The sequence below is a fragment of the Cucumis melo genome, chromosome 3 (genome assembly GCF_025177605.1).
Source record: "Cucumis melo cultivar AY chromosome 3, USDA_Cmelo_AY_1.0, whole genome shotgun sequence".
NCBI classification, from domain to species: domain Eukaryota; kingdom Viridiplantae; phylum Streptophyta; class Magnoliopsida; order Cucurbitales; family Cucurbitaceae; genus Cucumis; species Cucumis melo.
The window spans coordinates 22,969,918-23,258,275 of NC_066859.1; the positions used below are offsets into that span (position 1 = coordinate 22,969,918).

At 35.3% G+C, this 288,358-nt stretch overlaps 18 protein-coding genes, 3 long non-coding RNA genes, 4 other non-coding genes and 1 pseudogene across 36 annotated transcripts in view; 10 read left to right on the forward strand and 16 right to left on the reverse strand.

Moving 5' to 3' along the window:
* Positions 1–18,141: 18,141 nt before the first annotated feature.
* LOC127148693 (pectinesterase inhibitor-like) lies at positions 18,142–18,652 on the reverse strand. Its single transcript, XM_051082892.1, has 2 exons — positions 18,613–18,652; positions 18,142–18,506 (listed from the first exon to the last, which is right to left on the reverse strand). The coding sequence occupies exons 1-2, from the start codon at positions 18,650–18,652 to the stop codon at positions 18,142–18,144; spliced, it is 405 nt and encodes a 134-aa protein (XP_050938849.1).
* A 14,293-nt stretch (positions 18,653–32,945) lies between these two features.
* On the reverse strand, positions 32,946–33,374 carry LOC127148694 (pectinesterase inhibitor-like). Its single transcript, XM_051082893.1, has one exon. The coding sequence runs from the start codon at positions 33,372–33,374 to the stop codon at positions 32,946–32,948; it is 429 nt and encodes a 142-aa protein (XP_050938850.1).
* A 10,463-nt stretch (positions 33,375–43,837) lies between these two features.
* LOC127148695 (uncharacterized) lies at positions 43,838–46,254 on the forward strand. The gene is made up of 3 exons (XM_051082894.1): positions 43,838–44,462; positions 44,828–45,559; positions 45,869–46,254. The coding sequence occupies exons 1-3, from the start codon at positions 43,838–43,840 to the stop codon at positions 46,252–46,254; spliced, it is 1,743 nt and encodes a 580-aa protein (XP_050938851.1).
* A 12,160-nt stretch (positions 46,255–58,414) lies between these two features.
* LOC127148515 (uncharacterized) lies at positions 58,415–60,617 on the reverse strand. Of its 2 annotated transcripts, none has more exons than XR_007819542.1 (5): positions 60,395–60,617; positions 60,204–60,288; positions 60,018–60,117; positions 59,723–59,772; positions 58,415–58,919 (listed from the first exon to the last, which is right to left on the reverse strand). It is a non-coding gene; the product is annotated as an uncharacterized LOC127148515 (long non-coding RNA). The 2 variants fall into 2 exon arrangements; XR_007819543.1 differs by having other exon boundaries at positions 60,018–60,128.
* A 22,068-nt stretch (positions 60,618–82,685) lies between these two features.
* Positions 82,686–83,163, forward strand: LOC127148516 (putative ATP synthase protein YMF19; annotated as a pseudogene).
* Positions 83,164–97,867: 14,704 nt separating this feature from the next.
* Positions 97,868–105,650, reverse strand: LOC103496480 (probable U3 small nucleolar RNA-associated protein 7). Of its 2 annotated transcripts, XM_008458343.3 has the most exons (9): positions 105,316–105,650; positions 104,929–105,012; positions 104,704–104,769; positions 104,531–104,620; positions 104,114–104,246; positions 103,397–103,515; positions 99,869–99,936; positions 99,661–99,709; positions 97,868–99,220 (listed from the first exon to the last, which is right to left on the reverse strand). In XM_008458343.3, the coding sequence occupies exons 2-9, from the start codon at positions 104,983–104,985 to the stop codon at positions 98,192–98,194; spliced, it is 1,611 nt and encodes a 536-aa protein (XP_008456565.2). In that variant the 5' UTR covers positions 104,986–105,012; positions 105,316–105,650; the 3' UTR covers positions 97,868–98,191. The 2 variants fall into 2 exon arrangements, with proteins under 2 accessions (XP_008456565.2, XP_050938479.1); XM_051082522.1 differs by lacking the exons at positions 104,929–105,012; positions 105,316–105,650 and having other exon boundaries at positions 104,114–104,288; positions 104,704–104,719.
* A 537-nt stretch (positions 105,651–106,187) lies between these two features.
* Positions 106,188–109,368, forward strand: LOC103496479 (pentatricopeptide repeat-containing protein At3g22670, mitochondrial). Its single transcript, XM_008458341.3, has 2 exons — positions 106,188–106,552; positions 107,400–109,368. Exon 2 carries the CDS (start codon positions 107,511–107,513, stop codon positions 109,143–109,145), a length of 1,635 nt encoding a protein of 544 aa, XP_008456563.1. The 5' UTR covers positions 106,188–106,552; positions 107,400–107,510; the 3' UTR covers positions 109,146–109,368.
* Positions 109,369–116,746: 7,378 nt separating this feature from the next.
* Positions 116,747–119,072, reverse strand: LOC103496478 (probable ribosome biogenesis protein RLP24). Its single transcript, XM_008458340.3, has 5 exons — positions 118,743–119,072; positions 117,829–117,942; positions 117,470–117,583; positions 117,233–117,369; positions 116,747–117,140 (listed from the first exon to the last, which is right to left on the reverse strand). Exons 2-5 carry the CDS (start codon positions 117,907–117,909, stop codon positions 116,969–116,971), a joined length of 504 nt encoding a protein of 167 aa, XP_008456562.1. The 5' UTR covers positions 117,910–117,942; positions 118,743–119,072; the 3' UTR covers positions 116,747–116,968.
* Positions 119,073–124,593: 5,521 nt separating this feature from the next.
* On the forward strand, positions 124,594–128,753 carry LOC103496477 (SEC12-like protein 1). Its single transcript, XM_008458339.3, has 10 exons — positions 124,594–124,957; positions 125,121–125,221; positions 125,945–126,077; positions 126,187–126,278; positions 126,723–126,822; positions 126,904–126,976; positions 127,055–127,175; positions 127,453–127,572; positions 128,106–128,176; positions 128,262–128,753. Exons 1-10 carry the CDS (start codon positions 124,781–124,783, stop codon positions 128,456–128,458), a joined length of 1,185 nt encoding a protein of 394 aa, XP_008456561.2. The 5' UTR covers positions 124,594–124,780; the 3' UTR covers positions 128,459–128,753.
* A 1,601-nt stretch (positions 128,754–130,354) lies between these two features.
* Positions 130,355–139,791, reverse strand: LOC103496475 (uncharacterized). Of its 2 annotated transcripts, none has more exons than XM_008458338.3 (14): positions 139,122–139,791; positions 137,811–137,897; positions 137,411–137,511; positions 137,219–137,269; positions 135,732–135,903; positions 135,305–135,625; positions 133,963–134,166; positions 133,341–133,853; positions 133,000–133,209; positions 132,364–132,552; positions 132,052–132,212; positions 131,450–131,602; positions 131,240–131,321; positions 130,355–131,176 (listed from the first exon to the last, which is right to left on the reverse strand). In XM_008458338.3, exons 1-14 carry the CDS (start codon positions 139,590–139,592, stop codon positions 131,168–131,170), a joined length of 2,724 nt encoding a protein of 907 aa, XP_008456560.2. In that variant the 5' UTR covers positions 139,593–139,791; the 3' UTR covers positions 130,355–131,167. The 2 variants fall into 2 exon arrangements, with proteins under 2 accessions (XP_008456560.2, XP_008456559.2); XM_008458337.3 differs by having other exon boundaries at positions 130,355–131,160; positions 139,122–139,790.
* A 1,068-nt stretch (positions 139,792–140,859) lies between these two features.
* Positions 140,860–142,158, forward strand: LOC103496474 (DNA-directed RNA polymerases I, II, and III subunit RPABC5). The gene is made up of 4 exons (XM_008458336.2): positions 140,860–141,031; positions 141,157–141,215; positions 141,316–141,410; positions 141,799–142,158. Exons 1-4 carry the CDS (start codon positions 140,996–140,998, stop codon positions 141,822–141,824), a joined length of 216 nt encoding a protein of 71 aa, XP_008456558.1. The 5' UTR covers positions 140,860–140,995; the 3' UTR covers positions 141,825–142,158.
* A 3,696-nt stretch (positions 142,159–145,854) lies between these two features.
* LOC103496473 (uncharacterized) lies at positions 145,855–151,265 on the forward strand. 5 transcript variants are annotated; one of them, XM_008458333.3, is made up of 7 exons: positions 145,855–146,002; positions 146,378–146,436; positions 146,562–146,708; positions 146,890–147,059; positions 148,836–149,796; positions 150,491–150,636; positions 150,810–151,265. In XM_008458333.3, exons 4-7 carry the CDS (start codon positions 146,926–146,928, stop codon positions 150,916–150,918), a joined length of 1,350 nt encoding a protein of 449 aa, XP_008456555.2. In that variant the 5' UTR covers positions 145,855–146,002; positions 146,378–146,436; positions 146,562–146,708; positions 146,890–146,925; the 3' UTR covers positions 150,919–151,265. The 5 variants fall into 5 exon arrangements, with proteins under 5 accessions (XP_008456555.2, XP_008456556.2, XP_050938480.1 ...); XM_008458334.3 differs by lacking the exon at positions 146,562–146,708; XM_051082523.1 differs by lacking the exon at positions 146,562–146,708 and having other exon boundaries at positions 150,545–150,636.
* A 16,982-nt stretch (positions 151,266–168,247) lies between these two features.
* Positions 168,248–169,188, forward strand: LOC103496472 (cyclin-dependent protein kinase inhibitor SMR1-like). The gene has a single exon (XM_008458331.3). It carries the CDS (start codon positions 168,522–168,524, stop codon positions 168,891–168,893), a length of 372 nt encoding a protein of 123 aa, XP_008456553.1. The 5' UTR covers positions 168,248–168,521; the 3' UTR covers positions 168,894–169,188.
* A 7,074-nt stretch (positions 169,189–176,262) lies between these two features.
* LOC103496471 (uncharacterized) lies at positions 176,263–179,226 on the reverse strand. The gene is made up of 6 exons (XM_008458328.3): positions 178,812–179,226; positions 178,494–178,684; positions 178,349–178,394; positions 177,376–177,458; positions 177,167–177,283; positions 176,263–176,728 (listed from the first exon to the last, which is right to left on the reverse strand). Exons 1-6 carry the CDS (start codon positions 179,029–179,031, stop codon positions 176,657–176,659), a joined length of 729 nt encoding a protein of 242 aa, XP_008456550.1. The 5' UTR covers positions 179,032–179,226; the 3' UTR covers positions 176,263–176,656.
* A 774-nt stretch (positions 179,227–180,000) lies between these two features.
* On the reverse strand, positions 180,001–180,600 carry LOC103496643 (glycine-rich cell wall structural protein 2-like). Its single transcript, XM_008458581.2, has one exon. It carries the CDS (start codon positions 180,598–180,600, stop codon positions 180,001–180,003), a length of 600 nt encoding a protein of 199 aa, XP_008456803.2.
* A 10,265-nt stretch (positions 180,601–190,865) lies between these two features.
* Positions 190,866–194,733, reverse strand: LOC103496470 (uncharacterized). The gene is made up of 2 exons (XR_539145.3): positions 194,395–194,733; positions 190,866–191,100 (listed from the first exon to the last, which is right to left on the reverse strand). It is a non-coding gene; the product is annotated as an uncharacterized LOC103496470 (long non-coding RNA).
* A 1,815-nt stretch (positions 194,734–196,548) lies between these two features.
* LOC127148744 (small nucleolar RNA snoR69Y) lies at positions 196,549–196,640 on the reverse strand. The gene has a single exon (XR_007819820.1). It is a non-coding gene; the product is annotated as a small nucleolar RNA snoR69Y (small nucleolar RNA).
* A 139-nt stretch (positions 196,641–196,779) lies between these two features.
* LOC127148746 (small nucleolar RNA snoR69Y) lies at positions 196,780–196,873 on the reverse strand. The gene has a single exon (XR_007819823.1). It is a non-coding gene; the product is annotated as a small nucleolar RNA snoR69Y (small nucleolar RNA).
* Positions 196,874–200,493: 3,620 nt separating this feature from the next.
* LOC127148696 (uncharacterized) lies at positions 200,494–201,187 on the forward strand. Its single transcript, XM_051082895.1, has 3 exons — positions 200,494–200,581; positions 200,672–200,887; positions 200,963–201,187. The coding sequence occupies exons 2-3, from the start codon at positions 200,705–200,707 to the stop codon at positions 201,185–201,187; spliced, it is 408 nt and encodes a 135-aa protein (XP_050938852.1). The 5' UTR covers positions 200,494–200,581; positions 200,672–200,704.
* A 28,710-nt stretch (positions 201,188–229,897) lies between these two features.
* On the reverse strand, positions 229,898–237,982 carry LOC103503090 (pyruvate kinase 2, cytosolic-like). 2 transcript variants are annotated; one of them, XM_051082524.1, is made up of 11 exons: positions 237,515–237,982; positions 237,308–237,394; positions 235,119–235,271; positions 234,519–234,593; positions 234,257–234,418; positions 234,080–234,160; positions 233,893–233,964; positions 233,661–233,790; positions 233,298–233,386; positions 231,655–231,925; positions 229,898–231,305 (listed from the first exon to the last, which is right to left on the reverse strand). In XM_051082524.1, the coding sequence occupies exons 1-10, from the start codon at positions 237,566–237,568 to the stop codon at positions 231,860–231,862; spliced, it is 969 nt and encodes a 322-aa protein (XP_050938481.1). In that variant the 5' UTR covers positions 237,569–237,982; the 3' UTR covers positions 229,898–231,305; positions 231,655–231,859. The 2 variants fall into 2 exon arrangements, with proteins under 2 accessions (XP_050938481.1, XP_050938482.1); XM_051082525.1 differs by lacking the exons at positions 229,898–231,305; positions 231,655–231,925 and having other exon boundaries at positions 233,176–233,386.
* Positions 237,983–246,398: 8,416 nt separating this feature from the next.
* On the reverse strand, positions 246,399–246,490 carry LOC127148745 (small nucleolar RNA snoR69Y). Its single transcript, XR_007819821.1, has one exon. It is a non-coding gene; the product is annotated as a small nucleolar RNA snoR69Y (small nucleolar RNA).
* A 136-nt stretch (positions 246,491–246,626) lies between these two features.
* Positions 246,627–246,723, reverse strand: LOC127148747 (small nucleolar RNA snoR69Y). The gene has a single exon (XR_007819824.1). It is a non-coding gene; the product is annotated as a small nucleolar RNA snoR69Y (small nucleolar RNA).
* A 14,796-nt stretch (positions 246,724–261,519) lies between these two features.
* LOC127148517 (zinc finger BED domain-containing protein RICESLEEPER 2-like) lies at positions 261,520–266,566 on the forward strand. Its single transcript, XM_051082526.1, has 4 exons — positions 261,520–261,666; positions 264,107–266,121; positions 266,199–266,260; positions 266,342–266,566. Exons 2-4 carry the CDS (start codon positions 264,108–264,110, stop codon positions 266,357–266,359), a joined length of 2,094 nt encoding a protein of 697 aa, XP_050938483.1. The 5' UTR covers positions 261,520–261,666; position 264,107; the 3' UTR covers positions 266,360–266,566.
* LOC127148518 (uncharacterized) lies at positions 262,092–263,019 on the reverse strand. Its single transcript, XR_007819544.1, has 3 exons — positions 262,859–263,019; positions 262,661–262,744; positions 262,092–262,165 (listed from the first exon to the last, which is right to left on the reverse strand). It is a non-coding gene; the product is annotated as an uncharacterized LOC127148518 (long non-coding RNA).
* Positions 266,567–279,181: 12,615 nt separating the features above from the next.
* LOC103496467 (acyl-CoA-binding domain-containing protein 4) lies at positions 279,182–285,138 on the forward strand. The gene is made up of 14 exons (XM_008458325.3): positions 279,182–279,467; positions 279,664–279,760; positions 279,865–279,942; positions 280,013–280,135; positions 280,256–280,322; positions 280,480–280,541; positions 280,677–280,816; positions 280,888–281,014; positions 282,209–282,323; positions 282,412–282,500; positions 283,466–283,549; positions 283,645–283,965; positions 284,052–284,111; positions 284,575–285,138. The coding sequence occupies exons 2-14, from the start codon at positions 279,671–279,673 to the stop codon at positions 284,749–284,751; spliced, it is 1,533 nt and encodes a 510-aa protein (XP_008456547.2). The 5' UTR covers positions 279,182–279,467; positions 279,664–279,670; the 3' UTR covers positions 284,752–285,138.
* An 848-nt stretch (positions 285,139–285,986) lies between these two features.
* The window catches only part of LOC103496468 (NAC domain-containing protein 78-like), a 3,543-nt gene continuing 1,171 nt past the window's right edge, over positions 285,987–288,358 (reverse strand). The window contains exons 4-6 of one of the 4 annotated variants that reach the window (XM_017046509.2): positions 287,110–287,622; positions 286,906–287,020; positions 285,987–286,804 (exon numbers count right to left, since the gene is read on the reverse strand). In XM_017046509.2, coding sequence (XP_016901998.2) covers positions 286,407–286,804; positions 286,906–287,020; positions 287,110–287,622 — 1,026 coding nt within the window. In that variant the 3' untranslated portion in view covers positions 285,987–286,406. Of the gene's footprint in view, positions 286,805–286,905; positions 287,021–287,109; positions 287,626–288,358 lie in introns of all 4 variants that reach the window. The other 3 variants (XM_017046510.2, XM_051082527.1, XM_017046507.2) reach the window with 3 other exon arrangements.

Sequence of the window (288,358 nt, forward strand, 5' to 3'; positions counted from 1 at the left end):
TCGAACGACCGTCGTAGGCCAACCGAGCCGATAGCCACTCTTCCAGCTGCGTCGGAGAGCCGTCCGAAGTCGCACCGCTCCACCGTAGCCGTACCGTTCGCGAACGCCGACCGTCATGTGAAGCTTCGCCTCGCCGTTTCGTCGAGCAGCAGCGGCCGCCAATCACCAGCGACGCGTCATTGAAGGTCCACGCCCAGCGTCTTAGCCGTCACCCGAACCCAGAACCGACCCGCAGCCGCGTCACTTCACCGTGTGAAGCCACCCGACCCGCGCCTCTATCGCGACCCGCCCGTGCGCCGCTCGCACATCCGCGCACCGCTCCGCGTGCCGACCCACGCTTGCGCGCCGCTCTGAGCCACCAGCTGCGCCCGCGCACCCGCTTCGAGCCACTAGCCGCGCCCGCGTGCCTGCTCTACGCCTCAAGCCGCGTCTGCGCCACATTCGTGAGCTGAAATCCTCCCAGTCGAGCCGCCAGTTAAATTCACCTCTCCAACCAAGCCAGCTGAGCCGCCAAGCTCCCTTTTAGCCCTGTTTTGACCCACACTTTTCGGTAAGCCTCGGTAGGTTGATTTTTATTTTTTTTTACCTATTCAATTAAGGTAGTTTAACCCTCACTAAATTTTTCGTTGGATTAAACTGACTCAGCTAATTGGAAGCCGGGCTGGGGAATTGTCCAACTAATTCCAAACCAAGTCCGACCTTGATCTTGGGTAAGTCGCTTCAAGTGAGTTTTGAACCAGCTTTCTTTGAGGGTTAATTTATTAAATTATGGGCTCCTGATCCTTTAGGACTTTCGTCGCTTGGGGGATCGTGTTGTTACTGCTAGGACTTGTCGAGTAATCCCAAGTAAGAGATTCTCCTACTAGACCTTCGTTTTACATCAAAGAAACTGCATGTTTGAATTTATGGTTACGTAATGATGATGGCTAAATACCCGTCTTGGGTTTGTAGAGAGAGAGAGAAAGATAGATTGGCCGTTCTACCTGCTGATTTACTTCATGGTTAGCGTAAATAGTATGTCAATGCTACTGTCTTCGTTCTAGAGACATAGTAGCAGTTGAGGATGACGGATATGATGTGTTAGGGTTGGTACGTTATGGTTGGTATGTTATGGCATGTGTTGATGGAATTATGATATGCATGACAAGTTATGATGTGATTGATGAGATGTCGTGTACATGCGATATGTAGGATGTATGTTAGCTTCTTATTAGAGTCGTACCCACATGGGTGTCCTTCGGGATCACCACCTTTATGACACAGACATGATGGAGAAACCCGACCGGGTCGCTCCCACTTATGACTGCGTCGTCTGACGGGATTACCAATCTGACATCGACATTGACATAGACATGACGTGAGTAGTCCGATGGGACCGCTCACATCCCGAACGTCTTAGGTATTCCCTTGGGAATTACCAAGGACCAGCTTGTCCCTACGGGGGAACATGTTGCACGTGTTCGAGGACGTGCCAGTTCAGGGGTACCACGTTCAGGGCTCTAATAGGGAGGTAACAGGCACCTAGCGGAACTAGTAGGGGGTCCCATACTGAGTATTTTTATGCTCACTCTTTCCATTTCCATTTTTCAGGTAGAGGCAGAGGTAGGAACAAGGGCAAGCTGGCGAGTGACCAGAAGTGATCGTGGTGGGCCATAGGGACACGCTTGCTTCCGCTTGTGTCAAAGTTGGATTTTAGTATTGCATTTCAGTTCTTCGTTTATTTTATTGGTTATTTTATTTAGTTAAACGTAGATAGGGCCCTAGTTAGGACTTTGTTTTACACTTATTTCACATTTTTTTTTGTTAAACATTTTTTTTAGTTATTTGAAAACTGGAGGTTTGGACTTACTCTAATTTCGAAAATTTACATACTCATATGTTCTTTTAAATAGTAATGACTTCGACATAGTATAAGGAGTTGGGTCGTTACAATCACTTTGTAAATTCACTTGACGGTACTTCGTCTCAGTTCAAACCCTAGCACATCTACAGGTAATCTATGTTATGCATAACGTCCATATTATGCATAACAGTCATATTCAGTCTACAACATAGTTCAACGGCGGATATACAATCTACACATGAGGTTTTTGAATTCTTAGTCCCTCCACGACATAACTCCATAACAAGTATCCCGATAACAGACTTCAACATTACATAACATTAAGATTTTCATAATCCATCGACATTACTATTCCAGTTAACAGCATAGCCCCCCAACATAACCACAATACACAAAACATCAGGGCCTCAGTGCCCATCAGCAGAACAACTCAGTAACGTATAGAAGTACATCACTTATATGCACTCTTGACTGATTAAAGGTGACGTGATCGTTAGTTGTAAACATGCATCAATCAATTCAGTACAGTTGCTTTCGTATAATTCCAATGTGGGTTACTACGTTCCCAGTTTCGGTCTGAGGTCCAGTAGTAAGAAATACCTTACCTGAAATTTTGCTAAAATTTTTGTTCAATTTGACGTCCACACGAGTCCACCTAAACACAAACATAAGGGTTCAACGATGACATCACAAAAATCCACATTACAAAACGTTCCAAAGCAACATCTACGGACATACCCAAGTAGAGGAGAGTTGGCTCCCACTGCGCTTGCCGTAAAACCCCAAAACTCGAGCGTCACCTCTCTTACACCTTCAGGGGATCAACAGTTAACTCAACCAATAAATCTAACATTATAATCCGATATTTAAACCCGCATAGACTATAGAAAACATTAGGAATTCCTTACGTTATCCTTACCAAAACTCACCGGGACTCAATGCGGAAGGAAATGGCATAAGTGGTTCGTTCAACAGGGAGATTGGCTTGGAAAGTCAGCTTGGCTTGGGAGGCGACTCGACTCGGTTCGGCTCAGCTCGAATCAGTGCTTGGCTCGGCACGATTCGGCTTGGCTTGCGGCTTGGTTCGGCTCGACTCACGACTCAGTTCTCAAATCGCAGCTCGCTACAGCTCAGCTTTGATTCGCAGCCCGGGTACGACTCGACTTGATCGGCTTGGCTCGGCTTGTAGGAGGGCAGAGGTTGGCTCTTGAGTTTTCATCGGCTGCGGCATTTCGCAGATGACTGACGGCAGCATAGCGACGGAATGGAGGGGTGGCTCGCTCGAGTTAGGGTAGAAGCGGCTGGTGGCCACCCGGGTACACGACACGGAGAGGGAGAGCATCGGAGATAGAGGTGCTTGCGAACGATCGGATGACCGGTTTGGATGACTCGTTGGCAGTTGACCGTTCGCGGGCAGAAGATGGGAAGCGTATGGACGATGGATGCTACCCTTGCGTTTCGCCCGATGTCAACGATAGAAAGGGGACGCGGTTAAGGACATCGACGCTCGGTTGAAGGCTGGGATGCGAGGTGCGACTGGACGGAAGAGAATAAGAAGAAGATTTGAGGAGGCGACATGGTCGGCTATCGGGTGAAGAAGAAGAAGAAACCGTAGGGGGGCTGGCGGCGTAGGTAACCCCTATTCTTTAGGGTTTAAAAAATAATATATATATATATATATATATATATATATATATATATATATATTTAAATTAAATAATAATAATAATAATATAATTTATATTATATTATTATTATATTATTTTATATCATATTATATTATTAAAAACTTATACCTTTCATTTTCTTTTTCTTCTCTTCTAAACCAAACAAAATTTAATGCCAAAAATTTTAAATTCCAAAAAATTAACGTAGAAAAAATGTTAAAACTTACCTCGAAATTTAGGGCGTTACATTCTTCCCTCCTTAAGGAACTTTCATCCTTGAAAATTCTATTCCTCGAACAATTCTGGATAACGAGCTCTCATGTCATCTTCTCTCTCCCATGTAGCCTCTTCAACCTTGTGATTCTGCCATAAGACTTTAACTAAAGGGATCTCTCTATTTCTCAACATCTTCACCTCCCTAGCCAACACCTCAACTGGTTATTCTGTATAGCTCAAATTTTCATCGATCTCTAAAGGCTCGTAATCTACTACATGTGATGGATCTAACACATACTTCCCCAACATAAAAACATGGAACACATCATGAACTACCGAGAGTGATGGCGGCCAAGGGATATGCCATAGGGGCAATTCGCTCTAGAATCTCAAACGGCCCAACAAAACAGGGACTCAGATTTCCTCTCCTTTCAAATCGTTGGATACCTTTCATAGGTGCAACTTTCAAGAACACTTTATCCCCCACATTAAACTCAAAGTCCTTTCGTCTCACATTAGCATAACTCTTTTGTCTACTATGTGCGGTCTGCATAAGGGATCTAATTTTCTGTATCGCTTCATTAGTAGATTGAACTAACTTAGAACACATCAATCTCTGCTCATCAATCTCATCCCAGCAAACAGGGAATCCACAACATTTGTCATACAAGGCCTCAAACGGTGTCATGCCAATGGTAGCCTGAAAACTGTTGTTATAAGCAAATTCCATCAAATGCAAGTGAGAATCCCAACTATCTGGGAATTCTAATGCACAAGCTTGCAACATATCCTCTAAAACTTGGTTCAAATGCTCAGTCTGACCATCAGCCTGTGGGTGGAAAGCTGTATCAAAGTCTAACCTCGTGCCCATAGTAGCCTGTAAACCCTTCTAGAACTTGGAAGTGAAACGGGCATCTCTATCAGAAACAATCGACACTGGCACTCCATGTAGTCTCACTATCTCAGACATGTACAACTGTGCCTACTTACAAGCAGTATAAGTGGATTTTCCCGGAATGAAGTGTGCTAACTTGAAAGCCTGTCAACAACAACCCAAATCACAATAAAACCCCTCAGAGTTCTATGCAGTTCTATAATGATATCCATGGACGCATTTTCCCACTTCCATTCGGTACGCTAAAGGGTTTTAATAAACCTGTTGATTTCTGCCTTGGTGCAGTAACCTACTGGCACACCAAGCATTTACTAACAAGTTCTCCACTTCTTTCTTCATATTACGCCACTAGTAAACTCGTTTCAGGTCCTGATACATCTTTGTATTACCTGGGTGCATGGAAAATGGGGAACTATGAGCCTCAGTCAATAATTCTGTTTTAACCGCACCGTCTGCAGGCACACAAAGGCACCTTTCAGACAAAAGCCCACCATCAGAGGATATGGAGAACTCAATAACTTGCCTTACTTCTGCTAGGCAACGCTTCTCAACCAAGTAAGGATCGTTACTCTTAGCAACAATGATCTTCTGTCTCAAAGTCGGCTGCACCAACAACTGAGCTAACTGTGAACTGGCTGCCCCTACTGACACTGCAATCTCAGCCCTCTCAAAATCTCGATACAACGGGGCCTATCGAGTAATGTGTGCTACTAAATGTGATACCTTTCTACTAAGAGCATCAGCCACCACATTCGCCTTTCTTGGATGATACAATATCTCGCAATCATAATCCTTTACTAATTCAAGCCACCTTCGTTGTCTCATAATCAACTCCTTCTGAGTGAAGAAGTATTTCAAGCTTTTATGATCCGTGAAGATTTGTATCTTTTCACCATACAAGTAATGCCTCCAAATCTTTAGTTCAAAGACTACTACTGTCAACTCTAAATCATGGGTAGGGAAATTTTGCTCATGACTCTTCAACTGACGAGAAGCATAAGCGACTACGTTACCTTGCTGCATCAAAACACAACCCAAATCTTTCTTAGAAGTATCACTGTAAATCACAAAACTCCCAGAACCATCAGGTACAGTAAGAACCGGTGCAGTAACGAGTTTTTGTTTAAGGTTCTGAAAACTTTCTTCACAGGCCTTGATCCAAACAAAAGAAGTCCCTTCCTGGTCAACTAGTAAGAGGAGTAACTATACGGGAAAAGTCTTCCACAAACCGTCAGTAATAACCTACTAAACCCAGAACTACGAACCTCACTGACTGGGGAAGGTCGGGACCAACTAGTGACTGCCTCTATCTTAGTTGGATCTACAGAAACACCAGCTTTAGAAACTACATGGCCTAGAAAAGATACCTGCTTCAACCAAAACTCACATTTTGAGAACTTTGCATACAATTTATTAGCTCGATGGGTTTCTAGAACCATGCGTAAATGCTCCTCATGCTCTACCTCTGTCTTGGAATATATCAAAATATCGTCAATGAACACGATCACAAAAGTGTCTAGGAATTCCCTGAACACTCTGTTCATCAAATCCATAAACACTGCTGGAGCATTCGTCAAACCAAAAGACATCACAATAAACTCATAGTGTCCATATCTGGAACGAAAGGCTGTCTTCGGTACATCACTATCCTTAATCCTCAACTGATGATATCTTGACCGAAGGTCGATCTTAGAGAACACTGTAGCTCCCTGTAATTGATCAAACAGATCGTTGATCCTGGGCAAGGGATATTTGTTCTTAACGGTTACCTTATTCAACTCTCTGTAGTCAATACATAAGTGCATCAATCCATCCTTCTTTTTAACAAATAAAACAGGTGCACCCCAAGGTGACACACTCGACCGAATGAAGCCTTTATCAAGCAACTCCTGTAACTGCATTTTCAGCTCTTTCAACTCTGCTGGGGCCATTCTATATGGAGCTCTAGATATAGGAACGACAACAGGCTCCAACTCAATTAAGGGATCGATCTTCTTTTGAGGCGGTAATACTAGAAGCCCTTCTGAAGAGACATTAGCATACTCTCTCACCAATCGATTTAGATAACAAATAAACCTTGGCCCCCCTAGAGTCTACCACGTTGGCCAAGATACTCCAGGTACCTTACTCCAACAACTTAATAGCCTTCTTAACTGAGATAACTTTAATAGGATCTTGCCCCGTTGTACTTGAAACTAGCCTCTATCGAAGCTACTTGCTTGCTTAACAGTCTAAGCTTGCATGGTTAAAACGACATTTCATTTTCAAACTTCAAACTAGTGACTTTTATTCATGGAAAATTCAAAATAGTTTCTTAAAGTTGCATCGAAACAACTATGCACCAAAGATTTCTTTGTTTCTGCTCCAATGCCTCAATTTTAAACATAATCCAATGCACTTGCTAATTTGATCTTAGTCAAGTACTTAGTTCCTTTTAAAACCACCAATAAAACTTTTTCCTAAATTTTCAACTGTAAAATAGTCAATTAGGCTGATTTTGTCCTACCTCTCTACCTACTCGACCATCCATTCGAGCACCTCTAAGTGGTGACTTTTTTCCTAAATTTCACCATCAAATCCTTCCCAATCAAATCATAACATTCGTGTAGTTCTACTTTACTATAGGCAAAGTCATGTGTATATACATAAACTTGTATCTTAGAAACATACCTGGCGAGTGACGAAGGACCGTTTTAGCCATAGGGACACAAAACACAGACTCACATCATAAGTCAGTCTTCAGAACCTAAAACTTAAGCTCTGATACCAACTGTAACGACCCAACTTTTCGTACTAAGCTGAGATCATCACTTACTGCTAGACTCAAAGTAAAACGCACAAACTCATAAAAGACCTGTTTACGATTCATTAAAAGTGTTCATAATATCACAAAAATAGTTTTGGGCCCTATTTTAAATCACGTACCCAAATGTTCAAAAATATAGTTCAAAAATATAGTTCAAAATAAAACAACCAATCAAATGTTCTAACCATGACTCCCTTCAATACTTAAAAGAAATAGAAATTAACAAATACGTTAGCGGAAGCATAAAGAAACTAGACGCGTCCATATGGCCTTCACGCATAATTCTTGCCCCTCGCCGGTCTGACTCTCGCCATACCCTTACCTGAAAACTTAAAGAGAAAAAGGGTGAGTATAAAAATTACCCAGTAAGGGACCCACTACTGGGCCCGTTAAGATAATAACAGTTAGCTTCCTATTAAGGGGTACCCTACATAAACAGTCTAGTGGTTCTGTAGAACGCACACATCAATCAGTCTAGTGATCTCGTCGGACGCACACATCAATCAGTCTAGTGATCTCGTCGGACGCACATATCAGTCTCATGAACCCGAAGGATGAACATATCAGTCTTGTGATCCTGAAGGATGTATATATCAGTCGAGTGATCACGAAGGATACACATATCAGTTGAGGAATCCCGAAGGACACCGTGCCTGTAAGGTACGCTACCCCACAGATAAAGCTAATCATTACCCTTCAGTCCATACTAAATTGTCTACAACAGTCACATCACAATAACGTTCAAGTTAACGGTTCAGTTATAAGCTTAGCCAGTCAGACAGTTTAGGTTTAATTAACTGTCTCCTCAATCGCTATATGTATATCTAATTCACACGTCATTGTGACATTTCCTTAAATCCAGTCAACTAGTCAAATCATCATTTTGTAAATTCATCTGACGGTACTTCGTCTCAGTTCAAACCCTAGCATATCTACAGGTAATCTATGTTATACATAACGTCCATATTATGCATAACAGTCGTATTCAGTCTACAACACAGTTCAACGGTGGATACACAATCTACACATGAGGTTTTCGAATTCTTAGTCCCTCTACGACATAACTCCATAACTAGTATCCCGATAACAGACTTCAACTTTACATAACCTTAAGATTTTCATAATCCATCAACATTACTATTCCAGTTAACAGCATAGTCTCTCAACATAAGCACAATACACAGAACATCAGAGCATCAGTGCCACTCAGCAGAACAACTCATTAACGTATATAAGTACATAGGCTACAACTAACGATCACGTCACCTTTAATCAGTCAAGAGTGCATATAAGTGATGTTTTCTAGGTAAACATGCATCAATCAATTCCGTATAGTTGCTATCGTACAATTCTCATGTGGGTTACTACGTTCCCAATTTCGGTCTGAGGTCTAGTAATAAGAAATCCCTTACCCGAAATGTTGCTAAATCCCTTGTTCAATTGGACGTGCACACGAATCCACCTAAACACAAACATAAGGGTTCAGCGATGACATCACCAAAATCCACAAGCAACATCTACCGACTTACCCAAGTAGAGGAGAGTTGGCTCCCACTGCGATTGCCGTAAAATCCCAGAACTCGAGCGTCACCTCTCTAACACCTTCAGAGGATCAACAGTTAACCTAATCAATAAGTCCAACATTATAATCCAATATTTAAACCCACATAGACTATAGAAAACGTTAGGAATTCCTTACGTTGTCCTTACCAAAACTCACAGGGACTCAGTGCAGAAGGAAATGGCCTAAGTGGTTCGTTGAACAGGGAGATTGGCTTGGGAGGCAGCTCGACTCGGCTCGGTTCAGCTCGGGCTCGGCTCAGCTCAGTTCAGTGCTTGGCTCGGCTCGGCTCTCGACTCGATTCAGCTTGGCTTGCGGCTTGGTTTGGCTCGACTAACGACTCGGTTCTCGACTCGCGGCTCGCTACAGCTCAACTTGGATTCGCAGTCCGGGTATGGCTCGACTTGATCGGCTTGACTCGACTTGTAGGAGGGTGGAGGTTGGCTCTTGAGGTTGCATTGGACGCGACGTTTCGCGAATGACTAATGACGACATAGCGACGGAATGGAGGGGTGGCTTGCTCGACTAAGGGTAGAAGCGGTCGGCGGCCACCCGGGTACACGAGACGGAGAGAGAGAGCATCAGAGATGGAGGTGCTTGCGAACGATCGGATGACCGGTCTAGAGGACTCATTGGCGATTGACCGTTCGCGGGCGGAAGACGGGAAGCGTAGGGAAGGTGGCTGCTACCCTTGCGTTTCGTCTGGCGTCAAGGATGGAGAGGAGACGTGGCTAAGAACGGCGACGCTCGGTTGAAGGCGGGGAAGGAGGTTGGAATGCGAGGTGCGGCTGGACGGAAGAGAAGGAGAAGAAGATTGGAGGAGGCGACACGATCAGCTATCGGGTAAAGAAGATGAAAAAGAAGAAGAAGAAGCCGCAAGGGGGGCTGGCGGCGCGGGTAACCCCTTTTCTTTAGGGTTTAAAAAAATAAATAATATATATACATATATATATATATACATATATACATATACATATATATATATATACATATATACATATATATACATATATATATATAATAATATAATTTATATTATATTATTATAATATTATTTTATAACATACTATATTATTAAAAAATTATACCTTTCATTTTCTTTTTCTTTTCTCTTCTAAACAGAACAAAATTTAATGCCAAAAATTTTAAATTCCCAAAAATTAACATAAAAAAATCTTAAAACTTACCTCAGAATTTGGGGCGTTACAGCCACATTCAGATCAAGCTTGCTACAACTTCGGTTTATTAGTGTTTACGTATTGTCTAAGCACCAAATCCAAAAATTAATTTCTATTCGGAATTTCTAAATAAAAATTTTTATTTATCAAATATATTAAAGTTCAGTAATTTTTCTATCTGCTGTAATTATCTATTAATACAAGTCTATTAGGAATATTGTATTTTAAAACTGATTTTTTATTTAATTATTTTAATTTGTTAGAATTATCTATTACTTGGTGTAAAGTGTAAGTATACCTGTCAAGTTATAAAGCAATAAAATGGTTAAGAAATCAAGTATCGTCACATCTCTGGAGATAAAATGTTAGAATTGAGTCTAACCTATTCAAGAATGTTTTGGATTTTATTTAAAGAATGAAATTTAGATGCATGTGACATGTTTTCTAAAATAATGAAATATAAGAAAAAGTTAAAGTTTTAAATTCAAGAGACAAAGATGTTCAAATGTATTGATTTTCTTAATAATTTCGTTTAAACATCATAATATGAGTTTTTGTTCTATAATAATAATAATAATTATTATTATTATATTATTATTATTATTATTATTATTATTATTATTATTATTATTATTATTATTATTATTATTATTATTATTATTATTATTATTATTATTATTATTATTATTATTATTATTTAAAATTGGAAATTAGATGCACCAGTTTAACCATTAGAAGAGAAGTCAAAACTTTGTTAATTGTTTCAAAAATGTATAGTTTCAAAGGTTACAATTTTAATCTTGATTTTTTATAAATAGTTTAAAATGCACCCATTAAATAGAAATTTTATAAATTTTTTAATGAAACTCAAGTGTTTGTGACACAAAACATTGCTATATTTCTTAAGAATATGTTGTCGCAAATGAAAAAACGAAGTTTATAAATTAGAAATGAAATAAAAAATAAAAATTGTAAGTTTAATGTAACCTGATCCTTGTCCTACAATTTGATTGAAATTTAAATTAGATGTCAAATGCTTCATTTCCTTCCTTTGTTGTCGATTCTGAATATTTTTGTTGTAATGTCGGTTTTACTTTTATTTTTTGTCTTTCTCAACCACATGCAGTTGTCTTCTTGTCTTCTTTCAGTGAAGAAATGCTTTGTTGTTGAAGTATCCAGCAAGGCTTTGAAGTAGTTCCGAACCCAGTCCAACGTGTCAGGTGTGATGTCCACGAAAAAGGACTTGTGTTGACATACCTCAGTCAGCCACATTCAGATGAAGCTTGTTTTACTATCCAAAGATAGTATGAACTATTTTTGCTTGATTTGGCAAGTATTGGGTAGATGTTCGATAAAAGCCATGGGTATAAAAAGAGTAAAAAGAGAGATAGAGTAAAAGGTTGAGAGGTACCTTTTTTGAAGTTGAAGTTGAGTTTAGGAATTAAATATGTAAGGGGAAGGTGTTAGCACCCCTTAACACCCGTAAAATCGGTGGCTAATATTTTTTCTTTTTCCTTCAAAACCTAAATTTAAAATGTGTTGTTTGAAACGTATTTACATCCTTTTTAAAATGATGTCTTATTTTATTTTCATTACTCCCATATTCGAAGCAACGATCCCCTAAAATGAGTGGATGAAAATTCATCAATTAGACTATATTGAGAAAACATTTCCTTTTCTTCTCATCTCAAGAAAGTTAGAAATTAGTACAATTTCTCAAAATCCGTCATCGGAATAGCCTTCTAATAAAGAGATGTGTTTAATTAGAATTGAGTCTAACCTATTCACGATTGTTTTGGATTTTATTTAATTAATGAAATTTAGATGTGACATGTTTTCTAAAATAATGAAATATAAGAAAAAGTTAAAGTTTTAAATTCAAGAGACAAAGATGTTCAAATGTATTGATTTTCTTAATAATTTCGTTTAAACATTGTAATATGAGTTTTGGTTCTATAATCATTAAAATGCATATTTGGTTTTGGAAATGTTTTGTTGCATACATTTCGTTTTAGGAAAAGATAATATGTAACTATTGTTTCAATCTTTTTCAATTAAATTAGTTCAAAAACACGTGCATGAATTCATGTGAAATCTCTAAATACAAATTATTTTTTTTAAATATGGATTTTTTTAGCATATAATAAATAAATATTATACAATATTTAATGTTATTTTAGTTACCATCAACTTTTTACACATGAAAATTCATCAATTACACTATATTGAGAAAACATTTCCTTTTTTTTCTCATCTCAAGAAATTTAGAAATTAGAACAATTTCTCAAAATCCATCATTGGAATAGCCTTCTAATAAAGAGATATGTTTTTTTTAAACGTTAATTAAAATCATTTTTTAATTCAGATCAAATCTTGGACTCCCAGAGATGTGATTCCTCACCTTAAGAATTCTAGGAAATTGGACTCCCAAATTTTCTAGATTCCGTCGCATGACTTTGTTTAAGGAAAACGGTAAAAGTTATTTTGATCAGGAAACAATGTGGCGGGAGCCACCTTTTATTAAACAAAGCCAAGTTATACGGTACATAGGCTTGAGGACAGCCTATATATTTTAGTCTAACAAAGCTTTTATGTTTAGGGAGATTGTTGTTTGATTATAGTCCTCTAGTTCCTTACTTCAGCTGGATCAAATTCCTATAAGATTTTGTATATCCTCCCATATGTTGTTTATGCTTCTTTCTGAGCTTTTGAAGATCCTGTTGTTTCTTTCCTTCCACAAACTCCATAGAGTTGCGATCCCTGCATTGAGATGTATGATGTTCGTTCTTGTTTACTACTTCAAGGAGTAAAGATCTTCAAAAATTGTATCCATACTTTCTCTGTTGGAATTGATCACTGTGCTATTTATGAGTTTGTTCCAAATCTCTTTTGTGAAATTTCACTCTGTATGAAAAGGTGTTGAAGATCTTTGTTTGCTTCCTTGCACAGATAGCACATGTTTGGATTTAGGCGTGAGGTTGGAAGTCTTTTTTGTAGAGTCCTCATCGTATTGATACACTTTTGTCTTGTGGACCAAACAAAAAAAATGGTGTTTTTGGTAGTTTGGTCTTCCAAATCATTTCGAGGATTCTATCATTTGCTTGTTGGTTGTTCTGGTCTTGATCTCTTTGTAATACTTCTTTGATTGATGCAATCGAGAAATATTTCTTGCCATTAGGAACCCAAATCAAGGAGTTGTCTCCTTTAGTAGTGTCTTGTTTGGGGAGCTCTCTTTTGATGAGGTTCCATAGCACAGTTTCCCTTTCGTTTAGTGGTCTTCTTCATTTTAGGATCCATTCTTGTGATGTTTGGTCCCAAAGGTCTTCAATTGTTGCATCTTGATTTTCTTGTAATGCAAATAGTCGAGGAAAGGTCTTGCTCAATGGTTGTTTGTTGTTCAAATTTCCATGCCAAAATCAGAGGTTTCGTCCATTATTAATCTTCCATCTTCATTGTTGTTCAAACCACTTTATTTGTTTTGCGATTGATCTCCTAGGGGCACTTTGGCTGCTGTATTGTCCAAGATATTTCATAACCTTATTAGAAAAGATTGATTAGGAAAACCTTATGAAATTATAGATTAAATTTTAAAAGTTTGAAAGGCAAAATATAACATTAGAGACAAATTTTCTAAAGGATAAAAAAGAGTCTTTAGGAAAATCTTAAAATTTGAGGAATTTTAAATTAGAAGGATTTGAAAACATTTGAAATTTTTGCTTAGAAAGGGTTTAAAAACTTAAATAGGAAACAAAATGATGTTTAATAAGAAAAATAAATAAGTACAACAGAACTAAAGAAGTAATCACAATAAATAAGCTGGGATACAATATTAATAGGAATGAAGTGAATAAATAAACATAAATAAGTAAATAAAATACATAAATATGAAGGCAACAATCATAACAAATAAATAAATAAGCATATTAAGCAATAAATAAATAAAAAAAATGTAGGGAGTACATAAATATAAAAAACAATAAAATATAATAGAGTAAAAAGAAAATATTAAGCAGCATGAATGAAACAAATATACTACCTTTGCTTTTTTTTTTTTTGTTTTTTTTTGTTATAAACTTCAAAAATATAACTTATAAAGAAAAGAAAAATGTGAGCTTTTTTTCTTCAAGTTGGAAGTTTTTTAGACCCTTCATCTTCAAGAAATTAGCTAAAGAAGAATGAGAAGAAACTCGCTTTGAAATTTTCTTAGGGTTTTGAGATTTGTGGTTCTCTCTCTTTTTTTTTTTAGGACTTGTTTTCTTTCTTATTTTTTTCAAAAATGAAAGACCCCATCTCTTACTATTGGACCTCGGACCGAGACTGGAAACAACTTGTTTATAAAAGCAAAATTTTGCATTTTAAGGCTATGCTATCTTTTTTACTTAAATTTGAAAAATCTTCCCCAATAGTAAAGGAACCGAAAGATGGTGGGAAAATTATAGTTTTTGTTTTTTTTGGCCAAAATCCAAATTATATAAATATTTACTTTTTACTTTCCAACTTTCCATCATCTATCAATTTAAAATAATAATAATAATAATGCTAAAAATGTAACACCACAAAATTTCAAGGTAAGTTTTAACATTTTTTTATGTTAATTTTTGGGAATTTAAAATTTTGGGTGTTAAATTTCATTTGATTTAGAAGAGAAAGGAAAAAGGAAATGAATGGTATAAATTTTTATAATATAATATATTATAATATAATAATAATATTTAATTATTGTTGTTATTATTTAAAATATATATATATATATATATATAATATTTTTTATAAAAAAAACCCTAACCATCTTCCTCCCGCGTCGCACCGCCCCCCCCCCTTCGAATTTTCTTCTTTCTCTTCCATCCTCTCTCGAACAGCCGTCGCCATCCCCTCCGATCTTCATTCCTCTTTCATTCAGCGTACAGCCGCTTCCGCGTCTCCTCGTCTTCTTTTTTTGTCGAGTCGTACCTCACGTTGAAACCTCACCTACAGTCGGCGTCTTCGGCTGATTGTTGTCATCGACCCCTCGCGACAGCCGAACTTCTTTACCGCTACTCCATTCGATGTCGGATCTGCCTCAGCTACACATTCAACCTTCGTCTCTGCCTCCTACGCCGTCAGTCGCACATTACCGACGTGAAGACATCCAGCGGCAGCCCGTCTCCGATCGTCCTTCTTCTTTGTTCCACACGCACGGCCAACCATCGATTGTCTCTTCCTCGGTAGTGCAGTGTCGGTCGTCGTGCATCTTGCATCGACGAAGGTAACCGGGCAAGTCTTCTCCGCCGTCGCCGCTGTGTGCTTGCTGTCGTGTGGAAACCAAATCGACTCCAAGTCGGCTGAGTTGAGCTGAGTTAGCCAAGCCACCAGTCGTATCTGAGCCGAACCAAGCCGTGAGCGAGCCAAACCAAGCCGTGAGCAAGTCAAAGCAAGCCGCAAGCTGAGCCGAGCCGCGAGCTGGATCAAGCCAAGCCGCGAGCCGAGCCGAACTGAGCTGCAAGCTGAGCCAAGCCAAGCCGAGCCGCGAGCTGGATCAAGCCAAGCCGCAAGCCGAGCCGAACTGAGCCGCAAGCTGAGCCAAACCAAGTCGAGCCGCGAGCTGAAGCTAGCCAAGCTGCGAGTCGAGCTGAGCCGCCTCCCAAGCCAAGCCGACCTCCTTGTTTCCCGAGCTGAACTAAGCCACTTTCCTTCCACATCGGGTCATGGTGAGTCTTCGGTAAGGATTATTTAGTGAGTTTCCTAATGTTGCTATAGTCGATTCAAGTAGATATTGGAATAAAACATGAAACTACCTTTTGTTCCTTGAAGGTGTTAGAGAGTTGACGCTCGAGTTCTTGGGTTTCACGGCAAGCTTAATTGGAGATAGCTCTCCTTTACTCGGGTACGTCGACGGATGTTGTTTAGAACGATTTAAAAGTGACTTTTACTAGTGTCATGGTTTAAATCCTTATGATTTCGTTTAGGTGGATTCGTTGGGCGTGGACTCGATCAAGGAGTATAGCAAGTTTCAGGTAAGGGATTTCATACTATTGGACCTCGGACCGAGGCTAGAAACGTAGTAACCCATATGGGAATTATACGATAGTAACTGTATTGAATTGATTGACACATGTTTGACTAGTACATATCAATTATATGCTCTTGGCTGATTAAAGTTAATGTGATCATTAGTTGTATCCTATGTGCTTATATACGTTAATGAGTTGTTTCTGCGGATAGACATCGATGCCCAGATGTTCTGTGTATTGTAGTTATGTTGGTGGGCTATGTTGTGAACTGGAATAGTATGTCGATGGGCTATGAAATCTTAATGTTATGTAAAGTTGAAGTCTGTTGTCGGGTCACTGGTTATGGAGTTATGTCGTGGAGGGACTAAGAGTTCGGAAACCTCTTGTGTACATTGAGTATACGCCGTTGAACTGTGCTGTAGACTGAATACGACTGTTATGTATAATATGAACGTTACGCATAACCTAGATTACCTGTAGATGTGCTAGGGATTGAACTGAGGCGAAGAACCGTCAGGTGAATTTACAAAGTGATGATTTGACTAGTTGACTGGATTTAAAGAAATGTCACGATGATGTGTGAATTAGATATTCATATAGAAACTGAGGAGACGGTTGTTTAAACCTAAACTGTCTGACTGGCTAAGCTTATGACTGAACCGCTAACTTGAACGTTATTGTGATGTGACTGTTGTAGATGGTTTAGTATAGACTGTGGGGTAACGGTTAGCTTTATCTATGGGGTAGTGTATCTTATAGGCACGGTGTCCTTCGGGATTCCTCGACTGATATGTGTATTCTTCGGGATCACGTGACTGATATGTGCATCCTTCAGGATCACTAGATTGATAGGTGCATCCTTCAGGATCACTAGACTGATATGTCCATCCTTCAGGATCCTTAGACTGATATATGCATCCTTCGGGATCACGAGACTGATGTGTGTGTCCTACGGAACCACCAGACTGTTTATGTAGGGTACACCTTAATAGTAAGCTAACTGTTATTACCCTAACAGGCCCAGTAGTGGGTCCCTTACTGGGTATATTTTATACTTACCCTTTTTCTCTTTAACTTTTCAGGTAAGGGTATGGCGAGGGGCAAATCGACGAGGGGCAAGAAGGCTGCGTGAAGGCCATATGGACGCGTCTGATTTTCTTTATGCTTCCGCTGATCTATTTTGCTACTTTTTATTTTTCATTTGTCAGATGGAGTCATGGTTAGAACATCAGTTTTACCATTTTATTTTGATAACTTTGTGAACCATATTTTGGAACTTTTGAGAAAGTGATCTAAAATCGGGCCCGAAACTGTTTTTGGTGATATTCTAAATGTTTTTAATGAATCGTAATAGGTCTTTTATGAGTTTGTGTGTTTTACTGTCGTGTCTCAGTAGTATGTAGTGACCTCAGCTTAGTCTGGCAAGTTAGGTCGTTACAAAAAATATGTGAAAAAATAGATAAATGAAAAAAAAATAGCTTCAAAATTAAACCGAACAAAATAGGTAGCTACAATTATTATTATTACTACTATTATTAATATTAATTAAAAATTGGAAAGTAGATATACTAATTTAACCATTATTAGCATGATTAATACCAAAAATTTAAGTCTGGAAAAAAAAAAGTTACCCAAAATAATTCGTTATGAGTAAATTAAGAAAACCCACGTTTTATATTATTATTCATGGTATAAATATAATTATCGATGGTAAATTGTTTTAAGAGGTATTTATATATATATAATTACCCAAAATTTAAGTTTGGCAAAATAAAAACTCGCAATTATCTATTAATATAAATCTATTAGTGTCTATTAGGGCCAATGTCTTTCGAGTATTTTTTTTATTTAGTAATTTTGATTAGTTAGAATTATCTATTAAACAAATTAGTCAATTCCAATCACCATCACATTGTAATGTCATTATTTTAAAAATTAAACTTCATTTTATTTATTGACAATTAAAATCTCCAAGTACATAGCCCTCAAAGAAGATTGGATATAACCAAAATAATGTTGCATATATCATTTAGAGTCTTGGCATTCTTCAAAAGCAACGACGTATCCTTTGGTGGTTGCACGAACTTATCTTGACAGTCGTCAATGTCTGTCATGGCAGTAGAAGTTACAATATTGACAACGTTAAAGTCACCAAGTGTCAAGTCCTTTTGGGCATTTTCAATATTACCAACAACTTCATCATAGCTCTCAGCACAAGACGAATATCGTTGCTTAAGTTGAGGATTGGGGGTGGTTTTTGCTAGTGAGTTGGCTAGGGTCAAAGATTTGCGAGCATTTGTATGGGCAAGGTTTAAGGTGTATACAGCCAAGCCTTTTAAATCTGTAGGGCCTGCAGATTTCAACACACTTGAACAAAATGGTGGATTTGAGGTTTTTGGACAGATGGTGGAAACGACATCAGTAGATGATGCCACATTGATAGTGAACAAAAGAACTCCAATGAGAGAGACAATAATGAGACGTGTTATTGGCCATTTTAATTTCTTTGTTCTTACCCAATATTATGTCCTATGGGTCATTTGATCAGTACATATATATATAAATGAAATTTAGAGAAATGGTTTTTTTTTACAGAGGAGAAAATGTAACAACCCAACTCATTATGCTGAGCCGAAGTTATTACTAGAGGTAAAACATATGATTTAAACCATAAAGTTTAGGTAAAACGAATCAAGTTCATAATTTTATTTACGAAAATCAAATCAGCATAATATGGAAAATGAAAAAAAGTTAAAATCCTACTCGGGCCCTATCTACTTTTAACAATGAAATAGTGAATAGGAAAGAAAATAAAACTCAAGTACAAAAGTTCTAAAACGGGGTAAGCAGAAGTAGAAATCCTTATGGCTCGCCACGGTCACTTCTGGTCGCTCGCCAGCTTGCCTTTGCCCCTACCTCGGCCTCTACCTGAAAAACATGACATGAAGAGAATGAGTATAAAATACTCAGTAAGGGACCCACTACTAGTCCCACTAGGTGCTTGTTAGCTTCCTATTAGAGTCCTGTAAGTGGTACCCAATCTCTGGCACGTTCCCGAACACGTGCAACATGCGCTCCCGTAGTAACGAAAATCTGGTCTTCGGTGTCCCGAGGGAGCACCTAGGACATGCTGGTCTGTAGCGAACCGGGGGTAACACTAAGACAATCGGGATGCGAGGACCCCGTCGAGTCACTCGAGTCATATCTATAACCATGCTAGACTGGCGTCCCGTCGGACCACACAGTCCTAAATAAGTGGTGATCCCGAAGGACACCCATGCAGGTACGACTCTAATAGGCTAAGCTAACAAGTACCCTAACCATAACATACATGCACATAGCATCATCATGTAATCATAACAAATCACGTCACCACAATATCATGCCATCATGTAACTACATCATCAATCGCATCATGCTCTCATGAATTACACGTCTCATACAGCCTAGTCCTTAACATGCACAACTGGAGGTGTATGTGGTCTCATGGTTCTAAACATTGAGCTAGTAGTAGAAATCTCTTATTTGGAGATTTACTCGACGAGTCCTAACCGCAAGACAAGTGTGCTTTCCAAGCAACGAGGTCCTAACTATTTAATAACGCCAAAATTCATAATTAAGTCACCAACGACTAAAGGCTCAAAAACTCAGTTGAAATAACTTACCCTAGGTCGAGGTTGCAATGCTTGAGCCCCTACTGAAGAAATCCACGCTCCAAGTCAAATCGTCCAAGGTGGCCTTAAAAGAGTTAATTTAATTTAGTCCAAATTAAATTATTTAGGTTGTCGTTCAAGTCTCGTCTGGGTATGCAAGGAAACCCATTGACTTACCCAAAAACTTACCACTGGCACTTGGGGAAAAGACCAAAAATTAGGTGGCTAAAAGACTTGGCGGCTCGGCTGAAAAAGATCAGGGACTTGCTCGGCTCGACTCGGTGCAGAAACTGTGCGCGTGCGGCTCGGCTTGCGACAGAAGGGAGGCGCGGCTCAGCTTGCGGTGCAGGCGGCGCGACTTGCACGCGGAGAGAGCTGGGCGCGCGCGGGCTCGGTTTGTGACTCGGGGCAGCGCGCGGGCACGAAGCGGTATGCGGAAGCGGGTTCGGCTTCGAGTTCGGGCGACGGCTGAAGCGCAGGTTTGGGCTTCCGACGGCTGGACACGTGCGGCTGACGACCGATGGTCGCTGCTGCTCGACGACGCGGCGGACGAGGTTTCACGCGGCGGTAGGCGGCTACGAACGGATCGATTGCTGATCGCGAAGGGTAACGCGGGTCCGGTCGACTTCGGGCGACGGTGTGCAGGCGGCCGCGGCGACGCTTGGGCAGGAGTTCGCTGAGCGCGACGGATCTACGACGGGGCTTCACGGCCAGCGCGCGACGGGGTGGCGGAAGGCGGCAGCGGCGGCGGCTGTTAGGGTTTCTTCTTTTTCCTTTTCTCCTTTTTTTTTTTGACTTTCTAAAGCACGGGTCCCAAGGCTTATTTATAAAAGAAAAATATCCCTTTTTCCTTTTCCTTTAAATAAATTCCAAAACCAACCACCTTCTCTCTCTCCAAATCTCATGAAATTTTCCTTATTATCCTCAACTAGGTCCCTACATCTTTCCCTTAACCAACCAACCTTAAATTTAACAATACTTCACCAATTATTTCCAAATAAAAATACTTATTATCTAAACAAAATAAAGATTTCAAACCTCATTTGATCGCAAATTTCAAAATGATAAGGTTTTTCCAATAAATTTGAATTTTCCATAACCACACTTAAATATTAATAACAAATGGGAAAAATTGAATTTGTTGGGGCGTTACATTCTTCCCTCCTTAGAAAGCTTTCGTCCTTGAAAGCTCTAATCCTCGAACAGGTCGGGATACTGGGTTCGCATGTCCTCTTCTCTCTCCCACGTGGCCTCTTCAACTCCATGGTTCCGCCAAAGAACTTTGACCAGTGAAATTTCTCGATTACGGAGCTTCTTGACTTCCCTTGCCAAGATCTCGACAGGCTGCTCCTCGTAGCTCAGGTTCTCACTCATTTGCAGTGGCTCGAAGTCCACCACATGTGTCGGGTCTGCAACGTACCTCCTCAGCATGGAGACATGGAGTACATCATGCACTGCAGAAAAAGATGGGGGCAACGCCAAGCGATAAGCCACGGGGCCAATCAGCTCCAAAATCTCAAACGGCCCTACGAAGCGTGGACTTAGCTTCCCCTTCTTCTCGAATCTCAGAACACCCTTCATAGGTGCTACCTTTAGAAAGACCATGTCTCCCACCTCAAACTCGAGATCCTTACGTCGTACATCAGCATAACTCTTCTGTCTGCTCTGTGCTGTCAGCATACGAGCTCGGATCTTCTGTATGGCTCCATTGGTGGTCTGAACTAACTCGAGGCCTAGCATCCTCTACTCTCCAACCTCGCCCCAGCAGACAGGAGATCTACAGCACTTACCATACAGAGCCTCAAACGGTGCCATACCGATAGTAGCCTGGTAGCTGTTATTATAGGCGAACTCAATCAGATGCAGATGGGAGTCCCAACTTCCTGAAAACTCTAGCACGCAGGCTCGCAACATGTCTTCCAAAATTTGGTTCAATCTCTCTGTTTGACCATCAGTCTGAGGGTGGAAGGCCATGCTGAAGTCTAACCTCGTACCTAATGCAAGTTGAAGTCCTTTCCAGAACTTCGATGTGAAACAAGCATCTCTGTCTGAAATGATAGACACAGGCACTCCATGTAGCCTCACAATCTCTATCATGTATAACTGCCCCCACTTATTGGCAGTGTAAGTGGACTTCCCTGGCACAAAGTAGACCGACTTCGTGAGTCTGTCGACAACAACCCAAATCACTGTATAGCCCTTTAGGGTCTTGGGCAGTCCCGTAATGAAGTCCATCGACACACTCTCCCATTTCCACCCTGGCACACTCAAGGGTTGTAACAACCCAGCTGGTCGTTGTCTAGGTGCCTTCACCTGCTGGCACACCAAGCACCTACTGACAAAATCTACCACCTCTCTCTTCATGTTTCTCCACCAATAGACATTCTTTAAGTCCTGGTACATCTTCGTACTTCCAGGGTGCATGGTAAATGGGAAACTGTGAGCCTCATCCAAAAGCTCTGTCTTGACTGCGCTGTCTTCCGGCACACACAGGCGTCCCTCAAACATAAGGCCATCGTCAGAGGATATGGAGAAGTCCTCACCTTGCCCTGTCTCTACCAAACGACGCTTCTCGACCAAGTAAGGATCATTCAGCTGAGCAACGATAATCTTTTGCCTCAAGGTTGGCTGAACTGACAACTGAGCCAACTGTGAGATAACCTCTCCTACTGAGACTTCAATCTCGACTCTCTCAAAATCTCTGAGTAAGGGGGCTTGCTTGGTGATTAGCGCTGCTGAATGTGCAACCTTCCTACTTAGCGCGTCAACCACTACATTTGCTTTACCTGGGTGGTACAGAATCTCGCAGTCATAGTCTTTAACCAACTCGAGCCACCTCCTCTGTCTTATGTTCAACTCCTTCTGGGTGAAGAAGTACTTCAGGCTCTTATGGTCAGTGTAAATCTGTATCTTCTCACCGTACAGGTAGTGCCTCCATATTATCAGTTCAAAGACCACTACTGCCAATTCCAAGTCGTGGGTAGGGTAGTTCTGCTCATGACCCTTCAACTGACGGGAGGCATAAGCAACTACCTTACTTTGCTGCATCAGAACACAGCCCAGTACCTTCTTGGAGGCCTCACTATAGATCACAAAGCTTTCCGACCCATCGGGCACTGTCAGGACTGGTGCAGTCACCAGCTTCTGCTTAAGCTCCTGGAAGCTACTCTTGCATGCTGGGCTCCAGACAAAAGGGGTTCCCTTCTTGGTCAACTGGGTCAACGGGCTGGCTATACGTGAGAAGTCTTCCACAAAAATCCTCCTGTAGTAACCTGCCAAGCCCAGAAAACTTCGAATCTCACTAACTGTGGACGGTCGAGGCCAGTTGGTCACCGCTTCGATCTTTGCTGGATCCACAGAAACTCCCTCACTGGAAACCACGTGGCCAAGGAACGTCACCTTCTTTAACCAGAACTCACACTTGGAGAACTTGGCATAGAGCTTGTTGGCTCGAAGAGTCTCCAAAACCTGGTGCAAGTGCTCCTCATGCTCAGCCTCAGTTTTGGAGTAAATCAAGATGTCATCAATGAAGACTATGACGAACGAGTCTAGGAAGTCCTTAAACACCCTGTTCATCAAATCCATGAACACCGCAGGGGCATTAGTCAAGCCAAAAGACATCACAATGAACTCGTAATGTCCGTATCTCTAACGAAAGGCCGTCTTGGGAATGTCACTGTCCCTGATCCTCAACTGGTGGTAGCCTGATCGCAGGTCGATCTTGGAAAAGACAGTGGCTCCCTGCAGCTGATCGAACAAGTCATCAATCCTGGGCAAGGGGTAGCGGTTCTTAACTGTCACCTTGTTCAGCTCTCTGTAGTCAATGCAAAGGCGCATCGACCCATCCTTCTTCTTCACAAACAACACTGGGGCCCCCCAAGGTGACACACTGGGCCGGATGAAACCCTTGTCCAGCAACTCCTGCAATTGGACCTTCAGCTCTTTTAGCTCGGCTGGAGCCATTCTGTAAGGGGCTCTCGAGATAGGAGCAATGCCTGATTCTAATTCAATGGAGAAGTCTATCTCTCTAGGAGGCGGAAGTCCTAGAAGCTCATCGGGGAAGACATCAGGGTACTCCCTTACCACTGGTTCAGAAGATAGGGAAACTTCTGGTTCTCGGGTATCTACCACGCTTGCCAAGATGCCCCAAGTACCCTGGTTGAGTAATTTACTAGCTTTCATGGTTGAGATGACCTTTGGTATGCATACGATGCCTGCCCCCCTAAATTTGAAACTAGCCCCGGAGGGAGGGTTAAAGACAACTTCCTTACCAAAACAGTCTATATTTGCATGGTTAGCTGACAGCCAATCCATGCCTAAAATCACGTCAAAATCCTGCATGTCTAACACTAGTAAGGTCACGTCTAACATATGATTTGCTATCTCTACCCGACATGCCTTTATCTTTTCCTTAGACAACAGGACCTCCCTAGATGGAGTAGAAACAAACAAAACACTACCCAATGGTTCTACCTCTAACCCCACATGTTGAACGAAAACAGAGGATATGAACGAGTGGGATGACCCAAAGTCAAATAGTACAAAAGCATAATGCCCCAAGATTGGGAGCGTACCTATCACCACTGTACCAGCTCGCTCGGCCTCTGCCGAGTAGTGGCAAAAACTCTCCCCTGCTGGGAAGCAGAAGGCTGGTGCGGTGTCGTCTCAAAGGGTTTCCGAGGACACGCATCAGCAGTGTGCCCTGACTGTCTACACCTGAAGCAGACTCCACTCCCAGTCAAGCAACAACCTCCATGGACTCTCCCACAGGTAGTACAAGCGGATAGCTCTCTCAGAGTCCTCTCGGCTGCTGCAAGCTCCCGTCGGTGTCTCTGAAAGACACCTCCTAACCTCAGAGTTCGCTACGGTATCACGTCAGGCTACGTCTCCACCTTTCTCTTCTGTCCCAAGGCTGACCCTCTGCCGACAGCCTTAGACTAATCAACTCTCTCATGCAGGCTCAAATCCAGTGCTATGTGTAGTGCATCCGCATGAGTGGCTGGCCGGAGGGCTCGAACAATGCCCTAAAGGTCTAGCCTGAGTCTTCTAATGAATTTCTCCGTCCTGGCAGCCTCATCCCTTACCACATCGGGAGCGAAACAGGACAACATGTCGAACTCGGCGTCGTACTGCTCCACATTCATGTCGCCTTGCTCCAAGTTTAGGAACTCTTGCAGCTTGGCGTGCTTCACGTTGGCAGAGAAGAACTTAGCGTAGACGTTCTCCTTGAACTGCTCCCAAGTTATCTTGCTAACGTCGCCCCCCAGCATCCTCTCAGCAGTCTCCCACCAGGCGGTGCCCCTATCCTCCAAGAAGAAAACTGCACACTGCACCTTCTTGTCATCTAGGCACTTCATGTACCGAAAAATAATCTCTATGGACGTCAACAACATTTGGGCCTTCGTGGGGTTGTCCATGGATCCGTCAAAGGTCTTAAGACTATACTTCCTAAAGTCTCTTAAGTGTTTAGCCTCAGCCGACAGTTGAACTGGCATGGGTTGAGCTTCCACATGGGCTGGAGGAATGATGGTCTGGGCCTAAACAGGGGCGGCCTGGTTCTGCTGGGCAGCGAGGAAAGGCGCCAGAGCAGCTTGCAGCATGTCCTAATAACGCTGCTCCATCTCGGCGAGATCCGCCTGGGTCACCGGTGCGTTAGGGTCGACCGCTGGCACAGCAGGTTGCTCCTCCGGCTGGCCATGACCGGCTCCTCTGCCTCCTCTACCACCTCCTCTCTGTACACCTCTACGAGGCGGCATTCTCCCTAAAATTCACCAACAAAACTTTTCACCACAAGAACTTAACACTCCTATCTCTAGGTCTAATCAATTCAGGCAAAATTATAGTCTTAACATTAGCAAGGCTTTAGACATACCTGGCGAGTGACGAAGGACCGTATAGCCATAGTAGGAAGTAAAACCAAAACAAAACAATGACTTACATCATAGGTCAGTCTACAGAATCTAAAACACTGCACTCTGATACCAACTGTAACAACCCAACTCCTTATGCTGAGCCGAAGTTATTACTAGAGGTAAAACACATGATTTAAACCATAAAGTTTAGGTAAAACGAATCAAGTTCAGAATTTTATTTACGAAAATCAAATCAGCATAATATGGAAAATGAAAAAAAGTTAAAATCCTACTCGGGCCGTATCTACTTTTAAACAATGAAATAGTGAATAGGAAAGAAAATAAAACTCAAGTACAAAAGTTCTAAAACGGGGTAGCGGAAGCAGAAATCCCTATGGCTCGCCACGGTCACTTCTGGTCGCTCGCCAGCTTGCCTTTGCCCCTACCTCGGCCTCTACCTGAGAAACATGACATGAAGAGAATGAGTATAAAATACTCAGTAAGGGACCCACTACTAGTCCCACTAGGTGCCTGTTAGCTTCCTATTAGAGTCCTGTAAGTGGTACCCAATCTCTGGCACGTTTCCGAACACATGCAACATGTGCTCCCGTAGGAACGAAAATCTGGTCTTCGGTGTCCCGGGGGAGCACCTAGGACATGCTGGTCTGTAGCAAACCCGGGAGTAACACTAAGACAATCGGGATGTGAGGACCCCGTCGAGTCACTCGAGTCATATCTATAACCATGCTAGACTGGCGTCTCGTCGGACCACACAGTCCTAAATAAGTGGTGATCCCGAAGGACACCCATGCAGGTACGACTCAAATAGGCTAAGCTAACAAGTACCCTAACCATAACATACATGCACATAGCATCATCATGTAATCATAACAAATCACGTCACCAGAATATCATGCCATCATGTAACTACATCATCAATCGCATCATGCTCTCATGAATTACACGTCTCATACAGCCTAGTCCTTAACATACACAAATGAAGGTGTATGTGGTCTCATGGTTCTAAACATTGAGCTAGTAGTAGAAATCTCTTACCTGGAGATTTACTCGACGAGTCCTAACCGCAAGACAAGTGTGCTTTCCAAGCAACGAGGTCTTAACTATTTAATAACGCCAAAATTCATAATTAAGTCACCAACGACTAAAGGCTCAAAAACTCAGTTGAAATAACTTACCCTAGGTCGAGGTTGCAATGCTTGAGCCCCTACTGAAGAAATCCACGCTCCAAGTCAAATCGTCCAAGGTGGCCTTAAAAGAGTTAATTTAATTTAGTCAAAATTAAATTATTTTTGTTGCAGTTCAAGTCTCGTCTGGGTATGCAAGGAAACCCATTGACTTACCCAAAAACTTACCATTGACACTTGGGGAAAAGACAAAAAATTAGGTGGCTAAAAGACTTGGCGGCTTGGCTGAAAAAAGAACAGGGACCGGCTCGGCTTGGCGCAGGTGCGGCTTGGCTCGGTGCAGAAACTGTGCGCGTGCGGCTCGGCTTGCGACAGAAGGGAGGCGCGGCTCAGCTTGCGGTGCAGGCGGCGCAGCTTACACGCGAAGAGAGTTGGGCGCGCGCGGGCTCGGTTTGCGACTCGAAGCAGCGCGCGGGCACGGAGCGGTATGCGGAAACGGGTTCGGCTTCGAGTTTGGGCGACGGCTGAAGCGCGGGTTCGGGCTTCCGACGGCTGGAGACATGCGGCTGATGACCGACGGTCGCTGCTGCTCGACGACGCGGTAGACGAAGTTTCACGCGGCGGCAGGCGACTACGAACGGATCGGCTGCGGATCGCGAAGGGTAACGCGGGTCGGGTCGGCTTCGGGCGACGGTGTGCAGGCGGCCGCGGCGACGCTTGGGCAGGAGTTCGCTGAGCGCGGCGGATCTGCGACGGGGCTTCGCGGCCAGCGCGGGGCGGGTTGGCGGAAGGCGGCGGCGGCTGTTCCTTTCTTCTTTTTCCTTTTCTCCTTTTCTCTTTTTTTTTTTTTTTTGATTTTCTAAAGCACGGGTCCCAAGGCTTATTTATAAAAGAAAAATATCCCTTTTTCCTTTTCCTTTAAATAAATTCCAAAACCAACCACCTTCTCTCTCTCCAAATCTCATGAATTTTTCCTTATTATCCTCAACTAGGTCCCCACATCTTTCCCTTAACCAACCAACCTTAAATTTAACAATACTTCACCAATTATTTCCAAATAAAAATACTTATTATCTAAACAAAATAAAGATTCCAAACCTCATTTAATCGCAAATTTCAAAATGATAAGGTTCTTCCAATAAATTTGAATTTTCCATAACCACACTTAAATATTAATAACAAATGGGAAAAATTGAATTTGTTGGGGCGTTACAGAAAACAGTTGTAATTACATAATTAAAGCCTATTTTCGTCTTTTGTTTTGATTGTTTTTATTTTATTTGTTGTTTTCATCTTTAAAAAAATAACCAAAATCAATTCATGAATAATCACAATTGTCAATTTTTTTTATGACATAATTACAACTAGGATGGGTTTTATTTATTTATTTATTATTGTTATTATTATTTCAAAAAGAAACAACTGAGATGTTAAAATTTGAATTTTTTTCACCATGTATGGTGCGAAAAACTTGGTGTAAAATGTAAGTATACCTGTCAAGTTAATTATAAAGTTGTAAAATGGTAATTAAGAAATCGATATCGTCTTCTCTAGAGAAAAATGTTCGAATTGAGTCTAACTATTCAAGAGCTTTTTGGATTTTATTTAAGAAATGAAATTTAGATGATAGTGTTTTTTAAAACAATGAAACATACGAAGAAAAAAACAACTATTTTCTAAGCACCAAATACAAAAATAAATTTTCCATGGAGAATTTTTAAATGAAAAGTTACTTGGTCAATAGAAATACACAATCAAGTGAAGAAATATTACGGCCTTAAAAAAATGTAACTTTTGTTGACAGTTAACAATATACATATACAACAAAGTACATAATACGATAGGAACCAAGAAATTAGAATTGAATCAAATGAAGAAGTTGAAGAGATGCAATATTTGGAAGTTGAAAAGTTATTTGAACAACTCGAAGGTCATAAAATTAAATATTGTGACATTTGATTTAATATTTTAATTAGTATAAATATGGTTGTAATTTCCACATTTAAAATAAGAATTTGGATGAATGAAATTTAAAAATTCTAAATTGTAGGATTTTGTTAAATTGTAGGATTTTGTTCTTGTGTGTTGTGATAGAATGCATGAATATTTGGAGCATTCATGTAACGCCCCAAAATTTAAAGAATTTATTTTGTACTTATCCTAAGTTTAAATTATTGTAATTTTGGGTGTTACCTTGCTGTTTTAATTCGAATTTTTGAAGATTGGATCTTATTGGAAAATATCCAACCGTTGTGTTGTGGAAAGTTGCCTAATTGTGCAGTGATTATATTATAAGGTTAATGTATTTATTTCTAGATGGATAGTATGGTTATGTTATTTAGTTGTGTTGGAGAAGTTTTGTGGAGGGAGAGAAAGAAATTTAAAATTATAATTATATAATGGGAAGTATAATTATTATTTGGTAAAGGTAATTGTTATTTATTTGGGAAAGGATAAAAAGAAGATAAAAAGGGAGATTTGGTGGATTTGAATGAGGAGAGAGAAGAGTTGGTTGTTTTGAAATAAATTAAGGAAAAGAAAATGGGGAATTTAATATTGGTTTTAATGGGCTTAAGTAGGCCTTGGGACCCGTGCACAAAGTAAACCAAAATTTTTTCCTCCTTTTGAAACCCTAAACGCCACCACCACCATCGACCGCAGCCCGTCGCACCGTCGAGCTCCAGTCATCACGTACGGTCTCAACCGCGTCTCCAAGCCGTTCATGTGAAGCCCCGCCGCATCGTCTGCGCCGATCCGTCGTCCGCCTCCAGTCGACTCCCGTCGTTGAACAAGCCCGAGTTGACCCTCGTCGTGGCCGTCGTTCGCCTGAGCATTCTGTCAGTCGCCGTTACGAGTTCAGCCGCGTCGCCCAGTCGCTCGCTTAGCCAGCCGTCGCACATCGAGCGTCGTTCGTCGAAGTCTGTGAAGCCCAACGTCGCCCGCGCCTCTGCAACCCGAGTTGCACACGCGCACCAAACCAGAACAGCCGCACCCGCACACGCGTCCATCAGCCAAGCCGCCCTGCACGCGTGAGCCGCAAAAGCCTCGGTCGAATTGCGCCTGCGTCCCAGCCAGCCACTCCACCTCCAGCCGAGCCGCCAGTCAATTTCCCCTCTCCAGTCGAGCCAGTTGAGCTGCCAAACTCCTTTTAACCCTATTTTGACCCACATTTTTCGGTAAGCCTCGATAGGTTTGATTTTGGTTTTAATCTATCCAGCTAAGGTTATTTTGACCCCAACTAAGTTGACTGTTGGATTAAATTGACTATAGTAGTTGGGAGCCGAGCTGGAAATTTGTCCAACTAAGTCCAAACCGAGTCGGCCTTGATCTTGGGTAAGTCACTTCAAGTGGATTTTTGGACCTAAATTCTTTGAGGGTTAAATTATTAAACTGTTGTTTCCTAACTATTTAGGACTTTTGCTGCTTGGGGAGCGTGATTTTACTACTAGAACCTGTTGAGCAACCTCCATGTAAGAGATTCTTCTACTAGGCCTCTGAATTACATTACAGAAACCGCATGTATGAATATATGGTTACGCACGATTGATAGCTAAGTATATAACTCGAGGTTTTGAGAGAGACTGATATTGAAATTGTGCTTACCGGTTGACTCTGTGATTAGTACGTCGACGCTATCGCCTTTGCCCTAATGACATAGTTTTTGTGGTTGAGAATGACGTGATATGATATGTTATGGTTTTATATGTTATGGCATGATTTGATGTAATTATGACATGTATGATAAGTTATGATGTGATTGATGGGATGTTGTGTACATGTTATGGGTAGGGTGTATGTTAGCTTCTTATTAGAGTCGTACCCACATGGGTTCCTTCGAGATCACCACTATTATAACATAGACATGATGGAGAGACCCGATGGGGTCGCTCACACTTATGACTACGTAGTCTGACGGGATTACCAGTCTGACTTTGACATAGACATGACGTGAGTGATCCGACGGGACCACTCACAGCCCGATCGTCTTAGGTGTTTCCTTGGGAATCACCAAAGACCAGCTTGTTCCTGCGGGGCCACAGATTGCACGTGTTCGAGGACGTGCCAGTTCAGGGGTACCACTTTTCAGGACTCTAATAGGAAGTTAACAGACACCTAGTGGGACTAGTAGTAGGTCCCTTACTAAGTATTTTTATGCTCACTCTTTCCATTTCCATTTTTAAGGTAGAGGTAGAGGTAAGAACAAGGGCAAGCTGGCGAGTGACCAGAAGTGATCGTGGCAGGCCATAGGGATACGCTTGCTTCCGCTTATGCCAAAATTCGAATTTTAGTATGGCATTTTCAATTCATTCTTTATTGGTTATTTATTTCTTTAAAACTAGATAGGGCCCGAGTTAGGACTTTATTTTATACTTATTTCATATTTCCCTTGTTTATGTTTTTTTTAATGAAAATTTGAGGTTTTTGTCTTATTCTATTTTTTAAAAAGAAAAAATCTTTACAAATTTATTTACCCTTTTTAATTAGTAATGGCTTCGACTTAGTATAAGGAGTTGGGTCGTTACAATTCAAGTGAGAATTGATCTGTCTTTCTTGGGCAGTGCTTTGAAGATTGAAGGTTGATGAAAGTTTCTAACTTTGTCCAATCCTTTGGTTTGTTAGATCATCTAAGTAATTTTAATCTAACCTATTTCTTAGCGGTTGAAATCAAATTGGTTTTGGAGCTGTTGGAGTTGTGTTCTTTGACTCTTAATGTTGTTTAACATGGTTCTTAGATCCAATGTCCAAGGATTCATATCATAAGACCTCTCATTAAATGGGGACTACGAGAGAAGATTAGATATAACTAAAAAATGCTACATACATCATTTAATGTCCTCCCATTCTTTTGGAAGCAATAATGACGAATCTTTCGATGGTTGGTTAAATGTATCTTAACCGTCGCCGACCACTGTCATGATGCCATAAGTTGTCATATTGACACCATTGGATTCGCTAATGGCCAAATTACTTTTAGCATTCTCATTATTGCCCACGGCCTCCTCATTGCTCTCCTAGCATGATAAATATTAGTTTTCAAGTTGAGAATTGGTCAACGTTGCTACAAGAGATTTGGCCAAATTTAGAGATTTTTTTTTGCATTTGTACATGTAACTTTGAGGGTGTAAGTGGCTAATTAACACTTTCGGGTCTGTGTTGCTTGGAGATATCAACACATTAGTGCAAAATGATCGATTTCTAGTTTTCGGACATATGCTTGATGCTACAACGTTTGATGTTGTGTCGTCGTGTCAACACCATGTGAGGAATAAGTTTGTAGAAAAGAAAAGAAGAAACTCTAAAACTATTCAAAGAGTCTAAGATTTAAATTGGAATTGGTCATTTTAATACAAAAATAAGTTAATGTATAATCAATGATTTTCCTTTCTTTGTTCTTTGAATTCTGATTAATGTAACATCACATCTAACGAATTAAATAAATTATTTAAGTTTGATTTGATGTTTTCTATTTGGTTGTTTTTATTTGTTTTTAATTTAATTATTACTTTAATTATATATACATTCAACGATCTTAGTTAAACGATAATATTGCATTAAACATATTTAAAATGCTTCACTCCTTCCATTTTATTATACGTCTTTTTCCTCTTGACAAATATTGAAATGATAGTTTATTAGTTATTTTTTAAATCCAAATATAATTCCAAATATAACACTTGAATTAAATAAACTATATACTATATAAATTTGAATCAATAAACTAAATGGCGTAAGGTATTCTTGAAACGTCGCGTAAATTTAAGATGTTATATTATGTGAATTATCTGAATGAAAATTTTAGTAATTTTTCGTTTGTTAGAATTATCTATTGATATAAGTCTATCTATGTTTATAAGGGACGTTGTCTTTTAAGTAAGATTTTTTATTTAGTTATTTTGATCAGTTAAATTTATCTATTAATTGATTTTTTTATCATCTAAAAATTAACTAAAATAATCAATTTAAATACAATTACATTGTAAATGTTATTATTTTAAAAAAATAAACTTCATTTTGTTTATTGAATAAAAATCTCAAAAGTACATAGCCCTTAAAGAAGATTGGATATAACCAAAATAATGTTGCATATATCGTTTAAAGTCTTGCCATTCTTTAAAAGAAACGACGTATCTTTTGGCGGTTACGCGAACTTATCTTGACAATCATCAATCTCTGTCATGGCACCAGAAGTTACAATATTAACAGCATTAAAGTCACCAAGTGTCAAGTCCTTTTGAGCATTTTCAATGTCACCAACAGTTTCATCGCAGCTCTCAGCACAAGACGAATATCGTTGCTTAAGTTGAGGATTTGTGGTGGTTGTTGCAAGTAACTTGGCTAAGGTCAAAGATTTGCGATCATTTGTATGGGCAAGGTTTAAGGTGTATACAGCCAAGCCTTTTAGATCTGTAGTACCTACAGGTTTTAATACACTTGAACAAAATAGCGGGTTTAAAGATTTTGGACAGATGGTGGAAACGACGTCGTTAGATGATGCCACATTTGAAATGATAGTGAACAAAAGAACTCCAATGAGAGAGGCAATAATGAGACAAGAGTTATTGGCCATTTTATTTTCTTTGTTCTTTCCTAATATTGTGTCCTCGTTGATGTGGGTCATTTGATCAATACATATATATGGATGAAATTTAGAGAAACGGTTTTTTCTTATGGGAGGAGAAAGGAAGGTTGTTAGTTACATAATTAAACAACCTATTTTAGCCTTTTGTGTGTTTCTTTTATCTTTAACAAGTTAACCAAAATCAATTCATGAATAATCACATTGTCAATTTTTTTTGACATAATTGCAACTAAGATGGGTATTAAAATTAGAATTTTCTCACCATGTATGATGCCAAAAACTTGGTGTAAAGTGTAAGCATACCCGTCAAGTTATAAAGCAATAAAATGGTTAAGAAATCAAGTATCGTCATCTCTGGAGATAAAATGTTAGAATTGAGTCTAACCTATTCAAGAATGTTTTGGATTTTATTTAATGAATGAAATTTAGATGTGACATGTTTTCTAATCATTAAAATGCATATTTGGTTTTTGAAATGTTTTGTTGCATACATTTTGTTTTAGGAAAAGATAATATGTAACTATTGTTTCAATCTTTTTCAATTAAATTAGTTCAAAAACACGTGCATGAATTCATGTGAAATCTCTAAATTCAAATTATTTTTAAATATGGATTTCTTTAGCATATAATAAATAAATATTATACGATATTTAATGTTATTTTAGTTACCATCAACTTTTTAAATTAGGTAACGTAACAAATTTTATTTTAATATTCTCCGATCATCTTAGAAAAAGAAAGAAATTCTTCTATCTAGTAAATGGTGATTTTTTTAAATAAGGACAAAATGGTAGTATCAAAAGAAATTTAAAAGATGAGAAAAAGGAAGTCGGTATCCGATTCTAGACTTCTGAACATTTATAATAATAATAATATCCGATTCCGTCGGATGCACATATCAGTCTAGTGTACCCGAAGGATGCACATATCAGTCTAGTGATCCCGAAGAATTCACATATCAGTCTTATGATCTCGAAGGATGCACATATCAGTTTAGTGATCCCGAAGGATGCACATATCAGTCTCGTGATCCCGAAGGATGCACATATCAATCTCATGATCCTGAAGGATGCATATATCAGTTGAGTGATCCCGAAGGGTACACATATCAGTCGAGGAATCCCGAAGGTCACCGTGCCTGTAAGGTACGCTACCCCATAGATAAAGCTAACCGTTACCCCTCAGTCCATACTAAACCGTCTACAAAAGTCACATCACAGTAACGTTCAAGTTAACGGTTCAGTTATAAGCTTAGCTAGTCAGACAGTTTAGGTTTAATCAACTATCTCCTCAGTCGCTATATGTATATCTAATTCACACGTCATTGTAACATTTCCTTAAATCCAGTCAACTAGTCGAATCATCACTTTGTAAATTTAGCTGACGGTACTTCCTCTCAGTTCAAACCCTAGCACATCTACAGGTAATCTATGTTATGTATGACGTCCATATTATGCATAACAGACGTATTCAGTCTACAGCACAGTTCAATGGCGGATACACAATCTACACATGAGGTTTTCGAATTCTTACTCCCTCCACGACATAACTCCATAACAAGTATCCCGATAACATACTTCAACTTTACATAACATTAAGATTTTCATAATCCATCGACATTACTATTCCAGTTAACAGCATAGCCCCTCAACATAACCACAATACACAGAACATCAGGGCATCAGTGCTCATCAGCAGAACAACTCATTAACGTATATAAGTACATAGGCTACAACTAACGATCACGTCACCTTTAATCAGTCAATAGTGCATATAAGTGATGTTTTCTAGGTAAACATGCATCAATGAATTCAGTACAATTGCTTTCGTATAATTCCCATGTGGGTTACTACGTTCCCAATTTCGGTCTGAGGTTCAGTAGTAAGAAATCCCTTACCTAAAATGTTGCTAAAATCCTTGTTCAATTCGACGTCCACACGAATCCCCTAAACACAAACATAAGGGTTTAACGATGACATCACCAAAATCCACATTACAAAACGTTCCAAAGCAACATCTACTGACTTACCTAAGTAGAGGAGAGTTGGCTCCCACTGCGCTTGCCGTAAAACCCCAAAACTCGAGCGTCACCTCTTTAACACCTTCAGGGGATCAACAGTTAACCCAACCAATAAGTCCAACATTATAATCTGATATTTAAACCCGCATAGACTATAGAAAACGTTAGGAATTCTTTACGTTGTCCTTACCAAAACTCATGGGGACTCAATGCGGAAGGAAATGGCTTAAGTGGTTCGTTGAACAGGGAGATTGGCTGTGAAAGTCGGCTTGGCTTGGGAGACGTCTCGACTCGACTCGACTTAGCTCGCAGCTTTACTCAATGCTTGGCTTGGCTCAATTCGGCTTGACTTGCGGCTTGGTTCAGCTTGAGTCACGGCTCAATTCTCGATTCGCAACTCGCTACAGTTCAATTTGGATTCGCGACCTGGGTACGGCTCGACTTGATCGGCTTGGCTCAACTTGTAGGTGGGCGGAGGTTGGCTCTTGAGGTTACGTTGGCGGTGGTGTTTCGCGGATGACTGACGGCAGTACAGCGACGGAATGGAGGGGTGGCTCGCTCGACTAAGGTCAGAAGCGGCCGGCGGCCACCCGAGTACAGGAGACGGAGAGAGAGAGCGTCATAGATGGAGGTGCTTGCGAATGATCAAATGATCGATTTGAAGGACTTGTTGGCGGCTGACCATTGGCGGGCGGAAGATGGGAAGTGTAGGGACGGTAGCCGCTAACCTTGTGTTTCGCCTAACGTCAATGATGGAGAGAGGACGCGGTTGAGGACGGCGACGCTCGGTTGAAGGTGGAGAAGGAGGTTGGGATGTGAGGTGCGGCTGGACGGAAGAGAAGGACAAGAAGATTTGAGGAGGCAGCACAGTCGGCTATCGGGTGAAGGAGATGAAGAAGAGGAAGAAGAAGAAGCCGTAGGGAGGCTGGCAGCGCGGGTAACCCCTTTTCTTTATGGTTTAAAAATAATAATAAAATATTATATATATATATATATATTTAAATTAGATAATAATGATAATAATATAATTTATATTATATTATTATTATATTATTTTATATCATATTATATTATTAAAAACTTATACCCTTCATTTTCTTTTTCTTTTCTCTTCTAAACCAAACAAAATTTAACGCCAAAAATTTTAAATTCCCGAAAATTAACATAAAAAAAATGTTAAAACTTACCTCGAAATTTGGGGCTTTACATTCTTCCCTCCCTAAGAAACTTTCGTCCTTAAAAGTTCTATTACTCGAACAATTTTGGATAACGAGCTCTCATGTCATCTTCTCTCTCCCATGTAGCCTCTTCAACCTTGTGATTTCGCCATAAGATTTTAACTAAAGGGATCTCTCTGTTTCTCAACATCTTCACCTCCCTAGCCAACACCTCAACTGGTTATTCTGTATAGCTCAAATTTACATCGATCTCTAAAGGCTCGTAATCCACTACATGGGATGGATCTGACATATACTTCCCCAACATAGAAACATGGATCACGTCATGAACTACCAAGAGTGATGGCGGCAATGTCAAGCGACATGCCACAGGGCCAATTCGCTTTAGAATCTCAAATGGCCCAACAAAACGGGGACTCAGCTTTCCACTCCTTTCATATTGTAGGACACCTTTCATAGGTGCAACTTTCAAGAACACTTTATCCCCCACATTAAACTCAAAATCCTTTCGTCTCACATCAGCATAACTCTTCTGTCTACTCTGTGCGGTCTGCATACGTGATTTAATTTTCTATATCGCTTCATTAGTAGACTGAACTAACTCAGGACCCATCAATCTCTGCTCACCAACCACATCCCAGCAAACAGGGGATCCACAACATTTGCCATACAAGGCCTCAAACAAAGTCATGCCAATGGTAGCCTAAAAACTGTTGTTATAAGCAAATTCCATCAAATGCAACTGAGAATCCCAACTACCTGGGAATTCTAATGCGCAAGCTCGCAACATATTCTCTAAAACTTGGTTCAGACGCTCAGTCTGACCATCAGTCTGTGGGTGGAAAGTTGTACCAAAGTCTAACCTCGTGCCCATAGCAGCCTGTAAACCCTTCCAGAATTTGGAAGTGAAACGGGCATCTCTCTCAGAAACAATCGACACTAGCACTCCATGTAGCCTCACTATCTCAGACATGTACAACTGTGCCCACTTACTAGCAGTATAAGTGAATTTCCCCTGAATAAAGTGTGCTGACTTGAAAAGCCTGTCAACAACAACCCAAATCACAATAAGACATGGACGCATTTTCCCACTTCCATTCTGGTACGCTTAAAAGTTGTAATAAACCAGCTGGTTACTACCTTGGTGTTGTAACCTGCTAGCACACCAAGCATTTACTAACAAATTCTGCCACCTCTTTCTTCATATTACGCCACCAGTAAACTCATTTCAGGTCCTGATACATCTTTGTATTACCTGGGTGCATGGAAAATGGGGAACTATGAGCCTCAGTCAATAATTCTGTTTTAACCGTATTGTCTGCTGGCACACAAAGGTGCCTTTCATACAAAAGCCCAACATCAGAGGATATGGAGAACTCAACAGCTTGCCCTACTTCTGCTAGGCAACGCTTCTCAACCAAGTAAGGATCGTTACTCTGAGCAACAATGACCTTCTATCTCAAAGTCGGTTGCACCGACAACTGAGCTAACTGCGAACTGACTGCCTCTACTGACACTGCAATCTTAGCTCTCTCAAAATTTCGATACAACGGGGCCTGTCGAGTAATGAGTGCTGTTGAATGTGATACCTTTCTACTAAGAGCATCAGCTACAACATTCGCCTTTCCTAGATGATACAATATCTCACAATCGTAATCCATTACTAATTCAAGCCACCTTCTTTGTCTCATAATCAACTCCTTCTGAGTGAAAAAGTATTCCAAGCTTTTATGATCGGTGAAGATTTGTATCTTTTCACCATACAAGTAATGCCTCCAAATCTTTAATGCAAAGACTACTGCTGCAAACTCTAAATCATGGATAGGATAATTTTGCTCATGACTCTTCAACTGACGAGAAGCATAAGCGACTACCTTACCTTGCTACATCAAAACACAACCCAAATCTTTCTTAGAAATATCACTGTAAATCATAAAACTTGTAAGCCCTCGTTCCATTCTCTTTTATTTTATCTATATATTTAATATCTCTTAAATAGTGAAAAACAAGTTGGGATACTTTCATACCCCTTAAAATTAATTCATGTGATAAGGAAAAATTTAGAATCCATTTTAATTGGGTTTTAAAATTTAAATTGTTTTGCTTAGGTCTTCTTCTTCTTCTTCTTCTTCTTCTTCTAGAGAGACCAACGACACGCCCCCCCTCCCTTTTCGAAAATCTCTTTCGCCGCCACATATCTCTCTTGTTCCTTCGCGCCGACGCGTCGCCTAGCCATAGTTTCTTTTCTCCGCCGTCGTTGCACAGCCCAGTTGCCGGACGACGACCGCCCACGCCGCGCACCGCCTTGAACCACGGCGTTTTGAAGCTGTCAGCTCAATTCGGCATAATCTATTTGAGTTTCCTTGTGTTTCATTGTTAAGTGAGTCGTGCAACCATCGTTCGTCGTCATTCAGCAAGTCGAACCATTTTAATCTCGCTCTTCTCAACTCCGTGTCATTGGATCTAAGTTTTTGGGTAAATCTTCTTTGTTTTAATGGATTTTTTGATGATTTTTCATTACCCATTAAGTTTCAACTCGATTTTCATCACGCCTATTACTTTTTATGCTAGATTTAAAATTTTGAAGAGTTTAAACTGCGGTCTAGCCTTTCGGAAGCTCAAAATCGGACATTTTGGCACATTTTGGGTAAGGTTCTAAGCTTTATTGAATGGGTCTTTAGACTCCACTGATTTTGGTGCCAATATTAACCAAACCATGGTTTATGGATGCTAGGATTCGATAGTTGAATGCTATTGGAGCGATTTCTTTGAAATTAGATTACTTTGCTAAGTTCTTGAGTAGCCGTGATGTCAGATGCTTAATTTGAAATTTGAGGGTAGTTAGAGTGCTCTCCGTTGAAGTTATGGGTGCTTTTTTAAGTCTTTGGGAAGTTTTGGAATAATTTCATTGGATTTTTCCTAGAATTGAAGATTAAAGGTTGAAAATAGAAAGAGAAGACAGATTTCAGGTTTCGTGCATGAATCTGCGAAGACGCTGTTGTGTTGAGTAGTTAGAAGTGTAGAAATGGAGTTAGGATCTCTATTTGATATGGTTGGAAAGCTTATTCAATGTAATACAACTTTTATGAAGGAATTGTAAGCTAAATATGATTGGAAGTAAGCTTAATGTCATAAACAAGTTAGGAGATAGCAGAAGACTCCGTTTTTTAATACTCTCTGTTTCGGGCCAATTCTGTAGCAATCCATTGGGAATCATATTTTTCTTCCTTCAAGTAAATTATAGAGGACATCAAAATGAAGATTTTGACATAAAGAACACTCATTTTGGTTAAGTATTGAAAGAGTTATGATCATTTGAAGTTCATGTTGCGAATCTGGAAATTTTTGAGAATTGAAGAACATTAGGAACTAAAACAAGTTTGATTTTGGCCTTATAAAGTATGTTGAAGATTGTTGTGTCGTCTCCCTTTTGAAGATAATTAATGGACCCTAATCGTTGTTTCAGGCCAAATTGAAGTTGGAAAAGCGTATAACCCCGGGGGATCGAGTTATTGACTATGAGTGGTTTATTTTTAAGCTTTCTTTATAGACATTCATGTTATCTCTTGATATTGCTTGGAAACTACCATGACCTAAATCGTTTATGACCACATTTTCATTATGTTTAAACAATGTGTTTGTTCATCACGATTGTAATAATAATTCATGGCTTGAACTTTCTAAAATCGTATTGGAGCTTTTATTATACTTGGTTTTGAAATATGGTTAACCAATGCTTATGGTGAACGAGAAAGTGATTACCCTAAAGGCTATGTGAATGTGTTTCCGTAGCACCACCTACGGTTGTCAGGAGATTCCGGGGCTGAAAGAGGCCGTGACCGAAGATCCGAGAACCTGAACCTAGGTGAGGACATGGATGGAGGATTGTGATATGGCTTCGGGTCTAGCTTAACCCATGGTTGGGTGGCTCTATGTGCACATAGGAGCGATATGTAGTTACTATGGTAGGTGCTAAGTGTGTGTGAGCTCTGTTTGGCCTCGTGTTTCCTTGTAGATATAGAGCAGTGTGAGCAATTCCTAGGTCGTATACTTAGTATGCTATCATGGTTGGTTCAATTGGTTGACAGTTGATGTCATGGCGGGTATTAAGGATGCGTGAGCTAGTTTTGGCTGCATGATTCTTTATCATGTGCGAGCTATCTTTGGCCGTATCTTTAGATGCCTTGCCATGGTTGTATGGATTACAAGTTTGTTGGTGGTACAATGGTTATGAGTTAATGGCGTTTTTCACTAATATTGTATTTCTAATGCATATTTATAATTTTTCTCTTCAAGTATGTCTTATGAGCTTTATATTTATGAAACTTGCCACTCACTAAGTATTCAACTAACATTTAAATATTTTTCTTCCCCCCCCCCCCTCAAGTAGTGAACAAAGGTCAAGTGTTGATTGATCTCTCGTCATCAGTCGTAGATCTCCATTATTCTTTTGTATGTTTGTAGTTATTTTTTTTGTAATGCATCATGGAGTGATTAGATGTAGCGAGAGTGACGCCAAGAACTTGTTAAGAAGATCCCTCTTTAGAACGAAATCATTTTGTATGTAATTTTTAGTCAGATTCTGAACTTTACTGAAGCTATGAAACTGCCTGAATAAGTGTGTGGTGAGACACACTTGACTTGTGTGTTGGAGTTTTGAAGTTATATAAACTTATATGGAAGTGCAAAATTTCTTTCCTTTACAGGTTTGGTTAACCCATATTTTAGGGGAGGTTCTGCTGAATTTTTTTTCTGAATTTCTTGAAAAAGGTTTTTGCAAATTTTATTTTTGGAAGGAATGTTTATTCTTAAAAGGAGTAATTCATACTGTGATCTGGGTTAGAAGGAAAAACTTAGACCGGGGTGTGACATTTTGGTATTAGAGCATGGTTTGAGAAACCTAGGAGTTATGAGTGCGAATTTTGAGGATGCTACGGGTTGTGCATTTGAGAAGTCACATGTTTTGTAGTTTTGTGGTAAGTTGCATGGGTTATGTTTACTAAATAAGTGTGCTTTATCATTGTGTTATAGGAACCATGCGTCGAGGTAGACCTCGAAAGCACTCTGATGCAGAAGCTAGTAACGCTGCTAGAGAAGCAGCGATGGGAAGTGGGGAGTCTGATGCCAAATCTAGTCGCCCTCATGTTGAGGGGAATGTGGAAGAACAATTGCTTGATAGATTGGCTCAAAGATTAATTTCGGGAATTAGATCGGCACAATCAGACCCTGATAAAAAGTATGGGATTGAGCGATTGAAAGTCTTGGGTGCTACTACTTTTGCGGGGACAACAAATCTCGCCAATGCTGAAGCATTGCTTACTTCAATTGAAAAGTGCTTCAGAGTAACAAGATGCCCGGAGGATAGGAAGGTGGAACTTGCTGCCTTTTTACTCCAAAATGGCGCTGAAGATTGGTGGCACATGGAAGAAAGTAGACGAAGAACTACAGGTGATATAAGTTGGGACGAGTTTAAAAATGCATTCTTTGATAAATTCTATCCACGCTCCTTTTGCGATGCAAAACGTAAGGAGTTCTTAAGACTCATTCAAGGGTCAATTACTGTTACAGAATATGAGAAGAAGTATACAGAATTGTCTGAGTCTGCCACTAGGTTGATTGAGGATGAAGTGGAAAGGCGTAAGAGATTTGAAAAGGGGTTACGAGAGGAATTTCGTACTCCTGTGACAGCTTGTGCAGACTAGAATGATTTCTCTAAATTAGTGGAGGCAGCACTAAGGGTAGAAAAAAGTTTAAATGAAAGGAAGCGGGAAAGAGAAACCTCCAATAATGTACGTACATTCAGCTCGTCGATGCATCGAAATCGACAAGGTAAAGAAAGAAGTGGCAGATTTGTGCCTGGGGTGTCTAGCAGAGGGAATTTTAAGTCTCAGTACATTGGTTCTTCTTTCTCTAAATCGGAATCAGGCGAAGGAGCCCAGAGATCGAGTGGTTCTAGTCATCCTATATCTTCTACAGGAGGTTCTCATATTGCTCAATCAGATAGGGTTGTATCAGAATCTGGCAAGAGTAGTGTATGTTATAACTGCGGTCAGCCAGGACATTATCGTAGAGACTGTCCATATCTGATACCAGGAGGTAATACTATCTTGAAAACCACTTCTCAGAAAGTAAGCCAGCAGCCAGGAACCACGAGAACTAGTGGTGAAGGCTCTAGTGGGGGAAAACAGAAAGGACCAGTGGGTTGCTCTCGTCAGGAAGGGAAGGTTTTTGCAATGACAAAACAAGAGGCAGCAGATGCACCAAACGTGTGACTGGTACGTTATTCTATATTTAATAAATCTGCACATGTCTTAGTGGATCCTGGTGGAACACATTCTTTTGTCTCTATTATGTTTACAGTAGGGGTTGATAAAGAGTTAGAAAGTCTAACTGAGGAATTGTTGATAAGTACATCTGTAGGAGATAATTTTATAGTCAATAGTGTGTACTGGAAATGTAGTATTCTTATTGTGGTGAAACTTTAGAAGTGGATTTGATTCCGTTAAACATTCAGGAGTTTGATGTTATCTTGGGAATGGATTTTCTATCTAATCACTATGCGTCCCTAAATTGTCATCAAAAAGAGATTGTTTTTAAACGTCTAGAGATGAGTGTTTTTAAACGTCCAGAGATGAGTGAAATCATTTTCCGCGGTGATAGAAAAATACTCCCCACCTGTGTGACCTCTGCCTTAAAGGCCAGTAAATTGTTGAGGAAGGGTTGTACGGCTTACCTAGCACATGTGATGGATACTCAGATTAGTAAACTGAAGCTTGAAGATATACCAGTAGTAAGAGAATTCCCAGATGTATTTCCTGAAGAGTTATCAGGACTACCGCCTGATAGAGAGATTGAATTCTCAATTGATTTAGTGCCTGGAACGACACCCATTTCACAAGCTTCCTATAGAATGGCACCGATGGAACTGAGAGAGTTAAAGTCGCAGTTGCAGGAATTGGTGGATAAGGGCTTTATCTGACCTAGTGCATCTCCATGGCGTGCACCGGTGTTGTTCGTTAAAAAGAAGGATGGTACATTAAGGTTATGTATTGACTATCGATAGTTAAATAAGGTAACAATACGTAACAAATATCCTTTGCCCCCGAATAGATGATTTGTTTGATCAACTTCGTGGTGCCTCTGTATTCTCTAAGATTGACTTGAGATCAGGTTATCATTAGTTGAAAGTTAAAGAGTCAGATATCCCGAAAATAGCTTTTCGAACGAGATATGGGCATTATGAATTCTTAGTAATGCCCTTTGGGTTAACTAATGCCCTTGCAGCCTTCATGGACTTGATGAATCGGGTGTTTCATTCATACCTGGATCAGTTTGTTATTGTGTTCATAGACGATATATTGGTTTATTTAGGGAGTAAAGAAAAGCACGCTGAACACCTCAAAATAGTGTTACAGACATTGCGGGACCGAGAGTTGTATGCTAAATTCAGTAAGTGCGATTTCTGGCTGGATCGGGTAGTATTCTTGGGTCATGTGGTTTCGGTGGAAGGCATTTGTGTTGATCCTCAGAAAACTGAAGCAGTAGATAAGTGGGAAAGACCCACCTCCGTCACTGAGATCCGAAGTTTTCTTTGTTTAGCGGGGTATTATCGCCGATTTGTGGAAGGTTTTTCTAAATTGGCACTTCCATTAACCAACCTAACCAGAAAAAATGTAAAGTTTGATTGGGCAGATGCTTGTGAATGGAGTTTCCAAGAGTTGAAGAAAAGACTTGTAACAGTTCCAGTTTTAACACTTCCAAGTCCTGGTGTGGAATTTGAAATTTATTGTGATGCTTCTCATCAAGTTCTAGGTTGTGTCTTGATGCAAAAAGGAAAAGTAGTGGCATTTGCTTCTAGACAATTAAAGAAGCATGAATGTAATTACCCTACTAGACAGTAGTCCTTGCATTAAAGCTTTGGTGGCATTACCTTTATGGTGAGAGATGTCATATATTCATTGATCATAAAAGCTTGAAATACATATTTGATCAGAAGGAACTAAATCTAAGACAGAGAAGATGGTTAGAATTAATCAAGGATTATGATTGCACCATTGATTATCATCCTCGTAAGGCTAATGTGGTGGCAGATGCTTTAAGTAGGAAGTCAAGTCATTCTAACATCACTTTAAATTCGATTGGTTCGTCGCTATTGAGAGAATTGAAGATGGGTGAAGCTGCTGTGTCAGTAGGCAAATTGGGAAATTTAATTGCACATTTCCAAGTGTGACCTATTTTGATAGACCGTATTATTAAAGCCCAGCTAGATGATGCAAGGCTGAGGAAGTTAGCAGAAGAAGTAAGACAAAACCAGAGATTGAATTATAGCTTGAGGGGTGATGATGCTTTGATGAAATATAATAGGTTGTGTGTACCCAGTGACCAAGCTATAAAAGATCAAATTTTAGAGGAAGCACATAGTTCTGCATATGCAATGCATCCTGGTAATACGAAAATGTATATAACTTTGAAGAAACACTATTGGTGGCCAGGTATGAAGCGTGAGATTGCAGATTATGTGGCTAAGTGTTTGATATGCCAGCAAGTTAAACCTGAACATCAGAGACCAACGGGACTCCTAAATCCTCTTCCAGTGCCAGAATGGAAATGGGAGCATGTTATCATGGACTTTCTTTTTGGACTACCTCGCACAACGAATGGACATAATGGCATTTGGGTGATAGTTGACAGACTTACGAAGACAGCAAGATTTCTACCAGTCAAGGTCACTTTCACTTTAGATAAGTTGGCCAAGTTGTATGTTGATAAAACTGTGAGTGCGTATGGAGCCCCAGTATCTAGTGTGTCTGATCAAGACTCCAGGTTTACCTCAAAGTTTTGGCCAAGTTTACAACAAGCCTTAGGTACCAAGTTACATTTTAGTACCGCATTTCATCCTCAGACAGATGGCCAGTCAGAACGAACCATTCAAACTTTGGAAGATATGCTCAGAGCTTGTGCTTTGCAGTTTAAGGGTAATTGGGATGCTCATCTATCCTTGATGGAATTTGCATATAATAATAGTTTCCATTCAAGTATTGGAATGGCACCATATGAGCCTTTGTATAGTAGACATTGTAGAACTCCCGTGTGTCGAGATGACGTTGGAGAAAGGAAGTTAGTGGGGCCAAAATTAGTACAAATCACTTAAGAGAATGTGAAGATTATTAGGGAAAGATTGAAAATAGCCCAGGATCGTCAAAAAAGTTATGTAGATAAGCGCCGACGAGATTTAGAATTTGAAGTTGGTGACAAAGTCTTTCTAAAGTTATCTCCTTGGAAAGGTGTGCTTCGATTTAGCAGAAAAGGAAAGCTGAGTCCAAGATTCATTGGGCCTTATGAGATACTGGAACGTATTAGGCCTGTAGCATATCGTTTGGTGTTACCTATGAAACTTTCCAGGATTCATGATGTATTTCATGTGTCAATGCTGCGTAAGTACGTCCCAGATCCATCTTATATTCTTGAAGCACAACCAGTTCATTTGAAAGAAAACTTGTCCTACGAAGAGGAGCCAATACAAATCCTTGACAAGAAAGAACAAGTGCTAAGGAACAAAGTGATCCCATTAGTTAAGGTTCTTTGGAGGCATAATACTGAAGAAGCAACATGGGAAACGGAGCAAGCAATGAAGGTGCAATACCCACATCTTTTCACATCATCACCTTGATCGAATTTTGAGGACGAAATTCTTAAAAGGAGGTAGTATCTTGTAAGCCCTCGTTCCATTCTCTTTTATTTTATCTGTATATTTAATATCTCTTAAATGGTGAAAAACAAGTTGGGATACTTTCATACCCCTTAAGATTAATTCATGTGATAAGGAAAAATTTAGAATCCATTTTAATTGGGTTTTAAAATTTAAATTGTTTTGCTTAGGTGTTGAAAAGAATGAAGAAGGGCATGTTGGTCATTCTACTATTATTATTAAGTTATATATAAAAAAAAAAGAAGAAAAACAATTTCTTCTTCTTCTTCTTCTTCTTCTTCTTCTTCTTCTTCTTCTTCTTCTTCTTCTTCTTCTTCTTCTTCTAGAGAGACCAACGACACGCCCCCCTCCCTTTTTGAAAATCTCTTTCGCCGCCACATATCTCTCTTGTTCCTTCGCGTCGACGCGTCGCCGAGCCATAGTTTCTTTACCTCGCGGTCGTTACACAGCCCAGTCGCCGGACGACGACCGCTCACGCTGCGCACCGCCTTGAACCACGACGTTTTGAAGCTGTCAACTCAAATCGGCATAATCTATTTGAGTTTCCTTGTGTTTCATTGTTAAGTGAGTCGTGCAACCATCGTTCATCGTCATTCGGCAAGTCGAACCATTTTAATCTCGCTCTTCTCAACTCCGTGTCGTTGGATCTAAGTTTTTGGGTAAATCTTCTTTGTTTTAATGGATTTCTTGATGAGTTTTCATTACCCATTAAGTTTCAACTCTATTTTCATCACGTCCATTACTTTTAACGCTAGATTTAAAATTTTGAAGAGTTTAAACTGCGGTCTAGCCTTTCGGAAGCTCAAAATCAAACATTTTGGCACATTTTGGGTAAGGTTCTAAGCTTTATTGAATGGGTCTTTAGACTCCACTGATTTTGGTGTCAATATTAAGCAAACCATGGTTTATGGATGCTAGGATTCGATAGTTGAATGCTATTGGAGCGATTTTTTTGAAATTAGATTACTTTGCTAAGTTCTTGAGTAGTTGTGATGTCGGATGCTTAATTTGAAATTTGAGGGTAGTTAGAGTGCTCTCCGTTGAAGTTATGGGTGCTTTATTAAGTCTTTGAAAATTTTTAGAATAATTTCATTGGATTTTTCCTAGAATTGAAAGTTAAAGGTTGAAAATAGAAAGAGAAGACAGATTTCAGGTTTCGTGCATGACTCTGCGAAGTGTTTGTTTGTTGTTCCAATTTCCATGCCAGAATCAGAGGTTTCGTCCATGATTAATCTTCCATCTTCATTGTTGTTCAAACCACTTTATTTGTTTTGCGATTGATCTCCAAGGGGCACTTTGGCTGGTATATTCTCCAAGATCTTTCATAACCTTATTGGAAAAGATTGATTAGGAAAACCTTATGAAATTATAGATTAAATTTTGAAAGTTTGAAAGGCATGAAAAAAAATATAACATTAGAGACAAATTTTCTAAAGGATAAAAAAGAGTCTTTAGGAAAGATCTTAAAATTTGAAGAATTTTATATTAAAAGATTTTAAAACATTTGAAAATTTTGATTAGAAAGGGTTTAAAAACTTATATAGGAAACAAAATGATGTTTAATAAGAAAAATAAATAAGTACAACAGAACTAAAGAAGTAATCACAATAAATAAGGTGGGATATAATATTAATAGGAATGAAGTGAATAAATAAACATAAATAAGTAAATAAAATACATAAATATGAAGGCAACAATCATAACAAATAAATAAATTAGCATATTAAATAATAAATAAATAAATAAATGTAGGGAGTACATAAATATAAAAAGCAATAAAATATAATAGAATAAAAGAAAATATTAAGCAGCATGAATGAAACAAATATACTACCTTTGCTTTTTTTTTTTTTTTTTGTTATAAACTTCAAAAATAGAACTTATAAAGAAAAGAAAAATGTGAGCTTTTTTTCCTCAAGTTGGAAGTTTTTTAAACCTTTGAACTTCAAGAAATTAGCTAAAGAAAAAGGAGAAGAAACTCGCTTTGAAATTTTTTTAGGGTTTTAAGATATGTGGTTCTCTCTCTTTGTTTTTTTTAGGACTCAGCTTTCTTTCTTAATTTTTTCAAAAATAAAAAAAGACCCATCTCCATGTAAAAACAACTTGTTTATAAAGGCAAAATTTTGCTTTTTAAGGCTATGCTCTCTTTTTTACTTAAATTTGAAAAATCTTTCCCAATAGTAAAGGAACCAAAAGATGGAGGAAAAATTAGAGTTTTTTTTTTTTTTGGCCAAAATCCAAATTATATAAATATTTACTTTTTACTTTCGAGCTTTCCACATTTATCAATTTAAACTAATAATAATAATAATAATAATAATAATAATGCTAAAAATCTGTGAAAAAAACTAGATAAGTGAAAAAAAAAATAGCTTCAAAATTAAACCAAACAAAATAGGTGGCTACAATTGTAACGCCCCAAAAATTAAGATAATTTTGAAGTTAATTATCTTAATTTTGTTTAATTAGATTTAATTTATTGGACGTTATTTTGAATTCATTTAATGAGAATTATTTGATTTTTGTGCGAATTGAAATTAATTAAATATTTGTTGGATGAATATTTAATTAATTAGAGATTTTGGCATGTCGTGTTTGTTGAGTTTTTGATTAAATGGTAAGTTAAGAGAATTGAGTAAAGTTGTGAATTTTTATTGTTGTTGAGATTGAACTTAATTAAATAATTATGGATGTTATTTAATTAAATTGTGGGGTGAAAAGTTTGTTAAAGATTTGATAATTATATGTATATGTGGAAATATATATATATATATATATATAATTATTATGTGAAAGGGAAAGATAATTATATTTGTTGAAATATTATTATTTAAGGAAAAGATCATTGTATTTTGGAGAAAAGATATTTATTAAAGAAGAAAAAAGTAAAATAATTATATTTTGGAAAAATATAATTATTTGTAGGAAGATAATTAATTATTTTTGGAGAAAGATAAATAATAATTAATTATTGGGAAAGATAATTAATTATTTTGGAGAAAGATAAATAATAATTAATTATTCTGTAGAAAGATAAACATTGATTATGGAGTGAAGTTGTTATGGTTGGGTAAGATAATTCATGTTGGAAGTTATAAGTGATTTATTGGAAAAGATTTGATTGATTAAAGAAATTGAGGATTTAAGTTAATTTGAGTTTTTGGAGGGAAAAGTTAGTTTTGGTGGAATTGAATTTAATTGAGTATATATATATTTAATAAATAATTTGGAAAAGTGAAGTTAATTATATGATGGAATATAATTATATTTGTTTGGAAAATAAGATAATCCATGAGGAGAGAGATGGTTGATTTGATTGGACAAAAAAGATATATATTTATTTAAAAGAAAGAATAATGGTTTAAATAAATATATATGTTTATTATAGATTTTGGTGAGAGAAAATAATAATAATAAAGAAGTATTATTATTATTATTAATGGTTATAAATGTCTAAGATTTTGTGCATTTGAGGCATTTATTTAGGAAAGATAATGGGAATAAAGATATATGTATATTTTTGGTATTATATATATATATATAACCTAAAAGGAAAAGGAAATAATAATAATAAATATTATTGTTATTATTTGGGTCTATAAATAGCATTGGAATGCTTAAGTTAGAAAGTAAAGGAAAAAGAAAAAGGTTCTTCATCTTCTTCTCTAAGATAACCCTCTGTTGTCGCCGCCTCATCAGTTGAAGTTAAGATTGGTCTCTTTGGAAGCTTGAGGATTTAAAGTGATGAATTTTTCCATCAAGGATAAGAGTATTTTTGAACCTCCATTTGAGTAACCCTAGTAAGCTAATGAAATCAAATGCATTAAGCTAATGAAATTAATATTTTATTAATTTAATTTTGGATCTATTTGGGGTTTCTTTAAATGTTCAATTGGCTAATTTTGTAAGATTTAAATCTTGGATTTTTCCCAATCAAAGTTGAATTGGTTTCAACCCAATTTCATTAATTAAGATATTGAGTTTTTCTTTTATGATTAGGATCAAATTAATTGGAGAATTTTTACTATCAGCTAAGGAGTACTTTGTTTGCTAAAATCTCAAGGTAAGAGATTCTCCTACTAGACCTTCAAACTGAATTTAAGAGACTGCATGTAATTATGATTATGCATTGATGGTAGCTAAAATGCATAATTTGATGCTATTGATAATGACTGTCATTGTATGAATGATTGATGATGATGACTGATATTATGTTAATGACTGGTAGTACGTTGTTGACGACTGTTGATGTTGATGCATGATATATTAATCACATGATTAAGGACGTTAAGAGTAATACTCATGCCATGTTATGATGTTATGTTATGCTACATGCTATGGATAGGGTGTTCTGTTAACTTTATCTATTAGAGTTGTACCTACATGGGTGTCCTTCGGGATCACCACCTTTTTAGGACTGCGTAGTTCGATGGAACCGCCAGTCTGGCATTGACATAGACATGATTCGAGTGACTCGATGGGATCGCTCGCAGTCTGATTGTCTTAGTGTTTCCTCCGAGTATACTACAGACCAGTTTGTCCTAGGTGTTCCTTAATGTTCATCGAAGACCAGATTTGTTCCTACGGGATCACAGATTACACGTGTTTGGTAACGTACCAGTTCAGGGGTACTTCTTTACAGGACTCTAATGGGAAGTTAACAGACACCTAGCGGGACTAGTAATAGGTCTCTTATTGAGTATTTGTTTATACTCACTATTTCTAGGTTTAATATTTCAGGCAAAGGTAAAGGTAGAGGAAAGCTGGCGAGCGACAGAGAAGGATCCGTGACATGCCATATGGGGACTCAGTTTTGCTTCCGCGTTTATGTATCAATGTTTCAACATTTTGTTTTTAATGAAAGTTTATTCTTCCCTCCTTTCAAAAAAATAGTGTCTCTTGTTATTTCTTTTTAGTAATGACCTCAGCTTAGTATAAAGAAATGAGTCGTTACAACAATTATTATTATTACTACTATTATTAATATTAATTAAAAATTGAAAAGTAGATATACTAATTTAACCATTATTAGAAAATGTCAAAACTTTGTTACTTGTTTTAAAAATGTATAACTTATTTCAAAAGTTACAATTTTAATCTTGAATTTTTTATAAATCGTTCAAAGTGAACCCATTAAATAAAAATTATGTAAATCTTCTTTGTGAAATTAAAGTTTTTGTGACCTAAAATATTGCTAGATTTCTTAAAATATATTATCGTAAAAGAAAATAATGAAGTTTATAAATTAGAAATGAAATAAAAATAAAAATTGTAAGTTTGTAACCTTACCTTTATCCTACGATTTTTTTTAATTTAAATTTTAAATTAGATGAAAATATTTTTTTAAGAATAAAATTTTCAAATAGTTAAGTGTATATTTAAAAATATATTGAAAAAATTAAAAAAAAAAAAAAAGAAAAAGAAATAATTGATTGTTTCTTATTTAGCATGTTAATACCAAAAATTCAAGTCTGGCAAAAAAAAAAAGTTACCCAAAATAATTTGTTACGAGTAAATTAAGAAAACCCACGTTTTATATTATAATTCATGGTATAAATATAATTATCGATGGTAAATTGTTTTAGGTGGTATTTATATATATATATATTGACCCAAAATTTAAGTTTGGCAAAATACAAAGCCGTAATTATCTATTAATATAAGTCTATTAGTGTCTATTAGGGGCAATGTCCTTCGAGTATTATTTTTTATTTAGTAATTTTGATTAGTTATAATTATCTATTAACCAAATTAGTCGATTCCAATCACCATCACATTGTAATGTCATTATTTTAAAAATTAAACTTCATTTTATTTATTGATAATTAAAATCTCCAAGTTCATAGCCCTCAAAGAAGTTTGGATATAACCAAAATAATGTTGCATATATCATTTAGAGTCTTGCCATTCTTCAAAAGCAACGACGTATCCTTTGGTTGTTGCTCGAACTTATCTTGACAGTTGCCAATGTCTGTCATGGCACCAGAAGTTACAATATTGACAACGTTAAAGTCACCAAGTTCAAAGTCCTTTTGGGCATTTTCAATATCACCAACAACTTCATCATAGTTCTCAGCACAAGATGACTATCGTTGCTTAAGTTGAGGATTTGGGGTGGTTTTTGCTAGTGAGTTGGCTAGGGTAAAAGATTTGCGAGCATCTGTATGGGCAAGGTTTAAGGTGTATACAACCAAGCTTTTTAAATCTGTAGGGCCTGCAGATTTCAACACACTTGAACAAAATGGTGGATTTGAGGTTTTTGGACAGATGGTGGAAACGACATCAGTAGATGATGCCACATTGATAGTGAACAAGAGAACTCCAATGAGAGAGACAATAATGGGACAAGAGTTATTGGCCATTTTAATTTCTTTGTTCTTACTCAATATTGTGTCCTATAGGTCATTTGATCGGTACATATATATAAATGAAATTTAGAGAAATGGTTTTTTTTTTAACGGAGGAGAAAACAGTTGTAATTACATAATTAAAGCCTATTTTAGTCTTTTGTTTTGTTTCTTTTTTTTATTTGTTGTTTTCATCTTTAAAAAAAATAACCAAAATCAATTCATGAATAATCACAATTGTCAATTTTTTTTATGACATAATTACGATTATGTGTTTTATTTATTTATTTATTATTGTTATTATTATTTCGAAAAGAAACAACTAAGATGTTAAAATTTGAATTTTTTTTCACCATGTATGGTGCGAAAAACTTGGTGTAAAATGTAAGTATACCTGTCAAGTCAATTATAAAGTTGTAAAATGGTAATTAAGAAATCAATATCGTCTTCTCTAGAAAAAAATGTTCGAATTGAGTCTAACTATTCAAGAGCTTTTTGGATTTTATTTAAGAAATGAAATTTAGATGATAGTGTTTTTTAAACAATGAAACATAAGAAGAAAAAAAACAACTATTTTCTAAGCACCAAAGACATAAATAAATTTTCCATGGAGAATTTTTAAGTGAAAATTTACCTGGTCAATAGAAATAAACAATCAAGTGAAGAAATATTACGACCTTAAAAAAATGTAACTTTTGTTGACAGTTAACAATATACATATACAACAAAGTACATTGTAACGACCCAACTCCTTATACTAAGTCGAAGTCATTACTAATTTAAAAGATAAATAAAATTTGTAAAATTAAGATAAAAATAAACCAAAACCTCAAAATTTTTATTTAAAAGCACAAACAAATATGATTAGGGATAAGTATAAAAATAAAATCCTAATTCGGGCCCTATCTAATTTTAAAGAAATAAAATAACAAATAAAGAATAAAATAAAATGCAAACATTAAAATTTGAACTATGACATAAAGTGGAAGCAACGTATCCCTATGGCTCGACACGGTCACTTCTGGTCATTCGCCAACTTGCCTTTGCCCTTACCTCTGCCTCTGCCTGAAAAAATGAAAATGGAAAGAGTGAGTATAAAATACTCAGTAAGGGACCCACTACTAGTCCTGCTAGGTGCCTGTTAATTTCTTATTAGAGTCCTGAAAAGTGGTACCCAAGAATTGGCACGTTCTCAAACACGTGCAACATGTGATCCAGAGGAACATAACTGGTCTTCGGTGATTCCAAAGGAACACTTAGGACAAACTGGTCTGTAGTGTACTCGAAGGAAACACTAAGTGTAACGCCCCAAAATTTTCGAGGTAAACTCTTACCGCCTTATTTAATTTTTAGGGGATTTTAAATTTTGGGATTTATTTCTGAAATTCTGGAAGTTATTAGTTGTAAATTATATGATAATAATATAATGGTAACTATATTATTATTATTATTATTATTATTATTATAATCTTTATATATATAAATTAGTATTAATATTATCTTTTGTCTATTTTATTAATCTTATTATTAATATTAATTAATTAGGTAAAAGTTAATACATATATATATATATAATATTTTAGTTATTATTATTATTAATTAGAATTATTAAAAGTTAACATATATAGATATATTTAATAATATTTTATTTATTATTATTATTATTAATTAAATGTTATTACTTTTATTAAATTCTTAAATTAATATATATATATATATATTTTAAAAAAAAAAAGAAGGGAGAAGAGAAACCCTACCCCCTCCTCGCGCGCCGCATCTCCATCCCCACCTCTCCGATTTTCTCCAGCGCCGCCGCCGTCTCTTCCTCTTCATTCTCTTCTCCGCCAGACCGTTCCGCCACCATCTCTCTTCCTCTCCGTCTCCGTCCGTGTGGTAGTCGTCTGCCTTCGTCTCCGTCGTCGAGATCTCACCGCCGCGGCACCCGTCCGTTTCGATCTCCTCTCGGGTTCACAACGCCAGCCACCAGCGTGCGCCCTCCGTCAACCGTTCGCCGCGTGGGAGCAAGGCCGGTCGTCGAACGCCTTCCAGCTGCCGTTCGTCACGGTCGTCGGACGCCGGAGAGCCGTCGTTCGTGTTGCCCGTTTTGCGCTGCAAAACCCGACCCGGTTCCAAGCTGACCCGACCCGAGACCCATTTTTCAGCCGAGCCACGAGCCACAAGCAAACCCAGCCGAGTCGCGAGCCACCAGCAGATCCAGCCGAGCCGCGAGCCGAGTGAGCCGAGCCGCGAGCCGAGTGAGCCGAGCCGCGAGCCGAGCCACGAGCCGAGTGAGCCGAGCCGCGAGCCGAACCGAGCCGAGCCGAGCCGAGAACCAAGCCGAGTAAGCCGAGCCGAGCCGAGCCGAGTCCAAGCCGAGCCGAGCCGAGCCACCTAAGCCTTCCTTCCTCCACTTCGGTTCACGGTGAGTTTTCGGTAAGGATTGTTTTGATGAATTCCCTAATGTTACCTCGTCCGATTCGAGTTTGAATGTTGGATTAAGATATGGCCCTACTTTTCTCCCTTGAAGGTAGTAAGGAGTTGACGCTTAAGTTCTCGGGTCCCGCGGCAGGCTTGTTTGGAGGTAGTCCTCCTTTCCTTGGGTAAGTCAACGGGTGTCGTTTCGGACCTTTTAAAGCGACTTCTACTAGAGTCATCAACTAAAACCCTTGTGTTATCGTTCAGGTTGATCCGTTGAGCGTGGATTCGATCGAGGGGCATAACCGAGTATCAGGTAAGGGTTTTCCTACTACTGGACCCGAGTCCAGGCTGAAAACGTAGTAATCTACAGGGGATTACGCGTTAGTGACTGTACTGAATAACTGTATGCGTGTTGACTGTTAAGTACTGTTATTATATTTGTCTGATGTAAATATACTGTGACTGCGAGTTGTGGATTGAGATTTTATGTTGATGGACCTTGAAGTTACGGTTCAGTATGTAGTAAAACACTGGTCTGGATGTGGTTCATGGAATTTGGACGGGGATGGACAGTGAGTCCGGTTTTGGTTGGGTAGTCGATTGGACCTAGGGTTTTCCCTATTGGTGTGCGAATCGGTAATGCATATAGCAACTGAGGGTGTAGATGTTTAAACCTATACTATCTGACTGACAAAGCCTATGGCGGGACTGTGATTTGAATGCCGTTGGGATGTGACTGATGTAGACAGTTTAGTTTGGACTGAGGGGTAACGGTTAGCTTCATCTATGGGGTAGTGTGCCTTACAGATATGTGCGTCCTTCGGGAGCACTAGACTGATATGTGCGTCCTTCGGGAGCACCAGACTGATATGTGCATCCTTCGGGAGCACTAGACTGATATGTGCGTCCTTCGGGAGCACTAGACTGATATGTGCGTCCGTCGGGAGCACTAGACTGATATGTGCGTCCTTCGGGAGCACTAGACTGATCTGTGCATCCTTCGAGAGCACTAGACTGATATGTGCATCCTTCGGGAGCACTAGACTGATATGTGCATCCTTCGGGAGCACTAGACTGATATGTGCATCCTTCGGGAGCACTAGACTGTTATGTAAGGTACCCCCGAATAGGAAGTTAACTGTTGTCCCCTAACGGGCCCAGTAGTGGGTCCCTTACTGGTTATGTTTATACTCACCCTTTCACTTCTTTAACTTTTCAGGTAGGGGTACAGCGAGGGGCAGACCGACGAGAGGCAGGAAGGATGCGTGAAGGCCATATGGACGCGTCTGGTTTTCTTATCGCTTCCGCTATGTATTTTGTCAGAATATTTTGACTTGTGATTTTGAACTGGTGACTTGATATTTTATTTTGTGACTTTTTTTTTATTATTTAAAATAGGGCCCGAAACTGTCTTTTGTAAGATTTTTAATGTTTTAATGAATCGTAACTGGTCCGTTTTAAACTTTATGTTGAATGGTCGAGTTTTGGAGTTTGGTAGTGACCTCAGCTTAGTCCGGAAAGTTGGGTCGTTACACTAAGACAATCGGGCTGCGAATGATCCCGTTGAATCACTCGAATCATGTCTATGTCAATGTCAGACTTGCAGTCCCGTCAGACTACGCAGTCCTAAAAAGGTGGTGATCTCGAAGGACACCCATGCAGGTACAACTCTAATAGGATAACCTATCAGACAGCCTAACCATAACATGCACGTAACATATCGCCATCACATCATCATGTTATATCATATCATCATATCATATCATATCATCATGTCATATCATATTGTTATTAATTGTCATGCCGTTATGCAATCTAGTTACCAATATGCACAACTCAAAATATATGCGATCTCTTAATTCCACTCGTAGGTCTAGTAGTAGAATCTCTTACCTGGAGATTTGCTCAGTCAAATTCTAACAGTAAAATCACGCTTTCCAAGCAGCGAAGTCCTAACAATTAGAAAAAAACACCAAATTTGAATAACCTAACCATCAAACGACCAAGGACCCAAGAAGTCAATCGAACTAACATACCCGAGGTCGATGTTGCAACGAATAAGCCCTTAACTGAAGAAATTCCACACTCCAAAATCACTTGGTCCAAATTGTCCTTTAAGAGAAATAATTTAATTTAGCACAAAATTAAATTATTTAAGATCCAATATCTTAGTTGGGTATTCCAAAACTCAATCAAAGCTTACTAAAACAGGTGAAAAAAAGGACCCAAAAAAGGCTAGTGGCTCAAAATTAGCTGGACGGCTCGGCTGGGATGCAGGTGCGGCTTGCGGCAAGAGGCACAGCTCGAGTGGGGCGCACGTGGCTCACACGGGCGTGCGGCTCGGTTACGGTGCAAGCGCAGAAGTGCGTGTGGCTCGGGTTGCAAAGACGGGTGCGGCTTGGCTTTGCAGACTTCGACGGATGGTGCCCGATATGCGACGGCGTGGCTATGTGAGCGGCTAGACGACGTGGCTGAATTTGCAACAGTCGACGACGAAATGGGGTGAAGGATGACGGATCGACGCAGACGACGACGGAAGCGGCTCGGACGGTGTTGCTTCGTCTTAGAGCTGCGAACGGAGGATGGCGCACGGACCAACTTGACGGCTGCTCACACCACGGCGTTTGTCAGTGGCGACGAGTGACGGAGATGTTGGCAGAGACGGAGCGGTGCAGTAACGGCTATGACGGCGGCTGGAGAAGAAGGAAAATTTAGGGTTTTTGCTCTCTTTCTTAATGAAAAAGATGATGGAACTAATGAGGCACGTCCCACGAGGTTCAACTTTATAATAATAATAACATTATTATTATTCATTTTCCTTTTTCCCAAATAAAACAAATTTTTTCTCTTTCCTCATTTAAATCCACCAAATTTTCCTTTTTAAAATTCAAAATCAACCAATCACATCAACCTTTTTTTTTTCCAAATAAAATTTCACCATTATCTTTAACCAAATAAATCAATTTTCTCTCTCCTCAACCCAATCATCTTTATCTTCAAACAAATATCTCTACCAATTTCATTATCCAAATAAAATAATTATATTATCCTCAAAACTTAATTAACTACACAACCAAAATATAATTAATCAAGTTTCCTCAAATATATCAAATTAAAACACAACTCTCAAATATTACCACCATGATCTGTTTTTCTTGTGCAGTGCTTTGAAGATTGAAGGTTGATGGAAATTTCTAACTTTGTCCAATCCTTTGGTTTGTTAGATCATCTAAGTAATTTGAATCTAACCTATATCTTAGCGGTTGAAATAAAATTGGTTTTGGAGCTGTTGGAGTTGTGTTCTTTGACTCTTAGTGTTGTTTAACATGGCTCTTAGATCCAATGTCCAAGGATTCATATCATAATACCTCTCATTAAATGGGGATTACAAAAGAAGATTAGATATAACTAAAATTGTCACACCCCCTTCTGGACTACCTGCTACCTTAGACCGAAAGATGGCGTTAAGTCGACGAACAACGCTTTTCTGTACCTGTATCTGTCGACTCTACTTAAAACTTTCATGTGATGAACTTGCCAATCTAGTATATAAACTATTATACATGCAACAAAACACAGCGGATCCTAGGCTAGTCAAACACATACATGAAGTGTACCTTAAAATTTACCGATTTCACGAGTAAACCTAAAGACACCTTAATCAAAATATAACCAACAAAAATTTACACAACTACAGCTCCTAAAGCTTATACAAACTGTGGAGTATCTATAACATACAAGGGTGTATATACATCATAACACAACAGACTCTATGCCCAACTCAAAACACGTACTGGCAATCGATAATGGAGCTTCAGCAGACTAAGGCAGTATATCAGGCACCAGGAACTCGATCTCTACCTGGAAAATGGGTAAAACATTTTGAAAAGAGTGAGCTATGAAGCTCAGTGAGTGACTCAGTTTAAAACTATGAATTTAAAGATAACAGCACGTGAAACTTTATTCATATAAATCTGTTTATACAAGTCGTAAATGTAAACGTGTAGTAGTAAGAATAGCTTCCTTAAATACTCAACATGTTCATCATTGAAATCTAGCAAGGCATATCAAGTATATCGAAGAATTTTAATTAACATGACAAATCTACGTTGTGTAGGGTACACCCAGTACAACAACGTTTACAAGCTCTACGATGTAGTGGGATCCACCCAGCACTCCCATCGTCTTTGTCGTAGTGGGGCTCGCCCAGCACTCACGATAGCATCGTTGTTACGGAGTACACTCAACGTCAACAACGGAATCTAACCAGTGTGCACACGGTAATCTCTAGCCTCAGGCTCAAGATCTCAGTCATGTAGTTAATGAAAATTTCATAAATCATCTAAAAATATTAAAACATGTCTGCTTATAAATTTTTCACAAAGCTCGAACTTTACTCAGCTCTTTCGTGGAAAACTATAGTTCTTAAAACAAAACTTCTTACTAATTCATGTTTTGCTTAAAACATTGTAGTTTAAATACTTTCCAAACATTTAATATCTACGTGCTAGCATAAATTTCTTTAAGAAATCTAGTCTCTAAATGTATACTTGAAAATAGTCATGAAATTCAAATACCTTTCATAGCTTCGTAAGTAAACATTTATCGCATTCAATCATAATAACAGTTATGGAAAATATTTAAAAGTTGGTTTTGTCACTCACCGTCTTGGGCTAGATCCTTGGTCTATAAGCTCGGTTTAATTCTTCTCGGTCTGCCAACAACCCAATCGAGTATTAGAACTCTAAACATTCTGGTTTTCTAAAGATATACATAACATGTCACACCAAAGATGACACTCACGAAAACAAAGCTTAAGAAATAAAATCCTATTTCAACAACTCTCTGAAATTTCCAGATTTCTAACAAAACTTCAAATGACTATAACTTTCTCAATACTTAACCAAAATGAGTGTTCTTTATATCCAAATCTTCATTTTGAGATCCTCTAAAACTTACCTGAAGACATATAAATCTGATTCCCTGTGAATAAACTCAGATAACCTTCGAAACAGAACTACTTCCAGAATCGCGCGCACACGACCTCTTTAACTTGTCCCTACAATTTAACTGATTTTTAGTCGTTTTTGGTTCACAATTTATTCATGAAAGTTGTAGTAAATTGAATAAGCTTTCCAACCATACCAAATATAGATCCTAACACCATTGTTACACTCTGAAATACAAGAAAAACCAGAGACCTCCTGATTTCAAATGAAAACTAACTGCCCTGTTTTCTTCATCAAAAAGCACTCAATGAATATCCGAATTTGCTCCAACTTCCTTCATAAAGTTTGTTTGCAAATGAGTTATCTTTCAGTAAATATAAACCTCACCTCTTAATTCCTTTTGAAGAGTTCAAACCAAATTAAAAACCAATGATGTGTAGAATGAATCAAAATTCAGCCATGGATACACTTTGCTTGAGTTCTCCTCCTCTTCCTCAACCTCAAAATTCTAGTAAAATTCCTCTTCTTCTTTCAAACTCTCTCTTAAATATTCTCTGCAAATTGAAGAAGGAAAAGAATGGAAGTTGGATGATAATTTTTCTTCAAAATGCTTGGCGGTGAAGGGAAGAGAAGAAGAAGAAGAAAAGAAAAAATGAAATTTTCTTCTCTTTTTTTTTTTCTTTTTATCCTTTCTTTTCTTTCTTTTCTTTAATTTATTTAATAAAACCATTTAATATATAAATATAAATATAAATATATATATATATATATATATTTACACTTAATTTCCATTTTCTTTTCTTTTTTTTCACATTTAAAGAAAGTAAACCAAGAAAATATCGGGTTTACAACTTACCTTTCCCTTAGAAAATTTCATCCTCAAAATTTAGAATGTCCTTAACTGAAAAGTATCGGGTATCTCTTTTTCATCTGATCTTCCGGTTTCCAAGTTGCCTCCTCCACTCCATGATGTCTCCATAAAACCTTTATGAGTGGAATCGTTTTGTTTCTCAAAACTTGTTCCTTTCTGTCGAGAATCTGAACTGGTTCTTCAATATAACTCAAATCTTCTTTTAATTCAACGGGTTGCTCTTGCAACACATGTGATGGATCTGGTATATATTTTCTTAACATGGATACATGGAAAACATCATGTATTCGTGCAAGTTCTATTGGCAACTCAAGTCTATATATTGCTGGTCCCACTCGTTCCGTTATCTGATATGGCCCAATATATCTAGGACTTAACTTACCCTTTCTTCCGAAACGAATAACGCCTCGCCATGGAGATAATTTTAAGAAAACTTGATCTCTAACTTGGAATTCTAGGTTTCTTTGTCGCTTATCCGCATAACTTTTCTCTCGATCTTGGGCTATCCTCAGATTTTCTCTGATCAACTTAATATTGTTTGTTGTAATCTGAACCAACTCAAGACCTCCTAACTTTCGCTCTCTCACTTCATTCCAGCAAACGGAGTTTTGCATGGTCTCCCGTATGAGGCTTCATATGGTGCCATACCGATACTAGACTGATAGTTATTATTATAAGCAAACTCCATAAGAGGCAAGTGGGTATCCCAACTTCCTTTAAGTTGAAGGACACATGCTCTCAACATGTCCTCTAAAGTTTGGATGGTCCTCTCGGACTGACCATTTGTTTGAGGATGAAATGATGTACTGAACTTTAGCCCTGTTCCCATTGCTTTCTGTAAACTAGGCCAAAATTTAGAAGTAAACCTCGGATCCCAATCTGAAACTATGGACATTGGTACTCCATACTGACTCACAATCTTATCAACATATAATCTAGCTAGCTGGTCTAACGTAGATGTCGCTTTAATCGGTATAAATCGTACCGTCTTGGTGAGTCTGTCTACTATTACCCATATACCATCATGTCCACTAGATGTACGAGGTAATCCAAAGAGAAAATCCATACTAATATGCTCCCATTTCCACTCTGGCGCTGGCAAAGGATTAAGAAATCCTCCTGGCCTCTGTCTTATTGGTTTAACCTATTGACAAATCAAACATCTATCAACATATTCAGCTATCTCTTGCTTCATTCCAGGCCACCAATAAGCCTTCTTTAAAGTTCTGTACATCTTGGTGCTACTTGGATGCATAGCTTAAGCTGAACTGTGAGCTTCTTCTAGAATAGCATTCTTAAGCTCACTGATATTCGGAACACATAATCTTCCTTGTTTAACAATGGCTTCATCTGTTCTCAGCTCAAACTCCACCTTTAAGCCTTTCTTGGATTTCTCAAGCTTCTTCTGTAAATTACTGTCTTCTGACTGTCTTCTTACAATCTCAGTTACTAGAGAAGACCGAACCTGAAATTGAGCTAAGAGACTTCCTGAATCCTCTGTAGTTACTACTACCTTGGAACCTCTTAACTCATTCAACAAAGCTACTCGAATACCACACAAGGCACTCTTCAGAAGTCTTGACTTCCTACTTAATGCATCCGCTACTACGTTGGCCTTACCTGGATGATACTTTATAGTACAATCATAATCTTTAATTAGTTCTAAGCATCGCCTTTGTCTCAGATTTAGCTCTTTCTAATCAAAAATATACTTTAGACTTTTATGATCTGTGAAAATATGGCACTTTTTCCCGAACAAATAGTGTCTCCAGATTTTTAGTGCTAAAACAACTGCTGCTAGCTCAAGATCATGGGTAGGGTAATTACACTCATGCTCCTTCAACTGGCTTGAAGCATAAGCTATTACATTCCCATCTTGCATAAGCACACAACCTAATCCTAGCCTTGAAGCATCACAATAAATCACATAGTCCTTCCCTGTTACAGGAAGTGCCAAAATAGGTGATGTCACTAGTCTTTTCTTCAATTCTTGAAAACTTTGCTCGCATTTATCTGACCACTCAAACTTAGCATTCTTCCTTGTCAAAGCGGTCAAAGGCAATGCCAATTGAGAGAAATCCTCAATAAAACGCCTATAGTATCCTGCCAAACCCAGGAAACTACGTACTTCTGTCGCACTAGTTAGTCTTTCCCAATTGACAACCGCTTCTACTTTTTGTGGATCGACATTAACTCCTTTTGCTAAAACTACATGCCCCAAAAATACTACTTGTTCCAACCAGAACTCACATTTGCTGAACTTATCGTACAACTGTTTATCACGTAGAGTCTGTAGAACAATCCTCAGATGTTCCTCATGGGATTCTCTGTCAACCGAGTAAACTAATATATCATCAATGAACACAATCACAAACTGATCTAAATATTGATGGAAGATCCTGTTCATGAGATCCATGAAAACCGCTGGCGCATTCGTTAAACCGAATGGCATAACTCGAAACTCATAATGCCCATACCTCGTTCTAAATGATGTCTTAGCAATATCTGATTCTCTAACCTTCAACTGGTGGTATCCTGACCTTAAGTCAATCTTAGAGAACAACGCTGCTCCCTTTAGTTGATCAAATAAGTCATCTATGCGTGGTAAAGGATACTTGTTACGTATTATAACCTTGTTTAACTGTCTATAGTCAATACATAATTTGAGGGTACCATCTTTCTTTTTCACAAATAGCACTTAGGCGTGTAAGATTAACCCGACAACCTGAATAACCCGAACTACCTAACCCATATTATGTGAGTTGGGTTGAGTTGGTTTAAAATATGAGTTGGGTTGGGTCTCGGGTTGGAGGATTTAAAATTCGGTTCAACCCAACCCAACCAGAATTAATATATATATATATATATATATATATATATATATATATATATATATATATATATATATATATATATATATATATATATATATATATATATATATATATATATATGTATATATTAATATTATATTTTTTTAATAAAATATAAAGTTAAAAGAAAGTTAGAAACCCTAGACTAAAAAAGAAAACACGCGACGCGCCTCTCTTCCTCGTCTCTCGGCCTCTCTGTTCGTCTCTCACCCTACAAATTTAAATGCTTGGGGTGCTTATTGGATCTTTAGAAATTTATATTTAGCTTCTCAACTAATGTTTAAGAACTTTCGGATTATTATTAAAGTTGTATTTCATGAACATTTATGGGTATGTTTGGATTTATGTATGTTGAAGAACTTTGAATTTAGGACAAATGTTTAGATTTATGTATGTTTAAGAATTTTGAATTTATGTATGTTTGTAACTTTTGAAACTTTGAATTTATGTATGTATGGAACTTTGAATTTATGTATGTTTGATATTTGAATGTATAATGATTTTGATTTTAAAAAAAACAATATTAAAACCTTACAAAAATTAAAATTTAGAAATGAAAAAAAAAACAACCCGACAACCCAACCCAACCCATATTTTATGGGTTGGGTTGAGTTGGGTTGGAAACTAAATTCGAGTTATTTGGGTTGTCAACCCAACCAACCCGAAAATATGGGTTGGGTTGAGAATGTCTCCCAACCCAACCCAACCCAACCCGATTACACCTCTAATAGCACTGGTGCTCCCCACGGTGAAACACTAGGCCTGATGTATCCCTTATCAACTAGTTTTTGTAACTGCATCTTCAATTCTTTTAGCTCGCTTGGAGCCATTCTATACGGTGCCTGTGAAATAGGTGTTGTTCCTGGTAATAATTCAATGGTGAACTCAATCTCTCTATAAGGGTGCAAACCTGACAGATCATCTGGAAAAAAATCAAGAAACTCTTTCACCACAGGAACATCTTCTGGCTTTAGCTTTTCTCTCTATACTACTACGATGTATGCAAGAAACGCTGTGCAACCCTTCCTCAGCAATTTCTCAGCTTTCAAAACTGAAATTAAACTTCTAGAAACGACCTTCCTCATACCTCTAAAAACCACTTCAGCAAAGCCTGATTTTCTGAAAACCACTTCCTTCCTATGGCAATCCATAGATGCATAGTGAGCAAATAAGAAATCCATTCCCAAAATTACATCTAACCTCTGTAACTCTAGTGGTAGCAAGTCCACTAGCAAACTGATACCTTCTACTAAAATTTCACAATTACGCAACACCTCGTTAACAAGTAAAACGTCACCAACTGGAATGTATGTAGCTAACCCCTCAGATAAAGGCTCTAGCATCCTATTCAGCTTAGTCCAAAATATACTAGAAACAAAGGAATGCGTAGCACCTGGATCAAATAAAACATCTGCAGGTACATTACAAATAAGAATCGTACCAGTAATAACGTCTCGTGCATCCTCCGCTTCACTTACCCCGATGGTTCTTGCCACAACTCGTGCATGGTGTTCGCCTGACTATACTAGCAACGGACTCCTGACCTGGTTGCGATCTTACTGTTGATCTAGTGGGTTGACTAGGTATTCTCTGGCTCTGTCTCTGAAAAACACTACCATAACTCACGTTCCTCGATGCTTGGCCTCTAGAGCGATTCTTAAAATCTTGACGGCTTGAAATATTTATCCCAGGCATGAACCTCCGCTGCTCACGGCCTCTAAATCCACTAGTTGTTGAAGTTCCACGACTAAGCTCCACTACTGATTTCTCTTCTGTTATACTCTACTCCACACGAAGGGCAGTCTCCACTAACTGAGAGAAATTCGTCCACTTAGCAATGGTTGTAACTGGGGTACGTATTTCAAAACGCAACCCTCTTTCAAACCTTGGGCACCTGTCACTCTCAGAAGCTACAATAACGTTTGCATACTGTGAAACCTCGGTATACTTCCTCTCATACTCAGCCATTGAAAGTGATCCTTGTTTCAACCCCAGAAATTCATCCCTCTTGGCTTCGCAGTATGTGCTGAGATAATACTTATCTTCGAATATGCCTCTAAAAGTCTGCCAGTCTAAAGCACGTGCATCACTGCGCCTTGCTAATATAGATTCCACCATCCTTCAGCCTCTTTTTGCAACAAAAATGTGGCCAATCTAACCTTTCGCTCCTCAGGACAATTCATCACATCAAAACACTTTTCAAGCATATTCAACCAGTTCTCTGCATCAGCTGAATCTGTGGAACCCTCAAACACTGTAGCCCCTAACTTCTGCAGTCGTTTAATTCAGTATGCCTTTTCTGGATCACTAGGCTCTGCTCTATCTGGCCTTCCTATCTCCTCTGCAGTTCTCGCAAACTGCTCATTTCCTGCCCCACCTCAAACTCTTAGGGTACTAGATTCCCCTACAGATGGACCTTGGGTAGGACCTTGCATCCCGTTCTGATTCTGCCGGTGTCGTCTGCCAGTACGTGGTGGCATGACTCCTATAATATGTCAACACATTATAAATACTATAAATACTTAACTCAAATGTATGATACTAAATGTCTACTCATATATTAATAATAATTGGACTCACTTCTACCCTTACCTAGACCATACTCCACTAGTTCCCTTTAAGCTAACTTGAGTTTCAATTATTTATTTTCCAGTTTCTTCTTAGAGCTAACCGCACTACCTTAATTCCCATGGAGCAACCTGCTCTGATACCAAGTTGTCACACCCCCTCCCAGACTACCTACTACCTTAGACCGAAAGATGGCGTAAAGCCGACGAACAACGCTTTTCTGTACCTGTATCTGTCGACTCTACTTAAAACTTTCATGTGATGAACTTGCCAATCTAGTATATAAACTATTATACATGCAACAAAACACAGCGGATCCTAGGCTAGTCAAACACATACATGAAGTGTACCTTAAAATTTACCGATTTCACGAGTAAACCTAAAGACACCTTAATCAAAATATAACCAACAAAAATTTACACAACTACAGCTCCTAAAGCTTATACAAACTGTGGAGTATCTATAACATACAAGGGTGTATATACATCATAACACAACAGACTCTATGCCCAACTCAAAACACGTACTAGCAATCGATAATGGAGCTTCAGCAGACTAAGGCAGTCTATCAGGCACCGGGAACTCGATCTCTACCTGGAAAATGGGTAAAACATTTTGGAAAGGTGAGCTATGAAGCTCAGTGAGTGACTCAGTTTAAAACTATGAATTTAAAGATAACAGCACGTGAAAACTTTACACATATAAATCTGTTTATACAAGTCGTAAATGTAAACGTGTAGTAGTAAGAATAGCTTCCTTAAATACTCAGCATGTTCATCATTGAAATCTAGCAAGGCATATCAAGTATATCGAAGAATTTTAACTAACATGACAAATCTACGTTGTGTAGGGTACACCCAGTACAATAACGTTTACAAGCTCTACGATGTAGTAAGGCCCACCCAGCACTCCCATCGTCTTTGTCGTAGTGGGGCCTGCCCAACACTCACGACAGCATCGTTGTCACGGAGTACACTCAACGTCAATAATGAAATCTAACCAGTGTGCACACGGTAATCTCTAGCCTCAGGCTCAAGATCTCAGTCATGTAGTTAATGAAAATTTCATAAATCATCTAAAAATATTAAAACATGTATGCTTATAAATTTTTCACAAAGCTCGAACTTTACTCAGCTCTTTCGTGGAAAACTATAGTTCTTAAAACAAAACTTCTTACTAATTCATGCTTTGCTTAAAACATTGTAGTTTAAATACTTTCCAAACATTTAATATCTACGTGCTAGCATAAATTTCTTTAAGAAATCTAGTCTCCAAATGTATACTTGAAAATAGTCATGAAATTCAAATACCTTTCATAGCTTCGTAAGTAAACATTTATCGCATTCAATCATAATAATAGTTATGGAAAATATTTCAAAGTTGGTTTTATCACTCACCGTATTGGGCTAGATCCTTGGTCTATAAGCTTTCTAACCATACCAAATAGAGATCCTAACTCCATAGGTACACTCTGAAATACAAGAAAAACCAGAGACCTTCTGATTTCGAGTGAAAACCAACTGCCCTGTTTTCTTCATCAAAAAGCACCCAATGAATATCCGAATTTGCTCCAACTTCCTTCATAAAGTTTGTTTGAAAATGAGTTAAATTTCAGTAAATATAAACCTCACCTTTTAATTCCTTTTGAAGAGTTTAAACCGAATTAAAAACCAGTGATGTGCATAATGAACCAAAATTCAGCCATGGATACACTTTGCTTGAGTTCTCCTCCTCTTCTTCAACCTCAAAATTCTAGTAAAATTCCTCTTCTTCTTCCAAACTCTCTCTTAAATGTTCTCTGCAAATTGAAGAAGGAAAAGAATGGAAGTTGGATGAGAACTTTTCTTCAAAATGCTTGGCTGTGAAGGGAAGAGAAGAAAATTTTAAAAAAAATTAATTTCTATTTTCTTTTCTTTTTTTTCTACATTTAAAAAAATTAAACTAAGAAAATATCGGGTTTACAAAAATAATGCTACATACATATATTTGTTCTTAACAGTTACCTTATTCAACTCTCGATAGTCAATACATAAGCGCATTGATCCATCCTTCTTTTTAACAAATAAAACTGGTGCACCCCAAGGTGACACACTCGGTCGAATGAAGCCTTTGTCAAGCAACTCTTGCAACTGCACTTTCAGCTCTTTCAACTCTGCTGGGGCCATTCTGTATGGAGCTCTGGATATAGGAACCGCACCAGGTTCCAGCTCAATGGCAAATTCAATCTCTCTGTGAGGAGGTAATCCTGGAAATTCTTCGGGAAAAACATCCGGATAATCCCTCACCACTGGTTCTGATGACAAGGACACGTCAACCTCTCTAGTATCCACCACACTGGCCAAGATACTCCAAGTACCCTAACTAAGCAGTCTACTGGCCCTCATAGCTGAGATTACCTTAGGCAACGACCTTGATCCTTCTCCTTTAAACTTAAAACTGGCCATCAAGGGAGAGTTAAACGCTACCTCCTTACAGAACAATCTATGCTTGCATGGTTAGCAGCTAGTCAATCCATACCCAGAATTACATTAAAGTCGTGCATATCAAGAACTAACAACGATACTTCTATCACATGACCTGCTATCTCAATCTGGCATGCTTTCACCTTTTCTTTCGACAACATACTCTCCCCGAAAGGAGGAGATACTGATAAAACATGGTATAGGGGCTCTACCTCTAAACGGGCATGTAACACAAATGCAGAAGAGATAAAGGAATGTGACGAACCAGCATCAAACAGAACTAAGGCATAATGTTCTAACACTGGAAGCGTATCTATCACCACAGTGCCTGCTCTCTCAGCCTCAGTCTTATTTGTAGCAAGGACTTTACTCTACTGTGGAGCACCTGCTCCCTGATTCTGTGCAACCCCGGTAAGTCACATCGGGCATCTGTCGGCTGTATGCCCCTCTTGCCTACACTTGAAGTAAGTCCTGGTCCCAAACAAACAACGGGCTAAATGGTGCTTCCCACAAGTGGTACATAAAGGCTTCCCTCTGGCAGCTTCCCCTACCTTAAAAAGTCTCTGTTAAAAAAGGTGAAACTCTTCACCTGATCTGAAGTTTTGTTGTGGCACTGAAATAGGCTGCTGCTCGGCCTTCCTTTTCTGTCCTGAAGTCGAACCTCTACCTGCAATCTTGGACGAGTTAGCCCTCTTCTGTAAACTGAGATACACAGTCACATCGCTAAAACGCTACCCCATAGATAAAGTTAACCGTTATCCCTCAGTCCATACTAAATCGTCTACAACAGTCACACCGCTAAAATGTTCAAGTTAACGGTTCAGTTATAAGCTTAGCCAGTCAGACAGTTTAGGTTTAATCAACAGTCTCCTCAGTCGCTATTTGTATATTTAATTCACATGTCATCGTGACATTTCCTTAAATCTAGTCAACTAGTCAAATCATTACTTTGTAAATTCACCTAAGGTACTTCGTCTCAGCTCAAATCATCTACAGGAAGTCTATGTTATGCATAACGTCCATATTATGCATAACAGTCGTATTTTGTCTACAACACAGTTCCACGGTGTATACACAATCTACACATGAGTTTTTGAACTCCTAGTCCCTTCCACGACATAACTCCATAACCAGTATCCCGATAACAGACTTCAAATTTACATAACATTAAGATTTTCATAATCCATCGACATTACTATTCCAGTTAACAGCATAGCCTCTCAACATAACCACAATACACAGAACATCAGGGCATCAATGCCCATCAACAGAACAACTCATTAATGTAAATAAGTACATAGGCTATAACTAACGATCACGGCACCTTTAATCAGTCAAGAGTGCATATAAGTGATGTTTTCGTTTATGCATCAATCAATTCAGTACAGTTGCTATCATATAATTCCCATGTGGGTTACTACGTTCCTAGTTCTGGTCTGAGGTCCAGTAGTAAGAAATCCCTTACCTGAACTGTAGCTAAAATCCTTATTCAATTCGACATCCAAACGTCATCGAAATAGCCGTCATCGAAATAGCCTTCTAATAAAGAGATGTGTTTTTCTTTAAACATTAATTAAAATCATTTTCTAGTTGGGATCAGGGATCAAATCTTGGACTTCCAAAGATGTGATCCCTCACCTTAAGAATTCTAGGAAATTGGACTCCCAAATTTCCTAGATTTCATCGTAGGACTTTGTTTAACGAAAACGGTATAAGTTATTTTTATCAGGAAACAATGTGGCGAAAGCCACCTTTTATTAAACAAAGTCAAGTTATACAGTACATAGGCTTGAGGATAGCCTATATATTTTAGTCTAACAAAGCTTTTATGTTTAGAGAGATTGTTGTTTGATTATAGTCCTCTAGTTCCTTACTTCTACTGGACCACATTCCTATGAGATTTTCTACATCCTCCCATATATTGTTTATGCTTCTTTCTGAGCTTTTGAAGATCCTCTTGTTTCTTTCCTTCCACAAGCTCGACAGAGTTCCGATCCCTTCATTGAGATGTATGATGTTCGTTCTTATTTTCTGCTTCAAGGAGTAAAGATCTTCGAAAATTGTATCCATACTTTCTCTGTTGGAATTGATCCCTGTGCTATTGTGAGTTTGTTCCAAATTTCTTTTGTGAAATTGCACTATATCAAAAGGTGTTGAAGATCTTTGTTTGCTTCCTTGCACAGATAGCACATGTTTGGATTTAGGCAAGAGGTTGGAAGTCCTTTATGTAGTCTCCATCGTATTGATTCACTTTTGTCTTTTGGACCAAACAAAACTTTTTTTTTGGTAGTTTGGTCTTCCAGGTCATTTCGAGGATTCTATCATTTGCTTGTTGGTTGTTTTGGTCTTCTCTCTGTAATACTTCTTTGATCGATGCAACCGAGAAATATTTCTTATCAATAGGAAGCCAAATCGAGGAGTTGTCTCCTTTGGTAGTTTCTGGTCTGGTGAGCTCTCTTTTGATGAGGTTCTATAGCCCAGTTTCCCTTTCATTTAGTGGTCTTCTTGATTTTAGGATTCATTCTTGTGATGTTTGGTCCCAAAGGTCTTCAATTATTGCATCTTGATTTTCTTGTAATGCAAACAGTCGAGGAAAGGTCTTGCTAAGTGGTTGTTTGTTGTTCCAATTTCCATGCCAGAATCAGAGGTTTCGTCCATTATTAATCTTCCATCTACATTGTTGTTCAAACCACTTTATTTCTTTTGGGATTCATCTCCAAGAGGCACTTTGGCTGCTGTATTCTCCAAGATCTTTCATAACCTTATTATAGAAAAGATTGATTAGGAAAACCTTATGAAATTATAGATTAAATTTTGAAAGTTTAAAAGGCATGAAAAAAAATTATACCATTAATTTTCTAAAGGATAAAAAAGAGTCTTTACGAAAGATCTTAAAACGTGAAGAATTTTAAATTAGAGAGATTTTAAAACATTTGAAAATTTTAATTAGAAAGAGTTTAAAATTTTAAATAGGAAACAATATGATGTTTAATAAGAAAATTAAATAAGTAGAACAGAACTAAAGAAGTAATCACAACAAATAAGGTGGGATATAATATTAATAGGAATGAAATAAATAAACAAACATAAATAAGTAAATAAAATACATAAATATGAAGGCAACAATCATAACAAATAAATAAATAAGCATATTAAGCAATAACTAAATAAGAAAATGTAGGGAGTACATAAATATAAAAAGCAATAAAATATAATAGAGTAAAAAGAAAATATTAAGCAACAAATAAATATACAAATGAAAAAACAGAAAATACATAACATAAAAGATGTCACACCCCATTCTAAGTTCCCTTCTAACCCAGATCATGGTGATTCTATTACTTTAAACAACCCTTTTTTTTAGGTATGATTGATAAAATGGTTTTCAAGAATTCTATAAAAATTTCGGCAACACCTCCTCTAAAATATGGGTTAGCCAAACTTGTAAAATTGAGAATTTGCACTTCTATATACGTATAAACAACCACAGAAATCACAACGCGTCAAGTGTGTCTCACCACACACTTATCCAGATACTTCTATAGTGCCAAAATTTCAGACAAACAACCATACTCTAATTAGATATGTCGAACAAAAATAATTCAAAATGAAGGATCTCCCTAAAACACGAGTTCTTAACTTTACTCTCGCTACAATCTAACCACTCCCTGATGTATTACAAAAAAAAATAACTATATACATACAAAAGAATAGTAGAGAACTTCAATCGATGACGAGTATTTAATCAATGTTTGGCCCTTGATCGCTACTTGAGAGGGGGCGGGGGGGGGGGGAGAAAACACTGAAACATAAGTATAAAACTCAGTGAGTGGTAATTTCTATAGATGTAAAGCTCAAAAAACATGCTTGAAGAGAGAAACTGTAAATATGCATTAGTAATGAAAATTTGGTTGAAAACGTCATTAACTCATAGCCATCAGTCTACCAATGAACCTGTAGTCGATCCAACCATGACAAGGCATCTAAAAATACAGTCAAAGATAGCTCGCACATGACAAAGAATCATGTGACTAAAATTAGCTCACGCATCTTTAATACCTTCCACGATGGCAACTTCCAACCATCATAGCATACTAAGTATATGGCTCGAGAATAGCTCACACGTGTTCTATCTCTAAAAGGAAACACACGGCCAAACGGAGCTCACACACACTCAGCACCTACCAAAGTAAACACATATCGCTCCTATGTGCACATAGAGCCACCTACCATGGGTTTAGCTAGGCCCAAAGCCATATCACAATCCTCCATCTACATCCTCATCTAGATTCAGGTTCTCGGATCTCCATTCACGGCCTATTTCAGCCCCGAAACCCCCTAATAACCATAGGTGGCGCTACGAAAACACATTCATGTAGCCTTAGGGAAATCACCTTCTCGTTCACCATAAACATTGGTTAAACATATTTCAAAACCAAGTACACTCAAAACTTGGAAAACGATTTTATAATGTTCAAACCATACGCATTTTTAAAATCACGATGAGTAAGCATATCATTTGCAACATAAGAGGAAACAAGAACTAGAAACCCGTCTAATAAAATTCGAGTCATAAACATTCTTAAAAATGCGATGCTTATACACACTGTTTAAACATAGATGAAAGTATGTAATAAAAGCTTAAGTCGTGGTAGTTTTCAACTATATCATGAGATAATATGAGATATAATATGTATAAATACAAAGAACGCTCGAAATTAAGCCACTCACAGTCAGTAACTCGATCCCCCGGGGTTATACACTTTCCCCACTTCAACTTGGCCTGAAACAACGATCAATGACCCTCAGTTATCTTTGCATATCGAGATATCACAACTATTTCTTAACTCCTTCATCAAGCCAACTCAAATTATTTATGGTTCAATGGGTCGAACTTCACTTTTCTTATTAACTTGTATCATTCATCACATACTTTAATTTAAGCTAAAATTTCACTTTTGGACCCTTAACTTCATCTTGAACTTTTAACGCCACAAGCACCGAAACTTAAGTCGTAGTCTAAAACCATCTACTCTTATAATCAATATCCATGCTTTAAAGGCTTAAGTCCATTAACAATCTCAAAGTCAAACTAGGAAGTCAAAACTTTAGAGATTACCCACACTTGTCCTAAATAATCTTAAATGTGGTGACAATGCTTCATAGCTCTTTAAAGCCTCAAATAATAAACATGGATTAAGTTCGAGTTAATAGCCCAAATAGTCTATAGTGTATGAATAAGGTTGGGCGCTTTATTCTGAAAAAACACTATGGATGCAGCCCGCTCAGTAGTTAGTACAAACGATGTAATCCTAAATCGTTCATGTGGAGACATAGGAGTGGGGGCATCCTATGTAAATGGATTGCATAAGACTCGAACCACGAAATAGTCACTTTTAGTTATAACGCGTAAACTATATAAACTGACTATTTCAATTATAGTGACCTAGGTAACTTGATCTTAATCCTGAGTTAACTATCAACTTCTGGTCATTTGGTAGTATCCTTACATCTGCATAGGTGAGGGTAGCTCATCTTCGCTGGCCCAATAAGCCTTCCATTTTAAGGATAAGACTTAGTGGATAAGGGACATAGGGTGCAGGACAGAATTCACTCCTACCCACTTTTGGGATAGTAAATAGGTTGTTCCCTTAAGGACTAAATCCAAGTCTTAAAAAAGGGGCCCCACCTTCTCATTGGCCCGAGAAGGATTCAGGTTTATAGGTTGGACCTTAAACCAATTGTTCAATAATGGATCAGTCGGTCTTAAGGAACAAGATGTAATCTTGGGGGTAAAACGGTATTTTAACCCAACCAAGATTACGAACAACCTGTGAAGGATCAACTTACCCATAATGGTTATATTAGGTGGACAGAAATATATCTATGGTGAGGGGAGTGCAACTACGAGTCTTTAGTCGAATGACTCATTAGTTAACGAATGTTGATTAAGCTTGGTCTAAAAGAGTTTAGCCAGTTAATCACGAATCGTTGGAGCCCATGATCTATAGGTCCATTAGGTTCCCCTACTAGTTCATATGGATTCAACTTAGAACAATATGTTGGAATAACTCGAATTGTTCGAATTAGGTAAAGAGAGAGAAACTGACAAGTATATATGATATAAGTCGGTAAATATAAACTTTAAGCTTTATATTTAAATATAATTTAAATAATAAAAATATGAATATGGATTCATATTTAGAAGCTTGGAAAGTTTTAAAACGGTCAAAGTTATAAAAGTCAACATGTTGACTTTTGACTTTGAAAAACAAAACTTTGACCAGATTTATATTCAAATATGATTTGAATTTTAGAAAATGAATGTGGATTCATACTCAGGAGGTTGGAATTAGTCAAGACGGATAAAATAGCAAAAAATCAAAAAGTTGACTTTTAACTAAGAAAAGTCAAAGTTTGACTTTGACTTTGACTTAATTGGTCAAATGACCAAATTTTCCTTTGACTAATATATTTATTACTAAATGTTAGTGGGAAATGTGGTAGCTTGTAATGAATTTATAAGCCACTAATTCCATTAATAGTTAATGGATTAATTAGGTGCTGAGATTTCATGAAGTAAATTGCATGCATTTTGTATGTAATTTTCTTTATAAACTTCCATTTATAAAATGAGAAGATGATGATGAAAATTTCATGAAAAATATCTAAATGATACACCTTCCTCCATCCATCTCTCTAAGTTTTCCTTCATAAAAACGAGCCCCACAACTTGGTTCTTAGTCCTGAGATTAGTAGGTCAACATAGTGGTTGTCCTTTGCTCGTGATCTTCAGGCAAGAAGAAGTTTTGGAACAAAGAAGAAGTTAAGAACTACAAAGGTAAGCTCATCTTTTATCTTTTCTATTCTTCGGTTAGGTCTGTCATTTAGTTGCAGCATGTTAATTTCTAAATCGTTTAGATGCATATGGAGTAAAGCACGATCCTAGTCTTCCACTGCTGTATGCTTTGTTTGTTGTTTATCCATCACCTATTACATTTGTCTGTGGGGAAGGAAATGGTCGAAGCGACCTTAAGGGGTCAATGGCTGCTGAGCCAGAGTATGAGGGCTAGGGAACATCCATGAGTCTGATCAGCACATCCAAAGTAATCATTCTCCACTGCCAAGGGTATACAAGTCGCTCCTCTAGAAAGGTGTTACAATAGGGCATCGAACCGGCTCAACAAGGAAGATTGTATGCGCTATTCCATGAACCATAGGATTTTGAGTGATGTTGGTATATCAATATCCTTCCGTAAAAAGGATCAAGCGTGAGGAAGAAAATAAGGTCCTGAGGACTCATTCTCTGATTCATGCATCGGGTAAACAAGGGTTTTAGATAGAGGGTTAGTAAGATAAACAAAGGTACGAACAACGAGTAGATATGATTTTCTAAGTAGAAGCGTTGGTGTCTCGCACCTAGCATTTCAAGAAAGAGAGCGTTCTGGGCGGACTTCCTCGGAGGAGCTTTTACCCGACCCCCCCATACCTTTCTTTGAACTCTCCTTCCTCCGAGGGGATAAAATCAAGACTAAAGATGTACCGAACCCTCGTTAAAGAGCTTAGCTCGATTCTCACATTCGTTCCTCCATATCTTTAATGAGGTCTACCCTACTACTTCTTTCTTCCCTTGATCTGAGCCTACGAAGTAGGCTTATTGCACGCCTACGTAGCGGTATTTCCCAATTCGATATCTTAATCAAATGAAAAGAGATAAAAGAAGGATGAGAATGAATCACCAAAATTGATATGATTTTCAAAAAGATTCAAATTACTATGTCCTTCTTATTCCTTATAACTGCAAAATCAACCCCTATTTCGAGGTTGACTATCTTATTCTAATACTAGATTTTTTAGTGCAAGCAAAAAGAAAGGTGAGATCCTTTTTTTTATGATGAGAAAATCCTATTATCAATTAACTGTGCCAATCGAAGCAAAAGGCGGGCGAATTTCTAGAAGTTGAGATAATAAGATCAAGATAAAGAGAAGAGAGACTTTGAATTCTCATTCTTCACATCATAGAAAATCTTATCCCTCTCTTTTCTTAACTCATTATCTGAATATGGGATTTTGACTTTTAAGTCTTCTCTTAGCTTCTTCTTCTTATTTTATTATAAGTCTGAACCCCTCTGTTAGAAATATTAAACTGCTCCAAAGAAGTCATGAAACTCCACTCAAATAACTCAATTGAATCAATGAACAAGGTCTCAACTAAAATGAGAGAAAAGAAATATTAGATTTTGTTGAGAGTGCTAATTGTGCATTTTACCGCCTCAATGAACAAGGTCTCGACTATTAAATTAAAGACGTCTTGACCAAAGAATTTGTAAAATTCCTTATTAAGTCAGAGGTCTTGGGACCAAGAGCGAAGGAAGTCTTCTTGGGTCCTTTCATCCGTTGAGGGTGAAAACCATTTTTGAAGAAGTAAGATGAAATAAGGATGAAATAACGGGAACCAGAACAGGATAGACTAAGACGAGGTATGAAAGATAGGGACGTTGAAAGGCCAATGGAGAGGTTTAACTCCTCCCATCACGGAAAAGGCTTGATTCTCTTATGAGAAATCTCAGTCCTAGTACGATCACGAGAAGATTAGTTCACTAATTGACCAACTCAACTCATAAAGAGAAGACTAATCAGTCGATCTTCTTCCAGTCCCAGTGCCAACACATGCATCGACAGAAATACCATCAGAATCAGAATTGAGAGAAGACCGGCGAGTGGCGAGGGCTGTATTGGTATAATAAGTTGAGGACTAAAAACTCCACGAGTTCGGAGATGGGAGCTTATGCTACTTTATCTCAATAGAAGAAAGATGTCATGGTTCAACCTGTCACTTGGACCTCTCTGTTAGGAGCAAAGAATTGTTGGAATTTATGTCCTAAAATTCATAGTTTATAATCATATTTTTTTAATAAAGCCGTTATTGAGAAATTGAAAACTATAATCTTAAATCCATAAACTAAGATCCCAATGCTATTTTGAGTAAACTTGAACTTTATGTAGAGACATAAATATGGATTAAGTTCGAGTAAATAGCCTAAATAGTCTACTATAAATAAAGGTTGGGTGCCTTATTCAGAGATACTATGGATGCGGCCTACTTTGTAGTTAATATAAACGATGTAATCCTAAATTATTCATGTAGAGACATGAAAGTGGGGGCATCCTATGTAAAAGGTTTACATAAGACAAAACTATGAAATAGTCACTTTTACGTTATAACGTCATTTACTGTTTAAAACTGACTATCTCGATTATTGATTACCTAGGTAACTTAATCTCAATCCTGAGCTAACTGTGAACTCTTGTTCACATGAGATTATCCTTAGATTTTCTTAGGTGAGGGCAACTCATTAGCATTCGCCCAATGAGCCTCTCATTTCAGTGGTAAGATCGGGTGGATAATTGGAAACATAGGGCACAAGATGGAATTCACTCCTACCCGCTTTACGGTTAATAGATAGGTTGTTCCCTTAAGAACTGAATCCAAGTCTTGAACAATGGGGACCCACCCTCTCATTATCCCGAGAGGGATTCGGTTTATAGGTTGTACCTTAAAACCAATTGTTCAATAGTGGATCAGTGGGACTTAAGGAGAAAGATGTAGTCTGGGGTAAAACGGTACTTTTCGACTCAGCCAAGCTTACGAACAACCTGTGAAGAATTAACTTACTGATCATGGTTATATCAAATGGACACAAATATATCTATAGTCAAGGGAGTGCAAATACGAGACTTTAGTGGAATGACCCATTAGTTAACGAATGTTGATTAGCTCGGTATAAAAGAGTAAAGGCTGTTAATCTCGGATCGTTGGAGCCCATGATCTATAGGTCCATTAGGTTCCCTTGCTAGCTCATATGGAATAAACTTAGAACAATATGATGGAATGAGTCCAATTGTTTGAAACAAGAGAGGAGAGAGGAATCGACAAGTATATGTGACTTAGTCGTCGGTGTTAAATTACTAATAGAGCTTTATACTTAAATAGGATTTAATTATTAAAGATATGAATGTGGATTCATACTCGAAAGCTCGAAAAAGATGGAAATAGTAAAAGTTGTAAAAAGTCAAAATGTTCACTTTTGACTTTTGAAAAGTCAAACTTTGACTGGCAATATATTCGAATGTGATTTGAATCTTGAGAAAATAAATGCAGATTCATGCTCGGAAGGTTAAAATTATTCAAGACGGATAAAATTATAAAAATTTAAATGCTGACTTTTTGGTTTGAAAAGTCAAAGTTTGACTTTGACCAAAATACAATTTTACCCTTTGATCAAAGTTAGTGGAAAAATCCAACATTTTGTTGGATAAACTCACTAACTATAGTGCGCTAGGTGTTAGCAAACTATGAAGACATTAAACCCACTAATGGTTAGTGGGTTATGTGTTGTTGGCCCATGTGTGTCCATGCATATGCAACCTTGCATGAGAATTCTATCTAAATTGGGCTCTTGGAGCCTTAAGAAAAAGGCTTAGCAATTTTTCCTAAAAAATTTGGGATGCCAATTTTCTGTTTGGTTTTATTAAAAATCAAAATTTAAAACTCAACCCTTTTTCCATTTTATTTTTCTCTTTCCCAGATTCCTTCATTCAATGGGTCCTACAACCTAGTTTTGAGTCCGGAGGATAGTAGGTCAACTCTAGTGATAGTTCAAGCATCAATCAGAGCTTCGAATATAAGTTTTTCTTAAAACCCCTATTTTTAATCTTATTTCGGTGTAAGGTTTTTTGTTAATTAGTTGCAATTAGGGTAAAATTTCGGTCTTTCTTCTGCCCTGCTCGTTTAAGCTCTATCAAAAATTTTCAAAAAACCATTAACCCCGTAGTTAGGAGTATTAATACCTTCAGACTAATCGATGTTCTTGGCTAGAGTCTTCATTTACCTTTTCTTTTCAACTCAAAATCTCAGAGTCTCTCAAATCCTTTTCCTTTATTCGCAAGTTCTTTGCACCTATAGTTAGATTCAAGCTTAGTTGAGTTCAGTTACGCCAAGTAATTACATATAGAGAAGTGAACTATTCGTTGAAGCAATAGAAATCTCATAAGAGAATAAAGTAGTCTAGAGCAGAGAAAGGAAACGGTAAAGTAAAACTAATTAAGCTACGGAGGATGGTCAAAGTCCTCAATAAAAAAAGAAAGTCAAGCTAATATTAAATAAGGGTCCGTCCATAGGCTATGAAATAACTCGACCGCCGATGGAGCGGTTTAAAGAATTTGAAAGCGAAGTCCTTATCCCTTATTCTATGAAGGAGCCCTTTATTTTTAGAAATAACTCGACTCTAACCATAAAGGATCGAAGAATTTGAGAGCGAAAGTCATTATCCTTCAAAGGCTTAAAGAATTTAAGAAATCCATATTAAAACTAGGTTAGTGGAATTTCGTGAGTCCTCCGAACCTCCACGGAGGTTATGAAATAGCGTGACCTAAATTCATATAGAGGCTCTGTAAGAGTTGAGCTTTCAATAAAGAAAGAGAGTAGAAAAGTTCATATGTCCTTAATAATGAGACTGATGTTGTTGTCGGATTTCTTTTTCTTTTGATTCCATCCGGACTGCGTGGAGCCATAGGAAGGAGTTTCATCTTTTCTTTAGTGGATCAAATGGGACCCCGTCCTTGAATTCAGCCATATTCTCACGGGACGGTTGGACTCATTCATTCCACAGGTTCATATGTCCTCATCAATGAGACATATAGACTTTTGACTTTTTCTACTTTCAGTGGATAGTCAGACCTATTAAAAGATGAACTTTCGGTCGCTTCTTCTATTAATCTAAGGGCCCCTTCTAAGAATAAGGGATAAGGACTTCGCTTTCATTCAAATTCTTTGAACCTATCCTTTCAGTCAAGTTATTTCATAACCTCTCAAATCTATGGAGCCTCAGTTGTCTGAAATCTATATTCACCTTATCCGTTAATGGAACGAATTTTATAGGAGGACTTGTTAATGGAATTGATTTGAAATTCAGTTGCTTCTTTCCTTTCAGTCGAGACCTCCGTTAGGAGCAAAGAATTTGTGAAGCCTAATTAATTAATATGGATTTCTCAAATCATAAAAAGGAGATAATGAGTTTCACTCTCAAATTCTTCTTAAATTCTTTGATCATTTTGTTTGGAGTCGAGTTATTTCATGATGCACTCCTCCACATAATAAGGGATAAGGACTTCACTTTCAAATTCTTTGAACTGCTCCTTTATGTTTGGAGTCGAGTTATTTCATAATGCACTCCTTTACAAAATAAGGGATAAGGACTTTGTTTTCAAATTCTGAGATAATTCTTTGATCTTTATCTTTTTTAGCCGAGTTCTTTCATAATGCACTCCTTCACAATCATTTTGCTTTGCGCCTCTGAACAGACCCTTAATTTAATCTATATGAATCTGAATCAATGAACAAGGATTGCCAGGAGTTGAGTTGAATAAAGAGAGGGGCGAAAGCGACTCGACTATAAGGAGAGGCGGAGTAGGAGTTGAATGAAAGCTAAAGTCCTTATCCTTATGAAAAGGCTTAAAGGAGTGCAACTTGTTTATTCTACCATATTAATCTCTTGTTACGGGACTTGTTCATATGGTAGATTTCAGAGTCCTCACTGGTTTAAATTAAAAGGTCTAGGTGACTTATCCACTAAATAGGCTTTCCATTTTATAGGACTTGTTTTCTATTCCACAGATTTGATCTCCTTATCAATGAAAGTGACATCGGCTTGACTTATAGGAGAGGCGAAAAGCATTTTCAGGTTAAGACCAAAGAATTTGCAACGGACTCTCAAATCATGAGGAGTAGTCTTTTGGAAGAGGAGGCGTGAAGCGAAGCGACTGTGAAGGAGCCCATAGATTAATAGACGAAGGACTCATGAAATTCCATAAAAGTTGTCGCTTTCCATTTTGCAAATTCTTTGCTCCTTATCAATGGCAAATTCTTTGCTCCTTGCCTAGGTTAATATGGATTTCTAAGTCTTTTAGACTCAGACTAATCATAAATTATTTGTGCCTTTATCAATGATCTTTGATTAATCTAAGGGCTCCTTCACAGTCGCTTCGCTTCGCACCTCCTTTTGAGAAAAGAATTTGCAAAAACATAAATCCATATTCACAAATTCTTTGTGCCTTATAATTGCCTTCTTCCTTTCTTCCAAAGTACCAATTCAAGAAAACTCTACGGAGCCTGTATTGTAGAAGGAGCTATTTTCTTTTGTCTCTTTCTTCTCTCCTTTCAGTCGAGCCCTCTGATTCCTCTCAAATTCTTTGATCCTATTCTTGAAATTCAAACCTTGAACTTCTTCTTATTATTCTGTTTTTTATTCCTCTAGCATAGTGGGAGACTTTCTAATAGGTTTGGAAGATTATATTCTATTATTATGTCATACTTTCATCCTACATATTTGAACTTAACGGTCGAACCTCCATCCAAAAACAAAGATCCAGATGAGGGCTCGACTAAAAGGAGAGAAGCGACTGAAAGTTTTCCTTTTGATAGGCCTAATTAAGCTACGTAGGACAAGTTAGAAATCCATATTCACCCTCAAGGTGCGAAGCAACTCAACTAAGAAGGAGAGTCAGAAAGAATTTGTGAGGCCCAAAGAATTTGTGTGGTCCTTATCCTCGAAATTTGAAGGAGTGCCACTAATTTCATGGGACTTCTTCATCTTCAATAATTTGACCCATTTGAAGGACTTTTTTATATCCATATTCATCTGAACCTTTGTTTTTGGACAGGTTCATATGTTCTTATCAATGAGACAACTATTCGTCATTGAATTTTGATGCTTACTTGCCAGCATCTTTCTTTCTCCCATGCTTTCCGTTGGTCAACAACCAACCACTACTCTGTATAGTTCTTCACTACTCGTACAGGAAGGATTTCTATTTAGAGGGAATTAGATTGAGAAAAAGAAAGAATGCCTCAACTGGATAAATTGACTTATTCCACACAATTCTTCTAGTCATGCCTTTTCTTCTTGACTTTCTATATTCCCAGATGCAATGATGGAGATGGAGTACTTGGGATCAGTAGAGTTCTTAAACTACGAAACCAACTGGTTTCATACCGAGGGAAGAACATACGGAGCAAGGACCCCAACAATTTTGGAAGATATCTTGAAAAGGTTTTAGCACTGGTATATTCTATATGTACTCTAGTTTCAAAGAAGTATCCCAATGTGTCAAGTCATCGACTTATTGGGAAAAAGGAGAAAAATCACTTTTCTCTCTTGTTTCGGAGAAATAAGTGGCTTACGAGGTATCAAAAGAAATATATTCTATTTGATCTTGAAGTCCTCATATAGCACTTCTTCCAATCTTGGATGGAGGATCGCTTGTAGAAATGAAATAATGCTAATCCATATTCTACACGGCCAAGAAAGCATCATTTTTTAATCAAGGTCATTCAGAAGCATCAAAATGTGATTCCTCCAAATCAAATAGTAGAAAGCATTATAAGAGAGCTCAATAAGAGAAAAAGCGAAGGCGGAGAAGGAGCGGAGCCAAGTTCAAAACTAATGGACGGCTCCAGCACTCAGTCGCTATGACTTTCTTTTTTATTGAGGGCTATTAATCTAAGGGCTCCTTCACAGTCACTTCGCTTTCCACCTCCTTTTAAGTATGTCCTACAGGCTAATATTGATTTTAGACTCTTCGGAGCAGTCGAGTCTCAAATTCTTCTCAAATTCTTCGATCATCTGGAGCTTTTGATTTCTCCATATTGAAGAGGTCAAAAGGACAATATTAGTGGAATTCTTTTGTTGCACTCTCGTAGTTAGGTGCAAAGAATTTGCGAAGGACTCGTTTTCTCTTCTTTTCTTAGAGAAATGCCTCTCCTCTCCTTCTTAGTCAAGCTCCTTCACCCCTTTCAGACTCACCTTCATTAAATCTATTAGCCCTTATCAATGAGATAATATTAATGGAATTTACAAGTCCTCCGATTTCGGACTCCTAACAAAGATAATATCAATGAAAATGAAAGAGATCATTCGATCACCGACTTCTATTTTTTTGGAAAAGAGAATGAGAAATTAATGAGAATGAGCTATTAGAATGGCCCAAGATCAGGATCAGATTAAATATGCAATCAAGTCCTTTTGGATTTTTCTTTGAATATCCGCAGTGCCAAGGTTTTGATCCGATTTCAAGAGTATGAACATAGTCAGAGAGGGGCGGTCGACTTCGTTGACTACCTCTTCTTGATACTTTAGCACTTACTATCTTTCCCTTATTCCTACTCCGCTATGTGAGTTTCTTCCTTTGTACGAGCCTAATCAGAAAGATATAATTCCTCCGTAAAAAGGGTTACTGCAAGAACAAAAGTAAGAGCCTCTGACCACATCATTGCGGCGGGGTGGGTCTTACCCATCAGCCTACTTTCTAGGGCAGGAGCACGAGGACCTAGCCCAAACCCACGACGATGAAGTTGTAGGGCATATGAAAGGAGTAGGGATCCTTCTTCTTTATCACTCTAAAAGATTAACCTACTTAAAGAACCGTCAGGTTTGGTTTTGAAGGGACATATGTGGAAAAGCTGAAGGAAGAAGAAATTTGACCTTGTAGAGACCTATAGACTTAAGCGATTATGCCTACATTGAATTGAAAGGAAGGTCCATTTATCTGAGACTGTATTGGATCGAGAGCAAAGAAGGAGGGAGAAAGCCCTCTATGTGGTAAGAAGTCCAATTGGGGAGGAATTTCGATCAGTGTGGAGAGCAAAAGTGGATTTTCTTCTTTCTTAAATGCTTCTCAACTCATTTGGAGCTTTATTTTATCCTTTCCATCTCGCCTCTCTTGATCTTTCTCATTCTGCCCTTCTGAGTACTTGTCTGGCCGACAATTTCTTCCTTTCCGGTCCCCAAAATAGAGGATGCAAGGGCAAGACTTCTACTATGGGGTTCTTTGAACGTCAAATAAGAGTCAAATAGATAGGATTACATGTTGGGAGCTTTCATAAGCCTTTTATGAGGCGTGACGATGGCGCAATCTACCATACCTCTCAACAGATGAGGCATCTGAACCTTAGGCAAACTTCTTCTTATGCTACTGGTCTTTCAACTCAAATAGAAAGAAGAATGGAAGAAAGAACAAAGCCCCCATCAAGACTTATGAAGTGACTCAGTTGGAAGAGAGAATGAAAGAGGGACGAATTCCCCGACTGACTCTCTGTCTAAAGAAGGTCGAGCAGCAAGGGTCCACTATGCGAGATCACATATCGATCCTGAAGGGATGAAAGCCCTTTGAACAGCGGAAGAATTAAAAGAGACCATAACTTAATTTAATTAGAACCTAAAAAATACCAATATATTGGTAAAACTAATTTTTATGGCTAAGCATGCTTTCAAGAAAAAATACAAATAAGAAGAAAGAAGAGGAAACTTACGATCGTTGACATCTCTATATCTACAAAACTCCAAATTGGGGAACACCACTTGGAAACCTTCATATTCTCTGAATTGAGATAGTTTGTGGGAACCAATTGGGAGGGAATTTTTTCTTTTTTTACATAGAAAAAATTATTCAGAGAGAATTGGAGAATCTTCTGAATCAATGAACTCACAGAACACTTCTTTTGTTTTGTTACGCAAAAAATTCTCTCTTCTTCAGATGGAAGAAGTGGGAAGTTGAGAGAATAAATGGGAACGTGGAAAAACCACCCACGTTCCCTATTAATTTAATAAATCAATATTAAATTAATATATTAAAAAATTTAATTAATTAAATCATATTTAATTAATATTTTCATTTAAATCATATTTAATTAATATTTTCATTTAAATCATATTTAAATGAATATCTCTTGCATAACCTATAGTTTTAATTTAATTAATTTAATTTAATTTAATTTAATCAAATTAAACTAAACTATTAATTAATTCTGTAATTAATTAATTTCTAAATTAAATATATTATATTTAATTTAATCCAAAATTTGAATCATATTCAAATATAAATTTCTCTCATAACCTATAGTTTTAATATGAATCTAATGAACATTAAACTAATACTTGAACTCATTCAAATATTTTATTCTCTCATAATTTAATTTTTGAATCATATCCAAAATTAAATTTATGTAATAAAGTCTAATTAAAATATAAACTTTATATTATAATGTATCAACATACTATTGGAAAGCATACAAACGCAGCAGAAATGGGATCAAAAATTACTCTATATGCAACTAAACATTTTAGTGATTAACATGCTTTGAACTACCCTAATTACACTAATTAGGGTTAAAAGAGAATTTTTTACCTTTGAAGCTCCCAACGTCCCTAATTTTTCTTCTTCACGAACCTAGGACCACCATTAGAGTTGACCAGCTATTCTCCAACTAAGAATTGAGTTGTGGGACCCGTTAATTGAAGGAATTAGAAAAAGAGATGGAAATTTGAGGTGAAGGATGAACGCAATTTGAGAATTTGAGAGCAAAGGTTTGTTTTTGTAATTCAAAATTACAAAATTGTAAAATCTTTTCTCAAGTTGAAAAACAGCCCCTTAAATAGACTAATTACATGCAAAATTGCATGTAATTTAGTTTATTAAAACTCAACAACTAGCATTCCACTAACATTTAGTGGAATTAATCACCATTTCATTATCTCTTAGTGGGCTTGGTGACAACACCATATGCATCCACATGGCCCACTAAGAGATGGTGGGATTATCCAATAATCTTTGGTCAATAGGCAAAATGGTCATTTGACCATTAATGTCAAAGTCAAACTTTGACTTTTTCAAGTCAAAAGTCAACCTTTTGACTTTTTACCATTTTATCCGTCTTGACTAATTTTGACCTCCCGAGCATAAATCTGCATTCATTTTTCTGAAACTTAAATCATATTTGAATATAAAACCGATCAAAGTTTGACTTTCAAAAGTCAAAAGTCAACACTTTGACTTTTTACAACTTAGACTTTTTCCATCAATTCCGAGCTTCCAAATATGAATTTAAATTCAAATTTTTAATATTTAAATCACATTTAAACTATAAAGCTCTATAACCGACGGCTATATCACATATATTCGTCGATTTCTCTCTCTCTACCTAATTCTAACAATGCGAATTATTCCAACAAGTTGTTCTTAGTTAATTCCATACGAGCTAGCAGGGAAACCTAATGAACCTATAGATCATGAGCTCCAACGATTTGAGATTAAGTGGCTAAACCCTTTTAGACCAAGCTAATCTACATTCGTTAACTAACGAGTCATTCCACTAAAGTCTCGTAGCTGCACTCCCCTCACTATAGATATATTTTTGTCCATTTGATATATCCATGATCAATAAGTTAATCCTTCACAGGTTGTTCGTAATCTCAGCTAGGTCAAAATACCATTTTACCCCCGAGACTACTTCTTATTCCTTAAGTCCCACTGATCCACTATTAAACATTTGGTTTAAGGTCCATCTTATAAATCGTGTCCCTCTCGGGCCAATGAGAGGGCGGGATCCCTTGTTCAAGACTTGGATTTAGTCCTTAAGAGAACAACCTATCTACTAACCCTAAAGTGGGTAGGTGTGAATTCCATTTTGCACCCTATGTTCCTAGCCATCCATCCGGTCTTACCCCTGAAATGGAAGGCTTATTGAGCCAGCGCAATAGAGCTGCCCTTACCTATGCAGATCTAAGGATAATACCAGTTGAATAGAAGTTCATCGTTAGCTCAGGATTAAGATTAAGTTACCTAGGTCATCATAATCGAAATAGTCAATTTATATAGTCAACGGTGCTATAACTTAAAAGTTACTATTTCATGGTTCCAGTCTTATGTAAACTCTTTACATAGGATGCCCCCACTTCCATGTCTCTACATGAACGATTTAGCATCACTTCATTTGTACTAACTACAAAGTGAGCCACATCCATAGCGATTCTAGAATAAGGTGCCAAACCTTCTTCATTCACTATAGATCGTTTGGGCTATATACTCGAACTTGATCCAAGTTTATGTCTCTACATAAAGTTCAAGTCTACACTAGATAGCTTATGGTCCTTAGTTTATTGGTTTCAAGATTATTATATTTTATTTTCACTAATAAGTCCTCAATAACCACTTTATTGAGTAGACTATAGTTTTAAACTACAAACTACGAGTTTTAGGACATAAATTCCAACAAACTCCCACTTGGACTAAAACTCCTAGTGAGATGAAAATGTTGAATTTAATCGCGAGAGAATTACTCATATGAGTACGATAAACATATGAATGTAATAAACTAGGGCACAAATTTCGTAGACCTAAACTATTTAGGTGTCCTTCGAACACTTTAGCCGTGAAGGACTTTGCAATTTGAACAGCCACGAATTAGCTCAACAAGTATCTTGGTTACTACAACGTCACTACGATGCATAATTACCCGAATAAAATAGTACATTTTAACTTTACGCTTCTTCATACTATTGCTCCTTTATTTAGAGTGAATACTGGACTTTCTAACATTCTTAGAAATCAAAATCAGTGTATAACAATCAGATCCTGATATACGAGCACATAATCTTTTAAATTTCTAAACTATTCTAGAATATACTTAACGACAATCCAACTCTTTTGGAATTCTGCATTTTATATCTAGACAACATTTTGTCTGTATAAGATCCTTGAGACTGGCTAGTATTTTGTTCTTGTAGTTCTAAACAATTTTGGATTTAAAGAACACATTGTGCATTTTCAAAACTCTTATTTGAAAGTGCATAGCTAGTCATTTTTAGATGTCAGATGGATAATCTACATCATTCATTGCTTTCTCATAAAGTCAATGAATCTTTTAAACCATCATTGACTATGACGATCTGATTTTCGATAAAACCAGGTAAAGGTCAGACTGAACAACCCTCCCACTACTTCAAGGCACTCTCAACTTTTGAGAAGGATATGATTAACCAAATTCCCTAGTTTTATCAATTACTTTAGTGGATGAATTAGGTTTATCTATAACATCTTTGGAAATCCCAATACAAATTTACTACTTGGTTTGATGATTTATGGTGAGATTTTCCTCTAAGAATCCAATATTTGTCTATACAAATTTCTTCTTCCTTGAGGATCAAAGAGTAAAACTCATCATAGAGCAAACCATGTCCAACAAGGCTTAGTTCTTCTTTCTAAAATACCGTTCTTTTTAGAAATACTAGATGCAGAGAGTTGTGACTGGATTCCGTGCTCTATCAAATAGTCTTGGAATCTTAAATTCACATACTCTCCACCTTGATCTAATCAAAGTGTCTTTTGTAGTTTTACCTAATTGAATCTCAACATTAGCCTTATATTCTTTGAACTTTTCAAGAGAATCAGACTTGTGATGCAATAGGTAAATATGACTAAACTTTGAATAATCATCAATAAAATTGATGAACTATTCATACCCTCTTTGAATTTTGACATTCAATGGTCCAAAGAGGTCCAATTATACGAGCTCTGATCGTATTTTGGTTTTGAGATCCTTTTCTTGTAAAAGATCTTTTGGACATTTTCCATTTTAAGATAAGAATCACATGAAGGTATAGAGTTATTTTCTAACTAATTTAGAAGTCTACTTTTAACCAATCTCCCAACAGCATTGAGATTTATGTGATCAAATCTTAAATATTATAAAGGCGTTAGTCCTTCACAAGTGTTCGTAACACCAGTTGGGTCAAATTATCGTTTTACCCCTAGGTTACTTCTAGTCCTTAAATACCAGTGCTCCTCTAATGAACAACCTGTTTATGGTCTAACCACTAAACAGAAACCCCTCTCGTGTCATAGAGAGGGTAGCGTCCTTTGTTCAAGTCTCGGAGACACCATTTAAGGGAACACTTATCTACTTACCCTAAAGTCGGGAATGAGTGAATTCCATCTTGTGTGTTTATGTTTCCAGCTCCCCACTCAGTTTTGTCCCCAAAATGATAAGCATATTGAGTCGGCAATCTAGTCACTCTCACCCATACAAATTAAAGGACAATCCCTTGCGAACAGAAGTTCATAATACACTCAGGATTAAGACTAAGTTACCTAGGTCATCCTAATGAAATAGAAACCCAACTAGTTAACGAAGTTACATCTAGTGATTACTATTTCGTGGTCCGGTCTTATGCAAACTTATTGCATAGGATACCCTCACTCGCATGTCACATACTTGAACGCATTAGATCAATGTGTTTGTATCAAATACAAAGTGATTCGTATCCATAGTGTTACCAGGATAAGGTACCCAACCTTAACCCTCTACTATAGACCCTTTAAGCTGATCTTGAACATTAATCCTCGTATGTCTCTACATACTGTTCAAGACTCATCAAACAGCTTAGGATGTTAGTTTATTGGATTTAGGTTATTAAGACAAAACTAATAAAATAATCAGTAACACTTATTGAAATTATAACATTTTATTAATAACGGTCAATGGATTATATTTACTAACTACGAGTTTTAGGACATAAAACCCAACAAATCCCACAACTAAGAATGCTGTAGAGAAGACCTTCACGATCCAACTCCTTGTCTTATGTTGTGCCTACAGCTTTATTCTAGATTTTGCCTCTTGTTCTGCCTCTTGAGCTACTCTTCCACTTTTTCTTTTTCCAATCCCTATTTCTCCTCATGAAAAATGAGTCGCAAAGGTGGGACATCTTGCGACTAGATTAATGTCACCTTGCGACTAGATTAATGTCAATCCTAGAGAAAGATAAGTTGATCATGAGAGATTGAAGGAAAGGACAGCAGCTACACTCCTATGGAGCCTCCACTGACAAAAGGAATGAAATCAGTTCAAAAAATAGGCAAGGACTAAAGCTAGGGCGTCGTCCTACTGAAACTTTTTATTGACTTTTCTTTCTTTTAGTGACTACATTAAGTAGCCAAGGAACCGTGAAAAAGGAGATTCATTCACCTCGTAGTGGGATGGAAGTCTTCGCGTCAAATCACATAAGAAAATGTGTGTTCACTCTATATGTATCTAAACGATTTAGAAAATAGCATGTTGTTAACTAAACGACAGACCTAAACGAAGAATATAGAAGGAAAACGATGAGCTAACCTTTGTAGTTCTCAACTTCTTCTTCGTTCCAAAATTTCTTCTCTGCCTGAAGATCACGAGCATAGGACAACCACTAAGCTGACCTACTAATCTCAGGACTAAGAACCGAGTTATGGGACTCGTTTTTGTGAAGAAAACCTTTAGAGAGATGGATGGAGGTAGGTGTATCGTTTAGAGATTTTTCATCGGAATCATAATCTTCTCATTCTGTAAATGGAAGTTTATATATAGAAAAATTACATGCAAAATGCATGTAATTATTTCATGAAATCTCAACACCTAATTAATCCATTAACTGTTAATGGAATTAGTGGCTTCTAAATTCATTATAAGCTGCCACATTTCCCACCAACATTTAGTTAATAAGTATATAAGTCAAAGGGTAATTTGGTCATTTGACCAATTATGTCAAAGTCAAACTTTGATTTTTCTTAGTCAAAAGTCAACGTTTTGACTTTTTGCTATTTTATCCGTCTTGACTAATTTCAACCTCCCGAATATGAATCTGCATTCATTTTTCTAAAATTTAAATCATATTTGAATATAAATCCGTCCAAAGTTTTGTTTTTCAAAGTGAAAAGTCAACATGTTGAATTTTACAGCTTTGGTCGTTTCAAAACTTTCCAAGCTTCTAAATATGAATCCATATTCATATTTAAATCATATTTAAACATAAAGCTTAATGTTTATATTTACTGACTTATATCATATACATTGGTCGGTTTCTCTCTCTTTACCTAATTCGAACAATTCGAATTATTCCAACATATGGTTCTTAGTTAAATCCATATGAGCTAGTAGGGGAACCTAATGGACCTATAGATCATGGGCTCCAACGATTCGAGATTAACTGGCTAAACTCTTTTAGACCAAGCTTAATCAACATTCGTTAACTAAAGAGTCATTCCACTAAAGACTCTTAGTTACACTCCCCTCACTATAGATATATTTATGTCCACCTGATATAACCATGATGAGTAAGTTGATCCTTCACAGGTTGTTCGTAATCTTGGCAGGGTCAAAATACTGTTTTACCCTCGAGATTACATTTTGCTCCTTAAGACCCACTGATCCACTATTGAACAATTGGTTTAAGGTCCAACCTGTAAACCTGAATCCTTCTCAAGCCAATGAAAAGTCGGGGCCCTTTGTTCAAGACTTGGATTCAGTCCTTAAGGGAACAACCTATCTATTATCCCAGAAGTGGGTAGGAGTGAATTCCGTCTTGCACCCTATGTCCCCAGCTATCCACTCGGTCTTATCCCTGAAATGGGAGGCTTATTGGGCCAGCGATGATGACATGCCCTCACCTATGCAGATCTAAGGATACTACCGAATGAACAGAAGTTCATAGTTAGCTCAAGATTAAGATCAAGTTACCTAGGTCATTTAAAAATAAAATAGTCAGTTTATAGTTTATGGCGTTATAACTAAAAGTGACTATTTCGTAGTTTCAGTCTTATACAAACCATTTACATAGGATGCCTCCACACCCCCACTCCCATGATTCAGGATTACATCGTTTGTACTAACTACGGTGCAGCCCGCATCCATAGTGTTTTTCCAGAGTAAGGCGCTCAACCTTATTCATGTTTATGTCTCTACGTAAAGTTCAAGTGTATTGACAAACTTAGTAAAATAGTCTCGGGACCTTAATTTATTGGTTTTAAGATTATAGCATTCAATAATAAATTTTATTGAATCAAGTAACAAAGTACAAGTTTTAGGACATAAATTCCAACATGTGGGTAATGAAAGAACACATATTCAAGCAACCCCTCTGATTATGACTTCTTGCTAGTTCACTCCTCTCACGTAGCAATAAAGCTGCTCCAACTCGGTCAAATTCATACTACCTTTCTAACCTACTTTTCTAACCTACTAACCTAGCTTCTTCTAATCCCTCTAATTCAGAGAATTCCAATTTCAAATGATAATGGCACACTGAACCTCTTCCCTGAGATCCCCTACTGGCTAAGTTTGTCCTACAAGTAGCTTACTCAGGATGTTTCTGATATAGGTGGAGGGAATCGTACCCATCTGAAGGTGAATATATCCTTATCAATGAGATGGTTCGAAGGCTCGACTGAAAGGAGAGCGAGACTGAATCAATGAACAAAGTCTCGAAATTAAACTAGAAAGGATGCGCAAAGAATTTGTGAATAAAGTCAAAGAATTCTCGAAGAGTTTAAGCTTTTCATTCCACAGGTTAATATATAATTGATTGACTCCTTCGGAGAGACGAAAGTAGCTCGACCATAAGAAGAGGGACGGCTTTCTTCTTTTCATTCACATTAGCCCATGTAGCAGGTTTCGATACTCGAGACCAAGAGTGCACTATTCTTCGTCTGAGTTCGTCCATTGGAGAAGTAGTTCTTTCTTCATTTTATTCTTAAGTAAATCACAGATATTAGAAGCCCCAGTGAAATAAGCAGGTAGAAGGGGAAGCCCACGTAGTGGTTGAAGCAGAAGGGAATGAGACTCTGCTTGGCGGATGAATCAGTAAGAAGAGAGATGCGATTTAAAGCCTAAGAATTCATTGGCCCCTTATATCCCGTGAAATAAGGAAATAAGCCAATCTCACCTTCATAATTTCTCAGCCAAAAAGACGAAATTCTCTTTCTTTTCTTCCTTCCACCCTCTGCCTTTGTGGATGGCTGAGCTCTCCTCTATGAAGTTCACTCTCGCAGCTTATCTCACCTTCTCGAAAAGAGGGTTAAGTACAAGACACCTTGTGACCCACTACGCGGTACTTCCCTGACCCTAGAAAGAGAGACTGACTTTTCTTTCCTTGTCCTTATAGGTGTCAACAAGAAGAATTGAATAAAACCAATCGATCACACTTAGTCTCAATCAATTACATATGCTCGCTCCATATCACTCATAGTTCGCACGATTTCGGGCGGTCGATTCCTCGTACCAATAATGGTCTTTTGGGAAAATAAATAAATTCATTCTCTCATGATGAGGAAATCCTATTAGAAATGGAATGAAATTCAAGAAAGAAGTAGACTCAAAGGCCTTGAAGCCATCGTAGAAATTCTTGTGCCCTGCTTCCATTCTTAGAAAGATTGTATAGAAGATGAAATGCATATTGATTCGACTGTCCCCCACTATGCGGTAGGTAAATAATTAGTTATGGGAAAAACTACTCTCAAGAAAGACTACCCATGGATGACGAAGGATAATACGCATAAGCAGCTATCATAGTCTTCAGTCTCCTTGAACTTAGATGGTTCTTTATGGTCTCATGGGGGAAAATACCGCCTCGTAGGAAGAGAGAGGTTAGCTTCCTTCCCACTTCCTTCTTTTCAAGTATTTCAGCTAAATTCCCCATGGGATCGACCTAGTAGCGGAATTTGATCAATAGGGAATGCGCTCTCATGCCTCTCCTCGTGTCACCCGATGTCTTATATATGATATTACTCGAAGCTCAGACACATTATTTATCTATGCAACCCTTGTCTTCCTTTCTTCCATCTCTCGAAGGAAAAGACAAGGATGTCATCAATGAAAGTCAAAGAGGGACTCAAGACGAGGTCGAGGAACCCAGTATTTATCTTTGGATTCTAGGGGAGAAGGATTGACCGACCCGATTCGTATTCGTGAAAACCTCAAGAGGATTCTCGATCGAGGAAGGTTAGATAATCACTATCTTACTTCACTCAGTTGAGACCGAGGAAGCGGGTTTGGGTCAGAATAAGTATCTATAATAGTCCATAGTCTAAGTTTATGCTTTAAATGCATGCAAACTCAATTAGAACGTCCACCTTGTAATTAGGAGGCTGAAGCCGAAGGACTCTCAAATCTAGAGGAGTAGTCTTTTGGAATATTATGGTAGATTTCAGACGTAGAAGGCTAAAAAAGAAGTCAATGAACAAGGGCTCAACTGAAAGGTGCGAAGAATCTCGACTAAGAATGAGAGGCGCAAAGAGTTTGTGGAGAAGAAAATAAGAGAAAACGAGTCCTTCAAACTGAGAAGAATTTGAGAAAAAATAAAAAATGAAAAATCAGTCATTATGTATTTTAGATAATCAAAGTATAGAAACTGTCAATTTCATATGGATAAAGACGAAGAGAACAACTCCTTCGGAGCGGTAAAGAATCAAACTCTTTCCGAGTCCTTCGGACGGGTTTTAGCAAAGTTTTTAGGTTCAAAGAATTTTAGTTTCAGTTCTCTTCTGCATGAATTCTGAGTTTTTACGTGTTCTTATCTTTAAATTTATAGTTTGAAACTGAGTCACTCACTAAGCTTTATAGCTTATCCTTCCAAAATATTTTTTCCACTTTCCAGGTAGAGATTGAGCTCCCGATGCCTGATAGACTGTCCTAGTCTACTAAAGCTCCAATATCGATTGCCAGTACGTGGTTAGAGTTGTACATAGAGTCTGTTGTGTTATGTTGTATATGTTTTTGTACGATATAGATACTCTACAGTTGGTGTAAGCTCTAAGAGTTGCGGTTTTGTAAACCTTTGTTGCTTATTTTTTTGTTAATGTGTCTCCATTAAGGTTTACTTGCTAAATCAATTATTTCCAGGTTGCACTTCATATATGTATATGATTATTCTAGGTTCCGCTATGTTGCATTGCATGTATAATAGTTTATATACTGGATCAACAAGTTTATCATGTTCAAGAGTTCAGCAGAGTCAACAGATATCGTTAGAGGAGAGCGATATTGGTCGGCTTCACACCGTCTTTCAGTCTAAGCTAGCAAGTAATTCGGGAGAGGATGTGTCATATCCTCTCCGTCTCGCTATTCCATAACCTCTTATCGTCGAGATCCTCAACTCTGTCTTCAAGATCTTTCCACTTCTTCGGCTGCCATTACATCTTCCTCAACCGCTACGTGGGCTTTTCTGATTTCAGAAAGTGAAGGAAATTGACTTCTCAGCCAGTTGCGGACCTCCGCCTCTTCATCAAATTAGGACACATTCTTCTTCTTCATGTCTCTACGTGTCCGCCTCATGAAGTTTAGCGTGTGCACAAGCATGCCTCTCTATTATGGTACCTTCAAGAACTGACTTCTCTCTCTCTCTCTCCTTCCCCTTTCAGAGCCTAATCTCGACTTCCTTCACCCTACTATTAATTCAAGGGCTCCTTTCTGATAACCTTCCCTTTTTAGAACTCTTCCAGAGCTGAATGTTAAAAGCACCCAAGGTTAGGTGGGGAAATCCTTCTCAAATTCTTTGAGCCTCGACTTAAGAATAAATATACTTCCTAATTCCCAGTCTCACTAACTATGCCTGGGCCCCCACTGAACCGAGACTAATCTTGAATTACTTATCTTTTTTATAATGGAAGGTAGGAATCTTTCTGTCTTTCTCATCTTGGATTTTTCTGGGATCCTGAACCAATATCATCTCATCATTCTCCCCTATAATGAAAAGTAAGCACGAACGATTGATGAGTAAAGCATCAGACTTTCTTAAAAGATGAAAGTCAATAAATTAGGATGCTAAGGCCCTGCTCCTACCGGTAGGTCTACAAGAAAGTTACTTACACCTTGAATCTCGAGTTTGAATGTGACATGATCATCTTTTCAAGCAACAAATGGATCAGTTAGGCTTTTGGGACAACTCTCCGTCATCCATTGATATTCCTCATCAAATCGTCATAGGTCATATCCAAACAGTTTTTAAATCATAATTCTGATTAAAAATCCAAAAATATTTTACTTCGAAGATACTTTTTAAATATAGATGGAAAATTCGACATGGTATTTTTTTTAACTCTTGCAAATTTAAAAAATAAAGAAAGAAAGAAAAATACTTGCATGAACTTGAAACATTGCTACTCCGGTGAGGAGATAGCACCTGTTTCAAAGTGTTCTAATTAATCATTTAAATGTAAGCTTCCATCAGGCAAACTTTATTTTAAACTCTTTTTTTTTTTATCAATACAGTTTAAATGAAAATAACTATTTTAAGAAAAATACCTTAGTCCATCCAAATTGAATACGATATGGAAAACATTGGATACTTGTATAGAATATAAGTATTACAACTCTATTACTACATTCGTGAGCTTAGAGTAAATTTTAAATTGCGATAATATCTTTAAATTTTAAATTGAGAAAATAAACATTCAAACTTGTAGAAATGAACTTCAAATTCATAATACCGTAAGCAGTAAACAGTACGTACAATAGCATTTACCCTCGAAAGCTCTTTGTAACAAATCGTATAGTGACAAACTTTTAATAATATATAAACAAAATTATCAGTGATAAAAGAAACATAATATTAAGAAGAAAAATACTATATAATTTAACGTTAGCTAATGAATATTAATCTTTTAAATCAGAAAATAACATAAAACACATTAATATGAAAGAAGAAAAGGCTAAAATGTGGAAATGGAATGAGCACATGATACTAACATCAGTTTCTAAAAGCACCTGCCTAATTTCTTGAGATATTGTGAATGATCCAAATGAAAATTGTTTGACCCATTTAATAACCATTTTGATGATCAAACCTATTTTCTCATTCCATACATTAATCTCCATCGTGAGAATTAAATTCTATGTCAAATTTTAAAAATAAAAACAAATATTTTAAAAATTACTCATTTTAATTGTCAAATATTATCTTAGAATTTTAAAATATTGAAAAATAGATTGTAGGTAAAATTTAGAAATGAAAATTACTCATTTTATTTTGATCCACCTAATCATGTAACATTAGGATGTCAAGAAAACTTGTGTAGAAGACCCACCTTATGTTGAAACCATGACCTCTGAGTTATTAAGATATGTCACCATTTTTTACACAAGACCTAACTCATGATGATAAGATTAAAATAATATTTATATACTTAATTTTTAAAAACTAAATGATTACATACCTACAAATTTGGCCTGAATTTTTTAAACGTCAAAAAGGAAAAAAAATAGATGACAACACAAGGAAACTCAATGGTGGAAGTGAGCAATAAAAGGTTATCAATAAGAGTGAAATTCCGAATTTGGATTATAAAAACTGTAAAACGTACACTAGCCAACATGCGTTTAATTCAACTTAACATTTGTATGTTTCCGAGAACAAAAGATCCCGAGTACAAATATAAGACATTAAAAAAATATCATACACCATATACCCTCCAATTTGAGGGCAAATATATATTTATCTACTACGAAATTGAAATAAAAATCTCCGACCACAAATGCACCACTAAATCAATGTGTGCATGCATGTTTGTGTTTGAAGCAAGCAAACACTACTAAGTACATACCTGAAGCATGTTGGAAGAAGGAAATCAGATTCTTCTTGGCCACATTTTTCTTTCCTTTCTCAATGAAAACAAACAATATTAAACAAAATTTATGAAGAATGCTGAATGATTAATCTAATAGACTACAAAATTATGAATAATGTAACATGACTAAAAGTTTCAATCATGTCACAGTTTTCTTATGAGCAAACCTCTGCAAAGACTTGGGAAGTTCAACTTCCTCGCTCAACCTCGACCTCTTTCGAGACAATTCTTCTTCCTTTATCTGTTCATGAAGGAAAGGTCGTTTGGCCTTCTCAATAATTTCATGTTTCTTCTTTTCTCTCTTGGTTGGCTTATTCCTTCCCTTGGTTTTCTTCTTCATGGTAATGCCCTTTGCAGCATCAACTGCAGCCTCCTCTTCAGCATCTCTTTCTTTCTTCGTCTTTTTCTCCTTCTTCTTTACTGCCACGAGGGTACCAATTTTTGAGGGGTTGAGTGAAATTGTCTCAGGAGGAAGCTTATCGAGGAGAGACCGAACCTCCTTTTCTCTCCGTTGTTTCGATGTTTCAAATGGGTTAGCTACCCAAGTATCGAAGTTGGGTTCACCAGATCCTGGAATGAGGATACTCGACCAACCCATCGAGTGGCCTATACCTAAAACATCTTCATAAGGCCGAAACAAAACCTTTCCTATTTGGTAACCTTTCGCCATTGAGTGAGCCATATACCTAGTGTAACTCTGAGCTCCCGATAAATCACCTAGTACCTGTACAAATGACCCAGTTCCATAAGCAAGTAACCCTTTCTGACTGAAATCTAAGGTCTTAGCATGCCCAGGAAGAGTCTGAAGGACCTCAAACTTCCTCAAGTCCCATAGCTTAATTTTCCTCTCGGCACCAGATGTAGCCATGAGATGGCCATTTGGGTGGAACGCTAGAGCTGATACAGGCCCTGGATGACAAAGCATCTTTACAAGAGGAGCAGAGCTCGTAGGTTTCCACATAGCGACCGAACCACCTGAATGACCGGTTGCTATAACTCCGTTGAATGGGTTTACCTGCATCACATCGGTACGGCCTAGTCCAGTGCGAAAGGAACCAACCATGCTACCAGTTGTTACATCTTGATAGTGAAGCTGTCCAAACTTGTTTATGGATACCAAAAGGAAGTGATTCTTCAGAAATTGAAGCCTCAAGACAGATCCGTGCTCCTAATATAAGTTTTTTAGAATTTGGTCAGTTCAATTTATACATGATAAAGTGTACTTCAGAGAATGAACAAAATGTGAGCACCAACTGTTTGAACATTTACGCTTGAAGAATTGAAATGCTTATGATTCCATTATAACTCAATGAGTTAAAAGAAGATCCAACTAATTACCAAAGGTCATGCTATATGCACACTGATCTCTCTTTGAGCACACTATCATTTTACACAAGCTCAAGTGAAACAAACACAATCTAAGTGAAACTCAAAAACGACATAAACTCAGATCCATTCGCATTTGGAGAATTTGCCATGAATTTATTGAAGTTTAAGTAAACGGCATCAAGATGACATTTAATATAAACTACACTCAAATGAGGGAAAACTGTGAACAAAGGTCAGAATGAGAAATAGAGAAATATGACAGTAGTAGGATATACCAACCTTGAGACAGTGAAGCTCTGTGCCCTCCCGATTATAAATATAAGGATACCTGTTAAATTTCAATATTTTCAATAATATTATCTTTTTTTCGTTATACAAAACATTTCAGCTGTGAATAGTGTGAAATTACATAATCTAAGCAATGCACGATACCCCGTATAATATGCATGAGGACAATCATCAATCAAAACAGATGAGAGTTTCGTACTTTTTTTGTGCAGCAGCAAAGAACAGCTCATTGTGCAAAAAGACCACATCACGAACAGTTTCCTTAACCTGAAAACAGTAAGGGGTAATTGGAAACCTGTAATTGGATAGGAATGCATTATAATGTAATAAAATATTTCATGTTTGGATTGAGCGTTTTGAGCCCGAATTGTAATGTTAAACTCATTTTGCTCTTGCAGTTTTCAATTAAACTCTATTTTCCATTGTTTGCACTTTTTACGATTTCATGTTTGTTCCACCCTCACTTCAACATGCATTCCAACAGTCCTATGATTCCTAGAAATCTGGGTTAAATTCACACTTACCAAACATCCCCTAAAATGTGAGCAAGAACAATAAACTCAACCTAACGGATCTTCTAGAATAATATTAACTGGGGCAAACAAGCATTGATGTGCATTGTAAATAACGACTTCGTGGAGAATTTGGCATGTGATTAATGTAAAAACTAAATATTTAAGAGTTTATTTACAGAAACATCGGAAAAGATTTTGTTGATCAAATAGAATTACAAAAGGGCAAGGATTGCCATGCCATGAAGATTATATAAAACAGTTCCACTGTGATATACAGTCATTCCGTGTTGTGTTATTTTACCAAAAAAAATTCTTGAAAAGGAGAACCACTTTATTAATATTAATATGATAACAATGAGAGAAAAGCTCATAGTACAAGAGAATTATACAGTGAGCAAGAACTATAGATCAAGAAGGAGGAAGGGCACCTGGGTATCTCAACAGGTTATTTTACCAAATTAGAAATCCTTTTTGCTTTGAACTGTACATGCATTGCAGCTTGTATGTCATATTCCGTGTTTGTATATCTTTGATGCCGAAAATAGATCAACCTTAAATTTGTTTTACGGAAAATAATTGTCCAAGTGCCTACAAAAGGAAAGAGAGGTTAAGCTTCGGTGTGGTGTCTAGCCACGCACACTTCGACGCTCTAGTCAATTTTGTGTTTTTGAGTAGAGACAATAGAAAAATAATAGGGTATTGTCAGCCTCTCTTTCTTGTTCCCATGTTCAACAATTCAGCCTCCAACACCATCAGTAATGATAGCTCATCAGATTTTGAGTTTGAAATTTCCAACAATGGACTATCTCGACGGAATAATATACTAGTTCCAATCAACGACCTAGCACCTTCTCACCACCACACTCCTATGACTTCAAATTCTTTGGAAGTGTAAGCCTTGAGCCCCAATGAAGAGAACACCTCATAGCTTTCCAAAATAACGTTGACATGTTTGCATGGTTGGTGGGTGCTATGTCGGGAATCCCACAAGTGATGGCGCACCAACTCAACATTGATCCAAGTCAGTCACCACTAACAAAGAGCCAGTCAAGCTGACAATCCTTGTCTGAGGAAGATGTCGTCACAAAAAGCTCATATAGGTAATGAAGACAAACATAAAATGTTTGGTTGACCAACATGGTACTTCTTGAATAGTGTGAAAACATGAAGTTTTGAACAGTCTTTAGCTTGGATTTTGCAAAATGTAGCACCCAAGGATAGAGCTCCATCCGTTGGGGACAATGTGGCTAGGAGCAAGGTTTACATAAACTAGAAATTCCGTCCAAATAGTCCATTGGCGAAAATTCCAAGTTCATAATCTGATGAGCTATCATTAATGATGATGTCGGAGGCTAATTGTTCAACGTTGAAAATACCCTACTATTTTTCAATTGTCTAGTGACTCAGAAATACAAGACTAACTTAAGCATTGGCGTGTATGGCTAGACACCACATTGAAGCTTAAAATCTCTTTCATTTAGCAGGCACTTAGACAATTCTCCATAAAACAAATTTATGAGTGATTCATTTTTTTGGCATCAACATATACCATACGGGTCTAAGAAATTTTTTATTCACGTCTTATTATAGCATTGAGGAAAGTCTCTTTTTAAAAATTCTTTAAAAAAATTATGCCATATTAAATTGATCATGATCTTATAAGGATTATCATCAAATATCTGAAACTCTAACTAAATACATGTATTGCATCTTGTATGTCATTCCATGTGTACCATATTAGTCTAAAGAAATTTTCCATTCACTTCTTATTCTAGCATAATAGCATTGAGGAAAGTCTCTATTTTAAAATATGTGTGTGTACTAGGGGGCATCAAAACAGCAAAAATCGAACCATTAATAAAAACCGACCCAAGTTTTCACTAACACCGAAAATGTAGTTCGGTTAAGTTTTATAGAATTTTGAAACCAAACATTTCAATTTCAAAAACCCCATTTAAAACCGAATTGAACCGCTTGTGTGTATATTTTAAAGTTTAGGGTCAGTTTCTTTCCTTTGCCGTCACCCAACTTATCATCTCTCACCTCTCTAGCACTCCCTCTCAACTCAACCTTTACATCTTCAATCCCTCTCAGGTCTCAACCTCACATCTCCATCCACCTCTCATCCTTCAGAAGCTCCACCATTCAACAACCATAGATTCATCTCCCTCTCTCATGATTTGCTTTGTCTTCCTCTCACAATTTGCTTCAATCAGTGGGATTTTTTAAAGGGATTACTGATATCTTTCATCTTGTTCAACTCATTTCGTGTTTCTTCTTCTTCAGTTTTTTGGGAGAAGGGTTAGGTACGCTTAGAGTAGGAAAATAACAAGCGGTGATGGGTATGGGGATGCAAATCAGACGATAAATTACGTGTTCTAGGGCCTCCCATATGAAGAACGAAAGTGTGTGCGTTGTTGGGTAAAACAAAATAAAAAAACCATTCTTCTTGTTGTTTTACTAGTTCTTGTTCTTGTTGTTCTCCATTTTTAACCCACTTTTCTCCAAAACCAGAGCAAATCGGAGAAGAAGAAAAACAATAGAAAGTTTCAACTACCCCTTCCCCTGAAAAATGGACGGAAATACCTCATACCTAGTGGAACAAAAACCAGAAATAAAGAACAAAAACAATATTCCCAAAGGGTTTCTTCAAAAAAGGAGAACAAGGAGAAGAAATCAAAATTTCAGGGTTTAATTTGAAATCGTCCATTTTTCTTTGCATGCCATCAAAATACAAAATCACATTTCACAGATTCTTCTTCAAATTCATTTTTCCCCTCTTTTCTTCTTCTTCCACCTCAATCTCTTCTTCCTTCTGCTTTCCATTTCCATATCTCTATTTCTCTATTCCATTTTCACCTACCCTTTTGCTTTCTTCCTCTATTTTTCTTGATACAATATTCTTCTTCTTCACTTTTTTTCATATCAAGTTGTTTTTGTTTGTTCTTCTAACCTTGTGTTGTAGCAATGGTATGTGATAAGAGTGTTAAAGCAAAACCAAATTTCAACCCAAACAGAACTGTATTTATGCTGAATTATGTGGTTTGATTTGTTTTGATTCCAAACTATAAATTCGGTTCAGTTTCATATATAAGTTTTTTAAAAAAATTGGTTTGATTTGGTTTCACCACCAAACCAAACTGAACCGTTTCCACCCCTAGTATATACCAAATTGAGTTGATCATGATCTTATAGGGAATATAATCAATTACCTGAAACTCTTTAATTAAATTGAGATCCTTCATGTCTACAAGGGCCAGGTGACCCTTACGTCCAGCAATGGCCATATATCTACCGTTTGAAGTATAGTCAATAGAATATGGTCCGAGAGCTGCACATATAAATTGAATAATAAAAATTAATGCTGAAATTTAAGACAAATTATGAATAAAACTTCACCTTATAAATATTAAAGAAACTAATTGTATAGAACAAATGAATTAAAATTAGAGAGAGAGAGAGAGAGGAGAGGTAAGCACAAACTAAAGGAGTACAAAAGTGAAGATGTGTATTTTGGGGAAATGACTGAATGTATGAGAAAATATTGAAGTTTTTCTTGGATAAGAAAAGACATTTCCTTAGAAAGGAAATACAAAAAGAAAGATAAGCCATGGCGGAGAAGTCCTGTTACATAAATCTCAAGAAAGGGTACATTTCGATGTAGTAGTTAAAAATCCCACCAAGTCCAGAAAATTGAAAGAAATTCTACATATGATCAAAACCACGTGCTTACAACAGAAACAAAGCCAAAAATTACAATGTTATGAAGCGTAAACGTGTTGCCATGCGAGAGAAGTCAGCAGCCAATTATGAGAAGAAACAATCCAAGCAAACAAAAGGAACATATATAAAAATTTCATAACAATGATTTCAAGGGAAATGGTATCACGAAGTATGAAAAAAGAATACATAATAGCTAAAAGAGAAACCTGGTAAAATAATATCGTGTTGATTTCTTCTACTTAAGATATCTACTTCGTGAGAAATTGTTTCCTGTTTGATTCTCCATGTCTTCTCTAATCCTTCAGTCTCCAAGTAGCCTCCCTCACTTGGCATAAGCCACTAAGATAAAATTAAAGTTAAAAATCAAGGGAAAAAATGTGCCTGTAATGCCAAGAACTCGAATTAAACTAGGGAAAGGAAATCTTGTATCATTAAATAAAAACTTTCAACTCATTTGATAGACACAAATTTACCTACATTTGAATTCCTTTTACTCTATTGGTAAATTTCACGTTTCTTATACGGAAACTAGGGAGAAATGATTAGTCTACGTTTACAAGAAACTATTAAAAGCTTAGGAAGCAAACATGCAATTTAAAAGATTTGGAGAATTGAGAATCTACCTTTTCGACCTTTGCAGCAGCTTTAGCAGATTTCCCATATAGATCTTCTATAACAGAAAGTTGACCCTTCAACTTTTTATCTTTCAGAACCTGGAAAGGAACATTTGGCTAGGGGAAAAAGAAAATACAAATAGAAAAACGTAAATGAATAAGCCCATAGGTCATATTCATACCTCTAGATTAGCACCTTCTCCACGCATATATTTTTTAACTTTCACATCTATCTCATTTGATATCTCCTGCGCAACAATATGTGATATATGAATGACATACAGATTAGTGAATCCAATTGTCATTCAACAACTTAGAATTCACATTCCAACCAAGTTTAAGTTGCATAAGACGCACATTACCAAATATATACAACTTACAGAAAATACAAAAAGTATGTAAAGGACCTGTTCAGTCGGAGGAAGAATCCTTTCAGCAACCACATTCCCTAGTTCCTTCTCCATTTAGCTAGGTTATAACGTCTTCAAGAACTGCACGAATTTAGGTAAATGAATAACATGTCCAAAGCAATGGATTACTTCAAGTTTCACCAACACTCAAATTATAATTATCATGAATCGAAAATCCAACAAGGTATGAGAAATATTTTCCACATCAATCCTGTTAGCAAGGCAAAATAACAGAGAAACCACACTAAACTAGTCTACTCAACCCAAAAAACAAAAAAAAAAAAGAAAAAAAAAACAGAGAGGACAAGCCACGCTGATATTCTTCATGCGAGAGGGAAAGAAACAACAAACTACAAATCTTCCATGATCATGAAGCTTCAATACCTAAGGCAGCGGAGTTTGAAAGAACTAAATATATTTCAGGTAGACGCCAGAAAAAACTAAGATTAGGGTTTAGGAGAATGGTGGGTCTTTAGTCCGATCAGTAGAAACGTTGCCGGGGGCAGCGGCGCTGAACTGCGGAGGCGGCGTAGTAGAGTGGTGACGGAGACGGACAGTGAAAAGCAGCGGCGCGGGACTGTTGAGGCGGCGCAGTACAGTGGTGGCGGAGACGGACAGTGGCCAGGGTCGGCTGCCGTGCGTAGGTTAGAGGAGTGCGCGGGGGGAACGAAGAAAAGTTTGAGGGTTTTTCTTTTCACTAATTGTTGAGTAGAAAGAAATAAATAAACAAATAATGATAGCACGGTCACTTTTAATAAATAAACAAACTGTTCACTCGTGTTCTATATTTGTTTATATATATCACTAATTTTAGTTTTACGTATATCACTAGTTTGCCATGATATCTATTGTTGCTTAAATACAAAAATTTGTTATATTTTATAAATATTTTTTAAATGAAAAATAGTTTAAAGTTAAAATATTAATGAAATAACCTACTTAAATTTTTACTTAGAAAACTAATGCTTGAAAATCGTTAGATAGTTATTTTTGGTAGAGATTTATTAAAAATTTAAATTTTATAATGTTATCTTAATTTTGGCTGGTAAATCTTAAATTTTATAATTTCGGCTTTTTCGTTTACATCTTAACTAGTATTAACCCGATATTTTATGATTTTCAGACATTTTGTACCATTATTTCAAATCATATAACCAACCTTAACTAATTTTTAAAAGTATTCATAAAACTTTTATTGTTCAAAGTTTTACAATTTTCTAAATATTTATCCTAATTTAAAAGTTAATTCCCAAACCGCGACCAAATTAGGTCACACCACAGACATCATTCCAAGTCACCAGAATCCATAGATACTTGGAAGTTGAAATGAGCAAGGAGAAGTTACAAGTTACGAGACTTGGGAACATGAAAGAGAAGCAAGAAGAAAAAATGGCAAACAAGAAGAGAAAGGCAGGTAGTGTAAATGTTGATTGTGGGTACATGGAAGATGCGAGAAATAGGAAGGAAAATAAGTTCAGAGTGGGCTGACCCAAGTGCAGACGAGGTTATTTTGGTAAAAACTCTTGGCATCATCTAAAGCCAACGTTTGGTTGGAGGGTTTATTGCTGAAGCAAAGGGTTTTGTACGAGGCTGGGTTTTCGAAAAGGAATCTCTCATCCAGGTAAGTCGCTTCCTTTTCTCTGAATTTTGTCGATTTCTTCTTCTTTGGCTTCCACTTGTTCTGCTTCTTCTAATAATTTTTTCTAATACAATTAATCTATCTGTTTCTTATTCACCCCTTCATTCAAATTCTAGATGAATTGCGAGTTTCTTAAAATTTTCAGTGCAGTTTAAGATTATTGGTTAGACCCTGATTTCAATTATAGGCTTCAAACCATTATGGAGAGATAAATGGTAGTAAAGTTTACAGAATTGAACTTCGGAGAAGGGATTCTGCAAATAGATGTTTCTGGGTTCATTTTTCTTTTGGTAGCAGTCGTTTTGGAGCTCTTTGAAAATTTGATGGAATGATCTTATTGTAGAGGGCTTGTTGTCTTGAATCGAAGTTGTTCCTTCAATCAGATAGGATTGTGGATTGTGAGTACTGTTCTCAAGTGTGCGGCCATGTTAAAATTTTACGTCCCCCAAAACTTAGAAGTCGTTTTGGCTTGAACAATAAGAGAGTGGGATTTAGACTTTTGACCTGTTGGTAGCTTAGTTGTGTTCATGTTGGTAAAACTTGGATGTTCTTCGAGAACAGTTTTTCCAAATAACAAGTTCTTAATCTTCCGTTGACAACTTTGTGCATTCACTAAGATGTCATGAATGCTAGAATTGGCCTAAGGCTTACCTTTATGCTCAAATTTCTCATGGTTTGCCCTCCAATTCAATTTTTTTTGAGTTATTTGCCAATTTTGGATTGCTTTGTGTTGAATCGAATGAAATTCCTGGGTGTTTAGACCATCTGAGATCTGAGAGGTATAGTTTAGTTAAGTGATGGGAAGACATTTCTGATTTATCTCATGCAGGTAGGGGCAACACTCATCAAACAACCCTCCAAATTTTCACGCCTCCATTGAACTCACTTATGATTTACATACACATATAATTTGTTCTTGATTAAGCCGGTGTTCTTCAAAATGGTACTACAATCAAAAATTTGCGCAATTTTTTTCTTGCGGAGATCCTTTCGTATTTGTTACTTAGCAAAACCTCTATGCACCATTACTGGATCAACTCAGGTCCCTGAATCCCCTGACCTTCCGAACTGGATAAAGTTCTTCGATACTAAAACCTGTACACATTCAGAATCTGAGGACGATGTCTTTGTTATTCCTCCATTGGCGCATTGGCTTGAACCTCAAAAACTCAAAGACAACGATAAAGTTGTTCAAAAGAAATTGGTTGAGACAAGCGATAACGAAGTTGACAAAATAAGTACAATGCTAGAGAATCGATACCCATCACCGGAAAATGTTGCAGAAGCTTTGAATGGAAAGGCTTACAGGGTTTCGAACAATTTGATTGGACAGCTGCTGAAGAGATTTCAGAATGATTGGATCCGAGCATATGGTATTTTCAAGTGGGCGAAAGACCAAACGCCTTATCGGCATTCACCTGAATCTTACAACTCCATGGTTGATATCTTGGGGAAGGCTAAAAACTTTAGACTTATGTGGGAGTTAGTGGATGAGATGAATCATTTAGCTGGATGTGTGAGTTTGGAGACAATGAGTAAGGTTATAAGGAGGCTTGCGAAGGCTGGTAGGCATCAGGAAGCAATCGATGCTTTCCGGAGTATAGGGAAATATGGGGTTAGTACAGATACAACAGCCATGAATGTGTTGATGGATGCATTAGTTAAGGAGGGCAGTGTTGAAGATGCCCATAATGTGTTTGAAGAATTGAAGTGTTCAATACCTTTCAATTTGGCCTCTTTCAATGTTCTAATACATGGGTACTGCAAAGCTAAGAAGCTAGATGAGGCGTGGAAGATTATGGGGGAAGTTGAGAAAAGTGGACTTGAACCTGATGTGATCTCCTACACTGCTTTTATTGAAGCTCACTGCCGTGAAAAGGACTTCCGGAATGTAGATAAAGTCCTGGTGCAAATGGAGCATAAGGGATGCAAGCCTAATGTAATAACTTTCACCATTATAATGCATGCTCTAGGGAAGGCAAAACAGATTTATGAAGCTCTAAAAGTATACGAGAAGATGAAGAAAGAGGGTTGTGTGCCTGATAGTTCATTCTACAGCTCCCTGATATTCATTCTTGGTAAAGCTGGTAGGCTCGTTGATGTTAAGGAGATAGTAGAGGACATGGAAAAGCAGGGGGTTAATCCAGATGTGTTGACATATAACACATTGATATCTTGTGCTTGTGCGCATTCACAAGAAGAGACAGCTCTAACATTGCTACGGAAAATGGAGGAGGTTTCGTGCAAGCCAGACCTCAAGACTTACCACCCTTTGTTGAAGATGTTTTGTAAAAAGAAGAGAATGAAGATGCTGAAGTTTTTGTTAGATCAAATGTTCAAGAATGATGTAAGTATTGAAGCTGGGACTTACGCGATTCTAGTGCGGGGAATGTGCGAGAATGGGAAACTCCATCTAGCTTGCTCTTTCTTTGGGGAGATGCTGTCCAAGGGGATGGTTCCTAAAGATTCCACATTCAAGATGTTGAAGGAAGAACTTGAAAGGAAAAGTATGTTAGAAGAAATGAAAATCGTAGAGAAATTGATGTCCTGTGCAACAAATCAAGATACAAGTTAACAAATGAGACTCTACTAAAGCAACTACAACGTGAGTTCATTCAAGATTTATCCCCTTCAGGTAGATGACATAGGAATTTGATTTCTTAACAGTGAGAAGAAAAAACTATTCAATTTCTTCCTGAAAAGTTTTGTTGCAACCCATTTTTAATGTTTGTTGCATTCTCATTTTTATCTCACTCACTTGGAATCGCACAGCATAAATGAATTCTGAAGTTCAGTCATTAAGGTTTCCCTTTGAATTGCAATTTAATTAATCAGTTAGATACTTTATGAACTTCCACTTGATTAGAGAACTAGTCCAGTTTCATCGGAAGTTACGAGCTATTTTATGTTTCTGATCATTAAAGTTGTCATGGGTGTGGTTACTGATTATCAGTAATTATCCATAAAATGGATTGGTAGAATTATAATTTTCATCAAGGAATAAGAGAAATAGAACCATGCTTATTTCTTTCATGTTTCAGATCCTATTATAATTGCATGATTGCATCTAGTTAATTGTGACAGATTTTAGAGATTTTACTTATTCATGTCAACCCTCAATTTTCCTCTCAAATTTAGCTCGATTATATTAACTTCTGCCCGATTCAATAGAAGCTCAATCTCAAAGAATTCCTTCAAGGCCTTGGGTTAAGGTCTCATTTTGCTGGTCAATAAATATAATCAAAGGCACTATCAGAGCAATTGATATCTATGAAAGAAAAGAGCGTGTTCATTTTGAAGGATTAGATAACCAAGCATAATGTTCCTAATGATTTTCCAGATGAACTAGTTGAAGAAGCTTATGCGGATGACTACTAAATCACTAAAAAGTCTCAAGAAGAAAACAAAATTAACATAATTTGTCGATCTAACCTCAAAATTATGAATAACATGATTTGGTTGATTTTCTCCAATAAAATGTGTTTTCCTTTTAAACTTGTTAAGTTCGATTTATTTTTACAAATAATAGTTGAATCATATGAAGTCGTTGGGCTTATATTCTCATGTATCATAAAATACAAAACTCATATTTTATGATATTTTGTGATACTATCATTTTCGTAACGATTTGGCAAGTAGCAAGGTTGACATAAATGTATTGAGAAATGGAGGGGTTTGACTTTCAGAATTGTAACGCCCCAACAATTTAGTTTTTTTTTATTTGATTATCTTAAGTGTGTTTGTTGAAATTTTGAACTTACTCGAGGAGACTTGATTAATTATGTTTTGATTTTGTGATTTACTAAGTTTGAGGATTATATTTATTTTATTTGGAGGATAAAATAAATGGTAGGATTATTGTGGTAAATAAATATATTTGGGTTGAGGAGAGAGAGAATTGATTTTTGTTTAAGATAATGGTGATATATTATTTGAAAAAAGAAAAAGGAAGAGAAGGGATTGATGTGATTGGTTGAAAGTGAGTTTTTAAAAAAGGGAGATTTTGATGGATTTAATGGAAGAAAGAGAGTATGAGATTTTTGGGGAAAGGGAGTAAAGTAATTAATTAAAGCAAAATAAAATAAAATAAAAGGATTTATTTTATTTAAATTAGGTATTGGGATGTGCAATTAATGCACCATCTCCTTCACCAAAGAGAAAAACCCTAGACCTAAGTCGCCGCTCGCCGCCAGTCACCGTCGCCGCCCTCCGCAGACACCGCCGTCGGGCGTTCGCTGCAGATCAGCTCGAACAGATCAGCCCGAGTCGATCTCTTCCTCGCAGCCGCGCCTCCAAGCCGACCGCATCTCCCCAGCCGCCAGCCAACTGCTTCCGCCAGCTGCCGCCACGAAGCCAGTCGTCGCCAGCCGCCTGATCAACCACATCGTCGCACGTCGTGCGCCGCGTCGTCGAAAGCCCGAACAGCCGTGCGAAGACTGATCTGCTCCGCGTCGCCGTCGGTCGAACGCATCTAGCCGCTCCGCGTCACCACCCGACCCGAGTGTCCAGCCGCCCCGCGCCCGCGTGCAAGCCGCGCCGCGTGCACCCGCAAGTCGCGCCCGCGCCCTTCTTCGCGAGCCGACTTCCAGCCGAGCCACGTCTCCCTTCTGCCGCAAGCCGAGCCGACACCTGCCCTCAAGTCGAACCGATCCCTGCTCTTCCAGCCGAGCCGCCAAACCCCTTTTGAACCACCTAGCCTCTTCCGGTCCTTTGCACCTATTTTGGTAAGTCAAATGGGTTTTTAGCATACCCAGCCAAGACTTGAATTTTAACCTAAATAATTTAATTTGAACTAAATTAAATTATTTCTCTTAAGGAACATCTTGGACCAATTGACTTTGGAGCGTTGGATTTCTTCAATAAGGGCCCAAGCGTTGCAACCTCGACCTAGGGTAAGTCATCTCAACTACATTTTTAGGTCTTAGGTCGTTTGGTGAGTTAATTATGAAATTTGGCATTATTAAACATTTAGGACCTCGCTGCTTGGAAAGCGCATTTTCTTGTTGTTAGAACTCGTTGAGCAAATCTCCAGGTAAGAGATTTCTACTACTAGCTCTACGACTAGAATCATGAGACCGCATGCATTCCTAGTTATGCACTTGAGGACTAGACTGCATAACAATATGTTAATTATTGAGGGCATGATGTGACTGCTGATGTGATTTATTATGACGACATGGTATAATGTGTTGACTACTGGTTATGACTTTATGTTTGGATATTGTGATGAGATGTGATATGATGATTAAACTGATATGATTACATGATGATGTTATGTATATATATGCTATGGTTAGGGTACCTGTTAGCTTAGCCTATTAGAGTCGTACCTGCGTGGGTGTCATTCGGGATCACCACCTATTTAGGATTGCGTAGTCCGACGGGACCGCCAGTCTAGCATGGATATAGATATGATTCGAGTGATTCGACGGGATCCTCGCAGCATGATTGTCTTAGTGTTTCCTCCGAGTTCGCTACAGACCAGTATGTCCTAGGTGCTCCCCCGGGACACCGAAGACCAAATTTTCGTTCCTACGGGAGCGCATGTTGCACGTGTTCGGGAACGTGCCAGTTATTGGGTATCATTTTCAGGACTCTAATAGGAAATTAACAGGCACCTAGTGGGACTAGTAGTGAGTCACTTACTGAGTATTTTATACTCACTCTTTCCATGTCACATTTTCAGGTAGAGGCAGGGGTAAGGGCAAGGGCAAGCTGGCGGGCGACCAGAAGTGACCGTGGCGAGCCATAGGGATTTCTACTTCCGCTTTACACCCCGTTTAAACATTTAGTACTTGAGTTTTTTAATTTTCTTTATTTACTATTTCGTTTCTTTAAAAGTAGATAGAGCCCGAGTAGGATTTTTATATTTGTTTACATTTCGCACATTACCCTGACTTGGTTTTTTTTTTAATAAAATTATGAGGCTTTAGTCATTTTAGCCAAACTTTATAATTAATTATGTTATTTACATTTAGTAAGGACTTCGGCTCAGTATAAGGAGTTGGGTCGTTACAAGAATTCTCAGGATGTAGTTGACTTTTAAGACTCTCAAGATTCATGGAGAATGTTCAAGAATAGGAGAAACAAAGATCATACACGAATATAAACTAATTGAACTTCCAATGCTCCATTGTCGATGTTGTCGATCAGACAATGTTGAATTAGATAATAAATAGATCGTGCATATAGTCCAATTAAAAGTTTAAAAATTATCTACAATTACCAAAGTAAATATTCAAATTAAGGAGAAAAACAGAATATATATATATATATATACCAATTGCTAGCCCATCACCTATAAGCTACAAACTCAACATTTGACCAACACTATGCGACAAAAATAACGAGCATGTTGTTTGAGAATTGATTATAACTCTACTTTGACATTATAGTTTTTTCTTTTAAATATTTCTTTATCATTTACCTCATTTATGCTTTGGGGTGACATCATATAGTTTAGCGTTATTATTGGGTTGGAGCAGGCCAATCTAACCTAGCATACGATTCTAGCATACGATTCTTAAACTTAAAATTAACTATTCTCAAATGAATTGATATACCAAATACCTTTTACCATAGAAAAGAAACTATTGCCATGACTCAAACTCACAAGCTATGCGCTCACGGAGAAATGGGGAAAAGGCATAGTTTTTCGGAAAGTTGCATGTTATTTACGGAATTGCTATCGAATACATAGAGATGTCCACATTTAATAGACTCATTCATATTTAGCGTTTTTTAAATTGAATAGCAACAAAAAAAAAAAAAAAAAAAAAATAGCTGGAAAACTAAGTAGTCTCGTATTCGAATCTCCACCACAACTAATAGATTTCATTATTTTGCACATTTTGACGCCACAACTAATAAATTCCATTATGTTGCACATTTAGATAAATTCATATTTAGACGTGTTTTAAATGGGTTCCTCTCACGTTTACATTGATATTGTATTTAATCAATAGTGATTATCTTATATGTTACTCAAATTTATTTTCCCTCTATGTTAGATTTTGTCCACCAACCTTCCTTTTAAATACGTCTAGTTTGACATGTCAAACATTACTTCCTCTAAGAATATCATGTTCTCTATAAACAATAAGGAAATAATCATTTCTATCAATGTTATCGAACTTGATTTTATCTTTTAGCTAGATTCACATAAAATTACATGATCATATCATTTTTCTCTTCTGGTTTGTTTTTTTAACAATTACAGTGGTATTTAAATCCATCAACAATTTTGAAAGTGTATACAAATTTTGTACTAAATTACTAAATAAAAATATATGGTTCATAGATTATCATATAATTCCGTCCATCCAACCTTTTCTAAGTTTTACTTTTCTAATTTTCAAAGTTTTATGGTTCATAGTTTAAACTTCTGACGTTTATGATTTATATGCTATGATTAAATTATTAGTGTTATATAGTCATCCACCCCATTACGTTGTTTCATATACATTTAGACAAAAACACTTGTTTTATATACATGGAACACCCAATTCTGTACAATAATATACATTTTATATACAAAACATACCCTCATGTTTATTCTATTTAATATTATGTACAAAACATTATATACATCACTTTATTTATTACACCGTTTGTGGTTCTCATGCTCAAGTGTTTCATACAAATCATATATGATATATTTAATTAGACTGGTTTTTGTATTTATAATTTGTTTAATTAAATATATAATTGATAATTAAAGAAGGATGTTAAGAAATAGGTGATCATGGCAAGAAAATTAGATAAAACAAACTAATTTTTTAAAATAAAAAACAAACCTAAAATATTTAAAAAATATATATATATAAAAACAAAATAAGTGAAAATTAAAAGTAAAATGACCCAAATGGTATTTATAAAATTTCACCATGAAAATTTTATTCATCATTTCTCATTGTCCGTAGTGATATTCATTATGTTGTATAGATTGTTTTGACCAATTTTAATATTTGATCCAATTCAAGACTATTATTTTGTTAAGTTAAGTATGTATTGTTATGATCTTCGTATCTAAAGGTTCTAAAATAATTGGAGGAAAATATGAGTAAATTTTAGAAATAGAAAACTAATAACAAAAGTAGTTGCCAAGTGAATTAAAAGTAGAGAGCTGATAAAAAAAAAACAATGACCAATTGAAATATAAACTTCGATCATGTCCCACCTTTTTGCCTTATATTTGGATGTTAATGATGCGAACCGTTATATTAACAATCTCCTGTTTATTTTTGGAGTGCAAGTTGGGTAAGGAGATTTGATCCACAAGTTGTACAAATGTAGAAAAAGCTAAGTAGTTTTTGTCGTAATTTTTCATTGTTTGATTGCGAGAAATTACATCAAATTTATAACAAATAGTTATTGACATGTAAGAATAATCAGACAATCTGAAGTAACTCGGACTAACCAAACCCATATTATAAAAGTGGTATTAGGTTAGTTTAAAATTTAGATTGGATTGAATATCGGGTTCATGTTGAAAAATTCAATTCCTTGTTTGTAATACGTGCATTGTACGTGAAATTCGTCATTTTATTTTAGTATATAAAAAGGTGAGATTTGTATATTTAGCATAGTATGAATTTATATATTCAAATACAGTATAAGATTTGTATAAATAGAATATTATGAGTTTGTATATTCAAATATAGTAGAAGACTTGTATAAATAGCTTAGTATGAATTTATATATTTAAATATAGTAGAATTCTATACTGTGTAATCTCATGTTCCTAGAACATATATAATTTATATGAACATAAAAATAAGTACAAACAAAATAATATTAGTCACCAAACTTTCTCCCATATAAATTCTAGTTTTATTACAAATTTTTCTTTCACTTATTTTTATACTTTTTACAAATATATAATTTTCTTAATTTTCAAAAATGTAAAATACAATTTTAACATTTTAAATTTCATGAACTAAAAACATAAATAGTTCATTTTCTAAAATTAATAATGAATAAATATTCCATCCTAACGTATGTTTTGTCTATTTAATGCATTTGTAGAGAAACTTATTGTTAAACTAAACAAATAATAATATATTTTTTTCAATGTGTAGATTTAAGATATGTCAACTTCTTAACTTTTCTTGAATTTATTTTATTGTAAAAGCTAAATTGTTACATTGAATCCTATTATTTTAGACTTTCTTATATATATTTAGAATACAATTCAATTATAGAAATAAGAACACATAATATAATTACCTAATATTATTTGAGAAAAAAACATTTAAAATAATTTTAAGAAGAAGGCTACAATATAATTTCAATCTTAGTATTTCCAAAAACCCATTTCCTTTTTAAGGTCTTGTACTTTAAATGTATTTATAAAATTTTTACAACATATCCTTTGAGCTTAAGATGTTTAAGATGTTTAGTAACCAACAAATTCAAATAAGAAACAGAAAAATCATTCTATAATATATCGGAAACGTCCCAATGACAACATTCTCTAAAAAAGAACTTACATTCCTAATATACCAAAAAAAAATTCACTTTCAACTCATTTTTCTGTATGTATACGATTATTCTTTCTTATATACCATGTCGACAATGTGAACTTTTGGACACTGGTGTTGATGTAAGCTACAACAACTCTGATGCTTAGGTTAAAAGATTGGAAGAAGAAAAAGGTATATATTATTGACTAGTAAACTTGTTCACCTTCTTCAAATTTATGGCGTTCGTCCAAATCTTATTCCATATTTATGAATTAGGTTAGGAGCTTCTCCTTGATAGACTTGAACTTGGTTCGGCCGACTCAAACCATTCGGTTGGTTCGTGTCATTCTCTCATATTTTTTCCTGCCTTTCCAACATTGCCCTTGGTTGGGCTCCATCATACCGCTCTCCCAAACCTTTCGTTGACACAATCTAAAAACTGTGTTTGACTTTGATTCTAAGTTATCTCATCTCTTTTAAGTTAACCTATGTTATTACTTCAAAGTAAGGCACGAGACAAGAGGAATATAAACAGAAGTTAAGGGCAGGCACAATAGAAAGTCGGCTGGAGGTTAGTTCCCCTAAGTTTCACTAAACAAAATACAACAAACTTCTTATCGATGGATGTGAAAAAGAAAAGAACCAAATAGAAAAGGAACCATAAACATCAAAAACTTAGAAATTGCCTCAAACCACTGTATAGCCTCAAACAAAACTGCAAAAACCGGTTGGATATGATTCAATAAAATTTTTTAGAAGTTTGTCTATTAAAGTCAAAAAAACACATTATCAAAATGAAATTGTACATGACAACCATGCTTGCGCAAGGACAAACAAAGATAATCTACCACTGCACAAGAACTGTGACAGTTCTAGATATGTTAAAACGTAACTACTACGTAAATATTTGATATAGTGATATAAGATTGAAAACTCATTCTTCCATACGATCTTGCTCTGATTGTGTTGGTACCACTTTGACTTTGAGCTTTGGAAGGGTGAGGGAAGGATCCTCCTTGAGAACGGAAGGTGCTTTGACCAAACTGATGCTTTGATCCAATTCCTTCTTTGCCTCTCTGAACTCCTTTGCTTTCTTTCCTTGGTGTCTGCAAATGTGAACGATCCTGAGTTAACAACTGAAATAGTATTTGCAAAATATATAGGCATGTAACAAATGGGAATGGAAAAAATTTTCAACCTGCGTGCAATATGTCTCGACTCCCTATCCATTCTGATTTTATCAATCTTCTTAATAGCCTTCAATGTATCTTCAGTGACATTTCTGTCATATTTATGTGGTCTATGACGCCACCTCTCAAATTCAAAAGTAGAGTCCTGGATAATACAAATGAAACAACAATTAAAAGGACGAAGACAATGGAAGTTTGTACTTATAAAATCCAATTTGCTCCACAAATAAATGAAGAAAGTTTACCTTTGTCATATCCTTTCCATGCAACCTCCTATAAGCCTTAGTCCATTTTACTTTACGAGGATTTCTCTTCATCTTGAAGTTCTTGTGGCATTTTGATCGACAAAATCTAAAAATCTGCAGAATAAAATCACATTAGGAAATAGGAACATGGGACTCCCACCCACCATTACTAATTTAAAAGCACAGCAAGACAAGAACAACTATCTATTTCTATAGCCTAAAATATGCATCACAAACAAGCCAAAATAGAACAGAACGATGTAGTCTCGTCAATTCGTAAGCATTAGCAAGTAAGAACATACAAGCAATGTGCAGAACAAAGCATACAAATCGTGGAAGTTCTCAACCTGCGTCCTTACCGTTGCATCATTGCGAACAAACTGAATACCATGTCCTGGATATATAGGGGAGGAACAGAACCAACACTTCTCCAACCTCATTCTTTTCTTCTGCAAATAACAAACCTAAATTTCCTGCAACAAAAGGCACGAATGAGATAATCAAATGAACTGCAACTCATACAATTAGAAGATTGACTGGAACGAAGAAAATCTCTACCATATGTATTTTGCTATTTTTATTCGTAATTTCAATTTATTTATGTTACTAATTTTTCAGGTAGACATTGTTTTTATATTTTCATAACGCTAATTTGAAGAACAAATCCAATGAAGAAAATATACAGTTCTTTACTTTCTTCTCCGTTCCGTGGGTGCAGAGAATAAACCTAACCTAACTGACTAAAGGCCAATATGACTGAAGGTTTTCCTCCAATCAATCCTGTTAAACAAGGTGGAACAAAACCAAGTAGATAATAAATAATAAAACTACCAAAGTAATGACTGAAGGTTTTTCTCCAATCTACCTTCCATTTTCACTTGAACAAAGGAATGAAAACAAGTAGATAATAAATAATAAAGCTACCAAAGTAAGGCCAATATGATGGAAGGTTTTTCCCAGTCTCCCATTTTCACTCAAACCAACTAGATAGATAATAAATGATAAAACTACCAAAGTAAGATCAATATGACCGAAGGTTTTTCCCCATTCTCACCTGGAAGGTTTTTCCCCAATCTCACCTGGAAGGTTTTTCCCAATCTCCCCCGGATGGTTTCACTTAAACAGAGTTGAATCAAACCAAGTAGATAAGAAATGATAAAACTACCAAAGCATCCCCCAATTCTAAGAACTTTATCGTCTAGAATAAATCTTGTTCAAGCATGGTCATGAATGTCATCCAAAAGTTCTAAGTAGAGAGAAAATATGTACTCACTTAAGCAAAAGTTATTAGAAAAATAATCCGATTGAAGTGCAAAAAGTATCGTAGCCAACGGCAACACAACAAAGCAAAGCAACGGTTAGGGAGAGCCAAGCGCCAGCGAATGATCGGAGACTTCTGAGAAGTAGAGACGATCGGCGATGAACGCCGGAGACTGAGAAGGAGAGACGATTGAACGCCGGCGACGGCGTCAGACGAGAGGCCGAGACGAGAGAGTGACCAAGAGATGATAGAGGCGGCGTGACCTAACTTTCTATTTAGTATTTACTACATTAATAATAAATATAGAAAATATAAATACAAATATAAATTATATATATATATATATCTATCTATATCTATATTATGTATAAAAGTTCATGTGTATTTATCTCTATTATATCTATTTTCTTTTAATACATTATCTAGGTTATTTTTATAATTTTTTAAAATTTTAAATTTTGTTTTTACAATAAAATAATAAATTTTTAATAAATAATGAGCATTAAATATCAATGGGATTTGCTATTGAAATTTTTTATTATGTTGAAATCAATAAATGTTTTTGTTTTTTTAATTATAAATTTGAGAAGTTTACGTTGAGAATTATTGAATGAATTAAAATTAGGACTTTCCTTTTTCAAATTGGTTTCAACTTACTCCCTATTTTACGGGAAGCAATTATCTCTATGTACATAGAAGTAGAAGAATAGAAGGTAGCGCATAAAATTTAGAGATTAATCAATCAATAATTGTAAGGTTTATTAGTTTGTATCTTATTTTTGTCATTTCTTTTGATAAAATTTAATAAACAATTTATTATTTGAGAAATTTATTAGGTTTTCCTTTCATAGTTCAGTTGCTTTCTCCACATTGCCATTTTTAAATGTTGAATCTACTTAGTTACAATTTTGGTTTTATTGTAATTTTCATTTCATTTTGCTATATTTATAATTAATTATTATTGAATATTAAATATTACCTCCACATTTACTTTTTCTATATCCATTAAATAATTAAATATTAATATTTTTTTCAAATATTTATTTTAAATAATTAATAGTTATTTGTTTTTTCATAAACTAAATGTAATTTCTCTTCCATTATTTAAGACTAATAACTACTAATTATTTATAATTTTTTTACTGTTTTATGAAAATGATAATGAAAATAACCGCAACCTAATGACATTCTATGTTGTTATTATTTATTTATTATGAATTTATATAAATGGATTGTTAAAAGTAAAAAAAAACGTGCAAATGTATGCCTTAAAAATTTTATTTTAAGAAAATGATAAGAATTTTTTTAAAATAATGCATTTTCTAAAATTAATGTCAAAATAGGATGGACTGGAAATTATTGTCAAAAATAAAGTAGTGAAGTCGTGTACCGGGTACACGCCTTCAGCGAAAGTCGTGCACGGGGTACACGATTTTCTTCCAAATTCAAATTTTCACCCTATTTTTTACAACAGTTTGCCCAACTACACCATTTTTGCCATTTCTTCTCAACCTACCCTATTTTTGTCAATACTTTTAAAAAATACTATATTTTCAAAATTAACCCAAATGATAATATTTATTTATTTAGTAAATTAAATTATATGTAATGAAATTTTCAAATAATACAACATTTTCATGAATGATTAATATTTAAAATAATAAAAATAATATTTAAAATGAGTGGTATAATATTAATAAAAAAGATAGAAAGAAGTAGAAAGGTTAAATTAAATACTATAATTCAAAGAGTTTGGTTGCTTAGAATTTCCAAATATTAATTACATAATTAATGATTTTACATTTAATTATATATATTAACCGAATTTCAAGATTTATGCAATTCTTCTAGCTCCTGGCTATATAAAGTGCTATTGTCTACTATTTTTTTTAAATCTTAATTCATTTTTTTTTAACTTGTTTGTTGTGTATTTTTTTGCTCAACTCATTCTCTAATTTTTTTTCAAGAATGCATAGCAATATTTTTACATTAATAAGAGATATATATATGTTTTGACAAATGTTGTGAAACTAAGGTATCAATCTTTTCGACTTCCATAGGTATTTTCAAGTTATTTTATATAATGGTCTTACACCAATAATAAAAAGTTATGCATTTTTTAATCCAACCTATGACTATAACTATGTAAAGTTAACATTTTCTTTTGATTTTTTTTTTGTAAGTTGTTTATTTTTCTTTCTCAACTCACCTTTTTAAAATTTTATTTGTTTGTATGAATGTAGAGTGGTGTTTTAAAATATTACTTTGATAAAATGTTTTCATACTCATAATTTTTGTTAGTCTCTTTTACCTTTTGATTTTAAGTTTTCTCATAGTTCACTTATTGGTAATTTTATCATTCAATAATAAGTAAGTGAAAAGGTTTCTCCATAATTTTTTTTCTAAATAATTAATAAAATTATTTCATGTAATTTTATGATTTTTAAAGTAGTTGTAATGACTCTTAAATTTAATTGATAATTAATGTTATTCATCATTGCATTTAAGTAAAGCAAATTAATGATAACTAAATAAGGCTACTCAAGATTAAAGTTACAAAATTATTTATTATTGTTACAAGTAAAACAATAACCTAGTCAAATTCTAACCTCTATCAAATCACATTTATAAATAGATTATTGGATTCATAAATCAAATAACATAAAATAACAACATTGAACAATTAGGTATATACATGCATGGAACTATGGAAGAATTCACACTAGAACGTTCTTTTTAAGATTTATTCTTTTTTAGCGTCTTATTAGCTTGCCACCATCAAATAGGTAGAAAACTACAAAGAAAGATACAAGCACGGAGATGATGAAAAAGAGAAGTTTATAAGGTATACTCTCTTATTTCCTAACTTTTTTTTTCTTTCGTCATAAGGAATGTAACACATTAAAATGATATTTTGTTGATTTATGCTTTTCAATTCCGACTAGAGCGAGGTGGAAAAGGGTTTAAGACTAAGAAGTGATTGCTTATGACAAATTATGAACAGTTCAATTGTGCCAGATTTAAAGAAAGATGTCTTATGAGGTTGTCAAAAATGGTGAGCCTATAAAAGTTAGAAATAAAAAAGGAAATTCTAATGTTAATTAAGCTCTGAAATGAGTGAATCAAATCAAAGTTTTCAATTTGTTTGTTGCTGAAAGTTTGTTATGATGAAATTATTCATCGAGCTGTGAAATATAGTTCATGATTTTAATTTACACATTTCCAAATTAACCACATTAGATTAGTTTGGTTGTCATATATGTTTTTTAAATTATTAACTTAAATAATAAAGTCATATAATAGTTATAATGTAGGGAAATTTTTGTAAATGTAACACGGCCCGTATAACAAAGCCCAAGTTAGTCATGTTTTAAATATTTCAGGTTTGCCCTTCCATATTTATTTTCTTGCTCGCCATTCGTCTTACTCGTGTTATTTATTTCATCCTCTTCCTCATGTTATTTCTTTCATCGTCTTCCTCTTGTGATTTCGTCTTTCAAGAATCTTGAAAAAAAAATCATTTAGATTTGAGTAGCCAAATGTAAATGATTGTATAAAAAAATAAACAATCGTGTAAATAAATATTGTACCAAATTTTGAAAAAAAAAATCATTTAGATTTGGGCGGGCCGCTTAACAAAGCCAGTCATTTTTTAAATATTTCAAGTTTGCCCTTTCATCTTTTTTCTCTTATGGGGATGAAATTGTCTTCCTCTTATGATTTCTTTCATGGTCTTTCTTATTTTCTCATTTTTTTTCTGCGATTTCTTTCTACCATCTTTCTTATTTTTTAAGTCGTTTAAATTTGGTTAACCAATTCTAAATGTCTGTGTACAAAAAAATAACAAAATTTAAAAGGTCGTGTATAAAGAACTTTGAAAAAAAATCATTTAGATTGGAGTAGCCAAATGTAAATTATCGTGTAAAAAAGTAAACAATCCTGTAAAAAAATAAAAAAAAAAAATCGTGTATAAATAATCTTGAAAAAAAATCATTTAGATTAGAGTAGTCAAATGTAAACGATCGTTTAAAAAAAAAATAAACGGTCGTTTTAAAAAAAAGTAAATAATCGTTTAAAAAAAATAAAAGATCGTGTATAAAAAATCTTGAAAAAAATCATTTGGATTGAAGTTGCCAAATGTAAACGATTATGTAAAAAAAGTAAACGATCGTGTAAAGAAAATAAATAATCGTTTAGCAAAAGAATAAGAAAATCGTGTATCAAAATTAAACGATGAAATTGAAAATATAAATTGTAGCTATAATCGCTTACCAAACAATAACCAAATCTAAACGATCGCAAATATATTCTATGCACGTTATTGACGACATGATTGATGAGACATTTTTTCTATAGGCCTCTGAGTTTTTTCCGTTTTTGGAATTGTTCTATAAATTGTAAATATTTTACCGTTTTCTATATTTTCGAAAAGACCCCAAATAATAATGTACTAACAATTGTTTTTTTATCGTACAACTTAACTTAATTTTTTTATTAGTCTTATTTTTTATATTTATTATTATGTAAAAGAAAATCTAAATTGATCAGTGAAAAAAGATACTTGTACTCTTAACCCAAAATCCTCTTATCCTAAAAAAGAATTGAAAACACTATTAATATGTAGTAATAATAACAAAGATAAAAACTCAAAAGAATTCTTGGATTTGATTCATTGACATTTGCATCCATTTTTGTTATTTTTTAAAAATCCATATCTTTGCTTCTTCTATTAAATCATAAAATATTAATCTATTTGCAACATAAAAAGTCAAGTCAAATATAAAAATTAGGTTAACCAGTATAATAAAAGTTCTAAAGACAAAAATGTGCCATGGTGAGTAAAATGAAGAAAAACAAATCTTAAGTAGAAGAAAATTTTAAATATAATATAAATTAATTGATTGATTTCATTAGTTAGCATATTTAGTATCGTAAAAGATAAATCCATCTTTAGTCAAGGTTTAAATGGACTCGTTTGGTATATTTTAAGTTGATATTATATTTAATATCAAACATTTTTTTTCATGTCAAGCTGTCAAAATATCATCACAAGGAATACAACTTTATGAAAACAAAAAGAAACGAAAAAAAACAAAAATCGCAATAGTTTATTTTTTAAATAAGTTGTAAAAATAGGTCAAATGAGGAACTTTTAAAATTTTAATTTTGAAGTTTTTAAAAAAATGTGCTTTTATAAAATAATCATCCAAAGAAATGTATAGTTGATTATTAATTGTTATGATTAAATACATAAGTTAAAATGAATTGCTTTTGGTCCTAAAAGAATGTTCTTTACAATTTAGATAAAAGTTGTTATATATATATATATATATATATATATATATATATATATATATATATATATATAATATGCATAGGATTGTCCAAGTTACGTTCACAACCGAAAACGCAAGGGAGGGACACGTTCTGGGTGGGGGTATGACAATACTTTTCTTTCTCACATCATCTAACTAGAACGCACACTTCCTCGAAAAGAGTAATACCTATACTAATTAGTTATTTTTATAGCTTTCCTCGGTATATCTTTACTCCAAAACGCGAGCATCACAATACTAATATATATATTTATTAAAAGTCAAAAGAAAAATAGGAGATGAGATCGTCCTCATCCAACGACGGCAGCCGTCCGATCCTCATCGCATTTCCCGCGGAATATTTTGGGAATATCCCACCAACTCTAATCGTTATTTTTCTATTTCCTATGCTACAATCCTTCTGTAGGCTTGCACGTCATGTCGAATTCTCCGTCTCGACATGTCGGATTAGTGACGGTACAGGATGGAAAACGGCTAAAAATTGACTCGTTGACTTTTATAAATTGGAAAAAAAAGAAAAAGAAAACAACGATACTTCGGTCGATAATAAACTGAGAAAACCTTTTTCATATGGAAGTTGAAACTCCTTCTTCTTCCCTCCCTTTTCATCTCTAACGATTATTTTTCCTTTTCCGGTTTCCGACGACACAGCTTTTACAAATTTTGTCCCTTTCCCCTCCGATTCCCTTCATTTTATCCGGCGAAATTTTGATCATGGGCAGCAGCGGCGGGTCGAATCCTGGTCCGATTTCCTGTGGGTCGTGGATTCGGAGGCCCGAGAATGTGAACTTAGCGCTCATTGGAAGGTCCAGGCGACCGGATTCATCTCCTTCTACAGTTGAGATTTTCTCGTTTGATCCCAAAGTCGCTTCTCTTTCGTCATCTCCTCTGGTTTGATCCTTTCCTCTGTCTTTATTGCTTTGAATTTTTTGATTGAATTTGAAGTTCTGCTTGTTTTTGTTTAACTAATAATAGGGTAACTAAGGGTAATTGAAATTGGGTAGCTAGGGTTTTTTGATTTTGTTTCTTTCTTGACGTAATTTTTTGTTGTTAGACTGAATTCGTGTTTGAAGAATGCGACGGCGATCTTGTCAGTGTTGCTGTTCACCCCAGTGGGGATGAAATTGTCTGTTCTACTACTCAAGGTGGATGCAAGTAAGTTGTTTTTTTAGGTATAAACATTTGAGACTCTATATTTCGTATATTTTGATTCGGTAAACTGTGATTTTTGTTTTTCTTACAGAAAACGCCAATTCAAGTTCCTTGTTCATGTATTTACTAAATTTGGGTTCCTATATGAAATTGAGATTTACATTAATTTTTTGTTCAAATGACAATTCCACATGAATTTCTTATTTGTGTTCTATTACAAGGGACATGTGCTTCCTTTAGGGCATAACTTTCTGCGCAAGTTATCTCCTCGGTTCTAAAGACGAATGATTAGGTTTTTATATTTGTTTTAGCACAAGAGATACGATCTCTTGCTACTGGCTCACTGAACTGTGATGTTTTTTTGTTCCAACGCAGCCTCAGTCACACATGGAAATTGATCTGGTAGTATAATGTGTTTGGATACGTACCATGTAAATAATAGAAGGTAGTATGTTATGAGTTATCTTGCCAACCAAATGTAGTAGAATCAAATAGTTGTCATGTGATAATAGTTTAGTTGTGGAAAAGTTTTTCCAGAATTTCATGAATATGAAAAAGAAGTAAACGAGTTTAGTATTTTTTTTCCTGCAGTTTGAGTGAGTGGATGTTTGCCTGATGCTCTGGCATTTCATTTTCTCTTATTGTCACTATAAATTTATAACCGGCAGTTACTATGATAAGATCTGAAGATTGGAAGATTTAGTGCTCTCTTGGTTCATCTTGTAGATTACTTGAGCTGTGTGGTCAAGAATTAAACGTGAAGCTGTTGATAAAAGAATTGCCTTCACTGAAAGATGTTGGTCCTCAAAGTTGCCTCACTTTCAGTGTCGATGGTTCTAAACTTGCTACTGGTGGGGTGGTAAGGAAAAATCTGTTATCTAGTTCATGGAATTCATTCTTCTTTTTACTCTCTTCTTTCTCAAAAACGGGGTGGGTTTATTTTGACATCAAATTGCCTACTTCTACAGAATGGACATCTCAGAATCTTGGAGTGGCCAAGCTTGCGCCCCATTTTAGATGAACCAAATGCTCATAAATCTGTGAGGGATATGGACTTTAGGTAAGCCATGAAGTTGTCTACTGCTGGTGTTTTCTCAGAATATGGCAACATATTTATCTGTTTGTCCGTTTCCTCTCACATTATATATGTATGTGTATGTATATATTCCTATTAAGATGTCTCTTTGTACAATAGAATTATGTTTTCATATTTAACGAGTTGCTTCTTTAACACAGTTCTTATCCTGATTTTTTTGAAACTGTTATTAGGAAAGTGTTCAGAACATCTTCAAATTCATACATAATTGATGATTGTATGAAACATTGTGTATAGTAGCCCACTTGACATTCTTCTATTGTTATCATAACTACATAAATAGCCTTCTTAAAACATAATGAAGTATGTAATCTGTGACTGATTATGGTGAAACTGAAAATGTTGGAGAAGATCTAAAATCGTTTCTTCCCTGTTCCAGATTAATGACTTAGTTTTATTTTGTTCCAGCCTAGACTCAGAGTTCTTGGCTTCTACTTCCAGTGATGGATCAGCCAGAGTTTGGAAAACGGATGATGGAGTTCCTATAACTACTTTGACCCGGAATGCGGTATGGTAAATATTTTTACCTGCTATTATGTGTTTATTGCGTTTCCTCATAATTAGTAACATGTTTGTTTGGATTGTTCAGGATGAAAAAATTGAGCTCTGTCGCTTTTCCAAGGATGGGACTAAACCATTTTTATTTTGTACCGTCCAAAAAGGTATGACTTTTATCAGAACCTAGATATTATCAAGCTCCAATGATCTTATTGAATGGTGTGTTGCATTCTTGAAAACAGGCGAGAAGGCTGTCATGGCCGTTTGGGATATCAGTAATTGGAAAAGAATTGGGTATAAGAGGTTGCTGAGAAAGCCTGCTTGCATAATGTCCATCAGTCGAGATGGAAAATATTTGGCTTTGTAAGTGCATCTCATTATTAAATTGATTGTAACTATCTGCTTTAATTATGAGACTTTAATTTATGTTAGATCAATTGATAAATTACTTCCTGATACCTCAAGTTTGATGATGGCAGTGGCTACAAATTAGCAAGATCAATTGAAACAGTTCAATAGTCTTTCTGTTACGTCTTTTCTGCATACCAAGTTTTTAATTTTACTTTTCTGTTGTGCGTTTTAGTGTTATTGTTCTTTATCGAACAATGTTCTTTCTGAATTTTATAGTTTTTCATTCTAGAGGAAGCAAGGATGGGGACATATGTGTGGCGGAAGTAAAGAAAATGGAAGTCAGTCATATGAGCAAGAGGCTGCATCTGGGTACATCCATAAAAACTCTTGAGTTTTGCCCCAGTGAGAGGTAAACTATTACAAGTCTATAATTACTTAAAACTAATTTAATATTTAATTTTATGTGCTATTCTCATATCGTTAAATATCGTTTTGACAATCAGTTTGATTTATATTTCTTTTTCTCCCCATGAACCATACGTTTGTAACAATAGTTACTAAATTTCTCAATTCCAATCAACTAGGCTTATTGTATCGATTATTTTTAGTAATTATCTGCACACATCCCCATTCCCCGTTGATTCCTTATTAACACTGGTTCGGACACATTCCGAAATAACTTTTACTTGGGCATCTTTACATTTGGCCATGAACCTCCTTTAATTATTTTTTCACACATTCCATTTCCCAATCGAAAATGAAGAAAAAAAAGAACAATTGGATGATTAAAAGCACGTTTTGGGAGTGATTCTAATTAATCTTAGAACCACTCTTAAACATGTCAGAACTAATTGTTTCTCTAACATGTTCTTTTTCTTTCAATATTTGGGTATTTGCTTATGCATATATATATATATATATATATATACTTCTCTTTTATAGGGTTATTCTTACTAGTTCAGTTGAATGGGGGGCTCTTGTTACCAAGCTAAATGTGCCAGCTGACTGGAAAGGTCTCTCTTTCTTCTCTATACCTCTCCCTGGTCTGCGACATTCTTTTCTTCGACCCTGAATTTATACCGTGCTTTAAATTTGCAGAGTGGCAGATCTACGTGCTGCTCATAAGCCTTTTCTTGGCATCGGCTGTTGTTTTTTACATATTTTACGAGAACTCCGATTCATTTTGGCAATTCCCTCTTGGAAGAGATCAACCAGCAAGACCCAGGTTTGATTCATTTGTTGGAGATTCACAGTCACAGTCTGCTGATGATCCATTTGGACCAGTTGACATGTGAATGCAAGAGCGTTATCTAATGACCGAACATACGAAAGGGTCAACAAGCATTGGTTTTCAGTTCTTCGAGCTTTTTGTGCCTAGCTTAGCTTTAAACTTCATTTGCTTGCAAGTTCTTTTATTTGTAGCATCATCCTAAGAAAACTGATAATGTAGTTGTTATGATGATCAACTAGCCTGTTTGTCTGTGATCATTAAGTTGAAAGGATAGAAATTTCAATCATCTATTATTTACTCATTTTTTATGATGAACATTCTTGTTGCAAATGGTCATTTAAAATATTGCCTTGAGCTAATTTGTTTGATTATTGCCTCCTTGGGTAAACATGTGTCTACCCATTAGGATTCTATCACTATTAAATTCAAATGCTTACGCTGATTGATTACAATAAATTTAATGACATCAATGCTTTAACATTTCTATCTCTTTGTTTATTTAATTTTTTTTCTCATTTTTTTTACCTTTGGAAGCAATTTGAAATTATAACCAAATTGTTAATGGAAACTTACATTTTTTAAAATCAAACCACTAAGAAGGATATGTGACCTAGACAACTTATATCGACCTAGACAATTTATATCAATTAAGGCAACATGATTATTATTAGATATGTCAGAAGTTACTGATTTATAGATTATTCATACCAAAGAGAAAAAGATAAAAAAAGATTATGTGAATGGATAGATGTAAGATTTTTGTCTTCCTTGTTGGGGGAGAGATGCGGTAGGAATATTGTTCTTTCTTATTAAGATAGTTTTTTTCGATATAAAACAATCTCTAAACTATTTATAAAATACAACAAATTTAATTAAACTCACCAGGTTTCATCTAGGTTTTTTTTTCTCTATCCATAACAACTCTCCATTAAAAGATCAAATTTCATTTAAAATAAAATTTAAATAAATAACCAAGTTAGTATATTTATTTATTTAATTAAGTATATTATCGAAAATTACTTTGAATAAAAAAATGTCGAAAATAATTATAAAACATAGCAAGATTTTAAATCAAACACGGATAAATTTCTGATTGTCAATAATAAAATGTAAAATTTGATATGTTTTGTAAATATTTTGATACATTTTTTCTGTATTTGAAAATAGCCTATTGTTACTCTAGCCGCCTATTGTTACTCTCACATGACATAGTTTTAATGATAAATCATATGTAATATAATGTATAACATGGAGTTAATGATAAATCATATGTAATAGAATGCGTCACATTAATTTTATATTAACAGAAATTTATCTAAATTCATACCGAACATTTTTCTCTTTTTCATGTTTTTCAAGACCGGCTTCATGTAATTAAATTAACTTTTCTTTTTAGAAGCAACTTGAAATTGTAACCAAATTATTAACGGAAACTTGGTTTTTGGGATTCGAGCTTCTCCTAGAATAGTTTTGGGTAACGATTGGATTCCATTCGTTTTCATAATAAACAAAAACAAATATGAATCAGCCTACTAAGAAACAAACATTCGTAAACTGCACTTTGTATTGAGGAAAAAATTTAAAAATACAAGAACAAAAACAAAAATTGAAAGAAAGAGTTTCCAATCAAGTAAAATATTGCTAATGAAAAAAATCTTCAAAACCAAAACCCAAAGAGACCCACCAAACCTCACAAAAATCCTTATTCACATCCCCAAAAACTCTATTATACCATTTAAGGCATACAAAACAAACAAACCCACAAATAGTTTGTAAAATCTAGGAATTTTTTTAAAAAAGTGTAAACAATTTGATTCAATATTTCATTTTTAGCTAAAAGAAAATATGTATTACAAGATAAGTCCTCCTGAGGTACGATTGAATTGAAGATACGGGGAGATTTTGTCATACAATGGAGAAAACAATCAAAACATAACCAAAATCAAAATGAAGACATGGCTGAAAGTGGAAACCAATCTATTATTATTATTGTTATTGTTATATGTAACCAAAATTGCCTTAATAATTGCTATTTTGGTTATACAACAGAACAGCAAAAAAAAAATCCCTATATTCTTGTTGCTATATCAGTATTATGTTGAATATAAAAGAAAGAATATTAAAAAAGAATATTTAGTACCTCTCTCTCTTGTAATATTGCTTCTAATAAACCGAGCTGCAATTTTTCAGCTTTCTCTTTCTCTCAGTTCTGTTGCCTACAAATATTGTCATGTAGAGTGAGTATAATTCAGAAAGAAACTCGATTTCTTTTACGTACCACCAACCGGAGTCTTTCTTTCTTTCGATCTCTTCTTCTTCTACCCAAAAGTTTAGCCAATCAGGAGTGCTTTTTCAGAAATTCCTCACCCATTCTCATCATCCTCCAAGTGATTTTTGCTTATATCCAAATTTCATCCTCTCCATTAGTTTTACTTTTGTAGTTCTCTTCTTGTCCATCTTCACTCTATACCTTTCTTCTCTCTCTCTTTCATAAATTCCTTGCCAATGCACTTCTCCTGTTAATGGCCATAACCCGATTTTACCTGATCCACCTTCGTCGTCAGCAGCTTCTGCTAAATCTTCATCCATACTCTTCAATAAGGTGAAGTTGAAATATTTTGCCCACATAAATTCCTTGCGTTGTTCAACTGGATGCTGCTCTTCGAGGAAACCGGATTGAGGATTGATGTAAACCATTCTCCGACCGCTGTGGTAAGCCCAGACATTGACCAGCATTTCCAATATCCGACAGTAACAGTGTTTTTTCTGTTCGTTATAGAAACTAACAGGAGTTGAGAGAGAGAAAATGGTGTGGAAGGAAAATGGATTGGACACGAATCCTTACCTCAATCTCTGAGGAAGCGAACAAACATCCATTTGGCTGACTTTGATTTCTATTCAGAGCATCAAGGTAATGAGTGAACATCCTGTAGTTCCCAAATCAATTATACAAATTAATTAGATGGTCTCCTTTTTACAATATAACAATGATTAAACGATTGAAACTACTGAATACGCGTGGGTTATGAACTCCAGGAAACTTGCTACTAGTCACCTGGAAAACATGATGAACTCCAGGAAGGAAGGGGTTGGCATCACCCAACTATGGAGGGCAGACCAGTGACCACCATCTTCTGGCATAGGCGGAAGAGCTCCCATATTTGATGACAATCCAAACATCTCGCGAAAGGTGCTCCCGAAGGTGGTTCTGCAATCGTTTGGAATTGAATGAGCCAAGTTCGAATTTTAGCTATTTTCTCAACTATAGTAATAAGTCCACTCATTAGAAATGATCATACATAAAAATAAGCAAATAAAACCACACTTTAGCGAACTCTCAGCAAATTTTGTATACATTTACTATATAACTGCAGGCTAACTAAGATGTAAACATCCACAACAGATATCAAAAGCTAGTGCCGGTGCTTCATATACAATATTAACATCTTTTCTAGATGACATTTAGAAAAGATGACATTTAGAAACTCAATGTTTTCTGAGGAGCAAGGGATGTTGCAGTTTCTTGACTAAAAACAACCAAAAGCACAAGAGAAGTAAATGTCTACAAGTGAAATAAAATCAAATGATACCATGCCTGCACCAAGCATTCATCCAAACTTGCTTGACATGCTTTTCATATTTGACATGTAAAATTACCTGCAGAGACCACCGTTCAAGATATCACACACCGACCAGAAAGTGGGAGGAAGGGTTCCACGATTCACTTGCAAGTGCGCCCAGAAGTATATAACATCTCCTTGAGGGTTGTCCCGTATGGTGTCTTCCAAGACATTTTCAGCTTTTTTGCCCAAGGAAACCTGTTTAATGATATAAGGATGAATGATATCTGTAGTTCTGTAAGGTACTCTATCCACCCAAGGAGGACCAAATTTCGCCTTTACAAAATGAAGGGGGAGGGGGACTCTAGGAAACTTTAAACTTCGTAATAGTCAACCAGTATATTAATACCTTTCTTCCAGAAGCCCGCCATGACTGGAACCCAATCCAAGGTCTTTTGTGAATGTTATCAATCTTATTTGCAATAGCAAACATTCCTCCTATCTCACATAGAGCGTCCAGATAGTAAGAGTCATTGAGAAGAGGAAGCCGGCCAACAGCATTCACATCATCGGATTTTAACCTCAGTGCTCTTGTGGACTGCCATAAAATTTTAAGATAAATTATTTACAAACTCAAACACTACAAAGTTAAAACTTTCTTAGCTGCCCTTAAGAAGTAAATGATAAACAAAGATATCAAATTTTAAGTATACATTGTTTTATCATATAGCGTCAAGTCAACTATTGGAATAGAACAACAAAATCGAAGATCCAAGAAAAAGGAAATGAAGGAATTTATTCCATACCGAGTTCAGAAACTTTTAAGAAAATCCTAAAGAGCTAATACCTTTTAAGCATCACATGAGTAAAAATTTGAACTAAATGAAGTAGCTACAAGCATGAATTCCAACAGAAACTAGCTTAGAAAAAAAACAGTTAGGAGTAGTTCTAAGAAAACAGATGAATGAAATCGATTCTAAATAGAAACAGCTAGAAGTAAATGAAAAGTGCCAACTTGATAAAAGAAAAGATAAAGGGAGCGCACAAGACTTAGTCCACGGTACAAAGAACCATGGTGCATGAATGGCCAAGCTCCAGCACCACTGTATATCTCATATATAGATACAGTCTGTCCTGTTCTTTCAAGCTCACCCTCATCCCGTTCATTTGCTTCAAACTTGAGTTTTTCTGATTTCCTAGCATTTCGATATATTTCATCCCACGCACCTAGATCTCTTTCCATTCTTTCTTGAAACTACAAAAAGGGAAGATGATTCTAAATTAAGCTGTCTATTTAAGAAGGAACGTGAGAAAGAAAGTTCAGAAACAGGGGAAGGAAATGGTTAAAGCCAGTAATCCAATTTCCAGAAAGGTACCGCAATATACCTCTTCCATTTCAACAGTTTCATACTCTTCAGCACTTTCTATTTCCTCCAAAATATCCCAGTCTTGAGGAGTTGGAATATCTTGCTCCAGAGTCCCATTTTCATTCTCAGACAAAATTGTTAAATTAACAGAATTAGTTAATTGTGCTTCAAGAGCAAAAATAACACTAGCTTTACTTATTGCTGCAATTCTTTCTTCATCATCTGCATTTTCGTCAATTGTCTTCACCATTTCCTTTCTGAACAAATTCCATTCCCATGCACCTAATTGAAGCTGCGAGGCAGGACCTGGAAGCTTAACATCTGATGGGAAATTCAAAACATTCTCCAGGAGCTGTACATAGCCGGTAACACATTCTGATGCAAGTATATTCTTAGCAAGCAATCTTCCAGAGGAGGCTATTGCTTGTGCAAATCTCGAGAGCTTCCCATCTGATATCATTTGCGAGAAAGAGCTCAATAAAGCATCAGGATTATGTTTTGGGAAGATAACCCCATGAACACCATCAACGATCTGAGAGCCGGAGAAAATGCATAAGATCAGAAACAGCACAAGGAGAAAGAAAAAGAGGGGAGAATCGGGAGTTGTGCTGTTGCATCGTGACAGCATATCTCAAACTTACATAATTTCTCAAGGCTGGCAAATCAGGCACCATAATTGGGATTCCAAAAGACATGGCTCGAATAAGTAGGGGAGGAAAACTCTGAATTTCTTGTGAAGATCCATAAAGCACAATGTCAGCCATCATCAGTGCATTGTTGACATCTCCATTTAAGCCATAATGTGTTATAGATCCATCAGGAAGTCCTAGACGTGAAGCAATTTCCTACACAGGTTTAAAGATAGATCCCTCGTCAGACACTGCCTTTTACCCCTGACGTGAGACAGACTCCAATAGAGGAAAAAGATATTAGGAAGGATGATTTATCTTTTTCTTATTCATCTATTTATTTTATTTATTTAGAGAAAAAACAGGTGTAAAACAATAGTATAGATGATAATAAGGAAAGTTACCAAAAGGAATATACGGAGATCAAGAATAATGAGGATGATAAAAACATTTTAAGACATCAAAAGATAAATGATCCCTACAAATTCAATATAATTTTATATACACGAAAAATCAAAGAAACCAGGTAAGTGTGAAGCATTTAAAAAGACGAAAGCATATGATTTAATCCCTGAAGAGGCAAAGGACGATCATCTAAGCCACCAAATAGAACGTATTGCATGAATAACTTGTAATATCCTTGGCAAATTATTAGACAACAATAAACAAGATAATATTAGAATTTTAAAACATAAGCTCACTTCACATGGTTTAATTGGTGTATGGTCATTTTGAAGAACTCAAAAGATATAATTTGGAATTATATTTAGACCCATTAAGCACTTCATCAAGTCATTATTCACCCAAATCCTGCCCAACCAAGATTAAGAATAATTACAAAAAGGAGAGAATAACCATGTCTATTCTCTTTATTTTCTTCATATTTTACATGCCTCTCTTTTGTTCCTTTCCTCCACACCACAAAAAGAAACAAACCACAAGCATAACCTTTATAAACAATCTTCATGTGCAATATAGGATGTAAGTGGCAATGAATCGTCCAGCGGTCAGGGAAGATTAAGCTAGATATTTCAGATATACCATACATCATAAAAAGTGGAACTAGATAATATTCTCTTCCATCTAAACATCAGTAAAGAACTTTAATATTCATTCACACACTTGAAGCAAAGCCACAATGCGGCCACATGATATATGATTTGAAACAAGCAAAAGTGTTTCAAGCACACAAGTGGAAAACTTAATAATTTAAAAGCTCTCATGAAGCAAGGAGTAGGTGAGTCATAAGCATGATGCAAGGAGTGGAGTTCCAGTACCCAATCGTAAAAATACAATAATAACAACATATAAATAAATAAAATTGTAAGTTCAAAGTGCGAAGGAAAGTATATACCTTTAAAGCATCATGGGACCCATCAGTTGAATTACAACATAAGAAAACAAATTTAAACGATCCTTCTACTTCTCTCCTCCTCGCATATATTGAGAGGAGAGGTCCAATGCTGTGCATAGCCACAGCATAGTCCCACGACAGCTCATTTGGGAAGAACAAACTTCCAACAACGAGAACCAGTATATCATCTCCATTAAATCCATTTTTCTCTCTTAATTGACTTTTGGAGTGAACATTCATGTAGTTCTCTGCAGCATAAACATCTGCTGGGGATCCAGGAATCACGTGGAAGTTTCCGTTGTCCAAAATACTATACAGCATCTGATATGGTAAGAAAATGGAAAAGGCACAAGAGTGCCGAATGTGAAACACAGAACTTACTATATATAACCACAACATACAATAAAAATATGAAAGGTAGACTAACTGGGAGGGCAAAATCAGGGAACACGACAACATTAGCCCTTCTAAAAGATCTCTTCCAATGGGAAATAAGATGCTTCCAACCCCTTTGTTCATACATAGGCAAGCGGCTAGCTAGTGTATCTTCTCGAACTATCCATATGAGTGGTAAAGAACAAAAAGGTTCCTGCATAAGGCTGCATAAATATAAACCTCACTAATCATAGTATCTTAGTTCTCAAACTACAACAATATGTTACATGATTATCATATGCTTTTGAGCACATGAAACAGTAGAACTCAAAATATTCTTATCTCCACAAGTAAACCCATGAACTTACCTTTTAGTCAGTGTCTTTTACAAGTTACAAGCTCATATGTAAACTAAAACATATCGTTTTTGGATAAGAAAACTAAAACATGTCATTTCTTTGAAACTCTAGCTAATTCATCCAACTAAAATCAGAATCATTGGAATCTCCATGCAAAATGCTCCCACAAAACATAGGAACTGTTTATTTGTAGGCTGGGTTCTTATCCAATTCGTGAGCACTAATCATGGTCAGTATATTTTTTACCTTTGATTCTGGAAAGTGACCGTTTTGGTCCCTTCATTTTCAATTTTGTATCATTTTTAAGAAACCAAAATGGCCACTATTAAAATTATGGAGGCCAAAAGTTGACCTTATTTGAAAGTTCAAGGACTAAAATGAACCTTTTGAAAGTACACGAACAAAAATGGACCAAAATTGATAGTGCAAGGACCAAAATGAACCAAAATCAAAAGTACATGGATCAAAATAGTGCTTGAACGTCTAATTTAATTTCTGAGTTCAACAATGTTAGGGTGGGAATTCAAACATCCGACCTTCATGAGAGATGTATAATATTTTAACAAGCAGAGCAGAGATATGCTCAAGTTTGCCACCTATTTTGCATTTATATAAACCTGTCTCTACAACAATCTATACGACTCCTCTTCATATACATCAATTGCCCAACCCTTGAAGCTAAAAGGTTTCACTTTTAAAATGAAATACGTAGCCTTGATATCTATACCAATTGCCCAACTCTTGGAGCTATAAGGCTGTAAGGTTACACTTTTAAAATAAAATAATGTTAATATAAAACCTTTTTTGAAATTATGTAATTTACATTTAGCATGCTAAAGCTCCAATAAATTATGTTCCAATGAACATGAAATTTACATAATCCAATGCTTAAACAACAGTGAATTACCTGTTGATCTAAATCCAATAGGACGTGTTAATGAGAAAACTAACACATAATCTAGCAAGAAAGAGATAGACGCAACTCCAACTCCTATAATAGTCCATCCTAAAAATTACACTAGCTTGTATGCCTATATTTTGGAGTCTTGCCTAATGCAACTAAGATCATGAAGCAAATCATAAATACCGTTGACCAAGAAACATCCACATTGCAAGTATAACCAAAGCATTATTAAAGTTTACAGGTACTTTAGGCTATAAAGAAAAAGAAAAAAAAAACCTTGCAATTGCCCCCTCTGTTTCCAAGGAGTCAGCAATAATACCATCATATCTGGAAAGAAAATGAAAATGGAATCAGTCGAAAGTAGTCCCAGAGAGTTCTTGAAAGACCAAAATGGAAAAATAAAATCACAGAACAGAAAATAGAAGAATGGTAACAAAACAGTTTAACAAAAAGAAAGGAAGCATGTACATGGACCAATCAACACGACCATAATGCCCTGGACTCAATATTGAAGGCTGGCCTATCTGTTCCCACATTGACTGTTTATTTCCACTCTCTACTGCAAAAATCTGTCAGATACACCTTCATGAGGATCCAAAAGAAATAATTGTAACCAAAAGTTAAAACATCTTTAAATGCGTAAGGGAACTCAATCACAAATAACTACATAAATCGACGAGAAAATCCAGGCACCATATTTTTTGAAATTGTCAATATAAATATAATGGACATGAACATTGCAAATGAAATATAGTAGTAGACTACAACAATGGACAAAAGAAGGCAATGCACATGTGAAATAAACATCCCAACAAAATGTCTTTTTTTAAGTATAAATCACCCAAGAAAAAAAAAATCAAAGACTCACCTCAAATACATATCCAAGTTTCTGCATGTTCTTCATCACAGTAATCAACATTAATGACTGTGGATCATTCTCCATGCTTCCCAAGATCTGGTATCAGTGAAAGAATTAGGAAAGATATAATTGGTACTTGACTTAAACCCTTCATGATTTCAGATCCAGATACTATTCTCAACTATATAGCCTGAATTTTTATGTTAGATCTTATCTGAGTTTAGGTTATCAACATAACATTGATAACTTCCTGACAAGCAAATCAGTAATTAGTACATAGTCATAGCATCCTAATTATTGAACAAAAAACACAAGGAGACCACGTGCTAATCTCTACCATAAGAACTAAGACTCTAAATAGATCACAGATTGATAGAATTAGTCAAGAACTTGAATATAAGTCAAGATTAAATTTCATTGGACAGTCAGTACCAGACAGTGATCCCCTTTTTTAATAAAATAAAATAAATAATAATAATAGTATAAAAATGTATCGGGCAATCATGAACCATAAGGAGAAACATTTCACAAAGCTTTTCGTCTCCTCTTTGGCTCAACCTTCTTGAACTTTATTATACTTCAGACTGTATTCAATTAGAGAAGTTTTCGTCTCCTCTTTGGCTCAACTTCCTTCCATTTAAGTTATTTGTTTGGCAAACCTTGTCTGTTTTCCTTTTTTTTTTTTTTGGGGGGGGGGGGGGGGGGGATAAAAAAATAACTCAAAGCTTTTGGATACAAAAATCATTTCATGATCTAAATATCTGACACTTTCGAAGAATAACGAGCGTTGCGAAAAGCGTCGTGATATTGCAAGCAACTACAGGCATTCCTAATTAGTAAATTGTAACTAGTCTCCATGAGCAATTATATTTATCTTACTTTCAATGTTTCCATAGAAAACTGTTTTGTCACAAATTAGAAATACCGTTTGAACTTGAAGATATCCTCCAACTGGATTGTAGTTATGGATCTAAGATACAGAAGAGGTAATATATTGGTGTCATAGAGTGGTTGTACAGGATCCAAATAAATGGTTCTTAGCTGATGTACTTCACACAGTTGAGGGATTGATTTTATACAAACAAACACAACATCAGACTTCACTTGATGTTTAAACTGATGGGAATCTACAGCACTGGCTCCCAAGCTGGCTTTGACAAATCTTCCATTCGTGAGACTTAAGAGTGTTTGTGCACATAATCAATAAGAATTGCAATCAACTGAGTGCCATATGCTAACTCCTAAAAACTAATCAGTAACTTGAATGCAAGTAGTTTAAAATAGAAATTAAAAATAAATAAAAAAACTATAAGAACTCACAAGAGCAAGCCTCGGTGCACGAACACCGACTCGATCCTTCTTCCGCACCTCTTCAAGCCCATCACCTTCCACCAGCCTCCTAGAAATCCTCCCAGGCACAAACTTCAAGGAGCTCCCAAACTTAATACGCTCCATAAGCCACCGCTCCCTTTGACTTCCGTGGCTAGACAACAAGCTAATGGAGCTTTGCAACAACATAGAGCCGGTAAAAAACCCGAATACCGCAAAAACAACAAGAAAGTAAAAAAGCGTTTGGCCTCTAGCCGGAATCCAGGAGAGCAAGCCCTTGCGATTGATCCGGGTTTGGTGAGATCGGGAACGAGAAGCTGCGTGATCCAATGAGTCCTTGACTCGTAAACGAAAGTGACTGGAATTCCGTTTGAAAGGAAAACGATCACGAATGGAGTGAGTGCCGGGAACGGCATTTGCACTCGCATTGTCGTCGATCTCTGAAGATGAACTTCGTCTCATTCAGATGATTTTCGTTGGAGAATGGATTTAGGATGAATTCAATTGAAGAAGAAGAAATTTGAGAATGGGTGGAGATTGAATGAGCGGAACTCAGATGTGAATTGCTCTCTCTCTCCCTCACTGCCTTCCCATGGCTTCCATTTAGAAGAAGACACAGATGCAAAATGAAATGAAATGACAATTACAACTTTTTCACATCCAAGAAGAAGAAAATATAATGCCAAGTCGGCTAATTTTACAACTACTTTTATTGCCATCATTTTCCAATGAAAGTATCTTCTTTTTATTGTTTTTCTTTTTTAGTTGTAAATATGAGTTAAGCTCTTCCCATTTTATCTTATTACTTTTTGTAACATTATACCTCAATTTTTAATACTATAAAGTATAGCCTTATTGATAATCATTCACGCTCAAAATAACAAAATTATTTTGATTTACAAAATTACATTATATGTGTGGTTCACTCTCATATATAATATGTTATCAATAGTGTGATATTTTAATTTATTTTATTGTTTTTTAAAATTATATATATATATATATATATATATATTTATATTTATATAAAAGAAATCGTTAAAAATAAAAAATGATAAAATATCTACTACTTGTATAAAAATAAAATATAATAAATTTTTTAATTTAGTAACGTAAGTAATTTGTCAATTTTTATATTTAAATATATAATACATGTTGAATTTTAAAAATTATAAATAAATAGGTTTGAAGTTAAAATAGTTACACGATTATCTAACCTTTACCTACATACCCAATGTCCTATTGTTTTGTGCACAAGAAACAAGCTTTTTTTTTTTTTATAATCAAGTAGGAGCATAAAGTAGAAAAGAAGTTAGGATTACAATGCGTACTCGAAAATTTTATTTAGAAATATTATAAAAAATAGTAAATTTGACAAACTATTTATAAAATTTCAGATTCTATTAATAACAGACATTGATATGTTTCTATTATTGATATTGATAAACAATAATAAAGTTTATCAATTTTCATCATCAATAGAATCCAAAATTTTATTATATTTGATAAATATTTTAGTTTATTTTATCATATTTAAAAATGATGGTATTATTTATGAAACCATATGTATTTACATTTTCAAGTACGTGACCATTTAACATATCAGACGAGAAAAGTTTTATTTTTCACTTTTGTAGTAAAAAAATCATAAAACGTCGAATTTAATTGAGTAAAAAACATAGAATAAAAAATTGAATGAAATAATAAATTAGAAAACCACATTAGTATAGAAAAGAATAGGGATATATATTGCCGCTGAGGTAGCGTCGCGCGTCGGATATCAGAAAGGGGTTTGGGCAAAACCTCTCGGAACCCTAGAAGGCGAAGTTGGAGGCATCGTCGGTCGGCGACAGAAGAGAGTGAAGATGATCATTCCAGTTCGTTGCTTCACTTGCGGAAAGGTTAGCCATGGAGAACTATCTTCAATTTTGAGATTAAAATTGCGATTTCCTCTTCTTAATGTCGTCTGCAATATACTTTTCTTTTAGTCTCAACTCTTAATGTGATTTGGTTTATTTTTTTTCAGGTGATTGGAAACAAATGGGATCATTACCTTGATCTTCTGCAGGCAGATTATTCAGAAGGGTAAGGAAGCACCACTGTCGTCGTTGTTCTTCTTCTTCTTCTTCTTCTTTTAATGATTGATTGTTAGTAAACGAAACTATACCCTTTTCCTTTGTATCAGTGATGCACTTGATGCTTTGGGTTTGGTTCGCTACTGCTGTAGGCGAATGCTCATGACTCATGTCGACCTTATTGAGAAGCTTCTTAATTACAACAGTAATCCCTCTCTCTCTCTCTTCTTTCTCTTTTGTTCATTCATGCTTGAGTTGTTTGATTGTCTATGAACTGATCTTCCTCCTTTTCTCTTACATCCCGCCTTGCTACGCACCTTCTTCTCTTTCTGCATCTTATGTCTCATCTTCAAAAATGAGTTTGTTCGCTAATTGATTGATGAATGAACTTTTTTCATTTCGCTAAATCATATATTACATTTCTCAATTCAATTCAATAGATGATATCCCTGTTCGAAAGAATTTGGAATCGAATTTCACTTATTACTTATGATTGCTTTCTTCTTTTCTCGTTATAATACAATTGAGAATATCTTCGCATTCGTTCTTTGTGCTTTGCGGCCCTTTTACCCTTTAATTGCTTTCTGTTTCAGCTCTGGATAAGTCTGATACCAGTTAGCCAAGCGACGAGTTTTCTGATTTTTCACGTGCAGCCGTATTGGCTTTATGATGGTGTTTGTGTTCAGTTATGAGAAAAGAAAAACTACCGGAGGGCTCGAGTTAAGCTATGTCTTGGCATTCTAGTTTGTTTAATTATGGATTCATACGGACTCGAGTACTTAATCTTCTACGTGTTTATTAGTATTTAGGAGTTGTATATTAGAGCCGTGTAGCATTTTCCATAGGATGCAGTTACTCATTGATTTTAGTTCTCTGACGTTTTTGTGGTGTTTACATCCAGTTAAGAGAACAAAATTTATAGGATCATGTAGTGCAAGATTTGATTTAAGCTATATCTTGGTGTCCTGGTTGGTTTGCTTATTGATACATACGAACCCAGGTATTTAATCTTCTATGTGTTAATTAGTATTTAGGAGATATATGAGAGTTGTGTAGCATTATCCATATGCAGTCATTCTGTCAGTATTGACGTTTTTGTGGTGTTTGCATCTAGTTAAGAGAAAACAGAACTATGGGAATATTCAGTTCAGAACTTGAGTTAAGCTATATATTGGTGTCCCAATTTGTTTGCTTATTGATTGATACGAACCCAAGTATTTAATCTTGCATGTGTTAATTAGTCTTTAGGAGTACTGTAATATATCATAGCCGTGTTCTATTTTAAAGATGTAGTTACTTTAGTTATTGATTTCCATTTAGTTATTGTTTGAAATTTCGATGGTGTTTGCATCCAGATAAGAGAAAAGGAAAACTATTGCAATATGTAGTTGTAGAACTTGGTGTCCCAATTTGCATCCATATTCTATGTGAAGTACTTTATATTCTATGTGATTTTTTAGTTTTTAGTGTTTCTATATGAAATTTGTGTATCATAGGATGTAGTTACTAATTGATTTCCTTCGCTTGCTCTCTAGTCGTTTCTATGCCGTTTGCATTCGGTTTAGAAAAGAAAAACCATATAGGAATATTCAATGCAGGACTTGAAGTTGTAACTTGGTGTCCCAGTTTCTTTACTTATTTGATTCATACGAGCCCAAATATTTAATCTTCTTCGGGTCTATTAGTTTTTAGGAGTTATAAACCTACAGAACTGTCCAGTTCTACAGTTTCCTGGAGTACTACAAACCATTTTCATAGGGTGTAGTTAGTTGTGCTAGGAAGGATTTGTGTTCACTTAATTGGTTGTGGAATGTTGTCCTTGTCTGCATTATTGTATCCAATTATCAGATGTGTTTGTGTTGAGTCTTTCTCACTTTGAATTAATGGAAATGAAAGTAAATTAATAATAGTATAAAGAATGGTGTGGTTTTGATAGGATGTTTTTGACTTAGAAATGATCCTTAGTCTAATTGGAACTCACTGTTTTTCTTTTTCGTGCAACAACTATGGGTGAGGAGACTGGGATTGAACCTTTGATATATCAATATCGATGTTTTCTATGTTTGAGGTTTCAAAACTTTCCATATATTGCATGCATTTGTGTGGTAAATTGTGTCATATACAATAGCCTAAAATGACTTAGCAAGGATGTCATTTGAGAGGGGTAAAATCATTTTTGCTATTTTCGAAGTCGCTTGACTAATTATTTTAGTCCGTCTAAGCAAATTTTGGCTTTTTAAGTAGCATGAAAATTATACTAAAAAACGTAAAATTAAGCATTAAATTGATTTCAAGGGATGCTTTTGTGGTTAAGAATGATTTTTGAACAATCTCAAAATTGCTTTTAAACATGTTTATTTGTTCTATGTTAGAGTGTTACAATGTCACTTGTTACTACCACTAACAAGAATCAAATGATGTTTCTGTTTGCATGTTCTTATATCATATACATGTTTATGGCGAGAAAAAGTAATACATTGTAAAAGGTGGTTTTATGATTTGTACGGGTGACCTCTTTTTGGAGGCTCAAATGAACAATGTTCAGCTTTGAGAAGTGAATGAAAAGTTGTCTTTTGCTTGGGGTCGTTACATACGACTGTAACTTTTTCTTTTTTGCAACTGCCTACACGATTGTAACTTAGAAAACTACTAGTTTGATACTTGATGCTTTGTGGACTATTCTTTATATTATATGTTATATGGTATATACTGGATACTTAATACTTGTTTAATATTTGATATTGAATACTCAATGTTCTACATTTTATTTATATTATATATGTTTGCCACAACAACAAAAAAAAAAAAAAAAAAGAAGAGTAGAAATGTGTAAAAGTGGAAGAAGAAATCGAGAAAAGAAAAATATTAAAGAAACAAAGGAACAAAAATGCAAAGAAAAAATAGGAAAAAAAACACAAAAATCTTGTAGGAACTTTGGTGAATGTATTAAGTAATTTTACATAATAATGACATAAGTAGTAAGCTATTTCTTTATTGGTATTAAAAAAAGTAATAACTTTTCATCTACGCCTTTTACTTTAGATCATCTGTGCACATTTTTCTTCTAAATTTTAGTTTTATGGATTTGACGTTAAGACGAGGATTGAAAATCAACATTTCCATTACATCATTACAAAACAATGAAGCATAAAAAAGCAACAACTAAAATGTTATCAATCGAGATATAATATGAAGTATTTAATCCATTGAAAGCATCTATAACATGGCTATTATTCTTAACTATTTACGGTTAATATATCAATTGGAATTTTGTACATCAATTTTTATCTCATTTTTGTCTACGTATATTCGTTCGTTTAATTTTAAACCGTATATTCTAGAGAAATTTTAAATTCAGTTGTGTAATTGTAATCAATTTTAAATTTAGTATATCAAAGTTAGTTTCCATGAAAGGGATATCTTGACATTTTCGTCTAAATCATTTAAAGTCTTACAACAAAATCTCGATGTTATAATTAAACTCAACCGGAGGGCCATTGGTTACTTTCTTTTAACTAACTACGCCAATGCTCTTCTAATACCTTAAAATATCCAAACCATTAGGGCTAAGCTCTCCCCCTCCACCAATTTTTTTTATACATTAGGACATTTGTGAAAATATAACATTAAAAAGATGCGAAGAAAATCAATTTATATTCCTAAATCTGAATTAATAATTGTATAAATATGAACTCTAAATTTTTTTGAACATATCAATTAATCGAAACTCACCTTCAAAATTCATTTGACTAGTATTGTAAATCAAGTGGACTCCTAAATTTTCATAGGTCAATCAACTTAGACCATTAGTCTCATTCATTCATTGATTATCAAACGTATGCATATTCCATTAAATGCCATTTCTACAAAATAGACGATTGTAGTAAATGTATTGTTTTTCAAATGAATTTTTGTGTAAGAGTCTAAATTGATTCGTTTATGAAAGTCTACAAAGATTCAATTGATATTATTATAAATTTTACACGTAGTTATTTTTTAATGGAACATAAGGGAAGCTGTAACAATTATAAAAATTAAAAGTTCATATTTATACACTTTACTGGTATAGAAGGTATCATATAACCCTTACAAGTTAGATGTATATGATATTTTTCCTAAAAGTTAAAACAATCCATTTTTGGTGTTTATTTCAAAGAAATCGTTGTAAATATTAAAATCAAGGTCAAAGTATTTTCAAACATAGATAAATACAAAAATGTTGTAGATATGACAAAATCTAGTTTAGTTATCGAAGCCTATTAGACAGAGAAGGTATTGTGTGCATCTGTGACATTTGACCATACCATTTTTAATAAAAAGTAATCACAATGGTATCAATTTTTAGAATAATTATTAAATATTTAACAATATTTTAAAAAAATGAAAATATAGTAAATTCTATCGGTAGTACACTTCTACAACTGATAGATTTAGACAAATTTACTATACTTGTAATTTTTTAAAAATATTGTTCTATATTAATTATTTTGAATATAATTTTTATATTTTCAATTATTTCTTTTAATAAATTAAAAGTAAGAGTAATGGGTCAAAGGCCCATTAAACTTGGACGGCCCAATCCATCAAATAGCAATAACAATGAGACATAAATTTCAAAATAATTACATATTCGTCTCCCACGCTCCGCCATTTCCACCCCCACTGCCCATTTCTGTTGGAAGTTTGTACAATGTCTCTCACTGGCTCCCTCCCTATAACTCTTCAGTAGGGTTTTAGCCTTCTTTTTATCTTCAATTCTCCTTCTACCCTTTCATTTCGCTCTCTCTCCGCTTCTAGGTAAACCTCTCTCACCTTTTCCACTGCAATTCTGCCATTTTTGGTTCCTTTCCCTCCAATGTCGATCATTTTTTTTCTTCTGTTTAAGTGCATCATTTGCTTTCATGGATGGCTTAGTTTCATGCAGCGTTAGATTTTGGCTACTGGGTTTTTCTTCTTTTTTTGTTTTGTTATCTGGGTCGCCCTGAAATTTGCTTCCTCTGGTTCTTAGAAATTTGAGACATGAGCTGTTAACGTGTATTTGGGTTTGTTCATCATGGTTAAGGATGTGGCGTTTTGATTCTGCATAGCTTTGAGCCTTATTTAGTTTTTTCATGAGATTTTGACTTTTAACTGTGCATTTCGTTAATATTGTAAATCAAATGACTATGGCAGAAGGGACCATGTGGATTTGTAGATATGGTTGGACAGTGTTTTAACCAATGGAGTATTTGGTTAGTATGAGTTTAACATAAGATTACTTGTTTAATATGAGCTGCAAATTTATGATTACAAATTCTCTGCAAGCGGCAATTTGTTCATGCTCATTTATGTTCTTTCAACTTCAACTAATTGGTAGATCAAAAAGTGGATATTTGGATGTGCTCTATCAGAAGTTGTGACTTGTGATATGGACTAAAGTTTGCTTCCAGTATACTTATGCGATACGGACTTATTAAAATTCAGGGTTGAGCGAGATTAAGCAATCGCTCCACTGATAATGCAGGTTGTTCAGAATAATTTCTAAGTTGGTCTAAAAGGGAAGTCATTTGTTTCTGTATAATCCGTTAGATGAACTCTTCAATCCATTTGTGAAATTCCAATGAATATTATCACATCCAATTCATTCTGAAACACCAAATGTTATGTGGGCGGACTCATCTTATTACTGCTCTGTTATATTGTAGATCTGACTCTAAGACAAGTTGAACTTTGTGGATTTCATGCATGCTATAAAGGGTGGGTGGACGGGACGTCCTCTTGCCCTAGCCAAGAACAATGAGGCTGAAGGGAGGAAGACTAGAATTCGGCGTTCAAAGGAGGAAAGGAAGGCTATGGTTGAAGTTTTCATAAAAAAGTAAGCACTCAAAAGATGCATGCATTGGTTAGATTGCTTAAATTATCAATTATGTCTGCCTGATGATATTTTCACCTGCAAGTGCATGATATTTTTCTCAAGAAAACATTTGTTTCGCTATATGACGTTTTCACACCATGATCTATCTTGCCCTTCATGTTTAAACGTGGATCATTGTTGTTTGGTACTCGTTCTTGGATTTGTTTATGTCACTGTTTTCTTCTAGATGAGCTTTTGTATATCAAACATCTAGAAACTGTTAGGTTGATAAATTCTCTTGCAGCTTAATAGTCATGGTTATTTTTTTTATCTAAAAAACAATTGTGGTTATTACCCCTTAGTATGTAGTGGGATAAAAACAAAATCCAATTAGTTTAGCTGTCAATAGAGGAATAATTATGAAAGTTTTAGCTTCCTGAGAAGGTAAGGGGAAAAAAGGCTTCCAAAAATCATTTGTTGATTGCTCTTATATTGGATAAACATTTGTATTTTTGAACGAGAAAAAATCAATGAGCATTTTTCTTGGCCATTTAAATATTTGATTTTTTTTGGTGTTCAGGATAGATATATTGAAAACTTAGATCCTTGTGAAATAATATTTTATATAAGTAAAATAATAGTGATGGTAGGCTTATTTGAAGAAGTATAACCTTCTAGTGTTGAGAGTTCAAGGAACTCAACCCTTGCGAAAAAAAGAAAAAGAAATAAGAGAGTCGAGTTATTCATTTTTTTCCCATTTATTTAATGAAAAATCTTTAAAACTACAGTAACAGGTTATTTCATGAAAAATCTCTAAAACCAAAGAGACCTAATCAGTGAAACCGTGCAATAAGTGATGTTGAGTGCTATCTACATACTATTAAAGATAAAATAAAGTGGTGAAAAACCTTTCGGGATACCGAGGCATCTAAAAGCATAATGTAATTAATAACATAAGACTGTAGCCTTCCTCTCCCTTACATGACCAACCTTTTCCTAAGGGTGATATCTTTGAGGATAATTCTGGCAAGACGTGACTTATTGTTCAGTCTTTCTATTTCAGAATGCACCAAATCCTTCTATATGTTTTCTTTAAATCTCAGTATTGAAGCCTTTATAAATGTTAGACCTCTCTCGGGCAAGGTGAAAAGGCTATAGTTCAAGTTCTTCCTTTAGCTTCAAATATGGTCTTATTTGCTAAAAACAAGCTATAGTACCTATTCACGTGGCGTAATATTGAGATAGAAATAATAAAGTTATTCAAGAGAGTTTAGACCTCTATGGTTAAACTTTGGAGAATCCAAAACTTCCCAAAACAAATTATCTGTCTGAGGTAATTCTCATTCCTCGTTAACCTATTGATTTAAATACTATGGAAGGAAGACAATTTACCGTTAGAAATCCTAAAATCAAAGAAATTACTGGACCACAAAAACTCCCATTACAATAGGAAACTTGTTTAATTGTTAGGGGTTGTTTGGGCTCGCGGAAACTCCATATTTGAGGCTCCAATTATAATTGGTGATGTTTCCAACTATTATAATCTACATTTAAGTATAGTATTACTATTTCAAATCTCTCTTTGTTACAATGTTTTTATTTGTTACATTGTTTACTATTTCTTGCTCATCATTTTTTTTCCTCTTTGCTATTGTGTTTCTTATTTCTTACCCAGACTAAAAGTCTTCATCCTAGACGCAAACTATTATGAACTACGGACTATAATAGTCAACTCGCTTAAGGACTAAATCTAGATACAAATGTAATTTATTTAATTAGGATAAGTATGAAATGCAGGTATCAGGAATCAAATAATGGGAGTTTCCCCTCGCTCAACCTCACTCACAAGGAGGTTGGGGGATCTTTCTATACTGTTCGAGAGATTGTACGTGATATAATCCAAGAAAATAGAATCCTTGGTCCAGGAAAGTTGTTATTAGAAGAAGAGCACAATACAGATCATTCACTTGAACAGAATCCACTCCATTCAATTGCTATTGAACCTCAATCTCCTTTAACCTTATCGTCTAAGGAAGTCCATTTTCCACTCAACTACAACAAATATATAAATGAAGAACCAATCTTTGTGTCAGATGAGCAATGCACAGCAACAAATATTCAGGGATCACAGAATGAGTCAATAATTAATGGAAGCCTTGTGGATGTAAGCAACGAGGATTCTGATGAATTTATTCAGTCAGAGTTGCTAGTAAATGAACACAAGGAAGTAGAGGAAGTGGTTGAAAAAGAATCAGGAATGCCAAAAATTCACGCAACTCCTTTAGCAACAGATGTGCTAGTAAATGAACACAATAAAGTAGAGGAAGTGGTGAAAGAGGAATCAGGAATGCCAATTAATCATGTAACTCCTCTGGCAACAGATGTTGTGGTAGAGACATTCCCATTGGATCCAGTTCCTTGGGATGTTAATGGTTCAGATGTAAGATCTGAGATATTGATTTCAACTAATGCCTCAGAGAAGCAAGTTAGTCAATCCATTGAGTTAGAATCAGATGTTGGCTTGTCTAACATTACAGCTTCTGACTCTGTAGTTGAGAAAGCAGGGGAAAACTTTGCAGGGCCATTATCAGAAACGAAGTCTGATTTGGTGGAGGTAGCACAAATTGTTGAAATTTCTAATGGGTCTACTGTTAAAGAAGGTAGCATGCATGAAGTTGGGGGTCCTGAGTTGGAAGTTTGCAGTGATACCCCAATATCTGTGAACTTTGAACAAGGCCAGAAATCTAGTAAAATGAAGGTGAGTGTTCTACTTTTTTCTGGCTAAGCATAGAATGATTTTAATTTCTTTTTTTTTTTTCTTTTTAATCTATCGTCTTTTAAATTTCCGGGGGATAGGTATAACTTGTTAAAGTTGACTTCTAGATTATGACAAAATAGTGTGGGGACAATTACTTGAGTAGTTTCTGGCCCAGTTGAAACTTTAGATTGAAGAAAAAGAATTAGGGAATTCCTTTTATCTTAAACTTTATGGATGGCATTTGGACGTTCATTTGCATGGTGGTCTTGTTTTCATGTTTTTGAAATACCTACTTTTTCGTTTGAAAAATGTGTAGATTGCACCAATCTTTTGGCAGTTCATCTAGTTATCCAACCAAAGTTCACCATGTGTCAAACTCTTTTTCTTTTTCTTTTTTCTTTTAAGTATTTTTGCTGTGTGATGAAGGTGAGTTTAAGATGATGGGTGCGTAACCCAAAATGCACTCGAGTATTGCTCATAAATAAATTGTCAAACAATAAGTACTCATGTAACCAGAGAAAACCTCGTCTTTCTTCTTTTTCTTTTGGTTGGGGAAAGGATAGGAAAGGAAGAAAATGATAGGTTGAACTTTGAAGTTGTTTATTCTAAAGATTTACCACTTTTTTTGTGTTTGTAACTCAAAACTTTTGAAAGCGTAGTTTGCATTTGGACCATTATTGATGCTCTTTTACAGTCTCCAATTGCTTCTGAGAATCTCAATAAGACATTCAGCAATGACTTTGATCAGGCCTCAAAAATCGAGATAGAAAATAAAGTAGATCCTGGACAGACTGGCGGCTCCCAGAAAGAAAGCGTTCCAACATTAAATAGAATTAATCTGTAAGAATATCTTCCCCCCTTCAAATTAGTTCATCATTAAGTGAGAAGATTCCTTTGTTCTTTTATCAGCCATTGCTAGTTTGATTGTCAATTGATTTTGAGATGAAATCTCATGATTATCTAATACATATCAAACAATTTAACCAACATATTCATCTTCCACCTTTTTTCAGTGAATCATGGGAAGGAATGTCCAAAAACTCTTCAAAACCTGAAAACAACCCACTTTTGGAAATCATCAAGTCATTCATCGCTGCCTTCGTGAAGTTTTGGTCTGAGTAAGTAATATGATTGTTAAGTAGACGAATAGAGAGTAGTAGCTAAATTTTCTGCCACAGAACCTGTCTGTCTTGGTACCAAAGTTGCAGTCGGGTACCCCGTTCACTCCAGTCGGTCCCATACACGATATTTATGAGGACAAAACTGGATTCTGGATGTGGGTTGGCATTTGTGTACTCTGCAGTAGGGAAGAAAGTTCAATAGTAGGCATTTCCCACCCCTCCCCTCGGTAAAAAAGATAAGCAATAGCTTGTACAAGGGATATTTCCTCATCTTTTTACTATTAATTACAATGACATAATATGTCCCACCCTTCATGATTTTATTATAGATACAAAGGTTTCCTATTATTTCTTCATTACTATATGTTAAAAGAAAAGGGGGGGATGAAGAAGGGAGAAAAAGGTTGGAGTAACGTGGGAAGGAGGCTTTTGATGGTAAGGTGTTTGTGTGTTAGAAGGAGGACAAGGAAACAAGAGAGAAAGGCATATAACAGATTGGAGTTTTAATAGGCATCTTCTTTCCCCCTTTTTGCTCTGACCCGACATCTTATATCATATGGATCATGTTGTCACATGATTTTCTGGATTCCCCAATTTTTCTAATAGTACTTTTTCACCCTTTTTATTAATTATTCTTTTTAAGAAAACCACCTTCCAATTAATACCATCTTGTTTTGGTCAAGTTCAAAGTTACTTATTTTTGTTTCTAAATTAGAGCTCATGCCTATTGTCTATACAATCCTTCAAGTTTGTTTCGGCCCATTTTTGTGCACTTCGATTAATCTCACTGGACAATCGGTCTAAGTCTACAATACTTGAATGTCAAGAAAACTCTTAAGAGATTTAAGTGTTCGTTTGGATTGACTTTCCAAGTGATTATACCTTTTTTTTTTTTTTGCACTTAAGTACACTTATTTAAATATTTAAAAAATTAATCCAAATATGTATTAAATTTTAGTTTGGTGAAGTCAACCTATAAACTCCTAGCGTTTTGTTAAGTTCACGTCTTTGTTTATCATTGGACCACACATGATTTTTCGTCTTTGAAATTTTCAAATTTCAAATTTTGTTTTCTCTTATCTACTAGACCCAAATGTTCGTTTGATAATTTAGATTTTGTTTGATAACCATTTGTTTTAAGTTTTTAAGTTTTAAAATTAAGCATATAAACATTATTTCACCTCTAAATCTCTTGTTTCGTTATTTTCTTTATATCAATGTTTTCAAACACCTATATTCACAAATTGATTATAGGAAGCTTAAAATTTAGATCTCATTTAGAAAGTTTAGGTTATTTTTTTTTTCCATTTCTCACAATAATCGCATTTTTTTCAAGGGTAAGGGTTGAATTCTCACCAAACTTTAAAAATAAATACATGTTTTTTAAAACTATGTTATTTAGTTTTCATATTTTTGCTTGATTTTCTAAACCATTAGTGAAAAAAGAGACAAATGAAGAAATTCAGAGGTGAGTAATATTTATAGTTCTAATTTTTACCATTTTTGAATATATCAGACATAGAATTTAAAACTAAATTTTGTAATTAAACTCCTTTTTTATATATATATGTTAGAAATCGATTATATTTCTTGTTTTGGTGTTTAATACTGAATGGTTTACACCTGTTTGATAAGGACTTCTTTGTGTACAAAATGTGAAAACTACTTGGACCTAAGTTTTCTTTTCTTTGTTTAGTTTTCCACCACATTTTTTTTTTCTTTTAAAAGAATTAAAATTAAAATTAAATAAATAAAAAGGGAAATAAGAAAATTTCCCTTTTACATCCATTATATTTCAGTTTTTTCTTACCCTAAGAATATCAAATCTCGAGTACACAAATTTAAGGTAGATAATCTGAACATTTGACCTATTAACCGAATGTATTTACTTCAAAGTTTCACTGTTTACTATAAATATTATAAAAAGGTCAAATGTCATGCACGGACAAAAGAAATATAAGAATTTCTACGAACGAAAATCACTCTTTTATTGTTATTATTATTATAATAGAGATGAAATAATTAAGACCCAGCTAAGATGGTATTTTGTGTTCAAATGGTCAATTTCCAATCTTTTTTCACATTAGGCAATGACCACAACTCATTTTGTAATTAACCATTTATCAATCATATTTAATTTGTGAGTAAAACTTTTAATTAACTACCAACAAAGGAAGACAAATTTTCCAAATCATATAATATAAAGTCAACCACACATATTCCTCTTATTATTGACTTGTATTTTCTAAAAATAAAAAATAATAATAAGAGAATATATATATATATATATATATATATATATATATATATATATTATTTTGACAAGCCTTGTAATGAACTCTTCTAATTCCCTTTCCCCATGCCATTGGATCTGGAGTTCCTATCTTTTTTTTAAAAAATCTATTTTATTTTTCCAATTCTAGTATTCTTCAATAATAATTAATGAATAATAAAATGGAAAACGATCACATGGAATTCTAGGAAATTAATATATACATTTAGAAGAAAAACTGCAATGTACAGAATTTGTAATTTTGAAGCAACTTCTTATTAGAAAGAAATAAATTTATTTAAAATTATTAGACGTGGAATGTTGTTCTGTCTGCATTTATATAATATTAAATAATTATGTTGTAGAAAATATTCCACGTTTCATTTATTCTTTTTTTTTTCCTCCTTTGGATTTTTTTTTTCTATTTAAAAAATGTCATAATTTAGCTGGATTTTCCTAATGTATTTTACAATATTTTGAAATAAAATCTCATCCTTATATGATTCCCACGATAGGATAAAAAAGTTTTCGTTTTCTTAATACTATTTTGATTAAACACGAGGTTTTAAATTATTTTTTTTAAAGCTGTAAAAATACAAAATTCAAATAAATTATGGTAAAGAAATCCTTGTTTTTATTAAATAACTTAAAATGTTTTTCTTAATATTATTTTCATATCAGATATTAGTCACTCCATGAATGCTTATTTTACAAGTATAATAAAAATATTGGTTCACATTTTTATTGGTGTATCGAACCCCTAAATATTTTTCTACAAATATAAAAAAGTTGTAAAAATCTCGATGAAATTTTAATGCAATTTAAATTTAGGTTAAAGTTTTATAAGCGGGATTGTTTTAAAATATAGAAAAATGAACATGAATATATACAAACATAGCAAAATGTTATAGTTCATCTACGATGGACTATTGATAGATACGAATAGAATTCTATCATAGATGTATTATTTTATTTTACTATATTTTTAGCCGTTATCATTTAAAATAATTTTTCAATTTAAATATTATAACCTATTATTAGGTTGTCTATCTTATTTTTTATTTTTCACCATTTATAAATTAATGGAGTTTGAGCATTTGTTTTACATAGAGCCAACGATTTCCTATTGAATTAGAACCTTTTTTTTTTGTTTGGTTTAATATTTTAGTTGTTTTATTGACTAAATGGACCCTTTGTTTTTATTGTTGGATTATTGTAGGGATAAATATAGTATTATAGTAATTTTCTTGGCTGTTTGTTTGGCTTACTAGCTAATTATAAGGTAATTTACTAATACTTACTATATGATTCATTGTTATATTAATCCAATCTTAAAGATGAGAAAGGGCAATCATATAGCCACCATGACAGAAAAAGAAGTTTTCATCTTCCCAATCAAAATTAATAAAATTATATTATTCATTTATAATTTTTATTATTTCTGACCTAGCAAAATATCAAAATCTATCTACGAGGAATCACAATAGACTAAATTATATACTTCTATCTGTGTCTTTCTATACTATATAAATATAGATAAATTTATTATAAATAAATTGTAATATTTTAGAAATTATATCATTTACAATGATTCTTCTCTAATTTATTAAGGTTTATATCATTGTATTGGACAATCGGTAAAAAAAGTTAATCGGATGCAATAAATATTTGGGTTAAAATAGATAGTTTGTTGTCTATGCCCTTTATATTTCATTATATTTTTTGTAGTGCACGTGAGTGTTGAAGATTAGTTCTAATAATTTTAATAAATTTTAAATTTATTTTTTAAAAGAGTTATTTCAAAAATAGATAGAAAGGAAATATTATGTTTCACACGAAAAAAATCACTAAAAACAAAATTTATTATACATTTATTTTTTCTATAAAGTTCAAATAGTTTGATTATTTTATTTTATTTTTAATAATTTTTTTCTGAATTTATTTGCATCTAAATTAATTGAATTATTATAAATTTTCCTTTTTAAACAATACTATTTAAATATATTTTCAAAATTAATGATGAAGATGTCAATATATGCTATTTTAAGAAGAAAAACAATAAACTAACTACATTGATTGTTTTTTAATGATAAATTAAAAGTTATAGGACTAACTTAAGTGAAGAGATGAACAACCAATAAAAAAAAAGAAAAATAAAATAGTTAAAATACTATTTTGATCCCTCTAATATGTTAGTTATTGCACTTCGAAAAAAAAGTTAGTATGTCCATTCAACAAATCTAAAACCTACTACATATTCTTGGTTTATTATTTTATTAATATTTTCAAAACTATATATTTTATTTTTTTTATTATTAACATTTTCAAAACCCTTTTGATTTTTGAACTTTTAAGAAAGTAAAAATCTTGTCCATGAACTTTGGTTATGCTTTATTGCAATTGAGTCCTTTCACTTTCAAATTTATAACAATTTAGTTCATAATTAAAAAAAACCAACAAAATTATGTACAATGTTTTTCTTATAGTTATTTGATGAAGTAAACTTTGTATTTTCTAAAAATAATGAATTTCTAATTAGTTTGTTAGTTTATTTATTAAAAGAATCTCATTCAATTCATAAGTTAAGTTGTTTCAAATTTAAAAATCACAAAAACTAGAACCGTTGCAAAATTAAAAGTATAAAACTATGTTGTTAAAAATTAAAATTAAATTAAAATTGAGATATGAAAATTGTTAGTTCAAATTATTATTACTATTGAACTAATTTCAATAAAGTTCTAATCACATAATAGAATTGAATAAGATGTGAAATACGTTGACTAAAATAGTGTGTATAAATATATATATATAGAAAAGAAAACCTTTTCACCTAAAAGAATAGTATTTGGGAGAAGATTGATCCGTAAAGATTCAAACAAAAGATGATCCATCCGGTTGCATTGCAATCATCCCAAGAAAAGGAGGAATTTACTTTACTGCCCTTGAAGATTACAATAAATAATAACAAACAGATTGTGTTAATCCGGTTTGGAGTTAATTTAATATGCCCTTTAGTGGTACCCAATGATTGACGGTGAAACCAAGAGAGATAGAGAAGATAATATTCATTTGAATATTCTTCCTTTTTTTTTTTTAAAAAAAAAGGAAAAGCTGTTTAATTAGACATAAAATAAATAATTAAATAGAAAAAGAGAGATTAAAATTTAAAAAAAAAAAAAAAAAAGGAAAAAGTTTCACGTGGGAGATTCATTTAGGTAATGTGTTTGGTAAACCCAATCCATCAATGAACTCGTTTCCCTAATTCCTTCTTTTTTTAAATTTTTTTTTAATTTTATATCAAATAAAATTCAAATTTTGTACCTAATAAATTTTTGTAAATTACATAGGTACTATGTAAGATATGATTGTTGTTATTTTTGTGTTAATGTCAAAATGTAAAATTCATTTTACGGGAGATTTGTTCCAATATCTGTAATACAAGAAAAGGTAAGCGCAAGTATGGGTCTAACGTACCCACTTTTCCTCTATATAACACTTTATAACACTTGTTTGTTGTGAATTCGAACGATTTTCACATTCAATGACTCAGAGACCTTCCTCTATGGGTCCTTTGAGCTATCCTTAGTACTGTCCTAAGAGTGATTCTACTTGTGGGTCCTCCTTCTCTTAAGAGGTTAGACTCTTGCTAATGGATCCTCCTCCTATGACACATATAAGAAGGGTCTCTCTTAGATTTTGTTGAGCTCGTTCTCTTCGAACTTCTATGAGCTTACTTCTCTTACCTCATGGGTCCTATGGAGCTGTCTAAGCTCTCCCTATTTCCAGCTTTTTTTAGGGTATGAGCTTCTTTTGAGCTCATCTTGTTAAGCACTCACAAAGCTCATTTGAGCTTCTCTTTAGCCTACCTCATAGGTCCTACGGAGCAATCCTAGATCTTATCTGTAGGTGCTTCTCTTGAGCTCTCTCACCTAAGCTAATTTGAGCTTCTCTTGAGCCTACTTCATGGGTCTCACGAAGCTGTCTAAGCTCTCTCCTATGAGTACTAGAGGTCTCTCCTTTGCTCATTTGAGCTTCCCTTTGAGCTTATTTCGTGGGTCCCCCACTAAGCTTTCACTAAGTTCGCCTAAGCTCACCTTCATGAGTCTACCATGCTCTCACTATAGGCTTATTTAGGCTCACTTCATGGGTCCATCGAGCTCTCTCACTAGGCTCGCCAAGGATCAGCTTATGGGACCAAACCAAGCTACCACTAAGCTCCCTTTCCTTAAGCTCACTTCATAGGTCCGTTAAACTCTCACTAGGCTCGCTTAGATTCGTTTCATGGGTTCACCAAGCTCTTCGCTAGGCTAGCTTACACTCACTTCATGGGTGCACCCACCAGAGCTTGCTTAAGCTCATTGCATCGGTCCACCGAGCTCTTACTAGACTCGCCTAAGCTCACCTCATGGGAACATCGAGCTACCCCTAAGCTCGCTTAACCTCTCCCATAGATTCTCTTAATAAGCTAAAATTCACCCGCAACATATTATTTCGTTTTAAATATTTTGAAAAAAAACTGTTGATATATTTGACTTAGATAATTTAAAGGTAAAGTCTTAGATGTAAAATTATGATTGATTTTTTTTTCTGTATAACTTTTCTATGGTTTTATTTGTAAAATATCGTTACAAATTTTGAAACCTATAATAAATTTAGGGTTGTTTTTAAATATACAAAATGAATCAAAATAATTACAAAAATAATAAATTTTTAAATTCTATCAGTGATGGAGACACTCATTTATCAACATTGATAGATATCAATAAAAATTTATCAATATTTATCAGTATATATCATTCGACGTATTCTGAAATTTTCTATATTTTTCAATATTCTCAACCGTTTTTCCATTTACAAAATTTTTCTATAAATATAAGAAACTTATTGAAAATAAAATTGAAGTTAAAAAGACTTATTAGATATATGCTTTACAAAATTTAGAAGTATAAAAGAGCACATATTTAAAAGTTAAAAAATAGAAACAAGGATGTTTTCAAATATATCGAAATGAGCCAATACTTATATTTAAAAAATTTTACTTTATATTCACAATATGTCCTGATATATAAATCAATGTAAACATATATAACAAAAAACTATAATTTAAAACAATTTACATAATATAGCAAAATATCGCTATATAGCCAACATAAGCTAATTAACTCAACTTATACTTATATGTATTTGTGGATAAGAGGTTTAGAATACAAATCTTATTAAGTAAAATTATCTTGGTTGAAAAAGTAGGGAAAAAAGAAGTTGTCAAAAATAAAAAAAATGGACAACTATTTATATTGTTAGAACTAAATTAAAAAGGAAATCATAGGAGAACAAATGAAGAAGATAAGAGAGAAAAAGTAGGGTTAAGGAGGAAAGCTCAAGTTGGTGGGTATCCAATGCCGTCGTCGGTGCGGTGACATCACGCGCTTTATTCTCTATTTTATGCCACTTTTTCTTCCTTTTTTCTTTTTTCTTTTAAAGAAAACTCTATCAAATATATGTATGTGTGTTATATATACACACATACATATATACATACACAATTGGAACTTAATCGTGACAATGCTCATTTCTGGGGTTTATTACTCTCCTAACCTTTATATGTTCAACAATGAAACTTTGACAAGGATGGACAACCTTTTACCTATCAATTTTTCAATAAAATTTTGAAGTCTAATTCTGTGAAAGTTTATAAAATAATCAATGATTCGTCACACTACGCATTAGATATAAAATTAAAAGTTGAATAACACTATTTAAATTAGATTAAATAAATATAAACTTGAATTTATTGGCTAAAAAGTGTTAGATAATTACATTCATATCAATATAATCTCTTAATTTAATTCAATTATTGAAGTATTATATTAAAAAGTCGATGGTTTCATGATATCTTGTGTAGCTTTGTAAGTATTGAGTGTAATCAAATCTAGGGAGGAAATTACATGAAACAAGCTTTTAAACTTTAATTGATATATATATATATATATATATATATATATATATAAGACAAATTAAGAGGGAACATATCTCACCCCCCACACTCTCTATCTTTACTTGGTTGTGTTGGCATTTTCTTTAAATGGGTTTCTGCATGTTGAGATAGGGTTTTTTTGTTTTTGGGCAAATAAAATTATAATTGTATTCAATTTTGTATTAATTTTTTTTTAAAATATAATAATTATAAAAGAAAATAAAGACAATTAAGACAACACAATTAAAATTGATTGTTGTGTTGGGGTGTCTCTTTTGGCTTCACTTGACATTATTCTTAAAATTGAATACTTTCTTTTTTCTTTTGTTAGAATTTGGATGATTAATAATTAGCCAAATGGCCACTTTGGTTTAATTAATTGTGTTACTTTACTTGATTTGGGAGAGACAAATTAACCTTATCGTTTACACTTTTTTAGAGTCAAAGAGGGATGGAATCGAATGAATTATTTTATCAATTGAGTTTGGCTATTATAAAATATTTTTGTATGTTTGTTTTGATGCTATATTTTAGTGGAAGAAAAGTGCACCTTAATCTTCATATTACCTTCACCATAAATTTGTAAGTTTAGAAAGATTATAAAGAATTTAATTGAAGTTATATAAGATTACGACGTAATAGCTTCCTAATCTCATATAAGTAATTTATTTTATCTTATATTGTATTATATTATATCTTGATTTTGTGGTCAAAATCCACTTCTTAATGATGTTTATATTAAATTCAAATTTCTTTTTATTGGATTGGAAACAACTTCATGGTTTCTTATATACATATATTCAATAATATAGAAATTGTGTCATGTTCGGATCTTCAAGTAGTCTATCCATCAATCTTTCAATGTAAAATCCTTGAATGAAACCATTTTATAATTTAGTGGATAAGATATTAATTATCATTTGTAAGATGAATGATTTGATTTTCATCTTATAATTTATTAAACTAAAAAGACATTGTTACATATATCTAATTTTGAGTCGATAATAATATAAATATATTTGTAGATTGGAGTTAGTAAAAGAGTTAAATATGTTTTAAATTATGGAAACAAAAATATATGAATTCATTATCTCTATCAATGACACGTTGTGTTATAGCTAATATATAACACACTTGATTTTATCAAATTATATAATGGTTGTTTAAATATATGAATCATAATATTTTCTATAGCTAGTTTAAAAAAATTGATGAATATATATATAAATATATATGTTTCCATTTCTATTCTATTTCTTAAAAAAAAAAAAACATAAAGACTTTGCTCGATATATTTTTAAAACATTTTCAAATATATCAAAATAAACAATAATATTTATAAAATATAGCAAAAATACAAATGTGTAGTATTTATTAATGTTTATTATTGATAGAATATAAAATTTTACTATACTTTATGAATATTTTTAACAAGTTCATCATTTACGATATGAATTTGAGATATAAATTTTCAAATTCTCTATAGTAATATTGATAAGATATAAAATTGAATCAAAGAGCAGTTTTTTTTTTTCCTATAGTTTCTAACTCAACTTTTCAACAAAAAGATCTAGAAGCTTTTTAACTTAAGAAATTAATATTAGATTTTCTTTTTGTTGGTTTCAATATGTTCTTGCAGATGGAAAATTCTGCTCTTCAAATTTTTTTTTTTATAATATAAATATATACAATTTTCAAAAAGAATTGTAATGTATTCTTTTGAATTTTCTTTTTTGAAGTCAAATGAGATTATGGTTGGTGGGTTGGTAGGGTTGAATTACAAATCATCAAAGGTTTAATTAATTAATATATATCAAAAGAACATATTGGGAGAGGTAAAAACTAGCGGGTTCTTAATAAAGGTGAAAGATTATATATTTGTAAACTTGGTAAAAGTCACAAATATGGTAGTTTATAAAAGGGCCTACCAAAATATCTATAAAATACAATAAAATATTACAAATTTACTTACGATGGATCGCAATAAACAACTGTTTGTGTATCGTAATAGATGTAATTAATAGTTTATTTTAGGTAGATTGTAGTATTTTGCTATATTTGTATATAGTTTGAAAGTTTTGTTATTTAAAATAATTACTCTTTGAAAATTAAAAAAATAACTTAAGAGAAAATCCAAAAATTAGTGTACTTTTTTTACCTTAAATTGTAAAAAAAAAGTTCAAATACTAATTTGTCCTATTTGGGTATTTTTCTACTTTTTTTTAGGTTATTTTGGTTTATGTACTTTGAATATTGGTTTAATTTAATTTATGTATTATCAAAATGTTTATTTTCATCTTTGAACTTTCAAAAAATAACCATTTTGATTATTTAAAAATGAAAACCAAACGACAAAAATATAATTTTTGAATGTACATAGAATCAAAATTAACCAAAAATAAAAGTAAGAGACTAAATTACTTAAATATTTATTTTTTAGAAAAGCTTTTGGTTATAAGGTTAAATAAGTTGAGAATTGAAATTTTGGCAAATTTTTTTCTTTTGGACTAAGTTTGAATGGTAGATGGAAAAAAGAATTAATAAAAGAAAAGGAAAGTTATATATTAATATAGTGGTTTGAAATTCGACACATGTATACAACTATATGGGGATAAAAATAATGGTTCAACTCAAAATTACAAGAAATAAAGATGTCTAGAAAAATAAAAACAACAAATAATAATTCATGTGAAAAATTATGATACCATTAAATTAAATTAAACTTTGCATATAGAGCTAGTCAAAAGCTTAATTTAATGCCTATTTTTTTCCTATATTTGCATTCTTTCATTCTTCTATATAGCAATAGCAAGGACATGATCTTATCATATCTAATAAATTTCTTTTATATTCGTTTGAGGTTAAACATGTGATCGAGTTTAATATGATGTAAAATAAATTTATTTGAGTTATAATGGCTCTTTTTATAAAACAAAAATGGGTATAAAGAATTGAATATTTAACATCGGTAGTCTATAATATATATGAGAATTAGAATTTGAAGTGCTCGAATTCCCAATGAAAAATATAAAATATCTTAACAAATTACTTTAGGTTGTTGTTGATCGACATGAAAAAAGAATCATAATATGAAATTGAAAGTAGAGAAAATAAATATATCTTCTGACATATTTGCTAACTTATCTATTTATTTTTTGTTTATTATTTATGAAAAGTTGCATTTTTTTTTTATATAAATGAATGTCTTTTCGTAATTAACAAACTCGAAGAAGAAAGAGATGACTATTCCGTTTGCCACACACATAGACTCTATATATGCTTCTTTTCCATTGACTTTTAGAACAATGCTTCCTATGCATTTTTTTCTCTCATAGAACCTTTCTTCTTTTTGTAAATTTGTTTATGTTCGATTTATTTCTACAAAATACGATTTCTGAGGTGCTAGCTGCTTGTATAAGAAAAACAATTTGTTCTATATTGTGAGATAATTATATTACTCATGAAACTTGATCCCCAAAATCGTTGGTCTTAGATTCTCTCGTATGTACAAGATTATACGTTCTTTTCCTTTTGGTACAGTGATACTATTAATAACAACGACATTGTTCATCTTGCCTAGTTGTATGTTTCTCCACTCTTATTATGACTATCTTTATTTGCTAAAAGAAGGTTGTGTAACTTAATACCATTTATCCAACTCATTTATTCACTAATTAAAAGATATTTAAAATATTATTTTGATTTATATACTTTAACATATATTCTACTTCCGTTACTACATTCTTGAGTAATTAGTCAATGTAATTTCAATAATAAATCTAAAATTAGAGCATATTCCTAGTTATTATTGTTTAAAAGAAACTTTTTAGTATCTCTCGATATTCATACCATAAATCAATAATTCATATTTAGTGTCTGTTTTATTTTATTTTTAAGTGTAGTATCCAAATTGATCTTAGGAAAAAAAGAACCTCCTTCTTTTATTTCTTGCACCAGATAATTTTTTTAGAAAAAAGAAGTAAAAGGAAAAAAAGGAAAAAGAAAAAGAGTGTAAGAAAGGGAATTTAAAATTGAAATACAAAGTCAAATTGAAACCTATAAAGGATCAAGTAAGAATTTCAAAATTTTCAACCACCAAAAACAATTTTTTTAGAAATACACATATATACTATTTTATATTATTAACCTTTTCCCAAAGTAAAATGGCCTACATTAAAGTTAGTAACTTTTTTGAGATCCCAAAACTACCCTCACTCCCAAAAAATTTAAAATATTTATTCCTATATCAAAAAATTAAAAAAGAAAAAAGGAATATTTGATGGTTTATAATCGGTCTCAAGAAACGTGAAATCTCACCAACCGACACGGCTCACGCGCTTAGGAGTAGGCGTGTGGGAGTGACAACTTATAATGTGGTCCGGCAGAATGCTATTGGGCTGCCCGTAATTACCCTGCCCGCTCAATATAATGTAACGTAAAATTGAATTAAGTTTCAGTTGTCAAGGTGTGGATGATGATGATGATGAAACCCCACCGTCTGATGTTTATAAGGTCTTTGTTTCATCCACGTCATCATTCTATGACACGTGTAGAGATCCCACTTGTCCTTCACCCCATTGTGTGTAACCAATTATTGTTTTCTCTTATATTATTTATTACTATTCTTTTTCTTTTTTATTTTTCTGAATTTCATGCGGCTTTTTGCTTTGAATTGTTGGATTAGAAAGAGACCCTACAAGTTTTGTCTCAACTTTAATTTAAACTCAACTCTCCTTTTTTTTCTTGGATAAAAATTTATGCTTTTCATCTCTAACTTTTATTTTCTCTCTTTTTTTCTTTTTTATTTTATTTTATTTTATTTTGTTCTTAAAGGTTTTTTCTTTTCTTTTTTTCCTTTAAATTTTCTTAAAGGTTTTTCTTTTGAAATTTTTTTAAAAGTTTGTTTTTTAATGGAGATTCCTACCCATTTTTAGTATTTATTGGTGAAATTTGAATGAGAATTGTTGTTTTAGAGGAGAGCATAATTTATTAGGAGAGAATTATTATAAATAATTGAAAATATTTATCAAATATAGTAAAGTTTCAAATATATCATTGATGGTATATATTGATAATCTATTTATGTCTATAAATATTATTGGTAGAATATGAAATTTTACTTTATTTTAAAAATATTTAGGTTTCTTTTGTTATATTTAAAAATGTCTTATATTCTTATCTCGCATAGTTAATAAGAAAATTTGTATTCTAATTATATGAGCACAAGAAATTGTGGCTTATCTAGAGTGCTTAGTTAAAATATATATTAAGAAAATTTGTATTCTAATTGTATGAGTACAAGAAATTGTGGCTTATCTAGAGTGCTTTATTTTCATGTCTTAGTGTAGTTTTGAACTATTCTTTTTTAATTAAAACAAGGTGAATTTGAACTTAATTATTAAAATTTTTGAGAGATTTGATATAGTTTTTTCTTTTCAAATTTTAAGGATAAAAATAAAATTTATGTTCACGTCTTTTTTTATCTTTGAACTTTTTTAGAGTAATAATTTATGTCACGTTTGATAGAGTAATTATTTAGCTTTTTGTTTTTAAAATTAAGTCTATAAACACTTCTTTTATCTCTCAATCTCTTGTATTGGTATCTATTTTTCACCTATATTTTAAAAAACGAAAGGTTAAATTTGAAAACTAAAACTTGTTTTTGAAATTTTGTTAAGAATGCAACTCTTTCACTTAAAATTGATACGAACTATAATTAAAAAAATTAGAAGAAAATATATATAGTTTAAAAGAAAAAACAAAATGATGATTATCAAAACAGAACTTTAAGCTGTGAAATTTGGTAGGTAAGAGTTTGATTTTCTACTTAAAATTAACAATGTATTTCATAAACTTTTAAAAAAATACTGTAGATATGTTAGTTTTGATGAAGTTTTTTGAATAAAATTGTTGCTAATTTGGTTACATACCAAAGATTAGACGATGCTTAATGTTGACGGATTATATGGTTACGAAATTTTACTTTTAACCAACCATTTACGGTAATTTTTAACAAATAGAAAACACAACTAAACACACCATTATTTTATTTAAAAGTAATAACACTAAATTTCTAAATTTGTTTTCCAAATATGACTTTTTTTAAGAAACTACTTTTTTTTTTTGGAAAAATTATGAAATATATGGTAGTATTAACATTTCCACCAAATTTTTACGTTTTCAAGTTCCTACAAGTATTAAAGTTAGACTCTCAAATTTACAATAATAATAAAAAAATCGATCTCCAAATTATAAAAATCAAAACCTCGAACTCAATTTTAACTCTTATAAAAGTTTAAAGGTTCAATTTCTACTTGAAGTTCGAGGTTAAAATTGCAAACAATATCCCTTGAAAATAGTTCTTACTATTTACCATAATTTCTTTTCTTAAAAAAAGTTTTAACATTGGCTGAAAATCAAACTATATTGACATTTTCATCCGTTAACAACATTTTGAGTGCTAATAATTAAACATACAACACTGTTTTAAAAGAAACGTAAATATAGTAAAATCTAGCACCAAACACATTATATCATGAATAAACTCCTATCAACAATCCAACCTATCACTAATAAACTACAAAAGTTGAATCTTAACTATATTTGTAACTATTCCTAAATAATACTCACAGCCAAGACCAATCAAACATAACAACTATTTCGTCTCTTTCTATGTTAATTTAAAAGGAGTTACAAACTCGTGAAATACATGATTTTCCTCAAAACAATTATCTCATGATAGTCCTAAAAAGTTGATTACATTCCAGAAATTAATGAGGCAAAAAAGAAATCATTGCTCAAAACAAACTCTCGAAGCTCAAATATTAATAAAAATGATAACAATTTCATAAAGTTGAGAAAAAAAAAAAAAAAAAAAGAAACGGGTAGAGATAAAGACGTAACTCCAAAAATACACTACGCAAAAAACGTGAATAAAGAGTATACCTTTTTCAGTTGCTTTAATGAAAATTTTACTTCAAAATCAAATCATAAAAACTTTGGTATAAAATTAAAATAAAGTAAAATTAAAATTAAATGTTTGGTGGCGTTTTTAATGCATGAAAATGGAAGTAAAAGCTCCATGCCTTCATGAAATATGGCTAATAATTAATATGTAATAATAAATCATTTTTTTATTTTATTTTATTTTATATGTATTTACAAAAGAAATAAAGAAAAAAGAAACAAAAACAACAAATTTTTTTTGGAACTTATTTATTATAGAATTTATTAGTGCAATTTAAATTATTACTATTAATGAGAGAAGCTTTCCATTAATGTCAATAATTTAAATCTCTTGGTTAATTCAGCTGTGTTTTATTAGCCTTTAAATTATTAATCATCACTGATAACTCACCCAAGTAAATGATTTAAAAATTAATGACCTCTACATGCATAAGTAATGTATTAATTTGTTTACTCGAGAGCGTGATTGGATTAATTTTGAAAATAAGTTATATTTTGAAAAAAAAAATACTTTTTAAATTATTTTCAAAAGAGAAACTTTTTTAAATTATTACAGTTTTTATTTAAATACAATTGTAAAGAAAGTGAACAAGATACAAGATAAATATTCATAAAACTTTAAATGAAATTATTAAAAGTTTGGCCTTAGGCCATTAAATTTTAGAGTAGTTTCATTAAAATTTTGTAATAAATTCCTGAATTTTTATGGTTGTATATGCATTATGTATAGGATCCTTCTACTTCAAAAAATATCCAAAGAATTATTGAAAATGTCATAATTTTATTTTTTTTAAAAAAAATTCCATATACAAAATAAAGCAAATTTGAAACTTTATATTATATATTGTAATTTTTTTTTCCACAAAATTTAAAAAACACAACTAATTAACAAAAATAAATATAACTAATTAACTTAAAACCGAAGATGGATTATATAAATAATGTATGAGTTACAAGTTTAATTAGCTTATCAACTTTAAAATGTCTTTAAACTTTTAATTATAAGTAACTTAACTTTAAATGTGTGTAATAAATTAATAAAATTGTCTATGTAGTTATCATATTTAAAAAAAAAAAACCATAGACATATATTAGACGTCAAATTGAAAAATTGATGACCTATGCTAAACTTTAATTTCTTAACCTGTTAGATGTATTCCTCTACATGTGGAGTACATTGAATTTTGCAAAAATGACTAAAAAAGTTTATGTTATTCGTTCGTGAATGTGTAAGTCTTACTGGCTCCTCTCGAAAATAGCTTATGATGACCATATTGAGAGGCACAAAAGTGCTATTGGCACCATAAGTTATAAGTAACCGAAAGCTCGAAAGTCTACGGTAGAAATTTTGAAAGGAAGAAAGTTGCAAAATATAATTTGCAAATTTGTGTCAAATATATCTAAATGTCTTTAAATAGTGTGTAAATATGTATTTACAAACTTCTGATTTTGGACCTTATAAACCCTTAATTTATGTCTAATAGGTCATTTGTTTATTTTACATCTTTTTGAATATACAATCTATTTGGACACACTATTGAAAGTTTAATATCTTATTAGACACAAAAACTAATATGATAACTATTAGAGACTGACATATTAGATGAAAAAAGGCGGAGGAAATATCAATTTATACCTTGTGTTAAAAAATTTATACTTCTTCCTCGTCAAGTTAAGGCAGAATCGATAAAACTAGTTCACATTTTATAAAATTTAGTGATACAAGACTAAAACTAATGATACAAGGAAATACAAAAGTAAAAGGTAAAATGAGAAAATGCATCTTGGAGATCATATCAATTCAAACCATGAACTTTTATAAGTATATCAGTTTACACCTCTCATTACACCATTGTTTAAACTTATGATGCATCAATTAAATCTTAAAAACTTTCATAAACTCAATCAATTTATACTCTTAGTCTAAAGAATCCATTCATAAAATCTACCTTCGTTTGAGAATCAATACATTAGATCATTTTCAAATCCATCGTAATAAAAATCTAAATTGATTGTTTTACGCAAATTTAAAAATAAATTTCTCATGAAATTATTTTATGATTTATGATTTAAATTGAGACAAGCATGCAAATGTAAGAATAGAAATTAATATTTAACGATTTGAAAGTTTAAGATGGGTGGGTAAATTTAGAGATCTATTAGAGATAATAGGGAGGGAAGGAGGTGTGTAAGCAATGATAAGAGGGAATTCTTCATTCACCAACCTGTCTTAGTTCTTTTAGGTTCTTTCTTTCTTCCTTCTTCTTCTTCAAAGTTCAAAGGGCACATCTTCCAAGTGATTTCCTAAATAAATACTCATCCATCCACTTTCCCCCTCTTCTCTTCCATTACCTCAATCTCAATCTCTATCTCTCAATAATCCCTTTCCGCCATGTCTATGGACCTTGAATTCCCCAAAAATCTCCCCAAAATCCGCCTTCCTTTACAGGTCCGATCCCCTCCCAAACCCTCCCTTTCCGACAACATCATACCTTCTTCCGATCATGACTCCGACCTCGACCGCCGTTCCTGCCGGACACCTACCTCCGCCGAGCACAAGATTCCCAAGATCCTCAGCTGTCCTGGTGCTCCTAAGAAGCCTAAACGCCCTCCAGTCCCTTGCAAGAGGAAGTTGACCATGGAGCTCAAATTCTTCGAGATCGTTAATCAAGAAGAAGTCGATAATTTCTTCCGATCCGCTTACGATCTTGAATCTTCTTCCACTGCGCCGCCTAAGAGGAATTGCTGCCGGCCGTCAGCTTGATCAATTTCCAGATTGCCGGTTTGAGCCCTAAATTACTCTCTACACCCATTATAGAAAAATCAATTTTTCTTTAATTCTTTCTTTCCTCTTTTTTTCTCCCTTTCCTTCTCCCATAGTGAATCAGCTCTTTGATGTGTATTATTATTACACGTACATACACATGGAATCCAATCGAACCGAATGCGATTCCTCTTAATTGCATCCATCAGAGACTAGATAATCGTATTAGGATTATCGATATCAACCAACCGCTTAGAAAAAAAAAAAAAAAATTATGCACATATGTTTCCGAAAATCCTCAACGATTTCCTGAAATTCGTTCTTTAATCGCTTCATTTCCATCTCTATCACCGGCTGATTTCTTTCTGAATTCTCGATCTGAAATATCCCTAAATTGGAAAAAAACCCTAACTATTTCGTTTGTACTGTTGGCTTGAATACGATCTGTTGTTGCAATAATTAATTAGGTCTAGAAATCATGAATTTCAATGGTGATTAGTGAAGAAATTATAGGATTCTGTTGATGATTTCCTTTTCAATTCTGCCTTTTGGGTGTTTGATTTGCAGATTCGTTGCCCTGATTTTTGCTCTGCTTTTGAGTAATTCATACGGCGTTAGGGAAATTTTCTAATTTTTTTTTACTTATATTGTTGATCAATTTTTCCAGATACAAAGAAAGAGAGAGAGACGTATTGGAATTTTTTGCCTAATTTCAAATTTTAGAGAGATAGGAAGTGCTTCTTGCTTGCTTACCAAAATTTACTTATTAAATTAATTTTTGTTCTATCCCCAATTTCAAATTATAGAGAGAGAGAAAAATTGGGGGGAGTTGAAAATTTTTCAAGAGAGAGAAAAAGAAAGAGGGAGGCAAAATTTTAAATTTCTTTTTTTTTTTCTTATGAAAAATTAAAAATTATTATTATAATTATAATTTATATTTAATTTGTCCTATTGTAGGCCACAACTTTACCCAGGCAAAAAAGGGGTAAATTTAATATGTCTCAACTCCACATTATTTTATTTTATTTTTTATTTCATAAATTGAGAAAATAAAAAAAAAAGGTAAGATGCAAAAATTTAGACCACTAATGGTAGGAATTGGATGTTTGAATAGATAATGAGGTTATAATTGTAATTATTTTTGTATTTAGGGGTAGTTTTTGTCATTTGTTAGAAGAAAAGTGGAGATATATGAAAAGGAATAATATTGTGAGAATTGATGTATGTTGGGATTAATATTTGGAACATTATCATGAATAGTTAGATAGCACTTTTATTGTGCCATTTCAACAAGTGGGTTGTGCCTATCCTTTAGCTCATCCAATTAAGTCAAAACTATAAATCATTATTAATTGAGCCCTATATATATATATATATATTCAATAGAAAAATATATATTTGTCGTTCAACATATGAATCAAAACCTTGCAGAATTAGAAATGAATCAAAACCTTGGAAATTTCTCATTCCTTTTTGGCTTGTTTTGGATTTCGGATTATAAACTTCATACATCTCTTCACCATACAAAAAAATCAAATTATATTTGTTTGTTAAAAAGATGGAAAGAATATAAAACGTACCTTTATATATAATATTATTTCAGTCCATATTTTTTAATAACTTTTTATATGCATAATTTCATTATTCTAACATGTATTTATCTATGTGCATTTTACTTATCAATTGTTTAATCATAATTTGACATGTAAAGTTTTGAGGTCTAATTGTTATCAATTGTCTAATTGTTACTATTAAAAGTTTGAGGGTGTAATTATAACTACCATCATATTTAGAGTGACTTTTTGAGTGAATATATTTCTATGAAAAAATCGAATATCTTGTCAAAGTGTTTGCTAATTATTTTTCGACTATCTTATGGGTCTTCAAGGATCATTTGATACATTACTTTAGATATCAAGCAAAATTTATTCTAGTTTTAAAAGATATGCCACTTCTAATTAACGAGTAGAAATACTACCTTGTCAATTTACGACAATGTCATTTTTATGTGTGGTCACAACCAGAAAGGATCTTTATAACCAATTATCCAAGCGTTTTTCTTGACTTTTCGGGCTACATTTAAAGTGTGCGATTAAATCCGTCAATGGTATGGATTCAGATGTTAGAAAATTCCTTTCATATTTAGAGTGGTTTTTACGATTAATTTTCTTTAAATTTTTTCTTCACACTTTTTTTTCAAGTGGTTTAATTTAATGATTATTTCTTTTTACATGTATTTAAAGTTTTTACTCATAATTTCTAAATCTAAAATTTGGAAGAAGGAAGGTAATTACGTGGGGAAAAAAAAAAGGAAAAAAAAACCTTAAAACATGTTTACACCATCTTTTTAAAAAGAAGAAAAAGAAAAAGAAAAACAAGAAAAGGTGTGGTTTTTGTTTTTGTTTTTGTTTCGTAAATTTGGAAAATATAATTAAGAACAACTTATATAATCAATACTAAATTCTAAAGTTTTGTTTTGTTTTTATTAAGTATAGTGAGGATAATAGTGAAATGGCGATGAAACTTCTAACTCAACTAAAAAAATACACATTAATTATCACTAACTTAACCTTACTTTAACACAATTTCTAAGCAGTAAAAGAAGAATAGAAAAAATTAAATGAAAAACTTAAAACCTTTGCTGTGTTTTTTTTTTTTAAATATGTACATATACAATACTTATAAGTATTATTTCTTAAAAACATCAAAGCATGACAACAAAATTGCTAACATATATCTGAATACACACAATTTCAAGGTTAGGCAATAGTGTTAATTAATACTCCTAGATCATAAAATGAATAATAATTTTGAAGGGAGTAGCTTAGCTTAGGTAAATCAATCAATGAGTTTGATATTATAGTCCTAGGGGCATAAATTAGACAGAATATGTACTATATATATATATATATATATATATATATATATATATATATATTATTAGAATAGGGAAGTTTACATTAATTAGTATGGTGAAAGGATCCTGGCCAACTCAGTTATGATATATAGTAGTAAAGAAGAATTAAAACAGAAACAATTAGAAGCATATGCAAAAAGCTACTCCTCCAATGGCTATGATAATTAGTGGTGGTTGGATTGGATCCATTTCTAATCTTTATTATGTTTCTAGAAGTTTAATGTAGTGATCAAAAGAGGTTGGGAACTCAATTACCCACCATTTACCATAAATAAATGAATAATCTCTCTCTCTCTCTCTTGAATTAATTACTCATGAGGAATATTATGAGAGAGAGAGAGAGAGAACTTGATTTTCAAGCTATACTCAATGGTGTCTTGATCTTGAAGATACATAAAACAAACATATATCATTAAGTTCTTTCTCAAGGAAACATTAACAAGAAAAGGGGGAGGTTTGTCGAGTTTTGAATTTCATTTGCATTTAACGGAATAATGTTATACGTATATACATTCCTTTTTCATGAAACATAACTTTTAGACCATTGAAAGATCATTTTTTACTTGGTGATGTTGGATTAGATGGTTGAAAGTGCTTTTGGAAGTAATTGTTTTAGGAAATAAAGTGGGAATATAAATAAACTCGTGAAATTAAAAGGAAAGTATATAAAAGAAAAGCCTTTTTAATTTTTGTGATGGGGGAGAAGAAAGAAGAGAAAAGAAAATGGAGAAATGGGTGAAGAGGGGGGGGAGCAATGAGATCAATGATTGTTAGTTGTCTTAATACAAAGGATGAGTTTTTTGTTTTGTCCACTTCATCCAATTCCTTCCTTCTCATGTGAATGTCACATTCTTCTCTCCCTTTTCTTTTATCCAAAGAATCATTTCATTCAAATAAAATTTTAAAAAAAAACTACAACAAACCAACTAACTAACAAACAAAACATTTTAAAAAGTAAGAGAAAAAAAAAAGCCCTTCAAAAACAATATGCACATATATACTTCGTTTTGGATCTAGTTTTCTTTGGTCCTAGGTTTTAAAATATACACATTTAATTTTAAGTTTTGAATTTGATTTCGGTTTAGTTCTTAGGTCGTTCCAATATATTAAAATTTGTGTCAATTTAGTGTTTAGCTTCCGAGATTTATATTTTTAATATCGATTTTGTACAAAATATTCATTTTCAATCATTAGTAAAAAGTTGTGTAATCAGTAAAAAAAACTGAAATAAATAGTGTAAAATTTAAAACCTACATAGAAATCATATTGTAATCAAACTCAAAACTTAATACTTAAAAAAAAAAAAAAACATAAGCAATCATAAATGAAAACAAAGCGATAAGAACCAGGAAAGAAACGGTGGAAAGGTGAACAGATAAGAATCTGAATAGGAAAGCCCAGCCCATAGTATAGTAAGTGGGCTTGGATTTTTGGGTTGAGCCCATTAATGGCCCATTTTGACCGATTCGAAGTTCCGGCGTAGAATAAGTTACGGAGGCTCCTCCAAGAACAAAAGAACAAAGGGAACCCATTTTGTTCCTTTGAACATTTTCTTTCTTCTCATTATCCAAACAATTATTTTTTCACTCTTTTCAAAAACACAATGGATATTTGAACTTTTCTACTTTAAAAAAAGTTTATATCAAAAGTATCTCAATTTGGGTCAATAAAATTATAATGGATAGATGAATCCAACAATATGTCAATATCTACCAACTAAGCTCAACCAAATTTGAAAACAATTTTAGTGTTGGTTGTAATTCTTCTCGAAAGAAATTGATTTGACTTGTTTTTATTTTGAAAATCAAAAAATTAATTTTTAAAAACTTTGTTTTTTTATCTTTGAATTTGACTATAAATTCATATCATTTTTTTAAAACGTGAATACTATTATACTTGTTGGATGCATAAAGTATCCAATTGCCGGCACAAATGAGAATAAACTAAAGTCAGCTACAAATGTAGTCTCCCGTTTAAGGTCAAAAGTCCGATTGTCGTTTTTGAAATCGTTGTAAAAAAACAATGATTTTAAATAGTCCATTTGGTAACCATTTTGTTTATTGTTTTTTGTTTTTGGTTTTTAGTTTTAAAAATCATACTTATTTAATCTTAATTTCTTATGCTAAAATGGAACATTTGTAAGCATAAGAGTCGAATTCATAACCGATTTTCAAAAACAAAAATAAGGTTTTAAAAGTTGGTTCTATAGTTTTTCAAAATCTAACTTGGTTTTTGAAGACGTTAGCAAAATATAGATAACGAAATGGAAAAAAATTAGAATGAATATTTATAGACTTAATAAAATCAAAAGTTAAATAGTTACTTAATGAACGAGACGTAGAATTGATTTTTGTTGGTAAATGTGCATCTGTGATTGTCAATAACTAATACTTTGAAACTTGAAAGTTGTGATCTTCATATATCAGAAACATGCCTATACCTTTATTAAGTAAAAGTCCAAATAGATTCATCATTGTTGACAAAAGAGCAAATCCAATTTTGTCCATCACATCCATCTCTAGTACATAAAATCTTTGTCCCTACTTTAGCTTTCAGATGTGTAGTTTGATTCAGGATCAGTGTTTAAGTTCTAATTATATGAAAGTAGATATGATACGAAGCATGCGGATTCGAAAAGGATTTCTTTCCGTTTCCACATGATACTTTGGATTCACGAAATTCTTAACAAAAAGATTAGCAAAGCCTACATGATCAAAAGACAAATGTTGTATAAAGTTATGCTTTTTCCATGCTCCTAATAATTGCAGTGATAATCTTATGCACTCTAAAGTAAACACAATAATGGGTCAGAATCACTTTTCTCCTTTCCAAGTAGATCAAAAATTTGTTTTTACTATTGAACTGCATGCATAAAAATGTTATAAGCTTATTCGATGAATTTCTTGTTTATGATTCTATTGGAATGTCTTAATTCTGTAATTTGAAACTGCTCTTATGAAGACAGTTCACTAAGTAAGTTCTTGTTTTGATTGTTTGTAAATTCCATAGCAGAATCATTTTGATTAAGGCAACAGAAAGTGGTTTTGGGGAAGGCAAGATCTTTCAAAGAAAAGCACTTTGATGAGTGAGGTCTAAGATTATGGAGAAAGACAAGAAGGTTTCAATGGCACTCAATATAGTGATTCACTATATCATTTATTTTAATGGATCTGCAAGAGATTAGGAGGTACATTCTCAATGCAATGGATTGCACGAGGAATTTGATAAACTAAAGTTGCAAATGGAGGAGCTAAGGGAAAAACATGAGGCCAAAGGAAGCATTCTTTTTAAAATGAAGGATTACAGATATCATAAAAAGTGAATGGAAAAGAGAAATGAAGCTTCAGAAAGATTTGAATGTCAAGATTTTTCCTGAGGAAATAAGAAAGGAAATTCACTGTTTGTGTGTCAAAGAAACCGTTGTTCGATTACGTGAAGCGTCTAAAGCAAATGGAACTAAAGCCTTGAAGCTCTAATTAAACCAGTTGCAAGAACTTGAAAAGAATCAAAAGATTACTCCACTTGGAATGAGAATGCTAAGAGGAGGAAGTTTTTGGGAACTTTGTAGAAAGAAAACAGACATGGATACAAAGGTTTCGGAGGATTTTCGAGGCATCGAACGACTTCGTAGCAAAATCAGTGAAACTTGTAGCCCATTAGAGCAAAGAGAAGTTCTAAGAAAGAATTTGTAGGTGCTTGAGCAAAACCACAAAGAGCTCAAAGAAGAAAATATGGATTTACAAAGTCAAGTTTGAAGAATCAAGGAGGGATATTCAAACATGTCGAAACTCGAGTTCTTCCTTTCTAATACCCGATTTAAATGCTGTCTTAAAGATCTTTGAAACTGTTATCTGAGTTGTATGAATGTCGTGGGATTTCCGCCAAAAACTAGAGGAAGCAAATGCATTCCTCTCCATTGATGGCATTTTTAGATTACAAAAGGAACTTCATGGAAGGTTGTGGAAATGAAGGTTTTCACGTTGGAGAACAAGTTGAGGTCTATCTTCAACAAATTTATGTAACTCAAAGGATTTATTTGAAGCAAGTTTTACACTTGATTGATGGAGAACGTTGTGGTTTATATGGAGTATAAAAAGTGCTGAAGGATTGAAAGCGTAAATTTATAGAGAAACAACATGCAAATTTACTCGTACAAAAGTTGTAAATGATACTAATAATTATTCTCAAAATTTCAAGATAGAATCATAGATTGACAATCTCAAAATTCTAATATCACAAAAATACCTACTCCCATCAACAATCATGCATAACCTCAATAAAGACCTAAGAAATTAATTTATGTGGCCATTTATAGAGGATTTAATACCTATTAGACCCGTTTAAAGTTCGAAGACCACATACATAAATTGCTTGGAAGCCTCGCAGATTTAGGGAAACAAGAATCTCATTGGTATGTTTACATATAAACACACAAGATAAAAAGAAACAATAGAAATGTTAACCAGCTTTAATTTTATTTATATCTTAATCAGTTTATATTTATTCAAATATAATCGTTGATACATTAGATATAGAATGTCATACACATAATTAACATTATCGTTTTAACGATAAATCCAAAATATTCTTAAAGACAAAAAAATAAAATTCAAATAGCATACATGAACTATAATACCTTGAGGAAATTTACACATGTACTCATTAAACCTGCTTAAAAACAAAATTTTACTAATGCCAAATATTGAAGAATGTGTCTTGGCTTGGCAAACTGCAAACAGGAGGATAAATTCTGGCAGCTTCTACTTTGTAAGTTCCTTTTAAAACGTCGAAGGAAACAAACGACTTCGAGAGTCGAAAATCTGGGCATAGATTTTGGATACAAATCTCAGATTTCACCTGTTCCAAGAGGTTGCCTTGATGTATCACCAGAGGCCCATGCTTGATAGTCCTTCACAAGCTGCACGACAGGATCATACCAATCAAAGATTTGTATAACTCTTTCTAGTATAATAGAGATGGAGTACAGAGATCTAAACCTTCAATCTTAAGGAGAAGAGTATATGTCAGTAATTGTTGAACGGTCATGATTTTACCAACAGTAATATAAAAGCATTAAATTTTGCATTTGATATACAAGTGAACAATGATGGATAATGCCTCCTTATAAGCATTAAATTTTGGGTTTGGACATCAATCAGAATGTTGTTATCTCTTCGGGGCACATGAATAATAAAGAATAGAATTCAGAAATAAAGACCATATATATTGTAGATTTTTTCTCGTAGTTTTCGTAGTTAATAAAGATTACAAATAATGCACATATAAATATTCTTAATCTTAAGAACAAGCGAACTTTGGAATACAAGCAAAATATACAAAAATATTTTAAGAAAACCTGGGCTATAAAGCGAGGAAGCATAAGCTTCAATATTTGTTCAAGAACTTGGGTCCCAGCTGATTCAATTGCTTGTACAGGAATTGCACGGAAGGCGAAAGGAATCTCGATATTAACCTGGATTTCGCAGAATAAGATTATTATTATTTGTTCTTGGCCATTGCACACATATTTTTAGTGATAATGCTGTTGAATAACATTGCCATTACCTCAATGACTGTGTCCGATGTGAGTTTCTGCAAGGGTGAGTTGCCTCGATTCACATCGTAAGAGATCTGGTTCACCATATAAGCTGCATTCCGACACCAAATCAATGTCAAAGCAGTCCTGAAAAAAGCATGAACCAAAAACTCAACATGATGAATGGGCTGCTCATCCAGCAAAACAACTCAGAAATCATGGAGAGCAGCAATACTATAAGGATGCAATCTAAGGCCAAAAAATAAAAACGCCATTAAGTAATTCTTCCTTTCTTATACTTGGTGCTAATAACTGGAATAGGCCAAGAACGCCGCTCTCTAAATACCACTTGTTTTATGGGTAAGAGTTAAACTAAGAGACGACAACAAATTCTTCTTACGCACACCTCAACTAATCTCACGGGACAACCCGTCTAACACTATACAACATTTGAGTGCCAAGGAAACTTGTAGAATATTAAATCCTATCTACATGGCCACTATTGATTGAACCCATGATCTCTTAACCTTTTAACAAAGTCATGCATCTATTTATCATTAGGTTATCCCACAATGGTTGAACTACAAATTATTATACATAGGATATAGGGAAGTGAGCAAAAAGACCAAGAGCAATGGAGCATGGGCACAATTTTCAAATTTTCTTTCAAAATTCAGCTCATCCACATTTTACAACAAAGAAAACCATTGGACATTTGAAGGCAGCAAACAACTCACACCGAAAAAAGCAGAAAGCAAAGAGAATAAGAGCATGTTTAGAAAATCACTTGTGTCGTGAATTTTCACTCCACAACAAGTACTAAACCATTTAAAATCATTTTCATATTTGATTATACACTTTTGAACAAAATTCTGTATGGCTTTGAACCTGACAAAAATGATTCTAAACTATTTTGAAATCACTCCAGAATATACCTTAAATCCATTTGATATAAATGTTTGATGTTTATACACATTAGTTATGCATAATTCAGATTCTCACCGTCAAATTTATCATTCTGTGCAACCACAATTGGGGAGCCCTCAAGCTGTACACCATCATTTAAACATGTCAAAAACAAGAACATAACAATCAAAACAAACAAGAAGTAAACTGAGCATTCAACATTCCACAAAATAATCCAGACCTTACATGAAAGCAGCTTGATACAGCATCCATTAGGCTGCAGTTCAACTCTAACAACCAAAACAGGGCAAACCTCAAAAGCAAAGAACTTAAATCTATAAACATAACACCTAAAAGTACAATCATCAATCCGTTCAATCCTCTCCGCATCTAACACCGAGTACTGACTAGCCGGCAAACTCATATACTCATCTGCATCAAACCAAACACAAAATCCATCAAAATCAAAACCCCAAAAGGTAAAAAGGACACATTACGAGAAATCAAAAGTTCCATCAGATAATCCCAAAAAAATATAATAAACCGCTTCTAACATTACTTAGAGGCCGTTCCAGCTGCCGAACCGTGACGGACTCGCTCCTCCGGGCGACGAAGCGGGCTTTGGGATTGGAATTCGTGGAGATTGGAAGTGAAGGTCTGGTAGAATCGTTAGCAGAGGAGGCAAGTATTAGGAATGGCTTGTGGGTGAAAGAAAAAGGGGTTTTGAGGTTTTTGTAATGAAGGGAAATGGAAGAGGGAGAACAAGAGCTGAAGGCCATTAGAGAAGTAGGAGAATTTTGCAGAGAGGAATTGGAACTGTGAACGGATATTGATATTTGAGGCTTTGAAGGAAGTAAGCAGCAAGGAGAGGATGTGAGAGATGGATAAGACAAAGGGTAAATAAAACTTATTATTATTATATATAGTCCCGATCCGATGGGAAATCCAACCTCTCGTCTCTCTCTACATTTCTTTCTTTACATATTTCACTAATGTTTAATACAAACTTTCTATGATTTATTATGAAATTTGGTTATTCTTATAAATAATTTCAGCGTTTTTACCATTTGTTTATATATTTTTTCTTCCAAATCTCACCACATGTGAATATTTTTCTTTTTTAAAAATAAAGAAGTGTTTGAAAAATAGTAAAAAATTATGATAATATAACTCGAACCACCGTATTACAAATTTAAAAATGAATAATTTTCTGATAACACTCTAATAATATTTTTTTTAGAAAAATCTCCCAATTTTACAAGGCCTTTGCCTTGTTTTGAAGTTCAATCGAATATAACTTAACAACTATTATTAGTTTTGATTTTAAAACATCAAACATTAATCGACCAAACTATTAAAAAAAACATAGGGACAGTGTAAAATAAGTCCCGTTATATATTATGTAGTCATGTCATGCCCACTTTTAGTTTAGACATTAATTGTATAGACTAAAATATGATTATATTTATAAATAGTATGGTATCTAACATGATACTGCCTTTATATTACAACGTAACGTGACATTAATTAAAACATATAAATATGCATGCATGGATGAAATAAATTAAGACAAAACCGAAAACGCTACACACTATATTCTGTAACGCAGCCTCACCACTCCCAACCTCCTTTGGAAGCAGTCAATGGCTCCGCCGCAGCCTTTATTCGTATTTCTTCTTCAATCCGATGCCAAATGCAATTAACTAACTATGGTTACAGAACTGATTATTTCTGTCCAACATTTGCTTTCATGGCGACATTTCTTCTTCCCATCCTCCACGTCCGGATCCGTACCCCGATCCGTATCCAGAACCAAACCCGGAGCCATTCCCTGTGGAACCTCCGCCACCACCGCCGCCGCCTCCTCCTCCTCCACCGCCTCCTCTGCCGCCTCCACTTCCATATCCACCTCCGCTACCGTATCCCGAGCCGTATCCTGATCCATTTCCTCCTCCGGATCCTCCGGATCCTCCGCCTCCTCCTCCTCCTCTTCCCCCGCCGCCTCCGCCTCCACCGCCTTTTCCAAATCCTGAGCCGCTTCCAGCTCCGAATCCAGATCCGAACCCTCCTGTTCCTCCCCCACCTCCACCACCGCTTCCTCCACCGCCACCCCCGCCTCTGCCGAACGCTCCGTCGCCTTCTCCCTCACCGTATCCTTCCCCTCCGCCCGAACCAAAACCGTAACCCGAACCAGGAAACAGTCCACCTCCTCCACCGCCGCCGCTTCCGCCACCCCCTCCCCAGCCCCCTCCTTCACCGAACCCTTTCCTTGGCGTTCGGGCGGCGAAAGCGAGGTCCACGAGGAACAAAGCCAACAATGTAGTCCCAATCGCTCTGTTCCACGCCATTTTTAAATCTCAAACGAAAGGGGTTTTGATCAGAATTAATGTTCTTCAATCTCTTTATCAGAAACAACTCAACTGGTAATCCGATTCGTTGATTGATGAGAAAATTTGGAGCGGAAGCTTCCCTTTATATAGGAATTCGGAAAAGGTAAGCCTCTGAAAAGATTATCGAAATTTGAATTATTATATTTTTCACACTGTGATTATGATGATTGAAAAACGTGTATCTGTTTTTGGTGGTGGTGGGGTCGCCGGTGGACGGACGGTGGTGCTGTTGCTAGTGACACTTTTAGTGGGCTAAAATGTTCATAAGTATTATTAATTAATGGATAATGAAATGAAAGTAGAATTGGTTAATTTGTACATGTGTGCATAAAACAACGTAATGTGCTATATATTGTTCTTAGTTTAAAATGCCTAAGCTCTGAATTCGTATAATTTATGGTCGAATAATTAGGTGAAATAATTAGTTTCAAAAGCTAAAATTCATGTATTTCTTTGAAAAACTAGTAGGTTTTTTATCCCTTTTTCTTTTTAATCATAGTTTGAAGGTCGAATTTCATTATTTCATATCGTAACTTTATAAAAATTATATGATTTAGAGTGTTTATCGTAACAAAGAAATGTTATGTTTTTTGAGATTAAAAGATTCAAATCTTTCTACCATTTTTCTTCGATATATGTTGATAAATATTATAATAAAAGATTGTGCAATAGAAAGCTCTTGTATATGTTGAAATGGCATTGCATAAAGGATGGTAGCACTTGGTAGGTAGATACTCGCACCACTATTGACTTATGAATATGGGAAAAAGAAGGGGAAATAAATTATATAATCATGGTACTTCCACTTTTGACTTGTGGAGAAACCTTAAAAAGAGAGATTGGAAATGAGATTAATAAGATGAGATATCATATACTTTTCTTTAAGCTTGAAATTTGAGCCTTCCTAGCTGTGTATGAATTATATTGAAAGAAGAACGTTCACTATCAGAAGTTATAGAAAAGTATTTAGATATATCATGGATAACACCGTTTTTTTGTATATTTCATAAGTTGTTCAATTATAACTTGTCATGTGACAATATGTAATCAAATTATAGAAGCTACGTCAAAGCTTTAATAATATTTTGACAATATGCAACCTGATTGAATTGTTAATATATTTTCAGTTGTTACAAACTCTTCTACCTTATGGTTGTTTTTAGATGTCATGCCAATGCCGAATAGCTTAACAATTTGGTGCATCTTTTGATAAATGCAGTCCCCATTTTGGCTTTGATAATGCTTCAAACGGTTTGATGATATATTTTTTAAGAAATGAAACATCTTATACATTGCCACTTGTATTGCATATCTTGGTTTTCTCTTTTGGCTTTTACTTCCTAAGCCACAAATTCCAATTGACTCACCTACCCTTGTCAAAATCCCACTCAAATTCTTCTTTCTTCAAATCCAAGCTTGGTGTGACAAATGGCATCATACTTACTTCAGTCTCCCTCACTTGCATGCTCTCTGCCTTTAATCATAGCTTGGTTGCAATCATGATTCTTATTTACCATCCCCACTTACTCTATAATTCTTTTTGACTTATTGTGTGAAAATTCTCATTGCCATTGTTTAGGTTTAAACTTTGATTGATTTTTATTTTTAATGTGCAACTTATATGTGTAGATTAATCTTACAAAACTTCGATTCTCTCAAGTCTTCGCCTTCAAATGATTGGAACGAGTCAGGATGATGGTAAGTACCCCATCTTAACCTTGTTTCCAACCCTAGTTAATATGCATATATCCTGTTGTGTCACTATATTTAACCTTATAATATTTAGTGTCAATAAAACATGTAGGAAATTAAATTTTAAGTAGGTGACTGTATCTATTGAACCTTAATCTTTTAACCATTTATTGAGAATATATCTCCTTTTTACTCCTAAATGATGGTTTGGTGATTAAATTGGAGTTGATCATCATGATTATTAGTTGTAAGCAAGAAGGATAGTGGTTGGTGTGAGTTTCTTACCATTGTTAAATTATTCATTTTTAAAGCTTGAGTTCTTAAATGGTCAACCACTTGTGTCTTAGATTATTTGTAGAAGGATATAATATTAAAGTAATGTACAAATAAATATTCATTTGGGAGTAGTCTAAAGGGTTTAGGTTTTAAAAAATTTGGGTACACTTGTGTTTTCTAGAGCAATTACATGTAGGAGTGTACTTCTTGGATAAGTAACATATTTTCATTAGAGCCTTTAATTATTTAATATAAAAAGGCTTAATCAAATGACCATTAATTAGAGGATATTGTTTAATTTATGTATCTTGTAAGTCCTCTAAAAATGATGCATCGACAGATTGAGAGGCAGCAAGCACTAAGATGGTTCTAGAAGTTGGTGTGGAGAAAAGAACAGCACATATGCACTAAGTGGGAAATTGCTATACCCAAAATCATATTCTTTCTTTATTGTCCTTTGCCAACTTAAATTTTCATGTCTACAAGCCTACAAAGTATGACCACTTCACTAATATATGCTGCCATTAATGTTTGTTCTAGTGTTTTTGTTGATCTGGGTTGTTGGTCTCTTAAGATATTGTGAGGATTGGATACAGCATGTTGTTTTGATAAATAACCAAAAATAAAAGTTCTTGAAATATAGCAAACCGATTTGATATTTAAGAATTTTTTGGTTTTTTTTTTTTTTTTTAATTGTTATACCCTCATCTCACACCAACTTTAATGATATGTATTGGATGTATTATTTAGGTCTCATTTAATTTGGTAATAATTCTAAAAGATAAGATAGAATAATGGAAGGTAGTTGAATGCTGGTTGAACACTGCAGGAGGAGATGGGTTTGCAAATAAGATGAGAGGTGAATGGAAGGGATAAAGAAGTTTTGTGCAATTGTCGAAACAAAGGTGGAAGATGCAAAGTTGGAAAGAATAAGATGAAGAGCTTTAGAATGACGAAGAGTTAACAGGGGAAGCTGATTTTTGCACAGGAGTTTGCGGAGGATTCTTCCTTTTTCTTTTTTTCTTTTTTCTTCATCTTTTGTTGCTAATCAGTAAAAGTATAGGTAGAATAGTAATTGAGAGACTGACTCGAACAGAGACGTGAGAAATATAAGCTAATACGAATAACGAGATAAAAAATGTGAGCTAATGAAAATAACAAAATAATAAACTTTTTCACTTGTTGGTGTATACAAACGGTGGGTGAGTTTCTTTTATCCACCCAACTCAATTATATGTGGGTTGTCAAATACCCTCTAAACATATCGTAAGGAGTGCTACCCCATCTTGTTTTGGCAAATAACTAAAAATAAAATTTTTTCAAGCTTAAACGGGTTTGATATTTAAGAATTTAGATCTCATTTGATAACTATTAATTTTGGTTTTTAAAAATTAAGCTTATTACCTTTCATCCTCTTATAGTATGCATATTTTGTAATTAACACAATAATGGTTGAAATCTTAGTCAAACTCTAAGACCAAAAGTATATTTTTGAAAACTATATATATATATATATTTTAAATTTTTGATTTGATTTTAAAAACAATCCTAAAATGTAACATAGAAATACTTGAAAACGAATGAACGAAGGAAGGAAGTAAGTTTTACAAGCTTAAGTTTTTAGAATCATTATTCTTGCCTCCTTCCCCTAGATTTAGAATCTATCTTATGTGTGTGTATATATATGTATAACCCACGGTACGACTTTACAAATCTCACCGAATAAAAAGAAGTTACATATTTGTTATTTTATATGAATATTGTGAGTTTTTTTTTATGGAGAAGGAAAACGAATCGGGTCAACTACATAGAAACCCCATCCAATACAAAATTTACTAATCACTAAGGAAAAGCATAGTCCCAAAATCTCTCAACTCTTGAAGAGAAGGGCGGACTTACACAAAAGGAACCCTCAAACTAGCTGCAGTATCGATGATGCAATGAGCAGCTTGATTCCCTTTTCTATTACAAAAAAAAAAAAAAAAAAAAAAAAAAGAAATCGAGGAGGGAACTAAAGAACGATACAAGGCTTCATTAATTGAATTTTTCAATTCATAAAATCTTCTTCCTCGTGATTTAGGTACTTAACCACCCTATAGGCATCATATTCAACAACAATGGAAGGCGGACACATTAGATTAAGAGTTGTCATGCTTTTAAGGCATTCAACAATAGTTTGGGCTTCCAAGATATTTTAATCAGCTATTCTCAATTGCTTTTCTTGTATCCCGCACAAATTAAAGAACTAATTAGAGAGTCACGAACTAGAAACCCAGTACCATCGCAAGACAGTGAGTGTTCCAAGAGGCAGTTTTGTCCAATTTTCAAGAGTTCCAACTAGGAGGGATCCATGGCACCATGACTCTGAGTTGTCGAACAAAAGGGGATGCTTTTTGGAGCTCATCAACACCACCAATGTTGACGTGAGTGTTGATTTTCCTACATATTTGGGTGAATGAAGGCATCTCCTCACTAATATAATATTGATAGCATTTCGATAACTTCACAGGATCCATAGTATAGTGATGACGTCTCCAAGCATGTTGAGGTCAATGTTTGACCATCCAGCCCCAATAATCTGTGAGTACTCTCTCTCTCCTTTTTTTTTCTTTTTTTTTTTACATAAATATATTGTGGAGAGTTTATATAATCACATTCACACACACACATATCAATTAATAATCTCATATTTTCAATGTATTTTAATATCTAGAACTTTCTTTAAGTGTTGTAATGTTTAACTTCAAAAACTAGATGACAATGTTGTGATATTTTAACTTTAAACACTAAAAAAAGTATATGGAATAGTTTAATTATATCTTTGTTCATAAAATATTATTATTTTTATAGGACAAATTTATAGTGGTTCATTTGGAATTAAAATATATTAAAAGCAACACATTTAATATAGAAAATTCTAAATTAATTTTTATATGGTCGAGAAATTTCTTAAAATTTGATTAACCAAGGAATAAATTAGGATTTTTTTTTTTTTTTTTTTTTTTGTATCGTTGTCTGTCTCATCGGATAGGTTTGGATAATTGCTGTCATGCAAAAAAATACATCTATTTTATTTTTCTTTCTAACTTTTAAACGGTTATGAAATTAAACTTTTGGATATAAAATTTGAACGTGGGTAATTGATTTCGAAACTAAAATCTTCTATTTGTGAATGTGTTTTCAATCCTTAAAATACTTTACATAGCTACAGATTTGGTGATCTTCATCTTTTTTTTCTGTCTCTTTTATTCTAAATAAGCAATCTTTTTCTTTCATTTGGTTTCAATCCACATCCGATTTAACAATTCAAACAAAGGTCACGTAAAGAACCTTTTAGTTTTAATAATTACTTTTTGTCTAGTAAAAGACACTTTTATTTTTTTTCACTTCTCTATTTTTTAGTATAATAATTGTGGGAATAAAAGATTGAATCTCTCAAATTTAGAATGAAAAATCATATCAATTATCGTATACTATATATATATATATATTTATTTATTAACGTTGAAAATTAAGGTACATTCTCATGAACTAAAAATAGAAGAGAGTTAGAATTTAATAATTTCCACTCATAAAATCTCGTATGTATGTATGTATGTATGTATGTATGTATGTATGTATGTATGTATGTATGTATCTTTGAGATTTTTTGAAAATAAAATAAAATTGATAAATTATTGAAAACCTCCATAAGTCAAATGTGATGTGGAGATTTCAAACTTTGAGACAAAAAGAGTTATTGAATGATTTCAGAATCAAACAAGCAAAAATCAAAATATATTGTGATAGCTAGAGCATAATATATCTAACTAAGAATCACCAGTTTCACAACTTAATAAAACACATAGATAATAGGCATCACTTCATTAGAAAAAAATTGAGAAAACAGAAACCTATGTTGTCAAGATCCATACCTCTAGCAATGCTTCGACATGCTAACCAAGTTGGTTAAACAAAAAGAAATCAAAACAAAATACCTATTTTCTGATGTAACCATTAGGCTCATTGTTGAAGCACATCCTTTAAATTTCTACATGCAAAAGAAGTCATAAATGAAGTTGAGAGAGAGTTCATTTAGTAAAATTCTTAACACAGATTGAAAAACAATAAAGAAGATAAACCTAACAGAACCAGTTAACCTTTGTGTTTTTTCTTCTTTCACTAACCTTTCTCTTCATCTTCTTCTACTTACCTTTAGAAATCTTCTATTTCTTCTCTAATGTACAATTGAAACAAAAGAGGAAAACTTTTGAGAGATCTGAGATTTGCATGACTGTAAGGTGGAGAGTAACTTAAGTTGAGTCATTTGCGTTTCAAGATAGAGCACCTATGTAGTAAATACAAAATTAACGTGGAAGAATCTCTTAATTATACAAAAAGATTTCACTTTGGGTATGGACTATTGGGTTTTAGATCCAATTGGAATAATAGTTGATAATCAACCAAGAAACACTCAACAATGGCATGAAAACAAGCAACAAAACCTATTAAGAAAGCAAGAATTACCTCAGAGTATCCTAGAATTTCCATCGAAAATTAAAGAACTTACAAGATTACCACAAATGATTGGAAACAGAGAAGAAGACCTTCTGATTCTTCTAAGAAAGAGAAATTAATTCCTAAATCCTCATCCCAACATTCCTCTAAGATTTCAGACCCTAACACTGTTTCACTCATTCAACATTACAAAAACATGAATTAAGAAAATTTTCAAGATTCAAAATACGAATCTGACTCAAATAAAAAAGAAATGCAATTTCATCAAAATTTTAAGGGAAAAAAGACAGTAATTTCCATATACAATCTCAAACTCAGCAAACTTTAATTTTTTATAAGAACATTCCACTAGAATTGCATGCATTCTACTTAACCTAACCGACTGAACTCTAAGGGCAAGGCAGATATGGCTTTGGTTAGGCCAAAAGTGAAAAGTTCTAACCAGCTGAACTTTTCAAAAATATGTGGATGAGAGGTATTGCAAATTTTGGGTAAGCCAAAATTGACCGATTTTAGGAAGTAGGAAAAATCTTCCATATACTTTCCAAAAATACTCTAAGGGTTAAGCTCACTAATTCTAACGATATATATTATTTGTTCCTGATCGAATGATGATAGGTATTGCAAATTTATGTAATTTTTAATTTTGACTAAGAATGTTACAAATCTTCTAAACCTTTGGGAAAATACTAATTGGTGTCTCTCTTCATTGCATAAGTTAATTCATTTTGGGTAATTACACTTATATATCCAAATTGTTTAAACATCAGTGAATTTTGGCTCAAGTTTTATTTTGACTCTTTTTGGGACTTTTTACAAAAACAAATCGGTCAATTTTGGTTCTTAAGTTTTATTTCGAGTCTTCTTAAATAAGATAGATGTTATGTTAAGTTGCCCAAGATGCACATAAATACTTTTCTCGGTCGTGGGGGGGGGGGGGGGGGGAGTGTGGTTAGAAGTTGAGAAAACTTAATAGATTAATAAAATTTAATACTTTTCTCACGACAAAAAATCAATAAAATTAATATTATTTTAGAAACTATAATATTTGTCTTTTACGTTTGTATACACAAAATGAAATCTTAATATTGTGTTTATATATATACATTCTACAACAGTACATGAAAAAAGATCCTAATACAAGACTTAAATAAGAAATCCTAAACACCTTCTCAGTCTTCAACCTTCAACGGCCGCCTGGCTATATATCTACACATCACTTAACTTTCAATCTGATATGACTTTAATCATTCTACAAATAATACATTAGAGGAAAAAAGGTCTATGATATCTGACTAAAAACGCTACTGTAGACATTTTATAGCATTCTACCAAAAGTCGTGATAGCCCACGTAATTAAAAGTCTAGATTTTAATAGAGTTTTATAAAAGCTACAAAAAGCATGCATTTTGATAGCGTTTTGGAAATGTTATAAAAACATCTTTTTAATAGCGTATTATTCTATTTATGTGATTTATGATATCGTTTGTTTAATGCTGTGAAAAACGTTTTATAGCAAGTTTAAAAAGTTGTTGATTGTTTATAATAACATTTTTTAACAAATATAAAAGTTTAATCATACCTTTAAATGAAAGCTATAATAATGTAGTATTTTCACATATTTTATCTATAATATACTTTTTTAAATATCACTATTCAATTCCCAACATCAACATATAATATCCATGCCAATTATGTGCATGATATCCCTTTAAAAGGCTATTGTTCATATCTCATATATTGTTAGCTAATAAAATGTCAAATAACAAAAAATGATTCTTATAATATAGAAAGAGTCATACCATCAAAATGTTATTTATGTTATTTTCATAAAAGATTTGTATTTCCCTATATAAAATGTTATTTATGCGATTAAGTATTCTCACAAAAGATAGTCACTAATATCATTCAACCCAACACAATGATCAACCTACCATCCATTGTCACTAGATCTAAATAATTGAAGCTTGTTGTGTCTTGATGAGATTGATGGAAAACATTAAGAGACATGCTGCAACGGAAGATTTAGAATCATGCTTTACTCTATATGCATCTAAACGATTTAGAAATTAACATGGATATGCTATGCGATGGACCTAAGCGAAGAGCATAAGAGGTAAACGATGAACTTACCTTTTATAGTTCTGAACTTCTTCTTCAATCCAAAACTTCTTCTTTGCCTGAATTCACGAGCAAGGACAACACTTAGTTGACCTACTAATCTCAAGACCAAGAATGGAGTTGTGGGACTCGGTTTGTGAAGTAAAACTTCAAGAGAAAGAAGGAGGTAGTGTATCGTTTAGGTAGTTTTTCTGAAAAACATCATCCTTATCTCATTCTGTAATGAGAAGTATATATATGAAATTTTACATGCAAATTATTTCATAAATTCTCAACACCAAATTAATCCATTAACTCTTAATGGAATTAGTGGCTTCAAATTCACAATAATCTGCCACATTTTCCATTAACTGTTAATTAATAAAGTAATTAGTCAAAGGAGCTTTTTGGTCATTTGACCAGTTAAGTCAAAGTCAAACTTTGACTTTTCATAGTCAAAAGTCAATTTTTTGATTTTTTACTATTTTTCCCGTCTTAACTAATTCTAACCTCCCGAGTATGAATCCGCATTCATTTTTCTATAATTCAAATCATATTTGAATATAAATCCAGTTAAAGTTTTGTTTCTCAAATTTAAAAGTCAACAAGTTGACTTTTACAACTTTGACTGTTTCAAAACTTTCCAAGTTTATAAATATGAATCTATATCCATATTTATTTAAATCATATTTAAACACAAAACTTAAAGTTTATATCTACCGACTTATATCATATCTATTTGTCGGTTTCTCTCTCTTTTCTTAATTCGAACAATTCGAATTACTTCAACATATTGTTCTTAGTTGAATCCATATGAGCTAGTAGGAGAACCTAATGGACCTATAGATCATGGGCTTCAACGATTTGAGATTAACTGGCTAAACTCTTTTAGACTAAGCTTAATCAACATTCATTAACTAAAGACTCTTAGTTGCACTCCCCTCACTATAGATATATTTCTGTCCACCTGATATAACCATGATGAGTAAGTTGATTCTTCACAGGTTGTTCGTAATTTTGGTTGGGTCAAAATACCGTTTTACCCCCGAGATTATATCTTGTTCCTTAAGACCCACTGATCCACTATTGAACAATTGGTTTAAGGTCCAACCTATAAACCTGAATCCTTCTCGGACCAATGAGAAGGTGGGGCCCCTTGTTCAAGGCTTGGATTCAGTCCTTAAGGGAACAACCTATCTACTATCCCAGAAATGGGTAGGAGTGAATTCCATCTTGCACCCTATGTCCCTAGCTGTCCACTCGATCTTATCCCTGAAATGGGAGGCTTATTGGGCCAGCGATGATGAGCTGCCCTCACCTATGCAGATCTAAGGATACTATCGAATGAACAGAAGTTCAAAGTTTGTTCAGGATTAAGATCAAGTTACCTAGGTCATCACAATTGAAATAGTCAGTTTATAGTTTACGGTGTTATAACAAAAAGTGACTATTTCGTGGTTCCAGTCTTATGCAAACCCTTTACATAGGTTGCCCCCACTCCTATGTCTCTACATGAACGATTCATGATTACATCGTTTGTACTAACTACGGAGCGGGCTGCATCCATAGTGTTTACCCAGAATAAGGCGCCCAACCTTATTCATACACTATAGACTATTTGGCTATTAACTTGAACTTTATGTAGAGATAAACATGGATTAAGTTGCAACTTCCTAAACTTTTTTAATAATATACAACTCATACATTTCTAAAGGCAGCACAACAACTAATGAAAACATCTTTAAATGTTTCCTTTACCACAACCCCCTCCAAATCATAAAGTAACACATACTCAACAAATTCTAGTTCAAGAAACACAAATATACTTAAAGAAGCTTGAAACTCAATGACTTGGATGAACTTGGCTTCAAATACAAAGTTGGATTCCACAACCTAAACCAAAATACAAAAATGTCAAATTAAAATGGGTTCACATAGCAACATTTTATCAAATAGCTCTAAGCAATACATATACAGTTGCGAAAATTAAACCTCAATAACACATAAGCATGTCCTGTGCCACTCACATTTAACTTGAATATGCAATATTTGTTCTTGCCAATCAAGAATAATAAATCAAATTTTTAATCTCTCTATCTAAATTGTTCCACTCTAGAACAATCTACAAACATCATAAGGATTAACGAGATGGGTAACTTTTAATTCCTCATCACAGACTAAATGCTTAAGGTACAAGTCTATGAGCAGTGGTATAACAAGAAGCATCTCAATTTTAAAACACCATCTAGAAATGCAATCCATACCTTGAAAATTAAATAGGGTAAAAGATAATTAAAGCAAGCCAGTATTCGAATTGGAAGATAGAGTTCTCCTATCCTAACCAACATCATTTTCATTCGTCGGTGTTATGAAAAATCCATGCAAGAAGGATGAATTAATAGAGCCATTGCTATGCTATATTTGTGCAAAGACAACCATCCATTGACAGTCAAATATATTGAAAGAGGCTCAATTCGTATAAATATGAGTTAGGTTGTCTTTATAATTACAAAAAAAAAAAAAAAGGAATGAAAGAAAATATCATGTAGAAGCAAAAAGACTAACCAAGTCCCAAAAGCAAAAACATCCCTATAAGTTATGATCACGGGATAATAACCAACCAGAACGAGCCAATGTTACAATCAAATGGGGAAAGCCTAAATTCATATATAAGAGACACGAAGAATTACAATCAAATGGGGAAAGCTGTGGAAAATCTTTCAACACAAATTAATTTAACTTGTTGGGCTAATTCACTCTTTATTTCACTATAATAATGATCATAAGAATACAAATTACAAAATTAATCACTAGACAAGAATGAATTAAAATGAACAGCATAAAGAGGTGATAGCAGATGGTGACTATTAAATATTTGTTAACCTTTTCTTTAATACAACGGTCGTGAACAGAGAGACAAAACTTGTTGTTCTCCACCTTAGCTCTTGAAGTTGATTTGGTTTTTGTTATTGTTATTGTTATTTATTGTTATTGTTATTTATTGTTATTGTTATTGTTATTGTTATTGTTATTAAATAGTCTGTATTAAATAAAGAACTGGATGATATAAAACATTAACCAAACATTCTTCCCCAAACAAAAAGAAGACAATAGAGATAATCCAACACCATTGACATCCCAAATGTTTGTATAACCCTAAGAACTGATTCCCAAATGGCAAGAATTAAACCAAAAGTTCAAGAAAGAAATCAATCATTTTTAAACAAAGGGTCGGCAATTGAAACATTAAGGTTCCAACCAACACCTTGTTTGTCTCAATTACAAAAGTTACGGACTATTACTCATTATGACATTAAAATAAAGTCGTTTCTCCAACTTCAAATCAAACTAGTTATGAAAGTTGAAGAAAAATCTAAAAATCTTATCAAGTATCTTCAACTAACTATCCAAAGTGGATTTGAGCCATAATAGAAAAAAGAGCAGATCATCCAACATACTGGGAACTTTAGAAGCAAGGTAGAGAATGACCACAGTAAACTTTTGTCACTGTAAAATAAACTTGAAAACCAATTCTAATGGTTCTAATTAAAAAAGAAATGATACGTGAACAGATCTGACAAACTAACCTTTCTCCGTGGACATGATTTTGATGAAATTTGAATTTCGTTTTCAACTTATCATGATATCAATAATTAGATGAACAGAACAAGTTAGCATAGGGGCAGCAGAAGTAGTTCTGGTGTAGATTTAGAAGATAAATAACTCCCATACCTCTTCAAACTTCTAAAAATTTTGAGTATCTAATTCATCCTTGACCTCAGGAATAAACGCAAGTTTCATTTGATACAACTTATGCCACTCAATGCCCTTGAATAATGATAAGATTTAATTGTCCATCTATTTTAGGAACTCAATATGTTAATAATGATAAGAAATTAGAACAGAACACAACACACAACACCTTTATTTCACCTTTAGAGAGAAACATAAATCCAATCCCTAAACAATTCAAAGATAACCCTAAAAACCATTAGATTTCATGTTGCACGTAAATATCAACTACAATTAAGCAAACAAAAAACCCCAAATGCAAAAACCAATTACAAATAAGAACAAGCCTCTCAAATTAGATTCTTCAATGATGGATTCCAATTAGGGTCTCTGAAATACAACCCTTATTTCAGTTCGAACGACCGACCAATTTTTGTTATTGGTTAGAGTTACAATATTTTCTAAGTCCCCCAACTATATGAGCATCATCATTTGTTAAAACGATTCAATAAAAAAAATAAGAGAAACATATTTTCTAACTCATCAGGATCTTATATTTGAAGTGGTTGTTTCATAGAAACTATTTGTATTTGAAACATACCTGTTGCACCCAGTGGCATTAATCACATCCCCCATCTTCATCAAGTAAAAAGAGTCTACATGCATCATATAATTTTACGACAACAAAAATAAAAAAAGAAATAATGAGTGATATAAACATTTCAAAGTGTCTGCCTATATGCATCTTCGAGAACCGACACTCATTCTTTCTCCCATCCGTTCCTGCAACTTTCTTTCTTGATTTTATTTCTTAAGTTTTCTATTAAAAATCACAAGTTCTATTCTGTTCAATAATTGTATCAACTCCTTCACTATGAATATCTAATCACCTCCTTCCCATCAGTCCTCAATTTCATCTCCAACGCCTCAACATTAACCAATCTCATCAACCTCTTTGCTTCCCCAAACGAAATCGCCTCTCCCCCAATTCCATTACTAGATTCTTCATTCACAGACCTAATACCAGGGCCACCACCACTCTCACTTTTATCCACATCACGACGAACTCCAGTAAAATTCTCAGAATCCACAGACGACGAAAACAAAGCAACTCCTATACAAAACAACCTGGAGAATCGTACAGGGGGTGATGGAATGAAGGAAACTTCGACAGAAAGCCTTAAAGTTCCATAATAAACCGGAGAAGAAGACCTAGAAACCTCATTAACCAATAATCTCCTAACGAATAAACTAGTAGCAAAAGAACAACATTTCCTCCACATGATCACGTTTGTCAAGAGCTAAAAAATAAGAAACAAAAATAGAAAGCTCAAGCTTTAGCAAAACTAATTCACAAAGGTTTACTTCCATTAGTATTGAAAATAAAGTAAACAGCTTACTTGGGGGAATGGAGACATTTAGCAACTAATTATGTGGTACTAATGAGAGACTTACAGGATCTCATCTCCAACAGCTATGACCAATGCAGTGAGTGAAGGAGTGAAAGAGCGCAAGTCCAAATTCTTGAAGAAGAAGAAGAAGCACAACTGATCAGTTCATCGAATTGAGGAAGAAGGCGCAGAGATTATGTTCCAATCGGTGCTTGTGGAGAGGGAATTTGGGCTTTATGGGTTTTTTTAGATTTCCCCTCTTTCGATTTCCCCCATGTATTGATTTTCCCTTTGATCTTATAAATATTCCCTATTTTCAATTTCCCATTGTTTTTGCAGCCCAAAATTTAGGGGTTTTAATAACTTTTTTTTAAGGGCTATCCTATGAAGCAATAATAGGAGAAGTTTGTTGTAATGATATCAAAATAAACCATTTAATCTTTAGATTCCTAACAAGCACTACAAGAACATACAACATCTAGTAGCTAAAACGTCACTAGGACTGTAGCTGTATCCACATAGCTAAAACATCACTTGCAGTTCTCCCCAATTCCAACACCTCTGATATTTTGAGAGTAAAGTTTTAACACCACTAACAAGCAAAGAGGTACGAAAGAATATTCACCAAGAGTGGGTTAATGAACTTAGTAGCATGAAAAGCTCGGGCATAGTCATTTCATCGATTATTGAAATATCACATTTCCATTTTTTCCCTTTACAGCTCATATGGAACCCCCCTCCCCACCCAAAAAAATAAAAATAAAAATAAAAGACAATTCCCTTGGCCTCTTTAGTACTCATTTCTTGTTTTCTGATTCAGAATAAGTTTAAGAAATAAAACTTCTTCCTCAAAGTTATTGGAAGGAAATTTGACTCAATATGGCCTACTCTTTTAAGTAAGCATGGGACTTCCAAGGAGAGAAAACTAAATATCTTTTGGCAAACTGTCAACTAGAAATGTTCTCCAATTAACAACCCTTTGAAAGTTGTATCTGTTTCCTTTTTCTCTTTCACCTAGGCATTAAGCTGCTGGGTGTTAGTGAACTTATTGGCTTCAAAGTTAAAGTTTAAGAGAGGGAGGAGTAGAAATGGAAATGTAAGTTGTAACAACTAAGAGTTAGTATAGGCTGTAAGTATTTATAGCATGTGTGTGTGATTTTTTTGCTTTTCGAGTAAAAGAAACATTTGATTGATAATATATAGCGAGCGTGAGATTTTTGGGTAAAAGAAACATTTGATTGATACTTCATAGAAATTTGGTATAGACAAACAAATATAAAGGCAAATGAGCAACCAAACAGCAAGCTGTGCAACAATTGCACATTTCTTATACACCTTCATTCTTCTGAAAACTTTTGGATTTTTAGTAGTGATTTATTAATAGCACAGTAACAAAAATGCAGTCACCTAACTTTATGGTGTGAAGATAACAAACCTTTTTCCTAGCGCAACAAAAGATTACATGATTCTATGATTGACCCGAACAACAATGAAGTTATAGAAATAGACAATTTCTAAGGTGAAATTACTTAACAACAATCAGTTAGAGCTCATGTCTTCCTTCAATTACATCATGTAAATTCCACATGTACACTGAAAGGCATCAAACATGCTACTTTTGGTAAATGAAAAATACGGTGATTAAGATTAAGAATACAGTACGACATAGATTATGTTAGGGGTTTATACTATTTGTAGACAAAAAAATAAAAATGCAGCAAAAATACCTCAACTAAATTTCGGGGATGCAATGCAATGCCATCAAAGCTTTTATCAACTTTGAACCAATCTACTGCTATGAGCTTGAGAAGAGGATCTCCTTAAACCGACCACATGAACCAATCTACAGCGAAAGATAACATATAGTTTCACTTGATCATATAACATTCTATAGCAATTCACAAGTTTTGCCTGAAACCGCCCACATGTAAAATTCATAGATAAACACATGCATTATCTATCCTAAGTGAACCATTTGCATTTGAAACCCAATTCAAACTCTCAATAATCTAGCCCAGAGAAACTTAAAATATAACATAAAGTTTCACTTGATCATACAACATTTCATAGCAATTCAAGATTCAGGCCTCTATGTATAATCAACAATTTGGCAATTATTGTTGAGCGTCAAACTAACAAGTAAAAACAACAAAATGTAGGATTCATAAGTTCATCACCTAAAACTGAAACCTAAACTATTATTACCTCTGTCTTTGGACTTTAGGCTCAGATACTTGATGGGTAAAGAATATTCCTCGATGTACAAAAGATCTCATCGAGCTGGGATTATCAAACATCATCAAAGCAGAAAGACCAGCCATCAAAACCAATTAATTAGTGAAAAAAGAGAAAAAAAGGCATTACTAAACTGCTGCCGATTTAAAATAGATTTGAAAAGCGTAATGTAGAGAGAAGTGGAAAACAATGTAAAAGAAAATCTAAAACTGGACTTTATGCTCAGATATTTAATGGGTAAAGACTATTCCCTAACCTACAAAAGGTCTCATCGAGCTGGGATTACCAAACATTCTTAAAGCATAAAGAAAATCCATCAAAACGAATTAGTTAGAGAAAAAGGAAAAGAAAAATTAGGCATTTATAAGTTGCTACTAATTTAAAACGAATTTGGCAAGGAAAATGCAGGGAGAAGTGGAAAACAATCCCAAAAAGACTCAAAATCTGGACTTTAGGCTAAGATATTTTATGGGCAAAGACTATTCCCCGATCTACAAAAGGTCTCATTGGACACAAACACAGAGAGAAGTGAAAAACACTAGCAAAGTAATTTGCAAGTTGCACATAGTAATTATAGAAGTAGATTGGTGTTAAGTTCCAATAAAAGCTTAAAACAAAAACCACACAAAAAGCGTTCAAAACAGTTTATCAAAGAAAAAAAAATATTAATACAACACATAGTTGGATGAATGCATTAGAATTGTTTTGCAATTAATACAACACACAGGAGATGCAACAACTTACATACTCTCTTTCTCCATGGTGTTCGAAGCACTTTATGAGCAACCAATTTGCAATTAACGTCAGAAATCCACAAATCCAAAGAGTGATATTGTTCCAATACAAAATAACAAAGTGGTCAAGAATCAAGGAGTCATATAACTAAGTCTCAGCCATACCTAGGCAAGAACTTAGAATCTTTGACTTAATTAAAGTCTCAAGTTTCAATATTTAGGAGAGCTTAATACAAAAAACTCTTGATGTTGTGGTCAAACTTTGTGATGGGTGCAGGTGTCTCGAGGAGCTTGGAATCAATTACTAAACACTACTCACCATCACTTCATTTATAATCTATTAAGATAGAGTAGCAAACAAGCCTGCTCCTGTGACCAAGCGATCTCCAAGAGGATACTAACATTGACAAAAATATAGACTAGTCATTTCATCAACTTGATGGGGAGAAAGAAGAAACGTTCCTACTAGACTTTATGGATGAATTTTACAAATCTCCCACCAAGGTTCAGAGATGAGTTTCAATTAAAAAAAAAAGGATACTTCACCTGAAAGATTCTCTAAATAACCTAATAGAACAACCTAATGTTTTCTTTGGCAAATACCAAATTCATTCTTCATCTGGATTACAATGAACTGGAGAAGATCATGTCATGCTCCTCAAACATGGATCAGAAAGCTAGACTTTTAATTTGTAAAGAATTTCTCGTATCCTTTTTACAATCTACGTTGACTGGATATTAATATTCATAAAATGAGAAGGCATCCTTCACTTTTACTGCATAAGAGGAAACTATTTTACATCAAATTGAAACAATATGTCAGGGAAAGATACAACAATAGAAGCAGAGCAAACTTGTTTTTATGCAAAAAAAAAGAAAAGAAAAGAAAGAAAAACAGCGACGAGAAAAAGACAGTTATCAGTATACAACTAATGGAAAAATGGGAAAAAGGAAATACCTAGCTTTGGCCAAGGAAAAATAGAAAAAAACAACTATAGCAACAACCAACCTAATCAATTAACCTACAAATAACAACCACTTCGATTAAGATGTTAAAACACACCATTTTCCATGAAAACAAATATACATACCTCAAAGAATCATCCTTGTCTCTAGCTTTCGATTTCTTCTTACCAACTGACTCTACAAGATGAAGTATAAGAAGAAAAGGGTAACTAACATTTTGTTAGAAGAAAATGACTTGTTCGATGGTGTTGGCAAGCATAATGGCAGTCAAAGAAGAACTGTTCGACGACGACAAGGTACGGACTGGGCATGAGCGACGATGGTGGTGGGTTCCACGACGATTGGGCACGAGAGATTACTTCTAGCAGTGGTGGCAATGGCAGCTGTGAGGAGTCTCGACAAGCATTTTGAGCAACATAGATGATATATTCATTGGCACTTTCTAGATAGAATAATTTACCTTCTTGGGGATAAGTCTGAATATATCCTCAAGCTACCATCCCCAGATCGACGATCAGATGGAGCAATTCAATTGTATTCTCAAAGAATATTTGCATCATTTTGTGGACGCAAGACCAAAAGAATTGGGTTCAGCTACTGGATGTGACCCAATTATGTTTCAATGCTCAGACGTGTTCATCAATCGAGAGAAGCCCATTTGAGATTATTTGTAGTAGGCAACTTGCACTACAAGAAAATGGCCCATTCCCGACGCCGAAAATCACGTCGGCATAAAAAACGTCGGGAATAAGGGCTTTCCCGACGCCATCAATAACGCGTCGGGAGATGCGTCGGGAAAACAATCTTTCCCGACGCACCACGAAGGCGTCGGCAACAATACGTCGGGAAAAGGGACTTTTCCCGACGCCGTGCACAGTGCGTCGGGAGAGGCGTCGGGAATAGGGGTTTTTCCCGACGCCACGTAAAACGTCGGGAAAAGGGGTTTAATGAGCGTCGGGAATTCCCCTTTTCCCGACGCATTTTGGGGGATTTCCCGACGCCTCGTGACTGCGTCGGGAAATCCCCTTTAAATTCATTTCGGTTCTGTGAATACAGAACCGAAGCCGAGAGGAGAGGAGAAAAAGAAAGGAGAAGAAGAAGAAGTCGCCTTGCCGCCGTTGTTTCCTTTTGTTCCGCCGCCGTCCGTCGCCGACCGCCCTCGCCGTTGTTCCTCGTCGCCGTCTGCCACGTTAGGTAAGTGAAATATGTAAATTTATTTGATTTAAGTTTATGTTTTAGGGTTTTTTTTGATAAAAATTAGTTTAGGGTTATTTTTTATGAAAATTAGTTTAGGATTTTCTTTTGGAATAGATTTTTGTTTGTTAAATGTATTTTTGTATAGAGTGTGTGTAATTTGTAGTTGAATTGAAATTTGAAATTTGAATGGTTTAGGATTTTTGTTTTAGAAAATTGAATAAAATTGAATGGGGGTTGAATTGGGGGAGAGGTTTATTGTTAAATTGAAAATTGAATTGGGAGGGGGGTTTATATTTGAATTGAAAATTGAAAATTGAAAATTGAAATTGGGGGGGGGGGGAGGGGAATTTAGTTGAATGGAAAATTGAAATTGGAGAGGGGGGGGGGAGTGGAGTTAATAGTTAAATTTAAAATTGAATTAGAGGGAGGGGGTTTAAGTTAAATTGAAAATTGAGATTGGGGGGGGGGGGGGGGAGGGGAATTTATAGTTGAATGGAAAATTGAAATTGGAGAGGGGGGGGGGGAGTGGAGTTAATAGTTAAATTTAAAATTGAATTGGAGGGAGGGGGTTTAAGTTAAATTGAAAATTGAGATTGGGGGGGGGGGGGGAGGGGAATTTATAGTTGAATGAAAAATTGAAATTTGAAGGGGGGGGGGGGGGAGTTAATAGTTAAATTGAATTGGGAATGTAATATGTGTGTTAAGATTTGTTTTTGCTATCCTGCAGTTATGGTAGCATTTTTTGTTTTGAATTTGTTTATGTTTGGGATGGCTATCCTGCAGTTATGGTAGCCTTTTTTGTTTTGAATTTGTTTATGTTTGGGATGGCTATCCTGCAGTTATGGTAGCCTTTTTTGTTTTGAATTTGTTTATGTTTGGGATGGCTATCCTGCAGTTATGGTAGCCTTTTTTGTTTTGAATTTGCTGGTATCAAGGGGTGGTAGTTAGGATAGCTTGAAGTATTTTGTTGTTAATAATTAGGTTGTGTTGGCTATCCTGCAGTTATGGTAGCCTTTGTAGTTTGGAGGGGTTTGCGTGCGAAAGACATTTCCCGTCCGCTGTCTTAAGTGGACGGACGTTGGGAGAGAATACATTGAGGTCGTCAAGGGCGACCTCCAGGTAATTAAATGCACTACACATTTATATATGATTTCATTTGAAACATATCTAACTTTAACCAATCTAATGTGTTATGTTTGTAATGTGCAGCGATTCTTTGTGCTTGATTTCAACGATCAAGCAATGAACAGGTTTGTTGAGCATCAGATGCTCACGACCTTTAAAGAGTTCCGGGCCGACTGTCATAAACATTTCAAAAAGTACAGCGACCCGGAGGAGGCTCGTGCCAACCCACCAAACGCATTGGTTGGACGTGATGAGGATTGGCACTTCCTCTGCGACCATTATATCAGCCGTGCATTCCAGGTATTTGTCATGATTAATTATGATAACAAGTTTTTATATGTATAAGAAATAAACAATATAATTGTTTTAATGCAGGAGCAATCACGGACAAACAAGGCTGCTCGACAGAAGCAGCCTTACAATCATAGTAGCGGGTCGAAGTCGTTTCTACAACGACAGTATGAGCTCGCTGAAAGAAGAGGGCAGCCGGTCGATCGTGTGGAATTGTTCCGGGAAACACACGTTCGAGCTGGGACATTCGTGTCGCAGGCCGCCGAGGATGCGCATGTAAGTTATACCCTCACATTCTTGCTTCTTTGACCTAGGAAGAGCAAAGAAGCGGCTTTCATCGACTGAATCAAGAACAGTAGGAATCTCACGATAATAGGCAGGGGCCTAGGTTCTTGCTTGGAGAATGCTATCTTTTCTTTTCTCTTTACCGCTTTATTCATCCCGATTTCAAAGATCAATTGTACGCATGAACCTCTCAGGTCACTAGGGTAACTAACTGAAGCAGCACGAGGCCCTCTTTAACCCCCCTTAAGTTGAGGATGCGAGTTACCCATGCGAGACCAAAAGACCATTACACCTGTTCTAGAGTTCCTCCCTTCATTGTTCAAGACAAAGCCTTTATTCATTGAGCTTGATGACTTTTCATACCTTTTATCTTATTATCAAGTTAATGGAATAAGAAAGTTCAAGCCTAGTGGAAGGATCATATTCTATTTTTATGCCAACAACATTTAGTGGAATAAATCAACAAGTTTGAGTTCCATGAACGAGTCCTCCAGACGGAAAGGAAAGCCTATCCTCCTCCTAGGGCTCCGCTCCTTCTACGTCTTCCTTGAACTTCAAACCCTTAAACTTCTCTTCTTTTTCTTCCTTTAAATCTAATGGTTCTGACTTGCACTCCTGTCTCAACCCTTGTTTATTGATTCCGGTTCATATGGATTTCTGACTCGTCCTACATATCGCAGGTTAGTGGAATTTCATGAGTCCTCCGGATAGGTTAGGAGTCTTGACCCGTCAGAAGGACTTGTTTATATCCATATTCATCTAATTTTCTTCGCAAACCTTGTTCATTGACTCCTTAGTCGAGATGCTTCGCACCTTTCAGTCTCGCCTTTATCATCTTTTTTCTTCCTTATTAGAGAAGTGGCTGCTGTCGCTGTGGTTGAAACCCTTGTTTCAGTATATTGAGTTCTTGTCTCCTCCTCGATGGGTGGCTATTGAAACCAGCTATTAGAAAAAAAATAGTTCATTATAGAAGAAGATATTCCCGCTGCATGGGATCCGCGCCTCGGGGAAGTGACCATACACTTTACCATAAAGAAGGGTATTAGAAAGAAAGTTAGAAAAGGAAGAAACTTCAGCATTACTAGTAAGCCCACTCCGCGGAGTAGTCGAGTCTTTAGATATTATGTCCGCTCCGCGGGAATCTTAGAAGGCTCCCCTCTGTCCACAAAGAAAGCCTAGGATTCAAACCTGGGAAAATAGTCTTTTCACTTCAAAAGAAGAAATAGAAGGCGAGACAAAGAAATGACCCAAGTAGCGGGGAAAGCCTACCTCCAAAAAGTTAAAGGAAAACGAAGAAGGCGTAGTAGGACGGAGTCAAAGAAGAAATAGAAGGCAAGACAAAGAAATGACCCAAGTAGCGGGGAAAGCCTACCTCCAAAAAGTGAAAGGAAGACGAAGAAGGTGTAGTAGGATGGAGTCTATTAAGCTACGTAGGACTAGTCCGCTCCATAAAATCAGTGAATAAGGGCCTCTGAGTCTTAGATATTATGTCCTTTCATTCTTCTTTTAAATTAAACCAGTGAGGACTGTCGAATCTCTTCCCCGCTCTGTGGGAATCTAAATAGTGGATTTTCATGGTCGTAGTTCTTCATTTTGGGAAAGATTTGAACTGGGGAATCTTTGAAATGAAATCAAGAAGGTTCATCTTCCCTCAAAACTAGCAGTCTCTCACAACTTCTTACGCAACAGAGGCTTTTTCCCTAGCAGCCGATGTAGAATAAACAAGGTTCAAAGAATATTGACAAAGAATATTGAGAGATCTCGCTCTTTTCCGATCTTCCCTGTATCGTAACAGAAGAAAACATGAGATTATTTCTTTGTTCATGCTTGATTTACACGTGTTGAAATGTCCAATGAAAAGGATCATGAAACTGAGACTTCCGCCTATTCTCATGCTGCAGCTTCTTGTAGTGGATCTTGCTGCTGAAGACCGCTATGTGGGATAGTCTATTGGGAATATTTGTGAATATACTCTATTCTAATGGCTTTCCGACACTGGAAAGAGACTGATGACTCGGAAGAAATGGCACAAGATAGCAACTCCTCAATGGAAGAACATAGCTCCGATCGAGACTACTATCCGGTATCGCTTCCTCCTTAGCTTCAGAAAAGAGCTAAAGACCTCCTTATTTATTCTTATAGAGCAGTCGCTTCGCTTCGCATCTTAAGATCTATATCAGTCTATTCTTTCGGAAGACAAGTCCTACGAGTCTGAAGAAGATTTATCTTTCAGGACATTCCTTGATTTAAGGACCTTCCGGTCATAACGATGACAAAAGATTATCCAAAACAAATGTATCGCTTCGCATCTTAATATTTGACATAGTATTTACAATATTCTTTGCATGCATTTGTTTTTTCATGTCTTTCTAAAACATTAATACCTTTCTTGATTTGAAAAGGTAGGGACTCATATTCCATATCCTTACCGCCTCGTGGGTCCTACGAGATAAATCTTCTACGGCTTCGCTTCGCGCCTCAGCCGATTTCTCTTCTTATGCTTCAGCCAATACATCCGACCCGAAGTGAAATACGGGGGTTTACATGCTCCCTGGGAAGGATGTCAAAAAGTAGGGGCTAAAGATTCAAGTTCGAAAGGCCCCGAATGGAGTAAGTAAATAGAGGTTCAAAGAATATTGACCTCGCCTCCGCACCATACCTTTGTTTTGGATAGTCTTGATAAATCATTCATACTCCATGGGCCAGCCCGCCAGACCTTTTTCCTCTTCCCTCTCCTTAACAGTCAACTCAATTATTGGTCTCGCTATTTCTTCATCTAAAGAATAGACTGAATCTAGCCCATAGTTCTTTCTTTTTGTTAGACACCCTGAGTTATGAATTCACTTACCTAATCAGATAAAGATTTGAGAACCTCTGGGCGAGCATATTGAAACACCTCTTCTTCCGAAAGAGATTCTGTAAGCTCATTCTTTGTCTGGGTGGACTACCGACCTTAGCGCCGACCCAAGGTTGATCTTCGGAAAGGGATAATGAAACTTGAACTACTTCTCTCTCGTACTGGCCACTAAGGCCCGACTATCTGATTTGCACTCTTTCTATAACTGGTAGTTATACCGTACTCACTCCTAACCCTACCGACCTGACTTCAGATTCATGATACTGAGAGCCCGACCGCTGCCTATTTTAGTTAGGGCTTCTGACCTTTTCCATTCCAGGGTAAGCTCCTTCTATCCTCGTATTCTCTCTCTCGCTCTTCCACTCTATCTATCGCTCAAGCTGAAGATTGTCCTTCCCCTTTCTGACTTCCAGGTCACATCTTTGCTAAAGCATATTATCATACCTGACCTCCTCTTTCATCTATCTATATATAAGCAATCGACCATCAGATCACTAAGAAAGCTACTTCTTCTTCCTCAACATAACTTCTTGGGATATCTCCTTCTATATGGGTGTGCTTGAGAATGAATTTGATGATCTAAGATCAGACCTCCATCCTCTCTCTTTGGATGCTTAACCTGTCGATGCCTCTTTAAAAACTTCACCTTGTATGGAAGCTAGAAGTCGGAGCCGTCCGGGGTCCTGGTGGAAGTTTAGTTGTCGAGTTAGTCGCTTATCTTTGAAAGTGAGAAATCTTCGCTTGGTATTAATGACGACGAAAGACTCTAAAAAACAAATGTATGGGTCCGAAGGACTGATTTATGGAATATGAACTTCTGGTAAGGCACAGATACTCTTTTTGAATTACCTTTGATCAGAGCTTCAACTTCTTCTGAAAAGTCGTCTACTACTTTGTTTTCCTGCTACTGAAAGAAGAGACACAACAACGGCTCCTAACCCGTGAAGCTTCTGAATTCAGTCGATCGTCAACTCGGATACGCCTTCTGACTTAAGATTAAAGGACTCTTGTCTCTCGGGGTCAGCCTTTGTTCTCCTAATTCAGGGGATAGATATTCAGTCGATGTTGTCGAAGCAAGATCAATCCTTCCAGATAGGGGATGAAATATGCGAGAACAGAGGCTAGTTGTACGAGTTCAAAAAATGCAAACCGTCAGAGGCCTTTTTCCGTCTTTTTGGCTAATAAATGGAGTTCAATAGTGGTTTTAGATACTTGATTATTATCAATGAGAAAAGATGAACAAATCAAATACAACCCCTTTTGACTTTACGAGAAAACTTCAAAGGCGAGATTACATTGAGGAGGAGTCAAATAAGAAGCTAGAGGCTAGGGTAAAACCTTGGAAAAGAGAGATTTGACCGAAGGAATCCTTTATGCCAACTCAATTATATGGAACTTGAGTCCTTCGTTCTTAACGATGACGAAAGATTATCCAAAACAAATGTATCGAGTATGGAGTTCTCCTTTTTGTGATTGCATTATACCGAAAGTCCATCCCATGACCAGAAGGGTGCAGACATCAAACACCTGTCAATTAACCAACCGTGAAGTCAGAGGTCCCGCTTCAGAGGCTCAAGGTTTCGGTACCAAGAGCACACGAGGAGGTAAAGGATCGACCCACTGTGGAGGTGGTTTTTGGAAGGAGTTTCAGATCACGATCTCTCTATGGAAGGCCTCTTGCCTGACTTGTTAATGAACTTCTTGGGTTGATATCGCGCCAACCCTTTATCCCGCTTTAGGCCCGATCTTGAAGATCACTTCATGAACGAGTTTGAGTGGTCCAAAGTCCGAAGGACTATCCATATTTGAACCTTCAAAGGACTCAAGACTAAAAGAAAGAGCGACGTCCTCAGTCTGCTCCCTAACTTACTAAACTGATCATACGAAGAGATTTCCCCTGATAATGAATAGTTAGTCCTTCTACCCGGTCGTGAACACCTCGTTCACTCAGTCAAGCTCCTTCTAACCTTTATAGTCAAGCTGCTTTGCATAGATCCCTTAGTACATAGTGATAGTTGTACATCGCTCTTCAACCCGATTGATACCGATCCTATTTATTCTTCTGAGTTCAGTGACTCATGAAGTGGACCGGTTTCAGATGATTCTGATGATAATGGGGCAACGGAGGTCTTTTCTTTCTACCAAAACTGAAAATGAAAGGCTCTCTTTCTTCTTTATCTCTTTTCTCTCAAGTCAATTTTAAACCTTGTATTTTTTATGAAAAAGAATAGCTCGCTCCTACCCTACTTTGCTGCAATGACGACCCATTCACCTGACTTATTTCCTCGTGAACTAGGGAAAATTTCCTAGTCCTCTTGCTTTGATTAAAGGAATAGTTTGAGCTTACCTCACTCTTATTCAGAATAAGACCTTATTCGAAATTGGGATCGTATGAACAAGACCTCTGTCTGCTTTGAGTTCTCTCTCCTCGATTCTCACTTTACCTGTCAAAATGACTGAAAGACCCGTCCGAAGGACTTCTCATTTCGATACCATAGCGCGAGCAACTTTTAAATTGGTCTAAATGGGTTGTTCTAGCTTTCCCTCTTCCCTGGATGAGGCTTATTCCTCAGACCCAATCCAATCTCTCTCCTTCTACAACTTAGTCTCACTCAATTTCATCGGTCCTGATCGCCGATGCATCCTTCCTTTGTTTTGAGCTATTAGTTGGTGTCCCTGAATGAATCAAAAAAGGTAATTCCCGCTCCGATACATTTGTTTTGGATAATCTTTCGTCATCGTTAAGAGGGCTTATAAATAAGTTGAGTTGCTTCGCACCTCCCTCTTCTCAAGTTACTTTGTCCCACGAACCCTCCCACTGGGCGGTCGAGACCTAAACAAGAGAGTTTGACCGAGAAGGTAAAGAGGTAAATTAGGCTATTTCCGGATGGAAGTTGGAACCTCAAATTGCTAGGCTCAAGAGTATGCTCGGTGCACAAGGTGCGAGGCAAGGAGCTTTCTTTAATAGTAGGGTGAACGAAGGTTCAAAGAATATTGACGAGACAGAATCCATAAAATCTGAGGCTCCGTAAGGAGTTGACCATTTTTCATGGTTTTTGCTCTAGGGTATTCTAGATAATATAATCAAAGTAGCGTAAAACAATCGTCACCTTTTGAAGGTGGATAAGTCGAGGTTAGCATACGCTTTGCACAACCTAAAAGAAGAGAGATAAAGGAGAGAAGGGATGGGATCCCACCATCAGGCTAGGGACCAAACTCCCAAGCGGACCTCACGCTCACCTACCCATAAGCAGAGGATATCAGAAGTATCAATCATAAATCAAAGGCATGAATCTCGAATCTCCCACAAGAAGGAGGAAAGGAGCTCAGCTCCTTGACCGAAAAGGAGGACTAGCCCACCCTGGGAGCTCTGGGCAGATTCAGTCTCCCTTCTTTAGAAAGGAATGCTCTTCAGGGCATGAGGATGGACCCTCCGTAGCCAAGGTGGTATCAGCACTTCTTGCTTCAGTTGCTTGAGTAGCAGAAGAACTGGCAGGTTTTTTCTAGTCTATAGAAATCTTTCATATGAGACATTTGTTTTTGCTTCAGATTGTTTTTTCTAGTCTTTCTAAAACCTTAATATTGTTTTCTCATCTAAAACATTAAGAGAGTCTTTCTAAAACCTTAAAATTTTTTTTTGATAATCTTTCATCATCATTAAGTTCATTAAGATAGGTAAGTTCCATTAATTCTTTTTCTACTATTTTAGTGAGAGACTTTTCTTTTCTTACAATAATGGATCTTTTTTTGCTGATTTTGACATGGAAACTCGAAAAAGGAAGTGTCTTGAACTATGAAAGGAGTTTCCAACCACTAATTATTTTCTTTGAAAGATTCCCATTGAACTCAGAAATTAAAGCTCAACTTATTAACTCTAATCAATAGAATGAATGAAGAATAAGAAATAGAATGAACTTGCTTTCACACTCCATCACTCCTTCTACACCGCTACATGGGCCTCGCCTTCATCCTCTTCCTAGCAGCCTCTTACTCAAGACAGATTCCTTTCTCTCGTTCTAGCCTACTCCTTCTTCCTCTATCAGTGACACAACGACTACTTACAAAGGAAAACTCCTATCCAGTCTCAACTGATCATTTCCCTTTTCTGACTCCCCTACTTTAGGGGACCTACAAATTCAGGTCTAGCTTCGACAACTGAGAAAACCCTGCCAACTGAGTCCTACTCACAGAAAGACCTGACTTTATGCTTATTAGACAACCCTTCACCAAAAAGGCTTCTTTTCATCTTCATTCATCTTTTCAAATGGACGATTAAAAGAAAGCTCCAGATGAGTTGACACTCCGCGGTTTTCCCTATTGCTGGATGGAAGTTGGAACCAGGATCAGCTATTTTTAACTCAATTTACCAGGCTCAATGAAATATGAGTTTCCTACTCTTCTCATTCTTGTTCTCTTCCTCTTTGATTTGTCTTTCTTTTCCTTGTCGGCTTTTGCACTAGATTTAGGAACCGTCTGAAATGACAAGCAAAGCATCCTTTTGTATGCTATATCCTTCTTATCTATTCTCAAATCTTCTTCCTCCTAAAGATTGAATTAGACTACTAGGGACCTGGCTACCCCGAGGAGACTTTGAGATAATAGAATAGCAGATCAGGGAGTTAGCTTGAGCAAAGAGTTTCCTTTGTTGAACCGATGCAGAGTAGGGCGCAAGAGAGGCTCATCAAGGCTCAGTAGTCCGGTCAAGAAAATGGAATTTGATTTGACCATTACCATTTTGAGCTCTATGGGATGGTCCTCTCACCCTTTCCTTTCTTTTTCTTGATCTACAACCCATGAAAAGATCTTTTCTTTTCTCATTAATAAATAAGTATAAGTTCAATTGAAAATGAAAGAGAGAAATTGGTTCTTAAGCTTCTTTCCTCTATTTCCTATTAATTCAAGCAAGCTCCTTCCCTTCTTTCCCTTTGGTCAAGCTCCTTCCCTCCTTGATTCAATCAATAAAAGAGAAGAATTCTGGTGATGTCGTCAACGTGTATAAAGAAGGATGCGGCAAGGACCAGTCAACAAAGAAAATCTCAGAATCCGCACGGTTCCACTCTAGCCTCCACCCTTTATCCAAAATTAAGGAGTGAGAAAGGAGCTCAATTTCTTCAAGTAGGCACCAAGAGCTAAGAAGGGGGCCATACATTTGTTTTTGATAGTCTTTCTAAAACCTTAATATGCCCGCTTTAGCCAATCGAAGGATATCGATCCGTAAATCGCTTTCTTGAGCTTACATACCAAAAGAAAAAAGAGTTAGGATTCGACAAATCAAAGAAGTGGAGGAGGCTGAATAGAAAGAGATGAGATCCCTGGAAAGGCATTCTTCACGTCAAGTTGATTGAAGGCTACTTTTTCATTTTAGCGGTCGGGTCAACTCAAGATTTTGGAAGGAATCCTTTAGCTAGCTTTCTATCTCTGAGGCGAGCCATATGCTTTATGCTTGATCTTCTAAATCTACTTGCAGTTAATGGCTTGTTTTCGACAATGAGACAACCTATTTGATTAGAACGAATTTTTTTTCCTTCTTCCATAACATATATTATGAAAGACTGATTTCAGGATGAAGCAAATGATTCAGGTTCTAGAGAAGATTTTTCTGAGATGAGGTAAGCTCGATGTTTTGGGAAAAAGTCTTGACTAAGATAAGAAAAAGAACTTGAATGCCAGGCGGAGGAGTCTCATTGCCTTATCGTGTGCTATCCGACTTTGATCTGAGAATCATTTCATACTCGTAACTGATCCCTTCCTAGGGAAAGGTGTCTAAACATGGGAAAAAAGAGAGAGCATTGAGAGAATTGGTATGGTTAATGATAATGGAGTGGGGGGTCCAAGCCCATCAAGGGATCTAGGGAATTTTTTCCTTTCGAAGCTTTCTCCATCGGGTAGGTTCAGACCATACTGAGAGACTGGGTGGAAAGGTATGATCATTCGAAGAAAGGGATCTTGCTCTAACGGAATTGTGATTCTTTAGTGATTGAGACTATCTATGATAAGCGAGGACGGGGGATGGTTGATTCATTCAATGAGGGACTGATCTCCCTAAGTAATCACTTAGTAGAAAAGGAAGTGATCCGGCATTGGAAAGAGGCGGTTCTCAATTCTTCCAATTCAGAAGGAGAAATGGTGCCTCCGCCATAGGGTAAGGTAATTCCATTCAAGTTTTGAGATCTTGTCAATATTCTTTGAACCTTTGACTCTTCTTTCTTCTATTGGACTAGGGATGGATTAGATAATTGCCTCATAGAAGGCTCTTTGCTTAATGCCTCTGCTTTGTCCTACTTTTATGGGATACCATGCTGTAAGCAGGCTTGCTTGGAGAAAGCTTGCAAGAGGAACTTTCCACTTCCTTCTAATAAGGTATTTCAAAAGGATTGGCCGATCAGTCAGAAGTCAAATCACACTACTGCAGAGTGGGCAGCTAAGAGCTAACCTAGATTCATTAGTTGCAGAAGAAAGAAGGGCTGTTCTGGAATAAGAAGGCTGAGTAAGTGAGTTTAAGTGGATTTAAGAGAGTCTTGAGGACCTCCTACTCCGTATATAGAGGCAGGAAGAAAAGAAATATGATGCCCGTGACAAAGAACTCATATTGTATTGGTCCAAGGCTAAAGACTAGAGCCAAAAGGAACTATAGATGGCTTCTTGGAAGATGTATCACGAGGTAAAAGATGTTGCTAAAACCAACTCAGTATGTTAAGATTGCAAAGTACCAAGCCAATCTCAATAAAGTTTGGAAAGACGAAAGGACACGTGTGAACTTAGAGGGAAGAATATAAATATGTAGGGTAGCCTGAATCTACGCTACCAGCTTTTTGATCTGACTTTAGAGTTAGAGGAAAAGATCACTCTGCCCGAAAGACAAACTAAAGGAGGCGGCTGACTTGACCAGGAAGCCAGTCCTTTATTAGTAAAAGCAAGCTATCCTATCTTAGATCTCTTTCTCTCTTCCTTCGAAAAAAAAGGTAAAGGTCCTTCAAAGTGGTAAGTAAACCTGTCCGTGATTCCACTCATACAGTCGTCCAAAGTCTGTGGTGAAAAGCCGTACTTGCTGGCTAAGAAAGAGGCAGGTGCTAGGAAGGATTGATACAAAAGGAAGATTATTTCAAACCCAAGAATAGAACTATAGGCGACTATTTTGATGATATATTAGGAAGACTCCAAAAGGAGAAACTGAAGATTAAGAAGGGACCTCTTTTGCCGGATTTTCTAGCCTGGACTAGCTCCTGATATTATCCTTGGTTTTGGACTGGCTAAAAAAAGACTCAAACTGGATAGGGGAGAAGAGGCTGTAACTAGATCTTGAATAATACAGAACTAAGAGAGAGGTTATCGATTGCTTCCAAGAAAACTATCCATATAAGAATTGAGCAAAGCGAGATGAAAGGAAGAAATTAGGGCTTATCTTTGCACTAGCTCCCAGGCTTGACACCCTTTCTCTCCTCACATACTGACGATGTACTAATTCCAACCCTCGCCTCCCTTCACCACTCGCTAGATGAGACCATACCACTACATCACTAGGAGCTGCTCTTGAATCTTCTCTTCGAGAATCCGCAGCTATCGAATGAGAATAGGAGTTTGAGGAACTGATTTAGCCATTTTTCTCTATTGGAAGAAGAGGTTCAAAGAATATTGACCCGCTTGACTTTCTTTCTATTGCCTTGATTATTACAGTATCAATTTACGGATAAGGTTTTTTATTGATGGAAATTATTATTTTCTTGTCTAAAGATTGGTTTTTAGCAAGCCCGAAAAATCTCACGGGAAAAAAAGAAGAACAAATATACGTACCTGAAGACGCAGGCAAAGGCTAAGCCCTTACGGCTCGTTCGCTGACTGACCTGGATAGGATGAAAGTCTTGGAAACTTTGAGTTGGAAGACAAATCGAAGAAGTCAAAAGAGCAGGAAGAGGCATAATAGCCATCAACCCTGCCGCCTGTCTGCATTTAGAAAAGTATAGTCTCAGTCATTGTACTCATTCCTTGCTAAAAGCACTACTTTCTTACCCCTGGGCTTAGACAGCAAGCTAGCCAATCTCCATACTAAATGAGCAAGACCAGAGAAAGAGAGTTCCATCCTGCTTACCTTTCCCTTAAAGGTAGGCTCAATGAAATATGAGTCCTCTCAGAATCTTTAGTCAATATTATTCGAAAGCAAAATCAAGCAGAATTCTTTGAGCCGATAGAATCACAAAAAGAAAAGAGGAAGAAAGAAAGTTGCACATTAAAAAGCTAGCGAAGGAAGTATAGCAATGGCGCCTTCTAGGGTAGGGAGTGCAGTCACTTCCAGGCCTCAGTCAGACTCAGGGGATAGGGTGAGGAGGGCCGACTAGGCAACTCCTTCTCAGGAAGTTAGGCACTTCACCTCTTCCCAAGTTGCTCTGCTTAACCTTAGTGGTAGGGGTTTTAGGACCATAAAGAATCGGTCTTTGCTAGGGGCGGAGAGGAAGAATGGATGGGGTAGAAATTTCTTCTAGAGGAAATGGAAAGTCGAGAATCGATCCTTTGAATTGAGAATACCTCTCTCTTGGATCATGGGCTAGGCCCTGGATAGAAGGAACTCCAGCAACAAAGAGCTATCATCAACAATGTGAATGAGAATTACAAACATTAATATCGTCTTATCGTCTTCCTATGCTCCAAATCATCTGATCTTTTGAGATTATTTACGTAATTTCTGAATCTTTTCGTTTCCATGTCGGTGAATCGTCTTATCTTATCCTCTTACCAAAAGGACATTTTTCTCTTTAGTAAGACATTGTGGAAAACTGCTTCAAATCATTTTATTTAATGGAAAGCCTATCCTTGGATTTTTTCTTCCTATGAATCTAAAGAGACAACACAAGGATCAAAGAATATTAAGAAGGAGTTGATAAGGAGTTGATATTGCATATATAGAAGAATGAATTTCTTAACTGCGGTGAATCGTCTTATCGTCTTAGCAAAAAAGAATTTCCACATTGTCTTATGAAATGCTTCGAATCGTCTTATCGTCTTCTCGTCTTATCATTTTTGATTTAATGCTAAATGCGGCAAATCGTCTTATCGTCTTATTCCTTTCTCTAAGAAGAAGTTGCTTTCCTTTTGCAAAGAATAAGTTCTTTCAATTGCTCTTTATTTTTTTAGTAGGTTCAAAGAATATTGAAAGAAATCGGAAGAGATAAACAAGTCCGGAGGTACGATACATTTGTTTTTTAGAGTCTTGAGAAATCGTCTTCTTCTTCTTTGTAATAGTCTGACCTACGGTATCTTCTTTTCGCCCCTTGCCTCTAGTTCTATCGTAGGTTTAGTAGGTTTAGTGGCAAATAATAAGGACCCAAATTCTTTGAGCCTTTAGATCCCCGTCTGGAGGACTCATAAATCCATATTAACCTGTTCTTCGGACTAGTCAATTTCTTTTTCTTCTTTAGGCTTTCTTTTCTGCTTCTGATTCAAATCAATGATAAGGAGTGGAAAGTTCTCTTCCTTATTATCTTCATCTTTCTCTTTCTCTCGTCGATCTGCTTCTATCCTCTCCGCTTGAAATTCATGTATAGGAGTCGAGTCGCTTCTATCCTTATTTATTGGTCTCTCGATATGATAACCTTTCCTAACCTATAAACTTGAGTTCCTTCGCACCTCTCAAGAGCTCTTCCTTTCAAATATTAGTGGAATCAGACTCGTCCTCCCCACATATTAAGCTGCGACTGAGGCTCGACTGCTAAATGAAAGACGTTTGGACTTTTTGGACTCTTTTTGTGGACGCTATCAGTGGTGAAGGAGACTAGTCCGAAGGTGTTTAATGTTTCTGATTCCTTCTCAATTTTCTTTTAGCCTTGTCAAGCAAAGATCATTCTTTTCCCTCTTCTTCTTTCCGTTCGAAGGACTGGTCTCGCTATTTCATAACCTTTCAGTCTCGCCTCATTGAAAGTTTAATCTTTTCTTTTTGCACTCCGGTAGTTAGGAGTCTTGACTCCTTTTTCTCTGATTTTCTTAGAAAAATGCACTTCTCAAATTCTTCTCAACTCCTCGCCTTTCAGTCGAGCCTCTCCTTCTTAGTCGAGCTGCTTCGCACCTTTCAGGTTCATATGGATTTCAGACCTATCTGGAGCTTGATTTTAGGACAGCTTTCTTTCTCTTTCAGACTTGGTTGATAGTTGCCTTCGCTTTTTCTCTTCTTTCTCTCTCCATTTTCATAACTTTTTCGTGGACTTCCTCTTTCTCACACGGTCTCGCCTATATCTAACCTCTCCCCGTTCTACCGTCCCAAACAAGGCCGTAGGGAGTATAGCCAAGTGGTAAGACATCAGTTTTTGGTACCGGCATGCAAAGGTTCGAATCCTTTTACTTCATATTATTCACACCCGATCTTTTCTGTCAAGAACGAGCTGACGACTACAGAGGAAGCGGTGCTGTCCCTGAGCCCAGCTTGTAGCAAGCCAAAACTGTGACTTTCACCGGAGGAAGAAAGTGAAAATGGAATAAATCAGTCCAAGAAGATCAGAGAAAAATATGGACAGTCCTTCGGACTCTGGAGGGTTCAAAGAATATTGACCTATCAACTATCAATAAAGAGAAAGCCTAGGAGTAGAACACAAGCCGTAATCAAAGACTCGATCCTATAAAACTCCCTGCTTAAAGACTTCTTCTGTAAACCTTTCCTTATGGAAGGATCGGACCCTGGACAAAAAGAAGAAAAGCCCAGGAGGACGGAAAGGACGAAGATATAAATGAGAAGGAGAGGTTAGAGACCGTCTTTAGTTGTCTAAGAAGAATCGGGCTAGCACTTAATCGAGCTGTAGAAGGGAAAGAGAGAGTTCTAGACCTACAGGAGGACCAATAAGTCTTAATAGACAACAATAGAGGGAGTCCTTGGTAACCTTGGCTCGAAGAGGATTACTAAACTGCTATCCCGAGATAAAGAAGAAAGAAGGGGGAATCTGGAGCAGTTGCTAAGGAAGAAGTGCAAAAGGGAGTCCTCCGAAGAAAGATGAATGATTGAAGATATGGCCTGATTCTCATAGTGATTGCTTTATCTTACCTTGCTAATAAGTCCTACCTCTATTTAGACTCGAACTCACTCATGGGAGTGGGGAATCCTACAGGCTTTGTGAGTGATTTTCATTCATCCTTCTCTTCCCTTAGTGATAGAGATAGCAGCCAAAATCTCCAACAACCAAGCAATTAGAAGAAGAAAATGAAGGTCTCAAAGCGCCTCAATGAACAAAGGCTCGTCGAGCAGGAAGGATTTCCTTATCGGGCATTCCCCTTAGTAAAAAGAAAGAGTAGGGGCATGATGGTAGGCTCATGATTTGAAGGTCCTAGGCCATGCCTTCAATAGAATGTAGGGAAAAGAGGGCGCTTTCCTGGATCCTATATCTCAGACGGAATACAAACTACAATGAACCGAACTTTGCGTTTTCATTCCTCATATCCAACTTACCACGAGCACCTCATACAACTAGTTGGCTGTTCTTGAATCAAAGACTCGGGCTTCATAGCGAATGAGAAAGGAAAGCGAAGAATCCACCTTTAGTCAATCTTCCCTCTCGACCTAAATGAAAGCGCATAGGAAGACCGAGTAGGCATGGGTCAAGCCCAGGGATAAGGAGTCCGACGTAGGGGTTAGGAAGGAGTCCAAGATTCAATCAAAGGCGCTCGACTAAAAGGATTCCAAGATTCAAGTCGGGATGAAAAGATAGAGAGTTCACCCTTGAGGCTAGTCTCATACTAAGACTGGATTCATGAGAAGAGACGGAGTGTAGTAGGGATTGAAAATATCATTGTCAAAATCTCCGCTTCATCTTTGTAATAGAATTTAAAAGGGCTCGAATCCCTTTCTGAGTCACGTCAATCAATCTTTATGAAGATGAAAAATCCGTTGATCAATCGACCTATGTCCGAAGCCATATTTATCTGAATTGCTCCGTAGAGAAATTCCCCTACGTGGGATTGAAGAAGAAGGCATGAGATCAGGATAGGTTTCGGCGCGAAGCTCAACTTTTTACCGCGTAGTGGGACGGACGAGAGGATGCTCTTCGGATCGATCAGAGCTCGACATGGTCTTTGGTGGTCGAAGTAAAGGAGGAAGAGGGAGATTTCGACCAGCAGCGCCAGTCGCGGTTGACCTGAGAGAGACTGAGCAAAAGGAGTGAAGTAAGGGATTCCATTCTACCGCGTAATGGGTAAGCACACCCACTTTCTCAAAAAAGACTGTGAAGGTCTTGAAAAGAAAGAAGGAATCCAGATAGGAATCATTACTCAAAGAAGAAGTCAAGGAGAGAAGGGAGAGTCAAGATTGATCTTGAACCAGATCGACGGGATAACATCTTGGGTCGTTGAGTGCTTGGCTCCCTATCACATGATAAGAAGAATTTAACCATAGTCTAATTAAGCTGGGAGGGCCATTGAATAATAGAATAGATAGGAAGACTAAAAAGGCAGTGAGATCTTTTTTTCCCGTGTAGTGGGTTGGATGAAATTTGGAGAGGAGATGACTTTGTCCACTAAGGGAAAGAAGTACTATTCAAAATCTTAGTCTTTGGTAAGGCCACTTAGAGGTTCAAATCCTCCACTCTGATTCCATTCCGTCTGGTTGGAACATCCTATTGGCAGAAGGAAAAAGAATGAAAGAATGACGGCGCACTTAAAAAGCCACATATAGACGCTTTATGCCAATCATTCTAGATAAGGTTGCATCCTCTATATTACCGCGGCTGCTGGTACAGAGTTAGCCGATGCTTATTCCCTAGATACCATCATTGCTTCTTCTCCGGGAAAAGAAGTTCATGACCCGTAGGCCTTCTACCTTTAAGTGGCATTGCTCCAACAGACTTTCGCCCATTACGAAAAATTCCCAACTGCTGCCTCCCGTAGGAGTCTAGGCCCTGTCTCAGTCCCAGTGTGGCTGATCATCCTCTCGGACCAGCTACTTATCATTGCCTTTGGTAAGCTATTGCCTCACCAACTAGCTAATCAGACGCGAGCCCCTCCTCGGGCGGATTCCTCCTTTTGCTCCTCATCGTATGGGGTATTAGCAGCCCTTTCCATCTCTTATTCCCCTTCCAAGGGAAGGTTTTTAAGCCTTACTCACCCGTCCACCACTGAAAAGACCACTTCCCGCCCGACTTGCATGTGTTAAGCATGTCGCCAGCGTTCATCTTGAACCAGGATCGAACTCTCCATGAGATTCATAGTTGCATTACTTATAGCTTCCTTGTTCGTAGACAAAGCTAATTCGAAATTGTCTTTCATTCCAAGGCATAACTTGTATCCATGCGCTTCATATTTGCCTGGAGTTCGCTCCCAAAAATATAGCCATCCCCACCCCCTCACGTCAATCCCACGAGCCTCTTATCCATTCTCATTCGATCACGGCAGGGGAGCAAGTCAAAATAGAAAAACTCATATTTTGCAAGAAAAAAGCTGAGAAAAGGCAATGAATGAAAGGAAAAAAGGATCTCAGATCATTTGCTTAACACATGAATTCAAAGATCCGAAAAAGAAAGAGAAGAAGAAGAAAGATAGAAAAAGCTAGAACTACCGAGAAAGAAAATCATCCTAATTCTCAGACAAAGAAAACAAGGAACCCAATACTGAAAGAGGGTAGATGGCCAGCTACAGCTAAGCGGAGAAAAACTTCTCTACTTTTGGGAGAGAATAGACCAGAGAGGAAGCATCACTTATCTCGAAAGAGAAAGGGACCATACGGACTACGGCAAGGGCTCCGACCTTTCCCTATAGGTGGTCTATCAATCTCCATTCTCATCAGTGAAGAAGAGTTAACAGCTAGAACAACTGAGCTTAGTCGGAATCCACTAAGAAAATTTGAAACCTAAATACAATAACAAAGGAGGAGGAATGGGTATGACTCTGGCATTCTGTGAAGACAGTGAAGTTGAACAAGAAATGGGAGAGAAAGAGTGAAATATATCGACGGGCCAGACCCAAGCAGAGTGAGTTGCGGCTGGAGAGCCATCAGTCGGCCTTGAATGAGGCAGGAGGTTCAAAGAATATTGACCAAGAGAATCAAAACTCCCCACCATAATGCACCAGATCTAGAACGAGGAAGCCAACCCCACTGTTGGAAGCGAATAAGCTGCTCGCTTACTTTAATTAATACAAGTACGAAAGCATAATTGGAAGCGAACCCCACCTCTTTCTGGTCCACTTGATGAATCGCATAAGAAGTAGATTGAGTTTCAATATCCTACCCTAGGGTGCTCTTCAATCTGGAGTTCGAACCTTATATCATTAATAAAAAAGGAATCCCCATACCAAACTCAAGAAAAAGAGTATAAGACGTACTCACTCGCCGAAGGACTCAGTTTCTCGCCTTAATTAATAGGAAACAGGAGGAAGACGAAGTTAATAGAGTAGAAGAAAGCTAGGATCCCACGTAGCGGTTTTTTCATCGACAGCTCGTATAGGACACCCCATCATAAATAAGAGAACTTAGGTGAGATAAGGCATCATCTAATCTATAACGAGAATGGCCCACCGGTTCGTGGTAGTTTCATTTCCGATGCACTATTAAGATTATGATTCAGAGATGGATTCGGGCGAGAATTCCTATCACTCTTCCTTTTCGGATTAGGAAGGGGCACCAATGATCCGCTTGAACCTCGAATCTTCTCTTCCTTTGGAAGTCACTCCAAATCATACTTGGAAAGAGAAATATTGTCTGAAATGGGACAGTCAATCCCTTCTTATTCCCGAGCCAAGTGGCTTACCTGCCTGTGTCCTCAACTCTTGCTTGTCTTTTCATGCCCAAATGTGGTTTAGTTTGCACGTAAAATAAAGGTCAAATAACAGCTCTTTCTACTAAGAAAGGAGTATTGACCTAATCAAAGTCAAAGAAATTCAGATAAAAAAGGTGATTTTTCTTTTATACGATGGAACAAGTTAATATGAAATTTAGTTTTTTAGTGGTCCGGAGTCCAGAGGACTATTCATTGTCGTAGGTGAAGGCTCCCCTCCGAAGGAGATTCCATTAATAGTCTGTCAATCATCAAAACTGTAGGCTCCTTTCGAGTTGTCTTGTCTTCTTCTTCTTTTCTTTGTCGCTTGGCTTCCATGCTAATCTTTTTCATGATCTTTACAACCATCAAGACAATTAGTAGAGTCATGTCTTCTTCTTCTCTGACTTGTACTATTCCTTATAATCATCACAATCTTGCCTCCGCTCTGGTCCTTTTGACTCAAGGATTCCATATTACTAGAACCCAAAAGAGGATTCGTCCACTCCAGAGGAGTTGTCTTTTCCTTGTCTTCTTCTCTGCGCTCCTTCTTCTTGTAAGGTTTTTAATGGTCCTCCATCCTCTAGACATTCCTTACCGTAGGAAGCTCCTGACTTTTTTCTTCTTCCCTTATATTATATAAGTTGCCTTCGCTCTGCGCCTTACCTCCTACGGTCCTCCTACGGCTTTGCTTCGTGCCTTTGGACGGGTCTCAAAGGGGAAAGCCAACAACTTTCTTCGTTGGTTTACGAGGGAGATTACTAAGCTTCTCGCCTGGCTCCTAATTTCTAAAGAGAAGATAGGAGATGCAAAGAGAGTTGTCCGAGGTTAAGCTGCTTCAACTGGGTCCTGCCCCTTAAAGAATGTTCCGAGTTCATGCTTTCTTCTGATGATCCCGATTGGGAAACTTCCACCAGAAGGTAGAACCTGAATTCAACAACGAATTTGAAGCCAAAAGAAAAAAGGAAAGCACTAATGGGACGTCAATATTCTTTTCACCTCTCCTTACAGTCAAGTTACTCCATCCCTCAACCTCCAGCTACTTTGTCCCTCTTAATATCGGGAGAGATATGATAACCTCTTTCAGCAAGTTCGAAAGAGATGATGAAGAAGAAGAAAGATAGAGAAAAAGCAACCACTATCTAAAACTCAAATTGAGTGATGAAATTCTTAGATTTCTCAATATCGAATCAAAGAGAATGAGTTAATGAGTTCATTGAGTTCATTCTTTCTTCTTTGTATCATGATTCATGCTTTGTGAGTTAATTCATTGATTCCATTCTTCATCCTTGCTTTCTTCTATTACGAGAGTTCCAAGGTAGTGAATGTGCGAGTTCATGGGTTGGGAGTTCATTCATTTCATTAATTCATTGAGAATGAAAAGTCTTCTTTCTCTCTTTCTTCCATATTCATTTTCAGGATAGGACCGAAAGAAAAGAAAGTAGAATCCCGTGCTTTCGGGTGATTGCTCCACGCGTGAAAATGCTACCCACGTGAATGCTAGTTGAACCCGTATGCCCAAACCACATAAGATAAGCTAAACAGCCTCATCAATTCCTAGTAGCGGATGAAGGAAAAATGAAAAGAGATGAATCTTCTATGAAGACATCCGTAGCGGATTCCCTGGCCTTGGTTGACACATTCTTTACTTGAACAAGAAGAGTTAGATAATGGGTTGCTGATTCTCGGCAGCACTAATTAAGCTACCACGGACTGGGACGAGGCCTCAAGTCAAGGGTCGAGGTTGCAGGTTTGGGGACGGTGGATATAGGGTAGGGTCGTGGCTTCTTTCATCTGCTTTCTTTCTAAAACTCTCGTAGTGAATCGAGAACGAAAAGACTAGCCTGATGAGAGGTTCGAAGACAGGAAGTCATCCCCCCCTTTCTACTGAGTTGGCAATTCTTCTTCTTCCTTCATCAGTCTGAGTCTCCAATGAGTTTGGTATTGGTTTCGGAGATCGACGACTAGGACCTGAGATGAGAGGGGTCGAATCTCATTCACTTTCAAGGGCCCTTAGTAGAGGTTTGCATTTTCTTGAGACATTCGTACCACTACTCTCAAAGAACCCATCTTTGAGGACTCTATTACGAACCGCGGAGTAGGTGCGGGAGATCTTCAGTCCTTTCTTTCATCAGTGAAGGAAAAGCCTCGAGATCATGAGAGTAGGAGGCGAAAGGCATCTGTCCCAGAGGTCAGCAAAGGCACTCGTGAGAGAAAGACGAGAGAATCCCAGTCAAGTGCTCGTGGCCTCAGCTTTTCCAATTTTAGATGAGAATGGCACACTGAACCTCCTTCCTGAGAATGACTGCCAACTGAGGCTTGTCCTATTCTTTTTTCATGTGGGTGAGGATTGATGTTCCCGATGGAGGTGGAGCATATTACTACCTATAGTTAGGGAATGACTCCGGATGAGGCTTCTTTCCTTCCCGTCTACTCATTGACCTTACATCTCAATCCCGAATTAGACTCCTTTATATGTCACTCTTTCATTGATGAACCCTTCGCTATGTGCTAACTGGATGCGTACTCGCGTGATTGATGAACCCTTATTCGGTTGCCCACGTAGCCGTTGATAGGTCAAATAAGTCAATAAAGGTCATCCATGAGATCTTGCCGATGCATTAGAGGAATGTCTATCCCAAATACTAATCAGTCTATGAAATATGCTGTTAAGATAGGGAGTGGGCCTTATCTGATGCGCCTGTGAACCTTTGAGCGGAGGAAATCTAAGCTTGTCAGCAATACGAAGGTTGGGTGGAAGGCCTGAATAGATCTTCATATCTTAATCAAATGCACACGGAGTCCACCTCGATTCTAGTTTTCCCAGCAGTAGGAATACCACAAAGATTATAAAGGATCAAAAACGTTCACTCCTCTCTTTCTTGTTGCTGAGTTGACTCGAGGAAGGTATGAATACTCGTATTCTCTTGAATAGGAATCTGTCTCGATAATAAGCGGGAGGAAGCCCAGAGTAAAGTGTTTTTGAGTGATCGTATGTGGGAAGCTGGATACTGAGTTGGAGAGCTCAGCTGCTAAGTTTCATAAGTAAGCTAGGGCTGCAAGGGTTGAAGGCAAGCGACTTAAGAGGAGTGCAGAATGAGAATAGGAGTCAACTGGAGGAACTTTACCGAAAGAGAAGAAGAAGAAATTGAATGAGATCTTTCATGATCCTTATCTTTCTTTGACTATAGCAATCGACGAATCCCCACGGTCTTCGACGCTGCTCTTCTTTACTTATTAGTTCTTAGTCATATCGAATTATGACTTGACAGGGCGAGACCAAAGTAATATTAAACTACCACGTACCGATCTTCGAGTTTCTATTTAGATGGGAAGGATGCAAACTCCAAAATACTAGATGGTTTTGATGATTTGAAAAGACGAACCGGAGCGACGAAAAGTCTAAGAAAGATTACTATGGTGCGAAGCCAAGCGACTTAAGAGGAGTGCAGAGCGCAAATGATTTTTGTACTCGTTCATCAACTCGACTCATATGTAATTGACCGACCGGTCTTTCTCTTTTGGGAGGAAAAGGCGATACGAGGTTCTCTTCCCGCTTAATCTAGAATCCCAAAGTGTACAGCATATGAAAGTCCACGTAGCCTTAATTCACTCATCAATCTCATTCCCAAACTAAAACAGAAAGTGGACATCGGAAAGTCAAGGAGAGGCTCGACCCCTTGACGCACTCGAGTATACGTCTGAGACTATGTTCCAAGGACTGAAAGAGCAGAATATCGCGTCGATCCAACAAAGTAGCATAGCTCATGAAACCCAAAATGATAGGATGAGTGAGATTTTGAGTCTCAGACTCTTGCTTCCTTTCCTTCTACAACTCTATCTCGTAAATTCCTCTCACGTGGGTCTCTCCTTTGCCTTTCTTCCTCAACAAAGTAGTAGATAATCTTATGAGACTAAGAAATTTCAGTTATTCACACCGGGATTAGTTATTCACACCCTTCTCATCCATTCAACTTACAGTCTTCCTCAATCTCTGATGAGAACTCCCTATGAAAGAAGGTTTGGAATGAACCCCATCTGTCCTAACCCTGGCGAGGTTGATGACAAGAGGACAAGGCCAATCATCCTTATGCTAAAAAGAGCATCTTCGGGAAAGTGGAATCTTTGAGTTCTTTACATTCGTTCTTCCTTTTCATGACGAGTTCGCGTCGAATCACAGTCACACTAAGAAAGGACTATCTTCTCAGATCTCATTCCCGACGAACAAGGCAAACTCGAGATTCTCTCCCCTAGCCTCTTTTCTCGTTCAATGCCCATTATAGTAGTCTTGAATTTCTTCCTCTTTCACCTCTCTTCCCGCCAAAACTCTCAAAGAATCCAGCCCAGCGTAATAACCCTAGTGCTTTTTCCGTCATCGGGTTGGACATCCCTGAATACCGGTCAAGAAGGCCTGTGACTACAGTCGAATTACCGCTACGTGGGGAATTGCGGGCAAGGAAGGAAAGAAAGATACTTGGGGCATTGAAAAGAAAAATAAGGCAAGGAGGTGAAGAAGAAAGACTGGTGGAAAGGCCTTTCCACGAGAGCGACCCACGAGGTGAGAATTCAGTCTAAGTTTAGGGCTCGATCCCACGTAGCAGTGAGAAGCTAAAGATCCAAAGATGAGCGAGAAAGAAAAGGAAGAGGTTAGAATCAAAGGATGACGAAAGACGTCAAGCCACCTAGTCGAGTTAGAATAAGAATCAATCTCTTATTCAACCTTTGAAACTCCAAGATCAGATCGAGGATCACCTATCCTCTCCTTCAACTATTTCAGCCACTGCCACTGAATCAAGAAGAACAGGGACGGCGGATCCCGCTGCTACTTCCCTTTCTATAATTTGATTCCCTTGCCTTCAGACTCGGTCTTATGATAGAAGTTAATAAGTTCCTGTGTCTATTCGCACCTCTTTCTCTTGGAAACTCAGCACCCTACTTTGCTCGCGCTAGGGGCTATTAGATTCTCCGAATGTGACCTTTATAGAGGCTTAGAATGTCTGTGCACCGGACACCTTTCCATAACGAAAGAAGGACCTGAAATCAAGGACCGTTATGTAGGGAGCGGATACACCCTACTCCATTTAGTCGAACCTGCACCCAACCTACCTTTATCTCCTTCCACCCATAATGCTTTTCGAGAGAGATTCCCTTTCCACTTCATGGGTTAGATCTCGCCTTTCTCCTCAGCGAGGTCCATCTCCAACTACTTCCCTCTCTCGCATTCCTTCTATTTGGCATATAGAGCCCCTCTTGCATTTCTTTACTGCTGAGTATAACCTCGTATTTCACCGAATTGGAACCGAGCTACTCCAAACTTGCGCGACTTTCTTTCTATATTATATAAATGCGCTGATCACATTCGCCTCTTGACTTGTCTTTTCTTTCTCTTCCTTTGCCTTGCCTCCCCTCAGACTTTGGACTAATTTATGGGTCCAACTAGTACTACCTTCAATCACGCTCCTGGGAGTAGACGACGGATGAAAGGGGTGGGCTTGCTCCCTTCTTTGCTTGCTCTTGCTCTAAACCATGTCTGAATCTAGGGATCAATCGTTCGTTTCTATCTATGCTACTCATTTTCGTATCCACTCACAGAAATCTCTGTTGGGTTCGATCTTCGATCTATAGATCATTTTCACTTTCTCTTCTAGTTCAATCACTTCCATCTATAGGTATGTTTTCTTTGAACCCTAACTAGTGTAATTAAGGTTATGTTTAATGCATGTTAATCACTAAATTAAATTTAGTTCCAATTAGGGTAAATTTTTGATCCTGTTTTCTGCTGTGGATGTTCATATCCATTAGAGAGAACCTTTAAAAAGACAAGTTGGACAGCCAAAGGTTGAGATGTGGTATGTTCCGAGAGGCATCAGGACAACCTCTATAGGACAAAGCTAGATGGCCAAAATTATACTAGGCAAGGAAGCTAGGCATTTAGGAAATGTCAAGAAGCTTTTAAGAGGTTGACATGCAGCCAAGAAGGAATGTCATGCGGCCAAAGAGATGGTCTATGCAGCCAAGGGGGTAATTCGACAATATTCATGATTCACAATTCTAATATCTCAATCAATATTCATGGAGTTTCTTTAGTTGTCAATAAGCAAATATGATGTGGGGATATAAAACTTTGAGAGAAAAATGGTGATCAAATGATTTCGAAATTAAACAAGCAAAAATAAAAATATGTTGTGATAACAATAGGACAATCTATCTGACTAAGAATCATCAGTTTCACAACATAATAAAATACATAGATATTAAGTATCACTTCATTAGAGAAGAAATTGAGATAAGAGAAATCGAAGTTGTCAAGATCCATACCTCGGGCAATGCTTCAACATGCTAACCAAGTCGTTAGAGGAAACAAAATTCATATGATGCCTTGATGTAATCGAATTTGAACTACTTGGCAAATAGACCAAAGTAACAATTTTCATGTTACTTGTAAAGGTGGAGAACGAAAAGAAATAAAAACAAAATACCTATTTTCTGATGTAACCATCAGGCTCATGGTAGAAGCATATCCTTTAAATTTCTACATACAAAAGAAGTCAGGAGTGAGGTTGAGAAAGATTTATTTTGTAAAATTCATCACAGATTAAAAAGCAACAAAGAAGATAAACCTAGCCAAACCAATTAACCTCTATAGTTCTTTCTTCTTTCCCAAACTTTTCTTCTTATCATCTTCTTCTACTTATTAATCATTCTACCTTTAAACATCTTCTATCCCTAAAAGAGAAAGAGAGAAATTTCTATTTTTTGAATGCCTGAAACAAAAGATAAAATTTTTTTTATAGTTCTAAGATTTGCATGACTGTAAGGAAGAGAGTAACTCAAGTTGAGTCCTTTGAATTTCAAGATAGAGCGCCTGTATAGTAAATGGAAAATTAATGTGGAATAATACTCTTATACAAGAAGATTTCACTTTGTGTATGGACATTTGGGTTTTAGATCCAATAGGAAGAATAGTTGATAATCAACCAAGAAACAATCAAGAAGTTCTTTCGATAAACCAAGCATGGGAACAATCAAGAACAACCTCAAGATTTTCAACAATGGCATGAAAACAAACAACAAAACCTATTAAGAAAGCAAGAATTACCTCAAAGTATTTTAGAATTTTCACCGAGAATTAAAGAACCTACATGATTACCTCAGACGATTGGAAATAAAGAAGAAGACCTTTATATAGATTCAAATTCTTCTAAGAAAGAGGAATTAATTCCTAAATCCTCATCCTAACATTCATCCAAGATTTTAGCCCCCAACTTTGTTTCAAACTCATTCAATATTACAAAAACATGAATCAAGAAAATTTTCAATATTCAAAAGAAGAATTTGACTCAAACAAAAGAGAAATGCAATTTCATCAAAAAATTTAGGTAAAAAAGACAGTTATTTGCATACCCAATCTCAAATTCAGCAAACTTAGTTTTTTTTTTTTTTTTTCAGAACAATCCACAAGTATTGCATGCAAAAAGAACCAAGATCGGATCTTATATTTGTATCTCTACCCGACCAACATTAAATTAGGGACTATCAAACTTATTTTCATGAACTATTCAAAACCTCTCAACTTAAATAGATTAACATTACCTGTCAAGATCGACATTAATATCGATTGCGAAAGTTTCACAAATGGGAGCCATGGAGTCTCTCTCCCATTTCTCCACGAATTTAGCGCTCTTCTTGTTATGGTTCTTCCTTTTCATGTTAACTCACCTCCTTTTCCAACCTACATCTTTTAGAAATCGAACTCAATCGTACAATTGGAACGAACAAAATTGGAATTCAATTGAGTCAATTCATTCTTGAAAATTTGAAAGCAAAACTACATGAATTTAGACTCACATATTCACATATATATATATATGTATGTGTGTACTGTTTTTTCTTGCTTGTTAACGTTTCCTTTTGTTATGTCATGTTTTAAAACTTAGAAATTTGAAACAACGTTGAAGCTAAGAAAAGAAACTCCATAACACAAGCAAGCAAAAGTGATTAATCACATTTTTGTTCAAATAGAGCTCACAATACCCTCCATAAGTCAAATGTGATGTGGGGATTTCAAACTTTGAGAGAAAAAGAGTTATTGAATGATTTCAGAATCAAACAAGCAAAAATCAAAATAAATTGTGATAACTAGAGCATAATATATCTAACTAAGAATCACCAGTTTCACAACATATTAAAACAAATAGATAATAGGCATCACTTCATTAGAAAAAAATTGAGAAAACAGAAACCTGTGTTGTCAAGATCCATACCTGCAATGCTTCGACATGCTAACCAAATTGGTTAGACAAAAAGAAATCAAAACAAAATACCTATTTTCTGATGTAACCATTAGGCTCATTGTTGAAGCACATCCTTTAAATTTCTACATGCAAAAGAAGTCATAAATGAAGTTGAGAGAGAGATCTTTTAGTAAAATTCTTCACACAAATTGAAAAGCAATAAAGAATATAAACCTAACAGAACTAGTTAACCTTTGTGTTCTTTCTTCTTTCACCAACCATTCTCTTCATCTTCTTCTACTTGTTAATTGTTCTACCTTCAGAAATCTTCTATTTCTTCTCTTAAGTACAATTGAAACAAAAGAGGAAAACTTTTGAGAGATCTAAGATTTGCATGACTGTAAGGTGGAGAGTAACTTAAGTGGAGTCATTTGCATTTCAAGATAGAACACCTATATAGTAAATACAAAATTAACGTGGAAGAATCTCTTAACTATACAAAAAGATTTCACTTTAGGTATGGACAATTGGGTTTTAGATCCAATTGGAATAATAGTTAATAATCAACCAAGAAACACTCAACAATGGCATGAAAACAAGCAACAAAACCTATTAAGAAAGCAAGAATTACCTCAAAGTATCCTAGAATTTCCACGGAAAATTAAAGAACTTACAAGATTACCACAAATGGTTGGAAACAAAGAAGAAGACCTTTATATAGATGACCTTTATATAGATTCAGATTCTTCTAAGAAGAAGGAATTAATTCCTAAATCCTCATCACATCACTCCTCCAAGATTTCAGACCCTAACATTGTTTCACTCATTCAACATTACAAAAACATGAATTAAGAAAATTTTCAATATTCAAAATAAGAATCTGATCCAAATAAAAAAGAAATGCAACTTCATCAAAATTTTAAGGAAAAAAAGGCAGTTATTTCTATATACAATCTCAAACTCAGCAAACTTTAATTTTTTATAAAAACATTCCACTAGAATTACATGCATTCTACTTAACCTAACTGACGGAACTCTAAGGGCAAGGCAGATATGGTTTTGGTTAGGCCAAAAGTGAAAAGTTCTACCCGGCTGAACTTTAAAGGCGAGGCAGGTCTAATTTTGATTATGCCAAAAGTGAAGAGTTTCCCACATAAGTTCTGATACTGAGGGAGCCCCAACTGAACTCTAAAGACAAGGTAGGTCTGGTTTTGGTTAGGCAAAAAGTGAAGAGTTTCGCACACAAGTTCTGATACTGAGGGAGCCCAACGCATTCTACTTGACCTAACCGACTAAACTCTATGGGAAAGGTAGGTCTGGTTTTGATTAGGCCAAAAGTAAAGAGTTCCCCACACAAGTTTTGATACTGAGGGAGCCCAACGCATTCTACTTGACCTAACCGGCTGAAATCTAAGGGCGAGCCAGGTCTGGTTTTGGTTAGGCCAAAAGTGAAGAGTTCCCCACACAAGCTCCGATACTGAGGGAGCCCAACGCATTCTACTTAACCTAACCGACTGAACTATAAGAGCGAGGTAGGTCTGGGTTTGGTTAGGCCAAAAGTGAAGAGTTCCCCACACAAGCTCTGATACTGAGGGAGCCCAACGCATTCTACTTGACCTAACCGGTTGAACTCTAAGGGCGAAGCAGGTCTGGTTTTGGTTAGGCCAAAAGTGAAGAGTTCCCCACACAAGTTCTGATACTGAGGGAGCCCAACGCATTCGATTTGACCTAACCGGCTGAACTCTAAGGGCGAGGGAGGTCTGGGTTTGGTTAGGCCAAAAGTGAAGAGTTCCCCACACAAGCTCTGATACTGAGGGAGCCCAACGCATTCTACTTGACCTAACCGGCTGAACTATAAGAGCGAGGTAGGTCTGGGTTTGGTTAGGCCAAAAGTGAAGAGTTCCCCACACAAGCTCTGATACTGAGGGAGCCCAACGCATTCTACTTGACCTAATCGGTTGAACTCTAAGGGCGAAGCAGGTCTGGTTTTGGTTAGGCCAAAAGTGAAGAGTTCCCCACACAAGTTCTGATACTGAGGGAGCCCAACGCATTCTATTTGACCTAACCGGATGAATTCTAAGGGCGAGGGAGGTCTGGGTTTGGTTAGGCCAAAAGTGAAGAGTTCCCCACACAAGCTCTGATACTGAGGGAGCCCAACGCATTCTACTTGACCTAACCGGCTGAACTATAAGAGCGAGGTAGGTCTGGGTTTGGTTAGGCCAAAAGTGAAGAGTTCCCCACACAAGCTCTGATACTGAGGGAGCCCAACGCATTCTACTTGACCTAACCGGTTGAACTCTAAGGGCGAGGCAGGTCTGGTTTTGGTTAGGCCAAAAGTGAAGAGTTCCCCACACAAGTTCTGATACTGAGGGAGCCCAACGCATTCTATTTGACCTAACCGGCTGAACTCTAAGGGCGAGGGAGGTCTGGGTTTGGTTAGGCCAAAAGTGAAGAGTTCCCCACACAAGCTCTGATACTGAGGGAGCCCAACGCATTCTACTTGACCTAACCGGCTGAACTATAAGAGCGAGGTAGGTCTGGGTTTGGTTAGGCCAAAAGTGAAGAGTTCCCCACACAAGCTCTGATACTGAGGGAGCCCAACGCATTCTACTTGACCTAACCGGTTGAACTCTAAGGGCGAGGCAGGTCTGGTTTTGGTTAGGCCAAAAGTGAAGAGTTCCCCACACAAGTTCTGATACTGAGGGAGCCCAACGCATTCTATTTGACCTAACCGGCTGAACTCTAAGGGTGAGGGAGGTCTGGGTTTGGTTAGGCCAAAAGTGAAGAGTTCCCTACACAAGCTCTGATACTGAGGGAGCCCAACGCATTCTACTTGACCTAACCGGCTTAACTATAAGAGCGAGGTAGGTCTGGGTTTGATTAGGCCAAAAGTGAAGAGTTCCCCACACAAGCTCTGATACTGAGGGAGCCCAACGCATTCTACTTGACCTAACCGGTTGAACTCTAAGGGCGAGGCAGGTCTGGTTTTGGTTAGGCCAAAAGTGAAGAGTTCCCCACACAAGTTCTGATACTGAGGGAGCCCAACGCATTCTATTTGACCTAACCGGCTGAACTCTAAGGGCGAGGGAGGTCTGGGTTTGGTTAGGCCAAAAGTGAAGAGTTCCCCACACAAGCTCTGATACTGAGGGAGCCCAACGCATTCTACTTGACCTAACCGGCTGAATTTTAAGGGCGAGGCAGGTCTGGTTTTGGTTAGGCCAAAAGTGAAGGGTTCCCCACACAAGTTCTGATACTGAGGGAGCCCAACGCATTCTACTTGACCTAACCGGTTGAAATCTAAGGGCGAGGAAGGTCTGGGTTAGGTTAGGCCAAAAGTGAAGAGTTCCCCACACAAGCTCTGATACTGAGGGAGCCCAACGCATTCTACTTGACCTAACCGGCTGAACTCTAAAGGCAAGGTATGTCTGGGTTTGGTTAGGCCAAAAGTGAAGAGTTCCCCACACAAGTTCTGATACTGAGGGAGCCCAATGCATTCTACTTGACCTAACCGGCTGAAATCTAAGGGCGAGGAAGGTCTGGTTTTGGTTAGGCCAAAAGTGAAGAGTTCCCCACACAAGCTCTGATACTGAGGGAGCCCAACCTATTCTACTTGACCTAACCAGCTGAAATCTAAGGGCGAGGAAGGTATGGTTTTTGGTTAGGCCAAAAGTGAAGAGTTCCCCACACAAGCTCTGATACTGAGGGAGCCCAACACATTCTACTTGACCTAACCGGCTGAACTCTAAGGGGGAGGCAGGTCTGGGTTTGGTTAGGCCAAAAGTGAATAGTTCCCCACACAAGTTCTGATACTGAGGGAGCGTAACGCTACTTGACCTAACCGGCTGAAATCTAAGGACGAGACAGGTCTGGTTTTGGTTAGGCCAAAAGTTAAGAGTTCATAAGTTCTGATACTGAGGGAGCTCAATACATTCTACTCGACCTAACTGGCTAAACTCGAAGGTCTAAACAAGTCTGGTTTTGGCTGGGTCATGTTTTTAGTAGCACATATTATTAAGTATGTACAGTAATCACAATATTCAGAAAATGGATAGCATGTCTTCTACTCATTTCTAAGCTATCAAAGTATGCATTTTCAACATACCTAAGATATTCAAATAACAAACACAATCACAAACCCGAGCTTCATGCTCAAAGGTTAAGCAGACATGCTTTTCTAAACTAAAAAGCAAAGTAGGCATGGTATTTATTCTAAGAATAAAGAATTTTAATTTTAACCAAGATTCTAAAGATGGAAAAAAAAAAGAAGAGGAACAAAAAACCTCCCTTTGCTTGCAAAGGTTCCATGTTCGGTTATACTTCATTTCCCTTTAGTCCTACATAATGAAAACAAGAATTTCTATCAAATTTTATTCATGAGGTTAAAGTAAAAATTAAGAAATATATATATACAGAATTTAAAAGAAAGCCATAAAATTTTGCACTGTTTAAGATCGATCGTGCAATCGTACTTTCCCTAATTGAACCCAGATAAATGTCATGGAGTCCTCCTATAAGCTCTTGCTCAAAAAGATATGCATTACTAGGGTAAGTACTTTCTTGTTTCTCACGTAACAAGAATGTCAAAGAATCACAAGTATAATTTTATAATAGACAATGAGCTAAACTTGTAAAAGTAAATACAAAAAAATGAATCAGAGGGTAAAGAATCTTTTGAAGACGAACCTCAATTTTTGTAGACCCCACCAAAAATAGATACTTCACGATCTCTCTTGATCCCACAATACGAAGAGCGTCTTTGAATACTCCAAATTCAAAAAAATTGGAAGCATTTTCAGCTTTTGGAGAGCAAAAGGTGTCGGCACTCAAATTGGCACTCAAATTGGCACTCAAGTTTGCCTATGTAATTGCAGTTTAGAGGCCAATTTGCCTAGCTTTCTTCCCAACAAGTTGTTTTTATCTCTATAGTGAATAAATACCAAAACGCTCCAATAACCTAAAAGAATAATATTATTAAAAGCTTATTAGAAAGCATACGAGAGTAACTGTGGTATCAATTATCTACTTCTTTTCTGTATGTTCTTCACCAAAACAAACTAATAGTTTGACCAATTTATTATCAGTTGAAAACACCTACTAACTCTTTAAAACGAACAACAATGAACGTTGATAAATGAACCTACATCCTGGTATTCTCTTGCAAATGCACAGTGAAACATAATACTATATTAAGAATAAGCATGGTTTTGACATTATGTATTGTAACACCTTGAAGCATTCATGTCACATATTGCTTTTTGAAACCAGAATACAATTCGATCTTATGCTTTTTCATGTTTATGATATTTTGTATCTTCCCTCCTTTTCTCTTACAAAATTCTAACTAAATCAATCTTTGAGTGTAGTGTAATCAATCTAAAAAAAAAAGATGAAAAAGGCTAAAACAAGCACAAAAGTGGCGATTAACGTACATGGCTTGCAAGCATATAAAGGAAGAGATTGAATGCAGAAAACAACCTTTATTGTAGATGTTCCTTTGGAAATGAATCCATGGTTCTTAGGTAGGTCAGCTTTCTTCGAATTTACTCTCCTTGAAACTTCATAACTGAGTAGCTTATGGTTTTTATTTTATCATTTGGGAGGAGTGTTGAGATTTTACTGTAATTATTTGTTTCTAACTTTGGGATGTTTAAATTCCTCGATTGGAAGTTTTTCGTAACTTCTTTAGTTCCTTGGTAATATTTTCATTTGATCAACAAAAATTTTCTGTTTCGAAGTTAAAAGAATCAAGGTAATTATGTGACAAATACGGATAGGGAGAAATGCAAGAGTTCTTATTAAAAGAAAGGGGATGGGGAGAAACTCTGGCCTCTGTCAAGGTTCCACCTTTGGTTGGGTGAACTTTTTCTAACTCACAACCCCCTTAGTGCACAGGATTTTAGAATGTTTTCCCTTCTCTTTTTACTTTAAATAGTATCAAAGAAACTTTTAGTTCTTTTTGTAGGGGAGAAACTTACCTAAAGAGACTCAACAGAGTAACAAAAGAATGCAGCACTAAATGGTGGTTATAACGAAAAGCATGCAGCATTTTCTTTGGCCATAACAGCCTCCACTTTTAGAGATATTCCTTTGTTTTACTGGTAACTTTATCCTTTCTCGACAAGGGTTTGTGTTTTCCTTCTACTTCCCTTTAATGGGCCCTTTTCTAGTCCTTTTAGTGCACTCATGACCTCACGTTAATGTTCGTTTTCTCCAAATGAAAGTTGTGCCTTCATTAATTCATTAATGAAAAAGTAATGGAAATACCTTATACTACATAAAGCTTAGGTTTAAAAACTGTGTTTCTATCTCATACACACACAAATTACCTCAACACATATTCTACTAACGGTTGAAATGGTTTCTACTGGACGTAATCCATGCAATGTCTCAGCCCCAAGAATAATTGCATCACTTCCTGCACACTTATGAGAAGACAAGTTATACAAAACGTCATACAATCATACCCCCAGTCAGGAATGGAACTAAGAACCCTGATTTATACTAAATATAATAATACAATTGAACATAAAATAGATAAATTTTAAAAAGTTCAACCCAATCTTCAGCATCAGTTATTATGAGATCTGTGGCTTTAGAAGGTAGAGAGGAATTTAAAAGGACCATGACTTACACATTCCCTACATCTTCGGTCTTTAAACAATAGGAGATTTAAAAATTGAATAACTCACCATCAAGTACAGCATTGGCAACATCAGTAGCTACTGCACGGGTAGGTCTCAAGTTGTTAGTCATGCTGTCTACCACACGAGTTAAAACAGCAGGCTTTCCAGCCATATTACATCTATAAAGGGCAGTTTTCTGAAACAAAAACACATGTAACAATGTAGAAAACAGAAATAATCAATCCTAAGGTAACCATGGTAAAGAATACGAGTAAAAAGTGAGCTAACAATGACTTACCTCTACACTTTCAATCTTTGCAAATATTTGGGTTTGGTTAAGGTCACCTAGCTTAGAAAGAAATTGTCGAGCCTACATAAAAGTTTAATTTAGAAATCAATATCCTCTATTGTAATAATCAACATAGTCAAATCACCCACAGTTGATCATTTGTTTAAAGTGAAGACTCAATGCAAGGAAATAATACTTGTCGAACATCTTCCACATGTCTAGCATGTGACAGAGAGAGGAAGTCGATCTTGTTTTTTACTCCCCACGTAGCTATGATCTAAAGTCACCAGTCAGCATCAAAAAATACTATGAGCTACCAATCATGTTAAGGTTGTATAAGCTAATTGCAAGCAATCAATTAGAGAGACTTAACAGGCATAACAAATAGGAAACTGAAGAATGTTACTCTGTCTTTCTCAGTAAGTGTTGGAAGATCAATGTGACTTTCAGCAGCATGCAAAGTGTACATTGTACCGACCAACGTGGCAGAGTTCTTTACCACACAACCAACATCATCTCCTTTCACTTCGAAAACCTGATAAATCCCCAACAGACATAACTCAGCATAACATCATTTACCACGATTACTTACAGTGAAAAAAAATTTGAAGATCGCTACCAATATGCTCCATTACCTCCAACCAGACAGATGTTTGACTTCCAGCAAAGAGGTACTCACCAAGAAAAAGGATGTCTCCTTTCTTAAGGACCTATATAAGAAAATTTCAAGTTTAGTAATATGAAGGAGATTACGTATAATCAATGCAGTGAAGGAAAGGACGCCTATCTTTTATGAAGTTTGACTTCGCAAAATACCTTATTTGCATAAACTAAAGAATATTAAAATCTCAACCTCTTATCTATTTTTAATGAAAAACTCACGTGTCTTCATACGATGCAATTTTGACTGAGAGTAAATTGCATCAGGCAACCGACACGATGCAGACAAGTAATTAGATCATTAGTATAGTCAGTTAACATTGGTTTAGTTTATGATTTTAGATTAAATAATAGTTTGGATTTATTTATTTGTTTGTTTTATTTTCTTGTATAACAACAAATAGCCACTTCTAGAAATATACAAGGGGCTTTTGAATATCAATTTAAAATAAAACTTTAATTCATAGAAAGTTTTTCCTGAACTTCAGGGCTACAGATTTTCCTTGTTTGGCTGTGGATTTGGCCTAATCTAAAATGTTCCACAAGTAGTATGAAGTTTTATAGTATTTCCCAACCTTTGAAAATCCACCATAATTTATAGGTAGCAGCTCCGAAGATGCCTCTAGTTCTTGATTGGGTGTTAGAACAACAAACCCATCTTCCTGAAGAGATAGATTTCTCACTTTAGTTACAACCAACACCTCAGGACCCGCTGTATCCAACATAACCTGAAAAAAGCAGAAGAATTATCTTACTTATTCTTTGGCCAAGTTACTAAGAAAATGGTAGGAAAGTTCAAATGATAAAATACACACTCAAACATATTAAAAACGAACATACAGCACAAAGTTTCTTGGTGCTTTTAACAGCCATCTTCAAATTTTCCAAAGTCTCTTGATGGTAATCCGAACTACCCCATGAAAAGTCGAACCGAGCAACTAGCAGCCACCAAATAAAGAATAGAAAAACAAAAGTTCCCTACTTTAACAAAAGAAGAGTTGCTAAGGAAGCCAACCATACCGGACATTCCAGCCGTCAAACAAGCAAAATAACTTGTACAGATCGAGAGTTAGGACCCAGAGTACCAACAATCTTAGTCGTTGTAAGAAAGAAGCTCTGGAAAACAGGAGGGCAACAAACAACAAAATTTCAAGGGGCCTCAACTACAAGAAAAAAATGCAACTTTCGAAGTTAGTAGTGCAGAGAAAGAAAGTAAGAGAAGTCAGTTCTGGCTTAAAAAATCCCTTTCGACTCCTTCCCAACTTCCCAGATGCAATTGAACCCCTTGAAAATGAATATGATGTGAGTGATTGTTACTAAAGGAAAAAAATAGTTTACTGATGATGAATTTAAGTAGCCTTTCCTTGTAATTGAATGATTTAAAGAGTGATCAAACGAATGTTGTTAAAACTAAAACTCGACCATGGAGAGAAAATGGACAGTGAATGAAGTACCAAAAAGAACAAACTAGCGAATGCAGTCATAGTTAAAATAAAACCATCTTCAAAAGTAGTCATAACTCAACCAAAATGGCACTATATTTTCTATAAACCCAACTTCTTTTCACTTTTGAAATGTTCAATTTGTGTTAGTTCCTACACACAAAAAGGTCTCAAACTCCTAAAATGGATAGAACTACAGGGCTACAGGTTATAGTATTTTTGTGAACCTAAAGCAATTATGAAGCATAACCAAGTAGCAAACACAAACACAAACACTTGATGAAACTTCTAACGGTCACAAAAACTTTGGAAGTTAGTAGTGCAGAAAAAGAAAGTGAGAGAAGTCAGTTCTTGCTTAAAAAATCCCTTTTGACTCCTTCCCAACTTCCCAGATGCAATTGAACCCCTTGAAAATGACCATAACTGTGAACATATGGCAAGTGGGTTCAATTCCTTTTACCACAGAAAACTATAATGCAAGTTCTTTCACTACTTAAAACCCAAAATTCCACAACCACAGTTACGCAAGGAGAAGAATAACAACAAAAATGCCTCTTAAACTCCAACAAGAAGTACAGAAGAACTTGAATTCCAAAAGGGAACTTAACTTACCACCGTACTTCCATGGCTGAATAGAGTGAGCTAGAAATTAGAAAACACAAAGAATGAAGCTGATTTTGAGGTGCATCTGGAAGGCAATTTAAAGCTTTTGGCAGTAGCTATGTAACAGAAATTTCCAAAGTGAACCGCCATAATCGACTAAAAACAGAAATCAAAATGAACGAGTAATCAAAGTAATATTCAGTATATCTAAAAAACAAACATAATTATTCTGATAAACCCTGCATAATTATTCTGAGATTATAAAGATGGTGTTTAAAATTGTATTCAATTCATTTTAAAAGGTTAACCATGAAAAGGAAGAACAGTGGAGACCATGAACTACTAAAGGCATGCAATTTTTCAAAGTATCATGATGAGAGACTTCATGCTTTAATAAGAGTCTATGACACAAATCAAGACTATAAAGTGTCAAACATTTTTTAATCTTTATTAAAGTTTATCTTTTTTCATGCTTTAGTGATAGAACTAATTTCACTTAACAAGGTCCAAAACTTGATGATTAATCTTGAGTTCATGATTTCAACCACATACGAAAGTCAGTTCCACCAATCTACAAAATTACAATATTCAAAATATAAAGGATGACATAAAAATTATCTATAGACATTTTGAACAACTGCAAAAACTTTTTTTTAGTACACGGTTGCAGGGATAGGGGTGCACTTAGGTGCGCATATTAGCACAAGGAAGATAAAAACCTTCATTAGAAGCCGAGTAACGTCTGCCATTGTGGATACACACTCCTCTGTTAAATTTTCTACACCAGATTTTCCATCTTCTCTAATCTGCGAGATGATTCAGCATAAGACCAAATTAATTTTTCATATTACAGGAAAATGTCATTTCACCACCGAAATTAAGACAAAAATATACCAAAACCCCCATAATCACACCACGTAAACTACCTTCGCAATAGAATCAGACAACCCAGGGATGGAATTCTCAGGAACGGTCTCCATACTGAGCTTCCGCTTAAGTGGATTAGAAGAGGGAGCAGGCTCTTCAACTTAGTCGGCGAGGGTTTGGAATCGGGAACCATGGAATTGGGATCGGACGGTGAAGCATTTTCTTTGGAAGACGACGTACGTTTCCGAGGGGTCTGTCGCCCTTGATTCCGGCGCCGTTAGCGCTAGGAATAGAAGATGGCAGTGGATCGGCGACATGGGTATATAGCAAAATAGGGTTTCCTGGGTGCATGCTTCATTTTAGAGAATGGAAATTGAGAGATGGGAAGAGTGAAGACGAGGAAGACGAAGGAGACAAGAGAGCGAGAGAGAAGGGGGGAGGGGGGAGAGGAGAGAGATAGTTGCAGTTGAGAAGAAAGAGGAGAAGTTAGAAATGAGAGAGAAGTTGTGAAGGGAGGGTTTCGAAGAAGAGATAATCAAGTTTTGTTTTTTGAAATTTGAAATAGTGTAATATGAATTGTAACGTATAAAAAATAAATCATTTATTTATAAACATAAATAAATTTAAATGTGCTGTGATTTTTGTTTAACATCCAAATTACACATTTTTTATTTTAATTTAGTATTTATTAGAGTAAAAATAGAACTAATTTAGAATAAATAATTCTAAATGTCTTTGAACTTTTAAAATGATTCAAAAACACCTTTTATCGTTCTTTTAGATTGAAACCATTGAAGTTTTATTTTAAGAATATCCTTGAACTTAAAAGGAGTTCAAAAATACTCTTATTAATTTAAATTTTATATCAATTTTATTACTAACTAAAATAAAAACTTAAATTTTAAGTTAAGATCATAGTCTTAATTTTATTTTATTTGATTGATCGAAATCCAACTAATTTTTATAATTATTGTTGTAATTAACTCAGTTAATTAATTGTCAAATAAAAAATATATTTGACTATTAACATTTTTTTTTGTTTGACTAATTATAGTATGTTTTAAGAAAAAAAATTCCTCTGATTCTATATGAACAAGAAATACTTTTCTAAAAATTATTGACTATATAGTATCAAAGTCATTCGTAGTGGGTGGTTTTCTTTTCCATTAGGCCTTAAGTTTAGGTCATCATTGAGTAGCCGTTTGTCGACATTGTCAAACTCAAAATAATGTTAAAACTACTAAAAATATTTACAAAGTAGAAGTCTATTCGATAGTTTCGAGATTCCACTTTCATGGAAATATTAATTTCTATGGAAATTTCAAAAAGAAAAAAAGAAAAGTGACGTAACTTATAATTAATTACTGAAACTTCTATTGTGACTTAATTAGACTATATATGATTGTCATTTATAATATGTACGACAACATTTAGATGTCCATTGTAAATGGATGTGTAAATGTTAATATAAGGACATAATTTAAAACAAATGGAAAAATAATTATACTACAAAATATTATAAAGTTTAGAAATATTTGAAGGTGCAATAATAAGAAAATTTCGTGAAAAAAGTTTGAATAATGTTCAAAACAAATATAGGCTTTTTCTATATCTAGTTGTTTTCAAAATAAATTATTTTAGAAATTAAAGTTTTGGGTAAAAAATAAAGCTAAAATTTGAAAAAAAAAACATAACACATAAAAAAAATGAATCATAGAATATGTATCAAAACTATAAATTAAAAAAAAAATCTTGATATGTATAAATTTCTTGAAATTTTGAAATTTCTTTTTAATGGAGAGAAATAGAGTATCTCAAAATATTCTCGAAAATTTGAAGTTTCATCAAAATTGGAGGGAAAAAAATGTCTCCCAACTAAAATTTTGAGCCCTTTGAAATCTCAAAATTTTGAGATTTTGATGGAAATTTTAGACCATAGTTTGGATTGGGTACTACAAGACCCGTTGGGATATGTTCATCTTACTGGCTTGAAGTTTTTTTTCTCGTTGTAAGAAAGTGAAGATTCTTGTAAGCAATGACAATATGCTATAAGATGGTGAGTACTCCTTCTCCTAATATCTCAAATATGAAGGTTAATTTCGATTGTTTTGGAGGTTGTAAATTTGCTAAATGATATGATTTCGTCAACCATACAAAAATCTTCTTTTTCTTTTACGACCAATCGAAAGTTGTTGCTGTCTTTCATGTCACTCAAAATAAGGTGAGTCACACTTTGTTATATATAAAATTCAATCAAAAATCTAAATAAATAAATAATAGATGTTGTGTCCTCACCATCAATTTTGTCTCTTTTTAACTTTCCAAATTCTCGATGCCAACAAAGTTTGTATGCCCCTTCGACCTTCTCCTTGGCCTTCCATACCAAGAAAAAGCATCCAAAACCCAAAACCAAATAAAGACTCTTTTCTTGGGATCTTATCTTAGATTCGTTGAGTTATTGATGTGTTTTAAAATAAAATTATAAATACTATTGTTATTTTCAAATTTTATTTACTAAAGATTTAAAAGACAACGTTCAGACTTGAAAACTAACAAAAAAGAATGTAACAGAAGAATGCTAGAAATGAATATTCCTCTAAAAAATCCCATATTCCAAAATCAATAAATGCTAGAAATTAGAATCTTAAAAAGATGCATACTTCTCCCCTTGCGCTAAATCAAGCGTTGAGATGGAATTTCATGTTATATAATAAATCTTAAGATTTAAATTGTATCTCGTCTATATAAATCTTAACAGTCGGTGACATATCTGAACGTTCTAGACGAATTAACTAGAAGTGAGGATCAAAAGTGTTATGAGTATGCCAATAAAAATGGAATTAGCATTGAAATGTACTCCAGAAGTAGATAGGGTTTGATCCAAACTAGACAATGATTTAAGAATCACATAAAGTATTGAAGAAGAACGTGTGGAAGGGGAAGAAGAGCCAAAAAGTCGACAAGGACATCCATCCATGGAACCCTTTTGCTAACATCAGCAAGGCGTCCGAAGAAAGTCAGAGGAGCCGCATTCGTTTTAGAATTGGGACATAACTCAAGTATTGAACTTGAGCATACCTTGTAGGCGACTTCGAGTAGAAGGATGAAGTATGTCACCGACCTGGCCCCAAGGGCCGCATTCTTGATTTTTCTGTCTACGGCGATGCAATTTTTCTGATCGTCTATGTTGTCGATGTAGAAGATCAAAATATCGAGGCAGACAACTTTTCGAGTTCAATTGAAACCAGTTCTACCATGTTCAACACAAATCCCTATTTCTTTCTATATTCTAAATTAGGCGTGAGATTGAAATTCTTATTTGTGTACTTGTTAGAACTCAAGAGACATGCTTGTTAAAAAAAGAAAGTATTTTTAAGAAAAAAAAAAAAGAAAACTCTCTAATACAAAATAGTTCCAACAATTAAAGGTTGTAACCTAGAAAGACAATTAGAGAAACAAAAATGAAAACAAGAAAACCAACCTGGAAGTAATATTGTTTGCATCAGCCATTCATTATATTTACTCTACAACTCTTGAGAACTTCAAGTCTTGGAGACAATTTAAGAGTCAAGAATATAGTTACCCCAATTTGAAAATAGTGAAGGAATATATGTTTTGCTCTTTACACATTGTCATTTATATATTGAGAGAAAATCCATCCCTGTAGTAAAAAATGACAACCTTTTAAAAATTGACTTGGTCATGGTACATCACCTTGTCCTTAACCCATGATTATTGAGAAGGAAGAAAAATCACGATATTTTTCTTCATATTATTCTATCGAATACAATATATACAATGAGGGATGGAGGATACAATAAGGAGTAAAAAAAAGAAAAGATTTAGGAAGTAGGAAAAATCTTCCATATACTTTCTAAAAATACTCTAAGGGTCATGCCCACTAATTCTAACGATATATATTATTTGTTCTTGATCAAATGATGATAGCTATTGCAAATTTATGTAATTTTTAATTTTGACTAAGAATGTTGTCTTCTAAACCTTTGGGAAAATACTAATTGGTGTCTCTCTTCATTGCACAAGTTAATTTAATTTTGTGTAATTACACTTATATATCCAAATGGTTTAAAAATCAGTAAATTTTGGCTCAAGTTTTATTTTGACTCTTTTTAGGACTTTTTACAAAAACAAATTGGTCAATTTTGGCTCTTTAAGTTTTATTTCGAGTCTTTTTAAATAAGATAGATGTTATGTTAAGTTGCCCAAGATGCACATAAATACTTTTCTCGGTCAGGGGGAGGGAGGGAGTGTGGTTAGAAGTTGAGAAAACTTAATAGATTAACATAATCTCCAACTTGGATCTTTAAGTCTAATTTTCTTCTCCTATTTGCTCAGACTATGTTTAGATGATGAAGGCCAACACATACATAAGAAAAAAATGAAACGAGATCATTGAACATGTAAACTCAAACGACCGTTTGATCTAGTTCTAAGTTGAGTTGAAGTCTATTATCCTCATATAAATCATAAACTCACACCAATAGTTGATAATTAAGGTGATAGTTATTTAAAATGAGAACTAACATCTTTGTTAGTGCTATTAAAGGCCTTTGATGTCGGTTTAAAAACGACATTAAAGACCTCTTTAATGTTGATTTTCAATCGACATCTTTCATATTTATTTATTTGTTGCATTATTGTCCATTTTTTATAAACCGACATTGGGTCTGTGTAGATCAATATTTTTTCTCACAGCAACAAATCAATAAAATTAATATTATTTTAGAAACTACAATATTTGTCTTTTACATTTGTATACACAAAATGAAATCTTAATATTGTGTTTATATATATACATTCTACAACAGTACATGAAAAAAGATCCTAATACAAGACTTAAATAAGAAATCCTAAACACTTTCTCAGTCTTCATGAACCTTCAACGACCGCCTGGCTATATATCTACACATCGCTTAGCTTTCAATCTGATATGACTTTAATCATTCTACAAATAATACATTACAGGAAAAAAGGTCTATGATATCTGACTAAAAATGCTATAGTAGACATTTTGTAGCGTTTTAGCAAAAGTCGTGATAGCCCACGTTATTAAAAGTCTAGATTTTAATAGAGTTTTATAAAGCTACAAAAAGTATGCATTTTGATAGCGTTTTGGAAATGTTATAAAAACATCTTTTTAATAGCGTATTATTCTATTTATGTGATTTATGATAGCGTTTGTTTAATGCTGTGAAAAACGTTTTATAGCAAGTTTAAAAAGTTGATTGTTTATAATAACATTTTTTAACAAATATAAAAGTTTAATCATACCTTTAAATGAAAGCTATAATAATGTAGTATTTTCACATATTTTATCTATAATATACTATTTTTAAATATCACTATTCAATTCCCAACATCAACATATAATATCCATGCCAGTTATGTGCATGAAATCCATTTAAAAGGCTATTGTTCATATCTCATACATTGATAGCTAATAAAATGTCAAATAACAAAAAATGATTCTTATAATATAGAAAGAGTTGTACCATCAAAATGTTATTTATGTTATTTTCATAAAAGATTCGTATTTCCCTATACAAAGTGTTATTTATGCGATTAAGTATTCTCACAAAAGATAGTCACTAATATCATTCAACCCAACACAATGATCAACCTACCATCCGTTGTCACTAAATCTAAATAATTGAAGCTTGTTGTATCTTGATGAGATGACATTCTTAGGCTTTGTACAATTGCTCTTTTATCAACCTACAAAAAATTTTATGAGCAAAAACTAAATTAATAATTAAGTTTTATACACAAAGATTTTAGTTGAAAAAGCTAGCTAGAAGTTAACAGTTAAAGAATGTACATACTAAGTTGCAACTTCCTAAACTTTTTTAATAATACACAACTCATACATTTCTAAAGGCAACACAACAACTAATGAAAACATCTTTAAATGTTTCCTTTACCACAACCACCTCCAAATCATAAAGTAACACATACTCAACAAATTCTAGGTCAAGAAACACAAACTTACTTAAAGAAGCTTGAAACTCAATAACTTGGATGAACTTGGCTTCAAATACAAACTTGGATTCCACGGCCTAAACCAAAATACAAAAATGTCAAGTTAAAATGGGTTCACATAGCAACATTTTATCATATAGCTCTAAGCAATACATATACAGTTGCGAAAATTAAACCTCAATAACACATAAGCATGTCCTGTGCCACTCACATTTAACTTGAATATGCAATATTTGTTCTTGCCAATCAAGAATAATAAATCATATTTTTAATCTCTCTATCTAAATTGTTCCACTCTAGAACAATCTACAAACATCATAAGGATTAACGAGATGGGTAACTTTTAAAACACCATCTAGAGATGCAATCCATACCTTGAAAATCAAATAGGGTAAAAGATAATTAAAGCAAGCCAGTATTCGAATTGGAAGATAGAGTTCTCCCATCCTAACCAACATCATTTTTATTCGTCGGTGTTATGAAAAATCCATGCAAGAAGGATGAATAGAGACATTGCTATGCTATATTTGTGCAAAGACAACCATCCATTGACAGTTAAATATATTGAAAGAGGCTCAATTGGTATAAATACGAGTTAGGTTGTGTTTATAATTACAACAAAAAAAAAAAGAATGAAAGAGAATATCATGTTGAAGCAAAAAGACTAACCAAGTCCCAAAAGCAAAAACATCCCTATAAGTCATGATCACGTTTGTCAAGAGCTAAAAAATAAGAAACAAAAATAGAAAGCTCAAGCTTTTGCAAAACTAATTCACAAAGGTTTATTAAAAAATAAAATTCCCAGAATCCGTAGACAACGAAAACAAAATAACTGCAATACAAAACAACATAGAGAATCGTACAGGGGGTGATGGAATGAAGGAAACTTCGATAGAAAGCCTTAAAGTTCCATAATAAATCAGAGAAAAAGACCTAGAAACCCCACTCACCAACAATCTCCTAACGAATAAACTAGTAGCAGAAGAACAACATTTCCTCCACATGATCACGTTTGTCAAGAGCTAAAAAATAAGAAACAAAAATAGAAAGCTCAAACTTTTGCAAAACTAATTCACAAAGGTTTACTTCCATTAGTATTGAAAATAAAGTAAACAACTTACTTGGGAGAATGGAGACATTTAGCAACTAATTATATAGTACTAACGAGAGACTTACAGGATCTCATCTCCAACAACTATGACCAATGCAGTGAGTGAAGGAGCGAAGGAGTGCAAGTCCAAATTCTTAAAGAAGAAGAAGAAGCACAACTGATCAGTTCGTCGAATTGAGGAAGAAAGCGCAGAGACTATGTTCCAATCAGCGCTTGTGGAGAGGGTTTTTGGGCTTTGTAGGTTTTTTTTAGATTCCCCTCTTTTGATTTCCCCCGTGTATTGATTTTCCCTTTAATCTTACAAATATTCCCTATTTTCAATTTCCTATTGTTTTTGCTGCCCAAATTTTAGGGGTTTTAATAACTTTTTTTTCTAAGGGCTATCCTATGAAGGAATAATGGAGGAAGTTTGTTGCGATGATATCAAAATAAACCATTTAATCTTTAGAATCCTAACAAGCACTACAAGAACATACAACATACAACATACAACATACACCTTTTTTCTTCTTTATTTCCGCACTACAAGAAATAAAACTTCTTCATCAAGGTTATTGGAATAAAATTTGACTCATTATGGCCTACTCTTTCAGATAGTCATAGGGCTTCCAAGGAGAGAAAACTAAATATCATTTGGCAAACTGTCAACTAGAAATGTTCTCCAATTAACAACCCTTTGAAAGTTGTATCTGTTTCCTTTTCTCTTTCACCTGGGCATTAAGTTGTTGGGTGTTAGTGAACTTATTGGCTTCAAAGTTAAAGTTTAAGGGAGGGAGGAGTAGAAATGGAAATGTAAGTTGTAACATCTAAGAGTTAGTATAGGTTGTAAGTATTTATAGCATGTGTGTGTGATTTTTTTGCTTTTCGAGTAAAAGAAACATTTGATTGATACTTCATAGAAATTTGGTATAGACAAACAAATATAAAGGCAAATGAGCAACCAAATAGCAAGCTGTGAAACAATTGCACATTTCTTATACACCGTCATTCTTCTAAAAACTTTTGGATTTTTAGTAGTGATTTATTAACAGCACAGTAACAAAAATGCAGTCACCTAGCTTTATGGTGCGAAGATAACAAACCTTTTCCCTAGCGCAACAAAAGATTACATGATTCTATGATTGACCCGGTCAACAATGAAGTTATAGAAATAGACAATTTCTAAGGTGAAATTACTTAACAACAATTAGTTAGAGCTCCTGTCTTCCTTCAATTACATCATGTAAATTCCACATGTATACTGAAAGGCATCAAACATGCTACTTTTGGTAAAGGAAAAATACGGTGATTAAGATTAAGAATACAGTGCGTCATAGATTATGTTAGGGGTTTCTACTATTTGTAGACAAAATGCAGCGAAAATACCTAAACTAAATTTCGGGGATGCAATGCAATGCCATCAAAGCTTTTATCGACTTTGAACCAATCTACTGCTATGAGCTTGAGAAGAGGATCTCCTAAAACCGACCACATGAACCAATCTACAGCGAAAGATAACATATAGTTTCACTTGATCATATAACATTTTGTGGCAATTCACAAGTTTTGGCCTGAAACCGCCCACATGTAAAATTCATAGATAAACACTTGCATTTTCTATCCTAAGTGAACCATTTGAATTTGAAACCCAATTCAAACTTAAAATATAACATAAAGTTTCACTTGATCATACAACATTTCATAGCAATTCAAGATTCAGGCCTCCATGCATAATCAACAATTTGGCAATTATTGTTAAGTGTCAAACTAACAAGTAAAAACAACAAAATGTAGGATTCATAAGTTCATTACCTAAAACCGAAACCTAAACTATTATTACCTTTGTCTTTGGACTTTAGGCTCAGATACTTGATGGGTAAAGACTATTCCCCGATGTACAAAAGATCTCATCGAGCTGGGATTATCAAACATCATCAAAGTAGAAAGACCAGCCATCAAAACCAATTAATTAGTGAAAAGAAAAAAAAGGCATTAATAAAATGCTACCGATTTAAAACAGATTTGAAAAGCGTAATGTAGAGAGAAGTGGAAAACAATGTAAAAGAAAATTTAAAACTAGACTTTATGCTCAAATGTTTAATGGGTAAGAAAGACTATTCCCTAACCTACAAAAGGTCCCATCGAGCTGGGATTATCAAACATTCTTCAACCATAAAGAAAATCCATCAAAACGAATTAGTTAGAGAAAAAGGAAAATAAATTAGGCATTTATAAGCTGCTCCTAATTTAAAACGAATTTGGCAAGCAAAATGCAGGGAGAAGTTGAAAAAAATCCCAAAAAGACTCAAAATCTAGACTTTAGGCTAAGATATTTTATGGGCAAAGACTATTCCCCGTTCTACAAAAGGTCTCATAGGACAAAAACACAGAGAGAAGTGAAAAACACTAGCAAAGTAATCTACAAGTTGCACATAGTAATTATAGAAGTGTTCCCGGAAAATCGATCCTGTAGCAGACCTGTCCAAAGGACTAGAAATCCATTCTTTTAACAAAAGCCACATAAAAAACATTCAAAACAGTTTATTAAAGAAACAAAAATATTAATACAACACACAGTTGGATGAATGAATTAGAATTGTTTACGTTTGAAAGAAGGAGATGCAACAACTTACATACTCTCTTTCTCCATGGTGTTCGAAGCACTTTGTGAGAATTTATGAGCAACCAATTTGCAATTAACGTCAGAAATCCACAAATACTCCAAAGAGTGATATTGTTCCAAAATAAAATAACAAAGTGGTCAAGAATCAAGGAGTCATATAATTAAGTCTCTGTCATACCTAGGCAAGAACTTGGAGTCTTTGACTTAATTAAAGTCTCAAATTTCAATATTCAGGAGAGCTTAATACAAAAAACTCTTGATGTTGTGGTCAAACTTTGTGATGGGTGCAGGTGTCTCGAGGAGCTTGGAATCAATTACTAAATACTACTCACCATCACTTCATTTATAATCTATTAATATAGAGTAGCAAACAAGTTTGCTCCTGTGACCAAGCGATCTCCAAGAGGATACTAACATTGATAAAAATATCGACTAGTCATTTCATCAACTTGATGGGGAGAAAGAAGAAATGTTCCTACTAGACTTTATGGATGAATTTTACAAATCTCCCACCAAGGTTCGGAGATGAGTTTCAATTAAAAAAGGGGTACTTCATCTGAAAGATTCTCTAAATAACCTAATAGAACAACCTAATGTTTTCTTTGGCAAATACCAAATTCATTCTTCATCTGGATTACAATAAACTGGAGAAGATCATGCCATGCTCCTTAAACATGGATCAGAAAGCTAGACTTTTAATTTGTAAAGAATTTCTCATATCCTTCTTACAATCTAAGCTGACTGAACATTAATATTCATAAAATGAGAAGGCATCCTGCACTTTTACTTCATAAGAGGAAACTATTTTACATCAAATTGAAACAATATATCAGGGAAAGATACAACAGTAGAAGTAGAGTTAACTTGTTTGTACAAAAAAAAATAAAGAAAGAAAAACAGCGACGAGAAAAGGACAGTTATGAGTATACAACTAATGGAAAAATAGAAAAAACAACTATAGTAGCAACCAACCTAATCAATAAACCTACAAACAACAACCACTTCCATTAAGATGTTAAAACACACCATTTTCCATGAAAACAAATATACATACCTCAAAGAATCATCATTGTCTCTAGCTTTCGATTTCTTATTACCAACTGACTTTACAAGATGAAGTATAAGAAGAAAAGGATAGCTAACATTTTGTTCGAAGAAAATGACTTACCCAACGGTGTTGGCAAGCACAATGGCAGTCAAAGAAGAACTGTTCGACGACGACAAGGTATGGACTGGGCACGAGCGAAAACGATGGTGGGTTGCACGGTGACTGGGCACAAGAGATTTCTTCTAGCAGTGGTGGTAATGGTAGTTGTAGGGAGTCTCAACAAGCATTTTGAGCAACATAGATGGTAGATTCATTGGCACTTTCTAGATAGAATAATTTACCTTCTTGGGGTCAAGTCTGAATATATCCTCAAGCTACCATCCCCAGACCGACGATCAGGTCGAGCAATTCAACTGTATTCTCAAAGAATATCTGCATCATTTTGTGGACGCAAGACCAAAAGAATTGGGTTCAGCTACTAGATGTGACCCAATTCTGTTTCAATGCTCAGACGTGTTCATCAACCGGGAGAAGCCCATTTGAGATTGTTTGTAATAGGCAACTTGTATTGCCATACCTTGGTGATCATCCCTATTTGGGGAAGAACCCCAGACTCACAACTTTATTAAGGAATGGAAACAGATAACAGACGTCGCTCAAGCGCACTTAGAGAAAGCCTCGAGGTGGATGAAGAAGTGGACAGATAAAAAGGATCGCCCCCTTGAGTTTCGAGCATGAGATTAGGTCCTCATTAAATTGTGACCAAAACAGATTTGATTTCAAGGACAAAGACCAGCGACTTGTCAGAAAATTCGGGGACCAATGGAAGTGCTCAAAAGGGAAGGGAATACATCTTATAGAGTGACATTGCCCACATGGATGAAAATCCATCCAATAATTCATGTGAGTAACTTAAAGCCCTTCCATAAAGATCCCAAAGACATGCAGCGCAATGTCATAGTTCGACCTACCATCAACCTCAGTCATAAAGAAGATAAAGATGTGGAAGAAATCTTGGCCGAGGGAGTAAAAAATGGCTAAAGACCCACAAAAGCATCCATAAGTACCTATTAAAATGGAAGGACCTTCACGTGGAAGAAACCAGTTGAGAACGAGTCGAAGACCTAAAAGCCTAGATGCAGAAGATCGAAGAGTTCAAGTTTCGCCAGTCGATAGGGATGTTAACTATTTAAGTGGGAGAAAATGTCACGAGCATGCTTGTTCAGAACATTGTTTTCCTATAATCGCATGTCCAGATACCCCTAAAATCACCATATCTTTATGTTTCATACTTAGTTTAGTCTATTGCTTTCCTTTTTATGTCGTCGACCTAGGGTGTGACGTTTCAACATTTTCATATGCAAGTCTGTCAAAGCTAAAAATGTTCAAGATGTAATATAGGGGAGATATAATAGTTAAATCCCCGACCAAGCCTTGTCGTACTCTTTGCAATTGATAGCCTTCAAAGCTTTCTTTAGTGGCGTTTTCAATGAATTTCTTTCTCTTACAATTTATAAAACAAATTTCTCAAGAATGTGAAGGGAGGCTACATCTTACCACGAGCTTGTCCATGATTTTTGGATTTTGCATGGCTGACCTATTGATTGAGTAAAACAAGTGTCGCACAATCATCGGTCCTGTGTTTAAAAGGTCGTGATTGTGACACAGCGTAACGCCATATGTCACAAGCATGCTTGTCCAAGGCGTTGTTTTCAGCATTTTCATATTCAAGCCTTGTTGTACTCTTTGCAATCTAAGCTTTCTTTCCAACTAAAAATCTTCAATGCTTTCTTTAATGATGTTTTCAATGCTTTCTTTAACGATTTTTTCAATGCTTTTCTTTCTCTCTCACGTTTTAATAAACCATTTCTCTCAAAACGTGAAGGGAGGCTAAATCGTATCACGAGTTTGTCCGCGACTTCTAGATTTTAGACGGCTGACTTGTTCACTGAGTTAGACCAAGTGTCGCATAATCACCCGTCCCATGTTTGAAAAGTTGTGATTGTGACAAATGGTATCAGATTTTGTTAGCTTCTTGGCTAAGCGAGACGCAAGTATGTCGGTTATTAAACAACTGTCGAAGTTGCAATCTGAGCGGCTGACTGAGATTGAGGAGCAATTCTTGTATTTGATAGAATTTCCATATGAAGTAAGATTTCTCCAATCTAGAGGTGTTGGAAGAAAAAGTCAGAGAAATAGACGGCTTGAATGGCTGAGTAGACGGGTTACCCATAAGTGAACTGATGCTGAGGTTGATTCATTGAAATATAAAACCACCAAAGCATGTAATTTTAAACGTAGGAATAGCTCTTTGAGTGGAATGATAAGAACCACACTAAGGCTAGCTGACAGCTTTGCAAGCCTCCTTGCAGTGATCTAACGATTTCGAGGGAGAAACAGAAGCAAAAAGAGAAGATGAGGGGGACACCCCTCGAATGGGTGCGTTAAAACTCTTATCGACAATCCAAAAGAAGGCATCTCACCAAAAGGATGCTTTTGAAAATGGACTCATGTTTGTCGACGCAGTCATAAACTCCAAAACCACAAAGAGCACCATGGTGGATTAAGGTGCAACTCATAACTTCATTTTTGAACAAGAAGCATGCGGTTAGAGTTGAAAATCAAGGACACAGACAAGATGAAAGGTGTGAACTCCGAACCCTTACAAATTTTTTGGGTATAAAAAAGGGTATCTATAGAATTAGGCACACAGAAAATAGACGTTGATTTAGTCATCGTCCGTGTGGATGACTTTGACATAGTACTCAACATGGAATTTCTCTTACAATATAAAGCCATTCCCAAGACACTGGCTCAGTGTATGGTACTAACGACAAGTAACACGATAGTGATCCAAGCTAAGATCAAATAACTGAGTGGAGTGAGAATGATTTTAGCCCTACAACTAAAAAAAAGCCTCAGTAAAGAAGAACCAACCTTCATGGTCATCCCGTTGGTGGTTGAGCAAATAGAAACTTGGACTGTCCTAGTAGAGATCTAGAAAGTTCTAAATGATTATGTTGATATCATGCCGCCTAAGTTGTCCAAGTCTTTTTTAGTGGTCCGAAGGACTTAGAAATTTATATTCATATTTCACTTCGGACCCCTCCGAAAAAGTCAGACTGATCTTATCTAACGATAAAAGATGAAAAATGACTGATTTTGAATGATTCCTTGCTGTCAGCCAAAAGTGAAGAGTTCCCCACACAAGTTCTAATACTGAGGGAGCTTAATGCATTCTACTTGACCTAACTAGCTAAACTCTAAGTGCAAGGCAAATCTGGTTATGGTTAGGGCATGTTTTCAGTAGCACATGTTTTCAGCACATATTATTAAGTACGTACATTATTCACAATAAAAATCTGAAAATGCATAGCACGTCTTCTACTCATTTCTAAAAAGTACGCATTTTTAACCGTGGAATGAATAATTGTGCACTTTCGCTAATAAGCAAATGCAAATCAGTGGAATGAATAAGTCCTTCGCCTACTTCAATCAGTTCCATTAATAAGTCTTTCAGATGGACGAGTCAGAAAGTGAAAGTGGAATGATCATAAGTCTATAGGCTTGAATCTAAATAGTAGGTTTCTAGTCCAACAAGGATTTAGTTCCATAAAGCAATCCATAGGCTTGAATCTAAATAGTAGGTTTCGACCATATTTATTTTCGTTAATTTTTTCTATCTATACAAGAAAGAGCTTCTGAAACTAAAGCAGAAATTAAAGCAAGGGTCTCATTCCGGAGGGCAGTTCCTCTTGTCCCTGTAGAAGTAGTTCTTTTAGTGGTTGCAATTCCGGATGCCTCATTCGTTATAAGCTATTTGAGAAATATGGATTATGAACTTTTAAGATGAACTACCGATTCGGTAGACAAGTAAATAATCAGTTCAGGGACAACAATATCAAAAGAGGTAGGAGGCAGAAAGGAAAGTCGACCACGGAGATCTTTTTCCTTACGCCCACAGGACATGTCCAATCTTCTTTCTTCTTTATATTGATTCCACCAGAAACCTGAACCCAGTTCACCCTGAATCATGCAATTTTTCTGTTTGAGTGATTTAGTTGGCATGCAGAATGAACTCCATGATCGACAAGGGAATGGCATCAGTTGCACTCAAACCCGCTTCAAAGCGTATCAATGTCTCCTTTTTTCAAGTAATTTGAAACATTCCTTCTTAACAAACCGGGTAATTCAAAGGAAAGAGGGCTTTTCCCTTGTCTCCGACCATTCATGTCACTAGTAACCTATCTATCTTGCATCCTAGCCCCGGACGGGTCTTTGACCACCCCACGTAGCGATTGCATCCCTTTCTCTTGTTGAAGAGGCTTATCTTCGCTCTTAGTTATTAATCAATAAATCCTATTATTGTATATAATTTTGCTATTAAATAACTAAACGATCTAACAATCTTTCTCATTCCCAAAACTAAGCATGCAAGAGGAAGAACAAAGGCTACTGAAACTTCCAAGTCACTCATAGAAGGTTTGGAACCCTAAGTACAGTATTCTGGGTGTAGCAGGAAAAGAAGCAGTATGCACCCACATGAGAATTCCTTCTAGTAGAAAAGTCCAACTCAGATTGTGACACCATGCGGCCAGGAGGGCGTTGCGTGTGTGCATGCAAGGCAAGCACGTGGTTGGGCATTCTTATGCTTTATGCGCGCGCTGCGTGCTGTTTGCACTCATGCCACACAGCCAATAGTGTCATGGCACAATTTTTGGGTTGTTTTGGTGTTTTTGGAAATTTTGAGCAAATTTTGTAGTCAAGGGATTATTTAAGACATAAATATGAAATTTTCAAGTCAAGAAGGATTTGAAGGAATTTCTGAGCCAAGGGTTGGATCAAGTTTGTGAGTGACAAAATAAACTTTTAAAATAATTTATAAGAATGTGTTACTAGTGATATCTTAAAGCATGTTTTGAGAAATGTATTTGAACTTACTGATTTCTATAGAGATTTGCAAAGCATATGTCGCCACGTGTCCGAGACGACACGGAGCGACCGACGATCTTAAAATGGTTAGTTTTAAAACAAAATAGCAGTTGCCACCAATCCTTTTTACGATGTGATTGGACACTGAAATAAAGTAAAAAGTTTTAAATAAATCATAAAAAATGGTCTACGAAAACTAGAGTTGAGTTGAGTTTGGAAGTCATTTATGTATGTGAAAAGTGTTAGCACCCCACAACACCCGCTTAGAAAACGGTGGACAAATTTCAAATCTTGAATTGAAAATATTCTTTAATTTTAAAAGAAAACATAATGTCTTATTTTACCTCTCATTGCTCTAATATTTGAAGCAATGATCTCATAAAATAAGTGGAGAGCATTCCATCAATTAGGCTATATTGAAAAAAAATCTTCTCACCTCAAGAAACTGAGAAATTAGTACAATTTCTCAAAATCTGTCATAGGAATAGCCTTCTAATAAATATATATTTTTTAAAACATTAATTAAAATCATTTTTTTTTATCAAATCTTGGACTCCTAAAGATGTGATCCCTCACCTCAAGAATTCTAAGAAATCAGACTCCCAAATTTCCTAGATTCCGTCATAGGATTTTGTTTAAGAAAAATTGTAAAAGTTATTACAAAAGATTGATTAAGAAACCTTATAAAATCATAGATTAAATTTTGAACGTTTGAAGAACATAAAAAAATTATAACATTAAAAAAATTCTAAATGATTTAAAAAGAACTTTTATGAAAGATTTTAAAACTAGGAGAATTTTAAATTAGAAGGATTTTAAAACATTGAATTTCAATTAGAAAGAGTTGAAATTTTTAAATAGAGAAAAAACGAGGCTTAATAAGAAACTTTAGATAAGTAGAAACTAGTAGAGAAGCATCATAACAAATTATGCAAACATAAAATAACATATTGAGATTTTAATAAAAACATATTGGAGACCGATCTCGAACTTCCAAAGAATCGATTTCCTCACCTAGAAAATTCTAAGAAATTGGACTCCCAAATTTCCTAGATTTCGTTGTCGAATATCTTTTTTTAAAAAAGAAAAAATAATTTAAAATATTAACAAACTTAAACAATTATTAGCAATAACATATTAAATTGACCACAAAAGAGGAGAAAAAATAAAATATTAAATAACATATAAAAGACAAGAACATATTAAAGAAGTAATTGTCAAGGAGAAAATATTAAAGAGCAATAAATAATGATATAAAAAAAGCATAAAAATGCTAATTGAAAAGAAAAGTAAAGATACAATATATAGATAATAAAGCTTAAGAATAAACTAACAAATTAAAGACATAATAATAAATAAAAAAGAGATAAACAACAAGGTAGGAAGAAATATGTAATAAATAAATAAAAAATTATAAAAGAAAAGCTCACAAGTTAATAAATAAATAATTATAAGAGAAAGTAAAGTAGAGAAGTAAGAAGAAGAATGATAAGCAAATATTTAATCATTTAGTTTTTCTTTCTCTTTTTCTTTTTCTTTTTTCTTTTTTTTTTCCTTTTTTTTATGGAAGCTTAAAGAAATATAAATAGAATTAATGAGAATAGTAAGAATAAGAAAAAAACAAAGAACTTTGAAGAAAAAAATAAACAAAATAATAATAAGAAGAAGAAAACAGAAAAGAAAGATTAAAATCTCAACACACTAAACTCACTTATTGTTTGAGGTGTGGATCATGGGGACCAAAACCCTACCACTCACCTCCAACTAAGTTAAAGTTTTTTGTATGTTGGATCCTTGACATCGTAAGGAGAAAGATATCAGGGGCTGCTAGAAGAGAAAACAAATGAGATGTAGATCTTTTTTTAAAAAAAAAAAAAAAAAAAAAAAGAAGATATGGAGGTTAAGGGAAGTAAAGAGTATGGAGATTAGAGATTTAGATAAAGAAGAGAGATTGTGAAGGTTGTAAAAATTTCTAGGTTTTTTGTGGATGAAAAAGGAATTATTTATAATAAAAAATGCTTCTTCAAATGGCTAAAAATTCAAAATGGCTAGTGTTTTTTTTTTAAAAAAAATTGACAATAATACCAACTTCAGCATTCATATCAAAATGCCATGGGGTCTTTAATAACCAAAATTAAATTCAAAAAAGTTACCATATTTGGTATTTCTCCACCTATCTTAGTTAGACTGACTAATTGAATTAGTTACTCTACCCAAACTACCCACAAAACTATAAAATAATTAAATAACACCCTTTTTTTTAAGAAAAAGGTAGTTAATCACAAAATTAAAAATAAGCCAAATTAAGACAAAAATTAATCTAACAATTAAATTGATTCTAAATAAGGCCTGACAAAATTAGATGGCTACAGCATATATGCTAAAATGTTTGAAAGTTGAACTCATGATTAAGTAAAGCATGGATTTAAGCTAGCTTTTCAAAGTTAATGTTATGTTAAAAGCATGTTTATGACTATGTTATTTGAAAGTAAGAATTTATCTTCAACCAAGTTTTCAAGCACATTTTTATAAATATATGCCCGTATGTTCTATGTACTCTCTCTATGGTCCTATGTGCACGTTTGGAAACTCTGTTACTGATGGAAGGTTGGCGAGCCTATGCTTAAATCCATCAGGAAATGTATACTTTGTTGTGGCTATGAGGAGAAAGATACAGTGAAAATTGTACCATATGCTCGTCTTTTGACAAAGAGGTGTTTTGATGCCTAAGTTGTCTTTCCACGATGAGGTGTTAGTACTGCCTAGACTCATGCTAAGAACGGGTTGTGAATTTATGATCAAGAATGATCTATGAAATGTCATCGAATGTTTTAAGTTCGAGTATCATGTCTTTCAAATGATTTCGAAAAACTTGAATGTTTCTCAAGGATTTATCCTTAATTGTTTTAGAAAGCATGTATCTTATAAAAACCTGAAGGAAAAACATCAAGAGACATGCAGCAGCGGAAGGAAAAGGATCAAGCTTTACTCTATATGCATCTAAACAATTTAGAAATTAACATGCACATGCTATGTGATGGACCTAAACGAAGAGCATAAAAGGTAAACGATGAACTTACCTTTTATAGTTCTAAACTTCTTCTTCGATCCAAAGCTTATTCTTTACCTGGAAATCACGAGCAAGGACAACCACCAAGTTGACCTACTAATCTCAAGACCAAGAACGGAGTTGTGGGACTCAGTTTTGTGAAGTAAATCTTAGAGAGAAAGGAAGATGGTGTATTGTTTAGGTGATTTTTTTCAGCAAAACATCATCCTTTCTCATTCTGTAATGAGAAGTTTATATATGAAATTTACATGCAAATTGCATGCAAATTATTTCATAAAATTTAAACACCTAATCAATTCATTAACTCTTTAATGAAATTAGTGGCTTCTAATTCACAATAGGCTGCCACAATGCCCACTAGCTTTTAGTTTATTAAGTAATTAGTCAAAGGGGCATTTTGGTCATTTGACCAATTAAGTCAAAGTCAAACTTTGACTTTTCTTAGTCAAAAGTCAAATTTTTGACTTTTTGCTATTTTACCTATCTTGACTAATTTTAACCTCCCCAGTATGAATCCGCATTTATTTTTCTAAAAATTCAAATCATATTTGAATATAAATCTGGTCAAAGTTCAAAGTTAAAAGTCAACATGTTGACTTTTACAACTTTGACCGTTTCAAAACTTTCCAAGCTTTTAAATATGAATCTATATTCATATTTATTTAAATCATATTTAAACACAAAGCTTAAAGTTTATTTCTACCAACTTATATCTTATATATATTTGTCGGTTTGTCTCTCTTTTCTTAATTCGAACAATTCGAGTTACTTCAACGTACTTGTTCTTAGTTGAATCCATATGAGCTAGTAGGGGAACCTAATGGACCTATAGATCATGGGCTTCAACGATTTGAGATTAACTGGCTAAACTCTTTTAGACCAAGTTTAATCAACATTCGTTAACTTAAGAGTCATTCCACTAAAGACTCTTACTTGCATTCCCCTCACTATAGATATATTTTTGTCCACCTGATATAACCATGATGGGTAAGTTGATCCTTCACAGGTTGTTCGTAATCTTGGCTAGGTCAAAATACCGTTTTACCCTCAAGATTACATCTTGCTCCTTAAGACCTACTGATCTACTATTGAACAATTGGTTTAAATTCCAACCTATAAAACCTGAATCCTTCTCAGGCCCCTTGTTCAAGACTTGGATTTAGTCCTTAAGGGAACAACCTATCTACTATCTCAGAAGTGGGTAAGAGTGAATTTCGTTTTGCACCCTATGTCCCTAGCTATCCACTCGGTCTTATCCCTAAAATTGGAGGCTTATTAGGCCAGCGATGTTGAGCTACCCTCACCTATGCAGATCTAAGGATATTACCGAATAAACAAAAGTTCATAGTTAGCTTAAGATTAAGATCAAGTTACCTAGGCCATCATAATTGAAATAGTCAGCTTATAGTTTTACGGTGTTATAACAAAAAGTGACTATTTCGTGGTTCCAGTCTTATGCAAACCATTTACATAGTTCGCCCCCACTCCCATGTATCTACATGAACGATTCAAGATTACATCGTTTATACTAATTGCGAAGCGGGCCGCATCCATAGTGTTTTTTCAGAATAAGGCGCCCAACCTTATTCATACACTGTAGACTATTTGGGCTATTAACTCGAACTTAATCCATGTTTATCATGTTTATGTCTCTACATAAAGTTTAAGTATATTGACAAACTTAGTAAAATAGTCTCGGGACCTTAACTTATTGGTTTTAAGATTATAGCATTCAATAATAAAATGTATTGAATCAAATAACAAAGTACGAGTTTTAGGACACAAATTCCAACAAAACCGTCCCTTACTAAGTCTTTCAACTTACCCTTTCAAATCATTTCTCACTTTTCAGGTATGGATTGTGCATTCCCAAATGTTGGGCATACTGTTGTCGGACCAACCAATTATTAGAAATTGTTAAGTCATTTTGAAAGTTAGTTTTGACTCTGTAAGAAAAGTTTAGGATGAGCATGTCTATGTTTATTGTTAAAGTTTCAATGCTATAAGTTAGTTTAGTAAAAAGGTTATTGTCATGTTTAAAGCTTTTGCTGATGTATCTCAATAGTCGCAACTAGTGATCTAAGTTATTAGTAAAAGCATGTAGCTTGTATTGTTGTTCCTTTTAAGCATGCATTCGTGTTGTGACAACTAGTTAAGTTAGACAGGTTAGTCGATTGGTGAGTGTTGCCAAGGTATGGCAATCCTTGCCAATCCTCGCACCCCTTTTAGAGCTAGCTTAGGGGTTCAGGAAAGGAGCTCCGAGAGAGGGTGTGACGACAGCACCATCCCATTGGAGTATGCAATGATGATTTATTGCATTATAAAGTAGATGATAGTTAACCTTGGCACCGTAATAAGAAACTTCTCTTATCTTGGATGGAACAACCTAAAGTTGTCATGTCCTTCCCCTACACCATTGAAGCTCTTTGTCTGAAAGCAGTTTATGAGCTTTCAGCTTTTCTAAAAGCACTCATTCTTAGCGATGTATGTTCTCAAGTGACTCTCAACCAAACCATAAAGCTCCATCAAAATAAAGAAGAGAGACACCTCAAAACCCTTAATAAAGTTAAGGGAGAAGAAAAGAATTGTGGAGAAGAAGAGGCCTCTTCGCCAACACCACTGCTCAAGAGGAAAAAGGTCCATCTTGGCACGTCTAGCTCACAGAAAAAGGAAAAGGGATGGAAGCTAGGTGCAACTCTAAACCCTAAACCTCTAGCCATCCTACTCCCGAACACTCCTATCACCTCCTCTAAAATCCAAATCCTTTAGTCCTTCTCCTCCTTATACAAAAATCCAACCCCTATCAATCATACCAATATCCTTCACCTTTCACTTTTCCATAATCCAACTCTCCTAGGCCTCTCCCCTCCCCTTATCAATCATACCAACATCCTCCACCTTCCACTTTCCCATAATCCAACTCTCCTAGGCCACTATCACCTATGTTGCCTATTATCCTCTCACCACTTTCTGAATCCCCCGTCATCATAATAACATTCTCCAACTCGCGACCTAACCTTAATAAGCCCTTACTTGATCAAAAGTGCATTGTTAGCCAAAGAAAAACTCCCCAACCCTAAGGAAGATCTACAGTGCGTTCCTCCCCTTTCGTACACTGCTATACATATTTTCAAGAAGGAAGACGTGCATCTCGCTTGTAAACCCCAAAACCTAAGAATCCTTAAGTCATCTAAGGAACTAAAGAGGAGATTAGAGGTTAAGGTCAGGAAAAAGATGGTTTAAGATTGTTGCTTCAAGATAGATTGGAAATGAATTTTAATAAGATTGGATGGTTAAGTTCAAGTGTTATGGAAGATGTGTCGTTGTTTTTAAAATGACAAAAGAAAAGAGTCATTGTAACAAAGGAAGACCTAAAGAATTTTTGAAAATTGACGAAGTGTTAGCTAGGGTGTTGCATACTCTAGGCAGCCAAAAGTGACGAGAGAACCTTTAAAAAGACATGTTGGGTAGCCAAAGGTTGAGATGTGGTATGTTTCGAAAGGCATCAAGACAACCTCTATAGAACAAGGCTAGACGGCCAAGAGTATGCTACGCAAGGAAGCTAGGCATTTAGAAAATGTCAAGAAGCTCTAAAGAGGTTGGCATGCAGCCAAGAAGGAATGCCATGCGGCCAAGAGGGGGTAATTCTACAATATTCATGATTAAAAATCCTAATATCTCAATCAATATTCATGGAATTTCTTTAGTTGTCAATAAGTCAAATGTGATGTGGGGATTTAAAACTTTGAGAGAAAAAGGGTGATCAAATGATTTCGAAATTAAACAAGCAAAAATAAAAATATGTTGTGATAACTAGAGCACAATCTATCTAACTAAGAATCATCAGTTTCACAACATAATAAAATATATAGATATTAGGTATCACTTCATTGGAGAATAAATTGAGATAAGAGAAATTGAAGTTGTCAAGATCCATACTTCGGGCAATGCTTCAACATGCTAACCAAGTCGTTAGAGCAAAACAAAATTCATATGATGCCTTGATGTAATCGAATTTGAACTCCTTGACAAATAGACCAAAATAGGGATTTCCATGTTACTTGTAAAAGTGGAGGACGAAAAGAAATAAAAACAAAAATACCTATTTTCTGATGTAACTATCAGGCTCATTGTCGAAGCATATCTTTTAAATTTCTACATACAAAAGAAATCAGAAGTGAGGTTGAGAGAGGTTTATTTTGTAAAATTCATCATATATTGAAAAGCAACAAAGAAGATAATCCTAGCTAGACCAATTAACCTCTATAGTTCTTTCTTCTTTCTTAAACCTTTCTTCTTATCATCTTCTTCTACTTATTAATCGTTCTACCTTTAAACATCTTCTATCCCTTCTGTTACGTACAAATAAAAGAGAAAGAGAGAAATCTCTCTTCTTTGAATGCCTGAAACAAAAGAGAAATTTTTTTTACAGTTTTGAGATTTGCATGACTGTAAGGTGGAAAGTAACTCAAGTTGAGTTCTTTAAATTTCAAGATAGAGCGCCTATATGGTAAATGAAAAATTAGCATGGAATAATCTCTTATACGAGAAGATTTCACTTTGTGTATGGACATTTGAATTTTAGATCCAATAGGAAGAATGTTTGATAATCAACCAAAAAACAATCAAGAAGTTCTTGTGATAAACCAAGCATGGGAACAATCAAGAACAACCTCAAGATTTTCAACAATGGCATGAAAACAAACAACAAAACCTATTAAGAAAGCAGGAATTACCTAAGAGTATCTTATAATTTCCATCGAGAATTAAAGAACCTACAAGATTACCTCAGATGATTGGAAACAGAGAAAAAGACCTTTGTATAGATTCAGATTCTTCTAAGAAAGAGGAATTAATTCCTGAATCCTCATCCCAACATTCCTCCAAGATTTCAGCCTCCAACTTTGTTTCAAACCTATTCAACATTACAGAAATATGAATGAAGAAAATTTTCAAGATTCAAAAGAAGAATTTGACTCAAACAAAAGAGAAATGCAATTTCATCAAAAATTTCAAATAAAAAAAGACAGTTATTTGCATACCCAATCTCAAATTCAGCAAACATAATTTTTTTTTTCAGAATATTCCACAAGAATTGCATGCCAAAAGTAGGGGTGAAAAAAACCGACCCGACCCGATGACCCGACCCGACCCGATTCGGTTCGGTTTGGGTTGGATCGGTTAGTAACAACAATGTTACTGGACCGAACCGACCCGATTTAATTCGGTTCGGGTCGGGTCGGGTTTAAAATACCCGATTAGGTATAATTCATTTCCTCTCCTCGATTCTTCTTGGCGTCTTCCTCCTCTTCAAAAACCATTTTGTTCCATCGTTTGGCGTCGGCATCTACCTCTTCGTCTGCATCAGCGTCGGCATCTATCTCTTCGTGTTCATCGGCGTCGGCATCTCTTCGTCTTCATCACTTCGCCACTCCATCGTCATCGCCTGTAAGTTCCACACTGACCCATATATTGCTTTATCTTTCTGTCTGTCCCTTTCTCCTTATTATCATCTCTTTAATTTTTAAATTACAGCTTGTATTATTTTGGGTTTTTTTTCTGTTTATTTGGGGTTATTGCCATCTGGGTTCTTGTTTATGGGTTCTGGTTTAAGTGTACATAATATGAAATTCTTGTTTGTAGATTGAAAAATACCAGACTGTTTGAGAAGCTTAGTCTTTAGTTTACAGCTCATTTTGTCCAGTGCCTCAGCAATTGCCTATAATTGTCTTTATACTCATTCCCAGTTTGGGGTTCCTCTGCACAAACTTCACGCTATCGACTCATTTTCACAACACTTACTAAATGCCTAATCTAGCCAATAGATTGACTAACTTTGATAACCAGCTTGCTTCTGCTGCCTCACGATGTACCGTAATATTTCACAATGTAGTTTGGAAGAAGAATAAGCATACATCCTGAAATTTGTCTCCACAACAACAAATCCCTGGTCATGTAACAGAAAGAAAATTAGGAAGAGCAAGCAACTTCATAGAGCCTCTAAACTGAGAATTAAACCCCCCCCCCCCAAGAGAAAAAAAAACTTCACTCAACCGAATTATTTAATTGCAGAAAGAAGATTCTATCAAATAAAATTTACATAAGAAGTATCGCGGAGCGGATATATAGCAGTATAAAACTAAAAAATAATTATGGAAAAGCAATTATCAAAAACACACAAAACACTAAGGGGGTTTGAGGCCAAGAGTGAAGTTATGATGTCTAGGGAGTTGTGAAGTCATGGGGATCATAAGAGTTAACGATGCATGAAATTTTGGTGGTTTTTTAGTTTGTGGGATCCATGTTTTCCTTGGGCACAAACACTCTCTTATCTCCAACTTCGCGAGCCAAACACCCTCTAAAAACTTGGTAAGCATAAAAAAAATGGAACTAAATAGAAATATACCAAATCTAAAAATAATTTGCATTCAGAAACACTCACTTGTTTCCTTGAAGAGGAATCTGCCAAACTCATTGAAAGATTTGTGGCTAATTTAGTAGGTATGAACCAACTCTCTTTTCTACCCTGGACAAATCAACAACAAAAGGAACAACAGAAAAAGAAAAAGGTAAAGTTAAAATAAAGTAAAACTTTGAGCAAAGGTCGTATTCAATAAAGCAGCAGAGGCTAGCCGAAAACCTGCTGAAGCTTAACTAGTCCCAGATCAGCAAGGTCCTTGATAGCATACCTCTGTTCATCTGACAGTGTATCAATATCATAAGCCTACAGACCAAGAAGAAACATGTCGGTGATTGGATAGTAAATAATATAGGGATTAGTTTTATAAAAAAGTTAGTAATATGGATTATTAGTAGATATATAGCAGTATAAAACTACATTCAGCCGTAGAAGAATTTTATGATTAAGTAAGCAAATTAGTGGATTTTGAATCTATTAGGCTGCACCTTTAATTTGAATTATGTTCATCTTGCTTTACATTTAAGTCCATATACATTTCCAGCAAACATAAGGTTCTCTAGAGGGTGGATTCGGTCTTGTTCATTTTTATGTACAATAGTTGTAGGTTCTATCAATTAGAGTTTTATATTTAGAAATTTTTATTTAATTGGCCTTTAGAGGTTTAGGACATCCTTTCTCAAATATTTTAAAGTCTATGAATCTTTCTATGACAAAGAATGTAAGTGAAGAAAGAATACTCAAAAGGACTAATACGTTGGTTTTTGGAAATAGTCTTTCCAAATCTTAGGTCTTGGCGATGTTGCACATAGTTGAGATCCCGATCTCGAAGGTTGGCTTTGATTATTTAATATTTAACAACTAGTAACCTCGCTAATTAATCCTATCTAAAATGGTTTTGTTTCGAGTTTTCTATCTCTCTTTTCTAGTTTGATAGCTCTCGAACTTTGTCCAACTTGATTATGCTTCAATTATTGGTTCAAATTATCTAAAAAAATGTTTATCAAATATGATAAATAACAGCTACCAATTTTTTTCTGTTCAAATTGTCTAAAAAAAATTATCAAATATGAGTGGAAGATGTAGTGGTGATTGGGTGGGAGTGTGTCATATGTTTAACCTTATATGGATAAAGTCTTGAAGATAGAAACCAACAGTCTTCGATCACATTAAGTTGCTAAAACTTAAACAGGTTCATGAACTTGAAAACATCTAATCAAACTCGACCTAAAAAATTGTACTAATCTTGCATTATTGTGTAATAAATTTATTTTGGGTTAGTTGCATCAAAGAAATTAAATTACAGTTAGGTTCTCCTAGTTTACATAGTTTAGGGATATTTAAAATATTATTTCAGTCCATATATCTTTTTAGGGGTGGAGTTGTTTAGTCGTTGAGCCTACTGTGCATGAAGTTAATAAGCCATAAAAATTGATATTTTTTTTATGTGTTTTGTTTGATGATTATTAGGATGACTTCATTCTCGGTAGACGAGACTTCAAATCAGAGTTGTTCTAGTCCAGTGTTAGGAAAAAGAAAACCGGTTAAACCACCATCATCGGTATGGGAACATTTTATAAAAGTAGAAGGATGTGATCCTAAATATCCTAGGGCTGCTTGTAAACATTGTGGGGCTTCATATGCTTGTGATTCCAAAAGAAATGGTACCACTAATTTAAAAAGACATTTAGAGAAATGTAAGATGTATGTAAATCCATTGGAAGATAATGTTGAAGGAGAGGGAGATTCTGAAAGTAATTTGATGACTGCATCATTCACTCAAGAAAATTGTAGAAAAATGCTTGCTAGGATGGTTATCTTGGATGAATTGCCATTTAAGTTCGTAGAAAGTGAAGGGTTTCACCAATTTTGTCGGGCATTAAATCCAAAGTTTGTGATTCCATCAAGAGTAACTGTTGCAAAAGATTGTTTTCAAATGTATATGAAGGAGAAAAAAAAGTTAAAAAATGCATTAACTCGAAGTGGCCAAAGAGTTTGTTTAACAACGGATACGTGGACTTCTGTGCAAAATATTAATTATATGGTTATAACGGCTCATTTCATTGATGATGATTGGAACTTGCACAAAAGAATTTTGAACTTTTGTCAAGTAGCTAATCATAAAGGAGATACCATAGGTAGAGCCATTGAAAAGTGCTTAGAAGGTTGGGGTATTGATAGGCTCTTTACTGTAACGGTTGATAATGCGAGTTCAAATGATGTAGCCATTGCCTACTTGGTTAAAAAGTTTAAAGGCAGAAATGGGTTGGTGTTGGATGGTGAATTTATTCACATTAGATGTTGTGCTCATATTCTTAATTTAATTGTTAGTGATGCCTTAAAAGATTTGCATGTGTCTATCATTCGAATCAGAAATGCTGTGAAGTATGTTAGGTCATCTCCTGCTAGATTGCAAATATTTAAAGATTTTGCTAAAGAAGATAAGATGTCAACAAAAAATTGTCTTACAATGGATGTTCCGACACGATGGAATTCTACTTTTACTATGTTGGATGGAGCAATTAAGTGTCAAAAGACTTTTGAAAGATTGGAGGAGCATGACCCTAGTTATTTGCCAAAGGATGATATTCCTACTACTGAAGATTGGGATAATGCAAAAGTGTTTGTAAAGTTCCTAAAGACTTTTTCAGAGGTAACAATGAAGTTTTCTGCATCTATGTCTGTGACTTCAAATATATTTTTTCATGAACTTTGTTTGATCCAAGAAATAATTCGTGAATACTCATCGTATGAGAATGCATTATTGAGTCAAATGACATTAAGCATGCAGACAAAATTCAACAAGTATTGGGGTATAACTACAAGTGAGAAGACCAATTTATTATTGTATGTTTCTGTAGTTCTTGACCCTAGATACAAGCTAGCTTATGTGAATTATTGTTTTAATGAATTTTTGGAGGAAGATTGTGCAAAAATATGGACAAATAAGGTTGAAGAAGCATTTCGTCGATTGTGTGATGATTATTATATGAGAATGTCAAAAGAAAAATATTCACAAACACAATCATGTACACCTATCGAAGGATTTGGCTTTCAAAGTCAAAGTGAAATACCTTCTATCTCATCTAGTGGATCTTACAAGGCACGTGCTACTGTTCATGATAGATTTAAACAAAGTAACAAAACATGTCTAGATGATGCTAAAACAGAGGTGACTCGTTATCTGGATGAGGCTCGTATAGATTGTATGGGCGATGAATATTTAGATTTGCTAACTTGGTGGAAGGTGAATGCCTCTCGATTTAAGATCATTAGCCAAGTAGCTAGGGACATCTACAGTATTCCTATATCAACTGTGCCTTCTGAGTCCGCCTTTAGCACTGGAGGACGGGTGTTAGATTCTTTTCGAAGTTCTTTAACTCCTCAAACTGCAGAGGCACTCATTTGTGCTCAGAATTGGATTCAGTCTAAACCTTTGGATGACATGACTGAAGAAATTGACGGGGCTGAAGAAATTGATGAAGGTAATATTCTTTTTGAAGTACGCATTTAAAATTTTCAATTATCCCATATAAGCTAACTGTTTGTCATTTTGATCTAGAATTCATAAACATAGGAAAGGAGATGGAAGCTGCATTTGAGAATTTGAATAATGACTCTATGGTTTAAATCCTTACTCTCAAATCTTTATTTACATTTTTTTAAAATTATTAACTTATTAAATATCGAATCTTGTTTTTTTAGAGTCTTGAAGCTCAATGATGGAAGCACTTTGGGTTATACGAACAAGGTGGTCTCGTGAAGATGTTCATTAATTCATACCTTCCCAATTGTAAACTTTGTTCATGAGGTTCCTTGGTTAACCTTCTTTATATAAAAGAAACAAAAGAAGGGCTGAGAGATTATTGGTTGTTTGTTTGTTTTGTTTTTTGTTTTAGTTGATTTCATGGTGGTTTCGTTGAACCGGTAACTTACTGATTATTGGTTTGGTTTTTATTGTCTTCCATGCGTTTGTAAAAGTTCCCCAGTGTTTTCCAAATTCCTTTGTTATCTTTTATACTCTCTACTTTCAATCTATCTGAAACATGGATTTAGCGAATGCGGGCGAGGTTGGCAAGGCTCCGGTGGCTAATCAAGTAGCTGATGTTGTTTCTGCTAAATCTAGCAATACCCAAGAGAATGAATTGGGTTCAAAGTTGGGGACAGGAAGCAAAAGCAATAGGGATATGGTATTTCAAAGGTATATTTACAGATCCTGGATCACATTTTGTCAGGTTCTGCTTCTTTATTCGTAATTGTCAAAGTCCTTAAGTTCACTACTTGAATATTTGAGGCCAATGTAATTTCCATTCCAACGGACGTATGCTGCCCAGGTGTGACTACTATTCTGATTTATGCTTACGGCTTCGTTACATCTTGGAATCTTGCTTTTAGCCTGCTTATGGATTTTATTTATAAATTGAAAGCTCTGATACTAACAAATAACAGCACCAGCACATAATTGCCGTAAATGGACTGTACTACTAGCCTATTAAGGTTTTGGTAATATGGCAAATGCCAGAATGAATTGCCTGGAGACTCAGGTTACCTTGGACTCTGAGTATTTTATGCTTATAACTATTTTTCTAATCTATTATGATGTATAATCTATATTGAATGCAATGATATCAAGTTGTTGGCTTTCGTAGATATAAAAATAAGTTTTATTGGGTTGATGGTTATACTAAAAAGCAGTTTCATTGTAGAATACATATCATGGTTATCTCTCTCGGATGTTGTAGAAGTCATGCATCATCACTTGCCTCTAAAATGTATTGGGTGATCTGAAAATAAATGACTGACATTTGGTTTTCTCCACACTATTTTTGCAGACTGTGCCTGCTTGCCAAAATCTCTACAAGAACTCCTTCACGTATCACTGTCTCCAATATGATAAGACTTTACCTTTTGATGACGCAGTTGAATTTCTAGGTGGCCTTTCTTTATATTCTCCCAAATGAACTATATTTGCTAATTCATTTATTAAGTTAGTCCATGTGTTGCAACATTCTTCATTCAAATGTGACTTTAATAAGCAATGCAGATTAGTCTTTCCCTGGGTTGTTACTTCAATGCAATATAAGATGACACTGAACAAATGACTTTTGGTTAAGAACGTGTCATTAGCTTTCTATCATTCACTTATTCCAAAAGTCTAACTTTCCTGATATTGCTTGTGATTTTCAGAGCAATGTGAAAGAGACAAGGCTCGGGTTCTGGTGCACTGCATGTCAGGAAAAAATAGGTTTGAATTAGTTGTATTTGTTATCCTTTCCCATATGCTTAAATAAAGCTGGAACTGTGCAATTATGTATTCCCAGTCGACTGGGCATCAAAAGAAAAAATGGTCATATGACAGAAGTTTAGATTTGTTTAACCATCCTCTCTAATAGGTTACACTTATTTATTGCAGGTCTCCAGCTATTGTTATAGCATTCTTGAATATTAAATAAATACTATAGATTCCCTGCAGCATGCTTACAAGTAGAGTGTGAACATAACATTTTAGTATTTTTCATTTTTCTTTGTGCCTTTCCTGTCTTTCTCGTGCACATAACTGTGGCTCTGGATTCTGCTTGGATCCGTCTGCTCTTTCCTCTTGATGGCACTTGAATTGCCTATACTTGTGCTGTTAGTGTCATAGCTTATAAGATAAGTTTTCCTACAGAATAATTGCTACACAAGACTTCATCCCATAGTTGATAATGGGCTTTACTGATGTATTGTAGTTGCAGCTGTATCTGTGGCATAAAGGTGAAGGCAGTTTAATTTAAGATTTTATGTAGTACCATTACGTTCATCTGTTGAGGAGATCTTTCCAATGGCTTAGAGAACTTCAAAAATTTTAGCAGACATACCGTCAGTTTTCTGAATTAGCTCCCTTCCCTAATCAGTTATACTGTGAAATGAAACTTTTAATCCTTCACTTTGTAATAAGTAAAGACGACCTTGATGTAGCAAGTGTAGTGCGGTATATCCGTGCTTTTGGTCTCATTTCTTGTTTCCTATTTTCGGTTAATATTTAATTGACAGCAGTTATGTGCAGTTTTTGTAAACAAAATATCTTATGCTTGGTTTGATGGTGTTTGTTTGCCTGCTACTTTTACCAAGCAGATTAAAAGATGTGGGGAAATGGCTCGGAAGCTACGATTTTTCAGGGAGCAAATGGCAAGGGCTGGTTTATCACCATCATCCCATTCTTTAGGGACTCCTGATTTTGATCTGGATAATTTGGAGGACAAGTAAGGACCAAAATGAATGACAACTATGGATATAGAATTGATTTCATGGTAACATCTTCTTGATGAGTATGTACTAACATAGGGAAAATGCACTTACAAAAAGTTATGATGATCTACATTTCTATTCAAGTATTGTTCAAATGATGCACTCCCCGGAACATTTTCTCCCCCTTGTGAAAATCTCCTCCTTGCTAAGGAAGGAGGAAAAAAAAAAAAAAAAAAAAAAAAAAAAAAAAAAAAAAAAAGACCCGACCCGACCCGACCCATTCGGCCCAACCGGAATGTGGGTTGGGTCGGGTCGGGTCGGGTTTCAGAATCAACCGTACATTTCGGGTCGGGTCGGTTTTGAAGAAAACCCGACCCGACCCGACCCAATTACACCCCTAGCCAAAAGAATCAAGATCAGATCTTATATTTGTATCTCTACTGAACCAACATTAAATTAAGGACTATATCAAACTTATTTTCATGCAGTATTCCAAACTTCTCAACTTAAATAGATTAACATTACCTGTCAAGATCGACATTAATATCGATTGCAAAAGTTTCACAAATGGGAGCCATGGAGTCTCTCCCATTTCTCAACAAATCCAATGCTCTTCTTGTTATGGTTCTTCCATTTCATGTTAGCTCACCTCCTTTTCCAGCCTATATTTTTTATAAATCGAACTCAATCGTGCAATTAGAACGAACAAAATTGGAATTCAATTGGGTCAGTGCTTTCTTGAAAATTTGAAAGCAAAACTACCTGAATTTAGACTCACATATTCTTATATATATGTATGTGTGTACTATTTTTTCTTGTTTGTTAACGTTTCCTTTTGTTATAACATGTTTTAAAACTTGAAAATTTGAAACAACGTTCAAGCTAAGAAAGAAAACTCCATAACACAAGCAAGTAAAAGTGATCAATCACATTGTTTTTCATATAGAGCTCACAATACCCTCATGCAAATTTGTCAATCAATGCTAAGTTGGAAGTACGAAAGAAAAATAAAAGCTTACTAATATCTCAATCAATATTCATGCAGGCTCTTTAGTTGCCAAATAAGTCAAATGTGATGTGGGAATTTCAAACTTTGAGAGAAAAGGAGTTATTGAATGATTTCATAATCAAACAAACAAAAATCAAAATATATTGTGATAACTAGAGCACAATCTATCTAACTGAGAATCACCAGTTTCTCAACATAATAAATCACATAGATATTAGGCATCACCTCATTAGAGAAGAAATTGAGAAAACAGAAACCTATGTTGTCAAGATCCATACCTCTGGTAATGCTTCGACATGCTAACCAAGTTGGTTAGACAAAAAGAAATTAAAACAAAATACCTATTTTCTGATGTAACCATTAGGCTCATTGTTGAAGCATATCCTTTAAATTTCTACATGCAAAAGAAGTCATAAATGAAGTTGAGAGAGAGCTCATTTAGTAAAATTCTTCACACAGATTGAAAAGCAATAAAGAAGATAAACCTAACAGAACCAGTTAACCTTTGTGTTCTTTCTTCTTTCACTAACCTTTCTCTTCATCTTCTTCTACTTGTTAATTGTTCTATCTTCAGAAATCTTCTATCCCTTCTCTTATGTACAACTAAAACGAAAGAGGAAAACTTTTAAGAAACCTGAGATTTGCATGACTGTAAGGTGTTAAGTAACTCAAGTTGAGTCCTTTGGATTTCTAGATAAAGCACCTGTGTAGTAAATAGAAAATTAGCTTGGAAGAATCTCTTAATTATACAAATAGATTTCACTTTGGTGTGGACAATTGGGTTTTAGATCCAAAAGGAAGAATGGTTGATAATCAACCAAGAAACACTCAACAATGGCATGAAAACAAGCAACAAAGCCTATTAAGTAATCCATAATTACCTTAAAGTATCCTAAAATTTCCACCAAAAATTAAAGAACCTATAAGATTACCAAAAATGATTGGAAATAGAGAAGAAGATCCTTATATAGATTCAGATTCTTCTAAGAAAAAGGAATTAATTCCTAAATCCTCATCCCAACAATACTCCAAGATTTCAAACCCTAACATTGTTTCACACTCATTCAATATTATAGAATCATGAATTAAGAAAATTTTCAAATTCAAAATAAGAATCTGACTCAAATAAAAAAGAAATGCATTTTCATCAAACTTTTAAGGGAAAAAAGACAGTTATTTCCATATACAATCTCAAACTCAACAAACTTTAATTTTTTATAAGAACATTCCACAAGAATTTCATGCATTCTACTTTATGTATGTGGAAAGTGTTAGCACCCCACAAAACCCGTTTAGAAAACAGTGGCGAAATTTCAAATCTTGAATTGAAAATACTCTTTAATTCTTTTAAAAAAACAATGTCTTATTTTACTTCTCATTACTCCAATATTTGAAGCAATGATCTCATAAAATAAGTGGAGAGCATTCCATCAATTAGGCTATATTGAAAAAAATCTTCTCACCTCAATAAATTGAGAAATTAGTACAATTTCTCAAAATCCGTCATAGGAATAGCCTTGTAATAAATAGATTTTTTTAAAACATTAATTAAAATCATTTTTTCTTGGGACCAAATCTTGGACTCCCAAAGATGTGGTATCTCACCTCAAGAATTCTGAAAAATCGGACTCCCAAATTTCCTAGATTCCGTTGTAGGATTTTGTTTAAGAAAAACGGTAAAAATCATTAGAAAAGATTGATTAAGAAACCTTATGAAATCATAGATTAAATTTTGAACGTTTGAAGAACAAAAAAAATTATAACATTAAAAGAAAAAATTCTAAATGATTTTTAAAAAAAAAAGTTTTGTGAAAGATTTTAAAACTCGGAGAATTTTAAATTAGAATGATTTTAAAATATTTAAAATTTTAACTAGAAAGAGTTGAAAATTTTAAATAGAAAACAAAATGAGGCTTAATAAGAAATTTTAGATAAGTAGAAACAAGAGTAGAGAAGCATCATAACAAATATGCAAACATAAAATAACATATTTAGATTTTAATAAAAGCATATTGGAGACCGATTAGGTTAAGGGAAGTAGAGGATATAGAGGTTAGAGATTTAGATAAAGAAGAGAGGATGTGAAGATGTAAAATTTTCTAGGTTTTTTGTGTGGCCTTGTTTTTTACGTTCTGTTTTTTCATGGATGAAGAAGGGATTATTTATAGTCAAAAATGCTTCTTCAAATGACTAAAAATTCAAAATGACTAGTGTTTTTTCAAATTTGAAAATAATACCAACTTTAGCATTCATATCAAAATGGCATAAAACCTTTAATAACCAAAATCAAACTAAAAAAAGTTACCATGTTTGGTATTTCTCCACCGATCTTAGTTAGACTAACTAATTGAATTAGTTACTCTAACCAAACTACCCACAAAACTATAAAAGTAATTAAATAACACCATTTTTGAAAGAAAAAGGTAGTTAATCACAAAATTACAAGTAAGCCAACTTAAGACAAAAATTAATTGTACATTTGGAAACTTCGCTACTGATGGGAAGGTTGCGAGCATACGCTTAAATCAATCAGGAAAGGTATATTTTGTTGTGCCTATGAGGAGAAGGATACAGTGAAAATTGTACCCTATGTTCATCTTTTGACAAAGAGGTGTTTTGACGCCTAAGCAGTCTTTTGACAATGAGGTGTTAGTACTACCTAGACTCATGCTAAGAACGGATTGTGAATTTATGATAAAAAAATGATCTATGAAATGTCATCGAATGTTTTAAGTTCAAGTATCATGTCTTTCAAATGATTTTAAACAGCTTGAATGTTTCTATAATCCAAGGCTTTCTGCTTAACTATTTTAGAAAGCATGTCTTATGAAAACCGTCTCTCACTAAGTCTTTCAACTTATCCTTTCAAATCATTTCACTTTTCAGGTATGGATTATGCGTTTCCACATGTTGGGCGTACTGTTATTGGGTCAACCAATTATTAGAAATTGTTAAGGCATTTTGAAAGTTAGTTTTGACTCTATAAGAAAAGTTTTGGATGAGCATGTATATGTTTATTATTAAAGTTTAAATGCTATAAGTTAGTTTAGTAAAAAGGTTATTGTCATCTTTAAAGTTTCTGCTGATGTATCACCATAGTTGCAACTAGTGGTCTAAATTATTAGTAAAAACATATAGCTTGTATTGTTGTTCCTTTCGAGCATGCATTCGTGTTGTGACTGCTAGTTAAGTTAGACAGGTTAGTCGGTTGGTGAGTGTTGCCTAGGTATGGCAATTCTTGCCAATCCTCGCACCTCTTTCACAGTTAGGTTAGGGGTTTAGGAGTGGAGCTCTGAGAGAGGGTGTGCCAATAGCATCATCCCATTGGAGTATGCAATGATGATTTATTGCATTATAAAGTAGATGGTCGTTAACCTTGGCACCATAATAAAAAACTTCTCCTCTCTTGGATGGAAGCACCTAAAGTTGTTGTATCCTTCCCTTACACCATTGAAGCTCTTTGTCTGAAAGCAGTTTCTAAGCTTTTAGCTTTTCTACAAATACTCATTCCTAGCGATCTATGTTCTTAGGCGACTCTCAACCAAACCATAACGCTCCATCAAAATAAAGAAGAGAGATGCCTCAAAACCCTTAATAAAGTTAAGGGAGAAGAAAAGAATTGTGGAGAAGAAGAGGCCTCTTCGCCACCACCACTGCTAAAAAGGAAAAAGGCCCATGTTGGCGCGTCTAGCTCACAGAAAAAGGAAAAGAGATGGAAGCTAGGTGCAACCATCAACCCTAAACCTATAGCCATCCTACTCCCAAAAACTCTCATCACCTCCTCCAAAATCCAAATCTCCTCCTCCTTATACAAAAATCCAATCCCCCTATCAATCATACCAGCATCCTCCACCTTTCACTTTCCCGTAATCCAACTCTTCTAGGCCTCCCCCCTTATCAATCATACCAACATCCTGCACCTTCCACTTTCCCATAATCCAACTCTCCTAGGCCGCTATCACCTATGTTGCCTATTATCCTCTCACCACTTTCTGAATCCCCCATCATCATAACAACATCCTCTAACTCTCGACCTGACTTTAATAAGCCCTTACTTGACCAAAAGGGCATTTTTAGCCAAGAAGAACTCCCCAACCCTAAGGAAGATCTGCAGCGCGTTCCTCCCCCTTCGTACATTGCTATACACATTTTCAAGAAGGAAGACGTACATCTTGCTTGTAAACCCTAAAACCCAAGAATCTCTAAGTCATTTAAGAAACTCAAGAGGAGATTAGAGGTTGAGGTTAGGAGAAAGATGGTTTAAGATTTTTGCTTCATGATAGATTGGAAATGAATTTTAATAAGATTGGATGGTTAAGTTCAAGTGTTATGGAAGATGTGTCATTGTTTTTAAGATGACAAAAGAAAATAGTCATTTTAACAAAGGAAGACCTAAAGAATTTTTGAAAATTGGCTAAGTATCAGTTAGGGCGTTCCATACTTTCGGCACCAAAATGGTCAAAAGTGTTGGAATTTATGTCCTAAAAGTCGTAGTTTGTAATTTAAATTACATTGTATTCAATATAGTGTTTATTGAGGATTTATTAGTGAAAATATAATACTATAATCTTGAATCTAATAAACTAAGATCCAGAGGCTATCTAGTGTAGACTTGAACTTTATGTAGAAAAATAAACTTGGATCAAGTTCGAGTATATAGCCCAAACGGTCTAAAGTGAATGAATAAGGTTGGACGCTTTATTCTGGAAACGCCATGGATGCGGTCCGCTTTGTAGTTAGTACAAACGAAGTGATTCTAAATTGTTCATGTAGAGACATGGAAGTGGGGGCATCTAATTATGTAAAGACTTTACATAAGACTAGAACCAAGAGATAGTCACTTTTAAGTTATAACACCATTGTCTATATAAACTGACTATTTCGATTATGATGACTTAGGTAACTTAATCTTAATCCTGAGCTAACTATGAACTTCTATTCAAATGGTATTATCCTTAGATCTGCATGGGTCAGGGCAGCTCAATGGTGTTGGTCTAATAAGCCTCTCATTTCAGGGGTAAGATCGGTAGATAGCTAGGAACATAGGGTGCAAGATAGAAATCACTCATACCCGCTTTAAGGTTAGTAGATAGGTTGTTCTCTTAAGAACTCAATTCAAGTCTTGAATAAAAGGCCCCACTCTCTCACTGGCCAGAGAAGGATTCAGTTTATAGGTTAAACCTTAAACCAATTGTTCAATAGTGGATCAGTGGGACTTAAGGAACAAGATGTAACCTTGGGGGTAAAACGGTATTTTGATCCAGTCCAGGTTACGAACAACTTGTGAAGGATTAACTTAATTACTGATCATGGTTATATCAGATGGACAGAAATATATCAATAGTGAGAGGAGTGCAACTACGAGATTTTAGTGGAATGACCTTTTAGTTAACGAATGTTGATTAGCTTAGTCTAAAAGGGTTTAGCTAGTTAATCTCAGATTGTTGGAGCTCATGATCTATAGGTCCATTAGGTTCCCCTACTAGCTCATACGGAATTAACTTAGAACAATATGTTGGAATAATTTGAATTGTTCGAATTATGTAAAAAGAGAGAAACCGACAACTACATGTGATATAGTCGTCGGTTATAGCTTTGAGCAAGAGCTTTATATTTAAATGTGATTTAAATATTAAAAATATGAATAGAGATTCATATTTAAAAGCTCATAATTAATGAAAATGGTCAAAGTTGTCAAAAATCAAAATATTGATTTTTTACTTTGAAAAGTCAAACTTTGACTGGCTTTATATTCAAATGTGATTTGAATTTGGAAAAAAATGAATGTGGATCCATGCTCCAAGAGGTTGGAATTAGTCAAGACGGACAAAATGGTAAAAAGTCAAAATGTTGACTTTTGACTTAAAAAGTCAAAGTTTGACTTTGACTAAAATAGTCAAATGACCATTTTGCCCCTTGATCAAAGTTAGTGGAAAAATCCAACATTTTGTTGGATAATTCCACTAACTATTAATGAGCTATGTGGAAGCTTATGGTGATGACACCAAACCCACTAGGAGAAAATGGAATGGTGGTGATTAATTCTATTAAATGTTAGTGGAAGGCTAGGTGTTGAGATTTTGGCCAACTAATTACTTGCAATTTTGCATGTAATTAGGTTATAAATAGTCATCTTTTCAAATTTAAAAAGATTTTTTTTTTATTTTCAAAATCTTTTATTTTTCGTCTCTTCAAAAATTAAACATATCTCAACCTAATACCCTCCAATTTTTTTCACATCTCTCTCTAATTCCTTCAATTAAAGGGTCCCACAACCCAATTCTTAGTCCGAATATTAGCGGGTCAACTCTAGTGGAGGTTCAATTTGAGTTCGGGAGAAGATTTGGATAAGTCGGAAAAAACTTCAAAGCTATGTTTTCTTTGAACCCTAACTAGTGTAATTAAGGTTGTGTTTAATGCATGTTAATCACTAAATTAAATTTAGTTCCAATTAGGGTAAAATTTCGATCCTGTTTTCTACTATGGATGTTCATATCCATTAGAGAGAACCTTTAAAAAGACAAGTTGGGCAGCCAAAGGTTGAGATGTGGTATGTTCCGAGAGGCATCATGACAACCTCTATAGGACAAGGCTAGATGGCCAAAATTATACTAGGCAAGGAAGCTAGGCATTTAAGAAATGTCAAGAAGCTTTTAAGAGGTTGGCATGCAGCCAAGAAGGAATGTCATGCGGCCAAGAGATGGTCTATGCGGCCAAGGGGGTAATTCGACAATATTCATGATTCACAATTTTAATATCTCAATCAATATTCATGGAGTTTCTTTAGTTGTCAATAAGTCAAATGGATGTGGGGATTTAAAACTTTGAGAGAAAAAGGGTGATCAAATGATTTCGAAATTAAACAAGCAAAAATAAAAATATGTTGTGATAACAAATGCACAATCTATCTAACTAAGAATCATCAGTTTCACAACATAATAAAATACATAGATATTAAGTATCACTTCATTAGAGAAGAAATTGAGATAAGAGAAATCGAAGTTGTCAAGATCCATACCTCGGGCAATGCTTCAACATGCTAACCAAGTCGTTAGAGAAAACAAAATTCATATGATGCCTTGATGTAATCAAATTTGAACTACTTAACAAATAGACCAAAGTAGCGATTTCCATGTTACTTGTAAAGGTGGAGGACGAAAAGAAATAAAAACAAAATACCTATTTTCTGATGTAACCATCAGGCTCCTTGTCGAAGCATATCCTTTAAATTTCTACATGCAAAAGAAGTTAGGAGTGAGGTTGAGAAAGATTTATTTTGTAAAATTCATCACAGATTGAAAAGCAACAAAGAAGATAAAGCTAGCCAAACCAGTTAACCTCTATAGTTCTTTCTTGTTTCCCAAATCTTTCTTCTTATCATCTTCTTCTACTTATTAATCATTCTACCTTTAAACATCTTCTATCCCTAAAAGAGAAAGAGAGAAATTTCTCTTCTTTGAATGCCTGAAACAAAAGATAAAATTTTTTTATAGTTCTGAGATTTGCATGACTGTAAGGCAGAGAGTAACTCAAGTTGAATCCTTTGAATTTCAAGATAGAGCACCTGTATGGTAAATGAAAAATTAACGTGGAATAATACTCTTATACAAGAAGATTTCACTTTGTGTATGGACATTTGGGTTTTAGATCCAATAGGAAGAATAGTTGATAATCAACCAAGAAACAATCAAGAAGTTCTTGCGATAAACCAAGCATGGGAACAATCAAGAACAACCTCAAGATTTTCAACAATGGCCTGAAAACAAACAACAAAACCTATTAAGAAAGCAAGAATTACCTCAAAGTATTTTAGAATTTTCACCGAGAATTAAAGAACCTACATGATTACCTCAGACGATTGGAAACAGAGAAGAAGACCTTTATATAGATTCAAATTCTTTTAAGAAAGAGGAATTAATTCCTAAATCCCCATCCCAACATTCTTCCAAGATTTCAGCCTCCAACTTTGTTTCAAACTCATTCAACATTACAAAAACATGAATCAAGAAAATTTTCAAGATTCAAAAGAAGAATTTGACTCAAACAAAAGAGAAATGCAATTTTATCAAAAATTTCAGGTAAAAAAGACAGTTATTAAATTAAGGACTATATCAAACTTATTTTCATGAAGTATTCAAAACCTCTCAACTTAAACAGATTAACATTACCTGTCAAGATCGACATTAATATCGATTGCAAAAGTTTCACAAATGGGAACCATGGAGTCTCACTCCCATTTCTCCACGAATCCAGTGCTCTTCTTGTTATGGTTCATCCTTTTCATGTTAACTCACCTCCTTTTCCAACCTACATCTTTTAGAAATCGAACTCAATCGTGCAATTGGAACGAACACAATTGGAATTCAATTGAGTCGGTTCATTCTTGAAAATTTGAAAGCAAAACTACATAAATTTAGACTCACATATTCACATATATATGTATGTGTGTACTGGTTTTTCTTGCTTGTTAATGTTTTCTTTTGTTATGTCATGTTTTAAAACTTGAAAATTTGAAACAATCTTCAAGCTAAAAAAGGAAACTCCATAACACAAGGAAGCAGAAGTGATTAATCACATTTTTGTTCAAATAGAGCTCACAATACTAAAAACACAAAATTCATTATACTATATTTGAATGAAAAATTCTAAGAAAAAATAGTTGAACTCTTTCAAAGCTTTCTAACCAATTGCTGCTACCTTCACTAGCCAGCTCTCTTTGAATTATTTTTTATGTTAATCTATCAAATAATCCTACAATTTTTATCTATTTATTTTGTATTGGTTTTTTATCAAAATGTAATATTAATCACCAAAGTAATATTAATTTTTTTATGAAAAGAAAATTTTAATTTACTTGATGTTGGAACATAATAAATTAATAATAATTTGAAAAGTATGTCAATTTGAATACATACTGACATACAGTGTCACTTCCAAAATGATAATAAAAAAAAACACAATTAGATTGGTGTATGATGAAGTGAAAGTGATCCATTCAATTGCATTTTGTAATTCAATTGCATTTTGTAATTACGTTACTTTAAAAATTTGAGAAGTATAAATTGACCCCATTTACTATTTTTTTGATATATTCATAATTGTAATAATTTTAGAGTTCACTTTGAATTTGAATTTGTGTAATAAACAAATCAAATTAAAAGTAACCAATAATCCAATGAAATTCATACTCATAGAATTTGATGATTGTAAAAAAAAAAAAAGATCAATGAAATTTTGTAGTTGCATAAACATGAGATTTAATTAGACAAATGGTATTAAGGATCCATAAACAGTGACATTAATTGTAACACCATCGAACAAGCAGCCAAAGACGACGACCTTGACCTTTTACGGTGGTCCGCTTCGCCTACGCATACGCACCCTTCTCTGTCTCTCTCTCTCTCTCTCTCTCTCTCTCTCTCTCTCTCTCTGAGATTCAGAGAGGGATTTGTCCGAATTCTGTAGAACCACAGATCGGCCGGCGGAATTCTTGTTTTTTTGCTTGATCCGCTTCATCGCCATCTCCGCATTGTTGTCGTTAATTCATTCTACAATTTTCGCCGGCGATAACTCTAATACATCTTCCCGGTACCGGTAATTCACCAACTATCTTCCTCAGTTACCCCATTTTCTTCTTCTTCTTATCCGATTGTTTACTGTTTGTGATTCAAATTATTTATGTTTTACTTCTTGGTTCCTGTTCTGTGCTGCAACTGCGTCAAGTTTCGCAAGTGTAGTCATTGGAATTGTGTTTTCAATTGCGAATTTTGTGCCCTTGAATGATTTTCAGATAGGAAATGGATGTCGATAGTTGGCAATGGGGATTAGCCTTTGATCAGTGGGTAGCATTGCCGGTTTCTGGTTCTCGACCGCCAGCTCGATATAAGGTTTAAATTGTTTGATTCCATGTTGGACTGTGTTGGTGATTCTTTGCCTTTGTTACAATTTTGGAAGTCTTGATTGTGCGAGCTAATTCATCTATTTACTCTAGCATGCTGCAGCGGTTGTTGATCAGAAACTGTACATTGTCGGTGGAAGCCGTAATGGCCGGTATCTCTCGGATGTTCAGGTATTAAACGTGGTAGGCTACTTTGGTTTTTGTTCATCTTCATTGGATTGATGGGCGTTTGTCTAAACAGGTCTTGGACCTTAGCAATTTGTCTTGGTCCAGTGTTAAACTTCAAATGAGTCCTGGTGTTGAGAATTCTGATGGCAATGGTAGCTTAGTTGAGGCTCTTCCGCCTACTTCAGGGCACAGTATGGTAAGCATTCTAAGGCGTGCTTATTGGTACAGTTATTAATTATATGTTCCATACAACATACCTATGTCAATTTATGTCTATAGTCATCTGATGGTCTGCTTGGTTAATTTTAATTGGCAGGTCAAATGGGATAAGAAACTCATCGTGCTTGGTGGAAATTTAAAAGGATCATCTGATAGAATTTTGGGTTTGTGTTCTATGAACTACATTATTGTCTATAAGACTCCATTGGCCTTTATAATATTTCTTATGCTGTGCTGCAATGGATATCTTAGTGTTTCTACACTGCAATATGTTTTTTAATTGGATTATGGAACCGTATTCTCTTTTTATGGTTCTTGCAGTTCATTGCATTGATCTTGAAACACACACATGGAGTGTTATGGAGACTGCTGGAAACATTCCGGTATTTGACCAAATTTTTTTATATGGTCTTGGAGTCTATGCTTATGGTGTATTAAAATTTCATTAACTTTTGCTTATACTTCACCCTTCAAAATGTTCTTGATCATATTGCTTATGGAGTTCTTTAATATTTCAGATTGCTCGTGCTGGACATTCAGCTACTCTTTTTGGTTCCAAAATCATAATGTTTGGTGGAGAAGACAGTAGCAGGAAGCTTCTAAATGACATCCACATTCTTGATTTAGAGACGTTAACTTGGGATGAGGTGGAGACAAAGTAAGTATTCATTCTACTTGTTTAGTTGTCTATTTTGGGAGACCGTTTCATCATTTCCTTGGGTTTCTTAGGCAATCGCGGCCAGCTCCAAGATTTGATCATACAGCAGCATTGCATGCAGAACACTACCTCCTAGTTTTTGGCGGTTGTTCTCATTCGGCCTTTTTTAGTGATCTTCATGTGCTGGATTTTCATACTGTGAGTACTTCTTCTCTTTCCTTTTGGCCTGCATACGTTTTCCTCATTGAAGTGGTTGTATGTATGACTCTGGCTCATAGTTCTCTTGGCTTGTCTGTCAATTCAGACCTACTGCCTATTTGTTTACAACTTTACATAAAGGCAAAGATAAGAATATTTTATGACAATATTAATACAATGATTTTTTATACTAACACTTGCATATCAAGTATTATACTTGCAAATTGTGATACCCTATATGGAAATCATGTTACTCTATACTAGTCTCAATTTTTTTACAGTCTGGAACTTCTGTGATTGGTGCCATATATTTGGCAGTAAAATGATTGAACTGAAGTTTTGTAGTTGTTGTAGAATTATCTGTTTAATGAGTGATTATGGTTGTTCTTGAAAAGAAGAACAGGGGGTCTCTTGAGCCTCAGATTTTAACTCTATGTCATAGAAGTTAAGGTTCATTTCCAAATCCAAATATATCTGTACCACCCAACTGACTTTCCAAAATATTTATTGTGACAAGGCAACTATAATAAAGGAAACCCTACTTTTAGCTCATAAAAATAAGTAATAAAATAAAATAAATTAGCTTTGCTTGAAATCCAAGGTTGGGATGCTGGAGCATCAACTACTTGAATGGCTGGATCATTGAACTTGCTTGACTACTGAGAAATTGAAAGCTGGAGCTCAAGATCCAGCAGAAGGTTGTAGACTTCTTCTGCTTAACATTTTTCGTCAGGCAGCCAGAATCTACTGTCACTATCTTCTTGTTTATAAGTGACATTGAATCTCTTCTGGCTATTCATCAGTGCCTTCAGTATTTGATCTTGTCTTATGTTAGAAGCGAAAACCCGGCCGCAACTAGAAGTATGGCATGGTGTCGTCCCCTTCTCGCTTCTAGAAGTATTTGATCTTGTCTTATTTTGCCCCGGTAGACTGTAGAACTTCACCAATGGTGCTGTCCCTTCAGGGACATCCAATAAAATTGGAACGAACTTCACTAATGGTGCTTACTTTTAATGGTCCAGAGGTTGGAATTATAATAATTCTATTTCCCTTTAACCATTCATAGTAAATTTCTTTCTCATAATAGACCTGAGAAGTATGTTTTCACGTGGAATGAAAATGAGTTGTGGTTAAAGTGGGAATGATGATGAGAAATAAATAATAAGAAGCATTATGATGTTATGCATGCTGCAGATGGAATGGTCTCAGCCACAGTTACAGGGTGATCTGGTGACTCCTAGGGCAGGCCATGCTGGTATAACCATCGATGAGAACTGGTATATAGTCGGTGGTGGTGATAATAAAAATGGTATTTAGAGCTTCTTAAATTATTATATAGGCTCTAACATATTTAATTACTGAAAGATTATTATGAATTTGTGGACCTTCCTTTTCAGGTTGCCCAGAGACAATTGTGTTAAATATGTCCAAGCTCTCTTGGTTAGCTTTGACAAGCGTCAAGCAAAGAGAACCCCTTGCTAGTGAGGTGATTGCAGAGTACATTCCTGCCTATATATTTTATTTCAATTTTTTTCCATTTTATCAATATCGTATGTTGAACTTTATCCTATGATTGCAAACACTACATGTTAGTTTTGATGATAACATCTTGGAATCACATTGATTGGTCCTTGTGTGTGATGTGCAACCGTTCTGGTCCTTTCTCTTCTCTTTTGTTGGATTACCCTCTAATTTCCTGGTGAAACATGAAATATATTTGACTTATTTTTACTCCCTGGACATAGGGCACATGCACATGCAATGCAACTGTGGTCAGTCCTTACATAAAATAAAATACTTGGCTGGAATTTGGAATGATATTCAAGGACCAGTATTTCTCGTATCAGCAAAGAAACTAAACTAGCACGCAATAAGCATTTTGAAAATTTTCTTGTTATGGAAGGAGAGATTGGACATTTATGATGTTTTCGTGAAGACAACTTGTAAACTTATAAGCAAAACATACATCGAGTGTTTTAATAAAGTTTTATGAAGTCCAAGCGTACATCCTAGCAAATATCAAAAAAAGAAGTCATTACCATTTCCATTCAAATAACATTTCAATTCTTAAAACAAGTCATTTGTAAATATTACATGTACACATATGAGGTGTTTTCGTTCTTCTATGTTCTTAGCTTGATATGCTTTTACTTTTGAAATTTAGATCATTATAGGTAGATAAAGGGTCCAAAAACATGATGATGTCTTCATAATCTACTGATTAGATGTATATACGGGATGTATTTTCTTTCTTTTTTGAACTTAAGATAGTCCAAATAATGTCATTGAATTGGTTTCTTTTTCAACAAAAGAAATGTTAATAAAAACAATGGCGTTGAATTCGTCTATTCATAAAAAATTTCATTGATGCAGCATCGTACCCAAGTGTCACGATTAACTATTGTATGTAGTCTTCTTGGTATTATACTTATCACTTCATTTCGGGAACAGGGAATCAGTATTAGTTTGGCAACAATTGATCAAGAGAAATATCTGGTTGCTTTTGGCGGTTACAACGGAAAGTATAACAATGAGGTATGTTCTAGGTGATACACCTCCCTCTGTTTTTATCCGTACTCTTAGAAGCCTTTATTATCATTAATTATTTTTGTGCCATTGTGTCCTTGTAGGTTTTTGTCATGAGACCCAAACCGAGAGACTCATCACGTCCCAAGATATTCCAGTCACCGGCAGCAGCAGCGGCAGCGGCTTCTGTTACTGCTGCATATGCCTTGGCCAAGACTGAAAAGTTGGACTTTTCAATGATAGAAGACGGTGTCTCTAATGGTAGACAACAAAACCATTCTCAACCAAATGGCGCTATTGAACTCGAGGCCATTAGAGAAGAGAAAGCTAAGTTAGATCTAACACTTTCTGAAGTTCAAAGTGAAAATTCCAAACTTAAACAAGAGATTGATGAAGTAAACAGCACTCATGCAGAGCTGTCTAAGGTATGACATTAAGGTAGTATGTACGTTTAAAGATATTATTTTCATATTCGGTTCTAAAGTCTATGATTTTTTAATTTTTATCTCAGGAATTTCAGTCTGTGCAATCCCAATTAATTGCCGAACGATCGAGATGCTTTAAATTGGAGGTTTGTATTTCGTATAAAATCAAGTTTAAATTGCATCGTTGGTCTCTATAGCTAAGAAAAAAGTTGCAGTTTTAGATCCTATAGTTTTAAAAGTTAGAATATAGTCTTTATAGTTTGATGAAATCTAATAAATAGTCCCATATAAAATCCTTGTTGTCCTTATAGTTTGATAAATCTAATAGTCCCTAATAAAATCCTTAAAAAGAGCTCATTTTACCAAACTTCATTTCATCATTTTACCAAACTTCAAGAACTAAATTCTAATTTCTATTTACAAACCATAGAGTCTAAATTATGTCTTTCTTCAAAACCATACGAGGCAAATTTACAATTTCTTCCCACCACCCAAGCTGGGAGGCCAGGCCGATGCATCAAATTTGTCATTTGATGACCCTGTGGATTGAAAGATCTTAAGTTAGGCATCATTTTCTAAGATTTCTCTTTTCCCCTGATTGACCAACAGGCACAAATAGCTGAACTACAAAAGATGCTGGAGTCGATGCAATCCATTGAGAATGAGATCCATCTCCTAAGGGAGCAAAAATCTGTGCTGGATAAACATATGGAGGCTGCCTCATCAGTTCAAAGACAAGGTTCTGGCGGAGTGTGGCGGTGGATCGCAGGCGGTAACAGCAGCTAGGCCTCGAAACACCGTTCAATAACCCACATTGGCTAGGCGACCAAATAACCAAAATTTTTGGTTCCGGGTTCTTAGATCTACCAAAGGCGACTGATGAATTTGGGTTATGAGGTACGAAAGATAAAGTTGTATTGTTTTTTCAAGATTTGTTCTTATACTTAATTCTTTGGAGTTTTTTCTTTGATTTTGTTTATTAGTTTTTCTCTTCTTTTTTTTTCTATTTTTTTTCCTCTGTTCCTTTGTCGATACATCATTGAATGGGAGTGTGAGATCTGGGTATAATGACTATGACTGCTTTTGTAATTTTATTTTTTAACATTCTTAGCATTATCGAACTCTCTCAGCTGATGACAAAGGCATGGAAGTGGCTCTTTGATTTCTCTTTCACACTTTTATCCTGTGTTTTGGTCCTTCACTTTAAATAATTTTAGTTCCACTATTTTAATTCAATGTTAATGTTCGTCAAAATTGATAAAATAATGATAAATAATAACTTGCCAGATAAGTTTTTAGTAGAAAAAACAATAAATATGGGTTAAAACATTATGTTTAATTTTAGTCCTTAGAATGGATTTGAAGAAATCTTAAACTAAGCATCATTCATTGATAAAAGTCTATCAAATTATTAAAATATTATTTTATTCCGACAGTTTTGATATAATTATAAGGAAATGAACTCAATAACTATATGGATAACCAAACAAAAATTAGTAATTGCAGATTAATTTCAAGATTTATAGGAAGTAAAATTAGACAATTGAAAACGTTCAACTAAATTTGAAAAGAAAAAAACAAACTTCAAAATATTTTGATAAATAAAAACGAGGGGTTTTTGGAATAAAAAAAGTTAATAGCAAAGAAAAATAAAATAAAAACAAACTAGCAACAAATATATAAATCTACATATACATACATACATACATATATGTACATATATATATTCAAATATTTTCATCTTGCCCACTTAACAATTTTTTACAATTCCCACTAAAATATCCAAAATGATATTTGAACCTAAATAAAATAATAGCTCTTGAAAATAAACCTTAACTACAAACTAACGTAAGAATCCACAACAGATTCTCTGATTCTCGACCACAACAACATTTGAACCTTCATAAATTTACTTTTTCCAAATTAACATTAATTTACACATATTCTAAAAATAATCCCTTCTCTATAGAATAACAATAATAATCGAAAACAAAAATAAAAATCATCAACTAATTCAGAGGTGATGAAAGCTTCTATTCCCATTTCTCATATATATATTATATTATATATTATATACCCTATAACCATGAAAACAAAATAAGGTTTCGAGATCAAGACACCAAAAAGAAACCCAAATATGACCTGAGTAATGTAATATATGCAGTATGTATAAATGTTCCCTATTACCTCCCCATCCAACTATCTGTGTTTCGAATACCTCTGTAAACAAAAGAATATTGAGCTAAAAGGCATACCCCGGAGATCGGGGCGGAGGTGGTAGCACGTTCCAAGTTTCCAGTCCCCCTCGGTTTAAATAGCATTCCAGTGGCAGTAACAAATAGGCAATGTTTTGATTGTTTTCTTCATCAATGGGAAATGTTTTGATTGAGAGGAGGAGCTTTTATTCATTACCACAGATAATGTTTTGATTGTTTTCTTCATCAATGGGAATATATGCAACTCCCAACTTTAAAGCTCACCGAAAGTATTAGAACCCAGAAAAGCAGAAAGAAGAATAAGAACCCTCGTGACCCAACGATAATCCCATTCTTCTCAGATTGGTGATCACTTTCAACTTGGTGTTGATGTTGAGCAAAAGAAAGGATGAGGTTGACATCCGCGTTCTTTCCATACAAGGGGTTGTTCACCAGGTCGCCATTTGATGTCAAGTTTCTTATATGGATCATGCCAGCAGTTACATGAACTGAACTGGAAGTCTGTGCTGCCGAGTTCAGCCGAATGGCCATATCTTTTGATGGATACTCTGAAGCAAATGCAGGAGGGGCAGGGATGTTTCCTAACATGTAACTTGCACGTTTGAAGAAAGGTGATTTTGAATCTGAAACAACAAAATCTCCTTTATTAGTTTCATACTCTGAAGCAATCTGAACATCATGATTCGAACTATTAATGTTTAAATTTTTATCTTTTGAATTCTACCTGAACCTGTTTCAATAGCCTTGGGGTTTTGCTTTGAAGTAGATGCATCATTTAGGAAAGTTACGGACGACTGTTTAGCAGCCATGAACTCTTTTTCTGCTACTTCGTTCACTTTCTGTTCAGAGATCCAATAGTTTTACTGAAGTTAGATTCAAAGTTAGAAATCCCAAGTTCTCAACAGTGATGCTTGGAATGTAAAATTACCTCTTCGGAAATTGTTTGGCTAGAAATAGGTTCTTCACTACCAAAAATATCTGATGGGTCAAAAGCCAGCTGTAAGTTATCATCTGCATCAAAGAATGTAAGATACTCTTCAAGCACATCCAGCGCAGATGGATCAGATTCAACTGGATTTGAAAGATCATTGGTCTCCAGGAATAATTCCTCAATGAGGGCAAGATCATCTGGAACACTTGGGTAAGGCTCGTCTAGTAAGTAATCGATATCCTCTTGATTAAAATTGGCACTTGATTCAGCAAGATTACCACTTGATTCAGCAAAATGCTCGTCCTTTTCAGAACTTTCTCCCCTTCCATATTGCTCTGGTAATTGAAAGAAATTGAGGCTAGGCTGTAGCTCAAAGGAAGCACCTGCACATACTTCTGGTTTATTATCATTTTCAACAAGCACATTGGGTAGCTCAACGTGATTGATAGTCTCCTGAGGATAAGTCAACGGACGTTGCACATCTTCACCTGGAAGTTCTCCATCAAAATACTGCTGCCCAAAAGGGAGAAAAAAAGAATCTTAATTAGCTTGAAAGTTCTATGTATAAGAGCATGACAGAATAAATTGGTCAAAGCAACACACTTCCAAAGAGAACTTAACATGATTCAAGTATTTAAAGTGGTTTTCTTCAGATGTGTTTTGTGTTCTTCAATTACAAAGTTCACCTAAAGGTCACCAACATAAACATAGCTTATGTCGCCAACATAAACATAGCTTAACTGACATAAGTTCCCGTAACTCATTTCCTTGAGATTGAGGTAAGGTTCACATGCCCCACATTAGTTATACCAACAAAAGAAGAATTGAGGGGTGGAAAATGCTTAAGAGTTTTTGGAAATCATGGATAACCTTTTTCCTCCTGACTCCTATGAAAGCTAGAAAAAGGGCTTCGCTTAAGACCCTGCTCCTAAAGGGCTCTTCAACTCCCCGATAATAGAATAAAGTACACCTTGAGTATAAAATTTAGTCAGAATCACATACTTCCATTCATTCTTGGCCCTTAACCTTTCATTACACATGCTTCATATTCCTAATGGACCATCCTGTTTTCTACTTTCATAGTTCACTAGGACAAACCTAGGGAAGATCATGAACACATTTCAAACTAACTAAGCAGCATTGAGTGAGAGCATGTATGATCCTTCGTGACTTTACTGGTGACAAGAATAATACACGAACACAAGGATTCGAAAGTTGAAAATCTATCCACATGATGCAAAATAGA

What these genes read in the sequence shown, in the direction of transcription:
- LOC127148693 (XM_051082892.1), bottom strand. Translation starts at nt 18,652, where the DNA reads ATGGCCAATAACACGTCTCATTATTGTCTCTCTCATTGGA. An exon ending in TTATTGTCTCTCTCATTGGA is followed by an intron (nt 18,507 to 18,612) that starts GTTCTTTTGTTC and finishes TGAAATCTGCAG; the next exon opens with GCCCTACAGATTTAAAAGGC.
- LOC127148694 (XM_051082893.1), bottom strand. Translation starts at nt 33,374, where the DNA reads ATGGCCAATAACTCTTGTCTCATTATTGCCTCTCTCATTGGAGTTCTT.
- LOC127148695 (XM_051082894.1), top strand. Translation starts at nt 43,838, where the DNA reads ATGCCCTTTGGGTTAACTAATGCCCTTGCAGCCTTCATGGACTTGATG. An exon ending in ACAATTAAAGAAGCATGAAT is followed by an intron (nt 44,463 to 44,827) that starts GTAATTACCCTA and finishes CTATTTTGATAG; the next exon opens with ACCGTATTATTAAAGCCCAG. An exon ending in TTGTGCTTTGCAGTTTAAGG is followed by an intron (nt 45,560 to 45,868) that starts GTAATTGGGATG and finishes CTCCTTGGAAAG; the next exon opens with GTGTGCTTCGATTTAGCAGA.
- LOC103496480 (XM_008458343.3), bottom strand. Translation starts at nt 104,985, where the DNA reads ATGGAGAAGGAACTAGGGAATGTGGTTGCTGAAAGGATTCTTCCTCCG. An exon ending in GAGAAGGTGCTAATCTAGAG is followed by an intron (nt 104,621 to 104,703) that starts GTATGAATATGA and finishes GTTCCTTTCCAG; the next exon opens with GTTCTGAAAGATAAAAAGTT. An exon ending in TTTGCTGCTGCACAAAAAAA is followed by an intron (nt 99,710 to 99,868) that starts GTACGAAACTCT and finishes GAAATTTAACAG; the next exon opens with GTATCCTTATATTTATAATC.
- LOC103496479 (XM_008458341.3), top strand. Translation starts at nt 107,511, where the DNA reads ATGGTACTACAATCAAAAATTTGCGCAATTTTTTTCTTGCGGAGATCC.
- LOC103496478 (XM_008458340.3), bottom strand. Translation starts at nt 117,909, where the DNA reads ATGAGGTTGGAGAAGTGTTGGTTCTGTTCCTCCCCTATATATCCAGGA. An exon ending in ATGGAAAGGATATGACAAAG is followed by an intron (nt 117,370 to 117,469) that starts GTAAACTTTCTT and finishes TGTATTATCCAG; the next exon opens with GACTCTACTTTTGAATTTGA. An exon ending in TCGAGACATATTGCACGCAG is followed by an intron (nt 117,141 to 117,232) that starts GTTGAAAATTTT and finishes TCACATTTGCAG; the next exon opens with ACACCAAGGAAAGAAAGCAA.
- LOC103496477 (XM_008458339.3), top strand. Translation starts at nt 124,781, where the DNA reads ATGGGCAGCAGCGGCGGGTCGAATCCTGGTCCGATTTCCTGTGGGTCG. An exon ending in GTGAGGGATATGGACTTTAG is followed by an intron (nt 126,279 to 126,722) that starts GTAAGCCATGAA and finishes ATTTTGTTCCAG; the next exon opens with CCTAGACTCAGAGTTCTTGG. An exon ending in ATTTTGTACCGTCCAAAAAG is followed by an intron (nt 126,977 to 127,054) that starts GTATGACTTTTA and finishes TCTTGAAAACAG; the next exon opens with GCGAGAAGGCTGTCATGGCC.
- LOC103496475 (XM_008458337.3), bottom strand. Translation starts at nt 139,592, where the DNA reads ATGAGACGAAGTTCATCTTCAGAGATCGACGACAATGCGAGTGCAAAT. An exon ending in AAACTGTTGAAATGGAAGAG is followed by an intron (nt 133,210 to 133,340) that starts GTATATTGCGGT and finishes CCCTTTTTGTAG; the next exon opens with TTTCAAGAAAGAATGGAAAG. An exon ending in TGTACCGTGGACTAAGTCTT is followed by an intron (nt 132,553 to 132,999) that starts GTGCGCTCCCTT and finishes ATTTTATGGCAG; the next exon opens with TCCACAAGAGCACTGAGGTT.
- LOC103496474 (XM_008458336.2), top strand. Translation starts at nt 140,996, where the DNA reads ATGATCATTCCAGTTCGTTGCTTCACTTGCGGAAAG. An exon ending in CAGGCAGATTATTCAGAAGG is followed by an intron (nt 141,216 to 141,315) that starts GTAAGGAAGCAC and finishes CCTTTGTATCAG; the next exon opens with TGATGCACTTGATGCTTTGG. An exon ending in GAAGCTTCTTAATTACAACA is followed by an intron (nt 141,411 to 141,798) that starts GTAATCCCTCTC and finishes TTTCTGTTTCAG; the next exon opens with CTCTGGATAAGTCTGATACC.
- LOC103496473 (XM_008458333.3), top strand. Translation starts at nt 146,926, where the DNA reads ATGCATGCTATAAAGGGTGGGTGGACGGGACGTCCTCTTGCCCTAGCC. An exon ending in GTTGAAGTTTTCATAAAAAA is followed by an intron (nt 147,060 to 148,835) that starts GTAAGCACTCAA and finishes TATGAAATGCAG; the next exon opens with GTATCAGGAATCAAATAATG. An exon ending in AGAAATCTAGTAAAATGAAG is followed by an intron (nt 149,797 to 150,490) that starts GTGAGTGTTCTA and finishes GCTCTTTTACAG; the next exon opens with TCTCCAATTGCTTCTGAGAA.
- LOC103496472 (XM_008458331.3), top strand. Translation starts at nt 168,522, where the DNA reads ATGTCTATGGACCTTGAATTCCCCAAAAATCTCCCCAAAATCCGCCTT.
- LOC103496471 (XM_008458328.3), bottom strand. Translation starts at nt 179,031, where the DNA reads ATGGCCTTCAGCTCTTGTTCTCCCTCTTCCATTTCCCTTCATTACAAA. An exon ending in GCAGCTGGAACGGCCTCTAA is followed by an intron (nt 178,685 to 178,811) that starts GTAATGTTAGAA and finishes GGTTTGATGCAG; the next exon opens with ATGAGTATATGAGTTTGCCG. An exon ending in TCAAGCTGCTTTCATGTAAG is followed by an intron (nt 178,395 to 178,493) that starts GTCTGGATTATT and finishes GATGGTGTACAG; the next exon opens with CTTGAGGGCTCCCCAATTGT.
- LOC103496643 (XM_008458581.2), bottom strand. Translation starts at nt 180,600, where the DNA reads ATGGCGTGGAACAGAGCGATTGGGACTACATTGTTGGCTTTGTTCCTC.
- LOC127148696 (XM_051082895.1), top strand. Translation starts at nt 200,705, where the DNA reads ATGAACAGGTTTGTTGAGCATCAGATGCTCACGACCTTTAAAGAGTTC. An exon ending in ATATCAGCCGTGCATTCCAG is followed by an intron (nt 200,888 to 200,962) that starts GTATTTGTCATG and finishes GTTTTAATGCAG; the next exon opens with GAGCAATCACGGACAAACAA.
- LOC103503090 (XM_051082524.1), bottom strand. Translation starts at nt 237,568, where the DNA reads ATGGAGACCGTTCCTGAGAATTCCATCCCTGGGTTGTCTGATTCTATT. An exon ending in ATTATGGTGGATTTTCAAAG is followed by an intron (nt 234,594 to 235,118) that starts GTTGGGAAATAC and finishes TTTCTTATATAG; the next exon opens with GTCCTTAAGAAAGGAGACAT. An exon ending in ATGTGGAAGATGTTCGACAA is followed by an intron (nt 233,965 to 234,079) that starts GTATTATTTCCT and finishes ACTTTTATGTAG; the next exon opens with GCTCGACAATTTCTTTCTAA.
- LOC127148517 (XM_051082526.1), top strand. Translation starts at nt 264,108, where the DNA reads ATGACTTCATTCTCGGTAGACGAGACTTCAAATCAGAGTTGTTCTAGT. An exon ending in GGCTGAAGAAATTGATGAAG is followed by an intron (nt 266,122 to 266,198) that starts GTAATATTCTTT and finishes ATTTTGATCTAG; the next exon opens with AATTCATAAACATAGGAAAG.
- LOC103496467 (XM_008458325.3), top strand. Translation starts at nt 279,671, where the DNA reads ATGGATGTCGATAGTTGGCAATGGGGATTAGCCTTTGATCAGTGGGTA. An exon ending in GACCGCCAGCTCGATATAAG is followed by an intron (nt 279,761 to 279,864) that starts GTTTAAATTGTT and finishes TATTTACTCTAG; the next exon opens with CATGCTGCAGCGGTTGTTGA. An exon ending in GGTATCTCTCGGATGTTCAG is followed by an intron (nt 279,943 to 280,012) that starts GTATTAAACGTG and finishes TTGTCTAAACAG; the next exon opens with GTCTTGGACCTTAGCAATTT.